This window comes from Oncorhynchus mykiss, chromosome 4 (genome assembly GCF_057628025.1).
Source record: "Oncorhynchus mykiss isolate SJ-2025 chromosome 4, ASM5762802v1, whole genome shotgun sequence".
In the NCBI taxonomy this organism is placed as follows: domain Eukaryota; kingdom Metazoa; phylum Chordata; class Actinopteri; order Salmoniformes; family Salmonidae; genus Oncorhynchus; species Oncorhynchus mykiss.
This window is the reverse complement of record NC_143025.1, coordinates 40,368,592-40,656,949: the sequence shown is the minus strand read 5'-3', so window position 1 is coordinate 40,656,949 and position 288,358 is coordinate 40,368,592. Positions and strand designations below refer to the sequence as shown.

Genomic DNA, 288,358 nt, shown 5'->3' with positions numbered 1-288,358 from the left:
ATTTCACTCGCTGTAGTAGCTGATGTATACAGTGAGTTATCCGCATACATAAAATATATTTAGCCTACCAGCCAACATTAGGTACAATACTAGAAATAAACATGTAAATAGGCCTAAACATAACAAAATATTGCTATAATCCTACTTTGAAAGAAAACATGTGTTCCCAGAAACACCTCTCTGACATAAGGTCCAGCATATCTCTTGACGATTTCTTCCACAAAGAAATCTGGAACCAAGATACCTGAAAAAGGAGGCAACCATGAATTATTGTGGAACACATAGCAGCCCGTGAGGTGTAAGTGTAACGGCATTCGTCCTCCTCTGATGAAGAGTAAGAGGTCGGACCAATTTGCAGCGTGGTATGTGTCCATTTTAATATGAAAAAACTGAACACTACAAAATACAAAATAACACCGTGAAACAAACGAAACAGTCCCGTGTGTGTGTGGCACAAACACAGAAAATAACCACCCACAAAACCCAATAGAAAACAGGCTACCTAAATATGGTTCTCAATCAGGGACAACGATTGACAGCTGCCTCTGATTGAGAACCATACCAGGCCAAACACAGAAATAGAAAATCATAGAAAAACTAACATAGACTACCCACCCAACTCACGCCCTGACCATACTAAAACAAAAGAGAAAACAAAGGAACTAAGGTCAGAACGTGACAGTACGCTAATATGGGCCTGGTCCCTGGTGAGAAATTGCCCCCCACACATAGAGTTTGAGGGATGCTTGATCTTCTTCCTTTTTTTTCTGTAGCAATTTTGAGCAAATTGCTCAAGGGCCACAGTTGATTCGTCTGTGAAGATGACGTCATTGAATGTCTCACCAGCTTTGATCCATGCCTTGGCCTGCAGGACGCAAAGTTCTTTGTTTGTCAGATGAATCATTGGGTCTAAACTACAGAACAGTACAAAACAAGAGAACACACATGGTTAATGTTCTGAAAAAAATCATATATACTGTATACACTACCATTCATAAGTTTGGGGTCACTTAGAAATGTCCTTGTTTTTTAGAGAAAAGCCAATTTTATGTCCATTCAAATAACATCAAATTGATCGGAAATACAGTGTTGACATTGTTAATGTTGTAAATGACGATTCTAGCTGGAAACGGCAGATTTTTTATGGAATATCTACATAGGCGTACAGAGGCCCATTATCAGCAACCATCACTCCTGTGTTCCAATGGCACGTTGTGTTAGCTAATCCAAGTTTATCATTTTAAAAGGCTAATTGATCATTAGAAAACCCTTTTGCAATTATGTTAGCACAGGTGAAAACTGTTGTTCTAATTAAAGAAGCAATAAAACTGTCCTTCTTTAGATTAGTTGAGTATCTGGAGCATCAGCATTTGTGGGTTCAATTACAGGCTTAAAATGGCCAGAACAATGCACTTTCTTCTGAAACTCGTCAGTCTATTATTGTTCTGAGAAATGATGGCTATTCCATGACAGAAATTGCCAAGAAACTGAAGATCTCGTACAACGCAGTGTACTACTCCCTTCACAGAAAAGTGCAAACTGTCTCTAACCAGAATAGAAAGAGGCGTGGGAGGCCCCGGTGCACAACTGAATAAGAGGACAAGTACATTAGGGTGTCTAGTTTGAGAAAGACGCCTCACAAGTCCTCAACTGGCAGCTTCATTAAATAGTACCCGCAAAACACCCGTCTCAACGTCAACAGTGAAGAGACGATTCCAGGATGCTGGCCTTCTAGACAGAGTTGCAATGAAAAAAACATGTCACTGGCCAATAAAAATAAAAGATTAAGACGGGCAAAAGAACACAGACACTGGACAGAGGAACTCTGCCTAGAAGGCCAGCATCCCGGAGTCGCCTCTTCACTGTTGACGTGGATATATCTTATAACTATAAATATGACATCAAAATGTAGAAAATCTGATTTCCCCCTAGCTGAGCATTGTCTACAGCTGGTTCTGATCATTGTGTAATGGAACAGGCAGGGAGCGTGAGCTCATCTGTGGTAGTCGGTAAACCCTCAACCCTCTGGCCCGTAGCCCTGTGTGGCAAGTCCATATCAATGTTTATAAACACAGGGTCTCTACAGTTATTGTTACTTGTGGTCATAAACACTCTGAGTTAATTCTATGAGGGGGAGAGTGTTCAATTTATTTTACAGTACAAGGGGAGGGTCATGTGAAAATATTTTTACATTGGGGAGAGGGGTGAATTTTTTTATGACACACTTTGAGTTGGAACAGCTAGGTCAGAGAACCACATATCACAGTAAGTACATTTTCCGCAATAAAAGTAGCTATCCGCAAAGTCGGTGCTAGTAAGAAAAGACAAGGAAGGTTAGGAGTGTTAGTGTAAGAAAGACAAGGGTGTTTTAACAAACAATTCCTCCTCACAGATATAGTGCAGCAGCACATTTTCAATGTACAGTGGATGCTAATACACAACATATTGCAAATGTGTATACAGTATACTATTACTCCTCAGTATCATTTCTACCCAGTGGTGGAAAAAGTACCCAATATTGTCATACTTGAGTAAAAGTCAAGATACCTTAATAGAAAATGACTCAAGTAAAAGTAAAAAGTCACCCAGTAAAGTCACCCAGTAAAGTCACCCAGTAAAGTCACCCAGTAAAGTCACCCAACTTATTGAACAGCGGGGATTGTGAAGAGCCACAGACACACACGCACTCTACACATACGTATGCATGGATTTTGTGTTGTAGATATGTGATAGGAGAATAGTGGCCTGAGGGAACATCTTCAAATGTGTTGTGAAAAGTGTTATGAAAGGTAATGTTTTAAATTGTATATCACACTTGATGGTACCACTGCTCTTTAATCTTTACGTATCCGTGAGGCCTTTATGTAAAGCTTATTAAAGAGCAGTGATACTTACATCCACATTGAACTCCAGATACAGACTGATCCAGTTTAATTTCCTCCATCAGCTCTATATCACCCCATCTAGACTGCACAAGTTCAACCCAGATATCTCCTCCCTATGTTTTAGATGTGGCTCAGATGAAGGAACATTCCTCCATTCCACTTGGCAGTGTTCAAAACGACACGGTTTCTGGCAGGGGGTATGCGATACCATATCCTCAATTCACGGGGTTGCATTCCCTTTAGACCCGGAGGTCTGTCTACTGGGTAACTTTACTAACACCAATCTTAGGCAAAGCCATACTATAAAGCTAACAGAAATATTGCTAGCGATTGCCAAGAAATGTATTGCCTTGAAATGGAAATTGGATTCCTCCCTGCCAGTTGCAATGTGGCTATCGGAAGTTAATAGTTGTATCCCTTTGGAGAAAATCACTTACTGCTTTAGGAATAAGTTAAAGACATTTTACAGAATTTGGCAACCTTTTAATGACTATATGGAGAATCTCCCCCACATCTCATTGATTGAATCTATATATAATCCTCACATTATGTTTCACACGTAATGTATAATATGTAGCCTACGGCAGTTGATCCAATGTCTCGTTATTTTTTAAAAAATGTTCTTATTGTATGTTTGTTTATATAATTATTATACATTTTTTTTTGTTACGCTCGTCTGTTACTGTCACTTTGTCCTATCGTTGTCTAATATCTTTTCACTTTTGTTTTGAATGTTCTTAATTGGAAAATGCAAAAATAAAATATTCCACAAAAAAAAAGAGCAGTGATACTATCAAGAGCAGTGATACTATCAAGAGCAGTGATACTATCAAGAGCAGTGATACTATCAAGAGCAGTGATACTATCAAGAGCAGTGATACTATCAAGAGCAGTGATACTATCAAGAGCAGTGATACTATCAAGAGCAGTGATACTATCAAGAGCAGTGATACTATCAAGAGCAGTGATACTATCAAGAGCAGTGATACTATCAAGAGCAGTGATACTATCAAGAGCAGTGATACTATCAAGAGCAGTGTGCAGGTTTTTTCTTTTTTCTCATTTTATTCAACTGTTACCTTGCACCTGCAAAAAAAGAGTCCCTTTTTTAATTTTAAATTGTAGATAACTGCCTTAATGTTGCTGGACCCCAGCAGCTACATAATCAATACAAAGTGTGTGCCCTGTTTAGCTGTCTTAATACAATAACTGACATAGGGCCAATGTGACAATATATAGGCTACTGTATCAGTCGATCAATCATTAATTTGTTCATGTCATCACAGCATACGAGTCACACTTTGAAATGCAATTAAGCATTTTAGTTTTAAAATGAAATAACAAAGGGAGCCTTGAATAATTTGCCAACATTTTGTGTAAACTGCAACATGTTGGCAATTGCATTCACAAACGCATGTGACTCAGGGCCAGCATTATGGGCGGGCCTTAGGGGGCCTGGCATGCCCTTGCATACCGCCCAGCCCGTCCAAATAATATACATGGTTGAATAAAACTTTGAAATAAATATTTGTTTTCTATAACACTGATTTATGTATAATATTTAGGCCATTTAAAGTATAAATTACTTTAAAATATTGTTAAATTTTTTAAAAATGGCTCAAGTAATGACTGACAGGGTTTTAGACCTATCATAAGGTCATGTCTCTTTTTACCGACATTTCAAATTAGTAGTGGCTGGAGCGTTAGTTAAACACGACCGTGTGCCTCAGTGATAAGTACCCTCAAAATAGATATTAGAAATTGGTTTAAAAAGTGCATCATCTGATGCAACAAGTGCCAATGATACTCAACTTGTCGAAACCACTGCTACAGTTGCTAGCGATCACGATCATGGCAATGTGGCTAGCCCACAGAGTTCCTTTTATTAGACTGAAAAAAAATATAAACGCAACAGTGTTGGTCCCATGTTTCATGAGCTGAAATAAATGTTCCATACGAACCAATAGCTTATTTCTCTCCAATGTTTAACACAAATGTATTTACATACCTGTTAGGGAGTATTTCTCGTTTGCCAAGATAATCCATCCACCTGACAGGTGTGACATATCAAGAAGCTGATTAAACAGCATGATCATTCCACAGGTGCACCTTGTGCTACGGACAATAAAAAGCCACTCTAAAATGTGCAGTTTTGTCACACAACACAATGCCACAGATGTCTCAAGTTTTGAGGAAGCGTGCAATCGGCATGCTGACTGGAGGAAAGTCCACCAGAGTTTTTGCCAGATACTTTTATGTCAATTTCTCTACCATCAGCTGCCTCCAACGTCATTTTAGAGAATTTGACAGAACGCCCAACCGGCCTCACAACCACAGACCACATGTAACCACGCCAGCCCAGGACCTCCACATTTGGCTTCTTCACCTGTGGGATGGTCTGAGACCAGCCACCTGGACAGCTAATGAATCTGTGGGTTTACGCAATCAAATAATTTCTATACAAACTGTCAGAAACTGTCTCAGGGAAGCTCACCTGCGTGCTCTTCGTCTTCACCAGGTTCTTGACCTGACTGCAGTTTGGCGTCGCGACCGACTTCAGGGGGCAAATGCTCACATTAGATAGCCACTGGTACACTGGCGAAGTGTGCTCTTCGCGGATGAATCCCGGCTTCAACTGTACGGGGCAGATGGCAGACAGCGCATATGGCATCGTGTAGGCAAGCGGTTTGCTGATGTCAACGTTGTGATCAGAGTGCCCCATGGTGGCAGTGGGGTTATGGTGCGGGCAAGGCCTAAGTTTACGGACAACGAACACAATTGCATTTTATCTTTGGCGATTTGGATGCACAGAGATACCGTCACCAATGAACGATTCCAGCTTGAAGATGAATGCACTAGCTGTAAGCCACTCTGGATAAGAGGCCTGCTAAATGACTCAAATGTAAATAATAAAAAATGGCTCCTGTGCTGACTGCTGTGCTCCTGTTGCACCACCAGGGTGCGCTGTCATATCTTTGAGGTGATAGACCTAGGGAACAGCCTGCTCAGTCTGGAGGAATACAACTTCTTTGGGGAGAAGTGTGACAGGGATGCCTGGGCTGCAGTGTTGTGGTCCGGTCTCGAGGTCTCAGTGTCAAATACATTTTTACTCGGATCTTGGACAATGAGGACTTGTAATTTCTTCCCGAGACCAGCGGAGTACAAAACAAATAATTATCAGCTCCAATTAAGTAAGGGCACAAAACCGCTTCGCCAGGCCAAATATCCACATTCCTTTCATGACACATGGATATCGTATCGCCTATTAAAACCTGGACTTCCTACTTTACTTGCTGTAGCGGTGCGTGGGTAAAATCCCTGGGGAACCCAGAAAAAACACATTTGTTTCATCACAAAACCGGAGAGCAACCTCTGTCTGGTAAAGTCCACAAAGTATATTGCATGTAACAAACCGTTACGCGACCTACAGCATCAATCAAGTTACTGTTTCCGAAATTTTCAGACTACTAAACAACTATTGATTTGGAGCCACGGAGAGTTACAGCAAGTCGCAAAGAAAACAGGAGCTGCCTCTATTATTACAGCACCATTTAAACTTCAACATTTCAACATCGAATCATCTATGCTTAGTCTAATACAGTGACAACTAAAACTCATAATTTAGTCCATTCAACTTAAGCTAAATCATGTGGCTGTCCATGGTTCGGATTTCTGTGTGTGTGTAAGTAGAAAAAACATGTTACATCACCCTACTTGTAGAGAAACGTCAATGACATCATTCTGTCTTTCATGTTGACGAATCAGTCTATAACTCTGTCATACAGTACACGCTTTTATTTTTTGTTGTCCTAGGCTACCTGGCTAAAATGCTTGCTCGCTAGCCTAACTTCCTTTCATGGGCAACGATGAGCCAGCAAGTTAACATTACCATACTACATCTAGCTACATATTGAACTTCCACCCTCTCAGGCCAGGGGGACAATGTATTAATTCATCGTTGGATCAGAATCACCGTTATAATCATTGGCCAGTACGGAGAATTAAGTAAAACCACAAGCCGAAATCCCTATCTCAATCCATGGCTAATTTAGGAAAGGTCCTATTTTAACTAGCTACCGGAGGACAACACAACGAGATGCAACAATTCCAATTGTTTCAGTCAATGATGTATGCTCTCGATGCGATTTGAGAGGAGTGACGCCAAATCCAAACTGGGTTACATTGACACTTATTTTTTGTCACAGTTGAGCTCACTCAGTTTAACTCAATGCTGATTAGCTATTATTTTATACTTTTTTAATCAAGGGAGGCCAAATGCTCGCTGGCTGCCCTTGCATTCAATGTTACGGGCGACAACAATGTCATACTCTTTTGGACCAGAAAGCATCAGATAGGTGGCATGAACATAAAAACAGAGGGGCGCTCTTTCGCTTGCTCGGATGCGTTCTCCAGTGAGATACATTCAGCCTCTTGCGAACTGAAGGAAAATTATGAAACACACAGTGATGAAAAGATAAATTATTGAATGTTTTTTTTCTTGGGTACATTTTTGGGGGAAGCCTGGCTTCCCTTGGCATCCATGAATACACGCCACTGTTTACTTGTAACATTACTACTGGGTTTTACTTTCGTTGAAAAATATCCTCAAAATTTGTCGCGCTCGTCTTTGATTCGCTGTTAGGGAAGAGTGGGGGAAATTGTTCCAACAGGCTCTGGTTCCAGCAGATACATTCTCACGCCACAAATGCTGTAAAACAATGAGACAGCATGTCAAATGGTACCAAATATGATGGTATGTTACTGCCACCAACAGCACATTTAGAATTTGAAGCTAGCTAGTGTGTACTCTACAGACTATCAGTAACATTTCAACTAACTATCTACTAGCCATAGCCCTAACCTTAACCATTACCCTAACCCAAACGCTAACTCTAACCTTAACCCTAATTCTAAACCTAACTGTAACCTTAGCAAGCAGTTGCTTATCAACAGACAGTTTGTTGATAGTATGACCATCTGTAGCACATCTATAGATGGACTATCCAAATAACGTGTGACCTTAGTTTGTACTAGTTCACTAGCCTAGCTATCGTGTACTAGTTAGAAGCACATCCAACAGTGGTTAACATAACCCCCTAGACCAGAGCTAGCAGTGTGCTGACTGGCATGAGAGTAGCTTACTTACGCCCTGGAACAAAGCTACTGACTCACACGATACACGAGACCAATAAACTTCTACAGGTTGCATGCAAAAAATACCATCTGAGAAGCACCCGCATGCACGTTGCGGTTCGCAGACCACATGGTGTCAGTGCACATATTCTGCAGCTGGATGCTTCTCAAATTGTTTGAAGTTTGAGCATTCACTATTAGTAAGGAGAAATCGGGGGAAGTTGTAACAACATTTTGTTGTTACAGTGATCCCAAAGACGGTACCGTATGAAGATAGGCAGAAACTGCTTCTCCAATAGAAACCTTCGATCACACTTGTAGGCGATGTCATGGCGACGTTGTCTAGATAAACTCATGAGAAGAAACATGTCATCGGGTTTAACGGTTTTCTCGAGCCAAATCCGCACGTGCAGGCTCAAATCAAAGACACTCCGATACAAAGTCATTTTTGACAAATGAAAACGTGTCAGTTTGTCACATTTTCACCAGGTTAGAGGTAATAACATGTTCAACTATGTAAGACATTGCCTCCAATCTAGGTTGTGCCTTTAGATTGAGAAAATTAACAACTAAGGAATTATTTTCTGCTTCTCTCAGTGACTTCTCAAAACCCGGCCTGGTCTGCTTGGTCTGTTTTGCAAGAGTTCCCAGAAGTCTCTCAATGTTGCTCCACTGGGTTTAGAAACTCTGTGGTGATACTTTGTAGAGCGGCTCTCTATTTGCCCTCAGAATGTGTTTTTTCACCATTCTAAATGTGTTATTATGGTGGCGATTGGACAATATTGCAATCCTGGTCTGAAATTGGATTTGCATTTTTTCTGGTCTCGTGTTGACTCAGATCCCTCGCCCCCCTCCCGGTCTCGGCCTTGACTCGGTCCCCCCTCTGGCCTTGGTCCTGACTCATATTTGATTTGCTCTGGTCTTGGTCTCAAACACTGCTGGGCAGTCTGCAAAGGTGAGATATACTGAATTAATTTAATGTGATTTATCAAAAAGTCTGAATTTACCTAATTCAGAACACCTGGTTTATGAGATATGGTTAGATTGATTCTTCAAGTGGTTCATGATTCCTCAGTGTGACTCCCTTCCAGAGAACTTTGACACCAGGAAGAACCAGCTGTTGTCAGATCTTCATGGAGCTCAACATGATGGAGGCCAGTGAGAGGGAGGGAGAACACACAGACCTCAGGGTAACACTGGAGGCCTTGGAATACAACTGCAACCACCCACAAACACACACACACAAACACACACACACACACACACTGCTCCTTTATGTGTAGGAGCCACTGCTAGTAGCACACACTACACTCTAGGCAAAAGTACACACAGAGTAGTATCCCACAGCAGTACCATAGCACATGTTATATCAGACTAATACAAACTGAAATTGAATCCTCACAAATTGCCTTACATGTACAGTATACATTCACAAATCCTTCTCCTCCCACCTCTAGACATGTCCATTTCTGTCCATTTCTGATAGTAGTGTACTTTGGAGCCGGTCAGTCTGGAGTCAAGCAACAGGATGCTGAACACGGCCCTGCAGAGGCCCATCACGGCCAGGTCATAGGTCAAAACTCTCAGGGATCAGGAGAACGTCCTGGTCTACACCTACAGAGGATAACACAGGATCTCAACTGTCAATTCCAACTAGGTGAAGGACTAGAATCAACACTATTTAGAGGTTTATTCAACCAACAAGATGATCTTCCACTAGAGCAGGGTTTCCCAAACTCGGTCCTGGGGCCCTACTTTGGTGCACATTTTGTTTTTTGCCCAAGTACTACACAGCTGATTCAAATAATAAAGGCTTGATGATGAGTTGGTTATTTGAATCAGCTGTGTAGTGCTAGGGCAAAAAACTAAACGTGCACCCAAGTGGGGCACCAGGAACGAGTATGGGAAACACGAGAGCCCTCAAACTTAACTCTGGACCTCGAAGCCAGTTTCATTGCTTTGTTTCATTGTTCCCCTCTAATCAATGACTGATTTAGACCTGGGACACCAGGTGGGTGCAATTAATTATCAGGTAGAACAGAAAACCAGCAGGCTCCGGACCTTGTAGGGCAAGAGTTGAATACCCCTGCACTCTAATGAGTGTAATACCTTCTAAGTATTTTTGATACACACTAGCTGCTGTTGAGAAACAAACATGGCTGTTTCTTCATGTATCTGATCCATGTTTAACCAACTCTGTTTTCATATATTTTGTGTGTGTGTGTATATGATAGACCTCCAAAGTAACACATTACTGCAAGTTTAGAACTAGTGAGTGTCTATCACATGATGCTGTCATTGATATGCAGCTATCGCCTCCATAAACATGGCAACAGGATCCCCCTGTGAGAATGCCCTGGTCACATGATAGTGGGCATAATAGTACATTGTGGTGTATCAAGTTTCTTTCCTATTTAGTACACAGATTTTCTCCATGCACCTGGTAACACTACTGTAGGCGTGTGAGTTATACTTTTTCAACTGATCAAAATAGTGAAGTAGCTAACAGTGAAGGTCCTGGGGCAGGGTTTAGTAAAGGAATACTGCAAGATTAGCAAGCTTGGCACCATGAAGCTCGTAAAGGAAATGTAGCAACCTAGCAGCGTGGTGAAATTAACTGTTTTGAGTTGTCCACCCATATCGGTTACCACCAGTACAATTTCCCTAATAACTGGGCCATAGTATTTCGTACTGTACACACAAGTTACTATAACATAGTATTGTAACTGTATGTAGCATTGAATGTATTGTTTCTCTTCTTCCTACTGTTTTAGACCAACCAAAAGGTGACAGTGTACATGAACTATGAACAGAGTAGGAACTGCAGCAAAGGTATGAGCGTGTTGGCTGTGGAGGTCCTTGATGGACCAAGATGGTGAGATACTATACTCATACAACACACTGTCACATTGGAATGATGTTGAGCTTTCTCCTATTCTTTCTTTGGTTCATCAAAATGTTAAAAAAACGTTTAAAACAAAGTTGTGTTAAATAGTCAGATTTGACCTCAATTGAGCTAGTTTTGACCTGACTCGTTTCATGCTCTACTTCTCCCATTGTGAAGATCTGTTGATGAGACAGAGTGAGAGTAAATCAACCAGACTTCCTCTCTCTCAAGAGGGAACAAAAGTAACGCATTGCTTCAAGAAGCATTCAAGTTTCTCCATGGGGCAAGTGTTGTTATTCACTTTGTATGATACAGTTGAAGTCAGAAGTTTACATACACCTCAGCCAAATACATTTAAACTCAGTTTTTCACAATTCCTGACATTTAATCCTAGTAAATATTCCCTGTTTTAGGTCAATTAGGATCACCACTTTATTTTAAGAATGTGAAATGTCGGAATAATAGTAGAGAGAATTATTTATTTCACTTTTTATTTCTTTCATCACATTCCCAGTGGGTCAGAAGTTTACATACACTCAATTAGTATTTGGTAGTATTGCCCTAAAATTGTTTAACTTGGGTCAAATGTTTCAGGTAGCCTTCCACGAGCTTCCCATAATAAGTTTGGTGAATTTTGGCCCATTCCTCCTGACAGAGCTGGTGTAACTGAGTCAGGTTTGTAGGCCTCCTTGCTCGCACACACTTTTTCAGTTCTGCCCACAAATGTTCTATAGGATTGAGGTCAGGGCTTTGTGATAGCCACTCCAATACCCTGACTTTGTTGTCCTTAAGCCATTTTGCCACAACTTTGGAAGTATGCTTGAGGTCATTGTCCATTTGGAAGACCCATTTGTGACCAAGCTTTCTCTTCCTGACTGATGTCTTGAGATGTTGCTTCAATATATCCACGTAATTTTCCTTCCTCATTGTGCCATGTATTTTGTGAAGTGCACCAATCCCTCCTGCAGCAAAGCACCCCCACAACATGATGCTGCCACCCCTGTGCTTCACGGTTGGGATGGTGTTCTTTGGCTTGCAAGTCTCCCCCTTTTTCCTCCAAACATCATGATGGTCATTATGGCCAAACAGTTCTATTTTTGTTTCATCAGACCAGAGGACATTTCTCCAAAAAGTATGATCTTTGTCCCCATGTGCAGTTGCAAACCATAGTCTGGCTTTTTTATGGTTGTTTTGGAGCAGTGGATCCTTCCTTGTTGAGCAGCCTCTCAGGTTATATCGATATAGGACTCGTTTTTACTGTGGATATAGATACTTTTGTACCTGTTTCCTCCAGCATCTTCACATGGTCCTTTGCTGTTGTTCTGGGATTGATTTGCACTTTTTGCATCAAAGTACGTTAATCTCTAGGAGACAGAACGCGTCTCCTTCCTGTGCGGTATGACGGCTGTGTGGTCCCATGGTGTTTATACTTTGCGTACTATTGTTTGTACAGATGAACGTGGTACCTTCAGGCATTTGGAAATTGCTCCCAAGGATGAACCAGACTTGTGGAGGTCTACAATTTTTTTTCTGAGGTCTTGGCTGAATTATTTTGATTTTCCCATGATTTCAAGCAATGAGGCACTGAGTTTGAAGGTAGGCCTTGAAATACATCCACAGGTACACCTCCAGTTGACTGAAATTATGTCAATTAGCCTATCAGAAGCTTGTAAAACCATGACCTCCTTTTCTGGAATTTCCCAAGCTGTTTAAAGGCACAGTCAACTTATTGTATGTAAACTTCTGACCCACTGGAATTGTGATACACTGAATTATAAGTGAAATAATATGTCTGTAAACAATTGTTGGAAGAATTACTTGTGTCATGCACAAAGTAGATGTCCTTTTTTTTTACTCATCTATTTTTTACGTAACACTTATTTTTATTTTCTAAAGCATTGATGGTTAAGGGCTTGTAAGTATGCATTTCACTGTTGTATTCGACGCATGTGACAAATACAATTTGATTTGATCAAGGAAAAGGGTGGTTGCTATGAAGAATCTCAAATATTTTTTGATTTGTTTAACACTTTTTGGTTACAACATGATTCCATATGTGTTATTTAATAGTTTTGATGTCTTCACTATTATTTGACAATGTAGAAAATAGTAAAAAAATAAAGAAAAACCCTGGAATGGGTAGATGTGTCCAAAAGTGTCACTGGTAATGTACATGTAGGGAAGCCTAGAGAAAAATGTTGATTTGTTTTTTAGTAAAGTAGTAATATGTTAGGTTAGTATGTTGGGGGCAAGATGTCAATGGTTGATCATTTGTTTTTAGCTGTAATTTAGGCACTAGCTAGCCCAGTTAGCTAACTAGCAGACTCACGAGCAGAAAGTCTGAGATTAAATCAATGCTAGCCAGCAAGTTAGCATATGCTAATGTCTACTAGTATGGCTAGCTAGACCCCAGTTATCTAACTAGCAACCTCACTAACAGAAAGACTGAGGTGAAATAAATGCTTGCCAGCTACTGCGGTTAGCATAAAATAATGTATGCTAGCATAGTTAGCTAACCCCCAGTTAGCAGGGTTAGGATTAAGGTTAGTGGTCAGAGTTAGAATAGGGGCCAGGGTTAGGATTAGAATAGGGGTTAGGGTCAGAATAGGGGTTAGGGTTAGATAGGGGGTCAGTTCTCCAACGTTCCTAAAATACTTCTCATTTGATAATTGTCTGATGAGATTTTACAATAAATTATTTGAACGTGGTGGCTATGGCGAAGATCTGCTTCGTTATGCCCTGAATGCTTTTGAAAATGGGCAGAGCATTAAGGCAGCTGCCCGTGCTTTTAATGTGCCACCCAAAACCCTGAGGCTCCACAGAGACAAGCAGGTGAAAACCCCAGGCCATAGCCTGGTTATCAGTCTTCACTGGCTCTTTCGAATGTGACCTGGTGAGACATATCCAAAAAATGGAAAGAGCCCATTTTGGATTTATATCATGGGATGTCCAAAAACTTGCCTTTGACTGAGAGGATGGGAATCCAAAACACATTCACTGAAGAAGGCAGTTGGCAAGCATAGACTGGTTTTACAGTTTTATGAAGCGGCACCCAGAATTATCCATCCGTATCCCCAAAGCAACCAGTCTGGCTCGAGCCGTTAGCTTCACCCCGACTATGACTTCTACCCCTTCCACAACTTCCGCCACCCCACACCCTACCCAGCACCTGCAGGTCTCTCCGACCTTGCTACGAAAGTTGGTAAGAAAAAACATCAGCACTCATTTTAGGAAGTTTACAGTGCATTTGGAAAGTATTCAGACGCTTTGACTTTTTCCACATTTTGTTACATTACAGCTGATGGATTCTGGGTATTAACTCCTAAACTTGGGATAGAGGTAATTATCAGGTATCCTATTGAAATATTGAGTGCTTAGGTTTAGAGGGTCTACACCAGACGTTAATGGTTATCTGTAGGAGGAAGGGAAAGTGATCACATGTGACAGGCATTGATAAGAGGAGTGAGCACTTTGGGCTAGAGGTCAGGTCAGATGAAGTGAGGAAGAACAGATATCACTAAGGTTCTATCTAGCAACAGAGATGCATTGGCTGTTCAGATGTGTAGGAGACTCAGCCAAGGAGGAAATATTAAATATCAGTGCTTGTGTGAAATGTCGTTGTCTAATGCTGCTGTATTGATCCTCTGGGAAGAATACACTTGGTTCAAACTTTCATAGTGGCTGTCGAGCTTCTTCTCTGAGAATTAGAACTTAACACAGCCTTATTCTAAAATGGATCAAATTAATTATTTTCCTCAATCTACAATACCCCATAATGGCAAAGTGAAAACAGTTTTAGACATTTTAGCTAATTTATATTTAAAAAAAAAGGTGAAATATCAGGTGAAATATCACATTTACATAAGTATTCAGACCCTTTACTCAGCACTTTGTTGAAGCACCTTTGGCAGCTATTACAGCATCGAGTCTTGTTGGGTATGACGCTACATGCTTGACACACCAGTATTTAGGGAGTTTCTCCCATTCTTCTCTGCAGATCCTCTCAAGCTCTGTCAAGTTGAATGGGGAACGTTGCTGCACAGCTATTTTCAGGTCTCTCCAGAGATGTTCGATCGGGTTCAAATCTGTGCTCTGGCTGGACCACTTAATTAAGCACATTCAGAGACTTGTCCCGAAGCCAGTTCTGTGTTGTCTCGACTGTGTGGTTAGGGTTGTTGTCCTGTTGGAAGGTGAACCTTCGCCCCAGTCTGAGGTCCTGAGCGCTCTGGAGCAGGTTTTCATCAAGGATCTCTCTGTACTTTGCTCCGTTCATCTTTGCCTCGATCCTGACTAGTCTCACAGTCCCTGCCGCTGAAAAACCTCCCCACAGCATGATGCTGCCACCTCCATGCTTCACCGTCATGGTTTGAGAGTCTTTAGGTGCCTTTTGGCAAACTCCAAGCAGGCTGTCACAGAAGGAGTGGCTTCCATCTGGCCACTACCATAAAGGCCTGATTGGTGGAGTGCTGCAGAGATAGTTGTCCTTCTGGAAGGTTCTCCCATTTCCACAGAGGAACTCTGGAGCCCTGTCAGAGTGACCCTCACGTTCTTGGTCACCTCCCTGACTAAGGCCCTTCTCCCCCGAATTCTCAGTTTGGCCAGGCGGTCAGCTCTAGGAAGAGACTTGGTGGTTCCAAACATCTTCCATTTAAGAATGATGGAGGCCACTGTGTTATTGGGGACCTTCAATGCTGAAGGAATTTTTTGGTACCCTTCCCCAGATCTGTGCCTCGACACAATCCTGTCTCGGCACTCTACCCACAATTCCTTCGCCCTCATGGCTTGGTTTTTGCTCCAACATGCACTGTCAACTGTGGGACCTTAAATAGACAGTTGTGTGCCTTTCCAAATCATGTCCAATCAATTGAATTTACCACAGTTGGACTCCAATCAAGTTGTAGAAACATCTCAAGGATGATCAATAGAAACAGGATACACCTCAGCTCAATTTCGGGTCTCATAGCAAAGGGGCTGAATACTTATGTAAATAAAAAATTTGCAAACATTTCTAAAAATCTGTTTTCGTTTTGTCATTATAGAGTAATGTGTGTAGATTGCTGAGGAAAACATTTTTTGTAAATACATTTTAGAATAAGGCTGTAACGTAACAAAATGTGGAAAAAGTCAAGGGGCTGAATACTTTTGAAGGCACTGTATATAACCCATTGGCGATATATACCCTTCTGTCTCTCCAGGATTTGTGACTTTCTTTGGGACCTTCGTTCACTGACAGGGTTTAGCAGCTTTCATATGTTTCTGTTTTTGAGATTAGGAAACATAGAAGTTAGACCAGGACTTGCTTCATTATTCTTACGTGATATAACATTTGATATTTTGTTGTTATTGAGTTTTTGTATTGTCATAGTTCTCTCTTTGGGACTGGAAATATGTTCCTTATCTAGTTAGTTTAAATAACTCGGTAACTAAATTGTCATTTTTAGCAAATCAAGCTAAGGTCTGTGCCATTAAAAACTATTATTGGATGGCTGTCTATCCTATTTTATGTAGCTAGCTAGTTACCTGGCATTACCTGGAATACGGTTAACTTGAAAAAACAATTTAGCCACGTGTGCTATATATCATCCTAGCAGCGCCACGTGCTGCTCCTGCTATCTTTACTATCCATGCAGTAAATGTAAACGTACATTTTCCCAGGACGAAAGGACCATCCCACCCATGAATACTATGATCCAAAATGTTAATTTTGAATACCTGTTCACAGCTGCCAAAGAACAGCTGTTGTTTACAAATGCACCAGAAGTTATTTGGGGTTCCAGGGTTCTAAAAAATATGTTAAAATGGACTATAGGGAATTATTAACCGAGTGGTTCAAGCCCTGAATGCTGATTGGGTATGACAAATTACTTTTTACTGTTCTTTTTTTTTAAATTTAAAGTTTTATTAAGTTTTCTTGTTTTTCAATCAACCAACGAAACACATTCCACATTCACAGATGTGACAGGCTTAAAAAAAGAAAAACAAGTTAAAATACATAATAATAATACATTTAAAAAAAATACAATTAAAATAAAAGATTAAGAAAAATATAGATATATTTTTTTGTTGGTATATATATATACATATATATATACAGTGCCTTGCGAAAGTATTCGGCCCCCTTGAACTTTGCGACCTTTTGCCACATTTCAGGCTTCAAACATAAAGATATAAAACTGTATTTTTTTGTGAAGAATCAACAACAAGTGGGACAATCATGAAGTGGAACGACATTTATTGGATATTTCAAACTTTTTTAACAAATCAAAAACTGAAAAATTGGGCGTGCAAAATTATTCAGCCCCTTTACTTTCAGTGCAGCAAACTCTCTCCAGAAGTTCAGTGAGGATCTCTGAATGATCCAATGTTGACCTAAATGACTAATGATGATAAATACAATCCACCTGTGTGTAATCAAGTCTCCGTATAAATGCACCTGCACTGTGATAGTCTCAGAGGTCCGTCAAAAGCGCAGAGAGCATCATGAAGAACAAGGAACACACCAGGCAGGTCCGAGATACTGTTGTGAAGAAGTTTAAAGCCGGATTTGGATACAAAAAGATTTCCCAAGCTTTAAACATCCCAAGGAGCACTGTGCAAGCGATAATATTGAAATGGAAGGAGTATCAGACCACTGCAAATCTACCAAGACCTGGCCGTCCCTCTAAACTTTCAGCTCATACAAGGAGAAGACTGATCAGAGATGCAGCCAAGAGGCCCATGATCACTCTGGATGAACTGCAGAGATCTACAGCTGAGGTGGGAGACTCTGTCCATAGGACAACAATCAGTCGTATATTGCACAAATCTGGCCTTTATGGAAGAGTGGCAAGAAGAAAGCCATTTCTTAAAGATATCCATAAAAAGTGTTGTTTAAAGTTTGCCACAAGCCACCTGGGAGACACACCAAACATGTGGAAGAAGGTGCTCTGGTCAGATGAAACCAAAATTGAACTTTTTGGCAACAATGCAAAACGTTATGTTTGGCGTAAAAGCAACACAGCTGAACACACCATCCCCACTGTCAAACATGGTGGTGGCAGCATCATGGTTTGGGCCTGCTTTTCTTCAGCAGGGACAGGGAAGATGGTTAAAATTGATGGGAAGATGTATGGAGCCAAATACAGGACCATTCTGGAAGAAAACCTGATGGAGTCTGCAAAAGACCTGAGACTGGGACGGAGATTTGTCTTCCAACAAGACAATGATCCAAAACATAAAGCAAAATCTACAATGGAATGGTTCAAAAATAAACATATCCAGGTGTTAGAATGGCCAAGTCAAAGTCCAGACCTGAATCCAATCGAGAATCTGTGGAAAGAACTGAAAACTGCTGTTCACAAATGCTCTCCATCCAACCTCACTGAGCTCGAGCTGTTTTGCAAGGAGGAATGGGAAAAAATGTCAGTCTCTCGATGTGCAAAACTGATAGACACATACCCCAAGCGACTTACAGCTGTAATCGCAGCAAAAGGTGGCGCTACAAAGTATTAACTTAAGGGGGCTGAATAATTTTGCACGGCCAATTTTTCAGTTTTTGATTTGTTAAAAAAGTTTGAAATATCCAATAAATGTCGTTCCACTTCATGATTGTGTCCCACTTGTTGTTGATTCTTCACAAAAAAATACAGTTTTATATCTTTATGTTTGAAGCCTGAAATGTGGCAAAAGGTCGCAAAGTTCAAGGGGGCCGAATACTTTCGCAAGGCACTGTATATATATTTAAAAAATACAGTTGCCAGAGAAGAAGGAAACCACTGAGGGATTTCACCATAGTTACAGAGTTAAATGGCTGTGTACTTTAAAAAAAAATGTGGCAAAGAAATGTATGTCCTGGATTTTAAAAAAAGCATATCAAAAAGACTTTACTAACTACCTATTAACTTATTCTCGTGAATTGAACACATTTTTAAATCAGATGACGGTAATTAGCATAACTAACTGTCATTCAATAGCAACACATCAAAGAGACAGAAACATTTAGGATTTTGTGATAAATGTTGATCCATATGGGGGCATCATCCCCCATATGCAACAGTTGTTGAGGAAAGACCAAAGATAAAGAACAGGCATGTCCAGCTACAGTGCCTTGCGAAAGTATTCTGCCCCCTTGAACTTTGCGACCTTTTGCCACATTTCAGGCTTCAAACATAAAGATATAAAACTGTATTTTTTTGTGAAGAATCAACAACAAGTGGGACAATCATGAAGTGGAACGACATTTATTGGATATTTCAAACTTTTTTAACAAATCAAAAACTGAAACATTGGGCGTGCAAAATTATTCAGCCCCTTTACTTTCAGTAAAGCAAACTCTCTCCAGAAGTTCAGTGAGGATCTCTGAATGATCCAATGTTGACCTAAATGACTAATGATGATAAATACAATCCACCTGTGTGTAATCAAGTCTCCGTATAAATGCACCTGCACTGTGATAGTCTCAAAGGTCCGTTAAAAGCGCAGAGAGCATCATGAAGAACAAGGAACACACCAGGCAGGTCCGAGATACTGTTGTGAAGAAGTTTAAAGCCAGATTTCGATACAAAAAGATTTCCCAAGCTTTAAACATCCCAAGGAGCACTGTGCAAGCGATAATATTGAAATGGAAGGAGTATCAGACCACTGCAAATCTACCAAGACCTGGCCGTCCCTCTAAACTTTCAGCTCATACAAGGAGAAGACTGATCAGAGATGCAGCCAAGAGGCCCATGATCACTCTGGATGAACTTCAGAGATCTACAGCTGAGGTGGGAGACTCTGTCCATAGGACAACAATCAGTTGTTTATTGCACAAATCTGGCCTTTATGGAAGAGTGGCAAGAAGAAAGCCATTTCTTAAAGATATCCATAAAAAGTGTCGTTTAAAGTTTGCCACAAGCCACCTGGGAGACACACCAAACATGTGGAAGAAGGTGCTCTGGTCAGATGAAACCAAAATGGAACTTTTTGGCAACAATACAAAACGTTATGTTTGGCGTAAAAGCAACACAGCTGAACACACCATCCCCACTGTCAAACATGGTGGTGGCAGCATCATGGTTTGGGCCTGCTTTTCTTCAGCAGGGACAGAGAAGATGGTTAAAATTGATGGGAAGGTGGATGGAGCCAAATACAGGACCATTCTGGAAGAAAACCTGATGGAGTCTGCAAAAGACCTGAGACTGAGACGGAGATTTGTCTTCCAACAAGACAATGATCCAAAACATAAAGCAAAATCTACAATGGAATGGTTCAAAAATAAACATATCCAGGTGTTAGAATGGCCAAGTCAAAGTCCAGACCTGAATCCAATCGAGAATCTGTGGAAAGAACTGAAAACTGCTGTTCACAAATGCTCTCCATCCAACCTCACTGAGCTCGAGCTGTTTTGCAAGGAGGAATGGGAAAAAATGTCAGTCTCTCGATGTGCAAAACTGATAGACACATACCCCAAGCGACTTACAGCTGTAATCGCAGCAAAAGGTGGCGCTACAAAGTATTAACTTAAGGGGGCTGAATAATTTTGCACGCCCAATTTTTCGGTTTTTGATTTGTTAAAAAAGTTTGAAATATCCAATAAATGTCGTTCCACTTCATGATTGTGTCCCACTTGTTGATTCTTCACAAAAAAATACAGTTTTATATCTTTATGTTTGAAGCCTGAAATGTGGCAAAAGGTCGCAAAGTTCAAGGGGGCCGAATACTTTCGCAAGGCACTGTATCAGCATCTCAACTGGACCAGATTGAGAACGAAAAGGTTACTAGTTGGTCCTTGGCAGTGTTCGCCGATTGGGCTGTGCACGCAGGGGTGACTTAAATTGGGAGACTGATGAAGAAGAAGATGAACAAACCCTGTACCGGTTCTACGCTGAGGTGAGGACGTCTACAGATGACAAGTACCCCATCAGCAGCTACATGGGGCTGGGAGCCGGCCTAAACAGGCATCTTAACTCACCTGCAGTGGGACGAACACACCATCAGTATCATAACAAACAAGAGATATAAATCGTCAAACAATGTTTTCACATCGGTGCTCTAAACTTACAGACGCAATCAGGACAGGTCACAACATCATCCTGCCATTTCCCCAGCTGACTTGCAGAAGCTGAAGGCATCACCTGTCCTCTCTCCGATGATAACAACAGGTCTGGTGTGCTAAGTGTGGCTAGACATCCAGCTCACTATGGCGAGGCAGGGTAGAGAGGGCCTGAGGAACCTGAAACCCAACTCCTTTGTGGTCAGGGAGGATGAGAACGATTCGGAGTATGTGTCCCTGTTCTTCAATGAGACAACAAAAAATCCTAGCTCCAAAACAGAGGCAGACAAGAAGCAGTCGAGGTGTTTTATGTATGCCACACCTGGAGATCCTAATTGTCCTGTGGCATCATTTAAGAGCTACAGTACATAGACAGACTACGCCCTGGAGCCCCTGTATTCTACAAGAACCCAAAGCGCAGGACTAGAACTGAGCCGGACATCAAAAATAGAATGATTAGTGCTGTTAGTTTGACTATTTGAACACAGTTGATGTGTTAATGCTTACATAATGCGCACTCCGGAGTTCCCTACAAGCCAATCAGAAATGAGTATGCAACAATACCATGGTATAAAATGTTTTAACTAGTGTGCTCAGGCCTCATATTTGCTATAGTGCTATATCTCTTAACAATATTGCATCATTACATATGTCTGTCAAAACTCAAAAAATAAATCTCTAATTTAAAACAATAGATTAACCAATAGACACTGTGATACACCAATTCACCACACTGCTCTAGACCCTTATTCTGTTATCTGTTTCACACTACTGAGGTGCAGTGGTTTCGTATCCACCATAGTTGCTGGAACCATGTTTGAAAGGACAATGTGAAAAGAAAATAGCACAGAATGGTTCAGGTCGGCTTGAGTGAAAAGGGTATGAGGGTGGCTGTGAAAGCCCTGTGAGAGCTGCCTGGCAGTCAGACACACTCCTGTGCGTTTCCTTCAGGCCTACATTTTTGACACTACTGAGCCGAGCTGTACTGCTCTGACCTGGTTATGCATCGACCATAGATGCTGTCATCATGCTGAAAAGGCATATACAGTATGGTTCAGGTTTGAACTATTGTGTCAAAAAATGGTATGAGTGAGAGCCCTGCAGCTGCAGCCTGGCAGTCAGCTACATTCCTGTGCTCTCCACTAAGGCCTGCACTTTATTCGCCCTTGGCCTTTAGCGCTGAGAACAGTCTTGACCCCCCTATTAATATCCTCCAGGCCATTATTTTGCCCTTTGACTTTTAATACTGTAACTGTAGAACCCGCTGGTAAATGTCACATGACATGTGAGCTGTATTTAGTCTGCGGAACCCCATTCCACTCTTCCTTTCGCACTACAACAAGTTTGGTAACGCTTTACTTGTTGGAGTGTTGGAGCAGTGATAGCACCAGTGTTGGAGCAGTGATAGCACCAGTGTTGGAGCAGTGATAGCACCAGTGTTGGAGCAGTGATAGCACCAGTGTTGGAGCAGTGATAGCACCAGTGTTGGAGCAGTGATAGCACCAGTGTTGGAGCAGTGATAGCACCAGTACTATGAACTACATATAGTTAGTAATTTAACTACATGTTGCAGTAGCTTGGTCGCAGTTGAACTAAATTAAAATATTGGTAGTGTTTTTTCAGTAGTTCATTTATTTTTTGCCATGTAGAGGTGTAGCTAACTAGTGGAACTACACACTACTCTTTTTGCTAAAAGAAAAGACTGTGTGAAGTAGGCAAGAATTCCCTTTCTGTTTTTCACAATCAGACCTACCTAATTCTTACTTGAAACAGTTTTTTTTGTTTAATATGCTAAATTACACATTCTGTTAACATCTGACTTGCAGATCATTTCAGATCTAGATATGATAATTTATCACAAAGTAGTTGAGGTTGTGGACTACTTTTTCAAAGTAACTAGTTGAGTAAACTACTCTTAGGGGAGTTAACACCAGTTTAATAGTGGACTGTGAAATAAAGAACCACCAAGTTTAGCAGCAACTCTTTGATCAGTTACATTTAGCTTTTCCTAATACCACGATGGAATGTCTAATTCCTTCTACATCCATGTCCGTTTAGCCATGTTTCAATGATTGATTCCATTTTGATGACCTCGGCGCTGCCCTCTTGCATGTTATCATTCTATTTATCAAATAAGAGCGCAGCCTCACGATGACGGGCAGACCCTGTTGATAAACTCTGCACTGCTTTGGGTTGGGGGCGGTATTCAAACAGAGAATGATGCAATAGACAAACTAGACTGTGACCCTGCCTGGTCTCTGTCACAATGGCAGCAAACCCATGTGGCTCAGCTTTTTGGGCTTGAAGTTGTTGTAAGCATTCCCTCAAGAATCTTAGTAGCTTTCTGGTTGTCTTTCTGAACCTGCTGTATGGTTGCTGTATGGTTCTTGTGCATGGTCTCTTGTTGGACTAACTGAAGCGCTTTGACTCATTCTTTACTCATTGCCTCATTTCCAGGTTAAAGGGATGGTTCACCACAAAATCAAAGTTTGTCAGATATTTTCAAAGTGAGTAGATGTTTTTTTGTGGGTACATGTTATATGCATTAGGTGAAATCTGTAGACTTGAATCTGAAATGGATGGGAATGTTTGAGTGTCTTATTCCATGTAACGAATTAGTGACACAGAATAAACAATACATTCTGAGAGAACACAGTCAGTTGTAAAGGTAAATAAATATAGTGCAAGGTGTAGCCAAGGTGTACATTGAACAATGAACACTTCAACCTATGTTCTGTAGATTCAGCTGAAGGGTCCTACAAGGGAGACTGAGAGTATCACACCTGGCTCTTTATTCATTTACAGAGCTAGCTGGGTCCTGATGTTGACATGATGCCAGGGTTGGGTCACAATTACAGTGCCTTCAGAAAGTATTCACACCCCTGGACATTTTCCAAATTTCTTGTGTCACAGCCTGAATTTTAAGTTGATTAAATGTTGATTTTTGTTGCCACTGGCCTTCACACAATACTCCTTAATGTCAAAGTCAAATGATGTTTACATTTTTTTTAAACAAATGAATTACAATTTAAGAGCTTAAATGTCTTTAGTCAATACGTATTCAACCCCTTTGTTATGAAGCCGATATAAGTTCATGAGGAAAATGTCCTTAACAAGTCACATAAGTTGCATGGTGTCCAACCCTGATCTGTTTCACCTGTCTTGTGCTTGTCTTCACCCCCCACCAAGTGTCTCCTATTTTTCCCCCCATAATTCCGTGTATTTACACCTGTATTTTTTGTTTGTCTGTTGCCAGTTTGTTTTGTTTTGTCAGGTCTTACCAGCATTTTTACCTTTTCTCCTGTTCTCAAGTTTTGTTTTCTAGTCTTCCCGGTTCTGACCTTTCTGCCTGTCCTGACCCTGAGCCCGCCTGCCGTTCTGTCCCTGATTGACTCTGCCTTGGATTACGAACCTCTGCCTGCTCTCGACCTGACCTTTGCCTGCCCCTTAGTATAATTCTCAGAATATTTATTATAACAATCTGCCTCCTGTGTCTGCATCTAGGTCATATACTGAGTCGTGATAGTACGAACTGGCCATGACTGACCGAGCAGACCAGCTCTTCAACACTGTCTCCTCACAAGGAGCCACCATTGGAAGACACAAGTAGTTACTACATAACCTTATGGAATGATTCCATACCCTGGATGAACACCATGCCAAGTCAGTGCATTGTTGGAACATTTCCGCGGACTATTAGGCAGCCAGCCTGTCCTCCGGATTTCATCCTCAATCTAACGGCCAGTCGGACCCCTGCTCCCCGCTATCGTCTCGTGCAGAGGGTATGGCTCTCCACTCGGGATCTGCCCCTCCGGGTGGAGTCCCGTAAACTTTCCGCCTGCTTTATCGGCCCTTTCCACATCTCCCACTGCTGTTTGTCTTCTGTCGCCCCACACCCTCTGTATACATCCCACTTTCCATGTGTCTAGGATTAAACCTGTCTCACAGCCCTTTGTCTCTTGTTTCCATCTGGGTCGTTTCCTGAGTCGTGATACATGGACTAACTATGTGTGCAATAATAGTGTGTTAACCTGATTTTTGAATGACTACCGCATCTCTGTAGCCCACACGTACAATTATTTGTAAGGTCCCTCAGTTGAACAGTGCATTTACAACACAGATTCAACCACAAAAACCAGGGAGGGTTTACAATGCTCGGCAAAGAAGGGACCCTATTGGGAGATGGGTAAACATTTTAATTTAAAAAAGCAGGGATTGAATATGCCTTTGAGCATGGTGAAGTTATTACACTTTGGATGGTGTATCAATACACCCAGTCGCTACAGATACAGGCCTCCTTCCTAACTCAGGTTGCCAGAGAGGACTGGTGACTGGTGAGGCCAATGGTGACTTTAAAACAGTGAGTTTAATAGCTGTAATAGAAGAACTAAGGATGGATTAGCAACACTAGTTGAAGAATTTTAAAAATAATAATGTGCAAATATTGTACAATCCATGTGTGCAAAGCTCTTAGAAACTTACCCAGAAAGACTCAGCTGTAATCACTGCCAAAGGTGATTCTTACATGTATTGACTAAGGGGTGTGAATATGTATCTAAATGAGATATTTCTCTATTTCTTTTTCAATACATCTGCAAAACAAAATCTAAAAACATGTTTTAATTTTGCATTATGGGGTATTGTATGTTTTATTGTAGGAGTGAACATTTTTTATTTAATCCATTTTGAATTAAGGCTGTAACACACATTCAAACTAATTCCATGGAGAGCCGAGTTTCTAAATTCATGAATTAAGGTCACTAATTAGTAACGAACTCCCTTCACCTGTTTGCCTAGGTCTTAATTGAAATGAGAGAAAAAAAACTGCAGACCCTCGTCCCTCTGTGGAATGAGTTTGTTGTAAAACAATCAAGTGTGGAATAAGTCACTGGTATGAATACTTTCTGAAGGCACTATACACTATGACATCCAACATCTTGCATCCTTACAAAGCGAAATATGGTTTCCTTCGTGTACTGACAGGCCTAAATTCAAATTGGAGTACTGTCGTTTTAAATGTTAAAGTGGGCGGGATCCGAACAAGGGGGACTTGTGGCAGGCTGTGGGGTGCATTCGCCTACATTGAATAAGCGGATCACACGGGCTGTAACTTTATTTGGGAAAATGACGAAAATCACAGTAGTCAAAACCAAGGCATATCCCGACCAGAAGCCTGGTACGAGTGGCCTGAGGAAAAGGGTGACAGTCTTTCAAACGAATGAGCACTATGCAGAGAACTTCATTCAAAGCATTATTTCTTGCATCGACCCAGCGGAGCGTCAGCCTGGACTGCTCGTAGTGGGAGGAGATGGAAGGTTTTTCATGAAAGATGCCATTCAGTTGATCATCCAGATCGCCGCTGCTAATGGGGTCAGTAATACTTCTGTCGTAGTCCAGCAGGTAGTCCCTAAAACACGACTCTTAAGCCTAGGCCTCACCCTCAAACGTGCATAGCATCAGCAGCTAGCCTAGCATCTTTGACAGCTCCCGGTGTTGACAGTGGCAGCTCCAATCGTTTATACATTGTAACGCTTCTGTGATTGTGTTGAAGTTGGCGGATACATTCATTTCAATTGCTGTCATGTAGACTAAAATAACTATCGGCCTGAGCCTACATTTGCTTAAGGTATATTAATTGGGACTATATAGGCCTAGATGACAATTATCTCTCATGTCAAATCACATGCATAGGATCATTTTAAATTAAGTATTGAATCCTTATGGACTTTGACGTTCAATGACGTGCAAGCCCCATGCATCGGAACGTGATAGGGGTCAGTGGAGTTCTTAGACGGTCTCTGGTGCTAAATGACCCCGCTGATCTTTCGATGAAGTGCACGGAGATGGCATGTTAAATGGTAGGATACCCTTGCCCTTTCCCCAGGTGACGCAAAAAAACACTACACCATCCGGTTCCCCTTATGTAGCATATCCAGTCAGTGAGCACTCTGCCTTGCCATGAATGTTTAGTATACCAACAAAGACAACGGTTCTCTGCACGTTTGTAATAATCGGGAAAAAGTGCAACACCGAGGGATTATTTTATTAGGAGAGACTGTTTTTGGATGCCCGTGGCACGCACAGCCGTTCGTTCTGTTCGTTCCCTCTGCGACTTTTTAGAGGAAGGCGTGGTGGTGTGCTGTCACGTAGCCCTGCGGTTTGCATTACAGCGAGCTGGGCATTTTGGGTACACAGGTACATCTTGTTTAACTAGACACACAATGACCTCCTGGCTACGCTAAACACGATTTACAGACAGACCAATGTCATGATCACACCATATAGCGCCAGTATGATCTGTCCCATTATTATGACAAAATGAACATCATGATCATCACGTCAACTCTACTCTGAATGCGTCTTATTCACGGTGAATAATGTATTGCTGCGTTTATATTTGCTACCCATGTCATCTTCACTTTTAATGTAGGCCTATTACGTAAGTTAAAGGGGATGTTACCCGGATGTCTTCACAAACCGACAATAGACTGATGATGAAAAATAATAATTTTGGGAGGGTTTATATTTGTCCTGTTACACACACACGTGTGTATGGGAAATGTGTTTCTTGCATATCCCAACTCCCCCTGAGACACTCCCCAGGCCCAATTGGGGATAAGTGCCTTTTTTCTTTTTCTTACCTTGTCAGCTCCAGGATTCCAACCTCAAGGCTATATGCTGCCCAGTAGTTTTTGCAATATTGTAAACACAATATAGTTTACTTTCCATACTATCCCGCGTTGCTTGTTTAGCTCCCACATAGCAGCCTGACCTCACCACTGGCATGTTGAATCAGTATACTCCTCTTGTATTTTCATCCTCACAATGTGTGTAGACTGAATAGGTGAATGTAATAAACAAAATAAATAGGATGTACAGGATGTAAAGGAGTCTACAGTGAATTCACTAAATGTTGCTAGTCATACAAAAGCTGAGAGAAAGATGAGAAAGGTGAGAAAGATGTCCAGTTATGATGTTTTTAAGATGTTTTAATGGAAATATATTCACAGGGGTTTCAAAATGTGTGTGTGGTTTTCTGAAAGTACAGAGTAAAGAAATGGTCATTAGTATGCAATATTGGAACAATATCAGGATATAAGCATCAAGACAATATCACAGTGGTAAAATAATAAGCAACTATTAGAATAGTAAGGCATCTTGACAATATGACAGTGATATTGCACCGTTGATTAACATAGGAAAAACTTAATTAAAAAGAGCCACAAGGGGGCAGGGCAGAGCTATACAATGAACAGGCCAAAGGGCCATGATGACCACTTCAAAGGAGTAAAAGAAGCTAGCGATTCTCAGACGCTATAGTAGCATACAGAACTAATGGAGAAATTGACTTAAACACATGAACAGAAAATGATACCATAAAGGCTATGAAATGAGTACCTCTTGTGTCTGCGGTTATAATGAAAAAAGACGAGCTACACATTCTCTATACATGTGCCAATTATTGGGCATGACGCCGCTACGTGCAAATCAATTAGCTAGCAATGGAAAATAACTTAACACTGTGTGCTTGGGTAGAAACGACAGCATAATTACAACAAGGAGATGTTGATACAAATTATAATGTACTTACTGTTGCAGGTATGCACATATGTACAAAATTATTATCAGTAATGAAACAACAAAAGTCCAGGGGGGAAATGCTCTGCTCCACTCAACAGGTTCTGACCAGAGAATATGCAAATGTGGCCGCAGAACGGCAGGGAATATTCTACACAGTATAACATATAGTAAAAAATGACATCGGAGAAAGCTGATTAGCCCATTGTTCTCCCCGTCCCTCGCTTTCTCTCCTGTCTCCATGTAGATCGGCCACCTGATCATCGGTCAGGATGGCATCATGTCCACCCCTGCTGTGTCCTGTGTGATCCGCAAGCTCAAAGCTGTGGGAGGAATCATCCTCACGGCCAGCCACAACCCCGGTGGCCCCAACGGAGACTTTGGCATCAAGTACAACATAGCCTCCGGAGGTGAGATGGGAGATGGGATAGGAAGGAGAGAGGTAGGAAGGGGATGGGAAGGGAAGGAGAGGGGTAGGAAGGGGATGGGAAGGGAGGAGAGAGACTGGAAAAAGACACACAGGAGGGAGAAAAGGAAAAACCCATAGAGGAGAGATACCGGTGAGAGATAAGAACAGGGGATGCGACTGTGCTGGAGGGTAACGTTTAAACTTCACTGACCTTTGATGAAGATTTACATTTACAATTTAGCCATTTAGCAGACGCTCTTATCCAGAGCGACTTACAGTTAATGCAATCATCTTAAGATGGCTGGGTGGGACTACCACATATCACACACAGTAAGTCGTTTTTTTCCCCTTCATAGTAGCTGTCGGCAAAGTCAGAGCTAGTAAGGTGTAGCACGTTTCAGGAAAGGGTGCGCAGAGCAACGCTGATATACTTCAATCGATACTTTTGACAAAGTTTAGTATACATAGTGGTGGGGTATGGCTGTTTTACTGTATTGCATAGCATTTCTCAAAACCTCTTCCTTATCCTCCTCACCTTACTGTGTGTCTCTGCCCCCCAGGTCCTGCTCCAGAGGGAATCACAGACAAAATCTTCCAGATCAGCAAGAGCCTAACAGAGTACCACATATGCCCTGACCTCAAAGTGGACATCTCCAAGATCGGCAAGCAGACATTCAATGTGGACACGTTCAAGCCCTTGACAGGTATTGTAGGATTGGACGGGATTAGTTGGGTGTCAGATCTCAACTGACTGGGATGGGTTAGCTTGGAGACCAAATCTGTGAGAAGCTCACTGGTACAAATCCTTGGGCAAGGCACTGAAGTTCAGGTGGTATTGCAATCAGTAAAGCACTGCGATCTAAAGTATGTGCATATGCAATATAGTTTTATTATTTGTCTGTTTTATCCTGAGTCTAAAATGCTACATTAAATCTTATCAATCTGAACTCTGCTGTTTATCCTCTACAGTGGAGATTGTGGACTCTGTGGAGGCCTACGCTGAGATGCTGAGGGGGATCTTCGACTTCCATGCCTTGAAGGAGCTGGTGTCTGGAGCCAATCACATTAAAGTCCGTCTGGACGCCATGCATGGCGGTATGGATCACATACTGTAGCCTACCTCTCTGGTGCTGGCTGATGTATGACACCTCCACCATCTCCCATGTTTTGTATAGAATTGGCTTTTGTTTATTTACATGCATACATGTATACAGTTGATGTCAGAAGTTTACATACACCTCAGCCAAATACATTTAAACTCAGTTATTCACAATTCCTGACATTTAATCCTAGTAAAAATTCCCTATTTTAGGTCAGTTAGGATCAGCACTTTATTTTAAGAATGTGAAATGTCAGAATAATAGTAGAGAACTATTTATTTCAGATTTTATTTCTTTCATCACATTCCCAGTGGGTCAGAAGTTTACATACTCTGAATTAGTATTTGGTAGCATTGCCTTTTAAATTGCTTAACTTGGGTCAAACGTTTTGTGTAGCCTTCCACAAGCTTCCCACAATAATTTGGGTCAATTTTGTCCCATTCCTCCTGACAGAGCTGGTGTAACTGAGTCAGGTTTGTAGGCCTCCTTGCTCGAACACGCTTTTTCAGTTCTGCCCACAACTTTTCTATAGGATTGAGGTCAGGGCTTTGTGATGGCCACTCCAATACCTTGACTTTGTTGTCCTTAAGCCATTTTGCTACAACTTTAACTTCCTGACTGATGTCTTGAGATGTTGCTTCAATATATCAACATCATTTTCCTGCCTCATGAAGCCATCTATTTTGTGAAGTGCACCAGTCCCTCCTGCAGCAAAGCACCCCCACAACATGATACTGCCACCCTTGTGCTTCACGGTTGGGATGGTGTTCTTCGGCTTGCAAGCGTCCCCATTTTTCCTCCAAACATAATGATCGTCATTATGGCCAAAAAGTTATTTTTGTTTCACCAGACCAGAGGACTTTTCTCCAATAAGTACCATCTTTGTCCCCATGTGCAGTTGCAAACCATAGTCTGGCTTTTTTTATGGTGGTTTTGGAGCAGTGGCTTCCTCTGTGCTGAGCGGCCTTTCAGGTTATGTCGATATAGGACTTGTTTCACTGTGGATATCAATAATTTTGTACCTGTTTCCTCCAGCATCTTGACAAGGTCCTTTGCTGTTGTTCTGGGATTTATTTGCACTTTTTTGCACCAAAGTACGTTCCTCTCTAGGAGACAGTCCTTGAGTCGGCCCACAATCCATCCAAACCTCTGCTTTACCTCGTCTCTGCTGCGTCTCCTTCCTGTGCGGTATGACGGCTGCGTGGTCCCATGGTGTTTATACTTGCGTACTATTGTTTGTACAGATGAACGTGGTACCTTCAGGCATTTGGAAATTGCTCCCAAGGATGAACCAGACTTGTGGAGGTCTACAATTTTTTTTCTGAGATCTTGGCTGATTTCTTTGGATTTTTCCTTGATGTCAAGCAAAGAGGCACTGAGTTTGAAGGTAGGCCTTGAAATACATCCACAGGTACACCTCCAATTGACTCAAATTATGTCAATAAGCCTATCAGAAGCTTGTCAAGCCATGACATAATTTTCTGGAATTTTCCAAGCTGTTTAAAGGCACAGTCAACTTATTGTATGTAAACTTCTGACCCACTGGAATTGTGGTACAGTGAATTATAAGTGAAATAATCTGTCTGTAAACAATTGTTGGAAAAATTACTTGTGTCATGCACTAAGAAGATGTCCTAAACGACTTGCCAAAACTATAGTTTGTTAACAAGAAATTTGTAGAGAGGTTGAAAAATTAGTTTTAATGACTTCAACCTAAGTCTGTTAACTTCCGACTTCAACTGTATGTAAGTATGTACAGTGCCTTGCGAAAGTATTCGGCCCCCTTGAACTTTGCGACCTTTTGCCACATTTCAGGCTTCAAACATAAAGATATAAAACTGTATTTTTTTGTGAAGAATCAACAAGTGGGACACAATTATGAAGTGGAACGACATTTATTGGATATTTCAAACTTTTTTAACAAATCAAAAACTGAAAAATTGGGCGTGCAAAATTATTCAGCCCCTTTACTTTCAGTGCAGCAAACTCTCTCCAGAAGTTCAGTGAGGATCTCTGAATGATCCAATGTTGACCTAAATGACTAATGATGATAAATACAATCCACCTGTGTGTAATCAAGTCTCCGTATAAATGCACCTGCACTGTGATAGTCTCAGAGGTCCGTTAAAAGCGCAGAGAGCATCATGAAGAACAAGGAACACACCAGGCATGTCCGAGATACTGTTGTGAAGAAGTTTAAAGCCGGATTTGGATACAAAAATATTTCCCAAGCTTTAAACATCCCAAGGAGCACTGTGCAAGCAATAATATTGAAATGGAAGGAGTATCAGACCACTGCAAATCTACCAAGACCTGGCCGTCCCTCTAAACTTTCAGCTCATACAAGGAGAAGACTGATCAGAAATGCAGCCAAGAGGCCCATGATCACTCTGGATGAACTGCAGAGATCTACAGCTGAGGTGGGAGACTCTGTCCATAGGACAACAATCAGTCGTATATTGCACAAATCTGGCCTTTATGGAAGAGTGGCAAGAAGAAAGCCATTTCTTAAAGATATCCATAAAAAGTGTCGTTTAAAGTTTGCCACAAGCCACCTGGGAGACACATCAAACATGTGGAAGAAGGTGCTCTGGTCAGATGAAACCAAAATTGAACTTTTTGGCAACAATGCAAAGCATTATGTTTGGCGTAAAAGCAACACAGCTGAACACACCATCCCCACTGTCAAACATGGTGGTGGCAGCATCATGGTTTGGGCCTGCTTTTCTTCAGCAGGGACAGGGAAGATGGTTAAAATTGATGGGAAGATGGATGGAGCCAAATACAGGACCATTCTGGAAGAAAACCTGATGGAGTCTGCAAAAGACCTGAGACTGGGACGGAGATTTGTCTTCCAACAAGACAAGGATCCAAAACATAAAGCAAAATCTACAATGGAATGGTTCAAAAATGAACATATCCAGGTGTTAGAATGGCCAAGTCAACTGAAAACTGCTGTTCACAAATGCTCTCCATCCAACCTCACTGAGCTCGAGCTGTTTTGCAAGGAGGAATGGGAAAAAATGTCAGTCTCTCGATGTGCAAAACTGATAGAGACATACCCCAAGCGACTTACAGCTGTAATTGCAGCAAAAGGTGGCGCTACAAAGTATTAACTTAAGGGAGCTGAATAATTTTGCACGCCCAATTTTTCAGTTTTTGATTTGTTAAAAAAGTTTGAAATATCCAATAAATGTCGTTCCACTTCATGATTGTGTCCCACTTGTTGTTGATTCTTCACAAAAAAATACAGTTTTATATCTTTATGTTTGAAGCCTGAAATGTGGCAAAAGGTCGCAAAGTTCAAGGGGGCCGAATACTTTCGCAAGGCACTGTACGTGTGCATATATATATATATACATACATATTTTTTTTTTAAATTATGTCTAAGCAAGGTAGATCTAGATTCCTGCTCTCAGTTCTGTTTTTATGCCCAGGACAAACACTGTTTTGTGTCTTTAGGACTGTGACATGTTGTCCAAATGAGTCTGATCTCTTAAATGCTGTTTTTTGTTCCGTTAGATTCCCAGCACACACACACACACACACTGCACATCCACACCCCTATACATAATAACCTTTACCCTCTTGCCCCCCTCCAGTGGTTGGACCCTATGTGAAGAAGATTGTTTGTGAGGAGTTGGGCGCTGCCGCTGATGGTGCTTTCAACTGTGTCCCCAAGGAGGACTTTGGTGGTCACCACCCTGACCCCAATCTGACCTACGCTTCTGACCTGGTCAACGCCATGAAGGGAGGAGAGTACGACCTCGGAGCCGCCTTCGACGGGGACGGTGTAAGTAGACAGTCGGGGGGGCTGTAGGAAGCCTGGAATTGAAGCTATTTCTTGCATAACTGGTGTCCCCTAGTGTCAGTAGAACCAGTCCTTGAGTCGGCCCACAATCCATCCAAACCTCTGCTTTACCTCGTCTCTGCTGCAGTCTGTTCAGATGCTGATCCTCTCCTTCCTATTCCTTTCCTACCCTCTCCTTTCCTTCCCTACCCTCTCCTTTCTGCTCCACAGGATCGTAACATGGTCCTGGGAAAGCATGGCTTCTTCGTCAACCCATCGGACTCTGTGGCCGTCATCGCAGCCAACATCACCTGCATCCCCTACTTCCAGAAGACTGGGGTCAAAGGTCTGGCCCGCAGCATGCCCACAAGCGGAGCTCTGGACAAGTGAGCCTAACGTCCACACACTGTCCGTTCATAGCTTCTTCTTGGTTGTGCATTAAATATTTATTTATTAATGTATCAAATGTTATTGGTCACATACACATGGTTAGCAGATGTTAATGCGGGTGTAGCGAAATGCTTGTACTTCTAGTTCCGACAGTGCGGTGATATCTAACAAGTTATCTAACAATTTCCCAACAACTACCTAATACACACAAATCTAAAGGGGTGAATGAGAATATGTACATATAAATATATGGATGAGCGATGGCCGAGCAGCAATAGGCAAGGTGCAATAGATGGTATAAAATAGAGTGTATATACATATATGAGTAATGTAAGATATGTAACCATTATTAAAGTGGCATTATTTAGAGTGGCATTGTATAAAGTGACTAGTGATGAATTTATTAAAGTGGCCAGTGATTGGGTCTCAATGTAGGCAGCAGCCTCTCTGAGTTAGTGATTGCTGTTTAGCAGTCTGATGGCTTTGAGATAGAAGCTTTTTCAGTCTCTTGGTCCCAGCTTTGATGCACCTGTGCTGACCTCACCTTCTGGATGGAAGTGGGGTAAACAGGCAATGGCTTGGGTGGTTGTTGTCCTTGATGATATTTTTGGCCTTCCTGTGACATCAGTAGCTGTAGGTGTCATGGATGTAGTTTGTCCCTGGGACAGTGCACATTAATCAGCATTTTAAAAATAAAAAATATATATTTAACTATGCTAGTCAGTTAAGAACAAATTCTTATTTACAATGACAACCCACTGTTCCCCGGTAGGTCAACTGCCTTATTCAGGGGCAGATCGACAGATTTTTACCTTGTCAGCTCAGGATTCGATCCAGCAACCTTTCGGTTACTGGCCCAATACTCTAACCACGAGGCTACCTGCCACTCCTAGTTTCCTCATCAGTGTTTAAGTGCAGGAGTTAGGATATGAAAATGAGCTCTTTTGCTCTCTCTCTGTCCCTCAGTGTGGCTAAAGCCCTGAAGATGAATCTGTATGAGACTCCTACTGGCTGGAAGTTCTTCGGCAACCTGATGGACGCTGGCAAGCTGTCTCTGTGCGGAGAGGAGAGCTTCGGCACTGGTGAGTGAGGGATCCACATTTTCAAGTAATATAACAGCCGGTTTACTATGGCCCGTCAGCGCAAACATTTAGATAAATCAGATTGGTGGTATTACTTCGTTCCAGTCAGTTGGGCAATGCATTCTGGTGAGAGGTGCTAGCACATGTCTTAACCACCACCCTTCTTCCCCTTCCTCTCTTCGTTGTTTACCCCCCCAGGCTCTGATCATATCCGTGAGAAGGACGGCTTGTGGGCGGTGCTGGCCTGGATGTCCATCCTAGCCCACAGGAAGCAGAGTGTGGAGGAGATCATGAAAGACCACTGGAACAAATTTGGCAGGAACTTCTTCACCAGGTAAATCTGGGACTCTGCTACTCTGTTACCCTCCAGTGGTGAACTAGAGAACTACAATATCTGGATCGGGGCCACATTCTGTGTGCTGTTGTTTCTCATAGAGTATTGAAGTACTTATAGAACTATTTGTTAGTCTTTCTTTTATATCAAGTTCTTCGATGATAGCCTCCATAAATGTACACATTCGTTAAGGTGGTCCATTTGACTATTTTAACGCCACTCATCTCGTGGAGTATGCACACATTGACAGTTGAGAGCTCTTATTTAGTCTTCCTATTAAGACCATTCCCCAACCCATCCAAACTACACCAGGTATGACTATGAAGAGGTGGACTCGGACAAAGCCAACACCATGATCAAGGAGCTGGAGGCTACGATGTTTGACAAGTCCTTTGTGGGCCAGAAGTTCTCGTCAGGAGATAAAAGTTATGAGGTGGCAGTCTCTGACAACTTTGCCTACACCGACCCCGTGGACGGCAGCGTCTCCAAGAACCAGGTAAGAGACAGGAGCCAGGGGGGGCATCTAGGCAGAGCCATTGCAATGTGGGTGATCTATTTAGTCAGTATAGTTTGATGATAACGAGTGATCGTATTTTATAACAATTCTGTTAATCGAAAGATGACCATCACATTTGATGATTGATCCTGCCTATGTAGGGACTTGAAGTATCACCAGAGGAACTTGCATATGGTACCTTGAAAAATGCCATTGTTGTTATTCGTTTTTGCTCCGTATTTCCAGCAAATTGACTTCCATAAGTCATATCACCATAGTCATCATATAGTCAGGTTTAACTCTCTCTCTTTCTCTCAGGGTCTGAGGATCGTCTTCTCCGACGGCTCCAGGATCATCTTCCGTCTCAGTGGGACAGGCAGCGCCGGGGCAACCGTCAGGCTCTACATAGACAGCTATGAGAAAGACCCCGCCAAGATCTACGGCGACGCACAGGTGAGACCTGAGGGCTGAGGAGCAGCTGGGATCTTCTGATTTGGATGATGGAATGTGACAGGGCACGGTGGGGGAGCCCTTACACTTGTCATGACGGCTCTATGGGAGATGAAGTATTTACACACACACATCTAAGGTTAGTTACGTTGTCAGAGGGACTAGCCCTCAAAAGGCTTCCCCTCAGCCCAGAGGGGGAGGCCTGGAATCTGGACCTAGCAGACAGCTTGTTTAGAATTGTATTTAACCAGATTAGTAGTGTTGCGATTTAAATAAATATTTTTCATGAGTAAACTGGATCAAGACAGCAGCATGAACACATCGGTTTCAGACAAACAGGCGGACCAAAGATGCATCAAACCAGATGAAGTTGCATCATGATAGGAAAAAGCAGCATGTCAGTAAAGAACATGTGCACAACACGAGTCCGATAATACTCCCCCCCATGCTATGTTCTAATGTTCGGCACTGTCAGTATAAAACAAGATTGGCATCTGAGCTTTTATCTCTTTTTATTTCGAGCTAGAAGAGAGGATGGATAAAAATGGCCTTTTTAAATAATAATGTACCGGTGCTTGAGTCTGCGTGTTGCTATGTCCAGCCGACAGCACTGTGGAGATCACAATGAGGAGTTGGGCATCTGGTTAGTGACTAAATGAAGGGCTGCCTGATATACAGAGTCGAGAACCTTTAGTGAAGAGCTTGAGGATTGCACATAAATAGTATCACCATAGTCCAACACGGAGAGCAAAGTACAACGAATCAACTTCGGTGGCAAAGGGAACGAAAACGAGCTTTGTGCCGCTAATAAAATTCTACACGCAGCTTGAGTTTCCCGACATGGTTTTCTACAAGGGTGGTGGAAGCTCAACTTCTCATCCACCCAAACTCCCAGATATTTGTAGGCTTTAACTTGCTCTTATGGACTGCCCTGCCAAGGTAGTCATGACCATGGTTTTCAAAGTGTTTAGCATTGGAAAATACCATGCATTTTGTTTTTAGAGGAATTCAGAACAAGCTTCAAATCGTACAGATTCTGTTGAATGATGTTTAAAAAGCTGTTTTTGAGCTTTCTCAAAAGCCAGTCAAACTACTGCCACTTGACAAGAGAACAGTGTCATCTGTGTAAAAATGTACATCAGCTGTCTCAATCTGTCTCCCAATGCTGTTGATTATAGACAATAAACTCAAATTGATCCTTGAGGCACACCTGAGTTTATCTCTGATGTCCGACTTAACCATTTCCCTTGACACGTTGGGTCGTCAGGTCCAACAACCGTGCCTTCCAGAATTCCTAGTTGACTTGAGAGGGAATGTTTGGCTAAGAGTTTAGTCATTGTTGATATCAGGGCCAGGAAGAAGTGGGGGGAAGGAACTATGGGGAAAAGAAAAGAAAAAAAGTAGAGATTTGACACTTCATCAAGTGTTCTCGGCAGGAGGGAGAATGATAGCGTAAGAAAGGCAGACTGGCAGAAGGGGAAGAAACTCCCTGATAATCGTTTTGGATAAAGAGGCCCTCTGAAACGGATTAATTTCGGCTCCTTCACCTTGCTCACAAGTGAACGCAATTTTGCAGATGCTTGGCCTACTCGAGGGCCAGGTGGAGTTCTTTGTTAAGACTGTAACGGGGAAGGGGTTATGGTAAGGTGCTGTAATCTAAGGTTGACTGTCTTCCTCAGGTCATGCTGAAACCTCTGGTGGAGATTGCACTGAAGATCTCTGGGCTCCACGAGAAGACCGGCCGCACGGGCCCCACTGTGATCACATAGACTGACATGCTCTGCCACACCCTTCAAGGTACCTCAGTCCTTTCAACCGTCCAACTTGTGCCTACCCTCTGACTTCCAGAAGAACAATCTCACCTCTACCCTAATGTCCAAACAAAGCCTTCAAAGCCAACACTTTCATTCACCGTGAATAAAAAGTAATTACAAAAAACTATTGTTGCACTCGTGTGTATTTATTTTGGAGACCTCAATATATTTTTCATTACAAACTGGGTGGTTAGAGCCCTGAATGCTGATTGGCTGACAGCCGTGGTATATCAGACCGTATACCTTGAGTATGACAAAACATGCATTTTTACTGCTCTAATTACGTTGATAACCAGTTTATAATAGCAATAAGGCACCGTGGTATATTGGCCATATACCACACCCCCCTCGTGCATTATGGCTTAAATATACAGTGCATTTAGAAAGCATTCACAACCCTTGACTTTTTACACATTTTGTTGTTACAGCCGAATTTCAAATGTTTCTTTGTCACTGGCCTACACACAATAGCTTAATGTCAAATGGGAATTGTTTTATTTTTCATAAATTCTTTACTAATGTTAATTTTTCTTACACTTTGACCTTAGAGAATTGTGTGGATCGTTGACAATTTTTTTTAAAAATAAGTTTAAATCCCACTCTAACACAAAAAATTGTGGAAAAAGTCAAGGGGCGTGAATACTTTCTGAATGTTGAAAAATATATTTAATGGTTATTTGCATTTCTTATTGAACATGCAAAGGCAGTATGAGCAGTATGTTTTGTTGTCCGTAGCGGCACGCACAAACACACACCCTACTACCACCACGCTCGGATTCGGTGAGAGATATCGATCACTCCCAGAAAGCCTGATTTTTAGCCAATCATCTGGGAGATCAGTGCTGGGATGTGGTTATGGTGGTGAGATCACAGCCAACCAGCCTTGGGACCTGCATAGTCAACAAGACTCCCCCTCTCTATTTTCTCTCTTTTCTCACTGTCATGGTCCAAATTATATTGATTCAATTGTTGTAAAGCGAGAGAGGTCTGTCCGTGATAAAGAGCTGCTCTGCTTTTTCTTTTTCACACCCCACTCCACAAACTATTTTGATCCTATCTTGATTATTGTCCAGCCATATGGTTAAGTGCTGCAAAGAATGCCCTAGTTAAGCTGCTGCTGGCCCAGGACAGAGCGGCTAATATCAATGCTATGCATGCCAGACTCTTGGCTAAAAGTTGAGGAAAGACTGACTGCATTGCTTCTTGTTTTTATAATAATGTGTTGGAAATTCTGGATTGTTTGCATAGTCAACTTACACACGGAACTGGCACACACACTTACCCCACCAGACATGCCACCAGGGGTCTTTTTACAGTCCCCAGGTCCAGAACAAATTCTATGAAATGTACATGTTATTCAGAGCCACAGCGCAAGTGAACAGCAAACCTGGTTTAAAAATACAAATAAAGCAGCACCTCACGGCACAACGTCTCTCCCATGTGACCTTTTTGTGTGTGTACTGACATGTATGTGTAATTGATAGATGAACAAACACACTACATGTTAATGTTTGTAAAATCTTTTGTCTGTATTTTTCGTTATGTGTTGGACCCCAGTAAGACTAGCTGTCGCTAATGAGGATCCTAATAAAATAAAAACCTCTCACTCTTTTATTTATTTATATATATATATATTCATGCCCACTTCCCACCACAAATACCAGGCCAGGGTTGTCTGTCTATTTGAACTGATGAGAATTAGCTCTGGTAGACCCAGACCATAATCCCCCTTAGCAGACAGTCTGTGAGAGAGAGCTCTGAGGTAGACAGAACTAGCCACTAGCCAGCCCTAAACGGGGCCTGGGGAGATGAGTGGGTGGGGTGATAATGTTAATGATGACGGCCTCTAAGAGGAGACAATGTTCTGAATATTAAAATTGTGAGTTATTCTCTATCAACAAACAAGCCAAGAAGTTTAGGATGGATCAGGACTGGTCCTGTCCAGAGTCAATATAGGAGAAATGGGATAGTTTCCAAAAGGTAATGTCTCCAAAGACATTCCTGGGTTGTGTCCCAAATGGCATCCCATTCCTTATGTAGTGTACTACTTTTGACCAGAGCCCTATGGGCCCATAGGGTGCCATTTGGGACACAGTCCTTGTCCTGAAGCCAGCCTGGAGGGTTATTAGAACCAATGAATCTACTCTTCCTGTTCTCTGCCGGGAAATGTACTCACCATTATCTTGAGTAATATGTGTGTGCGTGTGAGAGACCCTAAGATGATCTTCTAGCCAAATGGCAGAGAGCTGAGTATAACAGACTTCTAGAGTCCAGGGGATAAAAGGAAACAAAAATCCCAAGACTGAAACTTACGTTGATCTCAGGTCGATTGACTGGGGCCAAGTTAACCTCCTCTTTCATGTAAGAAAGTCATGACCATCATGCTTTTAGGGAATGATAATCATTTTATACAGAATTGTTATGTAGAAGGACTGAGGAGCTCAATTCTGGGGACTTTTTTAACAGACAACCTACTCTCCAGAAATGGGCCCAATAACATATTGGTAAAAATGGTTGACATTATTTTCACATATTGGACCATGCATGGTCTATATTATCAGATGTGTTATCAGCAATATACAGTGCCTTGCAAAAGTATTCATCCCCCTTGTTGATTTTTCCTATTTTTTTGCATTACAACCTGTAATTTAAATTGATGTTTTATTTGGATTTCATGTAATGGACATACACAAAATAGTACAAATTGGTGAAGTGAAATGAAAAAAATTACTTGTTTAAAAAATGTCTTACAAATTAAAAACGGAAAATTGGTGTGTGCATATGTATTCACCCCCTTTGCTAAGAAGCCCCTAAATAAAATCTGGCACAACAAATTACCTTCAGAAGTCACATAATTAGTTAGATTGCATACAGGTGGACTTTAAGTGTCACATGATCTGTCACATGATCTCAGTATATATACACCTGTTCTGAAAGGCCCCAGAGTCTGCAACACCACTAGCAAAGGCCACCACCAAGCAAGCGGCACCATGAAGACCAAGGAGCTCTCCAAACAGGTCAGGGACAAAGTTGTGGAGAAGTACAGATCAGGGTTGGGTTATAAAAAATATCAGAAACTTTGAAAACCCCCGGAGCACCATTAAATCCATTATTAAAACATGGAAAGAATGTGGCATCACAACAAACCTGCCAAGAGAGGGCTGCCCACCAAAACACATGGACCAGGCAAGGAGGGCATTAATCAGAGAGGCAACAAAGAGACCAAAGATAGCCCTGAAGGAGCTGCAAAGTTCCACAGCGGAGATTAGAGTATCTGTCCATAGGACCACTTTAAGCCGTACTCTCCGCAGAGCTGGGCTCTACGGAAGAGTGGCCAGAAAAAAGCCATTGCTTACAGTAAAAAAATAAGCAAACACGTTTGGTGTTCACCAAAAGGCATTTTGGAGACTCCCCAAATGTATGGAAGGAGGTACTCACTATGTCTGGCGCAAACCCTACACCTCTCATCACCCCGAGAACACCATCCCCATAGTGAAGCATGGTGGTGGCAGCATCATGTGGGGTTGTTTTTCATCGGCAGGGACTGGGAAACTGGTCAGATTTGCCGGAATGATGGATGGTGCTAAATACAGGGAAACTCTTGAGGGAAACCTGTTTCAATTGTTATTATTTTATTATAAATAATAATTTTTCACTCAAATTTAGATGTGTGTAGTTTCTATAACAAAGTACTGTATGTTTTCGCCCTTTTAAGAGCTCTGTTGCTTGAAACTCCGGTTGTAAAACAATGCTGCTGATGTGCAACCACATTTCGAAGTTGCACCTAGTGTTTTCTACTATTCTAACTCACAACTGTAAGTTGAGACCCTGACTGAGTTCCCAAGAAAGGGCAATACTACTAATTGACCATCGCTGACTTATCCAGCTACGGAAAAACTGTAAGTGGATATACTGTAAGCTGATTTAAAGTTATATCTACTATATCCATGACATTCACTATTTCCTTAAGTGCATGGGAAAGTGTAATGTGTCTTGATGATTGTATTGCTCTTGTGACCCAATAAAAACAATTATAAAAAAAAGAGGGAAAAAAAGAAGGAAAAAAATAATAGTTGCTTATTAGGCTATGCAGTGCCTTCAGAAAGTATTCATACCCCTTGACTTATTCCACATTTTGTTGTGTTACAGGCTGAATTAAACATGGATTATATTTATGTTCTTTCTGACCATTCTACACTCAATATCCCATAATGACAAAGTGATTTTTTTTTTGTTGAAATGTTAGCACATTTATTTAAATTAATTACTGAAAAAACATATTTACATACTATAAGTATTCACACCCCTGAGTCAATACTTTGTAGAAGCACCTTTGGCAGCGATTACAGCTGTGAGTCTTTCTGGATAAGGCTCTAAGAGCTTTCCACACCTGGATTGTGCAACATTTGCCCATTATTCTTTTCAAAATTCTTGAAGCTCTGTCAAATTGGTTGTTGATTATTGTTAGATAACCATTTTCAGGTCTTGCCATAGATTTTCAAGTAGATTTGAGTCTTCTTGGTAAGCAACTCCAATGTCGATTTGGCCTTGTGTTTTAGGTTATTGTCATGCTGAAAGGTGAATTCATCGCCCAGTGTCAAATGGAAAGCAGGCTGAACCAGATTTTCCTCTAGGATTTTGCCTGTGCTTATCTCCATTCTGTTTCTTTTTTATCCAGAATAACTCCCCAGTCCTTAATGATTACAAAAAAATCCAGAAAATCACATTGTAGGATTTTTAATGAATTTATTTGCAAATTATGGTGGAAAATAAGTATTTGGTCAATAACAAAGGTTTATCTCAATACTTTGTCATTGCCAACAAAGGGTATATAACAGAGGTCAAACGTTTTCTGTAAGTCTTCACAAGGTTTTCACACACTGTTGCTGGTATTTTGTCCCATTCCTCCATGCAGATCTCCTCTAGAGCAATGATGTTTTGGGGCTGTTGCTGGGCAACACGGACTTTCAACTGCCTCCAAAGATTTTCTAAGGGGTTGAGATCTGGAGACTAGCTAGGCCACTCCAGGACCTTGAAATGCTTCTTACGAAGCCACTCCTTCGTTGCCTGGGCAGTGTGTTTGGGATCATTGTCATGCTGAAAGACCCAGCCAAGTTTCATCTTCAATGCCCTTGCTGATGGAAGGAGGTTTTCACTCAAAATCTCACCATACATGGCCCCATTCATTCTTTCCTTTACACGGATCAGTCGTCCTGGTCCCTTTGCAGAAAAACAGCCCCAAAGCATGATGTTTCCACCCCCATGCTTCACAGTAGGTATGGTGTTCTTTGGATGCAACTCAGCATTCTTTGTCCTCCAAACACGACGAGTTTAGTTTTTACCAAAAAGTTATATTTTGGTTTCATCTGACCATATGACATTCTCCCAATCTTCTTCTGGATCATCCAAATGCTCTCTAGCAAACTTCAGACGGGCCTTGACATGTACTGGCTTAAGCAGGGGGACATGTCTAGCACTGCAGGATTTGAGTCCCTGGCGGCGTAGTGTGTTACTGGTGGTAGGCTTTGTTACTTTGGTCCCAGCTCTCTGCAGGTCATTCACTAGGTCCCCCTGTGTGGTTCTGGGATTTTTGCTCACCGTTCTTGTGATCATTTTGACCCCACGGGGTGAGATCTTGCGTGGAGCCCCAGATCGAGGGAGATTATCAGTGGTCTTGTATGTCTTCCAATTCCTAATAAATGCTCCCACAGTTGATTTCTTCAAACCAAGCTACTTACCTATTGCAGATTCAGTCTTCCCAGCCTGGTGCAGGTCTACAATTTTGTTTCTTGTGTCCTTTGACAGCTCTTTGGTCTTGGCCATAGTGGAGTTTGGAGTGTGACTGTTTGAGGTTGTGGACAGGTGTCTTTTATACTGATAACAAGTTCAAACAGGTGCCGTTAATACAGGTAACGAGTGGAGGACAGAGGAGCCTCATAAAGAAGAAGTTACAGGTCTGTGAGAGCCAGAAATCTTGCTTGTTTGTAGGTGACCAAATACTTATTTTCCACCATAATTTGCAAATAAATTCATTAAAAATCCTACAATGTGATTTTCTGGATTTTTGTTCTCCATTTTGTCTGTCATAGTTAAAGTGTACCTATGATGAAAATTACAGGCCTCTCTCATCTTTTTAAGTGGGAGAACTTGCACAATTGGTGGCTGACTAAATACTTTTTTGCCCCACTGTATATCAACAATGTTTTAAACACACTGGCTTTTTAGGGAAGTACCTGTTAATGTCATCAGACAGCCTTTTAAATGTTTCAACAGTTTCACAGTGGAAATGAGCTTGAAATGATGTGAACAGATTTGAGTCAGATGTTATAAGATGTTATAAAATGTGAGATTATTTTTTTAGTTTCATTTTCTAATTACATTATATATCATAAAAGGACTACGATTTTAAAAATGAAATACAATTTTAACAGTGGCTAAGAAGGCTACTGTGGCTATTTGAGCATAATGTAAGCCTGCCAGAGTGGCCTGCCATAAAAAAAACTATGGAGAAAACGCACCCATAAAATGTAACTTGGAAATAGCTGTTCTATCATTCAGTCTACAGTAGCAGCCAATGTGTGGTGTTCAATTTAGGCCTACATTCCATGAGACTTTTGAAGAAGAAAAAAACATGCAGAGCTTGACAATAACCTGTTCATCCACTTGTCCTTCAGACAAGGAGGTGACTGAAAATGTTGTGTTGTTCGATGCAAGAAACCACTTTAAAAAATAAAATGCATTATTATTATTCCCATACCAGAGAATCAGACAAATTATTCTACCTATTGGCTACTTAGGTCATTCAAGCCTGTCTCAAAATACAACACTGCGCCACAAAACACCAGTCTCAAAGTCAACAGTGAATCGGCGACTCTGGGATGCTGGCCTTCTATGCATAGTTACAAAGAAAAAGCCATATCTCAGACTGGCCAATAAAATAAAAGATTAAGATGGGAAAAATAACACAGACACTGGACAGTTTCTTGGCAATTTCTCACATGGAATAGCCATCATTTTTCAGAACAAGAATAGACTGACGAGTTTCAGGAGAAAGTGCTTTGTTTCTGGACATTTTGAGCCTGTAATCGAACCCACAAATGCTGATGCTCCAGATACTCAACTAGTCTAAAGAAGGCCAGTTTTATTGCTTCTTTAATCAGAACAACAGTTTTCACCTGTGCTAACATAATTGCACAAGGGTTTTCTAATGATCAATTAGCCTTTTAAAATTATAACTTGGATTAGCTAACACAATGTGCCATTGGAACACAGGAGTGATGGTTGCTGATAATGGGCTCTGTATGCCTATATAGATATTCCATTTAAAAAATCTGCCATTTCCAGCTACAATAGTCATTTACAACATTAACAATGTCTACGCTTTATTTCTGATCAATTTAATGTTATTTTAATGGTCAAAAAGTTAGCTTTTCTTTCAAAAACAAAGACATTTCTAAGTGACCCCAAACTTTTGAACGGCAGTGTATGTTTTCTCCGCTTCAGGCCTTATTTAAGGCCTTTTAGAATTATGCCTTTGTCAGCTGATGGTCTTGTTCTTTGTCGTAAGGGACAAGTTCCCCCTACAGAGTATTCTAGGGGCAACTGTAAAAACACAGATGCCCCACCAACCACAGAGAAAGTCATTTAGCCATCTAATAGCTCCAGACCGAAAGCGTCTTAATGCAAGCCTTATTGTGATTACCTGACGTAATGACAGCCAATCAAAATCCAACCTGGGAACCATTACCGGCCGAACAGGGAAACACATTATGCGTCTCACCATGTCGGAATCACAGCCCTGGCCCCAACAATGTAGGTTCAGGAACAAACGGTCCACCCTATTATTCATTCCCCCCATGGACCCTAAAGAGGAACCATTTAGGTTTGTTACACATCCCGCTGTCACAGTCTGTACCTTTGATGGGGTGGTGGCTCAGTTTAGGGTTAACCCCCTCGATGGTACAGAGATGCTCCACAAATAAGGGGCCGGGGGTTATTGTATTTGAGTTGTTGTCAACGTGAATGACATTGATGTAGACGTACATGACAGGACAGGCATTGGTGGAATCAAATCTGTGCTCCGCAAAGTCCTTTTATTTTCCCTTCCCACATGTCCAGAGAGAGAGACAGATTCCTCTGCTTACGGTCACCTGATTTTCCAGCTGGAGGTGTTTGGAGGTGACAGAAGCATGTCTGTTCTATGAAATATATTCCCAAATGTTTTTATTTTCTCTGCGTGCGCTGATCTGACGTTAATGAGTGTTGATGACACTCGGCTGTTCCGGTGAAGGGAATGAAATAGTCTGTAATGAGCACCACAGCAGCGGCGCTCAACTCAAACGGTGGTGTGTAGCCCAGCCCTTCTGTAGCTGATGTCATTCAAAGCCTATACTTCATCACTCAGGATGTAACTTTCCAGGGCTACTATTTTTGCCATGTCATGTTGTCACTAAAACGAAAACATGAATTCTGACAAGCACTCAATGCACAACAATTCTTAATGCAATTGCAGGAAAACAGTTTTGAAAGCAGTTTTGGGCTTTGTTAAAAAGAAAGAGTGGGATTCCAGATTTGCTTTGCTACCAGTCCCATAGTGCGGTGCACAATTGGCCCAGCGTCGTCTGGGGTAGGCCGTCATTGTAAATAAGAATTTGTTCTTAACTGATTTGCCTAGTTTAAATAAAGGTTCAATTTTAAAAAAAGCAATGGCTGTATGTAGCCACGTGTGTACATTTTGTTCATATCCTTTGCGAGGGTAGCATAATTTGTCTGATTCTCTGTAATAATTGTATGGGAATAATAATGCATTTTATAATAATAATGCAGTTTCTTGCATCAAACAACACAACAACATTTTCAGTCACCTCCTTGTCTGAAGGAAAGTGGATAAACAGGTTCATGTTAAGCTCTGCATGTTTTTTTTATAAATTCTCATGGAAATTAGGCCTACATTGAAATCATCACATTGGCTGCTACTGTTGGCTGAATGATAGAACAGCTATTTCCATGTTAAAATGTTATGGGGTGCATTTACTCCATTGTTTTGGATGGTAGGCCATTCTGGTAGGCCTCCATTGTGATCAAATAGCTTCAGTAGCCTACTTGGCCACTGTTAAAACTGTAACTTAAAGCGGGTACAGCCTCTGTGTTCATAGTAAACGCGGGCTGGAAGTTGGACAGAATTTTCACAACTGTGCAAGTTTGCGCTCAGCAGACCAAATCAAATCAAATCAAATGTATTTATATAGCCTGTTTTATCGTAGTCCTTTTATGATATAATAATGTGTAATTAGAAAATTAAACTAAAAACATAATCTCACATCTTATAACATCTGACTCAAATCTGTTCACATCATTTCAAGCCCATTTGTACTGTAAAGTTATTGTACTGTGGCCTCCCGAGTGGTGCAGCAGTCTCAGTCACGGCAGTGCTTGAGGTATCACTACAGATCAAGGTTTAATCCCGGGCTGTGTCGCAGTCGGCCGTGACTGGAAGACCCATGAGGCGACGTACAATTGGCCCAACGTCGTCCGGGTTAGGGGGAGGGTTTGTCCAGCCGGGTTGTCCTTGTCCCATCGTGCTCTAGCGACTCTTCAAATCAAATTTTATTAGTCACATGCGCCAAAATTCTTACTTCCAAGCACCTAATCAACAATGCAGTTTAAAAATGAATAAGAATAAGAAATAAAAGTAACAATTAGTTAAAGAGCAGCAGTAAAATAACAATAGCGAGACTATATACAGGGGGTACCGGTACAGAGTCAATGTGTGGGGGCACCGGTTAGTCAAGGTAATTGAGGTAATATGTACATGTAGGTATAGTTATTAAAGTGATCATGCATAGATAATAACAGAGAGTAGCAGCAGTGTAAAAGAGGGGGGTGGGGGGGGGGGGCAATGAAAATATTCTGGGTAGCCATTTGATTAGATGTTCAGGAGTCTTATGGCTTGGGGGTAGAAGTTGTTTAGAAGCCTCTTAGACCTAGATTTGGCACTCTGGTACCGCTTGCCGTGCGGTAGCAGAGAGAACAGTCTATGACGAGGGTGGCTGGAGTCTTTGACCATTTTTAGGGCCTTCCCCTGACACCGCCTGGTATAGAGGTCCTGGATGGCAGGAAGCTTGGCGCCATTGATGTACTGGGCTGTACGCACTACCCTCTCTAGTGTCTTGCGGTCGGAGGCCGAGCAGTTGCCATACCAGGCAGTGATAGGCAATGATGCAACCAATCAGGATGCTCTCAATGGTGCAACTGTAGAACCTTTTGAGGATCTGAGGACCCATGCCAAATAGGTTTTGTCTTAGCTTATTGATGAGATTTGATGGCACTATGGTGTTGAACGCTGAGCTGTAGTCAATGAACAGCATTCTCACATAGGTGTTTATTTTGTCCAGGTGGGAAAGGGCAGTCTGGAGTGCAATAGAGATTGCATCATCTGTGGATCTGTTAGGGCGGTATGTAAATTGGAGTCGGCCTAGGGTTTCTGGGATAATGATATTGATGTGAGCCATGCAGCCTTTCAAAGCACTTCATGGATACAGACATGAGTGCTACGGGTCGGTAGTCATTTAGGCAGGTTACCTTAGTGTTCTTGGGCACAGGGACTATGGTGGTATGCTAAAAACATGTTGGTATTACAGACTCGGACAATGAGAGTTTTTTTTTAAAATGTACCTTTATTTAACCAGGCAAGTCAGTTAAGAACAAATTCTTATTTACAATGAGGGCCTAGCAACAGTGGGTTAACTGCCTTGTTCAGGGGCAGAGCAACAGATTTTGACCTTGTCAGCTCGGGATTCGATCTAGCAACCTTTCGGATACTGGCCCAACGCTCTAACCAAAAGGCTACCTGCCGCCCAGGTTGAAAATGTCAGTGAAGACACCTGCCAGTTGGTCAGTGCATGTTCGCAGTACATGTCCTGGTAATCCATCTGGCCCTGCGGCCTTGTGAATGTTGACCTGTTTAAATGTCTTACTCACATCGGCTGCGGAGAGCGTGATAACACAATCGTCTGGAACAGTTGGTGCTCTCATCCATGTTTGAGTGTTATTTGCCTCGAAGCGAGCATAGAAGTAGGTCTGGTAGGCTTGTGTCACTGGACAGCTTTCGGCTGTGCTTCCCTTTGTAGTCTGTAATGGTTTGCAAGCCCTGCCACATCCGACGAGCGTCAGAGCTGGTGTAGTACGATTCGATCTTAGTCCTGTATTGACACTTTGCCTGTTTGATGGTTCATCGGGGGCATAGCAGGATTTCTTATAAAATTCCGGGTTAGAGTCTTGCTCCTTGAAAGCGGCAGTTCTAGCCTTTAGCTCAGTGCGGATGTTGCCTGTAATCCATAGCTTCTGGTTGGGGTATGTACAGTTGGCTTACTGGGGCTCTCTCATGCCGTCCCTGGAGGGGGTGCGTCACGTGAGTGGGTTGAGTCACTGATGTGGTCATCCTGTCTGGGTTGCCCCCCCCCCTTGGGTTGTGCCGTGGCGGAGGTCTTTGTGGGCTATACTCAGCCTTGTCTCAGGATGGTAAGTTGGTGGTTGAAGATATCCCTCTAGTGGTGTGTGGGCTGTGCTTTGGCAAAGTGGGTGGGGTTATATCCTTCCTGTTTGGCCCTGTCCGGGGGTGTCCTCGGAATGGGCCACAGTGTCTCCTGACCCCTCCTGTCTCAGCCTCCAGTATTTATGCTGCAGTAGTAGTTTATGTGTCGGGGGGCTAGGGTCAGTTTGTTATATCTGGAGTACTTCTCCTGTCCTATTCGGTGTCCTGTGTGAATCTAGGTGTGCGTTCTCTAATTCTCTCCTTCTCTCTTTCTCTCTCTCGGAGGACCTGAGCCCTAGGACCATGCCCCAGGACTACCTGACATGATGACTCCTTGCTGTCCCCAGTCCACCTGGCTGTGCTGCTGCTCCAGTTTCAACTGTTCTGCCTTAATATTATTCGACCATGCTGGTCATTTATGAACATTTGAACATCTTGGCCATGTTCTGTTATAATCTCCACCCGGCACAGCCAGAAGAGGACTGGCCATCCCACATATGCTCTCTCTAATTCTCTCTTTCTTTCTCTCTCTCGGAGGACCTGAGCCCTAGGACCATGCCCCAGGAATACCTGACATGATGACTCCTTGCTGTCCCCAGTCCACCTGGCTGTGCTGCTGCTCCAGTTTCAACTGTTCTGCCTTAATATTATTCGACCATGCTGTTCATTTATGAACATTTGAACATCTTGGCCATGTTCTGTTATAATCTCCACCCGGCACAGCCAGAAGAGGACTGGCCATCCCACATATGCTCTCTCTAATTCTCTCTTTCTTTCTCTCTCTCGGAGGACCTGAGCCCTAGGACCATGCCCCAGGAATACCTGACATGATGACTCCTTGCTGTCCCCAGTCCACCTGACTGTGCTGCTGCTCCAGTTTCAACTGTTCTGCCTTATTATTATTCGACCATGCTGGTCATTTATGAACATTTGAACATCTTGACCATGTTTTGTTATAATCTCCACCCGGCACAGCCAGAAGAGGACTGGCCACCCCACATAGCCTGGTTCCTCTCTAGGTTTCTTCCTAGGTTTTGGCCTTTCTAGGGAGTTTTTCCTAGCCACCGTGCTTCTACACCTGCATTGCTTGCTGTTTGGGGTTTTAGGCTGGGTTTCTGTACAGCACTTTGAGATATCAGCTGATGTACGAAGGGCTATATAAATACATTTGATTTGATTTGATTTGATTTGAAATCGGAAGTTTACATACACTTAGGTTGGAGTCATTAAAACTTGTTTTTCAACCACTCCACAAATTTCTTGTTAACAAATCGGTTAGGACATCTACTTTGTGCATGACACAAGTAATTTTTCCAACTATTGTTTACAGACAGATTATTTCACTTATAATTCACTGTATTGCAATTCCAGTGAGTCAGAAGTTTACATACACTACGTTTACTGTGCCTTTAAACAGCTTGGAAAATTCCAGAAAATTATGTCATGGCTTTAGAAGCTTCTGATAGGCTAATTGACATCCTTTGAGTCAATTGGAGGTGTACCAGTGGATGTATTTCAAGGCTTACCTTCAAACTCTTCTGTCTCCTAGAGGTGAACGTACTTTGGTGCGAAAAGTGCAAATCAATCCCAGAACAACAGCAAAGGACCTTGTGAAGATGCTGGAGGAAACAGGTACAAAAGTATCTATATCCATAGTAAAATTAGTCCTATATCGACATAACCTGAAAGGCCGCTCAGCAAGGAAGAAGTCCAAAACCGTCATAAAAAAAGCCAGACTACGGTTTCAACTGCACATGGGGACAAAGATCATACTTTTTGGGGAAATGACCTCTGGTCTGATGAAACAAAAATAGAACTGTTTGGCCATAATGACCATAGTTAAATTTGGAGGAAAATGGGGGAGGCTTGCAAGCCGAAGAACACCATCCCAACCGAGAAGCACGGGGGTGGCAGCATTATGTTGTGGCAGTGCTTTGCTGCACAAGGGACTGGTGCACTTTACAAAATAGATGGCATCATGAGGGAGGAAAATTACGTGGATATATTGAAGCAACATCTCAAGACATCAGTCAGGAAGTTAAAGCTTGGTCGCAAATGGGTCTTCCAAATGGACAATGACCCCAAGCATACTTCCAAAGTTGTGGCAAAATGGCTTAAAGACAACAAAGTCAAGGTATTGGAGTGGCCATCACAAAGCCCTGACCTCAATCCCATATAAGATTTGTGGGCAGAACTGAAAAAGCGTGTGCGAGCAAGGACTCAGTTACACCAGCTCTGTCAGGAGGAATGGGCCAAAATTCACCCAACTTATTGTAGGAAGCTTGTGGAAGGCTACCCGAAACGTTTGACCCAAGCTAAACATTTTAAAGGCGATGCTATCAAATACTAATTGAGTGTATGTAAACTTCTGACCCACTGGGAATGTGATGAAAGAAGTAAAAGCTGAAATAAATCATTCTCCCTACTATTATTCTGACATTTCACATTCTTAAAATAAAGTGGTGATCCTAACTGACCTAAGACAGGGGATTTTTAATAGGATTAAACGTCATGAATTGTGAAAACTGAGTTTAAATGTATTTGGTGTATGTAAACTCTCAACTTCAACTGTAGGTACGGTCACTGTGGGGACGACATCATCGATGCACTTATTGATGAAACCAGTGACTGATGTGGTATTCTCCTCAATGCCATAGGAAGAATCACGTAACATATTTCAGTCTGTGCTTGCAAAACAGTCCTGTAGCTTAGTATCTGCTTCATCTGACCACTTCTTTATTGACACTGGTGCTTCCTGCTTTAATTTTTGCTAGCAAGCAGGAATCAGGAGGATAGAATTATGGTCAAATGTGCCAAATGGAGAGCGAGGGAGAGCTTTGTACATGTCTCTGTGTGTGCAGTAAAGGTTGCACATTCCCTCTGGTTGCACATTTAACATGCTGATAGAAATTTGTTAAAACAGGCCGTGGCAGGCCTGGCGCATGCACGCTGACACCATCGCCAGTTGAACGGTGTTTCCTCCAGCACATTGGTGCGGCTTTGCAGGGTCATGTTTCGGAGGACACTTGGCTTTCGAACTTCACCTCTCCCGAGTTCGTACGGGACTTGCAGCGATGGGACAAGACTGTAACAATTGGTTATCACGAAATTGGGAAAAATGTATTTTTTTAAAGTTATTGTACTGTGAAACTGTTGAAACATTTCAATGGCTGTCTGATTACATTAACAGCTATTTCCCTAAAAAGCTAGTGTGTTTAAAACATTGTTGATATAGATTTAACTTTCAAGCAGCTTACAGTGCCTTGCGAAAGTATTCGGCCCCCTTGAACTTTGCGACCTTGTGCCACATTTCAGGCTTCAAACATAAAGATATAAAACTGTATTTTTTGTGAAGAATCAACAACAAGTGGGACACAATCATGAAGTGGAACGACATTTATTGGATATTTCAAACTTTTTTAACAAATCAAAAACTGAAAAATTGGGCGCGCAAAATTATTCAGCCCCTTTACTTTCAGTGCAGCAAACTCTCTCCAGAAGTTCAGTGAGGATCTCTGAATGATCCAATGTTGACCTAAATGACTAATGATGATAAATACAATCCACCTGTGTGTATTCAAGTCTCCGTATAAATGCACCTGCACTGTGATAGTCTCAGAGGTCCGTTAACAGTGCAGAGAGCATCATGAAGAACAAGGGACACACCAGGCAGGTCCGAGATACTGTTGTGAAGAAGTTTAAAGCCGGATTTGGATACAAAAATATTTTCCAAGCTTTAAACATCCCAAGGAGCACTGTGCAAGCGATAATATTGAAATGGAAGGAGTATCAGACCACTGCAAATCTACCAAGACCTGGCCGTCCCTCTAAACTTTCAGCTCATACAAGGAGAAGACTGACCAGAGATGCAACCAAGAGGCCCATGATCACTCTGGATGAACTGCAGAGATCTACAGCTGAGGTGGGAGACTCTGTCCATAGGACAACAATCAGTCGTATATTGCACAAATCTGGCCTTTATGGAAGAGTGGCAAGAAGAAAGCCATTTCTTAAAGATATCCATAAAAAGTGCCGTTTAAAGTTTGCCACGGCCACCTGGGAGACACACCAAACATGTGGAAGAAGATGCTCTGGTCAGATGAAACCAAAATTTAACTTTTTGGCAACAATGCAAAACGTTATGTTTGGCGTAAAAGCAACACAGCTCATCACACTGAACACACCATCCCCACTGTCAAACATGGTGGTGGCAGCATCATGGTTTGGGCCTGCTTTTCTTCAGCAGGGACAGGGAAGATGGTTAAAATTGATGGGAAGATGGATGGAGCCAAATACAGGACCATTCTGGAAGAAAACCTGATGGCCAAGTCAAAGTCCAGACCTGAATCCAATCGAGAATCTGTGGAAAAAACTGAAAACTGCTGTTCACAAATGCTCTCCATCCAACCTCACTGAGCTCGAGCTGTTTTACAAGGAGGAATGGGAAAAAATGTCAGTCTCTCGATGTGCAAAACTGATAGAGACATACCCCAAGCGACTTACAGCTGTCATAGCAGCAAAAGGTGGCGCTACAAAGTATTAACTTAAGGGGGCTGAATAATTTTGCACGCCCAATTTTTCAGTTTTTGATTTGTTAAAAAAGTTTGAAATATCCAATAAATGTCGTTCCACTTCATGATTGTGTCCCACTTGTTGTTGATTCTTCACAAAAAAATACAGTTATATATATATTTATGTTTGAAGCCTGAAATGTGGCAAAAGGTCGCAAAGTTCAAGGGGGCCGAATACTTTCGCAAGGCACTGTATATTCACTTAGACAGTTTGTTTTTTCGTAGCTGGATAACTAGACACGTGGGTAGGCAGACCAGCGAGCAACTGCGACTTTTCATGATGAGTTCAGATTTTTTTGTGGCCCGCACCCTCATCAAAGCTGCCCATCCATGAAGGACTGCTGTACCTTCATTCTCATCCCTTCCCTCCACTGGTGTCATGTTGAACTGTGACTTTTTATACTGGCTCTCCAGGAATAGTCACGTTGGACCGATCCAAATAGTTCTGTATCAGAGGCAGCAAGCTCTATGTTGGTTGAGGCAGGCCACAGGGGACCACTATGTTACTGACACTACTGAGACTGGATTTGAGTCTGGAGAGGAGTCAACACAATGCTCCGGCTCAGGATGAATGGATGCCTTCCTGACCGCACTGGAGACTCCTCAGCTAGGAAAAAAAAAAAGTTTTTTTTGGTAATTTACTGCGCAGGCATGACAAATTATCAAAGACTCACTTGTTTTCCAAAATATTAACTCTCAAACGTTGTTTATGTGCCGCAAACCTCAAAATAACATCAGTCTGGTCAAAGTGCCATCACCATTAATGAATGCAATTCTCTTGTTCTCTGTGTGTATCTGGTACAGTGGCATATTGCTGCCCCTCTGAAAAAAAGGGTTTACATCATTATTATGAGATAAGATCACTTTATAATGAGAAAGATCACTTTATAACGAGAAAGATGTAGTTATTACGAAATAATCCACGTTATTGTGAGAAATAGCCTATGCCTGTATTATGCAGAAATGTTATCATAGGCTACTTTGCAAGCTTGGCTTCCTCTCATGCAAAGGTTGACATTATGTCTGCTTTGCTTGAGTTGATCAACTTTTATTTTCTCCTCGGTTTGAGGCACTGGGGGATATTAGTGTCATTGAGCAATATAGACGGTGGTGTCATTCGTTCACGTACATCACGGAGAAGCTCTCTAAGGCTCTACAGACGGACCTCCTTGACAGCATTATCCCTTGATCAACTGAGCCCACCTGGGAACTTTCATGGATACAAATGAATGCATCTTAAATGCATCCAAGCGGGATGTGTGGTGACCCAAAACACAAGTCATGCGTTTACTTTGTAATATATTCTAGACCCCCATGGAGTGCACATTTGGGAGGAAGTCTCTAGGAATGAGATTAGCTAGCTAGCGAGCTACGTTACCTTCACAACCAAAATGACACAGAGGAACAGTTTATGTAAGTGTCCTTTTTGTCTTGTAATTTCACAATTGGAAGGTGCAATGAAACATTTAGCTAGAATTGTTATATAATTTATAGCACAGTGTCATGATGTTGGCCTGGGGTTAGGTTTATGACAGTCATAAATACCTCTTCCCCCCTTTTTCCTCTCTCTACCCTACTGATGTTACATTTGCAAAACCCCTTGGTTAACATAGAGATTCTGGGAACATCAGAAGGTGGGGGGAAATGAACTATATTCTGGTCATCCGACCAATTGAACATATGCAGGGTTACTTAATGAATATGATGTCAGTTCGGTTGTCATCTGAGACATTCTCATCAATGATAAGATGACATAAACTCTATAGTGTAAAGTCTACACATCAGAGTTATTGTATTCACACAGAATTGTTGTTCAATTTAAATGTTTGAATATGAAATTATTTGTGATGGGATGAAATGGGATTTTAGCTTCTAAAATGTGAGATTTGGGTTTTCATAAGGTCTATGGGCTATGCTCAATCAGTGGCCCACCCCTGTGAAAGGACATGGGCTATAAAACTTTTCAAACACGCCCTCCTCTCCCTTCCTATATAAAGCCTTGATGACATTATAACCTCCTGTTCCGAGGATGTGAGGACGACGGTCCGATGTCAGAATGGTTCAGATAATAACTACAGAACGAAGCCAACATCAGCGTGGGCTTTGGTTGCGAATGGTATGAACTTTAAACTCTTATTCACTACAGAAGTGATACCTCCTAGCCGTTGAGTTAGCAACAGCAGCTGCAAACACAGGTTAGGAAGGAACAGACAGAGTATCCCGTCTACCACACAACGAAGTTACTACAACTTATCCAATTTACCACCAGATACATTCTTCAAAGGACAAAGGACTCGGTTTGGCAACACGGCCTTCCATCTACCACCAACCTACCAAAGTGCAGCTCAGAGTAAATATTTATTGCATTTTCCTTTTCCAAATGGGCGGTAATTTAGAATGCATAAGATACTGTATTTACAATAGCACAGCTTCTCCCTGTGTCCCTCAGTCTTCCTGCTCTTTCACTCAAACCCAGCCCTTTTCTTTTGTGTAACAAGCAGTCATATCTGTTCCGCCGCTAGGGGCGTTTTCCTTTATGACGTCATTTGTAATCAAGTTATGATTAATTATGTGCATATGTAATTCTGTGTGATTAGTTAGGTATTTAGTAAATAAATAATTACACCCAATTTTGCATTGCTGATTCAACTTGTTAGCCAGGGTTTGTGCAGATGACCAAGAATTTACAACTTTCAGATGAGACTGAATTAAGGTGACGATTAATATGGGCTGCTATTGATGTAAAATATTACTAGGTCTTTAAGAGTTTATTCGGGAGGATAACAGCTCTATAAATATTATTTTGTGGTGCCCCGACTCTCTAGTTAATTACATTTACATGATTAGCTCAATCAGGTAATATTAATTACGGAGAAATTATTTTAGAGAATAGCATGTCATATCACTTAATCCGACATAACCAAAGACACGACAACAGCCAACAACCTAGCTAGCAAGCTATATGAATAATGCACTGAAGTTTCCTTCTGGGGATCACTATGGTAGCTATCTAATGCTATTCTCAAGAACAAGCAAGCTCTATCTGAGAAGCATATCCAACTGATCGAGCATTCTACTCAATGCATTGTCAATGAGCGATGATTTGCATTACAGTGGCTTGGAAATACAATGACATTGCAAAAAGAGGCAAATCATTTGTAGGAAAACCGTTTGTCATCATTTTGATGTCGCCAGATTTACTTTATATGCATTATAACGTTAGGCTAAGATTGAGGTGAGTACACCCGATTTTAGCTAGCTAACGTTAACATTGTTAGCTATTTTTTATACGGTCCTTGCTAGCTAATGACAACATTGCAATCCATTTGATAATGATGACAAATTTGTTTGCCTACTTAAGCAATGTCATCATATTTCCAGGCCACTATAGTGTTATTTAGATGAAACAGTCGTTAGCCTCCATCTATCACGACTTTTGTGCACCACTTTGGCTCAGCCGGCAGAGGGCGGCTCGAGAATGTTCATAACAATGGCATGACGCGACGCAGTGATGGATGTGCAACCTATGTATAGCAATATTTGTTTTGCTTTTTCATATTTCATGAATATACAGGGTCCACTTTGACCCAAGAGAACAATCCAGACTAAGAATTTGAAAAAGGAAATATCATAATGAATACTTGTATTATATGGACAGAGTGGGCCTGATCCTAGATCAGCACTCCTACTCTGATATTGAATGCACTCTCTCCCTCATCCTTTCAATAACTTCAGATTGACCCCCTGGTCTATGATTAGTAGATGTGGGTGAGTGGATATACAGATCTGGGACTAGCCTAGCAATAGCAGCTCATCTCAACTATTGGCAAGGTTTTATTTGACATACAATCACCATGAGATATGATTTATTCTGCAGTCAACACTGAGGCCAGGAAGAATTCCACCAACCGAAGTAGGAAAAACGATTGAAACCATTTCCCTGTTTGACCACTAGATTCTATGGGTATTATGACTCATACTGTGGTACTCTGTAATACCTCCCCAGACGGTAGTCTCTTTAGACAGATCCTTACACGCCTGTATGTAAAGAACATACGTTTGGCATAGAGGAAAGGGCGGAGTTGGGACAGCCCACATTCCTACGTCACTTCATTATCCACTTGTTGCCCTAGGACAGGGTTTCCCAAACTCCCTCCCAGGCCCACCCATGGCTGCGGGGGAGCCAGGCCCAGCCAATCAGAATGAGTTTTCCCCCACAAAATGGTGTTATTACAGACATAAATACTCTTCAGCACTTCCCCACCCGGATGTGGAGGTCCTTGGCTGGCATGGTTACACATGGTCTGTGATTGTGAGGCCGGTTGGATGTGCTGCCAAATTCTCTAAAATGACATTGAAGGCGGCTTATGGTAGAGAAATTAACATTCCTGCTGTCAGCATGCCAGTTGCCCACTCCCTCAAAACGTGAGACATCTGTGGCATTGTGTTGTGTGACAAAACTTCACATTTTAGTGGCCTTTTATTGTTCCCAGCACAAGGTGCACCCGTGTAATGATCATGCTGTTTAATCAACTTCTTGATATATCACACCTGTCAGGAAGATGGATTTTCTTGGCAAAGGAGAAATGCTCACTAACAGGGATGTAAACAAATTTGTGCACACCATTTGAGAAAAATACGTTTTTTGTGCATTTCTGGGATCATTTATTTCAGCTCATGAAACATGGGACCAGAGAGTTGTCTGTCTGGAGAGGATCCTCCCTGGAATATGTTTTCTTCCCTTTTCGAAGTTAACAATAGAGTCCATCACTAATCCCAGACGTAGTCACTGCTGTTGTCTAGGTCTGGTTTTCTGAGACTACCTGGATGGTGGCTTGCGCTCTACTCAATTAATACTTTAAATACCTTGGAGTACAAAGCAATAAGTTACTTTCCATCTCATAATCGTAACCAGTGGTGTAGGGGTGGGTATACTCACTTCTTAATCCCCACAATGAGTGTCAAGGTAGTGTAGTGGTGGTATACGCCGTATCAATTAATAAGGCTGATGGAACGGATCAGAATGTTTAGCTTAAAAATGTGACTATTATTTCTTCACATTTTAAGGGCAACAATGTACACACGGCAATATGCGTGAATGTACCAAAATGACATTTGCGGGTGTCTAAAATGTGCACTGCACATGCGAGCGGTTTCATGGAAAGATATGGAAATATCCGTTCGAAATGTTGAAAGATCTAAAGATGCAACAACTATCATAGGTGGCTAATATAACTAGGGTAATGCCTTTGGCTTCTAGACAATGAAATATAGTTTAAAGAAAACCATTACAACAGGATAACGCATATGAGTGAGTCTTTATAAAATTGCCTCCTCATTTCTAGGGTGGGATTTTGGCTTATGGGCTATTTTGAAGCAATGTAAGACATGCCTCATAATAACAGGAACAATGCAGCGATGCTAATGATGGGCATATCCTGATTATTTGCATCAATCCAGTGGCCATTTGTTTTGCGAACTCAATCTCATGTGTTACAGATGCACAGCTAGGGAGTGTACATTATTTATGATAAGAGTTACCAGGAGAAAATCGGAGCTCTCTGAAATGAAAATGGATGGCCCATATATTTTAACTACACCCTCTCTGAACGCTTGAAAAAAACGAGTTACCATCCCCATTCCCAAAATATTAATTAAAACATTAAGTGGATAGGTGTCACGATTTCTACCGAAGGTAGCTCCTCTCCCTGTTCGGGCTGCGCTCGGCGTCGTTGGTCCACTAGCCATCACCGATCCCTTTTTCTTTTTCTGTTTGTTTTGTCTTTGGTTCTTTTTCACACCTGGTTTCATTTGCGTTAATTTCTGTGTGTATAATTGTAACCTGTTGCCTGCCTAAATTTGTGCGGGATTAGTATTTTATTGTGATGTGCTCGGTTAGATTATACCGTTATTTGTTTTCACGGATTCTGAAGCGTATGAGTGTCGGAACTTTGTTTGTTCCTCCTTGCGTTTGTACGGGTTCTTTGTTGTGGAGGGCGGTGTACCTTTTCGATTGTGCCATACCTGTGTTGGTGGACTTTCTTATTAAAACACGCTTCTCAGACATCCCTGCTCTCCTGTGCCTGATTTAGCAGACAACATGCCAACTGTTTACCCTCACTTCTAGGACTGTCCAGAACTGTTCTTCGTCCTGTAAGCATTACGTGGTAACGCATGAATTTTGGTAGCGCACAGGGCTGTGGGCTAGAAGGTTGTGGATTCACAGACTAACCTGGACAATAGAAGGGGTGGAAAGATCTCCTTTATAGTAAAAGCATTGCTTAAATCGTATTTGCGGGTATGAGAAGAAATAGCATTTTATACATTTTTCAGGCAATTCTATGTCATTTTAAAACTGGAGACCTTAACAGAATCAAGCAAGGGGGGAAGCCAATGACATCACAGATTCCCATCAGACTAACTCTGAATGCCCTACTCCTTGAAGTTTGAATTTGTATTAAAAAACAATATTTTGCACAAAAATGTTTTACCCTTTAGTGTGTGTACTTTACTGTATTTATATATGGGATATCGCTTTTCAACAGTGAAAGTAAAATATAAAAATATCGCTGGAGAATGTCTTTCCTTTTTGCCATTTTCTTTCATAAAAGGCAGGTTTATCCCATCAATTCGAGTCCCCTTTTAACTTAACAGCTCTTCACCAACACAGGGATAGGCTATTTAAAGAGTGCATGGTGGGTGGAGGAATTGACTGAATAATCTATGGATACTGTAGGATCTTAATTTGCTGCTGAGAATTTTCCTGCACAGCAAGAAATGCCAACTTGTAATGTATTTTAGGTTTTAAAAGGCTTATTTCAGACTTGATTTGCCATAAGAAAAACGTCACAAAACTGCGTCACATAATAATTGCATGGATAGTGTTTAACATGATTTTTTGAAATACTACCTCATTGCTGTACCCCACACATTCAATTATCTGTAAGGTCCCTCAGTCGAGTAATGAATTTCAAACACAGACCAGGGAGGTTTTTCCAGTGCCTTACAAAGAAGGGCACCTATTGGTAAATGGGGAAAAAAACAGACATTGAATTTTGCTTTGAGCATGGTGAAGTTGTTCATTACACTTTGGATGGTGTATCAATACACCCAGTCACTACAAAGATACAGGAATCCTTCCTAACTCAGTTGCCAGAGAGGAAGGAAACTGCTCAGGGATTTCACCATGAGGCCAAACAGTTGCAGAGTTTAATGGCTTTGATAGGAGAAAATTGAGGATGGATCAACAACATTGTAGTTATTCCACAATACTAAGCTAGTTGACAGAGAAAAAAGAATGAAGCCTGTACAGAATACAAAATACACTGCTCAAAAAAATAAAGGGAACACTAAAATAACACATCCTAGATCTGAATGAATGATATATTTTTATTAAATACTTTTTTATTTACATAGTTGAATGTGCTGACAACAAAATCACACAAATTATCAATGGAAATCAAATTGATCAACCACATGGAGGTCTGGATTTGGAGTCATACTCAAAATTGAAGTGGAAAACCACACTACAGGCTGATCCAACTTTGATGTAATGTCCTTAAAACAAGTCAAAATGAGGCTCAGTAGTGTGTGTGGCCTCCACGTGCCTGTATGACCTCCCTACAACGCCTGGGCATGCTCCTGAATAGGTGGCGGATGGTCTCCTGAGGGATCTCCTCCCAGACCTGGACTAAAGCATCCGCCAACTCCTGGACAGTCTGTGGTGCAACGTGGCGTTGGTGGATGGAGCGAGACATGATGTCCCAGATGTGCTCAATTGGATTCAGGTCTGGGGAACAGGCGGGCCAGTCCATACTATCAATACCTTTCTCTTGCAGGAACTGCTGACACACTCCAGCCACATGAGGTCTAGCATTGTCTTGCATTAGGAGGAACCCAGGGCCAACCGCAGCAGCATATGGTCTCACAAGGGGTCTGAGGATCTCATCTCGGTACCTAATGGCAGTCAGGCTACCTCTGGCGAGCACATGGAGGGATGTGCGACCCCCCAAAGAAATGCCACCCCACACCATGACTGACTCACCGCCAAACCGGTCATGCTGGAGGATGTTGCAGGCAGCAGAACGTTCTCCACGGCGTCTCCAGACTGTCACGTCTGTCACATGTGCTCAGTGTGAACCTACTTTCATCTGTGAAGAGCACAGGGCGCCAGTGGCGAATTTGCCAATCTTGGTGTTCTCTGGCAAATGCCAAACGTCCTGCACGGTGTTGGGCTGTAAGCACAACCCCCACCTGTGGACGTCGGGCCCTCATAACACCCTCATGGAGTCTGTTTCTGACCGTTTGAGCAGACACATGCACATTTGTGGCCTGCTGGAGGTCATTTTGCAGGGCTCTGGCAGTGCTCCTCCTGCTCCTCCTTGCACAAAGGCAGAAGTAGCGGTCCTGCTGCTGGGTTGTTGCCCTCCTACGGCCTCCTCCACGTCTCCTGATGTACTGGCCTGTCTCCTGGTAGCGCCTCCATGCTCTGGACACTACGCTGACAGACACAGCAAACCTTCTTGCCACAGCTCGCATTGATGTTCCATCCTGGATGAGCTGCACTACCTGAGCCACTTGTGTGGGTTGTAGACTCTGTCTCATGCTACCACTAGAGTGAAAGCACCGCCAGCATTCAAAAGTGACCAAAACATCAGCCAGGAAGCATAGGAACTGAGAAGTGGTCTGTGGTCACCACCTGCAGAACCACTCCTTTATTGGGGGTGTCTTGCTAATTGCCTATAATTTCCACCTGTTGTCTATTCCGTTTTCACAATAGCATGTGAAATTTATTGTCAATCAGTGTTGCTTCCTAAGTGGACAGTATGATTTCACAGAAGGGTGATTGACTTGGAGTTACATTGTGTTGTTTAAGTGTTCCCTTTATTTTTTTTAGCAGTGAATATCGAAGAATGCATCCTGTTTGAAACAAGGCACTAAAGTAATACTGCAAAAAATGTGGCAAAGCAATGAACTTTTTGTCCTGAAAACAAAGTATTATGTTTAGGGAAAATCCAATACAACACATTACTGATGAACACTCTCCATATTTTTGAGCATAGTGGTGGCTGCGTCATGTTATGGGTATGCTTGTAATCATTAAGGACTGGGGAGTTTTTCTGGATAAAAAATAAACGAAATGGAGATAAGCACAGGCAAAATCCTAGAGGAAAATCTAGTTCAGCCCGCTTTCCATCAGACACTGGGCAATGAATTCACCTTTCAGCAGGACAATAACCTAAAACGCAAGGCCAAATTTAAAAAACACAAACCAATTTGACAGAGCTTCAAGAATTTTGAAAATAATAATGGGAAAGTGTTATACAATCCAGGTGTGGAAAGCTCTTAGAGACTTACCCAGAAAGACTCACAGCTGTAATCGCTGCCAAAGGTGTTTCTACAAAGTATTGACTCTGGGGTGTGAATACTTATTAGTATGTAAATATGTTTTTTCAGTAATTCATTTTAAATAAATGTGCTAACATTTCTAAAAACATGTTTTCACTTTGTCATTATGGGATATTGAGTGTAGAATGGTCAGAAAGAACATAAATATAATCCATGTTTAATTCAGCCTGTAACACAACAAAATGTGGAATAAGTCAAGGGGTATGAATACTTTCTGAAGGCACTGCATAGCCTAATAAGCAACTATTATTTTTTTCCTTCTTTTTTTTCCTTCTTTTTTTTGCAATTGTTTTTATTGGGTCACAAGAGCAATACAATCCTCAAGACACATTACACCTTCCCATGCACTTAAGGAAATAATGAATGTCATGGATATATTGGAATTAGTTGATATATGGAGGCTTAAAAACCCTGACCTAGTGAGATATACAGTTGAAGTCGGAAGTTTACATACACTTAGGTTATTAAAACTCATTTTTCAACCACTCCACAAATTTCTTGTCAACAAACTGTAGTTTTGGCAAGTCGGTTAGGACATCTGCATGACACAAGTAATTTTTCCAACAATTGTTTACAGACAGATTACTTCACGTATAATTCACTGTATCACAATTCCAGTGGGTCAGAAGTTTGCATACACTAAGTTGACTGTGCCTTTAAACAGCTTGGAAAATTCCAGAAAATGATGTCATGGCTTTAGAAGCTTCTGATAGGCTAATTGACATAATTTGGAGGTGTATCTGTTGATGTATTTCAAGGCCTACCTTCAAACTCAGTGCCTCTTTACTTGACATCATGGGAAAATCAAAAGAAATCAGCAAGACCTCAGAAAAAAAAATAGACCTGGTTCATCCTTGAGAGCAATTTACAAACGCCTCAAGGTACCATGTTCATCTGTACAAACAATAGTACGCAAGTATAAACACCATGGGACCACGCAGCCGTCATACCACTCAGGAAGGAGACGCGTTCTGTCTCTTAGAGATGAACGTACTTTGGTGCAAAAAGTGCAAATCAATCCCAGAACAACAGCAAAGGACCTTGTGAAGATGCTGGAGGAAACAGGTACAAAAGTATCTATATCCACAGTAAAACGAGTCCTATATCAACATAACCTTTTTTAGACATTTTAGTAAATGTATTCAAAATAAATTACTCATCTCATATGTATATACTGTACTCGATACCATCTACTGCATCTTGCTTATGCCGTTCTGTACCATCTCTCATTCATATATTTTTATGTACATATTCTTCATCCCTTTACACTTGTGTGTATAAGGTAGTTGTTGTGAATTGTTAGGTTAGATTACTCATTGGTTATTACTGCGTTGTCAGAACTAGAAGCACAAGCATTTCGCTACACTCGCATTATCTGTCAACCATGTGTATGTGACAAATAAAATTTGATTTTGATTTGAGCATAGAATCATAGCATCTGGTAGGCTCGTGTCACTGTCGGAGAGCATAGCAGGATTTCTAATAAGCTTCCGGGTTAGAGTCCCGCTCCTTGAAAGTGGCAGCTCTAGCCTTTAGCTCAGTGCGGATGTTGCCTGTAATCCATGACTTCTGGTTGGGGTATGTATGTACTGTCACAGTCGGGACAACGTCATCAAAACACTTATTGATGAAACCAGTGACTGGTGTGGTTTACTCCTCAATGCCATCAGAAGAATCCCGTAACATATTCCAGTCTGTTATAGCAAAACAGTCCTGTAGTTTAGCATCTGCTTCATCTGACCACTTTTTTATTGACCGAGTCACTGGTGCTTCCTGCTTTAGTTTTTGCTTGTAAGCAAGAATCAGGAGGATAGAAGTATGGTCAGATTTGCCAAATGGAGGATGAGGGAGAACTTTGTATCCGTCTCTGTGTGTGGAATAAAGGTGGTCTTGAGGTTTTTTTTTCCCTCTGGTTGCACATTTAACATGCTGGTAAAACAGATGTAAGTTTCTCTGCATTAAAGTCCCCGGCCACTAGGAGTGCTGCCTCTGCATGAGAGTTTTCCTGTTTGCTTATGGCCGTGTACTGCTCATTGGGCTTAGTGCCACGATCGGTTTGTGGTGGTTGCATCACTGCCTGGTACGGCAATTTCTCGGCCTCTGAACTCAAGGCACTGCAGTGGGTAGTGCGTACGGCCCAGTACATCACTGGGGCTAAGCTGCCTGCCATTCAGGACCTCTACACCAGGCGGTGTCAGAGGAAGGCCCTAAAAATTGTCAAAGACCCCAGTCATAGACTGTTCTCTCTAGTACCGCATGGCAAGCGATACCGGAGTCTAGGACAAAAAGGCTTCTCAACAGTTTTTACCCCCAAGCCATAAGACTCCTGAACAGGTAATCAAATGGCTACCCGGACTATTTGCATTGCGTGCCCCCCCAACCCCTATTTTTTAGGCTGCTGCTACTCTCTGTTTATATATGCATAGTCACTTTAACCATACATTCATGTACATATTACCTCAATTGGCCGACCAAAGAGTGCTCCCGCACATTGGCTAACCGGGCTATCTGCATTGTGTCCTGCCACCCACCACCAGTCAACCCCTCTTTTACGCTACTGCTACTCTCTGTTCATCATATATGCATAGTCACTTTAACCATATCTACGAGTACATACTACCTCAATCGGGCTGACTAAGCGGTGTCTGTATGTAGCCTCGCTACTTTTATAGCCTCGCTACTGTATATAGCCTGTCTTTTTACTGTTGTTTTATTTCTTTACTACCTATTGTTCACCTAATACCTTGTTTTGCACTATTGGTTAGAGCCTGTAAGTAAGCATTTCACTGTAAAGTCTACTACACCTGTTGTATTTGGCGCACGTGACAAACTTTGATTTGATTTAATCTGGTTCAGGTTATTAATCAACCTACCAGGAGGGTGTTTACAAACACTACAGGAACAAGATCATCCAAACGTATTGATCACGTTTTTACTAATAGAACTTTGTTCTAAAGCTGTATCTGTACCCATTGGATGCAGTGATCACAATATAGTGGCTATTGTGTTTCCAGAAAAGCCCAAATTAAAAAAAGCTGGCCCTAAAATACAAAAGATCTTATTGTGACTCTTATGTGGAAAATATTTATTGGTCTGATGTGATTAATAAGGAGCATCCAAATGTTGCACTTGATGAATTCACACAAATTCTTCCAATTATTGATAAATGTGCACCTGTTAAGAAACTGACTGACAGAACTGTTAAGGCTCAATGGATTGATGAGGAATTGAACAACTGTATGGTAGAAAGAGATGGGCTAAAAGGAATCTGGCTTGCATTTCTGCCTGGCTGACTTACTGCAAATTGAGAAATAATGTAACAGAACTCAAAAAGCAGAGCAAACGGTATCATGGAGCCAAGATCAATGATATAACTTGGGAGTAATTTAAATGATGTTATTGGCAGAAAGACAAATTTGACTCCCCTCTTTCATCGAATCAGATGGCTTATTCATCACAAAACCATTTGATGTTGCCAATTATTATTTTAACGATTACTTCATTGGCAAAGTGGGCAAACTTAGGCAGGAAACGCCAACAACGAACAGTGAGCCATAGCACTGATGTACAAAAAAGCTAATAATTAAAGAAAAGCATTGCACGTTTGAATTTTGTAAAGTTAAAGTGTGAGAGAGAGGTGGACAAAGTATTCTTATCGATAAATAATGACAAACCTGCTGACATTGACAACTTAGATAGAAAGCTACTGGGGATGGTAGCTGACTCTATAGCCACTCCTATCTGTCATAGGTCCTGGAGGGAAGCCAAAGTCATTCCGCTACCCAAGAGTGGTAAAGCAGCCTTTACTAGTTCTAACAGCAGACCTATCAGCTTGCTGCCAACTCTTAGCAAACAATTGGAAAAAATTGTTTTTGACCAAATACAATGCTACTTCTTTGTAAACAAATTAACAACAGACTTTCAGCATGCTTATAGAGAAGGGCACTCAACATGTACTCCATTGGCACAAATGACTGATGATTGGTTGAAATAAATTGATAATAAGAAGATTGTGGTAGCTGTACTGTTAAATTTCAATGAACGGTGTGGCTGTTGACCAAGTTGAGGAGACTAGATTTGACCATGACAGTTTACAATCTATCTGTTGTGACCACCATTTGCCTCATTCAGTGTGACACATATCCTTCATGTAAAGTTGATCAGGCTGTTGATTGTGGCCTATGGAATACTGTCCCACTCCTCTTCAAAGGCTGTGTCGAAGTTGCTGGATGTTGGCGGGAACTATAACACGCTGTCGTACTCGTCAATCCAGAGCATCCCAAACATGCTCAATTAGTGACATGTCTGGTGAGTATGCAGGCCATGGAATAACTGAGACATTTTCAGCTTCCAGGAATTGTGTACATATCCATGTGACATGAGGCCGTGCATTATCATGCTGAAACATGAGGTGATGGCGGCGGATGAATGGCACGACAATGGGCCTCATGATCTCGTCACAGTTTCTCTGTGCATTCAAATTGCCATCGCAAAAATGCAGTTGCGTTCATTTGCCGAAGCTTGTTCGTGCCCATACCATAACCCCACCGCCACCATGGGGTACTCTGTTCACAAAGTTGACATCAGCAAACTGATCCCCCAGACAATGCCACACACGTGGTCTGCGGTTATGAGGCCGGTTGAACGTACTGCCAAATTATCTTAAACAATGTTGATTTATGGTAGAGAAATTAACATTAAATTCTGTGCCAACAGCCCTGATGGACATTCCTGCAGTCAGCATGCCAATTACACGCTCCCTCAAAACTCAAAACTGCACATTTTGGAGTGGCCTTTTATTGTTCCCAGCACAAGGTGCACCTGTATAATGATCATGCTATTTAATCAGCTTCTTGATAAATCATCCACCTGACAGGTGTGGCATATCTTGGCAAATAATAAATGCTCACTAACATGGATGTAAACAAATGTGTGGACAAAATTTGAGAGAAATAAGCTTATTGTGCATATGGAACATTTCTGGGATATTTTATTTAATCTCATGAAACATGTGACCGACACTTTACATGTTGCATTTATATTTTTGTTTAGTGTTTGTTCAGTGTTTGTTGTTCTCTTTCAATTATTTGTTTTGATATGTCACATATGATATTGATATTCACCAGATACTTTACGTTGCTCGAAGGTGTGCAGTTGAGGTTACACTACTGAGTGCAGGTTTTTTAGCTTTGTGTTGTGTGACTTTACAGCGAGGATAGTTTTAGCTTAAGGTAAGAATTAGCTTTGCCTCTTTTTCTTCATTTTGTCTCCTGTGGTAGCTAGCATCAGACGGATAGCTGCTGCAAGGCTTAGCTAACTTGGCTAGCTCACCCAAGGCTAGCTATCCTACCAACTAGCTTTTTCTACCTGGAAGGGTAAAATTACTAGCTCGCTCTCTCGTTTAGCTCAATCCACTACAGTGTCACGTTGTCTAGACCGACCGTCCTAGCTTCACTGCTTATGGGTCAAGAGCCACGCTTTGGCTAACTTTGTTCTAACTAGCTAGGCTACTAGCCCACAAGGCGAATGATAGCTAACTTCACATTGTTAAAGGATTTGCTTCTCCGGCTAGCACTGTGCTAACTAGCTAGGCTACTAAGCCAAGTGGCGACCCCTGAATACGTTTCACTTTGTTCTCGGATTAGCTGTTTTTTTAGTCATGGAGCCTGCTAGCTCAGCCCAAGGGGCAACCATATCAGGCAAGGACATGCACCCCCTTGTGTGTCATCTGCCTCGGTCTTGAACATGTGGAAGCAGCGTTCGACGACACCCGGTCATGCATCCATTGTGGTAATTTTGCTGCTAACACTCTACACCAAAGACTGCACAGAGCAGTCCAACATGGTTTGTCTCCCACACTGCATTCAAGCAGGGAGACTAGCTCACAAACCCATCCCTCATGGACCGACATCATGTATGGCTATCCCGAGGACCTTCACCCACTTTTCCAGGGCTTGGAGGAGGGGAAAGGGGACCTCATCACCGACGAAGTTGATGGCAAGGGCAAGACCGACCTCCTCCAAGCAGTAGAGGAGAAAGAGGACTAGGAGGCGCAAGCTGTTACCTCTAGGCGCTCTTCCGTCCTTAGCGGGGCATCGATGGAGGATGACAGATATTCACTGATTTATGTATGCAAACGGGCAGCGACCACTCAATATTGAGTGGCCTGAACCTGTGGGAGGTGAAATCGCAGAGAGGGACTGTACGATGGGAGGAAACACCTCTCTTTCACCGTCTCAGGCAATTAATTCTCCTAGCTATCCCAGCTTGCGTGACGGAAGCCAAATGCATTTGGGACAAAACCTTGACTGGCAAGGTACAAACTATACTTTTTGCCAGCATTAATGTCAAGGACAACCACCCCAACCCCAGTGTCTTGTCAGTACAGGTACTTTTTGCCTTGATAAGACGGAGCGCTTCTCTGCGTCTATCTACCAAAGGGTCTACGTGTCTGCTAAACGTTCTGTACGGGTGTTGAACGTTATGTCCCTACTGCTGGCTTACCAGGCCGATTTGATGCTAGATGCATAATCTCCTAGCTATCGGGCAAGCCTAACCCAGAACCTTGGGAGGAGATCTGTGTCGTCACCTTCAAGCATCCAGGTGTGCCATTCAAGGCTGTGGCCATGCCATGAGCCTTGCAGTGGTAGGGGAGAGAGCATTGTGTCTCAACTTGTCCAGCCTGTTAGACATTGAGAAAGATTTCCTTGACTCTCTTGTTGAGCCGAAGGAACTATTTGGGGCGGCTGTCGCCGCCATTTGGCAGAAGTGTGAACTTTAAAAGAATTCTGCCTGCCCCGTAGACCTGGAAATCGTGGCTACCCGGCCTAACCCTCCACGAGCCAAGACTCCAGCAACATAGCGGGCATCGACCCCACAAACAGGGGCCGACAGTGCAGCCGCATCGAGGTCCCGCCCATTTGATTCCCCTACAGGGAAGAAGGGGCAACCGACTTGCTCCCAATCACGGGAGAAAGCGGTATGAGACAAAACTTCCCTTGTAACTCACCTCTAAAAAATAGCTGTTTGATGCCAACACAGAGAATAGAATACTTAGGCGTAATGTTGGATTATTTTTTACCAGGCAACACTCTTGGACGACCACATCACGACCACATCCCGACAGTGGCACTCCCTGTTCCACAGTGGGCCCTCGGTCACGTTCAACACGTGCCTCCGAGTGCTGAGGTTGATGAAGTCCACCATCGTAGTAGTACCTCTTGGCCTACTGAGGATGAAAGACGTCCAGTGCTAGGTGTTTGCCCAACGTCTGTGTACACGGCGTCACCTCGCATGTCCCTTAGCTCCCCGCCACTGGAAGAGGCATTCTGTCTTTGTTATTGGCACTCCCCTAGGAGTAGTGTGGACCCCACATCTTCACATTGCTCACATACTGTAAATTAACTTGAATTGTTCACAGTGTATTTTTTATATTTTTTTTACTGAAACTCTTCGGAATTGTCATGTTTTGATCAGAAAGGACAATAAGACATTACGGACAATCAACCACTGACTATTCATCAGGATTATTCTGTGGAGCAGACCTACTGTCCCTACGTGTGACTCATGTCCCGGGCCTACTGAACATGGGAGCAGACTTGTCCAGAGGGAGACTCCATCCCCAACTGGTGAAACAAATCTGAGATACAGTCAAGCATCTGTCCACGCACTGCCCGTTGTTCTTTGCGCTAGCAGGAAACCCGTGCTGGCACACACTTGGCCAAGCGGGTTCCATTATGCTTTCCCTCACCTCAGCCTCATACTCTCCACACTCTAGCCAGAGTGAGGGAAGAAGGCTTATCCCTCATCTTGGTAGCCCCATGATGGCAGGGCAAGCTCTGGATAGCGATCAGCCTTGACAACTCCCATTATACAGGGACCTGCTGACCCAAGCGAACTGAGATATTTTCCACCCTCTCCTGGACGCAATGGCCCTATGGCCCGTGAGAGGTTAAATCTCGATGCAATGGGCCTGCCTCTTGGAGTCATTGAGACTATCCAGAGTGCTAGGGGTCTTCCTACACTCACTGTATGGAAACTAGTGGTGCATTTTCTGAGAAGTGGTATTGGGCATCCCCTCATACTTTTATGAGATTTATGACGTCACTGCACCTTCATTGGTGCATACTGTACTCAGTGTCAGGGCCTCTGAGGGTTGATATGTGAGACTGCCTGGCTTCGGAGAGCATGTGCAATTCGGCAGTTGGGCATATTCCACTGTGAGATATTATCGAAACAAATAATTGAAAGATAACTTGAGTAAGACCGGTTCTCTGATATATCCCCACATTCCCCTACTGCAGTCCTCCTCAAATAGTGTGGCACGCCCTCCTGGGGGGGCTCGGAGCGATGCCAGGCGGGGCGCGTGTGACCCCTGGGGAACATGCTTTATTTTCTCCGCCAGAATAGTTTTTTTTTGCACCGAACAAGAGCACACAGCACAGAGCAGGAGATATGAAGTGCTGATAACAAACCCTTAAGAGACACCATGGAAAAATATTTAACAGGGATGAAAAGAAAGGCGGAGAGAGACGGAGATAATGAGACAAACGTAAGTCTCCCGAAAGCTAAGACGAGGAAATATGACGAAGCGTATGTAGCGCTTGTCTTCACTGTGACTACGGTGGGAGACGAGGAGATATGATGAAGCGTATGTAGCGCTTGGCTTCACTGTGACTACGGTGGGGGACGAGGAAAGACCGGTATGTTTACTGTGTCTAAAAATGTTGGCAGCGGACAGCATGAAGCCAAATAAATGAAGGCGTCACTTAAAGACATTACACCCCAGTCACGCTGATAAGCCGCTTGAGTTTCTTCAGCGAAAACGTGCCGAATATTGCCAACAATCTTCCCGCTTTGTGAATGCTACTTCAGTAAACCAGCACTGTTAGCATCATATAAGGTGGCGTACCAAATTTCTCAGTGCAAAAAACCCCACTCCATAGCAGAGGAGCTGATACTGCCTGCAGCATTAGACATGGTCTCTGTCATGCTGGATGACGCAAGTGCTGCAAAAATAAAAACTATCCCTCTGTCCAATGACACTGTCGCCAGACGTATAAATGACATTGCTAACGATCTTAAAGAACAGCTGGTAGATAAACTCAAAGACAAACGCTTTGCCTTACAGTTCGATGAAGCAACTGACAGCAACAAAGAATGTTTGTTTATCGATTATGTACGTTTAGACATGACAAACTCCCTGTGTGAGGATCTACTTTTTTGTAAATATGTCAGAGACAGAGCCACAGCTGAAGAGCTATTCAAAATGCTGGACTGCTTCCTGACTGAGAATGGGCTAAAGTGGGAACACTACATTTGTGTTTGCAGTGATGGTGCACAGACCATGGCAGGGATGAGAAAAGGACTTCGGGCACTCATCAAGAAGGCCTCACCTAATGCTGAGTGGACACACTGTGTTATACACGGAGAAGCACTGGCATCAAGGCACCTTTCCTCTGAATTAAGTGAGGTTATGACTGACATTGTAGGTGTAGTCAATTTTATAAAGACCAGACCACTAAAAACAAGTCTTCTCTGCTATCTGTGAGGAGATGGGAGCTGAACATCAAGCTGTGCTGATTCACACTGAAGCAAGGTGGCTGTCACGAGGAAAAGTCTTGTCCCGAGTTTTTGAGCTCAGAGAGCAAATAAGAATGTTTTCGGAGCAGGAGCACAAGTATGACCTCGCAGAAAAATTGAGTGATGAGAACTTCCTGGCAAAACTGGCCTACCTGAGTGACATATTTGGAAAGCTAAATTAACTAAATCTACAGCTTCAAGGGAAAGATACACATCTCCCTCAGGTCACAGACAAGATCAGCTCTTTCACTCGAAAGCTTGCAATGTAGGGCAGGCGACTTGATGAAGGAAATACTGATTCATTCGAGAACCTGCATGAATTTGTTGACACTACTGACTATGATGCCACCTCAGTGATTCCATATATTAAGGAGCATATTTCATCACTGATGGGATTCTTTAAAAAGTACTTCCCTGAAAACAGTTCCCATTATGACTGGGTGAGAGATCCTTTCAATGCACCAGCTCCAACTGGTTTCAGTTCTGCAGAGGAGGACCAGTTCATTGATATGATGTCTGACTCCACATTGAGACTGAGGTTCAGATCACAGACACTGATTTAATTCTGGCTGAGTGTAGAGAAGCAGTATCCACTCTTAGGGCAGAGGGCCATGGGCATTCTTCTTCCTTTTGCAACATCTTATCTTTGTGAGACTGGCTTCTCTGTTGTTGCTGCAATGTAGACCAAGTACAGGTCCCAGCTAAACATTGAGCAGGAGCTGAGAGTTGCAGTATCATGCTTCAAACCCCGCTTCGAAAAGCTGTGCTCTGCAAAACGTGCTCATTGTAGCCATTAATCCGGACTTCCTCATTCTAATTTTAAAAATTCAGCACAAATTGTTTTATTCATTTTTGTTTTATAGGTCAAAGTGTTTCATATATTGTGCTCCTGAGTTAATGTTGCTGATCAATTTGAATTTATTATTATTTATTGATTATATTTTATTTATTTTTCAGTATCAAATGGTCAAAAAATGTTTACAGTTTAAATAAGGCTTGAGGTTTGTTTTTAAATTTCAGGCAAATTGATGCACTTTAAGTCATTTCTGTTAGACTAAATAACAATGTTAATAAAGTTATTCTTTGTAAGTTGATCTATATTTATTTTTTATTTTTTTGTTTTCTTTAATGTTAATAATGATGCAATGTTATGCAGAGGTGTACTTATAACAATTTTATAGACACATTATACTATTTACAGACGCAGCGGAGTGTTGGGGGGCACAAAATGTTTACTTCTTACAGCACTGCCCTACTGTAAGAGAGTGAGGAAGTTCCGGCATGCTCGAGAATGATCCAGAGGGCGGGCGAATGGCTCTTTAGTATGAAGGGAGGGGCTCCCTCATTCGCTAATCGACCTGTCTGTCTTCAACAGATGTCTGATTTTATTCTTTGAGCTACTTAGAGACTATGATGAATCCCACAGTGAGATATTTCATTCATAATATCAGAGAACCGGGGTTACCCAAGTAACCTTAAGTTTCAGTTTCAGTTAATAGTGGTCATAATATGTGTGTGTGTGTGTGTGTGTGTGTGTGTGTGTGTGTGTGTGTGTGTGTGTGTGTGCATGTGTGTGTGTGTGTGTGTGTGCATGTGTGTGTGCATGTGTGTGTGCATGTGTGCGTGCATGTGTGCGTGCATGTGTGTGAGAGTGTCAATTCAATGGTGTGTCATTATGGTAACTATGGATTTCACCATATTATCCTAACATCTCGCCCTTTTCATCAAACAACCATCCTTTATTTTGTTAGAGGCATGCCAAGGGACTGGGGTTTATATAGGAATGCTGAAACCACGCCAGAAGATCCACTGACAATCCCTATCTGTCTTATGTTATATCAGAACCAAACTACCTTACCAAAGAACACTGTCTGGGGGAGTGGGAAGGTTTTGATCAGGTTCTATAGGCTGACATGGGTCCCAGCCAGCAACCCAGGGCTGACAAGTAGTGGGGAAATGGGACGTGAAACGGTGGGCTCGTGAGTCATCCCAGCCCTGTCACTTCAAACGTTGGAGTGCTCAACCCGCTCCCGCCTCGCTACTCTGCCGCCAGATGGCCTATCGAGCAGGAGCAGGCAGGATGTGGGACCCGGAGACGCTAAATTGCTACCATTCACTTTTCTCTCCCCCTCAGTATCTAGAAACACAACTTTGACACTGATAAAGTGTGTGTCTGAAGCGTGAAGTGTGTATGGTCAAATTCAACCGTGTGTATAGTTGGGAGATGGTGATGGGATTTGATAAAGGTTTGGAATAGATTATAACCACATTACTTTCAGTGAGTTGGAGGCCTGCATTGTACAGGGTAGGTGTGTGTTGTAAAATAACTTAAATTATTCTTGTTCCTCTCCCTTCATTCCTCTTTTCCCCTGTCTTTCCCTTAATCTACCTTCCCCTGTTTAGAAAAAAAATTAATAACCTCTAGTCTAGCCTGTAAGCTCTACAATATTTGGCCCTGGGTGGATTTCGTGTGTGATGTCTCATTCCATGCGTTACAAATTTCAACCTCTTAGTTGTGCTCCAACATTGTGTATACACAACAACAAAATATGCTGGGTTAAAAACAACCCAGCGCTGGCTAAATAGTGGACAGAACACACGTTGGGTCACTTAGGTGGGTTATTGAGCGATGATCCACTGGGTCAGATCAGAAGACTGGAGGTGTGGTTTACAGATAATTATTTTTGGCCACCCATGAGAGTAAATTTTCCCACTTTATTATGATATTTAAATATTAATGTTAAATAAATGTATATTAAAATATCTGAAAGCTATGCCCCCAATAGGCCACGCCACCTGAAAATAACCTATGGATTACATTAAAAAATACCAATCTGCTGTGTCACCCTAGCATGAAAAGTGAATAAAAACCTGACTTGTGGTTAAATTAACCTACGTTTGGGTAATCCAAAGGCATGGCCTATTGGGAGCGTGGCTTTCAGATAGTTCTTTTTGGCCACCCATGAGAGGAAATGTAATTCATGTTCATCGTGTTAAGTTTGTACATTGCCAATTTTATTTCTCCTGTACTTTATTTGCGTATTATATATTTTAATATAAAAATTAATAACTTTATTTAATATTATAAGAAAGTAGTAGTAACTATCCGAAAGTTGGGATATGCTTTCGCAAGTGTTTCCCAAACTCGGTCCTCAGGACCCCAAGGGATGCATGTTTTGGTTTTTGCCCTAATACCACACAGCTGATTCAAATTATCAACACTTGATGATTAGATGAATCAGCTGTGCAAGGGCAAAACCTAAAACATGCACCCCTTGGGGTCATGAGGACTGAGCTTGGGAAACCCTGGCTTGGGCGTTTAAATAACTCACATTCTTGTATAAGCCCTTATTAAACCTACAAAAGTGTCAGTGCTCCACCTTAACATGGTTAACAATACAACAGAACCGATTAAGTGAATTGACATGTACTCTCACATGTGACCAAAAACAACTATCAGTTGGGTCACCTCCAGTCTTCTGATCTGACCTGGTGAATCGTAGTGCAATAACCCAGCATCAACAATCCAACTTAAATAAAACAATGGGTTGTTTGTGTTTGTGACCCAACTGACTGGGTCAAAATAACTCAACATGTGTTCTGTCCAATATCTACCCAAATTGGGTTGTTTTTCACCCAGCATTTTTTTGTTGTTGTTGAGTGTACGGGAGTAATTTATTTCACCCAAATCAACATACTTGTGTCTGTCTTGTGTTAAAAATATGTTTGAGGTAAGGTATCACGTTGCAGCAGTGTAGTCTTTTGTAGGCGATTTGGAACTGTTGATACGATTTTGTGGTATGATTAATTGATTTACACACACTTTTGCAATACCTGAAGTACAGCCTCACATTTATTTTTACTGCTCTAATTACGTTGGTAACCCGTTTATAATAGAAATAAGCACCTCGGGGGTTTGTGATATTTGGCCAATATACCAAGGCTAAGGGTCCTGCGTAAGGACAGACCTTAGACGTGGTGTATTGGCCATATACCACACCTCATCGGGTCTTATTGTTTAATAAATATAGTCATATGTGAATTAATAAGTTGTAATAAACTGTATGCTCAATGAATAAGTCATAAACGGTATGTGAAAAATACAGTAGGCGCGATCTGAAGACTTGTCGGTCTTGCAGGTGTTGCACAAAGAAATATGTATTTTCAACACACGGTGGCGACACATCCAACCCTAATCAGAGCCAGATGGCTCGTGCAAGGCAAGCCGCACTAGGCATAGAAGTTTTGGAAGCGTGCGCTGAGAGCTCGAAGGAAAGTAGTGGGACTCCGGAGGAGAGAGGGAAAGAGAGAGTAAGAACTTCGTGCTTTACATTACACACAGACACGGGAGAAAGGACGACTGCGTGGACAGTTGTCATATACATTTTGTGCCTTTTTAATTTGTAAATCAACGTTTACACGTGCGTTTACGGTTGTAGTGGATGTAAAGGGATTAGAATAGAATCGGGGGAATGTATCCTGCTCGGGCAACAGTGACCGACCGTCTTCCGAGATGTCAACTCAACATTCTCCGGGCCATCATGCTACTCCAGGCCGTTCTAGAGATGACTGCGACCAGTAAGAATGTGACTTTTTATTACGGTGCTACAATGTAATGTCGCATCATCAGAAAAACACGAAACGTTTTATGGCATTAATGTTAATATTTTAAGCCATTAATACGGTGATATAAATCTAGTCTATTGGTCGCTAGCCTATATCAATCTATTCGATTGACGTGTCTGCAACAATTTGAATTTCCTCTTTTTAATTGTAATTTTTTTCGTGTATTTTTGGGGGGTGATTTTCAAATGGTTATATGGACTTTAAATTCCTTTTTTTTTGGCTTTTAAATAGGCCACTTGTTTAAACAAACGTGTTATAATTGATTAGTCTACATTAATAATAACATATCTTACTGTATACAACAAGAGCTAAATTATCTGTGGAAGGCGCTACATAATAAGCGTTCGAGTATTGTTCACCGCCAAGTCTTTTATATTTGAAACAAAGCCAGTTTAAACATTGATTTATAATCTCCAGTATTGAAAGACAAAGGGACTTCTCTTCTCAGGTGATGATGGAGGGGATAACCATCTCACTCCCAGCTGGAGGTCCATTGTGTGTGTCCCTCCATTTGTAATTAAATGTCATCTAAAGTGTAATCTATGTAATCCCAAAAGTAATTATTTATCACCAGAGTGCCTACTAGTAACTACTAGTACTATTAGTAATTATGCATAGTTCTAGAAAAGTCTGGAACTCACCTTTCTGGTAAAAAGTGTTATAAATTGCTGAGGTGTACTCATTTTTTAAGCACAAGCTCAAGTACAAGTACAAATATTATGAAAATATAAAAAAAATCAAAAAAGAGGCAATAGGGCTTTCTAAATATATTAACAATCAAAATATAAACAAATTACTATAAGATTTCACCTTTCTTTATTCTGTAAAATAAAGATGGTGACTACAAAATTGGCACCATTTCACATAACTGATGACAGAGAATGTTCTGTCCTGCATCCTCGGAGTGATGCAGAGATGTCGTTCAAATGTCTGCACCCTTTTTCCAACTACAGTTTTAAGCATAATGTGATGTTGTCTCTCTGTGACCCAGAGAAAGTGGTTTTGTTAAAGTTTTACTCAATTATTTTGTATTTTTTCATGTTGAGAGCTATACATCAATTTGAGAATATTGCAGCGAGATGGGACCACTTTTGCTGCACTGTAAAAAATGGCCTGTAATTTTTACAGTAACTTACTGGCAGCACAGTAGCCAGTATGTAACTGTACATTTACAGTAAATTACTGGCAGCACAGAAGACAGTAAATTATGGTAGATTTACAGGACCTTTTAATTTGAACACAAATTGAACTGCATATTAACTGGAACTCCTGACTACAGGAACATACTCTATTTCTAGAATTGACATCGCATTATTGGAAGCACTGTGGTTAGTAAACTGTTAGATTTACAGTGCAGGGAGCTATGTATTTTATATAGGTATTTCAATATTATCAATACCTATTTTGTCATTTGTATTTCACTGGCCCGAACTACAATTAAAGTAGCCTATTTTGTAACAGTTTAATTATAATACATGTATTTTGTATTTTCTAATACAAATATATACTAGCAAGTAGCCCGCTTAACTACAACATTCTGGTAGCATAATCTTTTTACTTGCTATGACTGGCCTATTCTTGTTTACCTTAATTTAATTTAATGTAAGTAGCTCTGGATGTGAGCGTCTGCTAAATGACCAAAATGTAAATGTGAAAATGATCACTTCCAAAGCACACTGCGGGATATTATTCGATTGACCTCCGCCCCCAAACAAGGCCACATTTGATCCAAATACAAATAGTTTGAGGGTGGAGCTCATTAGAATAATACCCGGCAGTGGTGCTTTGCAAATGCACATTTTCAACATCCATATTTTGGTCATTTAGCAGACGCTCTTGTCCAGAGCGACTTACAGTCGGTGCATTCATCTAAGGTTGTTAAAAAAGAAACACACGTATCACTGAGATAGCAAGTAAAACGTTGCCGTAACCATTACTGGGCATGTTGTTGTAGTTATTAAGGATGCATTGGTCTTCAAAAAATATCCTTCATTTGTTGCAAGAGACCTTTTTGATATTTATTTGCCCATGTCTGGCTAGTGCAAAATAGTGATGTTATGTTTGATACTGGATCTCCGAGGCATGTGTCAAAATCGCTAAGCAGTATGCTGATGCCTGTATGACTTTATCAGAAGTGTTGTTGAACAACCACCTGATTGCTTTGGTGTGGGACGTCATCTATAATGAGGATGTTGCTCTAAATGTTTGTGACTGGCAGGTGCGGGAGAGTACACTATGTGAATCAAAGCCTCAAGTAGTGAACCTATTTTTTTTTACACAATTGGCTGGAAAACCTCAATGCTTCAGGAAGCTTTATTTCCTCATCCATGCAAAGTACTTTACAGTAATATTGATGGTAACGTGCTTCCTGTAAGTTACTGTAAAAAGCAGAGCAATGACACAGTGCAATACTGTAAGAAAGTAAATGCTACTGTAATTATGATATCTTACAGTGTTTTACTGTAAATACATGAGATTAGTGCAAGCAGTTTGGCTGTTAAGTATTTGTATATTACCTCATATTTATGAATATTTGGTGTTTCGTATCACTTGCAGAGGAATTAACAAAGGCTCCCAAACAGCTGTGAATATAGGGCAAAACACATCAAAAGGACACAGTTCAATAGTCAATCATCAACAGTTTAAGACCTGGTATCACGTTCTGTCCCCTAAATAATAAAAACATTTAGTGCACTACAACCACATATCAGTTCAATGGGTACAGCATTCTCATGAACGGGTGCAACAAATTTTGCCAATTACAAGGCACATCTCAAAATGTGTTAATGAGCCATCAATTCTTCCCCTCCCACAAAATGCCTATACTTTTTTATTTACAGAATGCTGCAGTAAATATACAGCAAAACAGCACTTTATTGTTAAATTGTAGTAAAATTACAGCAATTGCTTGCAGTGAATATGTAATTATGTCATACCAATTAATATTTAGCATTTTTATATCACTTGCACCTGTAGAGGGTTTAACAAAGGCTTTCATGAAGCTTCATTCCCCCATCACTACATTATGGTACTGTATTCTATGGGGTGGTATTGACTTACAGTAAATTACTGGTAACACAGTAGCCAGTAAGTTACTGTAGATTTACAGGAAGAATATTTTTAAATTGTACCCCACAGAATACAGTACCATACAATTTAAAAATATTCTTCCTGTAAATCTACAGTAACTTACTGGCTACTGTGTTACCAGTAATTTACTGTAAGTCAATACCACCCCATAGAATACAGTACCATACATCATTTTCACTAATGGGTGCAACAAATATAGCCTCTTACAAGGCATGCATCCAAATGTGTTAATGAGACAGATAAAAACAATAAAAAAATACAGCAAAACAGGTTATACAATACTTTACTGTATAATTTTACAACAGTGTAGCAGAATGCCATTGAACCCCCATAATGCATTGCTATTTACAGTTCTCTAATATAGAATTACAGTAGCTAACTTGGAAAGGTTTGCTGTAAATTTACAGCAATTTGTTACAGTGCTGCATTCCCTAGGCCCTCCCTTTTGATATGCCATATCCCATGCAGGGCTCTGAGCTTCACAATCAGAATAAATCTAGCCTTTGTCTGGATAGGCTAGAAAAGTTGACATGTCACTCCCTATGCAAATGAGGTGTCAGATTTCACATTCTCCATCTCAGCTCCTCTTAGGCAGGTTCAGCTGAAAGGGGAGACTCTGCTATTTAGCTGAGTATACAGAAATGGATGTTGCGCCGTACAAAAAAAGACTGTTGGAACTGTTCTAGAACCGCCACTAGTCCCCTAAATAGGGGACATCAAATTGGTTTTAAAGCAAACTCAGTGATACAGTACTGACTGATGCTGAGAGTAATGACTTCAAATGAAATGCCGAGTTCAAGAACATTGGGAAATGGCGGCACTCCAATTGTTTACTTTAAGACAAAAAGTCCACCTCATTTCATCTTTTTATTTTCGGCAGGGCAGTATTAACGCATTTCAAGTTTTAATGTCACATGCACAAGTATGGTGAAATGCTTTCTTGCAAACTCAAAACCCAACAATGCAATAATTCATTAATAACAATGTAATACTAGAAAGGAAAAAAATCCACGAGAAATAAGAAGAAATATGAAGAACACAATAAGAAAGTAAGCATACTATATACAGGGTCAGTTCCAATACCGTATTTACAATGTGCAGGGATACTGGAGTGATGGAGGTGGATATGTAAGGCGACTAGGTAACAGGATATATAATAAACAGAGTAGCAGCAGCTTGTATGTGACTGGGTGTGTGTAGAGTCAGCATAAGTGTACGTGCATGTTATATGTGAGTGAGCAGATGATGGAGTGAGTGTGCATAGACAGTGCAAAACTTAAAGGTCAATAAAGATACAAGGTTAACTGAAATAGTCTGTGTAGCTATTTTGTTAGCTATTTATCAGTCTTATTGATTGGGGATAGAAGCTGTTCAAGAGCCTGTTGTTGCCAGACTTGATGCACTGGTACCGCTTGCCGTGCGGAAGCAGAGAGAATGACTTGGGTGGTTGGAGTCTTTAACGATTTTCCGCGCCTTCCTACCTCGCCGCCTGTTACAGATGTTCTGGATTGCAGGGAGCTCGGCCCCAGTGATGTACTGGGCTGTCCACACCACCCTCTGTAGCTCCATGCAATCGAGGGCGGTGCTATTGCCATACCAGGCAGTGAAGCAGCCAGTAAAAATGCTCTCAATGGTACAGCTGTAAAACCTTTTCAAACTTCCGAAGGGGAAGAGGTGCTGTCACACCTTCTTCACAACTGGGCGCATGTGTTTGGACCATTTTAAGTCTTTAGGGATTTGGACACAGAGGAACTTGAAGCTCTCGACCTGCTCCACTGCGGCCCTGTGGAAGGGGGTGTGCTCGCCCTCCCGTTTCCTGTAGTCCCCGATCAGCTCCTTGGTCTTACTGACGTTGAGGTTGTTGTCCTGGCACCACACTGCCAGGTCACTGACCACCTCCCTGTAGACCGACTCATCGTCGCCGGTGATCAGGTCTACCACCGTCGTGTCGTCAGCAAACTTAATGATGGTGTTGGAGTCGTGCATGGCCACGCAGTCATGGGTGAACAGGGAGTACAGTAGGGGACTAAGCACACACCCCTGTGGGGCCTCTGTGTTTAGGATCAGCGGGGCCAAGGTGATGTCGCCTACCCTCACCATCTGGGGTTGGCCCATCAGGAAGTCCAGAATCCAGTTGCAGATGGAGGTGTTCTGGGTATGAGCTTGGAGGGGACAATGGTGTTGAACGCTGAGCTGTAGTCAATGAACAGCATTCTCACATAGGTATTCCTCTTATCTAGGTGGATGAGGGCAGTGTGGAGTACAATTTCAGATTGCGTCATCTATGGATCTGTTGGGACGTTATGCAAATTGAGGTGGGTCTAAGGAAGCCTAGAAGAGCTTCCAGGCTTCCTTCATAACGGTCAATTGTGAATGAGGGGAAAAAAATAATTACAGGGGCAGTTTGACCAAACTAATCCCGTTCGAATTGTCCACCGGAAAGACGGACATGCTGGGGTAACAATTACATAACCAATGTTCTGTAGTACTACTAGTCCCGGGCGAATAGGACTTAAGCCAAACAATCATTCTCCTCCCCACACTTAACCTGTGAAAGGGCATAAACATCCCATGACTCTATATAAACTTGTTAACTGCTCTATATAACCTTCATAACTGCTGTCTATAGGATGAAGATGCCCAGATTGGTGTCTGTGGCCTTATGTGAAGTATTGGATAGTTTGGAACGGAGGACATTGGACATTCATTTCCAATTTTGGTTTGCCCTCTTGTGAATCAAATAGGATTTTCATTTGTTACCCAGTTTGTCTATGTGTGATTAATCTCCAGCTAGAAGATGTGTCTGGGTTTGTTTGGATTACACCAGTCCTCCCTATTGGTTTTGGATATTATTTACAATGGTTGGAGGAGGCAGAGCTTTCTAAAGCCATATTCTGGAATGCCACTCTCTCTCTCAGACTAGAGTCAGGAGCCCAGAATGTTAATCCAAGATACTTCACTGTCTGAGTTATAACCCCTTCACATGGGGTTTTATAATGGAACAGGAACAGAGGAGGAGGAAAACTCACCCCCTCGTAACCATTTCACATCTTAACCAGCAGACTGGAAAAGAGGAGTGGAAAGAAACAGCTATTCGGAATCGGCCGTGATACAGTCTCATTCTCTTACTCTTTCATAACAGTCAGAGGGCTATAAATCATTTGGGTGGAACTACCTCCACGGCAGATTTTGAACGAGACAGAATGTTGACATTAAAGGCACTTTACCTTTGAAAAAACTCACCCCGTGGACTCTCTCTCTTTCAGGGAGACTCTGAAAAGTCCTCGCCCTCCTCAGCTCTGGTAGCTGAGCTCTTATACCCCTTTCTCATCTCTTCTCCTAATGCATGGTACAGTAACTCAGCCATCCACTAGTGCATCTTTAAAAGCCTTCTCAGACTTCCAGGAATGTGGAAGATTAACTGTATGTGTGAAACAGATGTAGTGTGTGTGCGTGCATTGTGTGTGTGTGTTTTTGGGACAATTTGGGTCCAGTTTGAAGCATCTGGAAAGAAAAGAAAGTCACACACCTATTAATCAGCACTAAGTCATAAATCATACACTCCACGCCCCTTGTTACTTTCAAACAACAGTGTGTAAAGTATGTCATGCAATAGCAATTACCTATTTCCCCTTTGTTAATAACCTCAGATGTTTGCCAAGTTTATATGGCAGTATTGCTCAACATACACAATGTTTGGAAGATGTCTTGTCTTGGCTTATTGTTTAATTGATGGTTATAGAATTCTTGTGTAATGTTACATAAAACTGATGGATGTGGATTAGATGAACAAATGTAATACGACCACTATAAGACATCCATTTTTTTATTTAATTTGTTTATCCTCAGTCTCTTTCCTCAAGTTATGATTGTTGTATGTTTGGGCTTGTAGTGATTGTAGTGAAGCAACTGGCAGTAGTAGCAGAGCTACACTGTTACAGAACTTTAAATTATATAATATTTTGTATTACAATAAAATACTCTGAAACGTTTCATACTGTAAATTATAGTGCATTGTGGGAAAATGTTGTGGGCGGGGAAAGAATTGCTTTATTTCGAATGGTACTGTAATTCCACCCTACAGAATACATTACAGTTTTTTTGGTAGGGAGGTTACGTTTGATACCGGCGCGCCGAGGCATGTGTCAAAATCGGTTCACTTTGAAGCAATATGCTGATGCCTGTATCCCTTTATTAGAACCACGTGATCAATGGTGTCCAAAGCTTTGTTTTGTCGAACAACCACCTGATTTGGTTTGGTATTGGTTTTGGTAGAAGACAAAAAAGCTATTATGTGCACGCACTACAGCGTGTGGGACGTCGTCTATAATAATCTCACTGCTCTCAATTGTTTTGACCAGCAGGTGCCACTAGTGTACGCTGTGTTGAGCAAAGCCTCGTTTAATGAACCTATTTTCAACAGAATTGCCTGGAAAACCTCAAATCTTAAGGAAGGTTAGTTTCCCATCACTACTTTTTGGAGCACCAAAGACCTTTTTGACCACTATAGTTGCTATTTTTTATTACTTGCAATTCTAGAGGCTTTAAAACTGGCAGCGTCTACAGGGTAACTAGACCAAAAGGACATAGCAGAACTATCATCCAGTTAAAGTTTAAGATTTGTTGGCACTTCAATCTGTCTCCTAGACATAATATATTGATAAGGCATTATGACCACATAAGAGTTAAATTGGTACAGCATTCTTACTCACGGGTGTAACAAATATAACCTCTTACCAGGCATGCCTCAAAATATGTTAATGAGCCAGATAGAACAATACCATGCACCCACTAGAGGTCCTTGTTTTTTGCCGCTCTAAAGATATAGTACGGTACTGAATTGTGTGGGGTGGAATTACAGCAATTTCCCACAATGCACCATCTTTTACAGTATGCTGCAGTAAAAGGTTTCCAAGTGTTTCACTGATGATAATGCCTAAACTGACTGTATAAATGACAGTTTTCCGTTGCAGCGTATGTCACTCTCCCCTTGCAACCTCATGCTATTTAAGCATACGTATTCACGTTCCTTTGTCATCTAAAATCCTTCTGAGAAACACCATCTCTCCAGAAAGCTTTGTTAAAAAAAAAATATGTTTTTAGTCTTGGGAATATGATTCGAGGCTAAACATTGTCCACTCTCATGTCATATCCTCGTTTTGTCTCTGCCCTCTCTGTGCTAGAGAGAGGGTTTCATAAAGTTTCTTCATTACAAACTGAAGCCAAGCATGGAAAACCCCTTCCTGTAATTACTGACTCTACATTGCACAGTGGAGGTGAGGGCATGGCGGAGAGAGAAACCTCCTCTGCATATCCATGGGCTCAAGAGTTTAACAGATATGAAAAAGGGAGGTTGGCTCTTTGCTGTAGATCTGACTTGTTCTTTAAAACTCCTATGGTAGCTAAGGGCCTCGTTCCCTTGACTCAGTGTCAAAAATGTGCCTAAATGATCAGTTATTTGATAGAAGAACGACATTTATTATTTAAGAAGATACTTAAAAGGTGCCATTATTAGACATGCATCAATGCACCCCGTGGGTTGTTTAGGCTATGCAATAATGTAGGCATTATGCCAATGTAGTAAAAATATATGTACATTTCACTGAAAGGTATAAAATGACATTTTTTTTAAAATTCCACTGTAAATATGTCAGTGTACATTTCTTAAGCCTGTTTGCATTGCATTAAGGACTTAAGGCTCTCAAACACTGCACCGAATGTGGGTCTATCATTCGGGAAATCTAGCGTTCGTCTGCCGATCATTCAGTGTGCTGTGTTTTAGGGATCACCCGCTGTCAACATCTGACTGCCAACATTTTTCAAGCAGTTCGACATGTAAAATCGGTGCACACCCGGTTCACAAATTACGTTCAGAGCTGCTAAGTAATCTTGCCCAGCAAACGCTATTGGTGTGTCTGAGCCCTTAACTTATTTGTGGTAGGGGGCAGTATTGGGTAGCTTGGATGAAAAACGTGCCCAAATTAAGCTGCCTGCTACTCAGCCGTAAAAGCTAGAATATGCTAGAAAAGCTAGAATATGCTAGAATATCCGAGTTCCCAGACAGGTTAACCTGGTTAACCTGTCTAGGACTGGGGAACCCCCCCGCAACTGCCAATGAAAGTGTAGGGCGCCAAATTCAAAACAACAAAAATCTCATAATTAAAATTCCTCAAGCATACAAGTATTTTACCATTTTAAAGATAAAATCCTCGTTAATCCAGCCAAGGTGTCTGATTTCAAAAAGGATTTACAGCGAAAGAACCACAAACGATTATGTTAGGTCACCACCAAGCCACAGAAGAAAAAAAATCTGCCAAAGAGAGGAGTCACAAAAAGCACAAATAGAGATAAAATGAATCACTAACCTTTGATGATCTTCATCAGATGACACTCATAGGATTTCATGTTACACAATACATGTATGTTTTGCTTGATAAAGTTCATATTTATATAAAAAAATCTGAGTTTACATTGGCGCGTTACGTTCAGTAGTTCTAAAACATGCAGTGATTGTGCAGAGAGCAACATCAAATTTCAGAAATACTCATAATAAACATTGATAAAGATACAACTATTGTACATGTAACTTTAGATAATCTTCTCCTTAATGCAACCACTGTGTCAGATTTCAAAAAAGCAAACCGTGCAATAATCTGAGTACAGCCTTTAGGCAACAAAGCAGCCAAAAAGATACCCGCCATATTGGGTAGTCAACATTACTCAGAAAAAAAAATAAAAAAATTAACTTACCTTTGATCTTCTTTGATTCCTTCCCAGGAATCCCAGTTCCACCATAAATGTTTGGTTTGTTCGATAATGTCCATCAGTTATGTCCAAATATCTTCTTTTGTTAGCGCGTTTGGTAAACAAATCCAAAAGCGCGTCACAGCCTGTAGAAACATGCCAAACTAAGTATGGAATAAATCTTTACGATGTTTTTAACATAACACTTCATTAATCTTCCACCGAACAATTCCTTTAGAGTAGAATCCTCAAAACAGTTTCTAAATACTGTTGACATCTAGTGGAAGCCTTGGGAAGTGAAACATAACTAATATCCCACTGTATCTTCAATGGTGGCTGAGTTGAAAAACTACAAACCTCAGATTTCCCACTTCCTGGTTGGATTTTTTTCTCAGGTTTTTGCCTGACATATGAGTTATGTTATACTCACAGACATCATTCAAACAGTTTGAGAAACTTCAGAGTGTTTTCTATGCAATACTAATAATATATTAGCATCTGGGACTGAGTAGGAGGCAGTTCACTCTGGGAACGCTATTCATCCAAAAGTGAAAATGCTGCCCCCTATCCCAAAGAAGTTATGGAACGCGTTGCATGCAACTGGCAAAATCTCTTGTCGTCTAAAATTAGGCCGTTGTACGTTGCCACACTCTCTCAGAGCTGATTTAAAAAAAATACTGAACAGGATTCTTAGCCAAAGATTAATATTTATTTTAAAATGAAAATATACATGCAATTTATCAGTCAACAGAGGCATTCCTTCATTTTTCCTTGCTCTGTCCTTAAGTTAAAAAAAAAACATTCTCCCAAAGATGTGACAGGCAGCATCAGGTTTCTCTCCATGAAGAAGGGCTTTTATGCATTCATAATTTCCCACAGCATCATGTCCATCTAGGAACAGATCACTCATATATGCTTCCCCAGAGCAGAGCAGAGCAGAGCAGAGCTAGAGTAGCAGTGGTTGTGGTGACTGGTGATGGCGCTAATGTTGGCTGGCTGGCTCGTATATCTGAGAAACAGTCTGTCTGAGGAAGGGTAACCTCCTTGCCTTCTCCCTGCCACCCATGACATCAGGGCTTTGGATGGGGATGCCTTGGCACTTGGCAGGCACCCGCTGCTGCCACTCCTAGCTCTTAAACTAAAATCACCCCAAGGATCACTCTCCTTCTCTCTCTTGCTTTCTCTTTTTTTTTCCTTCTCTCCCTCTTTCTTTCTCCCTATTCCAATTTTTTTTCTCCCAAACTCATCCCAGGATCACTCTCTTGCTGTCTCTCTCTTTTCTTTCTCTTTCTCCCACTTACTAGCTCGTTCTCCTTTTTTCTTCCCAATTCTGTCCCACTCCCTCACCCTCATGGTGTCGCAGCTCTACTGTACCTGGCTGGTGTACTGTTCGGTTTGGCTGTGGATCCACACTTGGCTGCTGTTATCTGAGTTGACTGGCACGCTGTTCTTGGCATGGCTGTGTGTGTTTACTCACTGTGTTCTGTGTGAGAGGAAAAAGGCAGAAAGGAATGGATGTGCGACGGTTTGAGCTTTCGAAATCCAGCTTCTGTTCTGTTCTCTCTCCCACCTCAAACATTCTGCCCTGCGCTGTGAAAACCACTGGACCATCAGTTTAGTACCAGGAATCAGAAATGTGTTAGTTCACATCACTTGATTAATAGAATACAGTGCCTTCAGAAAGTATTCACACAACTTGATTAATATAATACAGTGCCTTCAGAAAGTATTCACACCACTTGATTAATAGAATACAGTGCCTTCAGAAAGTATTCACACCACTTGACGTGTTCCACATTTAGTTGTGTTACAGCCTGAATTTAAAATGGATAATGTCAATTATGTTTTTAGAAATGTTTACAAATGAATTAAAAATGAAAAGCTGAAATGTCTTGAGTCAATAAGTATTCAACCCCTTTGTTATGGCAAGCCTAAATAAGTTCAGGAGTAAAGATTTGCATAACAAGTAACATAATAAGGTTCATGGACTCACTCTCTATGCAATCATAGTGTTTAACATGACTTTTGAATGACTACCTCATCTCTGTACGCCACACATACAATTAGCTGTAAGATCCCTCAGTCGAGCAGTGAATTTCAAACACAGATTCAACCACAGACCAGGGAGGGTTTCCAATGCCTCGCAAAGGGCACCTATTAGTAGATGGGTAAAATAAACTGATATTGAATGTCCCTTTGAGCATGGTGAAGTTATTAATTACACTTTGGATGGTGTATCAATAAACCCAGTCACTACAAAGATACAGGCGTCCTTCCTAACTCAGTTGCCGGAGAGGAGGGAAACCACTCTGGGAATTCGCACAGCAAAATCAATGGTGTAAATTTAACTCTGAAAGTAAATGTCACTCATTTTCAGTGAACATATCAGTCCCACTGTACTGGTGTTAAAATAATCTCCTCACAATTATCCCAGTGGGAAAGCAACATAACGCTGGTCTCGCTCTTGGCAGAGATTCCATTTAGAGCTCAGTGGCAGAGACGAACTCTGTGAGATAACTTCTAAATTGATAGTGCTATTTGTTTAGGTGATTTTACAGCAAGCTAGCTGCTTCACATGCTGATATTGATATTTGGTATTATTGTGTGTAGCTATGTTTTCTAGCTAGCTACATAGCTAGCCAGCTAGTCAGCCCAGGGAGAGGGAGATCATTGCATTGTGGGTTTTGTAATAGACTTGAGCTGAAACAGATCCCCCCCCCAAAAAAAAATCACAGTTCTACCAATCTTCTTATTACAACATAATGAAACATTTGTTCACAGAAAACATTGCTTTCAGATATTAGTGTTATTTCACAGTGTTAAAAATAGGAATTTGGGATGGATTATCCCTTTAAACATTGAGCATTTCCATCCAATTGTGTCAAAAATAGGTTCATTACTCGAGGCTTTGATCAGCACGTTTTAATGTTACACTAGTGGCACCTGCTGGTCAAAATCATTTAAAACACTCAAATGACACGCTGTAGCATGTGCACAGGGTAGCCTTTTTGTCTTCTACCGAAACCAATACCAAAGATTCTGGTTATACTGACAAGATGCATGTCTCTCCGCCTTAACAATGGGAGTCGTTGTCCACAAAGTGGCACGGCGGGCTGTCTTGCTACCTCCTATCCTTTCTTTGGATTGGTGAATACATCTCATATTGTAATACTCTTTGAATATTCAATGAGGATTTTTGACGTCAACCGCCTGTTTTCAATGGAAAGAAAGGCTATGCTACTAAGCCTCTCGAGGCCTCCCTCTTCCTCTCAGCCAATACCAAACCGGTGGTTGTTCGACAAAGTGAAGCTTCGGACATTCTTCTGATAAAGAAGAATCAGCACACTGCTTGGAAGTAAACTGCTTAGTGATTTTGACGCATGCGTCATCGCTCCGGTATCAAATGTAACACCACTACTTGCAAGGTGATGTGTAATTCCTCTTGGAATCCAGCCAGAGTTAGGATAGCCAACAGTGGGCAATTGGCTGTCAGGGTTAGGAAACTCACCTAAAACACTACTTAAACCATTTTTAAACAGAACAACCATTTCAGTAACAGGTGCAATAAATCGAACTAACTCACTGGATTAGTTTAGAAAAATGTATGTTATTTATCTTGTTGATGCAATAGAGCATGCTGGGAAATATGATAATGATGGGTGTGGTTTTACTGTTTTTACTCTCCACAGTGTAGATCAATAACTCTAATTATTAACACCAACACTGGGGGTCCTTTTACACCACTGTTCATTTCACTCGTAAAAAATGAATTTAACTCCTGAATCAACACTAGAAATGTTACACTGAAAAAGCAACACTGGACAATTTGCTGTGCACAGTGAGGAGTTCAATGGCTGTGATAGGAGAAAACTGAGGATGAATCAACAACATTGTAGTTACTCCACAATACTAAACTAAATGACAGAGTGAAAAAAAGGAAAACCTGTGCAGAATAAAAATATTCCAAAACATGCATCCTGTTTGCAAAAAGGCACTAAAGTAAAACTGAAACATTTTTTGCAAATAAATTAACTTTATGTCCTGAATACAAAGTGTGGTGGTGGCTGCATCATGTTATGGGTATGATTGTCATCGTCAAGGAGTAGGGGATTTTTTAGGATAAAAAGAAAGAATAGAGTTAAGCACCAGGAAAACCTAGTTGTCTGCTTTCCAACAGACACTGGGAGACAAATTCACCTTTCAGCAGGACAATAACCTAAAACACTGGAGTTGCTTACCAAGAAGACGTATGTTCCTGAGTGGCCTAATTACAGTTTGACTTAAATTGGCTTGAAAGCATTGATCAACAACCAACTTGACAGAGCTTGAATATTGTTTTTAAAGAATAACGTGCAAATATTGTACAATCCAGGTGTGCAAAGCTCTTAGAGACTCACCCAGAAAGACTCACAGCTGTAATCGCTGCCAAAGGTGATTCTAAAATGTATTGACTCAGGGGTGTGAATACTTATGTAAATTTGATATTTTTTGCAAAAATGTCTAAATACATGTTTTCACTTTGTCATTATGGAGTATTGTATGTAGATGGGTGCGAGGAAAAACAAATATTTAATCCATTTTGAATTCAGGGTGTAACACAACAAAATGTGGAATAAGTCAAGGGGTATGAATACTTTTTGAAGGCACCAAAATACCATGTTAATTTTCCTCGTGACAGTCACTGTTTCTCTTTCACGGTTTCTCTCTCGCTCTCTCTCTCTCTCTTGCTCTCTCTCTCTCTCGCTCTCTCCTGGTGAGTTGTTGAGTTGAGGTAGCACTCTCCTCTCTACAGGTGTTTCTGGTGAGAATAACGTCTGGCTAACTAGCACCCTGAGCGCTAAAACAGGCCAGTTTGGATGGCAGGAAATGTCATTTTATGGGCCTCTAATGATTTGTGTTCATTACGGAGCTATGTTAAGGCAACAAAACAAAAAAACGCTTCCTTATTACCATGGTTCCTTATTACCACAGTCTCTGTGAGTAGAGAGAGGGACATAGGCTTAAGAGGGCAAAGTTGATTTGGAGGTACTACATATTTGTGTGTGCTTTTTTGTACTGAACCTGCTTGGCCTCCACGTTAAGCTGTTTAGCAGTACTCCGCCTCTTTTACCCTGTTTGTTTAACATACAAACGTGTGTTTAACTCTTCTCTTCTTTTACTGGTTGGTAATTAGTTTCAGTAGCCGTACAAACTTTAATCCTGCTGTAGTCTGAAGGTTAGGAAATCTACTCTCTTTGAAGATTAGTTCCTTTAAAGAGGGTTAGGTCTAAGCCAGTGGTTGGACACGCCGACTCTGGCCACCGAATGCACCGTGTATGTTGTAGCAGCTCAATGAGAGGCATTTATAACAGGATTGGGGGAAGTCTAGGCCATTTTCATCCCATTGTTTTAGGGAGGATAATTGAGGCTTGGTCGATTGGTGTTGCTTCTGTGCGTCAAAAGAAAGGACGGCCAAAGTTGGGTCATGAGTAATCTGCCTGTTGAGGCGCCTGGAAATGTTTGTGTAATTGGAGAAAGAGGAAAGATGATGATTATTCTCTGCTGTAGACTTATATGCCGTCAAAATGACATTGTTTGGAAGACAGTTGATTTTTCTGTAGTTTTTTTGGAACCTTACGTTTTTACGATGGATTCAAAGTCACTGACAGCAACTTTTTATGAGGAATTCACTCCCTCCATGGTCTCCTGTGTTGCCTCCTGACGCTTTTTTCCCCCGTTCCCTTTCTACTCTCTAAAGGGATTCAGTTAGTAAAGTAATACTTTGTATTTAAGACTGCTGAGGGATTAGGCCTATGGTTTCCAGGGTCTCCACTGCCCTGACTGTTCACAGAGCCCCAGCCTCCACAGCCTCCACAGCCTCCACAGCCTCCACAGCCTCCACAGCCTCCAGAGCTTCAGTCAAACAGAAACGAGCAGGACACAGCCTGTTTGTATAGGCTCAGCCTTTGTCACATTGTTCCCATCAGTGGCTGACAATTAAACAGCAGTCCTTGTTTGCTCAGCCACTCCATTCAGGAACAAAGGGCTTGAGGACTAAGGAGCCCTTACTACTACTGCATGACTGGGGTGGTTATGGCATTTTGACCCTGCCTGTGTGTGTTGCAGGAGTCTCCAAGAGGCTAGTGCAGGCAAGGGCCACCTACCACCCTGGCATCAATAGAAGCAATTTAACTCACTCCCTCTTCACTGGCTCGAATTCTTCTGTGAAGACAGAGCTATTAGCTTCTTTCAGTCTTTTGCTATTCCTCTTTCTCTGTCACTCTCTCTGTCACTGTTTTTCTCTCACTCCCGCGCTCTCTCTCTCTGTCTCTCTCGCTCTCTCTCTCTCCCTTTTTCTCCCCCTCCCTTTTTCTCTCCCTGTCCTCTACTCTTGTGACCACACCGACCAAGGAATCCAGAAATAAAAGGCTTCATTTGGTTCATTCTGAGTGATCATTAGCCAAGGACCCAGCCACGGCCCACGAGGACTCTGCCCAAGTATGTGCCGACAGAGAGGAACCAATGGTGATGTACAGTGTGGTGCCAGGACAGGACTTGGGCCGTCTGGGACCAGGCTGAGACCTTAGGGAGTTAGAGCTCCCTCTGCAGCCCCTCAACCCCCTTGAAACCTTCTCAAACCTGGGAAAGAGATCTCACCCACCTCCCCTAGCATATTCACAGAGGCATTACAAAGGATGGAAGCCACTTAGAGCTCTGCAGGCTTGATGCGCTAACCAGTGGGTGAACCTTTTGAAGAGGAGCCCTGATTTCTCAATTTGTCTGCCCATTGTCAAGGTATTTACTTGAGACGAGAGCCACTTAAGAGCCCTACTGGCTGGATGTGTTAACCAGAAGCCAGTAGGCCCTTTGAAGGAGGCCTTAGACTTCTGTTTGATGTCTCAGTGTTTGTGGGCAAGGTGGAATATGTCGGAATGGTAATGGAAGGAGTAGTTAAATTCCTTATTGGAGCTCCTGGCCTGGACCTTCTGCATTGTGAGCAGACAGAGACTCTCCCCTATCTCAGAGATGTGTGTGATTGTGTAGATGTGTGCCAGACCAGAGCATGTTGAGTACAGCAGAGACCAGGAATTAATGCGTTTATCCTGCGGGATGCGGAAGGTCACTTGGCCTCCATGGAATCTCTCAGAGGTGGAGCGTTGAAGGGAACGTTTTGTTTACTTGTTGGAGAGGCCTTTTTCTTCATATCCCCACTTTTAACAGTTTTTTCATTTACCGTTTGATGTTTACCAAGTCTGGCACCAGGGTTTTGGAGCCGGCCCAAGTTCAGGTTCACCCTTTGGTGCCTCTCTCTGTACCCCCATTGCTGAGGCTTCTCTTTCTGAGAGCATCAATTTCAACAGCGCCGGAAATTAAACTGCATCGCCTCCTGAGTTTGAGAGAGCGAGAGAGCGAGAGAGCAAGAGAAAAAATGCCAGGCGCTGTTTAACCTTGTTTTTACAATAAATAATCGATAATATTTCAACCGGACGGTAAACTTTTCAATACAAGAGAGAAAGACAAGGTCTCGCTCCAGTGGCGCGCACATGAACTAACGTGATGTGATCATTCTCGCTCATTTTTCAGAATAAAAGCCTGAAACTATGTCTAAAGACTGTTCACACCCTGTGGAAGCCATAGGGAAAGGAATCTGGTTGATATCCCTTTAAATGGTGGATTGCAATGGAACAGAGTAGTTTCAGAAAAACCGCACTTCCTGGTTGGATTTTCCTGAGGTTTTTGCCTGGAATGTAAGTTATGTTATACTCAGACAATATTTTGACAGTTTTGGAAACTTTAGAATGTTTTCTATCCTAATCTGCCAACTATCTGCATATTCTATCTTTTGGGCCTGAGAAATAGGCAGTTTACTTTGGTAACGTTTTTTATCCAAACATCAAAATACTACCCCCTAACTTCAAGAGGTTTTAAAAGGGATTGGAAGCTCTAAATCACGCAGTCGTGATTTTGTGACCTGTCTGACCTGCGTTGCTGCAGCACTAAGCTTACAGACGAGAAGGGTTTTACCTCCCCACACGCAAGGTCATTAAGCTCCACCACAATAGTTATTTACCTCCACATCAGTCTTTCTGTAGTTGAATTGGCCCCAAATGCCCCCAACCTAGGCGTCAACAATTGTTCATTGGAAACCAATGTTTTCTATAACACTGTTTAGTAATAGTGCTGTCTGGAAGATACACACCCTCAGGGCCATGGGCCAGGCTTGTTCCACGGGAGGGAGAGAGAGAGAGAGAGAGACCCGTACCTGCTTCCCTATTTTGGTCATTGTGGATTCTTATTTATGACATGCACCGTCGGCCCGCTGATTTGGTATGGCCGCCCGGTGCGGCCCACCAAGTGGAGTAGAGCACCGTAACACTGACTGGTTGTGATTCATGACTGTTTGAGAGGGCAGTCCAAACACTGGACCGATCAAGACAAGCTTGCTGTTATTGTTTGCCTTCAGTGTGTATGTGTGTTCCAGAGAGCTGTGGCTGTGTGAGAGCTTGGCAGGCCGTGTCGCTTGTCTGTTTGTGCTCCCCGTCCACACACAAATGCACGCAAGCACCAATCCTCAGAAGGTTGGGTGAATTGATGGTTGCCCTTTGATCGGAGAGAGTTATAGTGACTTAAATGTATGAGCCTCAGAGTAAATGGTCCATGGCTCCAACAGCCTGGACACACACTCTCTCTCTTTGGTTAGCCTCCTGACTCTCTCTGCAGGCCCACAGTCACATGAACCACAGACTACAGGCTTGTGATGAGTTTTTATGAGATTTTTATTCTCTGTGAAACTGATTTTCAGTATATCTTCTAGCTACATGTATACTAGTACAGATTCGTCGATAAACCATAAAGGCCTACTAACAGTATGAGAGTTCTTTGGCGAAACCTTCTGATGATGTACAGTTTTAGATTTATTTCGAGGTATGATTCAATTTGCAGGTCCAGATGAAAATAAACCACTAGTCAGTTGTACAACTGAATTCCTTCAACTGAAATGTGTCTTCCGCATTTAACCCAACCCCTCTGAATCGGCCTTAATCGACATCCACGTCTTCGGCGCCCGGGAAACAGTGGGTTAACTGCCTTGCTCAGAACGACAGATGTTTACCTTGTCAGCTCTGGGATTCGTTCCAGCAACCTTTCCGTTTACTGGCCCAACGCTCTAACCATAGGTTACCTACGGTGTGTGTGTGTACGTGCGTCTGCCATGTGTGCTGTGGGAGAGCTTGACGGGCCGTGTCGCTTGTCTGCCCATAAGGATGTCAGTCTCTTTGCGCTCCCTATCCATCCCTGGAACATTCTGTCATTATTTTTGTTGTAGATTCAGAATTGATTATTGGATTCCCCCCTACAGCACGGTGTATCACAGCCGATGTCATGGTTGTGGTTTGGTCCCTGGACAGTCACAGTGACAGGCAGATGTGACCCGCTGTCTGTCCTTTCCAAATGCACTCTAGTTTTATTAGTTAATCAATTAACTCTCAAACCGGATTTCGAGAAGGGAGTGTGTACAGGAAGTCTGTATTAGCACGTGCTAATAATTCTCTGTGTGTGTCCAATTCCTCCGCTGCGTCCCCCCCCTTCAAACAACAAATTATTCATCTCCCCCTCGTTACTAAAACTGTCGTGCCACACACGTACACACACAAACACACACACACATACACACACACACACACACACACACACACACACACACACACACACACACCACCAGCCTGCCCCCCCACCCACACACAAATACACGCAAACACCAATCCTCGGAAGGTTGGGTAAATTGATGGTTGCCCTTTGACCGGAGAGAGTTATAGTGACTTAAATGAATTAGCCTCAGAGTTAATGGTCCCTGCGATGGCTCCAACAGCCTGGACACACACTCTCTCTCTCTTTGGTTAGCCTCCTGACGCTCTCTGCAGGCCCACAGTCACATGAACCACAGACTACAGGCTTGTGATGAGTTTTTATGAGATTCTTATCTACCAGCTACATGTCTACTTGTACGGATTCTTCAATAGACATATAGACCTACTAACGGCATTATCATTATCATACAATTTTATATATTATTACTGAACAAAAATGTAAATGCAACATGCAAGAATTTCTAAGATTTTACTGAGTTACTGTAAATAATTGAATTAGGCCCTAATCTATGGATTTCACATGACTGGGCAGGGGCGCAGGCCTGGGAGGGCATAGGCCCACCCACTGGGGAGCCAAGGCCAGCCTTCCCCTCCTCAGACGATCCCGCAGGTGAAGAAGCCGGATGTGGAGGTCCTGGGCTGGCGTGGTTACACGTGGTCTGCGGTTGGAGGCGGCTTATGGTAGAGGAATTAACATTCAATTTCGTGCGTTATGGGACCGACACTTTACATGATGCGTTTATATTTTTGTTCAGTATATTTATATGCTTTGAGGTATGATTTAATTAGCAGGTCCAGATGAAAATAAACCACTAGTGTGTGTGTGTGTGTGTGTGTGTGTGTGTGTGTTTCAGAGAGCTGTGGCTCTGTGAGAGCAAATCTAATTTATTCTTTCTTTTTCAAAACTCTAGAAAAGTTCAAAGCAACACGCTATGGTAGGTTTACAGCGTTCGTTGTCACAGAGGTGGTCTTGGAATGCCACCAAGATGGCCTGGTTGCTTAGTAATGCAAAAGCAATTAGCTGTGGTGCAGAGATATGTGGAATAACACAGAGAATGCAGGTTGGCTGCTGCCTGTGTATGTGTGTGTGTATATTTACTCTCTAGTAGAAGGTGTATGCCCCCTGTCCCATCTGGATGACTGTGGGTTTTTCATTGCCTGGTAACTGAGGGGGAAAATACTTCCAGGTGCTCTCCGGTTCTCACTTCCTCACCTGGGACAGGGCAATACTTTCTTTTCTTTTCTTTCTTTCTTTCTTTCTTTCTTTCTTTCTTTCTTTCTTTCTTTCTTTCTTTCTTTCTTTCTTTCTTTCTTTCTTTCTTTCTTTCTTTCTTTCTTTCTTTCTTTCTTTCTTTCTTTCTTTCTTTCTTTCTTTCTTTCTTTCTTTCTTTCTTTCTTTCTTTCTTTCTTTCTTTCTTTCTTTCTTTCTTGTTCTCTCCTTTACAATTTCTTTCACTTTCCCAAACTCTGTCTTCCAGCTCGCTCTCGCTCGCTCGCTCTCTCTCTCTCTCTCTCTCTCTCTCTCTCCCGCTTTCTCTCTCTCTGCTACAATACTATACCAGAGAGTCCATCCCTGCTGTGCACACTGTACCGTGGCCTCTTTCTTAACCTCAACATTATCCAGGGTCCAGAGCCAGGGCCGTTTTAGGGCCAGCCAAGCTCCGCTCCATGCTGTCTCTGTGGGGAGATTCCTCCACGGACCTGGCCCGGTCTGAAAAATAATCGCCAGAATAACATAGAGCCAGAAAGAGATAAAGATAACAATGTAGAACAGTTTGTCAGCTAGGGGCAGTCCGGGCCAGCAGGCAGCATAGCAGCATAGCTCTATCCCCCAGAAGGTAACCTCTTCCCTCGGAAGCCGAGCCAAGAGCAATCCCCCAGCAGCATATTTCACCTCTCTACTGAGACCAGAGGAGATATCAGAACAGCCTCCAGAACAGAGAAGCAGCTTTTGTCTCTCCGACCGCACTGTCAGGTAGAGGCAAGTATCAGCATATCATAAACTAATGCACAACTGCTTTTCAAAAGCGAAAGTGGGGGAAATCCCTGAACCAGGCGTAATGAAAGAAGGAGAGAGAGGGAAAGTCAGCAGTCAGCAGCCATGCAGGACCAAGACTATTCCATCCCATCCATCCTCCTATAGGATCACCTATCACCACCCCTAACTCTCCTTTCTCTGACACATAAAAATAGTACTACCCACTCTCAAGTGTTTTCTATCTGCCACTGCTTCCCTGGTCAGTTCTCTAGCTACTCATTTCCCTCTGTCACTCTCTCCCTTTCCCTCTCATTTCCTTCAATTCCCCTGTCTTTCTTTCACTGCCACTCTCCATTTCCCTCTTTCCCGCCCTTCCTCTCTCTCCCGGTCTCCCTCCTCTGGACAGGAAGAGGGCACCTTAGTGGGTGTTATTTTTGGAGCCCTGTCTATCAAAGCAGGGATCAGGGGGAGATTTGGGAGCCTTTTGCGCCTTTTCCTCTCGCCCTCGGTCACAGGATTTCAGTGTTTCACACCAATTGGCCGGTGAATAAACAACGTAGTCGTGGTTACGGCCAATCTCGCTCATCTTACACCGCTAAAGTACCACCTGGCTGTCAGTCAGACAATGCTCCCGGTAACCACTCTTACATCATCAGAGTTGTGGGGAAAAAGGAGAGCATACCGAAATGAGTGCTTCAGTTCTTGTGAATCGCTCGATTAAGTTGCTAAAAGACAGGATGTGTTTAAATATTTCCCAAAATGTTTAGCTGGATATTATTTGGTAGAGGTACTTAACCCTTTACAACTGTGGGAAGGGCTAAATTGAAATGTTTCTTACAGAAGAAATATGAAAAACATATTAGAAATTGAAAGGGAACACTTTGGAGATCGTGGGAAAATGATTAGACCAAAGTTGAGGACACAACAGTTCACCTGACACAAGACTGAACCAATCAATTACACCGTTGATTTTATGTGCATTTTACATTTACTGTACTTTTCACGGCATTTGTTAATAACCAAATCTGAAAAAACTGAAAACATTCAGCAACATGATAAGAATATTCCTGGGAAATGTGGGGTAGGTGCAACAGAAGACAACAACATTACAAGGGTTTGAGTGAGAGGATTAACTGGTGTCTCCAAGTGGCCACACACCTCTCCAAACTGTGCACAGTTCCTAAGTAATTAAGTCTTCAACTAAAAGTATATATATTTTTTTTCATCTCTCCTAGCTGTGCCATTGAAGGACTAAAGCAAGCACGCTAGTTGTTTTGTTTGGAACACAACCCTGCATCCCCGCCCTCGCACAATTACTGGTGTTTACGCAATCCAAAAACTGAGTCAGACGGGCATCATTTGAAAGCTTGTTCTATTGTCAACATGAATAGTGAAGTTATAAAATACGATCTTAACATTTTTAGGCTTTCACAGGGCAAGTCAGAGAAACAGATCGTAATGCTGGTGTGCATAGAAAGGTGTCATTCAGGTGCGTGTTTCGTGGCAAATCTTCTTCACAATAGACAAACAGGTTAATTCTGTTCAGAACAACCCAGGGATGTGACGCCGTGTAGCCTTGTAACTGCGCATCAAACACAGTGATCATAAACGTTGACACTGTATATGACATACAGTTGAAGTCGGAAGTTTACGTACACTTAGGTTGGAATCATTAAAACTATTTTTTCAACCACTCCACAAATTCCTTGTTAACAAACTATAGTTTTGGCAAGTTGGTTAGGACATCTACTTCGTGCATGACACAAGTCATTTTTCCAACAATTGTTTACAGACAGATTATTTCATTTATAATTCACTGTATCACAATTCCAGTGGGCCAGAAGTTTACATACACTAAGTTGACTGTGCCTTTAAACAGCTTGGAAAATTCCAGAAAAGTATGTCATGGCTTTAGAAGCTTCTGATAGGCTAGACATCATTTGAGTCAATTGAGGTCAATTGGAGGTGTACCTGTGGATGTATTACAAGGCCTACCTTCAAACTCAGTGCCTCATTGCTTGACATATTGGGAAAATCAAAAGAAATCAGCCAAGACCTCAGAAAAAAATTGTAGACCTCCGCAAGCCTGGTTCATCCTTGGGAGCAATTTCCAAACGTTCATCTGTACAAACAATAGTACCCAAGTATAAACACCATGGGCCCACACAGCCGTCATACCGCTCAGGAAGGACACGTGTTCTGTCTCCTAGAGATGAAAGAACTTTGGTGCGAAAAGTGCAAATCAATCCCAGAACAACAGCAAAGGACCTTTTGAAGATGCTGGAGGAAACAGGTACGAAAGTATCTATATCCACAAAACGAGTCCTATATCACCATAACCTGAAAGGCTGCTCTGCAGCTTCTATCTCAAGGCCATCAGACTGTTAAACAGCCACCACTAACATTGAGTGGCTGCTGCCAACATACTGACTCAACTCCAGCAACTTTAATAATGGAAAAATGTATGTAAAAAATGTATCACTAGCCACTTTAAACAATGCCACTTTATACATACCCTACATTACTCATCTCATATGTATATACTGTACTCGATACCATCTACTACTATATCTCATTCATATATTTTTATATACATATTCTTCATCCCTTTACACTTGTGTGTATAAGTATATAATAAAAACATCCTATGGCGTTCTGCATTAGCATCGAACAGCCCCCGTGATATGCAGCTGTTCAGGGAAGCTAGAAACCATTATACACAGGCAGTTAGAAAAGCCAAGGCTAGCTTTTTCAAGCAGAAATTTGCTTCTTGTAACACTAACTCAAAAAAGTTCTGGGACACTGTAAAGTCCATGGAGAATAAGAACACCTCCTCCCAGCTGCCCACTGCACTGAAGATAGGAAACACTGTCACCACTGATAAATCCACCATAATTGAAAATTTCAATAAGCATTTTTCTACTGCTGGCCATGCTTTCCACCTGGCTACTCCTACCCCTGTCAACAGCACTGCACCCCCAACAGCAACTCGCCCAAGCCTTCCCCATTTCTCCTTCTCCCAAATCTATTCAGCTGATGTTCTGAATGAGCTGCAAAATCTGGACCCCTACAAATCAGCCGGGCTAGACAATCTGGACCCTTTCTTTCTAAAATTATCTGCCGAAATTGTTGCCACCCCTATTACTAGCCTGTTCAACCTCTCTTTCGTGTCGTCTGAGATTCCCAAAGATTGGAAAGCAGCTGCGGTCATCCCCCTCTTCAAAGGGGGGGACACTCTTGACCCAAACTGCTACAGACCTATATCTATCCTACCATGCCTTTCTAAGGTCTTCGAAAGCCAAGTCAACAAACAGATTACCGACCATTTTGAATCTCACCATACCTTCTCTGCTATGCAATCTGGTTTCAGAGCTGGTCATGGGTGCACCTCAGCCACGCTCAAGGTTCTAAACGATATCTTAACCGCCATCGATAAGAAACATTACTGTGCAGCCGTGTTCATTGATCTGGCCAAGGCTTTCGACTCTGTCAATCACCACATCCTCATCGGCAGACTCAACAGCCTTGGTTTCTCAAATGATTGCCTCGCCTGGTTCACCAACTACTTCTCTGATAGAGTTCAGTGTGTCAAATCGGAGGGTCTGTTGTCCAGACCTCTGGCAGTCTCTATGGGGGTGCCACAGGGTTCAATTCTTGGACCGACTCTCTTCTCTGTATACATCAATGAGGTCGCTCTTGCTGCTGGTGAGTCTCTGATCCACCTCTACGCAGACGACACCATTCTGTATACTTCCGGCCCTTCTTTGGACACTGTGTTAACAACCCTCCAGGCAAGCTTCAATGCCATACAACTCTCCTTCCGTGGCCTCCAATTGCTCTTAAATACAAGTAAAACTAAATGCATGCTCTTCAACCGATCGCTACCTGCACCTACCCGCCTGTCCAACATCACTACTCTGGACGGCTCTGACTTAGAATACGTGGACAACTACAAATACTTAGGTGTCTGGTTAGACTGTAAACTCTCCTTCCAGACCCATATCAAACATCTCCAATCCAAAGTTAAATCTAGAATTGGCTTCCTATTTCGCAACAAAGCATCCTTCACTCATGCTGCCAAACATACCCTTGTAAAACTGACCATCCTACCAATCCTCGACTTTGGCGATGTAATTTACAAAATAGCCTCCAATACCCTACTCAACAAATTGGATGCAGTCTATCACAGTGCAATCCGTTTTGTCACCAAAGCCCCATATACTACCCACCATTGCGACCTGTACGCTCTCGTTGGCTGGCCCTCGCTTCATACTCGTCGCCAAACCCACTGGCTCCATGTCATCTACAAGACCCTGCTAGGTAAAGTTCCCCCTTATCTCAGCTCGCTGGTCACCATAGCATCTCCCACCTGTAGCACACGCTCCAGCAGGTATATCTCTCTAGTCACCCCCAAAACCAATTCTTTCTTTGGCCGCCTCTCTTTCCAGTTCTCTGCTGCCAATGACTGGAACGAACTACAAAAATCTCTGAAACTGGAAACACTTATCTCCCTCACTAGCTTTAAGCACCAACTGTCAGAGCAGCTCACAGATTACTGCACCTGTACATAGCCCACCTATAATTTAGCCCTATCAACTACCTCTTTCCCAACTGTATTTAATTTATTTATTTATTTTGCTCCTTTGCACCCCATTATTTTTATTTCTACTTTGCACATTCTTCCATTGCAAAACTACCATTCCAGTGTTTTACTTGCTATATTGTATTTACCTTGCCACCAAGGCCCTTTTTGCCTTTACCTCCCTTCTCACCTCATTTGCTCACATTGTATATAGACTTGTTTATACTTTATTATTGACTGTATGTTTGTTTTACTCCATGTGTAACTCTGTGTTGTTGTATCTGTCGAACTGCTTTGCTTTATCTTGGCCAGGTCGCAATTGTAAATGAGAACTTGTTCTCAACTTGCCTACCTGGTTAAATAAAGGTAAATAAAAATAAGGTAGTTGTTGTGAAATTGTTAGGTTAGATTACTTGTTGCTTATTACTGCATTGTCAGAACTAGAAGCACAAGCATTTCGCTACACTCGCATGAACATCTGCTAACCATGTGTAGGTGACAAATCAGATTTGATTTGATTTGCTCAGCAAGGAAGAAGCCCCTGCTCCAAAACCGCCATAAAAAGCCAGACTACGGTTTGCAACTGCACATGGAGACAAAGATAGTATGTTTTGGAGAAATGTCCTCTGGTCTGATGAAACAAAAATAGAACTGTTTGGCCATAATGACCATCATTATGTTTGGAGGAAAAAGGAGGAGGGTTGCAAGCCGAAGAACACATCCCAACTGTGAAGCACGAGGGCGGCAGCATCATGTTGTGAGGGTGCTTTGCTGCAGGAGGGACTGGTGCACTTCACAAAAAGGATGGCATCATGAGGATGGGAAATTATGTGGATATATTGAAGCAACATCTCAAGACATCCGTCAGGAAGTTAAAGCTTGGTTGCAAATGGGTCTTCCAAATGGACAATAACCCCAAGCATACTTCCAAAGTTTTAGAAAAATGGCTTAAAGACAACGAAGTCAAGGTATTGGAGTGGCCATCACAAAGCCCTGACCACAAAGCCAAAATTCACCCAACTTATTGTGGGAAGCTTGTGGAAGACATTTGACCCAAGCTAAAGAATTTAAAGGCAATGCTACCAAATACTAATTGAGTGTATGTAAACTTCTGACCCACTGGCAATGTGATGAAAGAAATAAAAGCTGAAATCATTCTCTCTACTATTATTCTGACATTTGACATTCTTAAAATAAAGTGTTTTTTTTAATTATTATTTTTCTTTCACCTTTAGTTAACCAGGTAGGCTAGTTGAGAACAAGTTCTCATTTACAACTCTGACCTGGCCAAGATAAAGCATAGCAGTGTGAACAGTTACACATGGAGTAAACAATAAACAAGTCAATAACACAGTAGAAAAAAATGAGTCTATATACATTGTGTGCAAAAGGCATGAGGAGGTAGGCGAATAATTACAATTTTAGCAGATTAACACAGGAGTGATAAATGATCAGATGGTCATGTGCAGGTAGTGATACTGGTGTGCAAAAGAGCAGAAAAGTAAATAAATAAAGTAAATAAGTAAATAAATAAAAACAGTATGGGGATGAGGTAGGTAAATTGGGTGGGCTATTTACCGATAGACTATGTACAGCCGCAGCGATTGGTAGGCTGCTCAGATAGCAGATGTTTTAAAGTTGGTGAGGTAGATAAAAGTCTCCAACTTCAACAATTTTTGCAATTCGTTCCAGTCACAGGCATCAAAGAACTGGAAGGAAAGGCGGCCAAATGAGGTGTTGGCTTTAGGGATGATCAGTGAGATACACCTGCTGGAGAGTGGTGATCCTAACTGACCTAAGACAGGGAATTTTTACTAGGATTAAATGTCAGGAATTGTGAAAACTGAGTTTAAATGTATTTGGCTAAGGTATATTTAAACTTCCGACTTCAACTGTAGGTTTATGCTATGGAAATGTGAAGTGCACGTTAAGGACTCACGGGTGTTTGGCTTGCTTGTATGCCGTTAAAGCGGTATTTATTACAATCTACAACATTTCATCTTTCAAAATACATAGAGCCCTTGTCACATTCTGACCTTAGTTCTTTTGTTATGTCTTTGTTTTAGTATGGTCAGGGCGTGAGTTGGGTGGGTTGTCTATGTCCTTTTTTCTATAATTTGGGATTTCTGTGTTTGGCCTGGTATGGTTCTCAATCAGAGGCAGCTGTCAATCGTTGTCCCTGATTGAGAACCATACTGAGGTTGCCTGGTTTCACCTTTGAGTTGTGGGTGATTGTTTCCTGTGCCTGTACCACACGGGACTGGTTCGATTTTTGTTTGTTCGTTCACGGTGTTATTTTGTATTTTTATAGTGTTCAGTTTTATATATTAAAATGGACACTTACCACGCTGCGCATTGGTCCTCCGATCCTTCCTACTACTCCTCTTCGTCAAAAGAGGAGGAGGACACTCATTACAGTCCTCTTAACTTACAGCATTTCCCTCACTCAGACAACTTGTTGGTGTGCAAACGTTGTCCAATTAGCAGGAGGGATGTGAGCGACTTTTTGACGCGTGCTGTGCGAAAGTTCTGAATGGCTGTCAGTCAAAACCCACACAGCGCTGTGAAGCACAGAACCAGAACTCTGCCATAATTTATAGCATGTTATTGTACAGCCAATGTGTTCTCAATTTAGTTTTCCGTGACATATACAAAATGTAACATTGGTACGCAAAACTGAATACATTTCAAATCTATCTGACATGGTACAGATGTCTTATTTTGTTTAAGCCCAGGACCATGTGTCTGAGGTGTATACTTTTGTTTCAAAGTAGATTTGTTTAGGACTACCAAGAAACACTCTGTGTGGCCCTGACTTAACCCACTGCAGTAAAAGGTTAAGGAGTTCTGAGAAAGTTGTGAATTCTTTGGCATTGAACGGTTGAAAGTTGAAGAATGTTCATAGTACTGAGTGACTACTGTAGTGTATTTGTGTAACTCGCTCCAACAAAAAGCTCCCGAATCAGCCAGATCACTGTGCGTTGCTATTTCTCAAACTGCCGGTAAGAGAATAAAGCTGTTCCGTTTCGTTTTACTTAGCACCTACTCTTTGATAATACTGGTTATGTTTAAACTAAAACTGCATTCTTTGTGTTTTTCAAGTATTTTTTCAAGGAAAGCGAATAGAGATTCTCAGACCATTGAAAGCAGCTGGAGCACTCGGGTGAGTCAATGATGCAAGGAGAGAGAGAGAGAGAGAGCCCAATGGGGACTGTCTGTCAGCGGTAATACAGCCTCTTCTCAGGCTCAGACACCATATTAAACAAACCTAGTGATGAGAACTACCACACACAGTTTAGGGATAGCCACCCCAGAGAAGCCATTACCAGGGACAGGGGGCGGTGCCTAATGTAGACATGGGTAATCAGAGTAATTGGACCAGGGAACACTGCAGCTATGGTTCATGGTCAAAGGGAAAGAGGAGAGGGGCCAGGGGAGAAGAGAAACAGAGGGGGAAAGGAAAGCGAGTTTAGGGGAGCAGGGATTTGGGGGGGAAGAGGGAGAGTCAGGGTGAGTGGAAGGGGGTGAGGAGAGGGGCCAGTCTTTTACGAGGCGTGGGGAAAGGGGGGCCTTGCCTGTGGTGGGTCCTGAATAGAGGAACCCCATGTCCTCTAATGTGATGTGAATAACTCTTGACCTAACAGACACCCTTGATTGGCATAACGATCAGTTGGGCTGGGGTTGGGGATGATGTATGTGTGGGTATTGGTGGTGTGTATTGGTGTTTGTGGGTATTCGTGTGTGTGTGTGTGTTTGTATTTCTACCCCAGTCTTTGCCAATGTATGTTGGGGGATTGGACTAGTGTGACATGAATGCAGATGGTGGCTGACTGGCTGTGGGAGTGTTGGGGTGGCTGCCTCAGTCTCAGCCCCATCCCCAGGGCCAACCCCAGTCCTAAAGGCCCCCAGCTGGCCTGGTGTTTGGGAAGGAGAGGGACAGAGGCCCCTGTGCCTGCGGGACACCCCATGCATGAATGGGGGCAGAACGGGGACCGGAGAGAGAGGGCTGAAAGAGGCAGCTCAAGCAGAACGCCTGAGAAGGGTTAAGTGGAGGCAGGTGTTCCATAACAAACCTTGCACACCCCCTGCCCCCTCCTCCCTCACCACCACAGCGAGAGGGTCAAAAGACACCAGTGCTTCGTCACAAGCTCTTTCGATCTCTCTCTCCCTCCCTCTCTTTGTCATACTTTCTAATATACTATTGTTCTTTCTCAAACTTTCTCACTACTCTCTCTTACACACCCTCTCGCTCCCTCTCTCCTTCTCTCCCTCCCTCTCCCTCTCTCTTCGACTGTCTCAATTTGGCTTGGGCAGTATGCCGTATACCTTATGCTGGGGTATTTGGAAAAAGCCATGGGATTGTTTTTCAATACCACCAATACTGTTTAAACCAACAGATTTTTTTTTTTTTAACACATTTGAATAATTGAAGCTACTTTTTAAGTACATACCTGCAGTCAACTTGAGCAATACGTTAGGAGAGAAAGAACATTTGTGTTCTTAATTTCATCTGTCACATTATTATGTTGCTTATGGCAGCCCTCCGTGTCGTGTCATGTGGTGTTTGTTTACATGCACACAACGACCAGAGACCGGAGCCTTGTCAGTCACTCACTGTCATGCAGCATGTGATCTTATTACATAATGAAATTCACAGCTAATTGTCTTGTAACTGTTACGTTAGCTGTCTAAAATGTGCTAAATACTCTGCGGTTGTGCATTTGGTTTGCTAATTTAGTAGCTAGTTAGCTACTAGCTAAGTGGTTAGCTGCTTTAAAAAGTTAAGCATTCACTTGCAAACACCAGAGAAACCCCTCCTGGATCAAGAGCCTTGCTGGCTAATATTTGTTTTGTGAGTGCAGCAAACTGTGAGTAGCATTTTTTTATTTAATTGTATTCTTGTATAGTTTAGGTCAGAAACTGTACGACGTTACATTTTTTTTTTTAAACATTTGGAGCAAAAACAAAGAAAATATGCCCCTTTCGGGGCGGCAGGTAGTGTAGTGGTTAGAGCGTTGGGCCAGTAACTGAAAGGTTGCTAGAGCAAATCCCAGAGCTGACAAGGTAAAAATCTGTAATTTCGCCCCTGAACAAGGCAGTTAACCCATTGTTCCTAGGCTGTCATTGTAAATAAGAATGTGTTCTTAACTTGCCTAGTTAAATACAAATAAATACAATTATAGGCAATAGTATAAATCCCGGGATACAACAGGCAAAGTATCAAGGTATGGCAATCTGGATGCCACCCAAACCCAGTCTCTGTTATACTCTTGCTCTTTCCCTAATCAGACTTTCTAACAGGCTGACTACTCCGCTCGTGTGTGCGAGCGATGCAAAATAAATGTAGAAATCTGTATTATTTAATTATTGCACCCACACTGCTCGCGCGCTCTAACAAACGTCTGCGTTGCCAAGGGCTAAAATAGAAGTCAGTTCTATTTCTGACACAGATCGCGCTGCAAGTCCTTCCTCTCCCATCTCCTCATTGGTCATACCCACATGGGTGACTGAAAGACAAATTACTTTTATGAAAGTTGCCAATCGCAATATAATGTCAAGATAAAAAGCCTAGAAGGTCTAGATGACTAGAAACGATTCGGTTGATCGTTTATGTGTGGATTAATTGTCAGAGTAGAGGACCTTGTGCATTTCAGGTAAAATAACAACTCATCCCAGGACAAATTAGTTAGCAACAGCAAGCTAGCTAAATAGGACAAATTAGCTAGCAAGTTCAAGCTAGCTAGTTAAATTGCCATGAAGGTTTAATGTTTTTCGACCTGTCCCCAAATTAATGTAATTGGTTCAGAGTTTGTTTTGATATTATAACCTGTGTGTGAGGATCGCGTTTGGTGTGGGGGGACAAAATACATTTATGCACGATGGCGCTCGCGCGCAGCCGGTTTGGGTTCCGTGTAACTCTCCTCTGTGTTTTCTTCATCGTAGAAGGAAACGTCACCTGGACAGCTGATTTATAGTGAGAAGCTCTCTTCTAAGTGTTGTATTAAGCAGATGGGAAATTTTACCCCTTCACCGCTTTACACCAGCTGATAAATGAATTTGGATTGCATAGAGGTGTAGAGAAATGGCCACCAGACTGTACTGTATGCTCCCAAAAGCATATTTTACGCTCCTAGCTAAACTGTACCAAGACCAAGAGAACCCCTACCTTGAGTTATAAGATGATGAAAGGGATGGAACTACCCTAAAAATAATAAGTATTCTCTTAATTGTATCTAACGACAGTACTTTCCTCCATACAAATGTGGTGGAATCAGCATTGTCAAAACGGACAGAGAACGATGTCTGTCACTGTCTCGGGAATAGCCGTCAGTCGGTCAACCACTACCCTGTAGCGTTACAAAAACATTATTGCCATTTACAACTATCTCTGGACAAGCGTTTCAGAGAGAACGTCTTTGTAGCGTAACCAATTTGTTTAAATGTTTTCCCTTCTCTCTTTCTCCCATGAGTGGTTCACAAAGCTCCTTTTGTGATACCGCCTCTCTCTGTCTCTCTGTCTCTCTGTCTCTCTCGGTCAGTGAGATTAACAACAAAATGCACCACACATGTAGGCCTTGACACACGTCACGTCAATTTAAAAATATATATTTTATTGTCCTTTGTGGCTCAGTTGGGAGAGCATGGTGCTTGCAATGCCAGGATTCTGGGTTTGATTCCCGGGACCACCCATATGAAAAATTTATTAATTCAAGGGTTTTTCTTTGTGTTTACTATTTTCTACATTTTAGAATAATAGTGACGACATCAAAACTATGAAATAACACATATGGAATCATGTAGTAAACAAAAAAGTGTTAAACAAATCTTCAAAGTAGCCAAACAGATTCTTCAAAGTAGCCACCCTTTGCATTGATGTCAGCTTTGGACACTCTTGGCATTCTCTCAAGCAGCTTCACCTGAAATGTTTTTCCAACAGTCTTGAAGGAGTTCCCACATATGCTGAGCATTTGTCGGCTGATTTTCCTTCACTCTGCGGTCCAACTCATCCCAAAGATCTTAACTGGGTTGAAGTTGGGTGATTCTGGAGGCCAGGTCTTCTGATGCAGCACTCCATCGCTCTCATCCTTGGTCAAATAGCCCTTACACAGCCTGAAGGTCTGTTGGGTCATTGTCCTGTTAAAAACAAATGATAGTCCCACTAAGCGCAAACCAGATGAGATGGCTGCAGAATGCTGTGGTAGCCATGCTGGTTAAGTGTGCCTTGAATTCTAAATAAATCACAGGCCGTGTCACCAGCAAATCACCCCCACACCATCACACCACGTCCTCCATGCTTCATGGTGGGAACCACACATGCAGAGATGATCCGTTCACCTACTCTGCATCTCACAAAGACACAGTGGTTGGAAAGAAAAATCTCAAATTTGGTCTTCCTTTCCTGTGGCAGACCTCATGAGAGCCAGTTTCATCATATAACTTAATGGTTTTTGCGACTGCACTTGAAGAAACTTTCAAAGTTCTTGAAATGTTCCAGATTGACTGACCTTCATGTCTTAAAGTAATGATGGACTGTCATTTCACTTTTGTTAAATGAGCTGTTCTTGCCAAAATATGGACTTGGCCTTTTAGCAAGTAGGGCTGTCTTCTGTATACCACCCCTACCTTGTCACAACACAACTGATTGGCTCAAACGCATTAAGAAGGAAAGAAATTCCACAAATTAGGCACACTTGTTAATTGAAATGCATTCCCGGTGACTAGCTCATGAAGCTGGTTGAGAGAATGCCAAGAGTGTGCAAAGCTGTCATCAAGGCAAAGACTGGCTACTTTGAAGAATCTCAAATATAAAATATATTTTGATTTGTTTAACACTTTTTTGGTTACTACATGATTCCATATATGTTATTTCATAGTATTGATGTCTTCACTATTATTCTACAATGTAGAAATAGTCAAAATAAAGAAAAACCCTGAAATTAGTAGGTGTGTCCAAACTGGTACTGTATATATAATAGCTGTATATATAAATTAGTCGTAACCATAGAAATAGTAGGGTGGCAGGTACCCTAGCGGTTAAGCGCGCTAGGCCAGTGACCAAAAGGTGGCTGGTTTGAATCCCTGAGCTGACTAGGTGAAACATCTGTCAATGTGCCCTTGAGCAAGTCACTTAACCCTCATTGCTCCTGTACGTCGCTCAGGATAAGAGCGTCTGCTAAATGACTCAAATGTGGTGATTCTTATTCTATGGTTCCAACATCCTTCCACAGCAACAGGTAGTGCCTACGAAGTGTTAACTGGGGCTGAGGGGAGGGGGGGGGGGGGGGGGGGGGGGGTCCTGTAATAAATGATAGATGTGTCGGTGTTATTTCTGAGATGTAAAAGAGTTCTGCTTTTCATTAGCAAGGGCTCTGGCTGGAGAGAGAGGCTAATGGTATGCTTTCTGGAGCGCTCAGACAGGCAGGCTGGCCGGCCGGCTCTCCTCCTCTCTCACTTTCTCCCTCCCCCCCCCCCCCCCACCTCTCTGCCTCTCCTCTCCTCCACTATGAAACACCAGAAATCAGACACGATGATAACAAGACCGCCCTGGCGGCTGTGCTTCCTGGCAGAGACCTGGGAAACACAGCTCAAAACTGTGTGTGTGTGCGTGCCATAGGTAAGAGGCCTTATCGTTCGTTACCTTATCAGTCAGATGAAGACAGACAACGTTTCGGACAGTAGTAGCAAGGCAGGAGACTGAGGGAATGGGACGGAGGAGACTGAGACGAGAGAGAGTTTAGAGACGATCGCGTCTCTAATCAGACATAAAGACAGAGAGCGAATCTCAGTAAAGCTCATTAACCAGTGTCCCTGGCATGTTTTCTCCATTGGGAGTATAGGTAACGCAGGACTAGCAAAACAGCCCTGAGAGTCTAACCAGGACGGTAGTGCACAGAGTGCACATACACACGTACACCCCACACACACATGCACTAGACAACAGGCAGGGTCCTGAGTTATGTCTTTCCCACTCCTAGGCAGTGCTGGATCTGGGGTGTAGGGGTCTGGGTAAGCCCCCTGTGTTTGGGAAGGGTCTGGGTCTGTCTGCTCATTCATCCGTTAGTCTGACTCTGAGTCTCTGACACACGGACACGTGAGAAATGGGATGTTTGTTGCTCTCCCTTCCACTCTGGCATCCACAGGATTCAATCGTAGAACATAGAATCTGATTGGTTTTGGTGGTAGTGTGGGTTGGTGTGTGTGTGTGTGTGTGTGCATGCATGCATACGTGTATGCTCTCGTGTATGTTTGAGTATGAGAACTCCTATAGTTTCTGAAGGTAGGTCAGTGACGCGTTCCCACACTGCTGGAATTGTCACGGTCGTCCTCCTCTTCGTCTGAAGAGGAGAGGCGAGATGGATCTGAGGACCAATACGCGGCGTGGTAAGTGTCCATGGTGAATCTTTAATAAAGAAAGACTGAACACTATGCAAAAGAGTAACGAAAACAATAAACCAAATACGACCGTGAAGCTACAAAATGAGACCTGCGCTGACACAAGCCACTAACATAGACAATCACCCACAAACAAACAGTGCAACCCAGGCTACCTAAGTATGATTCTCAATCAGAGACAACTAATGACACCTGCCTCTGATTGAGAACCATACTAGGCCGAAAACATAGAAATGCCCCAAAACATAGAAAAACAAACATAGACTGCCCACCCAACTCACGCCCTGACCATACTAAATAAATACAAAACAACGGAAATAAAGGTCAGAACGTGACAGGAATAATGTTCTTAAGCACGAACTAGGATCATGAGTAGGGGAGAGCTGGGACGGAAGTAACATGCCCATTTCCTCAGATAGAATGACGCAGTGAAGTCAGCATGTTCCTAATGAGGACAAGCTCCCTGCAAAAAAATATATAAAAATGTTATCAACAAAAAGTGGTTTCGAGCGATGTAAGTACAACAAAAAAAGATGGACCCGGAAGTGTTTTTCAGTTGTAGATTTGTGTTTAATTGTTTAAGGTTCCACATTTTCTTAACCCTGTCTAGTGACTAAATGACAGCAGTCTTTGGCGTTAGCCTGGGAGAAGTTACAGGAGAGACTGGAGGGACGAAAGTAACGCCGTGTTAACTGATAACCTGGAATCAAATACATGTCAAGTTTAAGCAGAGGCCATTGTCTCCTCTAGTTCATATTGCTTTTGTAATGTTAGCCAAATGGCTGAATGTTAGCCAAATGGCTGAATGTTAGCCAAATGGCTGAATGTTTGAAAATGATATAGGACATTAGAATGCCTCAATCAATTGACTTTATGGATCGACTTCTCACACACGGTAAGCTTTTATCGACAGGTTAGTGATCAAAAAAATAGATATCTTTTACGATTCTGGGGGTCAATTACCTTGTGTCAAGCCATGGAAATGTGAATGCATGATGAGTTTTCCGTTTGAGAAGAGAATTCAAATGTTTATTCTATCAAGACACAGACAGATTTTTACCTTGTCAGCTCGGGGATTCGATCCAGCAACCTTTCGGGTTACTGGCCCAACGCTCTAACCAGATTGGTAAGGCTAAGCATTAATAGTCAGTGACAATGGTGAAAAACATACCCTACTACGTTCCCATCAAAGTGAGATGAGACAATTATGGTTAATGTAGCTATTATGTGATCTATTCTAATCCAATTTTAATATTAAAGGCAAAATATTGTGGTTTGCGCAACACTGTGATGTTGATGTGTGGTTCCTTTTCATAAATTCTGAACCTATGGCATTAATTATACAAATCAACACAAACATGACATCGTGGCTGATAGTACATTTCTTGAAAGTAACGAACATTACAAACCTGAAACATGGATAAAAGACAGATATTGTGCACTTCTCACCAGCTGTTACTTCTGTCCCAAGGCTGTGTTACTCACACCCAACTAGCAGGTACAAAAGTAACGTTGCAGTAGTTCGGTCTATTTAATATCAACTCATTTACCCGAGAAATGAAATTACAGGTGATAATGGTAGAGGACATGTATAAGTTGTTAGTCATAAAATATGTTTCTAGCTCTATAAATCTCTTGGGTAATTAGAAAATAAGTGTTACTTTCGTCCTGCTTGTCCCCTACTCCAGTAGAGAGAGTGTGAGACAAGCAGGGGGTAGAGGCTAGGAGGCTAGAGAGGCCAGGAAGGGATTTGGGTCTCAAGGTCAGGTTCACTAAATTACTTTTCCATGACTACTGGTATCTGAGCCACTCTGAGCCCAATGATATCCTCTGTTTATGCTCAAGCAAAGACCTGCAGATTAGGTTGCCTGGCATTCGCCTGATTAAAATGACCTTCTTGTGTAAACTAAGCCTGAGAGGCTGAGAGCGGGGTGAAGCAAAGAGGGACCTTTCGGCTCGCCTCTTTCTGTCTAAGCCCCATCTGGCTAATTCACCAGGTACATCCTGCAGTCGCACAGCACATACACACAACCTTTCTATTGGCGTTCCATACTGCGCTAAGGCCATAGAAGAGTGGGAGAGCAGCAGCAAAGCCCCATGGGAGAATCAGAGGTGCTACTAAAGAACTTATCTCCTCCAAGAATCAAGGACAGCAGGGACCACTACACTGAACCGCCTTTGTCTGGCAATGTGTGTGTGTGTCTGTCTGTGTGTGTGTGTGTTGGACAGGCCAGGTGGGGGATTAGTGTCAGAGAAAGATCCCAAGGGCACCGCTCTGTACTCATTTGTTTGGGATATGAACTTTTCTATCCGTCATCTCCCTCTCCTCCCACACTTCTGTCCTCCTTTTGTTTCTCCTCCATCCTCTCTTTCCCCACACTAGATTAGAGCTGAAATGTAGCATGCCTTTGGCTCTCTCTCTCTCTCGCTCTCACTCTTGCTCTTCAAATGAAACATGTGCTTCTCATGCAGTTGAGCTTGACTCCGAATGTAAGTCATTCCTGACATCTCCTGAGGTTATATTACCCCACTCTGGGAGAGCTCCTACCTGGGCTTCCTTGGGCTCTGCCACACTAAATCCTACCCGACCACGCCTGCCTTCCTAACCAATAATATTACATTGCGGGGCTGATGGAGGCCACAGTAGCTTGATACAACCAACTGTGCTTTTATGGGCTGTATACAGTTGAAGTCGGAAGTTTACATACACTTAGGTCGGAGTCATTAAAACTCGTTTTTCAACCACTCCACAGATTTCTTGTTAACAAACTATAGTTTTGGCAAGTCGGTTAGGACATCTACTTCGTGCATGACACAATTAATTATTCCAACAATTGTTTACAAACCAGATTATTTCACTTATAATTCACTGTATCACAATTCCAGTGGGTCAGAAGTTTACATACACTAAGTTGACTGTGCCTTTTAAACAGCTTGGGGAAATTCCTGAAGATAATCTCATGGCTTTACAAGCTTCTGATAGGCTAATTGACATCATCTGAGTCAATTGGAGTTGTACCTGTGGATGTATTTCAAGGCCTACCTTCAAACTCAGTGCCTCTTTGCTTGACATCATGGGAAAATCAAAAGAAATCAGCCAAGACCTTAGAAAATAAATTGTAGACCTCCACAAGTCTGGTTCATCCTTGGGAGAAATTTCCAAAGGTACCAAGTTCATCTGAAGGTACCAAGGTACCAAGTTTATCTGTACAAACAATAGTACCGAAGTATAAACACCATGAGGCAACGCAGCCGTCATACTGCTCAGGAAGGAGACGCGTTCTGTCTCTTAGAGATGAACGTACTTTGGTGCAAAAATTGCAAATCAATCCCAGAACAACAGCAAAGGACCTTGTGAAGATGCTGGAGGAAACAGTTACAAAAGTATCTATATCCAGAGTAAAACAAGTCCTATATCGACATAACCTGAAGGGCCGCTCAGCAAGGAAGAAGCCACTGCTCGGAAACCGCCATAAAAAAGCAAGACTACGGTTTGCAACTGCACATGGGGACAAAGATGGTACTTTTTTGAGAAATGTCCTCTAGTCTGATGAAACAAAAATAGAACTGTTTGGCCATAATGACCATCGTTATGTTTGGAGGATAAAGGGGGAGTCTTGCAAGCCGAAGAACACCATCCCAACCATGAACCACGGGGGTGGCAGCATCATGTTGTGGGGGTGCTTTGCTGCAAAAGGGACTGGTGCACTTCACAAAATGGATTGCATCATGAGGGAGGAAAATTATGTGGATATATTGAAGTAACATCTCAAGACATCAGTCAGGAAGTTAAAGCCTGGTCGCAAATGGGTCTTCCAAATGGACAATGACCCCAAGCATACTTCCAAAGTTGTGGCAAAATGGCTTAAGGACAACAAAGTCAAGGTATTGGAAAGGACATCACAAAGCCCTGACCTCAATCCTGTAGAAAATTTGTGGGCAGAACTGGAAAATATTTGCGAACAAGGAGGCCTACAAACCTGAATCAGTTACACCAGCTCTGTCAGGAGTAATGGGCCAAAATTCACCCAACTTATTGTGGAAGGCTACCCGAAACATTTGACCCAAGTTAAACAATTTAAAGGCAATGCTACCAAGTACTAATTGAGTGTATGTGAACTTCTGACCCACTGGGAATGTGATGAAAGAAATAAAAGCTGAAATAAAAATTATCTACTATTATTCTGACATTTCACATTCTTAAAATAAAGTGGTGATCCTAACTGACCTAAAACAGGGCATTTTTACTAGGATTAATTGTCAGGAATTGTGAAAAACTGAGTTTAAATGTATTTGACTAAGGTCTATGTAAACTTCTGACTTCAACTGTATGTACAGTACAGTATATCCTTGGCCTTAGTATGAAGTGAAGCTTACTGAATGTTCCCTGGTTACCTCAGCAGGATTCTGCTCATAGAGGTTTGTGAAGGGTAGGGCTGCACGATTTGGGAGAAACATCGAATTGCGATTGCGATTTGACAATAACGATAAACACTTGTGTGAAATGTTGTAATCATCGAAACGGAATGACTTCTATTAAGAAGCAACGTGGAACGCAGCCTCATTCGTTTTTGGAGCAATCGGTTGACTGCATTGACCTAACAGAAAAGCATGAACACTTCTAGTGAATCTAATAGCCAGGAGGTGGAACTGTGCCGCTTGAGTGACCCGGTGGCGCTTGCGTGTGTGTGTGTGTGTGTGTGTGTGTGTGGGAAGCAGCCACAAGAGGAGGAAAAAAGACAGAGTAAACTATAAAAACAGACGTTGCACGCGTCTGAGATGCGTTTCAGAATATTGCGTGCGATGTGGATCTCTTGGAATATGGCTGTTGCACATATAAATATTGCGATTTCGATGTGAATTCGATGAATCGGGCAGCCCTAGTGAAGGGGGCTAGTGACTCTCTCTCCCTAGGTGATTAGAGATCGTGGAGTAGCCTGGCTTCATTGGGTGACCGGTATGATAAGAGCCCTAGCCCCAGCTGCATGTACCTCTGGTTGGACAGCACTTTTTAATTTCGGGAATGAAACTGTTCTCGATCTTTACCTTTCTTTCCATACACACTGGCACACGTGTGGTACCGCTTCACTCTTACAAACACATACTCTGCTTTACCCACACACATGTTTCCCTCCGCGTCTGTGGGCCACCTCTGACCCCAGTGCTGTAGTCTTTGAACAGGGTGGAGGTTGAAGGTTTAGTGGATGTGACACCAGTGCCGTAGCGTCCCTCTCGGAATGTTTAACCCGATTGTGAGGCTGGCCGCTGCGGCAGAGAGGCTGCTGGGAGCAGTGTGAGTGTCACACAAAAGAGAGAGAGTGACGGAACGCTGGCTTCCTGCTAGGCTAATCCCACAGGGAAGAAAGGAAGGCGAGAGGGAAGCTGGGAGAAAAGAGAGGGAAGAGTGGAAAAGAGAGAGGAGAAACGGAAGATGGAGAGGGGAGACGGGAGAGGACCGTTAACCCCCACTGTATTCTGTGCATGTGACGAATAAACTTTGATTTGTAATGTGTGTGTTTGTGTGTTAGAGTTCTCCACGGGTTAAAAATGGACGCGAGACCAATTAGACCCAAACCCGAATGGACCCGAAGACAATTTGACCTAGACCAGACCTGATTGGACCAGAGTGGCAAAAAAATGATGTTTATCAGCCTAGTTGCACTTCTGGTTAACATATATGCCTTTATATGTTGGCTATGCCTTCCATAAGTTCACCTTATTAGTGTAAAATAAATGTGCCGTAGACTATACAGAGCCATGGTCCGGTCCATTTGGGTCTACCCGATGACAAACAGGACCCGACAGGGACCTGTGAGACAAGTTAAGAATTTCCGATCCGGACCCGTGAAGACCTCAAGTGTGTGTGTTTGTGCCCTCTATGGTTTCAGACGTAGCTTAAAAGCATTATTCGCCTCCAGAGGGGGATCTACCAGACCAAGCTCAGGCAATAGTCTAATCAGAAGTGCTTCCTGTCACATATCTTTGAACATACCTTAGACCCAAATAGGATCTGTTTCCTTACAAATACTTAATCTGTGCTTAATTGAGTTGGCCGGGCGCATTGGAACCAATTGAGGAGTCCCAAAAAGTTCAAACCCCACCCATCGGGCACTCCAGGTAGCCTCGGTCAAACACACAAAGTATTTGAAAGAAAACAACTACTATTTGAACTCCAGGTCTGAGTCGGGACCAAGCTTGACGTAATTAACCCCATGCAGCCCCCCAGGAGGAATCACCTTCCTGCTCTACTCAGGCTCATTCCTCACAACATCCACTGCCTCTTCAAGGTGTTGACAAAGACATTAAACACAAAGACATTAAACACAAAGCCATCCGTCATCAACAGCATGCTTTACTGACAGGGAGTTAATGAGAGTTGGAGACAAGTAGGGAAAAATAAAGAGTCAATACTCAACATGAATGTTGGAAAGTAGAAACTCTCTCGCGCTCTCTCTCTCTCTCTCTCTCGCTTAAATGGGCGAGTCTGAGAGAAGCACAAACAGTCAGATCTCTACTTAGGTGAGGAAGAGTAGGAGGAGAAGAGGAGGAGGAGGCGAAATGGTTTGAGTTAAAAAATGATTTCTCTCCAGTTGTTTGCCGTGGTCTCGATGGTCAGGACAGACATGCATAATGGACGAACAACAGAGGAGAAGCGTCATTGGCATTTCATAACCTTCTCCTCACTCCTCGAGCCCCCTTCTCACAAAAAACATTCTGCTTTCCCGTAAACACTCTGCTTTGGATGCTTGTTATGAAAAGCCTGAGCTAAAGCCCGAATCAAAACGTGGTTCTCTCTCTTGTTCTCCTTAACCCAACTCCTCCAACTCTGCAGAGAGAGAGAGAGAGAGAGAGAGAGAGAAAACAAGAGAGGAGGGTGAGAACAAGAGAGTGAGAGAGAGAGAGAGAACAAGAGAGTGAGAGAGAGAGAGGATGAGAGAGAGAGAACAAGAGGGCGAGAGAGAGAGAATAAGAGCGAGAGAGAGAATAAGAGCGAGAGAGAGAGGGAGAATAAGAGCAAGAGAGGGAGAGAGGCTCAATAGGAATCTTCCTTTGTCCTCCTCCCTGATATCCAGTGATTTGAAATAAATGGATCCTTGAAGGACAAACGATAGTGATGGAGGAAAGGAGAGGGAGGTGTGTGTGTGTGTGTGTGTGTGTGTGTATGTATGTGTGTGTGAGAGAGAGAGCGAGGGTGAGTGGTGAAAGGCCTGGGGAGGGAGACAGGGATTTCATTAGAAGTGTCTTTGAACGGTCCTCCATGGCTGGCTGCAGGAGGGGGACATTGTTCTCATCCTGCCCCAGCTCGGGGCTGCCGGCATGGGCTCGGCTTGTTAGGTAGACACCCTCCCGTGGAGGCTGGGGCAGGCTATCAAAGTGACAAAGGAGCCTTTGATGTGCTGACAGGCAGGCAGGTCAGAGGCGCGTGTGTGTGTGTGTGTGTGTGTCTCAAAAGTCAGCTTGATGACCAGCAATAGGGGCTTGATGTGGAATAAGGGCGTGATAAGGGGTAAGGTATGACATGGGTGAGAGAAGGGTCTGTGATATATGACAGTATGCTACGTTAGGCCATTATCTCTCATCTTCCCTGTTCTAGCTGAGTAGTACAGTAGGCTGAAGGGCTATGCACACAGTATGTAGCTCCAAAATCTGTCTTAAGTGATATTAAAAGAGAGAAACTTCCTGCTTTACATTCCTGCTCTCTATGTTGTCTGCCCCCCCCCCCTGTCCACCTCTCCTCTCTCTCCATCTTTCTACACCCCTTTTCTCCTCTCTCCTCCAAACACTCCAGACTTTGTCAGGTTTTAATCAGCCAGGAATAACAGTCCACTTGTGTGTTTTCTTGCTGCTCCCCGTCCCACTGCTCTGGTATTGATGGTATAGGACTGGGATTCCGGAATACCACTTGGACCCGGATCATCCCAGCACTGCACACTTAACTAACTGCTCCTACACACACACAGAGACACACACACACACACACACACACACACACACACACACACACACACACACACACACACACACACACAATGTCAGACCCTGCGGGGCAGGACAACCGCATCCCAGGGAAGACATGTCTGGCTTTTAAGAGGTCTCCTTTGTTTTAATGAAAGGAAAGGAAAACAATATTATTCTGATTAATTTGTGGGTTATATAAACCGTAGCGTAATTTAGCCTGGAGTGTGCTGTGTGTGGGTGTCACAGGAGGTTGGTGGCACCTTAATTGGGGAGGACGGGCTCGTGGTAATGGTGGTAGCGGAATTCTGGAATGGTATCAAATACATCAAACAGATAGTTTCCATATGTTTGATGCCATTCCATCTACTCCGTTCCAGCCATTATTATGAGCTGTCCTCCCCTCAGCAGCCTCCTGTGGTGTGTGTGTGTGTGTGTGTGTGTACATGTTTTACTATACTTGTGATTACCAGAAGTCCTCACAAGAATGGTAAACCAACAAGGAGGTTAGGTTTAGCATTAGAACTAGGGTTAGGGTTAGAACAAGGGTAAGGGTTAAAAGTTAGGTTTAGGGTTAAGAGTTAGGGTTAGGGTTAAGAGTTACGGTTAGGTGTAGGGTTAAGAGTTAGGGTTAGGTTTAGGGGTTAAGAGTTAGGGTTAGGTTTAGGGGTTAAGAGTTAGGGTTAGGTTTAGGGGTTAAGAGTTAGGGTTAGGTTTAGGGGTTAAGAGTTAGGGTTAGGTTTAGGGGTTAAGGGTTAGGTTTAGGGTTAAGTTAGGGTTAGGTGTAGGGTTAAGAGTTAGGGTTAAGGGTTAGGTGTAGGGTTAAGAGTTAGGGTTAGGTTTAGGGTTAAGAGTTAGGTTTAGGGTTAAGAGTTAGGGTTAGGTTTAGGGTTAAGAGTTAGGGTTAGGTTTAGGGTTAAGAGTTAGGGTTAGGTTTAGGGTTAAGAGTTAGGGTTAGGTTTAAGGGTTAAGAGTTAGGTTTAGGGGTTAACAGTTAGGGTTAGGTTTAGGGTTAAGAGTTAGGGTTAGGTTTAGGGTAAAGGGTTAGGTTTAGGGTAAAGAGTTAGGGTTAGGTTTAGGGTAAAGAGTTAGGGTTAGGTGTAGGGTTAAGAGTTAGGGTTAGGTTTCGGGGTTAAGAGTTAGGGTTAGGTTTAGGGTTAAGAGTTAGGTTTAGGGTTAAGAGTTAGGTTTAGGGTTAAGAGTCAGGGTTAGGTTTAGGGTTAAGAGTTAGGTTTAGGGTTAAGAGTTACGGTTAGGTGTAGGGTTAAGAGTTAGGGTTAGGTTTAGGGGTTAAGAGTTAGGGTTAGGTTTAGGGGTTAAGAGTTAGGGTTAGGTTTAGGGGTTAAGAGTTAGGGTTAGGTTTAGGGGTTAAGGGTTAGGTTTAGGGTTAAGAGTTAGGGTTAGGTGTAGGGTTAAGAGTTAGGGTTAAGGGTTAGGTGTAGGGTTAAGAGTTAGGGTTAGGTTTAGGGTTAAGAGTTAGGTTTAGGGTTAAGAGTTAGGGTTAGGTTTAGGGTTAAGAGTTAGGGTTAGGTTTAGGGTTAAGGGTTAGGTTTAAGGGTTAAGAGTTAGGTTTAGGGGTTAACAGTTAGGGTTAGGTTTAGGGTTAAGAGTTAGGGTTAGGTTTAGGGTAAAGGGTTAGGTTTAGGGTAAAGAGTTAGGGTTAGGTTTAGGGTAAAGAGTTAGGGTTAGGTGTAGGGTTAAGAGTTAGGGTTAGGTTTCGGGGTTAAGAGTTAGGTTTAGGGGTTAACAGTTAGGGTTAGGTTTAGGGTTAAGAGTTAGGGTTAGGTTTAGGGTAAAGGGTTAGGTTTAGGGTAAATAGTTAGGGTTAGGTTTAGGGTAAAGAGTTAGGGTTAGGTGTAGGGTTAAGAGTTAGGGTTAGGTTTAGGGGTTAAGAGTTAGGGTTAGGTTTAGGGTTAAGAGTTAGGTTTAGGGTTAAGAGTTAGGTTTAGGGTTAAGAGTTAGGTTTAGGGTTAAGAGTTAGGGTTAGGTTTAGGGCTAAGAGTTAGGGTTAGGTTTAGGGGTTAAGGAAAATATGATTTTGAAAGGGAATAAATTGTTGGTTCCCAAAAAGTCCTCACAAGTATAGTAAGACGTGTGTGTGTGTGTGTGTGTGTGTGCGCGCGCGCGCATGTGCGTTAGTGTTTATGCTGTAAGTTCTTTGGGACTCTAGCCGCTAAAGTTTGCATTGTATGAAAATTGGGTAATGGCTGAGATGAATTATCTCATCGATGGTTAAATTATTGTTAGGACTGCTGCATTAGCCCTCTGCAATCTAACCTGTGGTAATCTTGTGGCTAGCTATCATTAGCGCTGTGCTGCGTAGCCTCAGAGAGAAAGCCCTGTTATTCATTATCGACCTGTGAATGCTAACAGTGGTGTCCGGGCCATGTCTCGCTCCCTCAGTGGTGCAAGCTGTTGCACTCTAAAGGATATGTTATTGGGGTAGACATGGGGGTGTTTCACCCCACTCGTGTCCTGTATGTGGGTGTGCCCATTGTGGTTTGTAAGTTAAAGGGCAAAGGCTTACGTCCTGGTCCCCCTGATATACCATTGAAGTCGGAAGTTTACATACACCTCAGCCAAATACATTTCAACTCGGTTTTTCCACAATTCCTGACATTTAATCCGAATACAAATTCCCTGTCTTAGGTCAGTTAGGATCACCACTTTATTTTTAGAATGTGAAATGTCAGAATAATAGTAGAGAAAATGATTTCCTTCAGCTTTTATTTCTTTCATCACATTTCCAGTAGGTCAGAAGTTTACATGCACTCAATTAGTATTTGGTAGCATTGCCTTTAAATTGTTTAACTTGGGTCAAACGTTTCGAGTAGCCTTCCACAAGCTTCCCACAATAAGTTGGTTGAATTTTGGCCCATTCCTCCTGACAGAGCTGGTGTAACTGAGTCAGGTTTGTAGGCATCCTTGCTCGCCCACAAATTTTGAGGTCAGGGCTTTGTAATGGCCACTCCAATACCTTGACTTTGTTGTCCTTAAGCCATTTTGCCACAACTTTGGAAGTATGCTTGGCGTCATTGTCCATTTGGAAGACACAATTGTGACCAAGCTTTAACTTCCTGACTGATGTCTTGAGATGTTGCTTCAATAAATCCACATCATATTCCTCCCTCATGATGCCATCTATTTTGTGAAGTGCACCAGTCCCTTGTGCAGCAAAGATCCCCCAAAACATGATGCTGCCACCCCCGTGCTACACGTTTGGGATGGTGTTCTTCGGCCCCTTTTTCCTCCAAACATAACGATGGTCATGACGGCCAAACAGTTCTATTTTTGTTTCATCAGACCAGAGGACATTTTCCCAAAAAGTACGATCTTTGTCACCGTGTGCAGTTGCAAACCGCAGTATGGCTTTTTTAAGGCAGTTTTGGAACAGTGGCTTGCTTCTTCCTTGCTGAGCGGCCTTTCAGGTTATGTCGATATAGGGCTCGTTTTACTGCGGATATAGATACTTTTGTACCTGTTTCCTCCAGCATCTTCACAAGGTCCTTTGCTGTTGTTCTGGGGCTGATTTCTACTTTTTGCACCAAAGCACGTTCATCTCTTGGAGACAGAACACGCCTCCTTCCTGAGCGGTATGACGGCTGCGTGGTCCCATGCTGTTTATACTTGCGTACTATTGGTTGTACAGATGAACGTGGTACCTTCAGGTGTTTGGAAATTGCTCCCAAGGATGAACCAGACTTGTGGAGGTCTACAATTGTTTTCTGAGGTCTTGGCTGATTTTCTTTTATTTTTCCATGATGTCAAGCAAAGAGGCACTGAGTTTGAAGGTAGGCCTTGAAATACATCCACAGGTACACCTTTAATTGACTCAAATGATGTCAATTAGCCTATCAGAAGCTTGTAAAGCCATGACATAATTTTCAGGAATTTTACAAGCTGTTTAAAGGCACAGTCAACTTAGTGTATGTAAACTTCTGACCCACTGGAATTGTGATACAGTGAAATAATCTGTCTGTAAACAATTGTTGTAAAAATTACTTGTGCCATGCACAAAGTAGATGTCCTAATCGACTTGCCAAAACTATAGTTTGTTAACAAGAAATTTGTGGAGTGGTTGAAAAACAAGGTTTAATGACTCCGACCTAAGTGTATGTAAACTTCCGACTTCAACTATAGCTAGAAACAGAAATGGCGTCCTGATTTGTCTCCATCTCTGTCTAGAACCCTTTTCTACTCTCCTTCTTTAACACACAAACCCGTACGCCGACCTAGACAGATATGTGCACCCAAGAGCCATGAAGCTTTTCCTTGTCAAAAAATAAAGACACTGACTATAGCCTGAACGTTAGGCCTATGAACCAGGGCCAGGTTGGTTGAGGAAAGGTTACCGTAAACTAAGCTGTCGCGAGCTCATTAAAGAGCTGCTAGTTTTTTCTTTTATACAGGACCGTTTGTTCATCTTTTCAGGGAAACCACAGTGAGTGGTAAAGCCAAGCGGACTGCTAGAGGACTGGAGTCTTTTCTCCTGCTTTCAGATAAAGGTCTTTTCAGGCTATATGATGCTAACGGACATGAAGCAGCCCCCGGGGCAGGCTCTGTGGTTCCCCTTTAAAAATGTTAGCATTGGGAACAAAAAGGCTAAGACAGCCACAAGTGTGTTTTGGCGTTTGAGAGAAGACAGACAGCGAGAGAGACGGAGTTGGTTAAGAGCTTGGTCTGTTTGCAGATGTTTTGTTAGAGGGAGAATGTTTGTGGAAGGTTACTGAACCCTAGTCAGGGGTTTAAATGTTGTTTGGTGCAGCTTTTGTGTGTTTCCCTCCTCAGAGACGGATTACTTATAGCGGGAGATGAAGGTCTGAACATGAGCATGGCATAAACACACAGACACACTGTATATCTTAGTCAAACCTACAACATGACACCATGCAAAAGATTTTCACAATGGATTTTCAAAACACACATACCTGAACACACTTTGATATGTGTAAAAGGAACACAGAGACCAAAGACTATTAACACATGTTATACGTGTCACGTCACACATACAGTGCCACATTGACTTCCCAGGCTGTGTATGGAACTGTACCAGGGGATGGCGGTGGGTGTCCTGTCTGTTTATAACCCCATAGAGACAGTCAGTCCAGCTGCAGACATCTGGACATCAGATCTGGGTTCAAATAATATTTGAAATATTTCAAATACATTGCTGTAGCCTGTCTGGAGTACCAGATGAGAGTGGATTTGCAGATTTGGGACCATTTGGATTGGTCCGTTAAGGCCAGGCAAGCTCAATCAAACCGAGAGAAAGTACAGTGCCTTGCGAAAGTATTCGGCCCCCTTGAACTTTGCAACCTTTTGCCACATTTCAGGCTTCAAACATAAAGATATAAAACTGTATTTTTTTGTGAAGAATCAACAACAAGTGGGACACAATCATGAAGTGGAATGACATTTATTGGTTATTTCAAACTTTTTTTAACAAATCAAAAACTGAAAAATTGGGCGTGCAAAATTATTCAGCCCCCTTAAGTTAATACTTTGTAGCGCAACCTTTTGCTGCGATTACAGCTGTAAGTCGCTTGGGGTATGTCTCTATTAGTTTTGCTCATCGAGAGACTGACATTTTTTCCCATTCCTCCTTGCAAAACAGCTCGAGCTCAGTGAGGTTGGATGGAGAGCATTTGTGAACAGCAGTTTTCAGTTCTTTCCACAGATTCTCGATTGGATTCAGGTCTGGACTTTAACTTGACCATTCTAACACCTGGATATGTTTCTTTTTGAACCATTCCATTGTAGATTTTGCTTTATGTTTTGGATCATTGTCTTGTTGGAAGCCAAATCTCCGTCCCAGTCTCAGGTCTTTTGCAGACTCCATCAGGTTTTCTTCCAGAATGGTCCTGTATTTGGCTCCATCCATCTTCCCATCAATTTTAACCATCTTCCCTGTCCCTGCTGAAGAAAAGCAGGCCCAAACCATGATGCTGCCACCACCATGTTTGACAGTGGGGATGGTGTGTTCAGCTGTGTTGCTTTTACGCCAAACATAACGTTTTGCATTGTTGCCAAAAAGTTCAATTTTGGTTTCATCTGACCAGAGCACCTTCTTCCACATGTTTGGTGTGTCTCCCAGGTGGCTTGTGGCAAACTTTAAACGACACTTTTTATGGATATCTTTAAGAAATGGCTTTCTTCTTGCCACTCTTCCCTAAAGGCCAGATTTGTGCAATATATGACTGATTGTTGTCCTATGGACAGAGTCTCCCACCTCAGCTGTAGATCTCTGCAGTTCATCCAGAGTGATCATGGGCCTCTTGGCTGCATCTCTGATCAGTCTTCTCCTTGTATGAGCTGAAAGTTTAGAGGGACGGCCAGGTCTTGGTAGATTTGCAGTGGTCTGATACTCCTTCCATTTCAATATTATCGCTTGCACAGTGCTCCTTGGGATGTTTAAAGCTTGGGAAATCTTTTTGTATCCAAATCCGGCTTTAAACTTCTTCACAACAGTATCTCGGACCTGCCTGGTGTGTTCCATGTTCTTCATGATGCTCTCTGCGCTTTTAATGGACCTCTGAGACTATCACAGTGCAGGTGCATTTATACGGAGACTTGATTACACACAGGTGGATTGTATTTATCATCATTAGTCATTTAGGTCAACATTGGATCATTCAGAGATCCTCACTGAACTTCTGGAGAGAGTTTGCTGCACTGAAAGTAAAGGGGCTGAATAATTTTGCACGCCCAATTTTTCAGTTTTTGATTTGTTAAAAAAGTTTGAAATATCCAATAAATGTCATTCCACTTCATGATTGTGTCCCACTTGTTGTTGATTCTTCACGTTTTGAAGCCTGAAATGTGGCAAAAGGTCGCAAAGTTCAAGGGGGCCGAATACTTTCGCAAGGCACTGTATTTGAAATGATTTTGAATTGTATTTGAACCTGTGTCTGCTGGCCATTCAGGATCCCCGAGATGACCTTCTAACTCCTCCCCCCTTACTCTGGTCTTGATCACAGTGGGATACCCATGATGCAATAGTCCTGTTCATGGGGTGACAGTAAAGGCCTATCAGCACCACAGCACTGCTGAGAGAGAGAGAGAGAAAGAGAGAGACTTACAATCTCTCGGTGTAAGAATTGTGTCTTCCTCTCTCTCCTCGTCTCCTCTTTCCCCTTAGAAGACATACTAGGATGCGTCAGTTTTGAAAAACTATCACAGTGTGTTCAGGGGTATACACAACACATGTGGGCCGCACATGAACGCTCACGTACACAATCACACTGCGGCCTGGGCTCGGAGACCAGAGTCATAATAACTTATCCTTTTCCCTTAACGGCTTTTTCTCCACAAGGGCTCTTTGAGAGTGTTTTTCAAAACAGGCCTTGGTTATTGCCATCAAGGTCTAATCGGACACAGACGGTCCACGTTAACGGAAACCAGGAGAGAGACAGAGAGAGAGAGCCTTCGTTGGGCATGTGTGAGTAGGCACCTATACCAGCCTCTGCCCTCTTTCTAGAACCCTAGTACCGCCTTGGTGTAACTAAGTCCACTTGCTGTAACTAAGTCCACAGTATGAAACAGACTTCAGTTAGGTCATGGCCCTAGACGTTGCTCTGAGGGTGGTAAATGCCTTAGATGCAATCATAGCTTTCTTTGTTTGGTTTCACATAGTCGCCCAGTTTATTGACATTATAGTGTGTAGGCTTTACACAGAGCGGTGTGTTTCTGTGCAGCAGTTCTACGCACCCAGGTTCCGTGGCTTTAATCTAGTGTTGTTATTAGGCCTCGGTGTCTGTAACCTGCTCAGTGTCACCATGACTGTTCCACTGTGGAAAGAGACCAGGTGCATCTTGTCCTGCCGTGTGTGTGTGTGTGTGTGTGTGTGTTGCAATACTTTCCCAACTTGGAAAATATGTATTTCGGGGGAAAGAACAAACCTTGTCTTAAGACGCCTGCAGATTAGGTTCTGTTTGCTCCTAGCAGAACTCGGCTAGGCGAAAAGCGAACGCCTGTGCTTTGTATACTCCCTTATTAATAGACCTTTGCTTGAAAAAAAAAAAAGTGGTTATACTGTTGCTTGTCCCTCTTGAGAAACCATAGCAACAACACTTCCTCAAAATAGTCAGAATTAATCGAAGATAAATCAAGAAATCTGTCATCTGCAGGGCGGCAGGGTAGCCTAATGGTTAGAGCGTTGGACCAGTAAAACCGAAAGGTTGCTAGATCGAATCCCTGAGCTGACAAGGTAAAAATCTGTCGTTCTGCCCCTGAACAAGGCAGTTAACCCACTGTTCCTAGGCCGTCGTTGTAAATAAGAATTTGTTCTTTAACTGACTTGCCTAGTTAAATAAAAAAATTAAAAATCTGGAAGGTTGCTGGTTCGAATTTCCCAGCCAGCAAGGCGGAAAAATATTCCGTTCTGCCCTTGAGCAAGGCAGTTATCCCCCATATAACAACTGCTCCCCGGGTGCTGAAGACGTGGATGTCGATTAAGGATTCAGAGAGGTTGGATTAAATGCAGAAGACCCATTTCGGGTGAATGCATTCATACGCACAAAACACACACATGCATATTGACGCCACACAAAAACACACACATGCACATTGACGCCACACAAAACACACACACACACACACACATGCATATTGATGCCACACACACTGATGCTACTCTGTTTATGATCTATCCCGATAGCCTGGTCACTTTTACCCCTATCTCCATATCACCTCAACCCCCTCGTACCCCTGCACATTGACCGGTACTCCATGTATACAGTCTCGTTATTGTTATGTTATTGTGTTACTATTTCCTCTTATATTTGTATCAAATTTGTCTTACCGCGTTGTTGGGAAAGGGTGAGGGTGAGCATAAGGGTGCTCATAAGTGAGCATTTCACAGTAAAGTCTACACCTGTTGTATTCGGTGCATGTGACAAATACAATTGGATTTGATTTGATCAAGGTAATCAAGGTGCAGTATTTCTCAAGTTACCTTTTTTTCTTTTTTTTACAGCATGTTGTCTTATGTTAATAAAGTCAGATCCTCTGCGCTGATAGGCAGGTCTGTCTCACTGTCTCTGTGTTCTGCGGTATGATTGGCTAGAGCGCAATCCCTGCAGCTGTGTATCCTGTGTTAGTGGGCAAGTGAGCAATGTCGAAATCAAAAACCCAACCCACAAGTAAGTCATGACGAACTCACTAACAAAACTCAGATTTGGACAGTTTTATCAACAAAATTAGCCTGTTTACACGTTGTCGTACATTTTGATACTAGAATAAGTGTTTCTGACTCATATCGATGCCACATAGGACTGCTTTCTACCAGAGAAGTTGTTTATTGCCTTCAGTGGCGCTTTAATCCCAAATGACCACATTCACAGCCAAGAACAGAAAAAAAGTTATTTCTCTTCACAAACCACTTCTTTTAAACTTAATTTATGAACAAGCTGTTATTTCCTTCTAAATCCACTACTTTCCCTCTACGTTGTTGTTGGTGGCGTGAGTGGCTGAAAATGTAAGCGTGCGAGTGTGTGCAAGGGTTTGTAACAGCAGGGTAAGGGTTAATGGCAGGGTGTCAGTCTGGGCTGTCGGTGGACAGGGAGATTGATGTGTTTCTAACGAGAGGAGAAGGAGAACAGTGCAGCGCTGGGGAATCTACTGACTCTAATATACGATACAGCACGTCACATCAGTGCGGTGCGCCCAGCCTATAGCATCCCAGCCTATAGCATCCCAGCCTATAGCATCCCAGCCTATAGCATCCCAGCCTATAGCATCCCAGCCCATAGCATCCCAGCCTATAGCATCCCAGCCTATAGCATCCCAGCCTATAGCATCCCAGCCTATAGCATCCCAGCCCATAGCATCCCAGCCTATAGCATCCCAGCCTATAGCATCCCAGCCCATAGCATCCCAGCCCATAGCATCCCAGCCCATAGCATCCCAGCCTATAGCATCCCAGCCCAGAGCATCCCAGCCCATAGCATCCCAGCCCATAGCATCCCAGCCCATAGCATCCCAGCCTATAGCATCCCAGCCTATAGCATCCCAGCCTATAGCATCCCAGCCCATAGCATCCCAGCCCATAGCATCCCAGCCCATAGCATCCCAGCCCATAGCATCCCAGCCCATAGCATCCCAGCCCATAGCATCCCAGCCCATAGCATCCCAGCCCATAGCATCCCAGCCTATAGCATCCCAGCCCATAGCATCCCAGCCCATAGCATCCCAGCCCATAGCATCCCAGCCTATAGCATCCCAGCCTATAGCATCCCAGCCCAGCCCCGGCCGTGGGAATCAGGAAGCCAAACCAATGGTACATTCCTCAATGTAATTTGTTTACTTCTTTTTTTTTTCTTTCTTCTTTCTATTCTGTAAATGATGGCTACTGCAACAAAATAGGAAAGACGAGCAATAAATTACATATGAATAGTGTTTCTATTTTTGCGTTGCATTTCGTTGATTACAGAGAAGGACTAGTAATAGAAAAGCCAATAAGACCCAGAGCCTGGGCTGTGGTTCAGCCAGTCGAGCTACGCTACAGGATATTATGGAATCCGCCATTTGTCCTTTTTTATTCTGCCTGCCCTCTCGATAGGTCTCTTTATATTCAACTACCGTATATGGTGGGAACCAATATGTAGGGCTCCACCAAGTTAGTCAGCAATCTTATTGAGCTAAAAAAAAAAAAGATTACACAGCTATACCATACAGTCAGTGTCCTCTTTCACAAAAAGGCACTTTGACTATATAAAAAATCTTAATGGAGAGAAGAGAGAAGGATGACTATGGTTAGAATTGACCTTCTACTTTTAGACGGGGAGAGAATGAACATCACACACAAACATTGCCTGCCGGGCTTAAATTCAAAACGACACAATTATCAGTTGATCTGCGGTCTTTTTTTCTAGGTTGTGTTGCTTTTTTCCGAGGCCGGAACGAGGGCCTAGGCCAGCTATGTGGAGCGAGCGGCAGGGCCAGGCAGAGCAGAGCAATAGCAGGAAGTCAAGGGGGGAAATCACAGGATGCGTCTGAAATGGCACCCTATACCCTATACCCTAGCGCTCTGTGAGACTTGGTCAAAAGTAATAGGGTGCATTTGGGACGCAGTGACAGACTAGTGCTACGGAGAAGAAACAGACTCATGGTCAGGCGGAGACCAGCTCCGGAACATAAAACAGTCATTATTGTCTTGTGGGAAGTGGTTCCTTGGTTATTTAGTTCCTTGATTTCCTCAGTTTGCGTTGTGTGTGTGTGATTGCCTTCTGCCGTCTTGCTCACCCACACTCTCACACACACAAACACACGCACACACAGATGCAAATGCACACTGGCATCATTCAAATCAACAGATTAATCTTATTATCTTAAAATAGGATATTTATGTGACTCAATAAAGTCACTAACCTCAATAACAAGGTCACATGAAAGACTCTTGTGTTTCTGTATCAAAGATGTTTGCCTTTACCAAAGATGTTTGTGTGGTTCTGATCCAAGTGGTCATACACTACACGCTTGAGGAGATGCCCTTATCCTCATCTGCCTCCATCCATTCTCCATGTTCTGTTCTCCACAGGGCTATTACTGATAAGGCATGTGGCATTGACTTCTGGAACAAATTCCCTCTCATTGAGTTATTGGAAATCATAAACCAGGGCCATCGCAATTATATGTTTCTACTCTGAAGTGGAAAATAAAACCATGGCACTGGTTCCAGATTGGTCCCCTGTGGGAATCGACGGCAGGGTCGTGGGTTCGATTCCCACGTGGGGGGACCAGTATGAAGATGTATACAGTCGCCACTGTAAGTCCCTCTGGATAAGAGCTTCTGCCAAATGACTCAAAAGTAAATGGCTCTGGGTCGGTTGGGATTTGCCGCTGTGCCGTAGCCCTGCGAACACGGTGTTGCAATACACAGCGCTGTTGTCTGCATGTGGTTGTTGCCACGGTGATTTGTGGTACAGGTGTTGACATGGTGGTGTCACCCATTACCCACTGCTGCCCAACAGCCACACTGGGAGGAAAATACCATCACTGCCAGTCAACAAACCAAAGCACATCTTAAAAAGCAACGCTAATGTTACATCGTACATAACAAAATACTGTCTTCAATTCGTTAATTTCAACGAGGTCACTGTCAAATTGAGGCTATTGTACAGTATATTAAATGTGAGACTCGGCTTTAATAAAAAGCCAGTCAGAGAAAGAGTAACTGACATTTCGGATGACCGCTGACACTGTTAATGATGTGTTTGTAGATGAGTAGAAATGGCCTACAGCAGTTTCCCCCTGCTGACTGACAGCCCAGGCAGAGGAACACAAATCCGGAATGTTTGCGTTCTCATTTGTGGCTTCAGACCTTCTATTTGCATGTCATTACTGACCCAGAGCCCACAGAGACTTCATTCATACCTTATGTCCCTCTCTATCCCTCTCTCCTTCTATCTGTCTCTCCTGTGAACCCTTGCAACGAAGAACCATACTTTTAAAAAAAATGTGCGTAGTCATTATTGAAAGGGCATGTCATCACACTTCTCTATTTCAATTATACTTGGTACTTTTTTTTATTTCATCCCACTGGGCACAGACTTTAATTCAGTGTCTATTCCACGTTGGTTCAACGTAATTTCATTTTAAATGACGTGGAAACAGAGTTGATTCAACTAGTGTGTGCCCTGTGGGATATTTCCTTTCCATACTTTTTTATAATGATTCATGAAGTTTGTCCTCCCAAAAATTAAAAACGCACATACCGTATATGATTCTTCGTCTGTAGGATTCATTTGATCCTTCCTGCATGCACAACGAAGAGCTTCCTTTTTAGTTTGTCCGGACAGAGGGAAGACCGTTATTTTTGGCTTTTAATACCACCGTCGTCAGCCACAAACACAGCCGCAGCCAGACCTTGACAAATCTGAAATGGAAAGTACAACTGGTCTGCCGCGAAAGAGTGATCCGTCCAGAACGTTTTGACACACTGAAAGACATCAGTGAAATACTGGTAGTATTTAAGAGGCTCCCTACACTGCAAGTTGGAACCAATAAGGTTCTTGAGAGCGATGCCATAGGGGAACCATTTTAGGGGCTCTGAAGAACCACAAACTAGACCGTTTTGAATAGCCCTTAGGTTTGTTCAGTTCACTTGAGCGTTCGCTACGTTGCGGAATGGTTTGTACTGAACTATACGGTTCCCCAAAACGTCATTGTACGTTCTTGAATAGAATTTGAGGTGCGTTTTCTCCCGTTTGGAGGTGTGGCCAGGTGTGGCTTGAAGCAATGAGTGATGTATTTAAAGGGCAATGGCCATGCTGACAGCGTTCCCCAACCCACAACCCAACCCTCCCCGTTTTTCAACTGGTTGTTCAGTACAGTACCTTTTCCGTTCAATTGAACATTCCAGAGCGTAAAAACGTACTGAGCGAAGCTGTATGGTTTTAAGATTTATTTGCATATTTCACAGGTGCCTTTCAGGTGAATTTTTTTTATATCAGAATCACACATGACTGTGTTTGCTAGTGACAGAGACATGGTTGGTGCATTCATTCATGTTCAGCCCTGTGGCCTTCACAGATCTTAATGAAATATGTCGTTCTGAGAGACAATGCATGTTTCATAAGACCTTCTTTTGAGGACCTATTTTTATCCTTATACAGTGGCCTGAAACTCATAGTTTACAGGCCTCATCAGGCCTGCAAGTCACATTATGCTGGTTTGCACAGTGATGTGTAATTCCTATTGGAATCCAACCAGTGGGGATCTCCAACATTTTGAATTGACCTGCAACCTGTATTCAGAATAACTTCCAGGTTGACATGAGACTCTCCTACACATCTAAATTGGAATAACCGTTTCAGTAATGAGTGCAATAAGTCCAAGTAACAGATAGGAAAATGGATGTTATTTATATTTGAGTAGCATAAGATGAATTAATCAATGTACATGCAAAAGCATAGATATTTAAACAGACATTTCTAAAAAATCAACCTGCAATAGAGCATGCTGGGAAATATGATAATGATGGACATGGTTTTTGTTCAACTCTAGTTATTAACACCAACACGGGGGTTATTTTACACCACTGAGTGTTAATTGAACTCTTTACACTGTTAATTAAACTCATGAATCAAAACTGTAAATGTTACACTGGAAAGTGAACACTAGACAACACTGACCAATTTGCTGTGTGCTATCAAAGGGACACATCTGCAGGCTTCCATACATTTCAAGAAACTTTTAGAATTCTGAAGATCTGTAGATGCCACGTCAAGAACCCCACACTTAACTCAAAGGTTTTTTTTTATCGGGCAAGAGTTCTTAAGAGCTGAGGAAGGCCCATTTAACACCCTTCATTTTTTTCAGTGTAGGGTACAGGGTAAGAAAGGAACTGAGCCTTTCTCAGGCTCCGATGGGCCCCTGGCACAAGGTCCCCCAGCCCTCATATTCCACAGACTCTCTACCCTTGAAACGCTCTCATGGGCCCAGGGGGCAGCTGGCTTGTACTGGGTTACCCTCACCCACCTCTTTCCCACCCCATAGCCAGAATTAGAATTATTAATGACAGTTGTAGTGATGGAGGGAGAGATAGAAAGCGGGAAAGGCGGGGTTTGAGGGGTAGCCTCGTTAGCGTGTAAGGTGCTGCATGCTGAAAAGGGGGGCAGAGTTTGAGGAGTGCCCCAAATGAAACCCGAACCACCACAAAATCAAGTGGCTACAAAATCAAGTGGCTGTGCAGAGAGAGAGAGAGAGTGTGCGTGCGTGCGTGTGTGTGTTGCACTCTCACAGCTAGCAGCCCACATTCCTTGGAGGTTAAATCATAACCAGGAATTTATATTTGGACTGCTAATAGGTTGTAGCAGAGTTACCAGCTTTTGACGATGCCTGGTTCGATTCAGCAAGGGTTAAGTTGTTGTTCATTAACGGAACTCACTCACACATGTGACATCAATAGGGCGGCAGGTAGCCTAGCGGTTAAGAACGTTGGGCCAGTAAACCGTAAGGTCGCTAGTTCAAATCCCTGAGCTGACTAGGTGAAAAATCTGTCAATGTTCCCTTGAGCAAGACACTTAACCCTAGTTTCTCTGGATAACATATCTACTCAAATATAATACATACCAGTGTCATAATGAGCAGGGTTGTCTTCTCTTGGCATGTTGACTGCAGGAATGTCCACCAGAGCTGTTGCCAGAAAATCAAATGATAATTTTTCTACTATAAGCCGCCTCCAACAAAATTTTTGAGATATTGGGAGTACGTCCGAATGGCCTCACAACCACAGCCCGCGTGTAACCACGCCAACCCAGGACTCTGGCTTCTTCACCTGTGGAATCCCGTGTTCCAGTTCCCGCCAATATCCAGCAACTTCACACAGCCATTGAAGAAGAGTGGAACAATGACTGATTTCCTTATATGAACTATAACTTAGTAAAATCGTTGAAATTGTTGAGTTCATATTTTTTGTTCAGTGTATAATTTAATGCTTTTTCCACCACTCTACTTAAGTACATTTAAATCCAGGTACTTTCAGAAGTAGTATTTTGCTAGGTGACTTTCATTTGAGTCATTTTCTATTAAGCTATGTATCTTTACTTTTACTCAAGTATAATAATTGAGCGTTTGTTTGTGTTTATTGCATTTATTTAACTAGGCAAGTCAGTTAAGCACAAATTCTTATTTACAATGACGGCCTACCCCGGCCAAACGACACGAGGCCAGTTGTGTGCCACGCTATGGGACTTCCAATCACAGCTGGTTGTATTACAGCCTGGAATTGAACCAGGGTCTGTAGTGACACCTCTAGCACTGAGATGCAGTGCCTTAGACCGCTGAGCCACTCGGGAGCGTGTGTGTGCGTCTCCACAGTCCCTCCTGTTTCCCATCCATCGTTGTTGAGCGAGTGAATGGCACTGGTGAACGAGCGATGGGGAAGGTTTATCTTGGTGACCCACATGAAAAAATACTATAGTATACTGTGGTTAAATCATGTAGTGTAGTAGTCCGTAGTGCTTTTGTGGATTTTACTGTAGTATTCACTGTAGTGTTGCGGGCATGACTGTAATATACTGTTGTATTTACAGTTTACCATAGTATAAATACTGTTGTAAAAAAGTCCTTTGTATACTATAGTAGTTACTATAGTGTTTTATTATATTTGACAGTGGGGACTTTCTCCTTAATGAAACCTACTGGACAAAACACTCAAAGAGCCAATTGTCCATAATCTGTAGATTGGTAGGACTGTGGGCTGAACAGCTGTTTTTTTTATAACCTATAGGAAACACAATATATAGTCTATACTTGGCATGTAGGTTTTTCTCACTTATGGTTGGCACAAATTTGGATACTATAGTAATTACTGAAGTGTTTTTGCGGACATTAATGTAGTATATACTGTAGTGTTTTCTGCTGACATTGCCGTAGTATTTACTGTAGTGTTTTTGCGGACATTAATGTAGTATATACTGTAGTGTTTTTGCGGACATTAATGTAGTATTTACTGAAGTGTTTTTGCGGACATTAATGTAGTATATACTGTAGTGTTTTTGCGGACATTAATGTAGTATATACTGTAGTGTTTTTGCGGACATTAATGTAGTATTTACTGTAGTGTTTTCTGCTGACATTGCCGTAGTATTTACTGTAGTGTTTTCTGCTGACATTGCCATAGTATTTACTGTAGTGTTTTCTGCTGACATCAATGTAGTATTTACTGTAGTGTTTTCTGCTGACATTGCCGTAGTATTTACTGTAGTGTTTTCTGCTGACATCAATGTAGTATTTACTGTAGTGTTTTTGCGGACATTAATGTAGTATTTACTGTAGTGTTTTTGTGGACATTAATGTAGTATATACTGTAGTGTTTTTGCAGACATTAATGGAGTATATACTGTAGTGTTTTTGCGGACATTAATGTAGTATATACTGTAGTGTTTTTGCGGACATTAATGTAGTATATACTGTAGTGTTTTTGCGGACATTAATGTAGTATATACTGTAGTGTTTTTGCGGACATTTATGTAGTATATACTGTAGTGTTTTTGCAGACATTAATGTAGTATTTACTGTAGTGTTTTTGCGGACATTAATGTAGTATTTACTGTAGTGTTTTTGCGGACATTAATGTAGTATTTACTGAAGTGTTTTTGCGGACATTAATGTAGTATATACTGTAGTGTTTTTGCAGACATTAATGTAGTATTTACTGTAGTGTTTTTGCGGACATTAATGTAGTATTTACTGTAGTGTTTTTGCGGACATTAATGTAGTATTTACTGTAGTGTTTTTGCAGACATTAATGTAGTATTTACTGTAGTGTTTTCTGCTGACATTGCTGTAGTATTTACTGTAGTTTTTTTGCGGACATTAATGTAGTATTTACTGAAGTGTTTTTGCGGACATTAATGTTGCATATACTGTAGTGTTTTTGCGGACATTAATGTAGTATTTACTGAAGTGTTTTTGCAGACATGAATGTAGTATTTACTGTAGTGTTTTTGCGGTCTGTAGCATATCATCAGCATTTACTATTCTACAGTACACTGTACAGTTCTATAGTAAGCACTACAGAATTCTATAGTAAAAAAATTAACTTCCCAATAGCCAGGTGTATGTGCCCCCACCTCCCAACATGTGGGACCTGGGTAATGAGCATTAGCAGCGGAAATCTACCCTCAATTGATTGTTGCTATAGCGGGCCAGTGGCGCAATGGATAACGTGTCTGACTACGGCTCAGAAGATTCTAGGTTTGACTCCTGGCTGGCTCGTTAAGAGTTAGCATTTTTCCAGATGAAGAGAGTAAGGACTGGAAGTGAAAGTGAGTGGGGAGTTTTTCCCGAAGAGCATGACCCAGTTTAGGGTGTCACAGCCTGAGGGACACGTCCGGTGTGAGTAGGGGGGAGAAATTTAGGGGTGTGTGCAAAGGGCCTGAACTCCCCTGTCCCCTTTATGACCTTCAGCCTCCCTCCACCCCTCTCTCCTCCCCTGCTTCCACCTCCTCCTCCCCTGCTTCCACCTCCTCCTCCCTCACTCCTCAGCCTGCCTCTCCCTTCTCCTCCTCCTCCCTCCTCACCCTGTCTCTCCCTCATCCTCCATCCCTCCTCTCCCTGCCTCTCCCTCATCCTCCCTCCCTCCTCACCCTGCCTCTCCCTCATCCTCCCTCCCTCCTCACTCTGCCTCTCCCTCATCCTCCCTCCCTCCTCACCCTGCCTTTCCCTCATCCTTCCTCCCTCCCTCCCTCCTTACCCTGCCTCTTCCTCCTCCTCCATCCCTCCTCACCCTGCCTCTTCCTCATCCTCCCTCCCTCCTCACCCTGCCTCCCCCTCCTCCCTCCTCACCCTGCATCTCCCTCATCCTTCCTCCCTCCCTCCTTCCTCACGCTGGCTCACAGGCTTGTTATGACCCTCAGCTCTCTCCCCCTCCTCACGCTGCCTCCCCCTACTCAACCTACCTCACCGAGCTCCCCCCTCGTCAACCCTCATCACCCCTCAGTCCTGCTGGTCACGGGCCACCGCAGCTCAGAGCTAATGAGCTCAGTCAACCACCCCAGGGTCAGAACTAACCAATTAGAGAGCAGAACAGCCAACCTGGGCTGGGGTTGGGCCAATTAGAGCCCTGAGCCACAGCTGCACAGATGGAACATTCCACAGGCAGGTGGCAGGGGTGTGTGGAGCACACCATGTCATGTTCATGACCGACTGAGGGGTGGGAGGGGTAGAGTGACTAGTGGGGAATAAGCGAGGGTTGCGGTTGTTTGTGCGCTCTCTCTCTCCCCACTCTCTCACACGCTCTCTCTTTCCCTCTCGCTCTCTCTGACACACCACATATCCCACCCTTTTCAGGGTAGTGTCCACGTCAGCTCTTTCTGATACTGTGGATATGTTTGAAGTGGTGGTTAGGTTCAGTGGGTGAAATATCTTGACCAAAAATAACCAGGCTTTTAGTATAGGTCTGTCTTAACTGAGCTTGTCTGGAAGCCTGTATTGGTTGGGTGGTGAAAAACATTTCCGTAAAAGCAGGATCAAATGTTTCTGGTGCAACGTAATTGCAACTTTAGGTTGAATGCCAAAAGTTAATACTTTGAAATGCAATAAGATTTGGTGGTCTGATATTTTATTAAAGAATTGGGTTCGTGTACGGTGCAATAGAGCAATGTGATGAAGTGTAATATAAAACTAAAATGCAAAGACGTTGGTTTGAAGTTCAGCCAACTAAATGGAAGTCAGAATGAAAAAGTCCTGTTTGGTTATTAAGCCTTAATCGAGCCGGGTCGGATTGAGCACTATGCTAAATGTCCTGTTTGGTTATTAAGCCTTAATCAAGCCGGGTCGGATTGAGCACTATGCTAAATGTCCTGTTTGGTTATTAAGCCTTAATCAAGCCGGGTCGGATTGAGCACTATGCTAAATGTCCTGTTTGGTTATTAAGCCTTAATCAAGCCGGGTCGGATTGAGCACTATGCTAAATGTCCTGTTTGGTTATTAAGCCTTAATCAAGCCGGGTCGGATTGAGCACTATGCTAAATGTCCTGTTTGGTTATTAAGCCTTAATCAAGCCGGGTCGGATTGAGCACTATGCTAAATGTCCTGTTTGGTTATTAAGCCTTAATCAAGCCGGGTCGGATTGAGCACTATGCTAAATGTCCTGTTTGGTTATTAAGCCTTAATCAAGCCGGGTCGGATTGAGCACTATGCTAAATGTCCTGTTTGGTTATTAAGCCTTATTTTGGCATCTTTTCATCTACTTCTTGTAACTCGTGGTAAAGGCAGAACATTGCTGTTTGTACGTACTGTATCTCGACATAGCATGATGAGTTGTATCAATATGAATGCTGCACCCACGCATCCCACACATCTCTCCCAGGGAGAGGTGACTTATGGGTAACCACCAGGGAGGGCCTCAGACAGAGCCTGAGGATGAGCAGGAGAGGAATGTAACAGAGGGGGGAGAGGAGGGATATAATTAGAGAGTGAGAGAAAGGGGGAGAGAGAGAGAGAGAGAGTAAATAAAAATGGGATGGCAACATTTATCAGTCATTGGATCTTTGTTCGGGAGTGGAGGGAGGAGGGAGAGAGAGAGGGAACAAGGGAGGGCACCTCATCTGACAAATGATTAAACAGGGCAATGCATAGTTCACAAAGTCACATCACTAGAGAACCAACCGGATGAGTAAAGTATTAGAGAGAGAGAGAGAGAGATGGCAGGAGGGAGGACTGTTTGTGGACTATGTAGTTTTCCCAGACATCCCTGGTCCCCTCTAGCTGACCCTGTTTTATGGCTCTTTTATAGCCCATAGTGAGGGCTGCTCTCTGGGCTGTAGCCTGGAGCTCTTTCTACTGCAGTCTCTCTGGGCTGCATCTCCCTGCTCTGGTATTCTCCTCTCACAAGCCTGAGCCTCAGGCAGCCCTGTATGGAAGGAGAAGTTGACCAAAGTCAGACTTAGAGTGTTCATTACATCAGACTTAGTGTTCATTATACTCTGGTTAACCACTGACTTAACACCATGACTCAGGAATTTCAATGTGCCACCTGACTCTACACAGGCTACTGTTGTCTGTGCTGTTGGTTGCGGTCAGGAGAGCTGACAACACTGTTGGATAGCAGAATGGGTCCCATCAATCCTGAAGTAGATGATATGGTAACAGACTACAAGCAGAAATCGTTTATGGGCTTCTCCCCTCAGAGAAAAATCACAATGCGAATGGTGTCTGAAGGAAGTGAACAGGACCAGTCACTGAGCAATCTGACATCTCATATTTGAAGCACAGGGCCAACAGCTGAATGTAGTCTATTTTGTTTATTTAACTAGGCAAGTCAGTTAAGAACAAATTCTTATTTGCATTGACAGCCTACACCAGCCAAACCCGGACGACGCTGGGCCAATTGTGCACCACCCTATAGGACTCCCAATCACGGCCGGTTGTGATACAGCCTGGATTCAAACCAGGGTGTCTGTAGTGACGCCTCTAGCACTGAGATGCAGTGCCCAAGACCGCTTCGCCACTCGGGAGTCCAATGTTTGACATTGTGCGTGAGTGTGTGCGTGTGTGCGTACATGTGTGTGTATGTACAGTATGTATGTACCGACACTACCAGTCAAAAGTTTGGACACACCTACTCATTCAAGGGTTTTTCTTTATTTTTACTATTTTCTACATTGTAGAAATATATTTGAGATTCTTCAAAGTAGCCACCCTTTGCTTTGATGACTGCTTTGCACATTCTATTCTACAATGTAGAAAATAAAGAAAACCCCATGAATGAGTAGGTGTGTCCAAACTTTTGACTGGTACAGTGTGTGTGTGTGTGTGTGTGTGTGTGTGTGTGTGTGTTAGAAAAATGTACATTTATCCTAGTAATTTATCAGGCTGTATAGCGAGAAAGGGAGAGTTCCCCCAGAGCACAGCAGCATCACTGTTAGTTATTTATTTAGCACTATCATCGTGCTATATAGCCACTGATCTGGGAGCAGTCCCAAGGGAGGATTAGCCGGACTGTGACCAGTCCTGGTGATACAGGCTGCAGAACAGCCATGGTTGAGGTCCCTGAAAGATTTGTAGCTAACATGGTACTTTTATTTCTTTCGATGACCAAGACCCACACCACTTGTAGAACATTAAAGTGATCACTGACCCTCTTCATGGATTGTTCAACTGTAAATATACCACCTATATATATATATATAGGTTTCTCTCTCTCTTTCCCTCCTTAGCAATACATTCTCTCTCTCTCTCTCTCTCTCTCTCTCTCTCGCTGTCTCTCTCGCTGTCTCTCTCGCTGTCTCTCTCTCTCTCTCTCTCTCTCTCTCTCTCTCTCTCGCTGTCTCTCTCTCTCGCTGTCTCTTTCTCTCTCTCTCTCTCTCTGTCGCTGTCTCTCTCTCTCGCTGTCTCTCTCTCTCTCTCTCTCTCGCTGTCTCTCTCTCTCTCGCTGTCTCTCTCTCGCTGTCTCTCTCTCTCTCGCTGTCTCTCTCTCTCTCGCTGTCTCTCTCTCTCTCTTTCTGTCTCTCTCTCTTTTTCTCTCTCATTCTCTCGTTCGCTGTATCTCTCTCTTTCTCTGTCTCTCTCCTTCTCTCTCGTTCTCTCTTGTGCTCTCTCTCTCTCTCTCTCTCGTTCTCTCTCGTGCTCTCTCGTGCTCTCTCTCGTTCTCTCGCGTGCTCTCTTGTGCTCTCTCTCTCTCTCGTGCTCTCTCTCTCTCTCTCGCTGTCTCTCTCGCTGTCTCTCTCGCTGTCTCTCTCTCTCTCTCTCTCTCTCTCTCTCTCTCTCTCATACCTTTATCGGTGACTGCAGTGTACCTTTCTAAACAGGCCCTCTGGAAAATAATAAACATATAACCTGGGCTGAGGGTTAACTCACCAGAGGCCATACTAGTGGGAGTGTAGGACACAGAGGTCTTCTCAGCTCCACCATACAGCAGTAACCAACCGCAGAATTATGGGCCAATCAAATAAATAGGACTTTACACACCTCTCAGTAAGTAGTTGTCATTCAGCAGCGCTCCACTATGTGAAACACCTTTTGAGTCTTCTGCTCTCACACACCTCACCGGGTGGCAGGGCGGTAAGGTGAGCATGTTTACACATTTTCATTCAAACGAAAATCTGCGATTGCTACATCAACTTTTTGACTTGTGAATGAGTGCTTTGTACCCATTGATTTTTGACGAAAACAACTTACGGGGCCTCCCTAGCGGTGCAGTGGTCTAAGGCACAGCGGTGCAGTGGTCTAAGTTCATTCCCAGACTGTGCCACAACTGGCTGTGGTTGCGTGTCCCATAAGACAGCGCACAATTGGCCAAGCGTCGTTAGGGGAGGGTTTGGCCGGGGGGCTTTACTTGGCTCATCGCGCCCTAGCGAGTCCTTGTAGCGTGCCGGGTGCCTGCAGGATGACCCTGGTCGCCAGTTGAACGGTGTTTCCTCCGACACATTGCTGCTTAAAGCGGGTAAAGCGAGCAGCGTGTCCAGACGCTTGGCAGGATTGTGTTTCAGAGGATGCATGGCTCTCGACCTTCCCCTCTCCTGAATCCGTATGGGAGTTGCAGCGATGGGACAAGACTGTAACTACCAGTTGGATATCAACAAAAAAGTGGTAGAAAGTACAACAACAACAAAAAGATGGTTGGGCAGAGAGGGGAAAATGAGAGAGACCCTACATTAAACAATTGTTTACAGACAGATTATTTCACTCATCACTTTCACTGTATCACAATTCCAGTGGGTCAGAAGTTTATCTACACTAAGTTGACTGTGCCTTTAAACAGCTTGGGAAAATTCCTGAAGATAATCGCATGGCTTTACAAGCTTCTGATAGGCTAATTGACATCATTTGAGTCAATTGGAGTTGTACCTGTGGATGTATTTCAAGGCCTACCTTCAAACTCAGTGCCTCTTTGCTTGACATCATGGGAAAATCAAAAGAAATCAGCCAACACCTCAGAAAGACAATTGTAGACCTCCATAAGTCTGGTTCATCCTTGGGAGCCATTTCCAAACGCCTGAAGGTACCACGTTCATCTGTACAAACAATAGTACGCAAGTATAAACACCATGGGACCACGCAGCCGTCATACCGCTCAGGAAGGAGACGTGTTCTGTCTCCAAGAGATGAACGTACTTTGGTGCAAAACATGCAAATCAATCCCAGAACAACAGCAAAGGACCATGTGAAGATACTGGAGGAAACAGGTACAAAAGTATCTATATCCACAGTAAAAACGAGTCCTATATCGACATAACCTGAAAGGCCTCTTAGCAAGGAAGAAATCACTGCTCCAAACTGCCATAAAAAAGCCAGACTACGGTTTGCAACTGCACATGGGGACAAAGATCGTACTTTTTGGAGAAATGTCCTCTGGTCTGATGAAACAAAAATATAGCTTTTTGGACATAATGACCATCGTTATGTTTGGAGGAAAAACGGGGGGGGGGGGGGCGGGGGCTTGCAAGCCGAAGATCACCATCCCAACCGTGCACCACGGGGGTGGCAGCATCATGTTGTGGGGGTGCATTGTTGCAGGAGTGGTGCACTTCACAAAATAGATGGCATCATGAGGTAGGACAAGTATGTGGAAGTATTGAAGCAACTTCTTAAGACGTCAGTTAAAGCTTGGTCGCAAATGGGTCTTCCTAATGGACAATGACCCCAGGCATACTTCAAAAGTTGTGGCAAAATGGCTTAACAAAGTCAAGGTATTGGAGTGGTCATCACAAAGTCATGACCTCAATCCTATAGAAAATTTGTGGGCAGAACTGAAAAAGCATGTGCGAGCAAGGAGGCCTACAAACCTGACTCAATTACACCAGCTCTGTCAGGAGGAATGTGCCAAAATTCACCGTATTGTGGGAAGCTTGTGGAAGGCTACCCGAAATGTTTGACCCAAGTTAAACAATTTAAAGGCAATGCTACCAATACTAATTGAGTGTATGTAAACTTCTGACCCACTGGGAATATGATCAAATAAATAAAAGCTAAAACTAATCATTCTCTCTACTATTATTCTGACATGTCACATTCTTAAATAAAGTGGTGTTCCTAACTGACCTAAGACAGGGAAGTTTTACTAGGATTAAATGTCAGGAATTGTGAAAAACTGAGTTTTAATGTATTTGGCTAAGGTGTATGTAAACTTCTGAACTCAACTTTAGATAAAGGGACTGAAGTGGACTGACAATAAGCATTGGCTGTAGACATTCTGGGTCCAAGTCTCTTTAAGGACCAGACTGCCCTGCACCCTCCTCTCAGTCCGGTGGAAGTCTCCCTGGGAGCTGGAGCCAGGCTCGGTCTGTCGGCAGAACAGGACACGCCCCATGTTAAGCTTCTTCTAATGGGACTCCCTCCTTCCTCTCATCTCCCCACTAAACCCCTTCTGTCTCGTGCTCACTCATTGTATTCTCTCTCTCTCTCTCTCTCTCTCCCTCTCTCTCTCTGGCATCACACTGAACCGTGAACTGCTGCTGACCCTGTGCGCGCCTGTGATTAATGTCCCCTGGTCAACTTTTCATCTCGTTAAGAAACAAAGTTCCTAGTCGTCTTAGAGGGTGAAGGAAGGGGGAGAGGAGTCTGGGAAATGTGTAGTCAGGCCTCATGCCTGTTCAGGGTTTTCTGTGAGAACGAGAGAGGTACAGGATGGAGGGAGAGTAAAAGGCAAAGAGAATTAAAGTAGAGGTAGCTACTAGCATTAAGTAAAAGAGAAACAGGTCTGGTCTCTGTGTGGAACTGTAGATGAAGGGGAGGAGACAAGTTCAATAAGGAGTTTTAAGCCTTGAGACATTTAAGACATGGATTGTGTATGTGGGTCATTCCGAGGGTGAACGGGCAAGACAAAATATTGAAATGCAACACTGCTGGGTTTTTCACGCTCAACAGTGTGACAGTGTAAAACCAAGAATAATCCACCACCCAAAGGACATCTAGCCAATTTGACACAACCACGAGAAACATTGGAGTCAGCATGGGCCGGCAGGTGTCTGGGTCTCTCTCTCTCTCTCTCTCTCTCTCTCTCGATCTGTCTTAATGATGCCATCCCAGCTAGCACATTTAGTCTTTGGAAGTTGTGGAAATTTAGGTTTTTGGTTTCCCGTTGGTTCTGGGAACAAAGCCATACAGTTCCTGACCGGTAAAACTGAACATTGTTTCTTAAAGTTCTCTGTTTTGTTTGAGAACATTCCTAATGTCAAACCAGTTGGAGAACGTTCCTAAAACATTACCAAAATTGAAAGGAAATGTAACCAAGTTTGAACTCCCCCCCCCTCCCCCTCCCCCCTGTAGATGAAGGGGAGGTCTGTTTAAAGTAATGAAATACCAAGAAAATTACTTTTTTTTTGGTCACGTTCCCTAAATGTGCTGAGAATGTTCCAAAGCCAAGCAGCTGTTCTGCAACGTTCCCAGAAAGTTGTGGGACGGTTGTATACAAAATAACCATAGGACAACCACGCTCTCACCAAGCTCAAAGAAACATATGGTTCTCAGAACGTTAAACTCTAGAAGGGATTACGCAGGAGACCAATTGCTGTGATCCTGTCTTTGGATTGGCCTGTAAAAAAAAGTCTATAAATCTACTGGTCTTGATCCCATAGCCCCAAACCTTCCCCAAGGCTACTGTTGAACTGAGCACCACTGCTCTGGACTGGTTCTCTTGATGCTGATCTGGTAATAGGCTCTTGCGTCATGACCAGCTCTCAGACCCCGAGGCTTACTTTCACTGGTAGCACACACCTGTACTGTACACTGATTGTACAACACATTAGGAACACCTTCCGTGACATACTGACCAGGTGAATCCAGGTAACGTCCCCTGTTAAATCCACTTCAATCGGTGTAGATGAAGGGGAGGAGACAAGTTAAATAAGGATTTTTTTTAAGCCTGGAGACAATTGAGTTATTGATTGTGTATGTGTGTCATTCAGAGGGTGAATGGGCAAGGCAAAATATTGAAGTGCCTTTGAGTGTGTCAGGAACTGCAACACTGCTGTGTTTTTCACACTCAACAGTTTCCCGTGTGAATCGAGAATTATTGTTCACCACCCAAAGGACATCCAGCCAACTTGACACAACTGTGGGAAGCATTGGGGCGGCGGGTAGCCTAGTGGTTAGCGCGTTGGACTAGTAACCGAGAGGCTGGAAGATCAAATCCCGAGCTGACAAGGTAAAAATCTGTCGTTCTACCCCTGAACAAGGCAGTTAACCCACTGTTCCTAGGCTGTCATTGAAAATAAGATTTTGTTCTTAACTGACTTGCCTAGTTAATAAATAAAAAGGTAAAACAATTGTAGCCAGTATCCCTGTGGAACGCTTTCGACACCTTGTAGAGTCAATGCCCCATCAAATTAAGACTGTTCTGAGGGACAAACGGGGTGCAACTTAATATTAGGAACGGTTTCAAACACACACACACACACAGACCCAGTTTTCAGATACGAGCTCGTCCAGTTGGTATGGCTTGTGGTAAGCTGCCCTTTAGTGTTAATGCGTTTAGGGTTAAAGCATTGCAGGACACCTGTTGGCAAGACATCAGTGGGACGTTGGCATGCAGCATTGCACGCTTTGTGGGGATGGAATATCATTACACTTAGCACTGCTCCGGTTACTGCAAACTGAGAAGCACTCTGTTATTTTCTACCCCGCCTGCAGACTGAACTATCCATCAACTGGCCAATGAAAGGTACGTTCATACAGAGTGTTGAGAAGTAGATTCACTGCCTGTCTGCTGGCAGATTGGAGGATTTTGTAAATACAGTGATATATTGTTGCTGTCATGCCATATGCACCTCAGGGTCTTGCCCTCGCTCGCACGCACACACGCACACACACACACACACACACACACACACACACACACACACACAGTCTTAACCTGCCTTTTGAAGTCCTGCTCCAGCAGTAGTAATCACTGCTTCAGACGGTAGCCTTCTTGTGTATGCGCCGTGCGCGATTGGATGTGCTCTGATTTATTTGACTGCACGTGTGGTCACTAATTCGCCACGAGTCTCTCATCCATTCACATAGCTATCTGCCGTTCTGTTTGGGTCGGAGTTAGAATTCCAAAGGCATCTCTGAAACGGACGGCGCGCGGCGCCATGCAGCCCCTCTGACATTGACAGCAAAATAAATGTAATCTCTCGCTTGAGTCCCCCAAGTTTACTGGAGCAGGTTTCTCAAAAGCTTTGTAGTGCTAAGATAATCTTAAATGCATTGTGGGCAATGGATGCAAGGTGATCTTCATGCAACGGAATGTTCCGGAAACGTTCTCCTGATCAGTTCATGTGTGTTCTCTACACTCAACTAAAAGCAGTCATTCATCTTACTGAATGACTGTCTATTATGCTGACTTCTTGTCAGGCCGTCCAGACTCTCTCTGCTCACCACAGGGAAACAGGCCCGCCCAGACCCCTGGAGGCTAAATGCCCTTTGACCTCCTGACCTCTTGACCCTGGCTAACCACAAGTGGCCAACATCAGAGAGACAGGGGCGGTGACCCCACCTGGCCTGGCAGTATCGCCCTCTACCCTCCTCAGCCTCAACTGGCCCCTGGCTAGCCCTCCCATCCTTGTGATTTGCGAGCACTGGGTCTGGCTGTGCAGGGATTCCAGAGTAGGCTGGGGGAGATGGAGGGAGAGATGTACAGATCTGAGCTGGAGGAGATGAGGGTGAGCAGAAGGGGCCACATCAAAGGCTACAGAGCAGACACTTCTCTTTGTTGTTGTGAAGGAGCAGGACTGGGCGGACTGGGGTCCATATCCGCCCGTTGTCTCGTGGAATTTAGATCTCACGTTTTGCCGGTTATTGCGTGCCTCAGCGAAGGTTCTGCATCTAGTGTAGCAGGCCTGTTCATCTCAGGTGTCGCTTCTGGCTGATTCTATCACCAAGGGGGGCGTATGGGGTACTTGTGAAATCCGGAACTGCTTCCAAAGACCTTTCGCCCCCACCCCCCATGTCTCTCAGCACTGAAGGATTATGGTCCAAGGCTGGGTTTCTCAAAAGCACCGTATCACTAAACTCCTCTTAATTCCATTGGAACTAAATGGACGAAAGATAATCTTAGTGATACGATAATTTTGGGAAACTCAGCCCAGATCAGGATACATTAAACCACTGTTACTTAAAATGCAGCCTGGAAAATATCTCCCTGAGCAAACTCATTCATCGCTCTCTTTCGCCCCTCTCTCTTTCCCTTTCCCTCCCTTTTCCCTCTTCTCCCCTTCACCTCTCTCTCCTCCGGCTCCCTCTTTATTTTCCTTGTCGTGACCTGTTGTTAGCTTATCCAGACTATCCCTCTTGGTTCAGCTGTGTGTTATAGAATCCAGACTCACCTCAGTTTAAACCTAAGCCAGCCTAGCGTAAATTGTTATCTATCTGACCACGGTTCACCTGTGTTTAACCTAGAACAAATCTCCCTGTACATGCACTGAGGTAGGGAAAGGCCATAAACGCATCCCCTGCCTCATATGGAACATTTGGGGCTTCTGAAATGTGTGTCACTGTATTTCCGGCCCTGAGGTGCTGCCTACAGCAAGACGCTGTCTATGTCAGAAAGACATGTCCCTGCCTATTCCCTCTCATGCACACTCTGTGTTGCGTCTCTCCTTTCCCTCTGGATGGATTTACAGCAGACTACAGAACGACGTGGAGAAGAGAGCTTGTAGTACGGTATCTGTGTCAGCTGCGTAGTTAGTTCCAAAGGGGAAGCAATGGAGTACCAATTAGCTGTTGCCGGGACAAAGAGTGAAAAACAAAGAGAGCGCCAAAGCCAGTGATTTAATATGGTTTCGACTCACCTTTCACTCTGACCACAACCTAGGTACATTCATCACAAAATCAGTCTGTTGTTAGTCTCTCATGACTGAGACACCGTTCAAGTCTGGTTCTGCCTGAGGGTTCTTACCTGACTGTTAGTGTAGCCTAGCCGTGTGTGTGTATCTGTGTACGCTCATAGGGGCGTGAGAGGCTCCTCAGATATCTGGGAATGTGTTTTATAGTGTTGTTTGTTCTACAACCCTATTGGTTTACACAGCCCAAAATCCTCTACAGCCATACTTGGCAGCTGATAACCCAGGCCAGGGTGTGTGTGGGAATCCCAGGCATGTTGTGTGTGTACGGAGAAGAGAGAAGGCATCCTTTTATGTGTGTGTGTGTGTGTGTGTGTGTGCGCGCGTGTGCGCAAGCGTGCGTGCATGAAGCAGCTCTGTTCCTCTAGGTCCTGATGGGCAGATAACACTGGTCTGCATAATAGCCGACTGTTTCTCTCACTACGGGGAGGAAGGGAGGGGAGGGGTAAGATACTGGTACGAAGCACGCAGCAAACTGTCAGGTACACACTGGACAAAGCACACACCACTGTGCGGAACAAAGCAGGTTTGTTCCCCCTCAAAAGCACAAGAAAGAGGATTTTGAAAACCACCATCTCTAATTGTTCTGAAATCATTTCTGTTGTTCGAAACAGATAAGATGAGCATTCCTGCAACGTTATTTTGTTGAAATATAATATGATCTCTGAGAAATTAAGCTAATTGATTGCATTCAAATTGCCCAGAATACATTGCATACGATGAAGAAACAATACTCAAAGCCGCAGCTCCATACAACTTGCCAGACACAGAGAACTGATACTACTGTATATACTTGTTGTTGGGGTGGGATTGGCGTGGGGTGGTGGGGTATCCGTGGATGATTTTATAGTATGTGAATCGTGTTAATTAAAAGGGCCAAGAGGAACCATGATTCAGAGGTTAATCTCCTTGGGGGCACACACATAGCGACACATAGCTTGGTTCTGTCTCACACATGCTAATTGGTGGAGGGCACAGGAATCCCCTCTGGTCTCTGTCAGAGCTGGGCGCCACTCATCTGTCATTCTCACTAAGGAGAGGTCTGGATGTACTGTAGATAGAGGTATTGGCAAGTGATCTTCTTGCTATGGCTGTGATCGTATTATGTTTAGTCTGCTCTGTATTTGCATAGTAAGTTAGGCAGTTGATTGTTGGTTGTGTGACTTTTTGGAAAAGACCGGCAGCGTTGTTCCACACGTCATAACATACAGTAGTCCCCAGGTCTCGCGACGGAAAGAGTGATGACGCTACGCTATATTGCTACGAAATTCCCCCCCTGATAGAATAAGTGGTTGACCTCTTCCCTCAGGCACATTGAACCACATCGAAGTAACAGTAGGCTGGGGCATGGAAAGAGTCTGAGAGAGCCCCATCAGGCTCAATATCCAGCAGGCCATATAAGGAGGAAGATGACTCCAACATACCGGTCGGTTCCTCAATCCTCTGTTCCTTTATCCATATAGTATTAGGCTTGAGAACTCACGGTAGTGCTTATTTTGTCCCAGCCAATTGCATTTTTGATGAGCTTGCGCCCGCTATCAGCTGTTCGGTCACAATTCCTCAAGCGCCACATCGCAGAGGTCTGCGCTGGCGCTCCGCCGTGCGTCTTGAGTAGACCGGCGTGTGGTCGTCATCAATATGTCGTCTTTTCACCCTTGAGTGGTGACAAGCCATGCAGTTCTGCAGCGGTCGACTTAGACTCCAGCCATTGACTTACTTCATCCCTCCTGCTTTCTCTCAGTACCAGTTGAATGGTTTCAGCCTGTACCGGATCTAACAGAGTAGCAGCCCTACTGTAGCCAGGTCCTTCCTCCTCCTTTTAGCTTCAAATGATGGGGAGAAACAGATCCTCTCTAGCAATTAGGATGTAATTGATTGTACCTCAGGACTGCTTTCAAGTGCTCTGTGCCCTCTGCCCTGCTTCGCTGCTTGCAAACAGATGTTGAGGTAGTTACACACACACACACACACACACACACAGTACATAGATAGCCTACAGTGGTATGTATGGTAGCACTTTGTCTGGAGTAGCGAAGCAGTTAAGTGTTCTGGTTTGAAACAAAACAACGACGCACGCTTTAGTAAATAAAAGACAGTCGTTTGCCGTTAGCAGCAACAGCCTGTTGACTCCAATTGTGTCTGTCAGCCTGAGTGTCAGTTGGGTCAGGCCTGGTGGCAGCTCTTACAGGAGGGGGACAGTCGGGTCCTCTTCATCAGGGTCAGTGCACAGGTCAACATACTTGCCCACTGCAATTGCACAACAGTCTATGTTGTTAACGCCATGCGGTGACGTATCATTTCCATCACTTTTCATACATGTTGTGTTGCAGGTAATATCTATACTATCCTGTACCCTTCTGGCTCTTTCGGTGCTGTTTTATACTGCACATGTGTATCAATGTGTATCTTGGTGCTGTTGTGGCCTATATATGGAGGCAGTGCTGAGACCGGATAGGATACTGACACTGAGCCATTCCTCAGGCCCATGTCTCGACCTGTCTCAGAGTGTATGGTGATGGTAACTCTGATAACACGCACACACACACACACACTCTCCAAGTGAAGTGTAGTCTCGGGGCTTGCCCTGCCGTGCCCTAGTCAGACTCATCCTTTATCCCTGTCTATCCACTGTCCTCTGTCGGAAATCCTTCAGACATCCAGGAAAACCTTCCACTCATTTAGTCTTGCTGGTTTACAGTAAAACATTAGGATAAACTAAGTAGGATTTAGGTATACACACTGTATATTTTTGTGCATGACCCTCTGTAGACTTTAACGATTGCCCCTTGATAAGATATTGCACGTTTCCCCCAAGTTTGTATTTTTCTCTCTTCCCCAGACTGTCAAAGGATGTACCTGAACCGAGACCAGGGACCAGCTCTCGGCGGTTTGAACTAGGACATCATTCACGCTCCACTAAACTGAAAGGGGAACATAAAAACCTAGATGAGTTAGTACACTTGAGGGGAGCTCAGAACTGTAGCAAAGAGGGAGATGTTTGATGGTGGTGTAGAAGGAATATATCAACTTAGAAGGAAGAAGTGGGCCTGTGTGGCTCAGTTGGTATGAGCATAGTGCTTATCAATGTTAAGGTTGTGGCTTCAATTCCTGCAGGGATCATATACTAAAAATGTACTCGCTGCAATTATTTTATTTAATGTTCTGCCACAACACCTCACCTAATGAATTTATTTCAAGCCAAACTCAACCTCAACTTGTGGCAGATTTCAAGGACAAACCTCTTAACAAACTAACAGGGAACATTCCTGGTAAACCTCAAAATGTCCCCTGAATTCTGAAAACGTTCAACATGTAAATATATAAAATAATATGCTTTTCAAATTAAAACTTACAATCATAAAGATGGAAAACATTGTCCGAAATATAACCCATCCGATAAGTAAATATCATAGATAAGTTAACACTGTTGAATATGAACAGCATGAAAAATGCAGAAAATTCTAAATCCTCTATTCCACTCGGTAGTGGCTACTGTGTTATTCAGTATTGCATTATACATTTTTATTCCACAATCGTTTTGGCACATTGTGAGGAATCGCCAAACCTTTTTTATGAGATTGGGAAAACACCTAAAACACATTTTAAATGTATTTTTAATATTCAAACAAAACCCTCTACGTAACGTACCCTTAATGTAACATTAACACATAGTTCGAAAAAAGATTCATGATAGAAATAAGAGGCTCTTACAGCGCTGTGGTCATGTGGGCAGGCTGCAACCTGGTCTCAGAGCATTTCGTATTATTCTGTACGTAAATCAGCGATTCATTTGGTATGTATTAATTTGTGGATATCCATCACCTATTTCTTATGATATGTTACAAATTACAATTCATATTTAATGTTACAAATTTGCTAAATGTACAATATGTTACAAATTAGAAAAACGTACAATATGTTACAAATTCTAGCTAGGTGCCTAGGTGGCTAATGTTAGCTAGCTGCTAACGTTAGCTAGGCTAGCAATTATGGTTAACGTTAGGGCCAGTCGAAGGGTTATCTAAAAAGGTTATGGTTAGGGTTAACTAACAAGGTTAAGGTAAGGATTAGCTAACATGCTAAGTAGGTGCAAAGTAGCCAAAAATAAGTAAGTAGATTAAAAGTTGCTAATTAGCTAAAGTTGTCTGTGATGAGATTCGAACTAGCAACCTTTGGGTTTCTTTGACATTCCCACATCTTTCTTAAGGATCCTGACACTTTTTTTAAATGTTCACCTGAAATGTCACACCCAAATCTTACTGCCTGTAGCTCAGGCCCTGAACCAAGGATATGCATATTCTTGGTACCATTTGAAAGGAAACACTTTGAAGTTTGTGGAAATGTTAAAGGAATGTAGGAAAATACAACACAATAGATCTGGTAAAAGATAATACAAAGATAGAATGTATTATTCCAGCACAGATGCAATTTATATTTTGGCCCCTAGATGGCAGCAGTGTATGTGCAACATTTTAGACTGATCCAATGAACCATTGCATTTGTTTAAAAAAAAATATCAAGACTGCCCAAATGTGCCTAATTTGTTTATTAATAACTTTTATTTTTCAAAATTGTGCACTCTCCTCAAACAGTAGCATGGTATTATTTCACTGTAATAGCTACTGTAAATTGGACAGTGCAGTTAGATTAACAGGAATTTAAGCTTTCTGACAATATCAGATATCTCTATGTCCTAGGAAATGTTATTGTTACTTACAACCTCATGCTAATCGCATTAGCCTACATTAGCTCAACCATCACGTGGACGGGACACTGATCCCAAAGACGTTTTAAGTAGACATACCAAAACGTAACTTATCATACTAATTTCAGTGTCCCAGATTTACATTTACTATGTTAAGTCTAGTCTGAGACCAGGCTCGTGGGCAACACTCCCAACAACAAGCAAATGTGTCGGAGACCAGGGTTAAATTCCCATCTCCAACTTTCATGCTATGTGTCTGTCTAAATAAAGCAAAAATACTAAACGTAGAGTGGAATTCCACTCTCCATAACATTTATGAGAGGTTTATTAAGTCAGGAGTTAAATTTACACTCCGTGTTATAAAATAACCTGTTGGTGTTGACCAAAGTTGAGTGTGATTGTGTCATTTCTACTCTGTGTAGAGTGAGATGAGAAAAAAAGAAACCAGCACACTGCTCTTGCTAGTATCAGTCCTCTTTATTAAGCTTTACATGTCGGCCTCAAGGCCTTCGTCAGAGCTTTTGTGAGTGTTTATAACTCTGTGTAGAGTAAAACACTGACACTCAAAACCACACCCATCATTATCATATTTCCCAGCCTGCTTTATTGCAGGTTGTTGCACCCATTACTGAGTTGGTTGTTTCAGTTTTAAATTGTTTAGATAGTCTTCTTTGTTAAATTCTCCCTGCTTTGGCAGTCATGCTAAATGCAGGTTGTGGGTGATTTAAAAGTTCCAATTGTTTGATATGTGGACTCTATTGAATTGTTTGTGAAGTGAAGCTACCCTGAAGCATTGAGGCTTTCCAGCCAATTGTGTCCAAAATAGGCTCAGTACTCGGAGCTTCATTATCCATTCACAATGCACATTAGTGACATCTTCTGGTCAGCAATAAATAGCAACGGGCAATTATCAGATATACGTATTTATTTCTCTGCTGATTTTATCAAAACTACGTGGCGCGGTGGTAAGTCGTTGGCTTTAATAACCTACAATCAGTTGAATTGCCATCATGCTTCCGTTTTTTGCCTTCAAGTTGACTATTTATCAAAATCTGAATCTTTGGCATTATTTAGGATACTTATGACAGAAGCTTATACTATACTAAATAAAACAAATTATTTGAACAACGGTGCAGAAAGTGTGGTTTCACATTAAACTATTTTCAACCTCATACTTTCAATGTACCATAGTTCCCTACTCTGCCTGCTAAACTACCGGTCAGGTGTAATTACATGTACAAAATCCCAACTAGATGTATAAGTATGGAATCCAGAAGAGGTAGGTGTTTGAAAGCAGCTTAAATCAAAGAAAGCACCGGAACCCCGTAGCCACTTAGCTATTTTGAGGCATGCCTCGGGTGCTCGAGTATCAAATGTAATATCACTAGATTCCAACATGAATTACATATCACTTCGCAAGTCAGCATAATGTGATTTGCCTGATGTGGCCTGCAAACCAGGAGTTTCAGACCACTGTGTTAGGATAAAACTAGGCTCTTGCTATATAACCTCGTGATATGTAACGTCAAGGGTTACATTTTAAGGATGATCTATTCATCTAGGCACTCGTTTGGTGAAGGCAAAAAGGATTGTAAGAAGTGAATGTAACACCATATCTCTGTCACTAGCAAACACAGTAATGGGTGGAAATTCCAACGTTCACTAACAGGCACTCTGGGATATATGCAGATATTAGCCTACATTTGCTTTTAGAGTGAATGTTGGAATTACCACCATGACTATGTTTGTTAATGACAGACACTTAATCATTGCATTCACTTGCATGGCTACATAAAATAAGTCATTGTAATTGTGTTCAAATTCTAGAATGTACACATTGCTTGCCTGTTTACGTCCTAGCTCTGCAAAACTATGTATTTGACTTGCACACCACACAGGCCATTTTATTCAGCAATGGTGCTGTTTAACTCCCTTTGAAATCCAGCCAAATAGTGGATTTGCAACATTAGGAGTAGTTTATCACCCACCTTTCACATGAATACTGATTGTAAACTAGAGACCATAAAGTGGAGGAGACAACCTGCCCTAAACCATATGAACTGACTCCACCATCTCAATAACAGGTGCAATAAATCCAACCACTAACAGTTTAGAGTAGATGTAAAAATAAAAATAAAGTATGTTTTTTTTTTTTTTATCTTTGTGCTACATAATATAAATAACAATCAATATACATCCAAAAACACAGACATAGAAACAAAGAAGTAGAAAAATGGACCTGCAAAACGGCATGCTGGGAAACATGTTAATCAGCCCCCTGACACCACTTAAAACGTATTTTGGGGAGGCTAAAAGTAAGCAATACAACATGTTGTGGTCCTTGTGGCTCAGTTGGTAGGAGGGCATGACTCTTGCCATGTCAGTATAGTGGGTTTGATACTTGGGACTGCCTTTATGTAAATGAAAATTGTGTGCATGACTGTAAATCACTTTGGACAAAATGATCTGCTAAATGGCAAATGTGTAAGTATAAAGCAATACAGAGTAAATGAGTAAAGAATTTTGCCTCCATATTAAAGGAATCCTTAAAGGAAAGTTCACCCAAATTACAAAGTGGCAATGCCATAGTTCATGGACTGCTTAAGGTTAAGGAAACCAATATGTAATTTGGGTGAACTATCACTTTAATTAGAACAAAATAATCTATCTGGACATTTTTCTTTCAACGCTCAATGCATTAACTCCAGTAACTGGAATTTGCATAAATATAATACAATTCAAGTTAAAACAAAAATCTAAATCCCAGTTCCATGTTTTTATTTTCAAATTCCAGTTCTATTCCAAGGATGGTTTTCTTCAATTCCAATTAAAATCATATTCAGACAGTCTAAATTACAATTCAATTCCAGGGAAGATTTTCTTTTACAATTCCAATTCAATTCACAATTTTTTTGGGGGGGAAGACTGCGACAAAGCCAATTTGGAATTAGAAATTGCATTGGAATTGACCCCAACCCTGCTGTCAACTCAGTTGAATGTGTGAGTTTTATCAATAGCCCAGAGGAGACATGGCTTGGTGATGTTCTAAACCTTTGGCCACCAGAGACTGATCAAATGGACGGTGGATGATGACTGCTCTTGGCCATGACCATCTTCTTATTAGATTATGGGCCATGTTGCTTAGTTGTTGTATTTCTTTCGTCAGACTTGGCGCAGAGAACAAAGTGGAGAAGCAGAACAAAGCCAATGTAGCGGCAACCCTCTAAGCAGCAGAGAAAGGCCCGGTCCAGCATCACGCAATTGATTCCTGTTTTAGAGAGAGAATAATCTGAGAGCAATTAAACTGGAGCTCTGGAGAGGGGTCTGACCTCTCCCAGAGGGGGGGTTTTCTGGTAAACATAGTGTGGCACACGATAACCCTCCACCCCCTGTTGCTGTTTGAAGTGGTACGCCCTAACCTAACGCAAGCAAGCATCAGACGTGCTGCTGAACTGAAGAATTTAATTTCCTTTTAATATATTTTCCTTTCAGCTACATAACTGCATATTTTTCCATAACAATCTGAGGTGACTGTGGTTAGAGGGAGACTGCCTGATTTTCAGTGTGTGTGAGTGCCTGTGTGATTGCGCGCGCGTGTGTGCCTGCACACGTATGACTCTTGATCCCCCCTCGCGACAGTGCGCTGTAGTTCCAATGTTAAATGAGGTGTGTGTGTGTAGAGGTTGATTTCGCACAGCACAGGCCAGAGTTTGTCGTCACATGGTCTTCACATGGTGCAGCGGTTTCGGGGGTAAGGCGTAGTCGAGGGAAAGGGTCTCCTTGTATCACCAGCCTTCCTCCTCCTCTACACCCATCTGTGCTTGCCCAGGGTGACTCATTAGAAATGTCAAAAATGTCCCGCCTGCCCGCTGGATGCAGTGAGCTATTTTATTAGCAGATATCGGATGTCATGTTTTTTATGAAGCCTTTCAGCTAGCTCCAGCGTCTCTTTATTGCAGACCATTGACATACCTGGGCTCAATGGTCTCTTTTGTGTTCCCCTGTGTGCCATCTCAAACTGTAACGTAACGTGTTGTTCACTAACCTGACCTGCTGGGACATGCTATTGTTGCCTGGGATACTCCAGGGTGTACAAACTGAATTCATGCTGGGTTTCACTATACGTGAAGTGCAACAAATTTGCAATTTAGTAGGTTGAATTCAGTTTGGACACCAGGCAAACTCCGGGGCCTGCATATATAGACAAAGCATCTCAAAGTAGGAGTGCTACAGTAGGATCAATTTTGCTTTTAAGGTCACAACAAATACGATGTACCGTATTTGTACCTGATCCTAGGTCAGCACTCCCACTCTGAAACACTTTATGAATTATTCTTCCTATCATTCAAATGAAACCCTTTAACTACACTGCGCTTGTCTTGTAACTTCATCTCACGCATTGCACCTCTGTGTGGGTAGATGCATGCGAAGCAACCATTTCTCAGGTCAGTCTGAAGGGAAGATGTTCTGTTTTTATTGGCTTGATGTCTTCTGGAACAATAGGAGGAGACGGTTAGCCTGCCAAGGTCAGTGTGTGTGTGTGTGTGTGTGTGTGTGTGTGTGTACAGCAGACAGATAGTCCTTCACAAACAGAGGGCTTAGCTCATCACAATGGACTCTATGTATCTCTGTCAATGTCCTCATCATCTGCATGATGGGCTGGGGTCCAATGAGAGATCATCATAGATGGATCTCTGGATATGAAAAACTAGATTTGTCAACGCTAGATGCTCTCAGGTCAGCCCTGGCTTGAAGCAGCCTGGATTGAAGCAGCCTTAACCCTGTTTTCACCCTTCTGTTGTACGAAACCTCTTTCTTCATATTCAGTGCAGTGTACAGTATTTGCATTGGCTTTCTTTTGAGTGGGAGGACCTCTCCTGTTCTTGTGTCGTTGTGTGCGTGCATGTGTGTGTGTCTGTGTGTTTCTATCCCATAGAGACTGCCCTGAGAGTGGTTAGGGCTGGAGTACATGTGATTGCGTATCAGTTGACGCACTGTGGGCGAGCAGGCGTCTCTGTTGTGGATCAGGTGGCAGTATGATGGTAATGTGGTTTGGTTATCCCACTCTGTCCTGTTCTGTTTGACTGATTACAGGGGTGTGTGTGTGTGTGTGTGTGTGTGTGTGTGTGTGTGTGTGTGTGTGTGTGTGTGTGTGTTGTTAATAGGCCTGATAGCAGACTAGACTCCCAGGTCTCCCGGGTCTTACCTCATATGACACTGATACATGATCATATTATGAACTAGGGGGGCATGCTCAGACTTCTATCAGGGTCCTTGAATTAGCCTGTAAGAGGAAGACTGAGGTAAATGTTGGTGGAGTAAATGTTCTGTGTACTAGAGGTCGACCAATTATGCCGATACCGATTCATCTGCAGATTTTTTTTATATATATATAAAAATGACAATTACAACAATACTGAATGAACAATGAACACTTTTATTTTAACTTAATATAATACAGAAATAAACATCTATTTAGTCTCAAATAAATCATGAAACGTGCTCAATTTGGTTTAAATTATGCAAAAACACAGTGTTGGAGAAGAAAGTAGAAGTGGAATATGTGCCATGTTTAAAAGCTAACGTTTAAGTTCCTTGCTCAGAACATGAGAACATATGAAAGCTGGTGGTTCATTATTCCCAGTATTCCCAGTTAAGAAGTTTTAGGTTGTAGTTATTATAAGAATTATGACGCGTTGACTATTTCTTTCTATACCATTTGTATTTCATATACCTTTGACTATTGGATGTTCTAATAGGCACTTTAGTATTGCCAGCCTAATCTCAGGAGTCTCAGCGTAATCTCAGCGCTGTACAGCAAGCATTGCAAAGAATGCTTGAATGAATGCTTACGAGCCTGCTGCTGCTGCCTACCACCGCTCAGTAAGACTGCTCTATCAAATCATAGACTTAATTATAATATAAAAACACAGAAATACGAGCCATTGGTCATTAATATGGTAAAATCCGGAAACTATCATTTTGAAAACCAAACGTTTATTCTTTCAGTGAAATACAGAACCATTCGGTATTTTATCAAACGGGCGGCAACCCTAAGTCTGAATATTGCTGTGACATTGCACAACCTTCAATTTTATGTCATAATTATGTACAATTCTGGTAAATTAGTTCGCAACGAGCCAGGCGGCTCAAACTGTTGCATATACCCTGACTCTGCGTGCAATGAACGCAAGAGAAGTGACACAATTTCCCTAGTTAATATTGCCTGCTAACATTAATTTCTTGTAACTAAATATGCAGGTTTAAAATTATATACTTCTGTGTATTGATTTTAAGAAAGGCATTGATGTTTATGGTTAGGTACATTGGTGCAACAACAGTGCTTTTTTCGCGAATGTGCTTTTGTTAAATCATCACCCGTTTTGGCAAAGTAGGCTGTGATTCGATGATAAATGAACAGGCACCACACTGATTATATGCTACGCAGGACAAGCTAGTTAAACTAGTAATATCATCAACCATGTGTAGTTAGCTAGTGATTATGTTAAGATTGATTGTTTTTTATAAGATAAGTTTAATGCTAGCTAGCAATTTACCTTGTCTCCTTGCTGCGCTCGCGTAACAGGTGGTCAGCCTGCCACACAGTCTCCTCGTGGAGTGCAATGTAATCGGCCAATATCAGCTTCCCAAAATGCTGATTACCGATTTGTTATGAAAACTTGAAAATGGCCCTAATTAATTGGCCATGCCGATTTAATGGGTCGACCTCTGGTTTGTACTCAGTTGAAAGAGACAATTTCAAGCTAAACCACATCCACACCTACAGAAACTCCTATATGTGCAGTACATAGAAATTCCCTGTTTTTAGTATTGACTGTGATTTTTGTCCTATGTGTTTGGGTCTTGGTTGCGTCACTGTCGCGGTGCACAGGCAGTATGAGACATTCCAACTTGACGATTCATTAGATGCAGTTGAGGTTAAGGTAATTCATTAGAGAAGAATTTGATGTAATACATCTACATCTGCTGTCGTGTTTTTGTTGGGCTGTGGCCCATCTCAAATGGCACCCTATTTCACTATTTAGTGCATTACTTTTGGCCTGGGCCCATAGGACAAATGTAGTGCACTATATAGGGGATAGGGTGCTAATTGGGAAGCAGCCCTAGTTCTCTCCAGCTCTGGTGATTGGGGAGCTAGCAAGTCCATTCTGTCTCTATAGAGAGTAACAGTGCTTAAATGATGTTTTCCTCCAGATGTAGAATACCACTCTGAATAGTTTGTAAGTAGTTTTTGTACTATGATTAAACAACGGCTGTGACATTTTTTTGCTAGAAAGAACTTAAGCTAGCGATGAATAATAAGTTGCTTTTCCAAGAGTGTGCGTCAGTGTGTCAGAGTGTTTAAGCTCTCCAATGTTGGGCTTGTGCACAGACAAACAGTGGGGTGGGGGTGTAGAGGAGTGGAGTGGTGAGGAGAGGAATGGAGTGGAGTGGGGAGGAGAGGTGGGGAGGAGAGGAGTGGAGTGGCGAGGAGTGGGGCGGCGAGGAGTGGGGCGGCGAGGAGTGGGGAGGAGTGGAGTGGGGAGGAGTGGTGAGGAGTGGGGAGGAGAGGAGTGGGGAGGAGAGGAGTGGGGAGGAGAGGAGTGGAGTGGGGAGGGGTGGGGAGGAGAGGAGAGGAGTGGAGTGGGGAGGAGTGGGGAGGAGTGGAGTGGGGAGGAGTGGTGAGGTGAGGAGTGGGGAGGAGTGGAGTGGAGAGGAGTGGAGTGGGGAGGAGTGGAGTGGTGAGGAGAGGAATGGAGTGGAGTGGGGAGGAGAGGTGGGGAGGAGAGGAGTGGGGCGGCGAGGAGTGGGGCGGCGAGGAGTGGGGCGGCGAGGAGTGGAGTGGGGAGGAGTGGTGAGGAGAGGAGTGGTGAGGAGAGGAGTGGTGAGGAGAGGAGTGGGGAGGAGAGGAGTGGAGTGGGGAGGAGTGGAGTGGGGAGGAGTGGTGAGGTGAGGTGAGGAGAGGAGTGGTGAGGAGAGGAGTGGAGTGGGGAGGAGTGGTGAGGGGTGGGGAGGAGAGGAGAGGAGTGGAGTGGTGAGGAGAGGAGAAAGGTTCAAAATGACAGAGGCTTTATTTAAGCCAGCTGGGTAATCACCTACTAGGCGAGAGGGTTGTAAAGCAAGCAGGAATTTGCCGTCAGGTCTTGTGAGGTTTTCATCAGGGAGGGAGGTAATGAGTGGGACCCAGAGACTGGGAAGGAGGAAGAGAGAGACAGGCAGGGGGATAATGTTGTTTCACTCATGGAGTAAACAACAATGTGTGTGTGTCAGTTGAGTTTGGAAGTCCTCCCCTCCTCTCCACTAGCCAGAGGGCAATGTGCTTTCAGTCACAATGGGAGCAACAGCAAAAGTCCATTGTTCATCTCCACAGTGGGCCGGTGGCGCAATGAATAACGTGTCTGGCTACAGGTAAGAATATTCTAGGCTCCTGGCTGGCTTGTGGCTGGCTGGCTTGACTCCTGGCTGGCTCAACTCCTGGCTGGCTTGTGAAATATTTTGCATTGCTGTCTCTTTACTGGGGTTAACAACGTTTCCCTCTCATGTGAGAGAGAGACAGGCAAGGGAGCGATGGACTTCCAGACTAAAAATTGTGTAGACAGAACACAGCCGTAGCCCTCGAGTTAATGAAGACTTCGATAAGGTAGATAAGAACTGTGGAATCCACCAAAGCCCTTGTGATGTCCTCCTGCCACACTAATCAATATCAGTAGCAGGGACTGGCCAGATGTAGCCGACCACGCAGTTAGCACCTCCCTGATTCGCCTTCCTTTGTCAGCACTGGGTTGCCATGGCCGCCAGGGGGATATTATGGGCTAGTCACATGTTTGGTGTCAGTCTGATAATGAGTAACGTGGCAACGTTTCACTCTGGGAGTTTTCTTTTGTGATCATATATTCTGTGTGGATTCAGCAATTGGTTTTTAACTCTGAAATAATGGTTCCCTTCTTCCACTTTTCATAATCAGGTGCTAGCAAGCTCGAAGTTCACGCACAAGTTTCGCCTATGAAGAGTATTCGGCACTATGCCCTGTAAAGTGTATTCACCATCCTATCATAAAGAGTAGTCACCATCCCACTGAGGAGCTGTCATAGAGGACATGTGGTGAGATGGGGTGGGGAGAGCAAGATGCAAGACACACACAGACACACACACACACACACACACACACACACACAGAGACAGACAGACAGACACAGACACACAGAGAGAGAGAGAGAGAGAGAGATTGAGAGATAGGGAGCTCACCCAAATTAGCCAGGTGCCAATCAGAAAGCAGCTGCCCTGAGGCTGCAGGGTGGGACGTGCAGAAACGAGGGGTGAGGAGGGGGGTGAGTTTACAGCTGTTAACATATCATGTTTGACTCTGCACCCACTTCTCCATCTAGAGATTTATAGGCCTCTGGTTCACCCCAGGGCATCTTCCACTTTAAATTCCCTTTATTCCACATAACTCCCTCTCCATTCCCTCATCTACCCTTTCTTTTCTCTCCTTTTCTTGCTTCGTCTTCCATCCCTCCAGAGTGTGGAGCCTGTGATTATGGGCCAAGCTGGAGTGAGTAATACTAAGTCAGCACAATGAGGGCAAGCAGACAGGCAGAGCCCTCAGCCATTAGCCAACTCACTCACTCCCCATAACCCATAGTCCACCCCCATTAACCCATAGTCCAACCCCACCTAGCTAGTGCACCCTCACCCCCCACAACCCTTGACGTATCATCAGCACCACCTTACCCCGTGCATCCTCACCCCAGTCCTCACCCCAACCCTCTGCCAATTCACACCCTCAAAACCCCGACGTTTCGCAGCATTATAAACCCTCTCCCCCAGCCCTGAGCCAACACAGGAACACCCTCTCATACCATCCCCATGGGCCCACACCACCCCTCTCATGTGCTTGCACTTTCACCTTGGTCATCCACCAGCTTAATACGCTAGAACCACTTATCCCCCTCACCCCACCCTGACACGCTTCACCAACTCCTACCCCACAATGCACTGTAGCCTCATTACCACACATACAAACACCTCGGGAGGTTGGTGACACCTTAATTGGGGAGAACGGGCTCGTTGGTAATGACTGGTGCAGAAATCAGCAGAATGGTATCAAAACAACATGGTTTCCAGGTGTCTGATGCCATTCCATCGGCTCTGTTCCTGGGCCATTATCATGAGCCGTCCTCCCCTCATCAGCCTCCACTGACACACACACACACACATACACACACACACACACACACACACACACACACACATAGCAGCGCCCCTCCAAAGCAGCATTCGTAGAGCTTGTGGATGCCTGTTAATTACCAAAGCGTGTCCCTGTAAAAAGGGGGAGGGGTTCATGTTAGACACCAACTGTAGTTCTATGATCCTTTCATTCAGCGATTTGATTGTAGAGATCTGTGTAGGTTACGTTATGGGCAGAGTATTGTGATTGGGCAGTTGTGTTTTAGGTACGGAGTGAGGCAGGACAGAGAATATGGAGGGATTGGAAGGAGGAAGTGGGTAGTGGGAGAGGATAGAAGCGGGGAGGGAAAGGGTAGAGGTGAGGACACTACCCCCCCCCCCCCCTTCCCCCTCCCTCCCCGTCTCTTGCCTGTAGTGGGTAGTGGGAGAGGATAGAAGCGGGGAGGGAAAGGGTAGAGGTGAGGACACTACCCCCCCCTTCCCCCTCTCTCCCCGTCTCTTGCCTGTAGTGGGTAGTGGGAGAGGATAGAAGCGGGGAGGGAAAGGGTAGAGGTGAGGACACTACCCTCCCTCCCCGTCTCTTGGTCCAGGTCCACAGCTTCATGTGTGGTCCATGCCGGTCCTGCTTTCAGACCACCATGCCACCAGCCAAACCAACCTTACCCAACCTGTATCTCTCTCCTGCCAATGGCTCTCTTCCTGTTTCCTTAAGCAAAGTTATTGGCATGCCTTTGGCATTTTTTTGAAAATAGGATCCAAACTCAGCTGTTTGCTCGTCGTGACTATTTAGTAAGCGCCATCTGGACATGTCAAGGGCATCTGCTAAATGACAAGTGTAATGAAGTGTAAATGTGTCAAACTATCCCAGCCTTTTAGGTATGGAATGTGAATACCAAAGAGTTTGTGAGAGCAGCAGGCAATACTATACTGTACTGTACAGTAATGAGTGTGTGTGTGAGAGAGAGTGGGCATGTACAGCCCTGTTACTGTTCCTGCCCTGCCCCGGCCACACACCCACAGCTTGTAAAAGTCACGACTGGTGTGAAAATAAAGAGCTGCTTACTGCGTTTACGAGCTCCAGTCCTCTACAAGCCTCTCCAGCTACCTGTGTGAAGTGAAAGTGTGCCGTAAACTGCCAGAAGGTTGACTTGATACCTCCAGTCTCTCACTCCTCTCTCTTGCAGGGTCGAATTTATTTTTCTCTTTCCTTCGCTCTTTCTCTTTGTTTTTCCTTGCTCTTTCTTTTCCCCTCTCGCTCCCTCGCTCTCTCCCTGTATCCATCTCTCCCGCTTCCGCTTCCTCCTTCTATCCTCGGCGCAGGTTTCTGTTTCCCAGAGGCCCGTGTCTGTGTCTCAATTCTGTTCCACATTTTCACTGGGGCCCATTACCCGGGACGATTCATAATGTTGTGTTTCTTCCCTCACTAATAGTCGTATTTTGACAGCACGGCCCCCATCATAATGTGATTAGCTGTCCATGAATGGGCACCAGCGGGCAGCGTGTCACTCCTGTTTATCGTGAGACGTTTTGAGCTGGTGGGAGAAACACTGTAACACAATCACCCTCCAATGGACTGTAGGACCGTAACGCAACACTGTTGTCATAAATCAGCTTGGAAATGGTTGGAAACGGTTATTCCGATGCCTGGCATCGGAATAACCGTTGAAGCCGCTTCGAAGGATAATGACAGTGTTAGGGCATGCATAAACCCTGCAGCCTAATCCGGCCCAGCACCGGTGCAGCAGTGGTCCAGCACCGGCACAGCAGTGGTCCAGCACCGGCAGACATGGGTTATTATGGAGGTGGATAGATTGAGTGTGTCAAATCCGTTTGGAGAAATAACCCGAGTGGACGGATAGCTTGGCGTTTTGTTATTTACTGCTTCTCTATCCTTCACTCGCCCTGCTTCTCCTCTCTTTGTTTCCCCAGCAGAGATTTTCTGGGGAAGTGATTTGGCCATTTTAACTTTAGACTAGAGGTCGACCGATTATGATTTTTCAACACCGATACCGATTATTGGAGGACCAAAAAAAGCCAATACCGATTAATCGGCCGATTTAAAATAAAAAAAAATCTATATTTGTAATAATGACAATTACAACAATACTGAATGAACATCAGTATTGTTCATTCAGCTAAATCAGCTAAATCAATTTAGCCTCAAATAAATAATGAAACAAGTTCAATTTGGTTTAAATAATGCAAAAATAAAGTGTTGGAGAAGAAAGTAAAAGTGCAATATGTGCCATGTAAGAAAGCTAACGTTTAAGTTCCTTGCTCAGAACATGAGAACATATGAAAGCTGGTGGTTCCTTTTAACATGAGTCTTCAATATTCACAGGTAAGAAGTTTTAGGTTGTAGTTATTATAGGAATTATAGGACTATTTCTCTCTATACCATTTGTATTTCATTAACCTTTGACTATTGGATGTTCTTATAGGCACTTTAGTATTGCCAGTGTAACAGTATAGCTTCCATCCCTCTCCTCGCTCCTACCTGGACTCAAACCAGGAACACAACGACAACAGCCACCCTCGAAGCAGTGTTACCCATGCAGAGCAAATGGAATAACTACTCCAAGTCTCAGAGCGAGTGATGTTTGAAACGCTATTAGCGCGCACCGCGGAAACTAGCTAGCCATTTCACATCGATTACACCAGCCTAATCTCGGGAGTTGATAGGCTTGAAGTCATAAACAGCGCTGTGCTTGCGAAGAGCTGCTGGCAAAATGCACGAAAGTGCGGTTTGAATGAATGCTTATAATTATATTTTGGGACGTTTTTTTCAGTTTTGGTGTTCACCACGTTCTGCAAGGTTTTCTCTGTTGTTCGAGCACACAAATGTTTTTCTTGAGGCTTGTTGACGTTCAATTGCCGAAGTCTACGCCCCTTTGTTGGTGATTGGTCAACACTAGGGATTCTTCAATTAAGTGTTTTCACTTGAGACATACAGCACCAAACATCTTAGTTACATGTCAAATTGTGTGACTAAGAACTTGTCAAAAACGTCAAGATTTATTACAGATTTCTTGAGTTATCTTAAATTAATTCGGACTACTTTGAGGGAGTGTACTTGTTGCTATGGCGTCTCAAGAAGGACAAACAGTAATATTGCCGCTTTTTTCTTGTTTTGCAAGCAAAGGTATTTTAAGGAAGTACCCAAGCAGAGACGTTCACGTCGCCTAGCTGAGTTCTGCTAGGATCAAACCGATCCTATGTGTATGTATGCATATGCCTTTAGTTACTTTGGATAAAAGTGCCTGCTAAATGGCATATACTATATATTGTTATATTATACAGCTCTGCTGTAACACGGGCAGGAAAGGGTTGATAATATCAGCCAGCAAAACTTTAGGAGCCACACTCAGCCAAACTTTATGTGACTGCACTGAGGGGACTTCCCTGGGACTACTGCCCAAGCCTACCGTCTACCCTCCACCGTCCAGACTACCTGCCAATATCTCCCAATTTGTCCCCCAAACGAGGCACTCTTCGGGGACAGAGTAGGCTGCCTCTAGTCTGGTACCTGGCCCTCTCTAGGTTATCCAGTCCAGGACAGGGCTTGGGGACTTTACCCACCCTGCTTCTACCTCTCTTCCTAGTCCCCCTCTAGTCCACCTCTCCAGTGTGTCTGCCAGCTACACAAGCAGAGAGCCACGTCACAGAGAGGGGAGCAATGCCCTTGGAGTTAGATTACATTAGCAGTCCATACAGTAACAGTACATAACACTCTGCTCTGGTATGTTCTGGAAGAGTCTCTTCTATTTCTAGTTATTTGACTGACAGACTACCTGTAATAGCTAGACAAAAATCTACATTACCTTTCAAGAGTGGACATTTTTGAGAAACATTTTTGAGAAATAAAAGTTTCAAGTTTCAAAAATACGTCTTGTAACACCTAGAGTAGGCCTACATAAACAGTGAGACCAGATCAGATCAGAGCAGATCAGATCAGATCAGACCAGATCAGGGCTTACTGTACTGTAGATCGGTTCAGGTCTCCTTATTTGATGTGGGCAGAGAAGATTTACAGTCTGTTGGATAACAGGTTATTTTCTTTTTCACTTAAATTCAATAACAACTTAATTTATCCCACAACAATAATGATTTAAAGGTAACGAGCCAGCCAGTTGTCAAACCTAGATTTTCTGATGCGTAGTCAGATGCGTTATCCATTGGGCCGAGGATATCGCTCATCAGTTGAGGTTGCACAACCAAGAGTTCAGGGGACATTTTCTCTCAATGGTTCATTTTGTCATTTATCTAGGCAAGTCAGTTTAAGAACAAATGCTAGTACAAGGCACCCATCTAGCAACTCATTGAAGCTGGGCAGCTCCATGTCTGTTATGGAAATGAGGGGGAAAGTTTGTAATGATTAGTTTAAGATCTACAATTTTGTCACAGTGAGCAGATTGGATGTATAGATGGAACATTCAATTAATATTGTCTAGCCTTTACCGAACTTCTAAAGTTGCTCAGCACATAAGAACACACACACACCCACCCACACACACGTAAGCAAGTTCAAGTTTATTCAATATCAAAGGCTAGCTATTAGCTAGCTACAGTAACGTTTGTTAGTAGTTTCAAAGTAACTAACTTTGGATAGCTGGGTGTGACAAAACATAGAGCTACTTTAAAATCACAATTTATGATTTCAGCCTAGTATGGAAATATTGGGGCTGACATTAGACTTTTTTTGGGTGATGATGGGACAAACTATTTTGACAACCTGTCAAAACACACAGCTAGCTACTGTTACTGTAAATACTGTAGCTACCTAGCTAGCTAGCTTAAATGGTTAGCCAACTGTATGTAGCCTAATACACTGATCTTACCTGCTAGTGTTAGATATTCCAGTCAAAAAACAGCAGACAGCAAAACTTCTGATTTCAGAAAAAGATAACACAAGTTGCGAAGTTTTAAAACTTTACTGTTGAATGAAATCTTCACGGTAGAGACGAAGAGGAGAGACGCTCCTCTTCTAGTTTCGGGCCAATTCCATAGCTCTGTTCTCATTGTTCAATTATTGGTTGTGCTGCCAACTCGGATTGGTTGGCGAGTGCAATTGCTGGTAACTTCTTCTTGTCACAACCAGAAAGATCCTGGACCCACCCTCTGTGGATTGTAGAAAAATACTATACTGTGGTATAACTACAATAGTATTCACTGTAGTGTTTTTGCGGACTTTACTGTTTTATTCACTGCAGTAAATTACTGTAGTATTTACTATAGTGTTTTTGTTTTATTCTCCTTGAGGAAACATTTTTCATGACCTGTATTTAGGTAGGACTACGGTCTGAACGGATAGTTCAGTGTTTCTGCTCTTATCTATAACATGTAGGGAACACAATATACTGTGCCTTCAGAAAGTATTCACACCCCTTGACTTTTTCCACATTTTGTTGTGTTACAGCCTGGATTTAAAATGGATTGTGACCCACCACCTGGATTCAGTGGTGTTTCGAAATGGTGTTTTGTACATTGGATAAAAGTAGAGACTCGAAAATGGTATATCATACACTGCTGTTGAGGAACAATGGGAAAATATTCCCAAGTGGTGCAGTGGTTTAAGGCACTGCATCTCAGTGCAAGAGGTATTACTACAGTCCCTGGTTCAAATCCAGGCTGTATCACATCTGTCAGTGATTGGGAGTCTCATAGGGTGGTGTACAATTGGCTGGGGTAGGCCATCATTATCAATAAGAATTTGTTCTTAACTGACTTGCCTAGTTAAAAAAAAAGAAAAGTAATCCTGCTTTGATAACCTTGTAACCCAACTTTTGAGAAAATGGTCGGTAAATGATTTGTTACACCTACTGGAGAGCTCTTCTTTGTCAACACCCATTCAGCATTGTTCACACCCTCTAAAGCCTTAGCCCCACCCATCTCTGTAAGGATTCACAGTGTAGTATACAACCAAAGATTTTCAAGACTAAAAGTGGTGAAAGTAGTAGCAAAAATAAACTTCTAGTCCTTGGCCTATATCCTAATCTGATTTTGGTGCAGGTCATGTTGTTCTTCACATTACCGTCTCTGGTAAACACACACTATATCAAATAGAATCAAAGTTTATTTGTCACATGCCCAGGATACAGAAGGTGTAAACGGTACAGTGAAATGGTTACACTCATAGTGGAGTCTTTTGTTTAGACATGTAGCTAGCTAGATAAACAATGAACCATAATCTCAACTCTAATGCTGCGTTGAAAACAACTGGGGACTCGGAAATCTCAGACTGGGAAAAATCAATTTGAATGGTCATCCAATTCAGAATTCCAACTCGGAAACTCTGGGTTTCGTTCTAGAGCTCTGACCTTTCAACCTGAAGATCACCGACGTCATGATTTGACTTCGTATTTTTCTGAGTTCCCAGTTGTTTTGAACATGGTAATACTTCCACGCTTGAATCTGCAGGTAGCTAAAGCTAACCAACAAGGTTACATAATATATTTTTTTATTGAACCTTTATTTAACTAGGGAAGTCAGTTGAGAACAAATTGTTATTTACAATGATTTCCTCAGAGTCAGAAAGAGTCCACATGGCATGATTTATCCTCCAGAAAGTAGTCCATCACAACTTTTTCCCACTGATCTTTGTCGATAGCGCTATTAACTTCAGGGCAGCACTGTTGAGAGCTGTAGCAAAACTTTTTCATTTCTTCATGATATCTTAATTGTTTAAAAAGCAACGGTAGAAAGGATTATCTACACATACTGAGAAGCTCATGTTATAGACAGAAGCATGCCACACGGCAGACCAATCCGATCTCATCTCTCGGCATGCCATTTAAAATTTTCATTCATATTTACAGATGTCATACATGTTTGTTTGGTTTACTAGGCAAGTCAGTTAAAAACAAATTCTTATTTTCAATGGCAGCCTAGGAACAGTGGTTTAACTGCCTTGTTCAGGGGAAGAACGACATATTTGTACCTTGTCAGCTCGGGGATTTGATCTTGCAACCTTTCGGTTACTACTCCAACAGCTCACTAGGCTACACTACCGCCCCACTTAAAGCACATGAAAGTAAAAATGTTCCAGAAAAAAACGCATTTTGATTAAAATATATATATATATTTGACGTTGAAATGCCTCTCCTTTTCATTGCTTTTCTTCCGCTTTCGCATCACAGAGAAGTTTGTGTAGATCATTGACAAAACATGACAAATCAATTTTAATACCACTTCATAACACAATAAAATGTGGAAAAAGTCAAGGAGTGTGACTAATTTCATCTTCTTTAAAGTTTTATGGCCGACTACACCTATTGGTGTATTACCACCTACTCTATGAGGTATTGAAACAAGACATATTCCATTGCAGGAAGAGGGGCGGGGGACCCGACATAAAAACTGTGAGGATTCCGTGAGGACAGAGGATAATGCCTCTGCAGAATTATCCCATAGTCCCAGAAAACGCTCAGAAAACTGACGATGATGCCTATTTTCTCTGATTTCCACTCCGTTTGCGCTGTGCCAAAGTAATAAACGCTACAAAATCCACCTTCTTAACATGCAACATGTCATGATCCCTCTGTTGACATGGAACATCATCTTGTGTCTGTGCTCCTACTACAGTATCATTACTTCTTCAACTTCACACCTTTCTTCCACTCTTCTCAACACCTTCAGATAGGAGACATTCTGGACAGGCCTCATTCTTTCCACTCCCGTCTCCTTCACCCTAACAGAGCACTTCAGAAATTCGGGAGCATGTTCACCACCACAATTGAAACATTTATGTTCACCTTCCATATAACACTCCTCCAGTGTACGTACACTTGACACATGACCAAATCATTTACATTCATCACACTGCATGGGTTTGGGCACGAAGGCTCTCACAGGTAATCTCATATAGCCCAGATACACGTGAGAAGGGAGAGACTCTTCATCAAAAAACAATCCGCACTCCCATCTACCATACGGGTCAGTCGTTGTGCACCAACCACTTGATCCGATTCTTCACGCATATCCTTTTGCATTTACTTCTAGCGCCACCTCAGAGATAAGACCCTTGATAGGCGCCCTGCTTGAAAGATCCACACACACCACATTCCAATCTGACATCGTCTTGAGGCACAAAGCACAACACCTTCTGTTCCATAGAAAAACACCCCCAAAAAACTAAAGAAGGCCACTTGTCATTATTCTCATCCAACGCATCCACAATTTTAATAGAGACTTCCAACGGTTCTCCCAGTTAACAACATGGATCCAAAATCCATATTCCCAACCGAGAAGAATCAGATCGAGGCTTGGATTTACTAGTTTCCACAACCACTTCACTTCTCTTATTTCCTTTTGCAAACGCCACTGTAACCTAATTCTTCTCACTCCTCTCCACTCAACGCGCCATCTGGTTCGAACATCCGCTTCCGCCATTTTCCCAAACTCCACCTGCATGCAACATTGCCATAATTCACTTCTGTGAATACTTTCTGAAGGGACTGTATGATCTATACTTGTCATGTAGGCTTCTCACAAATTGGTATATGGGGGAGGGGAATGTGAAGGGTATATGCAAATGAAATACTGTAGTATTTACTATCGTTAAAAAAAAAAGTTGTCGTTTTGCGGACTGCAGTGTTTTTGCGGACAATACTGTAGTATTTACTGTAGTATTCTACAGTACACTTCTGAAGTTTTATTTATTTAACTAGGCGAGTCAGTTAAGAACAAATTCTTATTTACAATGACGGCCTACACCGGCCAAACCCGGACGACGCTGGGCCAATTGTGTGCCACTCAATGGGACTCCCAATCACGGCCGGTTGTGATACAGCCTGGATTTGAACCAGGTGTGTCTGTAGTGACTCCTCTAGCACAGTGCCTTAAACCACTGCGCCCAAAGTAAGTACTACACATTATTGATGGATACTACAGTAAAGTATTCTACAATATACAACAGTTTACTACGGAATTCTATCGTAAGTACTGTACTATTCTATAGTAAACATTGTATTTCTTTCATGTGAGTACCGATGTCTCACGTTTCTCCTCTTGGTCCCACTGTTGGAAGGGGGGTGCAGCTGAAAGCACACATTCTCTGGCTAGTCCGGAGGAGGATGGTCAAAGACGATTGAACCACCTCATTTCTCTTACTCTATGAGTGAAGCCACATTCTCTCTTGCTCTCTCTCTTAATCCCTCTCTCTTGTCTCTCTCGCTTTCCCTCCATTCCTCGTGGTTTGGCAGACAACGCACCGTAAATGTGGCAATAGTTGGTAGACCTACCACAACTCAACATAACCCAAATGTTGGAATCAAATACAACAATTGGACTAAATTGTCTTTGTATTAGCTGTGTGTCCATGTGTCGTTTTTGGAACCGTATCCTTCTAATCTCCTCTCCCTAACCATTTCAATGTAAATATTCCATTCATTAATTGTTCTGGAACATTCTTCACAGAACCTTGAGTTGGGCAGAATGTTGGGAGAGAGCATCGCCAAAAAACCTTCAGCTCCTTGGCCGCTCTTCGCTGCGTCGTAGCACACACACCAACACGCGCGCAGTTTCAGTGCTCGAGCCTCGTCACAGAGAGAAAGGAAAATAATCGCTGTCGCTGAGGCGTGGTAAATTGAATTAAAGCAGCAGTGGGTAATGTGGGCTATCTTTCTGAATGACCAGAGCTGTGTGATGTGGTTGCCAGGTCTTCAGAAAGAGAATGCTTCAACATGGCTGTAATTGTAATTGTGTTCGAGGCTCCGAGCTCTTTAGAGGCAATCACTTGATGAGGGCTAATGGTGCAAGTGTAGTGTGCTGTAATACGGCTAGCTAGGGCTGGTCAACACAGCGGTCTGGTCTTGGCTTTAGGATGGAAGAGGATGTTATGTTACTGTACCAGACCACTACAGAGCTATTATACTGAACTACCATTGTGCAGACTGACCACAACAACACGGAGTATCAAATCAAATATTTGTCACATGCGCCGAAATACAACAGGTGTAGACAGTGAAATGCTTACTTACAAGCGCCTCATGGCGATCACGTGAAGACAGATTGAGCGGTTAATGAAATGGAGGGAGGAAGGGAGGGAGAGAAAGCAGATGGAGTGGTGAGGTAAAACTGAATCACACACATATTTGGGTATGTGTGTGTGTGTGTGTGTGTGTGTGTGTGTGTGTGTGTGTGTGTGTGTGTGTGTGTGTGTGTGTGTGTGTGTGTGCATGTGTGTGCGTACATGTGCGTTGGAGAGACAATTTAAAGCAGATGTTTAACTTTTAACTAGGAAGTATGTAGTGTCCAGAGTCTTTTCTCTAGCCCACCATTGGAAGGAACAAAGTGAGGGACACAAACAAACAAGTTAATTGCCCCAGAAAGAGGAAGATTAAAACTGGTCCCCCATGAACAACAGGAAAAAAAACGTCTCCCATCTTAAAAACACAGGAAACTTTGAGGCAGTCAGTCTGTAATACAATATGGCCGACTCGGGTAGTAAACAACGTAAAAGTGGTGCAGAAATGACACTAAAAGTGTCCTCTTCCACAACAAGGGCGTAAAGCTTTACGACACAGGAGTGCATGTTACTGCTTTTCTATTTTTCAACTCCAGACAGATTAATATATATCAACCCCTCTCTTCAAACACACACACACACACACACACCTACACACACACACACACACACACACACACACAATATTGGACTTCCTCATTGAATCAAATCCATCAAACTTTTCTGGTGTGAAAGCTGCAGTAATAATAACTAAAGAAACCCCCTGTTCTATGCACCTCTTCTGTAGGACTACTGGTTCCCAGTCTGCCTGGAGCGTTTGTAGTCTGGTCTGTGGCTGGGCCAAGCAGACACTTCCAGTGTTATGAAGAGAGAAATACAGTAACTGGAGGCTATATGTTGGAGTTGGTGGTGGGGTGATGATATCCTGCAGAGTTGGATTCATCACTGGCCCTGGTTAAAGGACAGTTTTATCTCCATCTCTTCATTCAAAGACTCATTCATGGACACTCTTGCTGACGGTTGTGGCTGCTTTGCGTGATGTATTGCTGTCTCATCCTTCTTAACCTTTTGTGCTGTCTGACTGTGCCCAATAATGTTTGTACCATGTTTTGTGCTGCTACCATGTTGTGTTCCTACCATGCTGTGTTGTCATGTGTTGCTGTATTGCTATGTTGTTGTCTTAGGTCTCTCTTTATGTTGTGTTGTTTTGTCTCTCATGTTGTTATGTGTGTTTTGTCCTATATTTATATTTGTTTGTATGTATTTATTTATTTATTTTTAATCCCAGGCCCCCGTCCCCACAGGAGGCCTTTTGGCGTCAAGCGTTTCACTGTTTTCAGTGCTGAGTGGAGAACAAGTCTCTCTCTCTCTCTCTCCCTACCTACCTACCTACCTACCTACCTACCTACCTACCTAAACCAACCAACCAACCAACCAACCAACCAACCATTCATTGAGCCATTTGAGCATTTTGTTGTTTTTTGTGTACCTTTTTCCACATGAAAAGCAGAAACGTTTAAACCTCATGTGCCTGTTCTCAGCTGTTAGCGTTCGGGTTCAGCAATCCTGTTTGGACACCATAACACTGGTTACATCCAAAGGTTGGAAGCCAGGAGTGGCCCTCTCTTCTCTTCTCCCCTCTTCTCTTCTATTCCCTTCTCTTCTCTTTCTGTCTCTTCTCCCCTCTTCTCTTCTATTCCCTTATCTTTCTTTCTCTTCTATTCCCTTCTCTTTCTGTCTCTTCTCCCCTCTTCTTCTATTCCCTACTCTTCTCTTTCTGTCTCTTCTCCCCTCTTCTCTTCTATTCCCTTCTCTTCTCTTTCTGTCTCTTCTCTTCTCCCTTCTTCTCTTCTATTCCCTTCTCTTCTCTTTTCCACTCCTCTTCTCATCCTCTTCCTCTCCTCTCTCTTCCTCCCTTGTTCTCCTCTCCTTCTCTGTTCCTTCTCTGCGATTCCCTCTCTCCTCATGTGTGACTGATTAAAAGAGGGGACAGGAGGGAAAACAGCAGCTTTGTTTTAGCGGCTGCAGCGTTCCCGGCATTCCGAGGGATTTATAGCTCTGAGCGCCCTCAGATCCCTGTGATCAATGGCACCTCCGAAATGGACAGATGGATTGCCCCTCCTTCCCTGCTCCACACCCCAAGACTATAGTTCATCTCGCTGAAACCCCTGCAGCCACCACTTTAATTGCAATCACACACATGTACAGAACGAGACACACACACACACACACACACACACACACACACACACACACACACACACACACACACACACGCGCGCGCACACGCACATGTACTCCTGTGTCCATGCACACACACACTTCTGCCATTCTGCAGAGCATCAGCATCAGTTCTCACCCCCCCTCCCCTTACCCAGATTCCAGATGAGTCTGACAGATGCCATGTCAGTCTCAGTGGGTAGAGAGAGATACAGTTAGTCCATTGAGCTGCCGAGTGACTGGTCATTTTCTCATCACAGTTGCCTCTCTGCCTGTCAGTCATTGACTAATGAAAAGTCATAGCGAGGGCATGTGAAGTTGTGGTTTCCTCCAATGGGATCCTTTGTCAGACAGATAGCACTGCGGGGACATTTGAGGTGGGTCCTCCAAGCTACCCCATGCAGGGGCCTGTCTGCACACACACACACACACACACACACACACACACACACACACACACACACACACACACACACACACACACACAGCTGCGAGAGTGTAAAAAATCTGATTAAGTGAGGAGCGGGTGGATCAGAGGTTCCTCTGGTATGGCTGAGGGCTGTAGCCTAATTAAATAACATAGAGCCTTAGCCCAAATCACAGTAAAGCCAAACAAACTTCCTAAAATAAGACTTGGAGAATAATACAGCCATGCCTGCTAGGGATTTTACTCTGCTGGCCTGATGCTGTGCTTAATGGCAGAAGTGTGTGTGTGTGTGTGTGTGTGTGCAGGAGTACATGTGCGTGTGTGTGTGTCTCGTCATGTATATGTGCATGATTGCAATTAAAGTAGTGGCTGCAGAGGTTTCAGTGAGTTGAACTATAGGCTTTGTTGTTTAAGTTCCCATGGGGGGGGGAACCTGACAAGTAAACTGTTTTCTGATCTCTATTTAATTGTGTTAGGGCTTGATCCAGCTACATGTGGAAGCAATGTTACATTCTACAGGTATATCCAAAATGTCTGCTGCTCTGTGGACTTTGAGTTGTGTCTGTTCTGCCTGGAAAATAGAACCAAGGTGATTAGCCGTGTGTGTGTGTGTAGTGGACACTGGGACCTGTCTTACTTTTAAGGCACGTCTTACACTGTTTTTCCTTTCTTTGATGGATTGACTACAATGAATTGAGACAATGTTCCATTGTCTCAGATGGAACATTCCAGATCTTACAGCCATCCAATCCCAACCCGTCACGGTCAGGATATTCAGTGGCTGATGTTTAAACAGGAGAGTGACTGACTGAATGAATGACTGAGTGTCTGGATGACTCAGCCTCGCTGTCCTGTCCTGTCCTGGCCCCAGTAGCCCCAGGCTGGCTCCCCCCCCCCCCCCCCCCAGTTGTTGTCAGTGGGCTGGCAGACAAGGAGACTGAGTAGGCTGTAAAAGTCATTAGTGTCTGCATGGGGGGGTGCAAGAGAGTTGAAGGGGGTGTTAATGTCATGGGAGGAGGGAGAGAGTTATTTAGGGCCGAGGTCTTGGTAAAAATGAATCATTGCCCCAGTTCTTTAGAATGCCAGCTTCACGACAAATGGGATATGTAGAACCCTTTCTACACACCTGTTAATACCTTCCTCCAAACTCCCTGTTTGGCTTTCCTGTTCTTAGAGAGTGCTTCTTCATTTGACATCATATTCATTATGTAGTGCACGACTTTTGACCATGGGCTCCCAAAAAAGTAAAAAATGGTGTGCCATTTTGAGGGGGCCATTTTGGATGCAGCCAGAGTGTACAAAAGAGATGTTTGCGAAAACACTACCAAAACAGTTATTCTAGTGTAGATTTAAGCATCAGGTCGTAAACGGTGACGACAGACGCGCATTAAAAAAACATTATTAACCCAGATGTTAGTGGCCGGTGTTTTAACGGGTGAGACCGAGACGGATTCAGAGAGAAACATGGTCAGATATTTTTACTCAGCGTCTAGCTACCCTTTAGCTACCCCTATTCCATTCGACAACTCGCCACAAATCTGCTGAAACTTGACACACACACACACACTTCAGAGCGACTTCCACTCCTAAATAAGCCGTGGTTGAAAGGGGCGAGTGGGTGAGACACAAAAAGCGAAGGAATGTTTCTGCAAGTGTGGAGGAATCAAATCAAACGTATTTATATAGCCCTTCGTACATCAGGTGATGTCTCAAAGTGCTGTACAGAAACCCAGCCTAAAACCCCAAAGAGCAAGCAATGCAGGTGTAGAAGCACGGTGGCTAGGAAAAACTCCCTAGAAAGGCCAAAACCTAGGAAGAAACCTAGAGAGGAACCAGGCTATGTGGGGTGGCCAGTCCTCTTCTGGCTGTGCCGGGTGGAGATTATAACAGAACATGGCCAAGATGTTCAAATGTTCATAAATGACCAGCATGGTTAAATAATAATAATCACAGGCAGAACAGTTGAAACTGGAGCAGCAGCACGGGCAGGTGGACTGGGGACAGCAAGGAGTCATCATGTCAGGTAATCCTGAGGCATGGTCCTGGTGCTCAGGTCCTCTGAGAGAGAGAAAGAAAGAGAGAAAGAGAGAATTAGAGACAGCATACTTAAATTCACACAGGACACCGGATAGGACAGGAGAAATACTCCAGATATAACAAACTGACCCTAGCCCCCCGACACATAAACTACTGCAGCATAAATATTGGATGGAGGCTGAGACAGGAGGGGTCAGGAGACATTGTGGCCCCATCCGATGACACCCCCGGACAGGGCCAAACAGGAAGGATATAACCCCACCCACTTTGCCAAAGCACAGCCCCCACACCACTAGAGGGATATCTTCAACCACCAACTTACCATCCTGAGACGGAGATCTCTGCCACGGCACAACCCAAGGGGGGGGGCGCCAACCCAGACAGGAAGATCACATCAGTGACTCAACCCACTCAAGTGACGCACCCCTCCTAGGGACGGTATGAAAGAGCCCTAGTAAGCCAGTGACTCAGCCCCTGCAATAGGGTTAGAGGTAGAGAATCCCAGTGGAAAGAGTGGAACTGGCCAGGCAGAGACAGCAAGGGCGGTTCGTTGCTCCAGAGCCTTTCCGTTCACCTTCACACTCCTGGGCCAGACTACACTCAATCATATGACCCACTGAAGAGATGAGTCTTCAGTAAAGACTTAAAGGTTGAGACCGAGTTTGCGTCTCTCACATGGGTAGGCAGACCATTCCATAAAAATGAATCTCTATAGGAGAAAGCCCTGCCTCCAGCTGTTTGCTTAGAAATTCTAGGGACAATTAGGAGGCCTGCGTCTTGTGGCCGTAGCGTACGGCAGGACCAAATCAGAGAGATAGGTAGGAGCAAGCCCATGTAATGCTTTGTAGGTTAGCAGTAAAACCTTGAAATCAGCCCTTGCCTTGACAGCAAGCCATTGTAGGGAGGCTAGAACCTATTTTTTGGGGTTCTAGTCAGGATTCTAGCAGCCGTATTTAGCACTCACTGAAGTTTATTTAGTGCTTTATCCGGGTAGCCGGAAAGTAGAGCATTGCAGTAGTCTAACCTAGAAGTGACAAAAGCATGGATACATTTTTCTGCATTATTTTTGGACAGAAAGTTTCTGATTTTTGCAATGTTACGTAGATGGAAAAAAGCTGTCCTTGAAACAGTCTTGATATGTTAGGGCCTCCTGGGTGGCGCAGTGGTTAAGGGCACTGTACTGCAGTGCCAGCTGTGCCATCAGAGTCCCTGGGTTCGCGCCCAGGCTCTGTCGTAACCGGCCGCGACCGGGAGGTCCGTGGGAAAAAGGGGTAAAATAAAAATTAAAAAAAGAGAGATTAGGGTCCAGAGTAACGCCGAGGTCCTTCACAGTTTTATTTGAGGCGACTGTACAACCATCAAGATTAATTGTCAGATTCAACAGAAGATCTCTTTGTTCCTAAAACAAGCATCTCTGTTTTGTCCGAGTTTAAAAGTAGAAAGTTTGCAGCCATCCACTTCCTTATGTCTGAAACACATGCTTCTAGCGAGGGCAATTTTGGGGCTTCACCATGTTTCATTGAAATGTAAAGCTGTGTGTCATCCGCATAGCAGTGAAAGTTAACATTATGTTTTTGATTGACATCCCCAAGAGGTAAAATATATAGTGAAAACAATTGTGGTCCTAAAACGGAACCTTGAGGAACACCGACATTTACAGTTGATTTGTCAGAGGACAAACCATTCACAGAGACAAACTGATATCTTTCCGACAGAAAAGATCTAAACCAGGCCAGAACTTGTCCGTGTAGACCAATTTGGGTTTCCAATCTCTCCAAAAGAATGTGGTGATCGATGGTATCTAAAGCAGCACTAAGGTCTAGGAGCACGAGGACAGATGCAGAGCCTCGGTCTGATGCCATTAAAAGGTCATTTACCACCTTCACAAGTGCAGTCTCAGTGCTATGATGGGGTCTAAAACCAGACTGAAGCATTTCGTAGACACTGTTTGTCTTCAGGAAGGCAGTGAGTTGCTGCGCAACAGCCTTTTCTAAAATGTTTGAGAGGAATGGAAGATTCGATATAGGCCGATTCGTTTTTTTAAAATATTTTCGACACAGGATGTCTCCTCTCCTGTCCCTCCTTTCTCTCTCTCTCTATCGCTCCCCCTTCTCTCTCTCTCTCTCTCTCCCCCTTCTCTCTCTCTCTCTCCCCCTTCTCTCTCTCTCTCTCTATCGCTCCCCCTTCTCTCTCTCTCTCTATTGCTCCCCCTTCTCTCTCTCTCTATCGCTCCCCCTTCTCTCTCTCTCTCTCTCCCCCTTCTCTCTCTCTCTCTATCGCTCCCCATTCTCTCTCTCTATTGCTCCCCCTTCTCTCTCTCTCTATCGTTCCCCCTTCTCTCTCTATCGCTCCCCCTTCTCTCTCTCTCTCTCTCTATCATTCCCCCTTCTCTCTCTCTCTCTCTTTCTCCCTTCCATCTCTCTCTCTCTCCCATACTCCCCCCCCCCTCTCTCTCTCTCTCTCTCTCTCTCTCTCTCTCTCTCTCTCTCTCACACTCATTCCCCTGCTTCCTTGACATGAAACCGCAGGCAGGTCTGCTTTATTGGGTGAATAGTGACAGTGTTTCCTTGGGCCAGGGGCAGCGGGCAGGCAGGCAGACCAGGGTTAGACAGACAGTGGGACATTCCTGCAGTCAAATTTATTAGTGACTGGCTCTGAAGAGAAGAGGTCTGGAGATGACTAATCCACACATTTAGTGAAGAGGAGAAGTAGGAGAGGAGAAACAGATTGCATAAGACCTGTTGTAGCGTAGTCCGTCTCTTTCTGATTTCTCTCTCCTCATACACTTTTCTCTCCCCCGTCTCTCTTGCCTGCTCCTGACTTTGTCATTTTTTACAGCTTCCTCTGTCCTCCGGGTTTCTCTTATTTGTTTCTCTTTTTCTTGTCACTCGTTCACACATCCAGGAATGAACGCACACACACACACACACACAGACACACACACACACACACACACAGACACAGACACAGACACAGACACAGACACACACACACACACACACACACACAGACAGATCGCCCTTTGCTTTGTTTACTGCTCACTGAAGACTTAATAAAACGGAGGGGGATGATAGGGTGAATTAGGGTGGCCTCCGCTGGGACGGGGTTGCAGGTTGGTGGTGGGGGTGGGGGGGTGATATCGGCTGGTGTGGGGTGCAGGATGGCGGGGGAATGTTGGGGCGGAAGGCCTCTGTGGATTTTCAACAGTGGCCGTTCATTTCAAAGCCCGCTTGCAGACAGACGGGCCGAACTTCAAAACTACACAGCATATATTCCAGATGTGGAGAATTGGCCCTTCATCTGTCTGCCTGCATCCCAAACGGCACCTCATTCCCTGTGTAGTGGGTCTGTAGTAGTGCACTGCATATGGACATTGCTGCCATTTGGGACTCGCTCTCTCCATAGACAGACCCTATTAACGGCAGTTAGGAGATGACAGTAGCTCTCTACTCAGGCATAGCCAGGGGACCTGCTGTCTTGCATTAAAGGATAGTTAATCATGGCATTTAAAGGGGCTGTGTCGTTCACTCCTCTCTCTTCCAAGGACCAGAGACCCAGGGAGGGTGGCAAGAGTGACCCAGCTAACATCCATCAAATCCCCCCATGGACGTCTAACCAGCATGGCCTGGGATTGGTTGATCCAGTTGAAACTATCCAAAAGAAATGACTGCAATCTGAAGCAAAGCAGGGTGACATGCACTTTGCAAACCGGTGCTGGGCAAAAAAAACTATACTTTAGCCTAAATAAACTAAATGAAAGGTCCACGCATGGTATGATCAGAAGGAAGGAATGGTGTTTGTGGGCTGGGAAGGACAAGGTGATTATCATTTGTAACTGAACTCGTGTGTGTATTTGTGCTTTCATAGATCTGGCAAACATTTAGATTGACACTGTTTTAGAAGGCACCTTTAGTTACTGTAGCTACAGCCAGTGTAGAGTTCCAGTAGCACAACAGTCCACGCCACACTGCTCCTCTTCTCCTTTAAAGACTGGGGGATTGTGTGTGTGTGTGTGTGTGTGTGTGTGTGTGTGTGTGTGTGTGTGTGTGTGTGTGTGTGTGTGTGTGTGTGTGTGTGAAGGCAGAAGGATTGTGTATAACTGTGTGTGTGTGCGTGCGTGTGAAGGCAGAAGGATTGTGTATTACTGTGTGTGTGTGTGTGTGTGTGTGTGTGTGTGTGTGTGTGTGTGTGTGTGTGTGAAGGCAGAAGGATTGTGTATAACTGTGTGTGTGTGCGTGCGTGTGAAGGCAGAAGGATTGTGTATTACTGTGTGCGTGTGTGTGTGTGTGTGTGTGCGTGCGAAGGCAGAAGGATTGTGTATTACTGTGTGTGTGTGTGTGTGTGTGCGTGCGTGCGTGGTGCGAAGGCAGAAGGATTGTGTATATTAGACCCACCAGATGATAGGTTTATTACTTTGAGAGGAACCCAGTCAGGTTGTGTAATGTGTGTATATTAAAGACCTCATATACAGTATATCCCTTCCCTATCCCTATGAGAGAAAGCTGGTAGATAGATGGCGAGAGCTTTCTTTGGAAAGAAACACAGTACTGCATTGTTAATGTTGTTGATAATCACCCGGGCGCAGAGCGGAGAAGAGCGAAGGGGAGGGAAGATAGATGAGAAGAGAAACACCTTCCAGATGTCCTCCTCCACTTCTTCTTCCCCCTCTTCCTCTCCTCCGCCCTTGTTGTTTCATTGAAGCGCAGAACCTCCTGACTCCTGGACGTTTCGATTGAGGTGAGGGTTTGATCTTATTGGGGCCTTGACAGCCCTCACCCCTGGGGGGGTTAGTGGGGGAGGTAAGGGAGTTCGGGAGAGGACGGGTGAAGCCGTGTCCCGCATGTGTCCCCAATTACCCAGCTGGAAATGAAAGGGTGAAGCAGATTTAATGTGAGGGTGCTTCTCTCAACGGGAATAAAACAATCCTCTTCACACCTCCTCCTCAATCTCTCCTAGTCTCCCCCTTTTGCCATGTGCTGAGCAGACACATCTTCAGCCCAGGCTTTAGGAAGCCATTTTCCCTCTTCTTCCAACACCCAATCCCACTCTTCTCCTGAGCCTTTTCTGGACACCATTCTGCTACTGTTTAACGGCACGTTGTTATTAACGACTGGAGTCATCGCCACATACTCAAGACCTAGCATATTGATGACCGGGGGGAAGCAATGGGAACAATATGGTGAGGTGCGGAGCGAAGACTCCAGGTGCCAGTAACTCTGTGCACACCCGGCGTTGGCCAACTCCTGCTCGACTAGATCCCAAAACACTCTCACCCTCTCGTGTCTCCCTGAAACAGTCTCGGCTCACCTCATACTAACTAGATCCCAAAACACTCTCACCCTCTCGTGTCTCCCTGAAACAGTCTCGGCTCACCTCATGCTCAACTAGATCCCAAAACACTCTTACCCTCTCGTGTCTCCCTGAAACAGTCTCGGCTCACCTCATGCTCAACTAGATCCCAAAACACTCTCACCCTCTCGTGTCTCCCTGAAACAGTCTCGGCTCACCTCATACTAACTAGATCCCAAAACACTTTCACCCTCTCGTGTCTCCCTGAAACAGTCTCGGCTCACCTCATACTAACTAGATCCCAAAACACTCTCACCCTCTCGTGTCTCCCTGAAACAGTCTCGGCTCACCTCATACTAACTAGATCCCAAAACACTTTCACCCTCTCGTGTCTCCCTGAAACAGTCTCGGCTCACCTCATACTAACTAGATCCCAAAACACTCTCACCCTCTCGTGTCTCCCTGAAACAGTCTTGGCTTACCTCATACTAACGTCAGCTCTGCCGCTCCATATCCTAGGGGAAAACCCTTACTGAACGAAAGAGGCTCAAAACACTCCATAACTCTTCCATGTCCAATCCAGACGGGCCCGCAATTTAGTAACTGAATACGGCCATTGTTACGTCCTGCCAGGAGTCATGTTGAGCAGACACTCTCTCTGCTGTACAGTAGTGACGTGTGCTGTATGAGTCAGTCCGGCGCAGTAGTCAACGCACGCTGTGTTGAGCCTGTGTGTGTGTGTGTGTGTGTGTGTGTGTGTAGTCAGCTCATGCTGTGCGGATCCTGTGGCTTACTGTGGCAGACGGGTAACACTCAGCAGAACCATGCATATCCTAGCAGACTAATGTTATTCTTTCATACGGCCGATCGATCAGTCAGCTTAATGTTCCTTCCCCACCAGCAGCAGCCACAGTCGTAGTAGCAGTGGTGGATTTAGGTACGGGCGACCCGGGCAGCCAGCCAGGGCAGCATCTTGGGGGGGTAGGGTTGTCGGCACAGGGCGCCCGCACAAGAAAATTCGGGAATTGTGACATTTGCGCGACCGATTTTCTATCGCTCATTTGCACATCACGTCAATGATATCATGCCACCGTGTGGAACTGTGGGTCAATTAACTTTGTCGGAGTGGGCGCCCTGATTCTAGTTTGTGAGCTAGGCAGGCTACTGCCTGGGAAGGTCTCCCATTCAGAAGTGTGTGATGGGGCGGGGGTAGGTTGACCTCAGGTCTCCCCACTGGAAGCCCGAGGTAGGGGGGAGCGGGGGAATCTATCAAATAGCGCACCTCTAACTTTGTACAGTACTAATGCAATGAGTAAAATCAGTCACACTATGAAATGATACCAAATAAACCACAATTCATTCATAATACTGTGAATATTGCTGCATTTTTTTCTGGTTTGTGCGAAATGGTTAAAAATAATATAAAACCAGTCTACACACCACCAAGGTGAATTGGTTTAGTCTTGACTCTTGGTTGACAGTGTTGGGGGATGGGTAATGCATTGATGCACGAGTGCCAAATCAACACAAATGGATAAGAAAACGTCTAAGCCATCAGGTGCCCAGTTTAGGAAAAAGAGGAAAGAAGATGAGAAACACACAAAAGATAAAGGTACGCAGCTATGTCATCCCTTTATGAGTATAATATTATGCCTGTAATGAAGTAGGCTAGTATAACACTCATGTTTGTCAGCCCGTTTTCTGTCCAACTAGCTTACATAGGGCGGCAGGGTAGCCTAGTGGTTAGAGAGTTGGACTAATAACCGGAAGGTTGCAAGTTCAAACTCCTGAGCTGACAAGGTACAAATCTGTCGTTCTGCCCCTGAACAGGCAGTTAACCCACTGTTCCTAGGCCGTCATTGAAAATAAGAATTTGTTCTTAACTGACTTGCCTAGTTCAGAAATGATCTTGGATCCTCAGGATGAGGAGCCATCCACCTCCTCAGCCACACAGGCCACTTCAGAAATGATCTCGGAGACTCAGGAAGAGGAGCCTTCCACCTACTCAGCCACACAGGCCTCTTCAGAAATGATCTCGGAGCCTCAGGATGAAGACCCATTTGCTTCCACTTCTCCTCAGCAGGATTCTTAAGGTGTGTTTGTGCGCACGTCTGTGTGTGTGTGTGTCTGTGTGTGGGTACACGCACATGTGTTTGTGTGTGCATTCCTGCATAACATAAACAAAATAAATACTTTCCCTTTTGCAAAGTTTTAAGTTTCCATATTGCAGGTAACAATGATGGTTTTATTGTTACTGGGTTTGTATGTGGGATGTTCCACCACTATAAATGCTGTGAATAACGTGTGTAAACTAATGCCCATGTGCTCTCCATTAGAAACGCCTGTAGCAGCATCCCCACCAAATCCTGCTGCTGAGGATGAACCACTGTCTACAGACCCTGCTGACTGGCTTTTAGTTCTGACGGACAGAATAATGACACAACCAGTTTGCAGAGGACCAAGTGAGGTACCACCTCACTTTGTTTTCCCCAAGGAATGAGCGTGATGGAAGAAGTTGCCACCACCAGTATTTCAGGAAGACCTTGGTGAGTGGTGAAAGAAATCCCTAGAAGTTGGTTGGTGTTTTCTGAAAGAAACAACAGCCTCTTCTGCTCCTGCTGCAAACTCTTTTCTAAGAAGAAAATTAAGTTAGCAAACTCAGGACTGACAGACTGGAAACATGCACGCTCTTTGCTGACTTCACACGGCACCAGTCCAGAACTCCAAAACTGCACGAAAATATGGAAAGAACTTGCAGTGAGGATCAAAAAAAGGGGAAACAATTGATAAGCACGAGAGGATAAGCTGGAGAGAGATGTTGACACGTCTGACTGCTATTGTACAGTCTCTGGCAATTAGAAATCTGTCACTAAGGGGACACACAGAAACACCGTACTCTCCGTCAAATGGACATTTCCTCAGAGGTTGAGCTGATGACCCAATTTGATCCAGTCATGAAAGAGAACCTTAACCGTGTTCAAAAAGGGACCTGGAGTCACACCACCTTGGCCAGCAAATACAGAATGAACTCATTGATTTGTTGAGCAGCAAGGTCATTTCAGTAATGGTGAGTGACAAACTGGCAAAATTATTCTCTATCATTCTAGATTGCACCTCAGATGTCAGCCACACTGAACAGTTGTCAGTAATTAGAATTGTGTCACTGAAGGAGGAGCCCCACATAAAGGAACATTTTATGGGGGTTTTGGAGGCAGAGGAGTCCACGGGCCAACATTTGGCATCCCTTCTCAAAAGATTAGAGGAGCTAAAAATTCCTTTTGAGGACTGCAGAGGACAGTCTTAGGATAATGGGGCCAACATGAGGGGCAAAAACAAAGGTGTCCAAGCCAAACTCCTGGATATGAATCCAAGAGCTCTATTGGTGCCATGTGTGGCTCACACATTGAACCTGGTTGTGGCTGATTCTGCTAAAAAGTTATGTCGATGCCACAGGTTACTTTGGCATCTTACACAAACTGTACACCTTGTTCTCAGCCTCTACACAGCATTGGGCCATCCTGAAAAAAACAGGTGGACATCACTTTGAAGATGTGGACTGAGACAAGGTGGGAGAATAAAGTTAAAGAGTGTCGAGCCACTGAGGTATCAGGCAGCAGTGGTGAGAGAGGCACTGAGGTATCAGGCAGCAGCGGTGAGAGAGGCACTGATTGAGGTGAGGGATCAAACCAAAGACCCTGTGATAAAGATTGAGGCCCAGTTCTTGTCAGAGGAGATGGGATCATACCACTTCAGCATCTGTACAGTGGTGTGGTATGACATCTTGAGCCAGATACAACATGTGAGCAAGCTGATGCATTCTCCCAGTATGCATGTGGATGTTGCAGTCAGTCTTCTCAAAGACAGAGAGAGGTCTCAGCAGCTACAGGGCAACAGGCTTTATGACCGCACAAACGTCAGCCAAGGATATTTGCGAGGGTATGAATGTCGAGGCCGTTCCACAACAACAAAATAGGCTGAGGTCCTCAAAGCGGCACTTTTCATACGAATCATTTGAGCGATGCCCCGATGAAAGTGGAGGTGACATTTTTCAATGTCGTTGTTGATGCTGCAACCTCAGCCCTTCAGGAAAGATTTTCCACATTAGAAAATTTGGGAGAGAAGTTTGGAGTGCTGTCAACCTTCCAAAGTCTCTCAAACGAGGAGCTGACAGAACATTGCGAGTCCCTTAGTATGACACTGCACTATAAAGAACACTCAGACTTGGATGGCAGAGAGCTTGCACAGGAACTGAAGAACTTGCCTGACTTGCCATTGAAGACCATGCCCCTGCTTGAGCTGCTGATATTTCTACACGAAAGGGAGCTCTCAGAAATGCATCCACATTTATGGACTGCTCTGAGGATTTGTCTTACCCTTCCAGTGACCGTAGCTGAAGCAGAGAGGAGCTTTTCAAAGCTGAAACTCATCAAATCCACCATGCCACAGGAACGCCTTAGTGGCCTTGCTGTCATCAGTATTAACCATGCAGTTGCTGGACAGATTTCCTCTGATGTAATTGATGACTTTGCATCAAGGAAGGCAAGAAAGGTCAGGGTTCAGATGGCAGTTGTGCAAATTTAGTTTGTGTGTTTCTTGTTTGAAGTGCAATAGAGTAATAATCAGGTTCTCCTCTTCTTTATAAGTGTGTTATTCTATTTGTGTCTTTGTGTGATATAGGATTTGTGCAATTTAGTTTTATTGGTGTGTTGTTTGTTAGCAATAGGGTAATAGTGTAATAATTAGATTCTCGTTTTTATTTGCATTTGTATACTACAATTAGTTTGTTTGTCTTTGTTACTTCTTTTTGACATTTATGAGTTATTTTTTGTATATGTTCTTATATTTATATCGTTGTAAATGTTAGGATTATTTATTTGTGTCGTTCCAAATGTCTGAATAAAAATTATAGTTAGTGCAGAATGGTGCTTTTGGTGGGGGGGGGGGGGTCGCCCGGGAGCCATACAAGCTAGAACCGCCACTGATGTAGTACTAATGGTGGTGGTGGTGGTTGGATGGTGTGACTGTGTCAGAGATGTTCGACTGTTTTAGTGGCTCTCCATCGGGCCCTACTGAGTTGTTCAATTTAATTCAATTCAAAGGTCTTTATTGGCGGGGTAAACCTATGTTTACATTGCCAAATCAAGTGAAGTAGATACTAACAAAAGTGAAATAAACAAACTAAAATGAACAGTAAACATTACACAAAACAAAAGTTAAACAAAAGTTTAAAAGAAATAGAGACATTTTAAAATGTTGTATTATGGCGATATAAAGTGTTATAATGATGTGCAAATAGGTAACGTACAAAAGGGAAAATAAATAAACATAAATATGGGTTGTATTTACAATGGTGTTTGCTCTTCACTGGGTGCCCTTTTCTTGTGGCAACAGGTCACAAATCTTGCTGCTGTGATGGCACACTGTGGTATTTCACCCAATAGATATGGGAGTTGATCAAAATTGGATTTGTTTTTTCAAATTCTTTGTGGGTCTGTGTAATCTGAGGGAAATATGTGTCTCTAATCGCCAAATCGCATTCCAGTTTGCTCTGTTTTTTGGTGTTTGTCCTATTTTGTGAATTCTTCGTTAGTGAGCGAACACCAGTTTCACACATCCATAAAGGGCAAGGTGCTTCTACACCTGCATTGCTTGCTGTTTGGGGGTTTTAGGCTGGATTTATGTACAGCACTTTGAGATATCAGCTGATGTAAGAAGGGCTTTATAAATACATTTGATTTGACTGGATTTATAGCTGATTAAAGTATTTTTATCCAGATATGAATTGGGATGTCTTGCCTTGTCTCTCAGATCGTTCTCTGTGGTGTTACCTGTGGTGCTGATGTTTAGGCCGCTTCTCTCTCTCTCTCTTTCTCTCTTCGCTCTCTCGTCTCTCTCCTCCTTCGCAGTCTTTCGCGTTACGTCTCCCAAACAGAGTTTTGGAATGCTGGACATTATTTTCCTAACTTTCAGTGGAAGAGGGATCTGGACTGCAGAGAGGAGAGACGCTCGCAGCCGGGCTGTGATTGACAGGGAAGAGTTTATGGAAATACACAGTGAAGGCTTCAAGTGTCTTCCTCTCTGTCACTCGCTCTTTCTCCCTCGCTCCCTTTCCTTCAGTGTTGGCACGCTGGAATAAGAGTGGAAGAAGACAGGCAGTGTCGTTTTTCCTGTAAATAATCCCAGTGTCTGTTTGCATCTGGTCCTGGATCAGTTTCATGTGGATTATGTGTGGAGCTGCATGCCTAAAGGGCAGGCCTGGGTTCAGATGACAGAGTGTAACAGAGGCTCAGTGACATCGTAAACAGACAGGTGTTTCCTGGTCCCGTGCTGAGAGGGAAGGACTCAGAGGCCATTCATTCTGATCTGGAGACAGTTTTCAGATATTGAGAGATCCTTGAAGTATGTTTCGACATTTGATATATACCATTCTAATATAGGCCTTATAGATAATTTGTACCAAATACTGTTTTGATATACAGTGCATTCAGAAAGTATTCACACCCCTTGATTTTTTCCAAATTTTGTTGTTAAAAGTGAGATTAAAATGTACTTAATTGTCATTTATTGTCAACAATCTACACAAAATGCTCTGTAAAGTCAATGTGTAATAAAAATGATAACTTCTGTAAAAAAAAGTTATGAAAAATATAACACTAACATATCTTAAGTATTCGACCCCCTGAGTCAACATGTGTTAGAATCACCTTTGGCAGCGATTACAGCTGTGAGTCTTTCTGGGCAAGTCTCGAAGAGCTTTCCAACACCTGGATTCTGCTACATTTGCCCATTATTCTTTTCAAAATTCTTCAAGATCTGTCAAATGAGTTGTTGATTAATGCTAGACAACCATTTTCAGGTCTTGCCATTAGATTTTCAAGCAGATATCAGTCAAAACTGTAACTCAGCCACTCACGAACATTCACTGTCTTCTTGGTAAGCAACTCCAGTGTAGATTTGGCCTTTTTTATCCTGAAAAACTCCTTAGTCCTTAACGATTACAAGCATACCCATAACATAATGCAGCCACCACTATGCTTGAAAATATGGAGAGTGGTACTCAGCAATGTGTTGAATTTGTAAGAACCGACGCTGGAGTCGAGAAGCAGGTATGGAGAGTGAACATTTAATTTTGCACAGACATGGAACAGGATAGGAGCAGCGTCAGAACCAGGTAACACAACGACATACGACAATTAATGCAGACGCGGAGAACAGACAGATATAGGGGAGCTAATAACACAGGTGATTGAGTCCAATGAATCGCTGATGCGCGTGACGAGGGAAGCAGGTGTGCGTAATGATGGGGGCAGGAGTTCACGATACTGGGCAGCGGGAGGGAGAGCTGGAGCAGGCGTGACAATATTGGATTTACCACAAACATAACACTTTGTATTCAGGACAAAAAGTGAATTGCTTTCCCATATTTGTTGCAGTATTACTTTTGTGCCTTGTTGCAAACAGTATAATAACTTCACCAGGCTCAAAGAGATATTGAATGTCTGCTTTTTTATTTTTACCCATCTTCCAGAAGGTTCCCTTCTTTGCGAGGCATTTGAAAACCTCCCTGGTCTTTGTGGTTTAATCTGTGTTTGCAATTCACTGCTCGACTGGGGGACCTTACAGATAATTGTGTGTGGGTACAGAGATGAGGTAGACATAAAAAAAATCACGTTAAACACTATTATTGCACACAGAGTGAGCCCATGCAGCTTATGTGACTTCTTAAGCACGGTTTTACTTCTGCACTTATTTAGGCTTGCCAAAATAAAGGGGTTGAATATGTATTGACTCAAGACATTTCAGCTTCTCATTTTTTATTTAAAAAAAACAGCATAATTCCACTTTAACATAATGGGGTATTGTGTGTAGGCCAGTCACACAAAATCTCATTTTAATCCATTTTAAATGCAGACTGTAGCACAACAAAATGTGGAAAAAGGTCTAGGGCTGTGAATATTTCCTGAATGCATTGTATACTGTACCTATTATCAATCCAGTACTTTCCATATTTGAAAAAACAAATGAAGCACAGTAAAACACCTTTGTCCATCAGTAGAGGGGTCTGTCAGTCTGTCTCTCTTCAACTGGCTGTCATTTTAAGACCCCTATTGGGGGCTCTGACAGCCCAGTTCAAAATAACTATACTGGGTGTGAGGTAATGAGCGTGCTGACAAGTGTGTGTGTGTGTGTGTGTGTGTGTGTGTGTGTGTGTGTGCGCGCCAGGAAGACACGCTGATGAAAGACAGGTCAGAGGGATTGTAGTTAATAATGGAAGATTTCTCCTCCAATTTACAAATCATCTTGCTCAACTCTCGGGAATACATTCATCAAATTCTAATCAAAGCTTCGGATTATATAGTCATCTCTAAATTACTAGAGTGGGTTCTGTCTCTGATTGTTGCACCGAAGACCAACATGCTTAATCATTAACTCGTTTACAGACAAAAAAAAGGCAGAGATTCAAATCCCAGTGGAAATTAAAAAAATTCCGATCGGCATACGGAATGGTTTTGGAATTGATCCCAGTCCCAGGTCGTCATGATGTCTGAATCTTAAATGACGTTTAAATCCAGTCATTTTATCCTGGGTTTCCAAGATTCCCATCTGCTCAGCCCTCTCCGTGGGATAGATCAGCAGGGCAGGAATCCGGGAGTTCTCACTATGATCTCATGGGATATTATCTGTCAGGGGTGCGTGTGTTGTACGCATGCAACGTCGGACAGACAGGCAGACACAGACAGACAGATGGACAGACACACCCTGCTGCTTCAGCTGACGTCAGGATGTCAGTACTGTTCAGATTTTCCTGCATCACACACACAGAGGCGTACACGCACACATGCGCGCGCAAAAAACACACTCAAAATAAAACACAAACGCACACACTCCTTCCTGTGTGTCATCCTGTTAAGGTTAAAACAAATAAACTGTAGAGTAGGTGGTAACGTGCCTGTGCCATTTCTGACTAGGCGCCCATTAAATCTTTCGTAATCCGAGCCCAGGGTGTACAGCTACACCGTGAGCCCTGCAGTCATTAAACCGTAAGGCAACCCCTCGTCTATGACACGGTACATGTTTCTCTGTGACATGCTACTTGTCTGGACACAAAACAGGGTTGTCTGAACATGGCACCAGACTGTAACGTAAACAGTGATCCTCTCATGTGGCCTGGAGGAAATGCTAACACGCTAAGCTAATAATGGGGGGGGTAGTAGTGTATGTATCCATGTGTGTGACTGACCATCAGAACCAGCTGGTACTGCGATCCAACCCCCATTATGGGTTTGACAGAACCACTGACTGACGGGAGGGACTTTTAAGTGTTGTGGACATTCTGGAAACAGCCGTCAAATGAGCCACAAATGTCAGTTTGGGTTTTTAACAGAGGAATGGCTAGCTTTCTGTGGTCAGCAGACTGCTGTTTCATGCAACACTTCACTGATGGCTGTCATGATCAGTTCAGTATGTTAGGGCTGGATTTGTCTCACATGTATTCTTCCTTTCCCCGCCTTTCCTGTTGTGTATTGTGTTCTTCTGAAAGGGCCTTGTCGTACACCTTCTGTGACTCTCCTCCTTACCTCGTTCACTGACCTATACATCTCTCTCCCTCTCCAGTGTTATTGAGTCACCCCTGTGCTTCCTGTGATGGCATGGGTGCGGGGGGGGGGGGTTAGTTCCTGTGTTCCGCTGGCTGTGGTGTGTTCAGGTGAACACTTGTGTCCCTGGGCTGTTCCCCTTTCATTCTGCAAAGCTTGAGTTGACCAGACAAGTACTACACTGCAGCTAGTACCACTCAACACACACCTTCTCACATACACACACACACACACACACACACACACACACACACACACTACTCAGTCCTTACCCAGCCCCTCCATCCTCATCTCATCCTCCACCTTGTCACGTTCCATCACAAGGGCGAGAGCCCCACATCTTTCCTCCTCTCCTCTTTCTTCCTCCTCTCTTTCTTCCGCTCCTTCTGTGGCCGTGTGTCTCCCAGGCAGATGGTTCCTGTGATGCTCGGGCCTGGTCTGTCCAGTGTAACCGTTATTCACATCAGTGACAGTGACAGTGGAGCAGAGCGGCGGCCAACACAAACCTGCTCAGAGCAGAGTGAGACCAGAGCCCACCTCACAACGCAGAGATGTGTTTTCCCCCTCTACTCTCGTCATCCCTTCTTCATGAGCAGTCTTAATTCTCTAATAATGAATTAAGGCGGTTTGAGGAGCTGTAGGCTACATGGCTGCAGTGTCTGGACATGCACAGTGGCCCATCCCGCACCCGCTCTTCTTTAACGACGACTGGGTTTCCCAGAGAAGTGTTTCAACTTTCACCTCCATGCCAGCATTCCACTAGGACACGGGGAGAGAGAATCTGGAGAGAGGAACTATGAAATATCCCGGATCGACGTTGCATAACCTCCCCCACTTCTAATGCGAAAAACTGATGGCCAGTTAAGATGTTGGTTTGTTATTCTTCCTGGGTATTATACGATACCCCGCAATTGAATAGTTACATTCTTCAGCAAATACAGGGGAGGAGAAGCTAGGGATCCCTTAATGGTAATGTAGGAGAGCTGATCCATCAACCACACATACACACCGCGTGAAGCACATGAGACCCAAAATCATACGATCATATTAGCCGCCAATCCATATCCACATTATTTTATATGATTTTACTCCTCTATTCCCATCTTGGCTGACTCTCTGTCTGGCCAGAGTTTGGGTCTCCTCTGCCCTACTTTTTAAAACACCACATGTGGCGCTTTGACAGTTGAGCTGCGTAAAATCGGAAGAAAGTATTTTTATAGAATAAGCTCACGTCACTCTGCGATTTTATGATCATTATCCAAACACAGCTGGAGGGATCAGACACGTTGCTCACGGAATATAGTGCCAGAGATCTGCCTGATCAGACGCTCCGATGCGAGTTGGTAGCCTGTTTGAGGAGAGAGAGACCCACTGTTGCAGAATCCAAGAGGAGAGCTAAGCTAACATACTGTATCTCTCACGTCATCCAAAGCTAATTGTGCTACGAATGCAGTTTGTTTGATCGTGTTCAGTGACTAAGGTATTTACAAATGGTTTATTTTTCCACACTTAGAACACAAGGAAAACACCTCTATTAACTTTTCCAACAATCAAGTATTCCACTGGAGATTTCAGCGTACCTAAATGAATCAATCTGATTCCAGCAGCGCGTGGGTGTGTGTGTTTGTATACATGCTTGAGTGTGTGCGTCACATGTTCATGCGTGCGTCGTATGTGTACGTAGCTCCCCAATGCCACACCTGTAGTAACAGCAGAACCACTGAACCAGAGTCAGCTGTTTCCTTCGTTTTCCGACCTGAATTTTTGTTCCGTTTCATCTTTGCTGGTCCAGGATCAGCCACTGTGACCGGCTCTATCCAGGCCCTAATTGTAGGACTTCATTAGCAAATCTCCACTTTACCAGATATTCCTTGATTGTGTAATGACAGGGGTTGGGTTGGGGTAGCTTGCAGATGTGCTCTAAACGGAGGAGGGATAACAGGGCCTGGCATCTGGTTTGATATTCCCCTGGACCGACCGGACAGGATAGTTTGGCTTTTCATTAAACAGGCCCCCTTTACAGGCCCTTCTATAGTACACTTACCTAACCCCCGCTCTCGGTTCTCCCTCTCTCCACATCCACTTCCTCTGTAGGGTCCTCACCTGGCTTCGCTTCGCTGGCTCCACTGTGTTAGGAGAGCCAACGGGCCGTGAAGCCTCTCTTTCCCTTCTGCCCTGTTCATTTTTCCTCTCCTCTCCTCCCTCCACTCTCACCTTTCCTCCTTCTGGATTTGTCTTACTATGATTAAATCACAAAAACCTGTCTGTTATAACTCAGGGGACTATGTTTGTAGTTTTATTAGTTAGGGTAAAACTACAACTCCCTTCCAGATCGAGCACACACAGCAGTATCATCAACCGCCACTCACACTTGTGACTGCCAAATATATACCTGATTTAAAATGCTGTGGTGTTTACAGTCATGTTAATGTAACAGGGTTTATAGTAGAGGAAGGCTGGTGGGAGGAGCTATACGAGGACGGTCTCATTGATACCGTTTGATACCATTCCATTTATTCTATTTCATCCATTACAATGACCCCTTCCTCCAATAGCCCCAGCCATCAACCTCCTCTGGTTTATAGCCATGGTATATAGCAGTATAGCCTCATCTCATCTGCCTGCCACACTAACAGGTGCAGCAGGCCTACACCATGCAGCCTCTTTAGCCCAGGCTAATTTCCTAATACGCTGAGCTGCACTGGGCTCGTTAATTCCTCCCAACATGCCACGCGTTCAACTGCAGATTATCACCCAATTAACACCTCCCAGTCAGTCCCGCCACGGCTCTCATAGGTCCTCTACTGACTCTGCCACTCCACTCTCACTGCCATGTCCCTCTGCTCTGAACCCAGCTGGTACAGCTGCTGTTGCTAAAATGTTATAAATGCAAGGGCGCCACTTTGGTTTTAGAAGTGGGGGGGGGTGGGATATAACCTGGAGGGGGGTCTGGGTGTCCTCCCCCAGAATTTTTTGGAGCTATCTAAAGCTCATTTTCTGCATTTTTACACAATCCAATGTGCAGTTTCTATTTAGAACAAAAAAGTAAGCAAAAATGCCCACAGTCATCAAGTCATTATTTGTTTCGGGTGTGCTAGGCCAAGGTCAGAGTGACAACCCACAGGACGTCAGACCCCCAGGGCCAGGACTGAGCAGCCCAGCAGCTAGGGATTTCCTAAATGGGTATTGTGGGCATGGGCATGTTTCAATACAGACTCCTTTAGTCGTACTGTATTCCATATAAGGGATCCAGGCCTTATTAAAGTTACCCAGTATACCCTTAATCTGGTAATAAATCAAATCTAGTGATACATAACTTGACATTGTGGGAGGATAACCAACCTTCCAATTAATGGCAATACGTTACTTAGCCATTTTAAACGCTTGGTTACACAGTTTCTTCAGATTTCTTCAGAGTGCCTTAGACCTCTTCGCCACTCAAGAGCCCCAGATATCAACATTTCCAAACAAACAAAAGCAGGGAGAGGATAATCTGTAGACATGCTGAGATAAAAGAGCATACTCTTTGCCAGAATTCAGCCAGCCCTCACAAAACCATAACATATTCAAATATGGGCAGGGTTAGGCTACTAGGGTGAGCGAGCGTTGTGCCTTTTCATTTTCAATAAGTATCGATTACCCATTTATTTGTCTCTGCCTGCAAATCGTCCTCCTAAAAACTAGGCTATATCCTATAGGACTATGCAAAACGTAGCAAGTGTCACTGTCATAATTCTTGCTGTTTCCAGTTCAGTAGCCATACCTGTGAGATCAGGTGTGCATGTGGTCTCAGTTAAATAGAGTAGGCTATAGCCTATGTAGAAAAGCACGAGACACTTATATTTGAAAGTAAATGTACTTCCTAAATAGGCCTATGATTAGACTATAGTTTACGACGTTGCCTAAATATTGGTCACCCATATTTCTCCATCTGAAAATCTTCCCACGCCTAAAAGGTAGGCTATAAAAATAGCTCAAGAGAACGTGCAAGTTTCTCCAACTCTGCGCTCTTCAAACTACATCAAGCATACTGGCTGATTTATCCCCGTAATACAATGTAAGGGCCATGTGAGAATCTCTGGTAATTGAACCTATTTATGAAGTTATTTTTTGCTGGGACCATGGCTGGCAAGTGAGCATACACCTAAAATAACATTGCTGGACTGGGTTTGGGACCAGTTCTTGCGGTAGCAGGTGGGAGTCAGACAGAAAGCCAGTGGGTGCGGGGCGGGAGCAGGATGAAGAAATTGGTCCTGTGCAGACCTCTACTGTGCACCATGACAGTGAAACCTGCAACGTTAGAGCTGTTTATTACTGTGTCACTGTGAAAAGTAGGAAAATAGCTAGGGAAACTGATAGATTCATAATGTTACATTGCCATACTGACTAATAAAACTCAAATTGCACTGAAAAATTGTCAGAATATCAATCTTCAATCGTTTGGCCGATGGTTTCATTGCTTGAATCAGGTCTAGTTTGATTGAGGCAAAAATAATAGCTAACAGCTCTCTCTCTAACGGCACATCAACTGGCAACAACTTCTGAAATGGGACAAAACAAAGACTACAAAACATTTCCATACAAACAACAGCTGTTGGACAGTAATACTAGCCACCTCATATCGCTATCTGACAGATATCTAGAGGCTAGAGCTGAGCTGGTAGCTACTACTAGCTAGCGTAGCTTATACATTTACCTCAGTCGTGAAGAGATGAAACATTAGCTAACATTACTGTACATGTCAGTTACAATACTAGCTCAGCACTGAGAATAAACACTAGTTTCATTTTTTTTCTGTTAAGTTAAACAGCAGTTACCTTGCCAGCTACATCAGTCAACTAAAGAAAAACTGGGGGCGGGACAAAAATGCAATTAACCCCTCCATCCCCAGCTTGAAAGTTACACCCCTGCATAAATGTGTTATTTGACTCATGAAATGTATACAAATGAGACGTTGCTAATGTTGTATTTGATTTTGATTATCATATTTTGCTACTGGAGGATAGTGTATAGTATATTGATATATTATGGATAGGATAGTGAAGTGCGTGAGTACACTTTGAGTCTGTTTTGAAAGGTTCTGGTGAGCAGGTGTGGCTCCAGTTAGGTTACTTACAGTACAGTCTGAGGCTGTGACAGAGAAGGCCCGTGTGTGTGTGTGTGTGTGTGTGTGTGTGTGTGTGTGTGTGTGTATGTATGTATGTATGTCCTTCCGTCAAATTAAACAAGCACAGTAACCTGCAGAGAGGCTGTGAGAGTCTGTCCCATTAAACACCCTCACTCCAACATGGCTGTGGGAACTCACTACATAACAGAGAGACACACAGAGCGAGAGAGAAAAAAATCTCTGAAGCTGGAGACTCATATCTCCCTCACTATCTTTAAGCACCAGCTGTCAGAGCAGCTCACAGATCAGATCATTGCATCTGTACATAGCCCATCTGTAAACAGACCATCTACCTACCTCATCCCCATACTGTATTTATTTATTTCTTGCTGCTTTGCACCCCAGCATCTCTACTTGCACATTCATCTTCTGTACATCTACCATTCCCAGTGTTTAATTGCTATATTGTAATTACTTCACCACCATGGCCTATTTATTGCCTTAACTCCCTTATCTTACCTCATTTGCACTCACTGTATATAGACTTTTTGTTTTCTTTTGTTCTACTGTATTATTGACTGTTTTGTTTATTCCATGTGTAACTCTGTGTTGTTGTATGTGTCGAATTGCTACGCTTTATCTTGGCCAGAACTTGTTCTCAACTAGACTGGTTAAATAAAGGTGAAATAAAAAGAAAGAGAAACATGAGAGGGTGTAGAGAAAGAGTGTCTGAAAGATAGGGGTGCAGTGAGAGGAAAGAAGTGGAAGTCTGGAGAAAGGATGGTAATGTGTGTGTGTCTGTGTGTAAGAGAGAGAGAGAGAATATCTCCCACCCCACAGCTCCTGCCTCCTGCTGTAAACTCACTGTTTATTGTACAGTGCAGAGATATTACATTGGACAGATATCACCTCTTGGCCTGTGAACAGTGGATGTGAATAGTTCACTCTGCCTGCAGCCTAATATCTGGTTATGACACACCGGCTGCGTCCCAAATGGCACCCTGTTCCCTAAATAGTGCACTACTTTTGAAAAAGGGTCCCATAGGGGTAAAGGGTACCCATTTGGGATGCGGACACAGAGAGGAGAGCTGTCTGTCGTCAGGTATTAATAATACCGTAGCCTACTGGGGCATGACTCTGATGTCCCCTGTCTGATACTACCGGCATCTGGTCTTCAGGAATAACATTATTATTATCACCCAGGGATGAACTGTTTCAACCGGGTTCATCTCTTGTATAACTCGCCCAAGAAGCATCAGGGTGGGGGTGTCTGAAGTGTTGAATGATACCATCATACCCCCGATGCCACTTCATTTTGGGTCACAGCAGAGCCTCAGAACCAGCCATCGCCATGTCTTGAGACGCAGGTGACGGCTGGGTATGCTGATCGCAGTAGTACTGCAGAAGCAACCCACTAACCATATGATCTCCTCCTCTCTCTCTACAGGGTTTGAAGACCCTAGTGTGATGGACGCTTCCACTTGGAACAGCTCAGGTGAGAGATCGCTCACACACACACACACACACACACAGTGGTGTACACAAGCAAACAAACGAAGATAAAAACAAGCCAGTTAGAATGACACAGTTGTAACTTACATGTAGAGACACGGATGGGACAAAGAGGAACCAATGTGTGGGCTTGTTAACTGTGATGCCGATTTTTGTCCAGGTGCGTCAGTGTGGTTTACTCGATGCACTTCGGACCACAATTCACGTCACTGGTCCTGTGTTGTTCGTGTGTATCAGCTGTTCCACCTGGCTATGCCTTCCACACAGTGGCTAAGATCTTATTCAAAGCCAAGGCAGAAGGTATCCTGTGCTGTTTGTATAGCAGCAGCGCTACACTTTACGTAGGGTACATTACAAGGCTGTGGCTAGCTTGCTAACATGGGGCTTTGTTATCTGATGGAAGCATGCTGATTGGCCAGTGTTGTGTCTGAATTCGTTGATCAGACACCATTCAGGTCCTATGACAGCAGCCGAGTCAATCTGCATACTCCATTTGCAAAAAAGTTTCATGTTTTATTGTCAGTGAAATGTCTTTCTTGCAGGTTCTAAACCCACCAATGTAGTAAACAATATAATTTAGTACTAAAAATAACATACGGTAAAACAAAAACACACAAGAAATAAAAATAAGAAGAACACGAGAAAGTATGTAAGCTATATACAGGGTCAGTTCCAATACCATATTTACAATGTGGAGGGATACTGGAGTGATAGAGGTAGTCTGTATAAATGTGTGTGTGTGTGTGAAATATATAAACGCAACATTTAAAGTGTTTCATGAGCTGAAATAAAAGATCCCAGAAATGTTCTTATTTCTCTCAAATGTTGTGCACAAATTTGTTTCCATCCCTGTTAGAGAGGATTTCTCCTTTGCCAAGATAATCCATCCACCGTGCAGGTGTGGCATGAGCTGATTAAACAGCATGATCATTACACAGGTGCACCTTGTGCTGGAGACAATAAAAGGCCACTCTACAATGTGCAGTTTTGACACACAACACAACGCCACAGATGCCTCAAGTTATGAGGGAGAGTGCAGTTGGCATGCTGACTGCAGGAATGTCCACCAGAGCTGTTGTCAGAGAATATTCATTTCTCTACCATAACTCGCTTCCCAAAGTTGTTTTAGATAATTTGGCAGGCAGTACGTTCAACCGGCCTCACAACCGCAGACCATGTGTATGGTGTTGTGTGGGCGAACAATTTGCTGATGTCAACGTTGTGAATAGAGTGCCGAATGGCGGAAGTGGGGTCATGGTAAGGGCAGGCATAAGCTACGGACAACAAACACAATTGCATTTTATCAATGGTAATTTGAATGCACAGAGATACCGTGACGAGATCCTGAGGCCCATTGTGCCATTCATCTGCCTCCATCACCTCATGTTTCCGCATGATAATGCACGGCCCAATGCCGCAAGGATCTGTACACAATTCCTGGAAGCTGAAAATGTCCCAGTTCTTCCATGGCCTGCATACTCACCAGACATGTCACGCATCAAGCATGTTTAGGATGCTCTGGATCAAAGTATACAACAGCGGGTTCCAGTTCCCACCAATATCCAGCAACTTCGCGCAGCCATTGAAGCAGAGTGGGACAACATTTCACAGGCCACAATCAACAGCCTGATCAACTCTATGCGAAGAAGATGTGTCACGCAGCATGAGGCAAATGGTGGTCACACCAGATACTGACTGGTTTTGTGATCCACGCCCCTACCTTTTTATTTTTAAGGTATCTGTGACCAACAGATGCATATCTGTATTCCTAGTCATGTGAAATCTATAGATTAGGGCCTAATGAAGCTATTTCAATAGACTGATTTCCTTCTTTGAACTGTAACTCAGTAAAATCTTTAAAATTGTTGCATGTCGCGTTTATATTTTTGTTCAGTATTCAGTATTTAGCAGTCTTATAGCTTGGGGATCCAAGCTGTTCAGGAGCCTGTTGGTGTCAGACTTGATGCCTCGGTACTGGTTCCTATGAGGAAGCAGAGAGACCAGTCTATGGATTGGGTGGCTGGAGTCTTTAACGATTTTCCGGGCCTTCCTTCTGATGGGGCAGAGGCGCTGTCGCGCCCTCGTCACAACTGTGCGCATGTGGACCATTTTAAATCCTTAGGGATTTGGACACCAAGGAACTTGAAGCTCTTGACCCACACTACTGCTGCCTCGATGTGGATGGGATACTGCCACCCTGTTTCCTGTAGTCCACGATCAGCTCCTTGTTCTTATTCCGAGGAGCTGTCATTTAGCTTAGCTATGTCATTTACCTTAGCGCCAACTTCAGTGTTAATCCAGGGCTTTTGATTAGGGAAGCAGCGAACCTTCATTGTGGGGACAACGTTGCCGATGCATTTCCTCATGAAGCCGGTGACAGAGTTGGTTAGCTCATCAGTGTTATCTGCAGATTCTCTGAACATATTCCAATCACCGCTCGCAAAGCAGTCTCTGATTCTGATGACTGTGTCTCAACGGAGCGAGTCACAGGTACTTCCTGAAGGAGACTCATTATTGTAGCCGTCTGACTTTGATGACAGAGCTGGTGATATTTCACAGCTCTTGAAACTGGATTCTCTTTTTCCTGGGGTTTTCCCATAGACATATATACTGTATGTTTATGTACTGTACATCATTGGGTTTTCCACACCTTGTAATGAGGCAGTTGGCTGGCAGTAGACTGTACAGTGCGCCACCATTGTGGTTAAGAAGATACATAGATGATGTTGTAACAGCTTTGCATCACCTACACTGTTAAATTATGGAACATCCGAGTGAGAATACAAAGTGATTATACACTTACTGTGCTTGTAATGTGTTTGGCACGTCTTGATAGTATAAGTTTCCATCTAGCTTTCACACACACACAAGCAGGCACACACACACATACACTCCTGGTAGTTATTTTGCTTTGAAAAGGTCTAATATGGATTTAGAGTTTCACCTCTGCCAGAGCGGGCTGCAGTGTAGAGCCAGATAACATGGGAAGGATGATGACCTATGTTAGCTGTGCTCAAGCTCAGGTTTCTAGCCTGTCTCCTGCTGTGCGGTCCAGGCCAGCAGACGGTCTACTCTATGGCAGTATTATGTCTGTATTGAGAGTAGCATTACGCAGAAATCGATCCGCCATTTCCTGATTGCTAAATCTCGAATAGTTCGCCTAATTTCAGTTTATGTGACATAACAATCTAGTGTAGTGTAGAGAATCATTGTACCATCTAAGCTGCTGTGAAATATATTTCCCATAACGTTTGAAGCTGGTGTACAAAACCCACAGTAAAAGATGCAAAAACAAAACTTAAGAACGGGAAGCATAGAAATAGCGCGCATAGAACAGATCTACCGCTTCTTAGACTTGCTTTCGATTAGAATGACAGATCTATAACTCATATTTCTGTGAATTTTTGCCAGGTCGCCCCAAAAGTTTCATATTGCCACTTTAACCAGTGACTCACTTACAGTAGAGGTAGAATGCTGCTGAAGTAGGGTGATTTGGGTGGGTTTGACATGTGACACACTGTGTGTGTGTGTGTGTGTGTGTGTGTGTGTGTGTGTGTGTGTGTGTGTGTGTGTGTGTTTTTCCCCTCTCAGACACAGGTCCAAACAAAGTCACTGTAATAAAGAGAGGGGCGATGATGGGAACAATTTAGTAATCTGGTGATGTTAAAGAAATGTCATGAGCCCGGCTGAGTTTTGGTTTCGGAGGGATTGGGTTGCCAATCACTACAACACTCCACACAAGACAATTAGGGGAAGAATGGGTTTGTTGTATTAACATTGGCAGGACATATCTCTCCTCCTTTCTCTCCCATTTCTATTATCTATCATTATGGCAGTCAGTGGAGTGTGCAAGCAGGCTGTTCCAAAAGTCATCTCAGAAGGAAAGTCCATCGTATAAATATTTAACCATTTATTCAGCAATGAATAATACAAGTCTTGGCGATATCGGCTCTGCTCCTTCAGGGTAACTCACTGTCTGAGCAAAAGATCCATGTAAAATATAGTCTAGGGGCAGTGAGTGCGGTAAACTATACCAATCCCCCAGGCAGGAACACAGAACCATAACAAGTGGAGGCAGGTGGGTGGTGGGAGCAAGAAGCCAGTGCACAGTACCAGTAGCAGCAAACGATAGCAGGATGAGAAAGCAGACCTAATATAGCTTAAAAACCCAACCAATAAATTAGGCATGAATGATACAAGCCTCCAATTTCTGAACTGGTTCCACATCATTTCAAAATAAACGAAAACACCACGTAGAAATATCTTTAACAATTTATTCAGCAATGGATAATGCAAGTCTTGGCGATATCGGCTCTGCTCCCTCAGGGTAACTCGCTGTCTGAGCAAAGCGAGCTATACCAATCCCCCAAAACAGCAGAACCTCACGCCAGACGACTACGTGCAGCTACGACAGAAGCACTGTTGAAATATTATCGAATGACCACCTAAAGTCATCCTATCATGTCCTAAACAGAACGTTAACCGTGCGTGCATACTGAGCGACGTATAACTCCTATCCCTAGAGATGTTCCGCCGGGTACCCTCGCGGGAGGCAAGGTGAGCTTCATCTTGGCACACATGACCATCTTCCTATCTGCCACAAAGCAGTGTGAACCCAGCCGCCCTAAAGAAGCACCTCCGGCTGCCATCACTGAACTATATCAACAGCCTAATCATCTATGGCTTTACATGAAATATCTACTATAAGCAACCTAAGCACCCAGCCAACCACCTGTACTGATATGCACTGAACTTTATTACGAAGACAACTGAAGCAAAGCTATTGACTGTGGGCTGAACGCCGACATAGTGAACTATACAAGTCATTTTGGCATCCAAAATCTCCTTGGCGTTTAATCTAATATAGCGTGCATAGGAAGTAGAAGACCACGCCCTATGATCTTCAGTGTGGATGCAGGGACAGAGAGAGAAGCCGAAAACCCAGTATCTCGTCATTGATAACGAGAGACATAGACATAGACCCCGTAGATTACAAGATAAGCCCGCATATAAAGAGAGTCTGAATCAGCTCTAACAAACCTTCCCATAAGAGGCAATGAACGCTTGATCGCCGGCACTGATCGTCATGTGGGTGTTTAGCAAGCCCGGCACATGCTAGATGATGGTAGCATCAACAACCCATTCAACACGGCTGAAACTATAGCAAGACTCGATTAGTCACCGTGCAGCTATACGCGTCAGCTTCCCCACTAAGGTCCAGGGTGATAACTTAAAATCTGAGGAAGAAAGGGGAGGGTTTTGCAGAAGTATCAATTTAAAATGAGGCTGTACTGTGAATATACTGAAAAGACCCAGTAATGTTTAGGCGATGACAGACTGAACCCCATTCAAGTAGCACAAGAGATCCTGCTATTTGACTGCTGTACAGTTCTTGTAGAACCCACACATTAGGACCAGTAGAAGTTGCTTCAGGGTATAAGATGCCTGCACACGCACTATGTACAAGCATGCATGATAACACACAAACTTGCTTACTACTGTCCTAAAAATGGTGTGCCATCATACTGCAATGCTCCAGCAGATGCTGTGGAAAGAATAGCTAGTGTTGCCCTCTAAGTCTCCCAAGTGGTACAGCGGTCGAAGGCATAGCATCTCAGTGCAAGAGATCACTGTAGTTCGCGGTTCGAATCCAGGCTGCATCACATCCGGATGTGATTGGGAGTCCCATAGGGTGGCGCACAATTGGCCCAGTGTCGTCCATTGTTTGGCTAGTTAATAAGGTTCAATAAAATAAATGTAAAAAATTATCCTTTGTCAAGATAATCCATCCACCTGACAGGTGTAGCATATCAAGAGGCTGATTAAACAGCATGATCATTACACAGGTGCACCTTGTGCTGGGGGCAATAAAAGGCCACTCTAAAATGTGCAGTTTTGTCACACAACACAATGCCACCTGTCTCAAATTTTGAGGGAGCGTGCAGTTGGCATGCGGACTGCAGGAATGTCGACCAAAACTGTTGCCAGAGAATTTCATGTTATTTCTCTACCATAAGCCGCCTCCAACGTCATTCTACAGAATTTGGCAGAATGTCCAACGGCCTCACAGCCGCAGACCACGTGTAACCATCACAGGCCACGACCTCTACATCCGGCTTCTTTACCTGTGGGATCGTCTGAGACCAGCCACCTGGACAGTTTGAAACTGGGGAGTATTTCTGTCTGTAAATAAAGCCCTTTAGTGGAAAAAACTAATTCTGATTGGCTGGGTCTAGCTGCCGAGTGGGCCACCCATGCTGCACCCCTTCCCAGTCATGTGAAATCCATAGATTAGGGCCTAATGAATTTATTTCAATTGACTGATTTCCTTATATGAACTCTAGCTCAGTAACATTGTTGAAATCATGTCATGTTGCATTTTTATTTTTGTTCAGTGTAGTATGAAAGACATGAAAAAAACAAAATGCACAGAAAATGAATTAATACCAGTACTAATACATGGCTAGATTGAAGTGCTCGCTACAATAGTATAGAGTAAGACCAACCACTACAATTATACTACTTGAACACAAGATGAATGTGTAAAATGCATGACACATGACTACAAATGCTAATAAATAGCCTAAATCTACTGCTGCAAATAAGAATTAAGTAAATATACAGTTGAAGGCAGAATTTTACATACACCTCAGCCAAATACATTTAAACTCAGTTTTTCACAATTCCTGACATTTAATGCTAGTACAAATTCCCTGACTTAGGTCAGTTAGGATCACCACTTTATTTAAGAATGTGACATGTCAGAATAATAGTAGAGAGAATGATTTCAGCTTTTATTTCTTTCATCACATTCCAGGTGGGTCAGAAGTTTACATACACTCAATTAGTATTTGGTAGCATTTAAATTGTTTAACTTGTTAAATTGTTTAACGCACTGGAGGTCTCGAGCGTAGAGTCTGCACAACCCGTACGGTTATCTTCACGCTGCAAATGCGGGGCGCTGGAACAGGACGCACTGGGCTGTGCAGACGTACCGGAGACACAGTGCGCAGAGCCGGCGCAGGATATCCTGGGCCGAGGGGACGCACTGAAAACCAGGCGCGCTGAGCCAGCACCATCCTTCCTGGCTGGATGCTCACCCTAGCCCAGCAGATGCGGGGAGCTGGGATGTAGCGCACCGGGCTGTGAACGCGCACTGGAGACGTGCCTGGTGCCTGACCAGTACCACACTTCTCCCCACGGTAAGCACGGGGAGTTGGCTCAGGTCTAGAACCCGGCTCCGCCAATCTCCCCGTGTGCCTCCCTAAAAAACGTTTTGGGGGCTGCCTCTCGGGCTTCTTTGCTAGCCGTGTTCCCTCATAACGATGGGCCCCTTTACCAGCTGCCGCTGCCTTCCTGGCTGCTTTCACCTGTTCCCATGGAAGGCGATCCGTTCCTGCCAGGATCTCCTCCCCATGTCCAGGATCCTTTGCCGTCCAGGATGTCATCCCATGTCCAGTCCTCCTTTTTACCACGCTGCTTAGTCCTTTTGTGGTGGGTAGTTCTGTCACGGGCGTCGTAAGAAGCGGACCAAGGTGCAGCGTGGTGAGCGTACATATTCCTCTTTATTAGAAATGTCGCCAACAAAAACAATAAACAATACAAAACGACCGTCAAGCTTAACAGGGCTATGAATGCCTCTAACAAAGTCAACTACCCACACTGAAAGGAGGGAAAATGGCTACCTAAGTATGATTCCCAATCAGAGACAACAATAGACAGCTGTCCCTGATCGAGAACCATACCCGGCCAAAACATCGAAATAAATTAATATAGAAAACAAAACATAGAATGCCCACCCCACATCACACCCTGACCTAACCAAATAGAGAAATAAAACGTCTCTCTAAGGTCAGGGAGTGACAGATAGAAGACTAATTTTTCTGTGGATATAGATACCTTTGTACCTGTTTCCTCCAGCATCTTCACAGGATCCTTTGCTGTTGTTCTGGGATTGATTTGCACTTTTCGCACCAGAGTACGTTCATCTCTAAGAGACAGAACGCGTCTCCTTTATGAGCGGTATGACGGCTGCGTGGGCCCATGGTGTTTATACTTCGGTATTATTGTTTGTACAGATGAACGTGGTGCCTTCAGGCATTTGGAAATTGCTCCCAAGGATGAACCAGAGGTTTTGGCTGATTTATTTTGATTTTCTCATGATGTCAAGCAAAGAGGCACTGAGTTTGAAGGCAGGCCTTGAAATACGTCCACAGGTACACCTCCGATTGACTCAAATGATGTCAATTAGCCTATCAGAAGCTTCTAAAGCCATGACATCATTTTCTGGAATTTTCCAAGCTGTTTAAAGGCACAGTCAACTTACTGTATGTAAACTGGAATTGTGAATTATAAGTGAAATAATCTATCTGTAAACAATTGTTGGAAAAATGACTGGTGTCATGCACAAAGTCGATGTCCTAACCCACTTGCCAAAACATTAGTTTGTTAACAAGACATTTGTGGATTCTTTGAAAAACGAGTTTTAATGACCCTAACCTAAGTGAATGTAAACTTCCGACTTCAACTGTAACTACGTTGACTGAAATTATACCATCAATGTATGCTAATGGTGTGATTTATGCAACAAATGTGCACTTATGAATGCAGATACTCTGATTGCTCGGCGCAGAAACCAGCAGGGGTGTAGCTGTACAACGCAATAATCCAGACCCGTATGCAAATTAAGTTGAATGTAAAGGAATAGAGTTCCAAGAATAATAACCATAGTCATAATGATTATGTACAATATTTAAGGTCTGACTGCCAGCGCAAGACACTACTAATGTGATTGGTATGACCTTTAAAATATAGCCCATCACTGATAGCGCGACGCTCAGGGAAAATGACCTATCGATATCGATGCGGCACTCAACGATAAACGTGTGCAGATAGACTGAAACACTATCGACGCATCGTGATAACACCTGCTCATGGTTAGAGAACATTGCCACTCACTCCTGTATACCAACGCATGACCTGTATGCTAGCCTAGCAAAGGCTACCTCCTTCTTGTATGTCCGGGGATGATTCCTCATGATGGGCTGGCTATATGTTCACGGAGCACGCCGAATCTGCCCGAAAGCTGGTTTTGGGAACAAACGAGTAGCTAGCTTAATGATAGGCTACTCCCAAGGCTAATTCTACTTGGCTAGCTAGATTGTATCCCCTATTGACAGACAACAGTAGAGCAGGTACGCGGTTGATCCCCGGAGCAGCCAAACAAGGTAGCGTCGATGCAGAGCAAGAGGCCAGCGCATAGTAGCAGTTACAGCAAACAGCAGCAGGATGAGAGAGCAGATGCGTATAGCGTAAATACCCACCCAATAAGGTAGGCGTGATTGATACTAGTGTCTATTGGGATGCGTCAGCTGATGCGGGGCACCCAGGTTTCCTTTCTGAACTGGCTCCACTTAATTTCCCCCGCAACCTCCTCAGCCAATCGCAGTGTGATATACTGAACTCTTTCGTGGTCCCGAACATCTTGCCTCATAGGGAGGAGTTCACAGACAGACAGACAGACAACCGCACACACACACCTTGCTATCTCTGCATTGCGTGTGTGTCCTTAGACACAACTTGTCCTATCAGATGTGTCCAGATATGAGTCACACATCACTGGCAAACACAGTGCTCTGTGGATGAGGTACCACTTCACATAACATAGCTCTGACACATAGACCTTGCACCAGACTAGCCAATGTTAGCCTAGCACCACAACCATGTCGTTTTAGCTGGTCACATTAATGAAACTTAAATTCATGGAATTGACCATTGAAAAACTAGAGCTATAGTCTCACTTTTTTTTTGTCTTTAGTCCACTATGAAAAGGATGAAGTGTTCAAATGGGTTGGGATCAAATGACTGCAGACTCTTCCTCTGGTGTCCAGATCAAGTCAGACACACTGCCTGTTTGTGATTTTCAACAGTGGGCTCTCCTCTCAGAATGCGACAGGGAATGAATGACCTGAGCTAGCCATTACAGAGCATTGCAATCTTCTTAGGCAGTAAAACCATACATGGAGAAATGATCGAAATACCTTCAGATATATGCTGCTATCATAAAAAGGGGATTGTTTTAGTATTTGTTCACTATTTTGTACATAGATTATTTTGAGCTATAAAGCATACACTACACCACCAAAAGTATGTGGACACCCCTTCAAATTAGTGGATTCGGCTAAGTCAGCCACACCCGTTGCTGACAGGTGTATAAAATCGAGCACACCGCCATGCAATCTCCATAGACAAACATTGGTAGTAGAATGGCCTTACTGAAGAGCTCAGCGACTTTCAACGTGGCAACGTTGAAAGGATGCCACCTTTCCAACAAGTCAGTTTGTCAAATTTCTGCCCTGATAGAGCTGCCGCAGTCAACTGTAAGTGCTGTTATTGTGAAGTGGAAACATCTAGGAGCAACAACGGTTCAGCCGCGAAGTGGTATGACACACAAGCTCACAGAATAAGCCCGTTGAGTGCTGAAGTGTGTAGCATGTAAAAATAGTTTGTCCTCGGTTGCAACACTCACTACCGAGTTCCAAACTGCCTCTGGAACAGCCGCAGACAAGCCTAAGATCACCATGCACAATGCCAAGCATCAGCTGGAGTGGTGTAAAGCTCGCCACCATTGGACTTTGGAGCGGTGGAAACGCGTTCTCTGTGATGATGTATCACGCTTCCCATCTGACAGTCCGAAGGACAAATGTGGGTTTGGTGGATGCCAGGAGAACGCTACCTGCCCCAATGCATAGTGCCCCACTGTAAAGTTTGGTGGGGGAGGAACAATGGTCTGAGGCTGTTTTTCATGGTTCGGGCTAGGTCCCTTAGTTCTGGTGAAGGGAAATCTTAACGCTACAACATACATTCTTGATGATTCTGTGATTCCAACTTTGTGGCAACAGTTTGGGGAAGGCCTTTCCTGTTTCAGCATGACAATGCCCCTGTGCACAAAGCGAAGTCCATACAGAAATTGCTTGCCGAGATCGTTGGGGAAGGACTTGACTGGCCTGCACAGAACCCTGAGTCTGCGTTTACACAGGTGCCTAATTCTGATATTTTTCCCACTCATGGGCAAAAGAACTGATCTGATTGGTGTCTGATTGGTATATCTGATTGCCTTTGTAAACGCAGCCATATAGGCACATTCTTCTCTTCTCCTCTACCCTGCAACTCTTCCCCGGGTCATTGGTGTACAAGAAATTAGGGAAAGGGGGTACCTAGTTAGTTGCATAACTGAATGCATTCAACCGAAATGTGTCTTCCACATTTAACCCAACCGCTCTGAATCAAAGCTGTGGTTTCTGTCAATATACCTGGGGAAATAATGGTTAAAGGTCATTATCATATGATTTCTGAGTAACAATTAAGTACCTTACTCTGTTTTCAATTAAAATGGCCCCAAAAATTATAATTGCTTCTCAGCAAAGATACATTTCTCAAGCAATACGTTTGGGAGTAGTCTGAGTGGGGAGGGGACAACTGAAAACTAGCTGTTATTGGCAGAGGTTTGGAACTTTTTATTGTCACCGTGGAAGGCCAAAACTCCATCCCACCAACACAGGCAGACATTTCAAGAGGCCTTTTCAAACAGCTCTTATACTAAAAGGGCTTCACCATCGGTTTCATAATTTCACAGTATTATTCCAACCTCTTAGTGTGGAAATATATGTAAAACACAGGACATCACGTTTTTGACTGCACTGGGCCTTTAATAAACAACTATAAGGGCCCCATAAAATTGTTGGGTACTTTCCAGAATTTTGTTTTCTCTGTTGTATTTTTCCTGTTCTTTTTTTTTTTTTACTCTCAATATTGCAATTATCCATAGAGAAACAATGAAAACAACGAAAATTGGAGTTTGCCAAAAGGCACCTAAAGGACTCTCAGACCATGAGAAACTGGATTCTCTGGTCTGATGAAACCAAGATTGAACTCTATGACCATCACCTCTGGAGGAAGTATGGTGGCGGCAGCATCATGCTGTGGGGATGTTTTTCAGAGGCAGAGACTAGTCCGGATCGAGGGAAAGATTAACAGATTAAAGTACAGGGAGATCCTTGATGAAAACCTGCTCCAGAGCACTCAGGACCTCAGACTGGGGTGAAGGTTTAGCTTCCAACAGGACAACGAGCCTAAGCACACAGCCAAGATAATGCAGGAGTGGCTTTGGGACAAGTCTCCCAGCCAGAGCCCGGACTTGAACCAGATCGGACATCTCTGGAGAGACCTGAAAATAGCTGTGCAGCGATGCTCCCCATCCAACCTGACAGAGCTTGAGAGGATCTGCAGAGAAGAATGGGAGAAACTCAACAAATACAGATCTGCCAAGCTTCTAGTGTCATACCCAAGAAGACTCGAGGCTGTAATAACTGCCAAAGGTGAAGGGTTTGAATGTGAAATGTGATGTGAATTTCATTATTTAAAAAAAAAAGTATTAGGGAAAAATGTATTCTATCAAATTTAGAAGAAGGCTATAATGTAGCAAAATGTGGAAAAAATTAAGGGGTCTGAATACTTTCCAAATGAACTGTTTGTGACGGACTTACCATTAGGCAGAAAAGGCCTCAGGCTTTACATCATCAAGAGGCTTCATGAGCTGGGCATAAAAAAATATGTCTAATTTGTCTGCTCGAGGCATAAAAAAATACCAAATTCGCAGAAAAATGTGTCTGTTTATGCTAGACATTTTTTTTTTTTTTGCATGGGTGCGTCTCAAGCCACCTCCCACCACCGATGAAGGCCTACCGCATCAGCGGTGGGAGGTGGCAGGGCTACAGCGGTCTTTATCAGACCAGGAGACATCTAGAAAATCGGTTTCCTCATGGAAACGTCTGTAGCATCCAAACTGTTTAGCCTACAAATGAATATGACCCCTCCTATGGAAAGATACGACTCCCACGAACACGATGGTGCACTGTAGGGAAGTGTCATTTCCATGTCAAAGGTATACAGGTAATTAATTATATGGTAAAATATACACACTCTGGTCCATTCCACACGTGTGTGTTTCAGCTCGGCAGTTGAGGACCATGTGGCCAGTGGCCCCTGCTGGCCCCCTCAGGCCTCTTGTTAAGTCAGAGGTGATTCATGCCTCCCAACCCCTCTACCCAACGCAGGTTTGAAACTTAATAAGCAAGGTTTTATGTCCTTCTGACAGTCAGTGTCAGTACGGCCCTCCTGTTCATAAACACTGTCTTCCTTTATAGACCAGCTCTGTCTGTGAACATCAGGCCACTGGGTCGTACACACTCTGACATCTGCACACACACACACACACACACACACACACCAGTGGAGGCTGCTGAGGGTAGGACGGCTCATAATAATGGCTGGAACGGAGTAAATGGAATGGCATCAAACGCATGGAATCTGTTTGATGTATTTGATACCATTCCAGCTATCCCGCCCCAGCCGTTACCACGAGCCTGTCCTCCCCAATTAAGGTGCCACCAACCTCCTGTGACACAGACACAAACACTCAAGCATCCTCTCCAGCTGTCAGTACAGTGAGTACAGAGCCGTCTCTATACCCTGGTATCATAACGAACTTCAAAATCTTTACTGCAATTATTTCATTTCAATATCAAATTTGCTCTTCCTTCACTTAATTAGCTAGCGGGTTAGGTTAAACTGAGAGAGAAAAGAATGTGTTTGTGTGTGTGCCTACTTGAGTGTGTGTGCTGGGTATGGGAATAGCGTTTTAGTCAAGGTGACTCGTGCATGTCCTAAATTCATTACTGGAAGCATGACTCCGTGATCTTAGTGGTGGAACAGCCTGTACCTGGGGCTAATCCAATGATATCCTCTACCCCCTCCTCTCTCTCTGTTTCTCAGACCAGGTTTGTATATTGTCGTAAGAGAGTCTGTGTTTGTCTAGAGGAGGCTAAAGACCGGAGGAGAGGCGATGGAAACCAAGCTCTTCCTCTGCTCTCCTTGGTCAGACAGACAGGGTCTGAGAGACTAATCTGGGAATGGAGGGAAGAAGAGATGAGGGCAGAGAATGCAAGGAGGTGACGAGTAGGTGGGATACTGTGGGATGTCGAGGCATAAGTGAGGCTTGAGGGGGAGTTGGAGAAGGTTAAGGCTGTTTATATGACCATAAAGTATCTGGAAGTATTTTAATTGCACTTTAATACAGTTGTATTTCATTTGAGAGTTGGGAGGGGGGAAGGAAGGTTGTGGGAGAAGGGGGAGGGAGGAGGGGTAGAGAGAGAGGGGGATGCTAGACTCCCCAGGCTGTCAGGTTGTCACCCACACGCCAGTCCCACATTGCTGTGTTGAGTCGGAGGGAGGAGGAGCAGGAGGACGGGTGTGTGTGTGTCTGGTGGGTGCGAAGGGTATATGCCAAGGCAAATGTCCCCACACACACACACACACACACATCTCGCACACCGACACACACACACTCACACCCTGTGACAGCGTGTTAGGTCTGTCACCCAGTCAAGAGCCAAATAGAACAACAACAAGGACCACCGTGTGGTTGCTATGGCAATACTGAGGACTGAGACGGTGTGTGGGATAACAGCTATTTACCAGCTTGTGTTTAATGCCACATGAGCTTGGTTAGTCATCCTAATAATCATTTAAGTGGCCTTAAATCCTTTTACTGTGATGTTACCTTTCGCTCTTATTCAATCCTTCAGCCTTCATGCAAAGTTCACTTTTTAAAACTTTTTTTTTTACTAAATCTACAAAATGTATGTAAATGAAATGTTATAGAGGTGTCCAGGCACTTTTTTTTTTTGCAATTTCACTTGGTTTTTGTCTGGACACCTCTATAACATATCATTTGCATTTCCCCCCCAAAAAAGAGAGAGATTTGGTTAAAAGTGAAGTCCTTTAAATCAGCTCATTGAAGAGATTGATCTACATACTGAGAAAGGAGAGAGGGATTTCCTAAACCCTTCTATTCACTCCAGCACGTGGAGAACATGGTTTATTTAAGTGGCTATTTCCTTACAGGACAATATAGTGGTTCACATCACTTCAACTATCAAGTCATTCTTTCACTCAATTCCATGAAATGGACCTTTTCAAATGTTTGCCGTTACAATGCCTTAACAAAACTGATGAAAGGGAAAGGACAGAGAAGGGAAAGGGGAAATGGGGAGATACCTAGTCAGTTGTACAACAAGATTACATTTATTGTTCTACTGAAAATCCACAGGTTTGACCAATGTTGGTTATAGTAGAAGAATCGGACGCAGACACACACACACAGACTAACACATACACACCCCCCGGAGAGAGAGGAATGTGTGTGTTTTCTGCAGTTTTCTGTATGTATGTGTGTTTGGTTTTTACTATCCTTGTGGGGACCAGACGTCCTCTTGAAGGATAGTAAAACATGGAAAATTCGGACAAGTGGGGACATTTGGCCGGTCCCCACAAGGAAGAAGGCGGATTTAGGCTTAGGGGCTAGGTTTAGTGTTAGCGTTACAATTAGAGTTAGGGGTTAGGTGTAGGGTTAGGAGTTAGGGTTCATGTTAGGGTTGGGTTAAGAGTTAAGGTTAGGTTTAGTGTTAGCGTTACAATTAGAGTTAAGGGTTAGGAGTTAGGGTTCATGTTAGGGTTGGGTTAAGAGTTAAGGTTAGGTTTAGTGTTAGCGTTACAATTAGAGTTAGGGGTTAGGTGTAGGGTTAGGAGTTAGGTGTAGGGTTAGGAGTTAGGGTTCATGTTAGGGTTGGGTTAAGAGTTAAGGTTAGGTTTAGTGTTAGCGTTACAATTAGAGTTAGGGGTTAGGTGTAGGGTTAGGAGTTAGGGTTCATGTTAGGGTTGGGTTAAGAGTTAAGGTTAGGTTTAGTGTTAGCGTTACAATTAGAGTTAGGGGTTAGGTGTAGGGTTAGGAGTTAGGTGTAGGGTTAGGAGTTAGGGTTCATGTTAGGGTTGGGTTAAGAGTTAAGGTTAGGTTTAGTGTTAGCGTTACAATTAGAGTTAGGGGTTAGGTGTAGGGTTAGGAGTTAGGGTTCATGTTAGGGTTGGGTTAAGAGTTAAGGTTAGGTTTAGCGTTAGGGAAAATAGGATTTTGAATAGGAATCAATTGTTGGTCCCCAGAGGGATAGTAAAACAAGCATGTGTGCATTGCTGTGTGTTCTGCAGTCTTCGGTATGTGTGTGGTTATCCAGCACACACACAGCGCACACACAGCTGTAGGGTCCGCGGCCCCCTCCTGCCCCTCTAGGGGCCAGACTCAGGGCTCAACACAATATACTTTCATCAATGTGGCACTCAAAGTCCCATTCCGTGCATTGCTATATACATTAAAGCCTGTCCGTGGCATCCCTCATACAGAGAGCTGTGGGAACAGAGAGCTGTCAGAGAGAGAGAGAGATATCAGAGAGAGGGAGAGATCAGGAGGAGGAGAAGGAGAGGTCTACTACAGAGGTTCCTATTCACATCTTTATCCACACAACCTCTTTGTTTTCTCTCGTACCTTGATGCTGTTTCATCCGTATTGTCACCCACTACAAACTTTACAAATTCATTGTAAGGTTAAAACACGATGATGAGTCATTTTAAATATTCCCTGGTGTTTAGTTATGTTTTCTTCTAAGGAGGGAGGGAGATGAAAGTTAGAGAGAGAGAGAACCACCTAAAAAAGAAGCGATTCCCAAACCTTCCATAACAAAGCCATCACCTACAGAGAGATTATCCTATATACGTAAGAGTCCTTCCTCTAAGCAAGCTGGAGCTGGGGCTCTGTTCACAAACAGAGCCCACAGAGCCCCAGGACAGCATCAGCAATACAATTAGACCAACCAAATCATGAGAAATATACTTTACCTTTTGATACTTAAGTATTTTTAAAACCACATACTTTTAGACTTTTACTCAAGTAGTATTTTACTGGGTGTCTTTCACTTTTACTTGAGTCATTTTCTATTAAGATATCTTTACTTTTACTCAATTATGACAATTGAGTACTTTTTCCACCACTGAGATAATGTCTAGATGCTTTTTATTGTGGAGATCAAGTTTATAAATTGCCTTGCTGGGCTGATGAGACAGCAGTCAGATGGAACAGAGTAAATAGGCATTTTAACGTCATAGATTTAGCCGGTGGTAACTTGTGGAATAGACACCGGCTGGAATGCAGTTTTAACCAATCAACATTCAGGATTAGACCCCCCCCCCCCCCCCCCCCCCCAGGTCCTGTGTACTATCCTATGTATCACACTGCAGAATGTGGGGTTGTCCTGTTGATGTTGGCCTACCAGTAAGACCAGGCTGTGTCTGGCAGGGCAGCTTCTGGAGAGGAGAGGTACGTTTCCAAAGTTTTATATGACTTTTGTGCTCCTGAAACTCCTCTGGCAACACACAGACTTGGTGAAAGGCAAATAATTTGTTACCACAGCGGCAACCACAAAATATCTTGTAAAGGATTCCTACCCGGCAGATTCCTACCCAGTACACACAAACACTTTCCCTCACACGCGCACACACACGCGCGCACACACACGTACACACACATGTCAGAGTCCTTTCTGAGTAGTGTTATTTAGAGAGGGAAAATGTAGCTTCTGGGTTAGTTGAACCATAGTGTTGTGGGGGAGTTGAAACATTGTTTGAGGAGGGTCCAGATAACTAAACCCAAGGTTTGTAGTAAAATCCTTACATTTAAAAATAACAATTCATCTTTTCAATAGGCCATTCCATTAGTGGATGCGTTTATTGCTTAACCCTTTGATAGAAATCAAAGGATTACACATTATAGCAGTTCTCTGCTGATTTGGCTCTGCGGTGTACTGAGTAAAGGTTACAGAATAAAACACCACTCCTCGTACTATTCTCTATGCCTGTATGCATCTGCTACACTGTCATTCTTTATGGTACTTTCATATACTTGTTTTTATTTTTATAGACTGCATTATGTTGTTTATATAGTCTGGATCTAAAGCTGGCTGTCCACTCACATAAATAATGCCAATGTCGTCATTGTGATGAATGTACTATAAAGTTCTCTCACTGTTGGCCTGTCTCCCTCCCTCTCGCTGTCTCTTTCTCTCTTTCTCTTTCCACCTCGTTTCCAAGAGAAGACTGATCCTGTCATCCGTTTAATGTTTTTTGTGATAAAAGTTTTTTTTTTAAATGGTTTTATGTATAAAGCAAGAGCTAATACATACTGACGTCTCTTTCTCCCCACTCTGTCCTCCCTCTCTCTTTCTCGTTTATCCTCCCATTAAATGTCCATATCTAATTCCCTCTCTCCCCCTGCTGTCCTGCCCCCCCACTCCCACTCCATCCCAGACCTGTTTCTTCGTCTGGAGGCTCCGATGAACAACATCACCACGTCTCTGGGCCAGACGGCGGAGCTGCTGTGCCGTGTGTCCGGTAACCCCCTTCCCACGGTGCGCTGGCTGAAGAATGACGCTCCCGTGGTCCAAGAGCCTCGCCGGATCTCCTACCGGCCCACGACCTACGGATCGCGCCTCCGCATCCGTAACTTGGACACCACAGACACAGGCTACTTCCAGTGTGTGGCCACCAACAGCTACGGCACCGTCTCCACCACCGGTGTACTCTTCGTCAAGTTTGGTAAGATGACGCTATGAGGTAGTGGTTACAAAGTGGCTATGAGTATGAATAGTTCTGACTTTCTTACGAAGTGGCTTTATTTCTCCTGTCAAGTGCATGAACCTCGCGATGAAATCAGGACGCAAACTTTGCATGACTCGTCGACAACAGCTCAATCAATTCAAGACTTCTTGCCGACATTTCTGCCTGGTTGATTTAATCAACGCTGGTGTAGTTACGTGTTGTCGTGAGGTCAGAGTTCGCTCTCTGCTTTGATCGAGTGAGCTTAGTGTAGATCTCTTCTTTTAAAACTGCCAGTACTTGGCCCGAGTTCTGGCAGCCTGTATGGACAAGAGGTCTGGCTCTGGCAGCCTCCGACGGTCTGGGAGCAATTGTTCCCCCTGTTGTTAAAATTGTAAATCCTCCTGTTTTCTCTTCCAGATCCACTCCTAACCCCTCTGCCAGGAAGACCCTCTGCGTAAGTAGTCAATTTTCAACTCCGTACTTCATAAGTAGCTCCACTAACCCAACACAACACTGGCTCCTGTTGCAGAAGAGCGAGAGGGTGAAGAAAGATAAGTACTACTGAAGAAATCGAAGGGGGTGGTCATCCTTAAAGTGAAAGAATGAAGGGGAAAGGTTGTGTAAGAAAGTAATTAGTTGACAGTGCAAACAGTCGCGAAAGGGAAACCCACTGGGCACAGGCATCAGTTTAACAGCTAGTTTTGATTTGCATTTGGTTGAGTTGTCAACTAAGCAGAATTCAAGGTGAAATCAGCAGAACATTTCACCATGTCATTGGATTTAGGTTCAAATTTGGGTAAAAATTTTTTAAAAAAGCCTAAATTCCCTTACGTTGACTCAACCATTTTTTGCCAGGTGGGAAGTGTTTCCATTGTGTCTGGCCAAAGCTTTCACGTCAGATAGTGTATCATACATTATGGACTTGATTTCTGACTGTATTGTCCTGTTAATTGTAATGACTCATTAAGTATGATTATTTTCCCAGTTAATATCTACCTGCATCATCACTGATTGGATATGTTTGCTTTGGCAATGTACAGTAGGTGGTAACACTTTCCATGCCAATAAAGCCTTTTGAATTGTACTGATGGTATTTATCTGTTTGACTTATGCTCCCAATCAAGATCGTTTGACAGAGCAGAGATTTTCATCACCTGGCCTTTTTGTACTGCAAGGTTAATCGAGCACCTGTGTGCTGTATGCTGCTTGCCTCAGCTAGAGTGTGTTAGCGTGTTATCATCTCTGCTAGTGTCTGTTCAGTTTATATCACCCATCCCCAGCTGGTGTTTCGTAGCACCAATCAGGACATGGACAAATGTACAGTTGGTGATCCTAAATCTAGCGTCTTACCTGGGGCTGGGTGTGCTTCTCCCCCCTATTGGTCAATCATCATCTCCCTCTTCCTCCTCTCCTTCCTACTCCTCATCGTCCCCTCCCTTGTTGTAGTTTCGTTCTGGTTCACGAGGATGTGTTAGGACCCTCTGAACTCTTTGTCTCCTTGGCTTATTTCAACATTTTCTCCTGTGGACCGTCCTGTGATGTGGATATGGGGTGAGAGGCGGTTTATATAATATTTACTCAATGGTTTATTATCTGGCAAACGTATTCAGAGGTTCAATCTCGTTTATTTTGTCAAGTAATCGAATTGTCAATGTTTGGTTTAGAGCGCTCGCAAGTCGTATTGGAGAAATGTGCATGTTGTTTTCCAAAGAGCTTAAATCTCTCCGGATCAAAGGAAGGACATAAAGACGGACATTTTTACTGAATGACGTTCAGCGTCAAGGCACCGAGCCATAGTCCATGGAAAAGGCTGGGAATATTGTAACATCAAACAGGCTGGCATGATGGAGGAATCAGACACTTAGTTAATTCACACACCCACACCCACAGAGAGAGAGACACACACACACACACATGCACGCACGCACGCACGCACGCACGCAAACACACACACACACACACACACACACACACATGCACGCACGCACGCAAACACACACACACACGCAAGAACACACGCACGCACGCACGCACACACACACACACACACACATATACACGTGATCTCACACATCTGTTTCTCCCTTACAATTTGTTTTATTTACATGTTTTCGAAATATCCTGCAGAGCTTTCTTCCCATATCCTAGTACTGTCGTGTTTAAATATTATAACCTTGGCTAGGCTAGTTTTTTACTCTCAGTGGATATTTGACCTACAGTACTTCAGTGGTGGGTCAAAATCAGGACGCGACATAACTGCTGTCTCTCCCTAGGCGACCTTTCGGGAGTCTTGTAATGCAAAGTGTATTTTCTCCCTCAAAAAAAAAACAACCTCTCAGTCAGAGACCCTGTCAGGTCGGCTCTGTTCATATTCATTCAAGTCCACAGGACCTGCATCTGTGCTTATGGACGGGTTAGCTGACAATGTCACGTGTGTTGTCATGATTCTGGACGGTCAGATACCTAGCAACAGTGACAAGACGCTGCCACGTGGGGAAGCGTTGGTGGCTCGTTTTAGCTCGTTGTATCTTGATATTGATACCATGTCTTGTTTTGAGTTGTTTTGACTCTTGTCACGCCTATGCTAATGTGGCTAAAATTAGCTGGCTAGCTAACCAACAACTGTAACAATGTATCTGAGAGAAAGCACGTGCTCATTATGCACATTTTCAATAAAGATTTGGAGAGGAAATGCAGTTAACATATTGTCGACAATCCTTTGATTCGAAGCCAGCGGTTGCGCACAAATCGGTTTTGCTGCTAAACATCCCCCTCGACTATAGGCCACAATCAGACAGCAGGCTGGCCAGTGGCACAGCTCAGAGCAGAGCAGAGGAGAGCAACGTATAGCGGGACTCATTTGGTTTAAACACAGTCATTAGGCTCTTTCACTGGGGCCCGAGGGGCCGGAGATGGGCCCTGTTGGTCGTCATTACTGTCATCGTCAGCTGATTAGCTGTCAGGGGGAAGCAGGGCAGATGGGGTCAGCTAATTGTGACATGTGACAGGCCTCCGCGGTTGTTTTGATATTTTCCATTGATGTGTCAAAACGTCAGCCCGCAGTCCATGTTGTGTGGAGGTGGATACGGGTAGAGAAGCACCTGGTTTAGCTGGTGTCACAGTGACTAAGGCTTCTGGTTGGTGTATTTCGTGGTCAGGGAAAGGATGTACGGTTTTCCCGTAGGGTTTGCGGGTTTGGTTTTCTCCCTCTGGTTTCTCCGTATGTGTACTCTGGTCTGACGGGGTTTAGATGATGGACACTAATGTATGTAATGTATGTGTTCCTTGGCCTGGACTTGTCAACAGGCCAGACACAGACAGACCCAGAGGCCACAGCCCTTCAGCCCACAGTCCAGAGGCTAGCCGTCCCTGTGTACACTGTGCCTTTGACCAGACCAGACCTGATCGGACATCAGCTCAGCTGGACATAGAATGGTGGGAAGGGGGGGGGGGGGCAGCTAGAAGTGGTAGGGGTGAGAGCGATCTAAAGAATGAGATGGAGATGCAGACAGACGGAGAGAAAGTCAGGAAAGAGAAACAGTGGGGAAAGGAGTGAAGGTGAGATGGACAGGGTATGTTTGAAATCTGTTAATTCGTTGGGCAAACATCCTAACATGGAACACTGGGGGTCAACACACACACACACACACACACACACACACACACACACACACACACACACACACACACACAGAGGGTCAACAATGTGCTGTCACATGGCTTAGGGTAGCAGGATTGGCCAATTAGCCATACATAAACCATGTAGCAGGAACTGCTTCCTCCTTCCTGTCGGGCGTCTATGTGTGTGTGTGTGTTCACCCCTCATCTGCTTTCAGTGAGGCCTGCCTGCATGTACCATGTAACGTGACATTAGAGCTGTTCATTTGCAGCTTTTAATAACCGCTCAATGTTTTCTCTTCTTCATCTTTTACATGAGTTCCTTTACAGGGACCACCTGGAATCTGGGGTAACACGAACCTGGAGATGAGGTATAGCCCCTTGCCTGAGGTGGGGGGGTTTAGAGGGGATGAAGGGTGACAATGACGCCTGTTGTTGCGGTGGCTGGTTGTCAGTCATGTTGGCGGCCGCAGGCGCCTGGCCTTACACTTCTCTCCTCGTCTGCCCCCCTCCCTTGTTTCTTCCCTCGCTCCAGAGCTGTTTTCACAGGCCAGAACAAACACACGAGGGGGGAAAATGGCTCCATGTCCAAAACTAGCCCCTTCTGAGCAGCCTCCTTATACCAACCATCCCCCTTCATGAAAAGAGAGAGAGAGAAAAGGGGAGAGTGAGAGGGGGGAAGCGAGAGAGTGAAAGAGAGTGAATGAGAGAGAGGAGGAGAGAGAGAAGGAGAGAGAGAGAAGGAGAGAGAGAGAGACAGAGAGAGAGAGACAGAGAGAGAGAAGGAGAGGGAGGGAGGGAGGGAGGGAGGGAGGGAGGGAGGGAGGGAGGGAGGGAGGGAGGGAGGGAGGGAGGGAGGGAGGGAGGGGTAAAAAGAAAAACAGTGTTACTGGTGGATGGAAGATGTGGCCTTGGGTCGCAGTACTCACATCAGATTAGAACAGAGAGATCCTAGATTTAACTCCAAGCAGACCGAGATTGTAGACGTAATACTTTACAGAAGGTTGTCTGGTCTCCACAAGTAAGGCTGGAAGAGTGGAGACTAGAGCCCAAAGACCAGCAGCAGAGAGAAAGGGGGGAGACATGAGGAGAGAACAAGAGAAAGAGGATGTGCATTCTTTTTTTTAGGACATGCTGTACACACTGTACAACCACAATGGCCTCAGAGAACGAGCCCCATTCATGTGAAATTGTCCCAAATGAATCATGTGAGAAACTGTAGCCATAGTTTTTCCCTTATCAACAAAGCATCAGTTGAATGTAAACCGACAAGATTTCTGGTCTGAGATTGTCTTCTCAAGAGACAGGGTGATATAGCCTTGAGTTGGCTGATGCTCGAAACATGTCTCCTGTACAGACCAAAGCCCTGCATCTCAGCCTGTGTTTAGAATAGAGCATTTTCTGCTGTTTGAAAATATTAATTTCACTGCGGTCTCGCTGTCAGACCTGTTTAACTTTCCCAAGGCTTTCTCCCTCCTGACTAGAGCAGGACTTTTCTCTCAACGCTGCAAAAAAACAATTACAAAAATACCTGTGCCTCCCCCCCTCTCCCCTCCTATCCCTTCCCCCACCCGGCAGGATAGGAGATAGGGGTTGTAACGTAGTCCAGATCCCCCTCTCTCCTCTCTCTGTCTCTCTCTCACTCCCCATGTCTCTCTTGTCATCTCCTTGTTGATATCGGTCTCTTATTCTACCTCCCCATCACTCCCCCATCTCTACTTTGTCAATCTTCCTCCTCTCTCTCTCTCTCTCTCTCTCTCTCTCGCTCTCTCTCTCGCTCTCTTTTTCTCTCTCTCTCTCGCTCTCTCTCTCGCTCTCTTTTTCACTCTCTCTCTCTCTCTCTCTCTCTCGCTCTCTTTTTCTCTCTCTCTCTCTCTTGTTCTTCCTCCTCTCTCTCTTTCTCTCTCTCTCTATCCCATCTCTCTTTCCATCACTTCCTCTTTCCATCTCTCTCTCTCTCACGCTCTCAATTTAATTCAAAGAGCTTTATTGGAATGGGAAACATATGTTTAAATCAAATCAAATCCAATTTTATTAGTCACATGCGCCGAATACACCAGGTGTAGACCTTAGAGTGAAATGCTTACTTACGAGCAGCTAACCAACAGTGCAGTTAAAAAAAATACAGATAAGAATCAGAGAAAAGTAACAAGTAATTAAAGAGCAGCAGTAAAAAAAATAACAACAATATATACAGGGGGGTGCCAGTACAGTGTGCAGGGGCACCGGTTAGTTGAGGTAGTATGTACATGTAGGTAGAGGTAATTAAATTGACTATGCATAGATGACAACAGAGAGTGGCAGTGGTGTGGAGAGCGGGGGGGATGCAAATAGTCTGGGTAGCCATTTGACTAGATGTTCAGGAGTCTTATGGCTTGGGGGTAGAAGCTGTTTAGAAGCCTCTTGGACCTAGACTTGGTGCTCCGGTACCGCTTGCCGTGTGGTAGCAGAGAGAACAGTCTATGACTAGGGTAGCTGGAGTCTTTGACAATTTTTAGGGCCTTCCTCAGACACCGGCTGGTATAGAGGTCCTGGATGGCAGGAAGCTTGGCCCCAGTGATGTACTGGGCCATTCGCACTACCCTCTGTAGTGTCTTTCAGTCAGAGGCCGAGCAGTTGCCATACCAGGCAGTGATGCAACCAGTCAGGATTCTCTCGATGGTGCAGCTGTAGAACCTTTTGAGGATCTGAGGACCCATGCCAAATCTTTTCAGTCACCTGAGGGGGAAAAGGATTTGTCGTGCCCGCTTCACGACTGTCATGGTGTGCTTGGACCATGTTAGTTTGTTGGTGATGTGGACACCAAGGAACTTGAAGCTCTCAACCTTCTCCACTACAGCCCCGTCGATGAGAATTGGGGTGTGCCCCTTTGTCTTGATCACGTTGAGGGAGAGGTTGTTGTCCTGGCACCACACGGCCAGGTCTCTGACCTCCTCCCTATAGGCTGCTTCGTTGTTGTCGTTGATCAGGCCTACCACTGTTTTGTCATCTGCAAATTTAACGATGGTGTTGGAGTCGTGCCTGGCCGTGCAGTCATGGGTGAACAGGGAGTAAAGGAGGGGGCTGAGCACGCACCCCTTAGGGGCCCCTGTGTTGAGGATCAGTGTGGCGGATGTGTTGTTACTCATACCACCTGGGGGCAACCCGTCAGAAAGTCCAGGATCCAGTTGTAAAGAGAGGTGTTTAGTCCCAGGGTCCTTATTTTAGTGATGAACCTTGAGGGCACTAAGGTGTTGAATGCTGATCTGTAGTCAATGAATAGCATTCTCACATAGGTGTTCCTTTTGTCCAGATGGGAAAGAGCAGTGTGGAGTGCAATAGAGACTGCATCATCTGTGGATCTGTTGGGCCAGTATGCAAATTGGAGTGGGTCTAGTGTTTCTGGGATAATGGCGTTGATGTGAGCCATGACCAGCCTTTCAAAGCATTTCATGGCTACAGACGTGAGTGCTAGATGCCGGTAGTCATTTAGGCAGGTTACCTTAGTGTTCTTGGGCACAGGGACTATGGTGGTCTGCTTGAAACAGGTTGGTATTACAGACTCGGACAGGGAGAGGTTGAAAATGTCAGTGAAGACACTTGCCAGTTGGTCAGCGCATGCTCGCAGTACACGTCCTGGTAATCCGTCTGGCCCTGCGGCCTTGTGAATATTGACCTGTCTAAAGATCTTACTCACATCGGCTGCGGAGAGCGTGATCACACAGTCTTCCGGTACAGCTGGTGCTGTCATGCATGTTTCAGTGTTATTTGCCTCGAAGCGAGCTTAGAAGTAGTTTAACTCGTCCGATAGGCTCGTGTCACTGGGCAGCTCTCGGGTGTGCTTCCCTTTGTAGTCTGTAATGGTTTGCAGGCCCTGCCACATCCGACGAGCGTCAGGGCCGGTGTAGTACGACTCGATCTAAGTCCTGTATTGACGCTTTACCTGTTTGATGGTTCGTCGGAGGGCATAGCAGGATTTCTAATAAGCTTCCGGGTTAGAGTCCCGCTCCTTGAAAGCGGCAGCTCTACCCTTTAGCTCAGTGCGAATGCTGCCTGGAATCCATGGCTTCTGGTTTACATTGCCAAAGCAAGTGAAATAAATAATAAACAAACAATATAAAATGAACAGTAAATAATGCACTCACAAAAGTTCCAAAGGAATAGAGATGTTTCAAATGACATATTATGGCTATAGCAGTGGTGTAACAATGTGCAAGTAGTTAAAGTACAAAAGGGAAAATAAATACACGTAAATATGGATTTTTTTTACAATGGTATTTGTTTTTCACTGGTTGCCCTTTTCTTGTGACAACAGGTCACTCATCTTGCGTCTGTGATGGCACACTGTGATATTTCACCCAATAGATTTGGGAGTTGATCAAAATTGGATGTGATTCAAATTCTTTATGGGTCTGTGTAATCTGAGGGAAATATGTCTCTCTAATATGGTCATACATTTGGCAGGAGGTTAGGAAGTACAGCTCAGTTTCCACCTCATTTTGTGGGCAGTGTGCACATAGGGTACAGACTTTCAGGCTATGCTCACTGAGTCTGTACATAGTCAAAGCTTTCCTTCATTTTGGGTCAGTCACGGTGGGCAGGTATTCTGTCACTGTGTACTCTCAGTGTTTTGTTACTTCTCTCCAATGGGTCAAGTAATTATCTTTTTGTTTCCTCATGATCTCCCTCTCTCTCTCTCTCTCTCTCTCTCTCTCTCTCTCTCTCTCTCTCTCTCTCTCTCTCTTTCCATCACTCTCTCTGTCTCTTTCCATATATCTCTCTCTCTCTCTCTCTCTGTCTCTCTGTCTCTCTGTCTCTGTCTCTGTCTCTGTCTGTCTCTCTGTCTCTGTCTCTCTCTCTCTGTCTCTCTCTCTCTGTCTCTCTCTCTCTGTCTCTGTCTCTCGCTCAATTCAATTCAATTAAATTCAATTTGCTTTATTGGCATGACTTAACACTGTACTTATTGCCAAATCTTACTTTGGAGATTTACAATATTAACACAATTATAATAATCAATATTATTAACGGGACAACAGTAACAACAATAATCAAGGGTCAAAATAACCATACAATGAACAATAACAATAACAATTGCATAGAGGACATGTGCAGGTTGGTTGGTCTCTCTCTCAATTCAATTCAATTAAAGGGGCTTTATTGGCATGGGAAACATGTGTTAACATTGCCAAAGCAAGTGAGGTAGATAATATGCAAAAGTGAAATAAACAATAAAAATTAACAGTAAACATTACACATACAGAAGTTTCAAAACAGTAAAGACATTACAAATGTCATATTATATATATATATATATACAGTGTTTTAACAATGTACAAATGGTTAAAGGACACAAGATAAAATAAATAAGCATAAATATGGGTTGTATTTACAATACAATACATTGTATTTTCTCTCTCTCTCTCTCCCCCCCCCCCCCCCCCCCCCCCCCCTTTGGAAGTGGGAGGTAATGCTATTTCAGCAGGATTTAGTGAAAAGTTTTCTCTCCACTCAAACTCAGTAGGTTTATAGGCCGTCAACCCTGTTCTCACGCCACACCGACAGAGAGAATGTGTTTAACCTGGCTCTGTTGATGTAAAACAAATGATATTTATATGCTACGTACGTTTTCAAGTTAGTTAGTCAGTCAAGTGTTAAAGTGATACCGGTTACAGTTTGGGTGTTCATTACAGCTATTCACACCTCAGTGCCAGTGTCAACAACGCTGTGTGTTACAGGTGGTGCCCACCATAGTTGATTTATATTGTTTTATATTACCTCCATCGGCTGAGCGCTTTGAGAAAAGGCCCCTGTGTGCCCAAAAAGCCTGGTTACTGTAACTGTACGTTTTTGGAGTTCTAACAGCGTTTTATTCATGCCCTAAGATGTGTGTGTGTGTGTGTGTGTGTGTGTGTGTGTGTGTGTGTGTGTGTGTGTGTGTGTGTGTGTGTGTGTGTGTGTGTGTGTGTGCGCGTGCTGAATGTAGTCTCTCAGAGTGTAGAAAAAAATACTTTTTCTCTTCTTTAACTTTTCACAGACTGAGGTTTTTCTGAAGGGTGACCCCCCCCCCCCACACACACACAAACACACACACCCACTCACCCACACACTTGCTCCCACATGTTCCGCTAACCCCTCGGAGGGGCTCAATTACCTCGCTGTTATGGATTGTTTCTAACTAAGTGTTGATTGATTGTGGATCAGGGCCCTAATATGGCCCGCCAGGGGACGGTCTCTATGGCCATAGCATTTTTTACATCTGCCCTATAATACCTACCACCGCACAGGGTGAATACTAACGCTGAACACTTCAGAGGCTTACCACAATGCAAATGCGTAAATACTTCAGCTGAAAAGGCCACTTCTTTAGTCGGGTCAGGGGATATAATGGTAGGCAACCTCCCTGAATCGCCTCTATCATTCTCTATGGCCTCTATGGCCTCTATCATTCTCTATGGCCTCTACCATTCTCTATGTCCTCTATCATTCTCTAAGGCCTCTATGGCCTCTATCATTCTCTATGGCCTCTATGGCCTCTCATTCTCTATGAGGCCTCTATCATTCTCTATGGCCTCTATCATTCTCTATGGCCTCTATCATTCTCTATGGCCTCTATCATTCTCTATGGCCTCTATCATTCTCTATGGCCTCTATCATTCTCTATATGGCCTCTATCATTCCCTATGGCCTCTATCATTCTCTATGAGGCCTCGTCATTCTCTATGAGGCAGATTAGCTGGGAAGGGAGGGAGGGGCCATGGCTAAGGCACTTCCTGTTCCCAGCATCCCTTGCAGGAGTCTGTCTGAGGTCTCCACTGGCAGATCTGGCTCAGGTCAGGCTGATAAAGTTTGTGTAAATCATGGCTGTTCCCAATGGAGTTTCAGTGGTTTGGACTTTGCCCCCACTCCTACACTCACAGACACACTCACAGACACACTCACCGGTCTTGCTTTTCTAGCAGTAAGGTTTCCCTGGCTGAGAGTTCACCAATAAAACCTCTGGGCATCCACCGTTCATGAATGACCCTTTTTCACAGACGCCACAAACTAATGTAGACGATACCTCTGTAAACCATGAACAAATAGCATTTATCGGGCCTCGACCCTCTCGTTCTGGTCTACGTTCCACCTTAGTGCTCTCTCTCTCTCTCTCTCTGAGCCTCTGAGCTTGTAACTTTACTCAAATTCTATCTCACATTTCACAATTTCAGCCACAATTTGGTCAACCTTTCCCTTTGTGCTGTTGTATGAAGCAGCTCCACTGGTTCTAGTAAACAGCCAGCCTGGACGTGTTCTAGAGTAGTGTAACAGAACTCTGTCGCAGTGAAAGGTCCCTACGCTCCTTCTAGAAGGTTCTATTATGGAGCCCTGTCGCCTAGCTGACGTCTAGTCTGTCCACACTAAAAGTTGTGGCATGGTGTATATTCCCTCAAAAGCCTTTGACCATGGATGTCCATGTCTTTGTAGCTCTAGTCACAGCAGCCGTTAGTGCATGAAGGATGTTATGGTATATTGTTGAAATAGGTCTTTCTGAACACAATAGGATTCTTTGCCATATAGCAGGGCAAAGGTAAGGCACTCTGACTGTAGTGTACAGAGCAAAAGGAGAGCAAAGGTGGTGCCCGGAGTCTACAGTGTAAATGGTGAATGCAGTGAACCCACAGGTGAGTGTGTGTATAGTGTGCACAGGGGCCCAGGCCAGAGCCATAGTTCTGATTCTAGTCCAGGCATCAGGCTTATCTGTGGGTGGGCTCCTGCTTCCTCCTGGGTCTAGGTCCATTAGACCACAAAACACAAAGAGCCTCCACCTGTAGCCCTGAGGGGAGGGATCGCATGACAGTCCTGAAAGAGAGAGAGAGAGACGGAGAAGGAGAGAGAGACAGAGGGTGGGGGGAGAGAGAGAGAGCCCGAGAGAGAGAGAGAGCCCGAGAGAGAGCCCAAGAGAGAGAGAGCGAGAGAGAGAGAGCGAGAGAGAGAGAGAGCGAGAGAGAGAGAGAGAGAGAGAGACGGAGAAGGAGAGAGAGAGAGGGAGAGAGAGAGAGACGGAGAAGGAGAGAGAGAGAGGGAGAGAGAGAGAGCGAGAGAGAGAGAGAGAAAGAGAGAGAGGCTGTAGCCAAGGCACAAGAGACCACTGAGTTAATGCTAACAAATCAACTCAGATTATGTGCCATTTTACGTGTGTTGATGTCTGGTGCCTGCGTTATTATGCTTTACTATTCTCTGATATCATACTATTGGACCGTCATTCAGTCGTATCTATGGAAACAATAAGATATTCCAGTGGTTTGTTTCATCTTCCCACGATGTTCTGGTGAACAGAGATGTATTCAGTTGTTGATCAGTGTTGATTCAGATAGGATGTGTTCTGTAGACTAAGGCTAGCCAGAGAGCAGCCAAGATTCTTTAACTTATAAACCACAGGCCCCAAAGTGTCCTTCAGGCCTGCCCCAGCCTCCATCTATCTCTCTTCTCTCTCTCCATTTACCCCCCTTGAGTTTTTCCGTGTTCAAAGCCAGTCTACCATGGCCTCCGACATACTTTTTTTTTCTCCATATGAACAGCACAGTAGGGTACACACACATTTCCAGACCTAACTGTAAAGAGGAATGAATGCTCTGAGAGCTACTTTCTCTGCCCTGTGTCAGGGTGAATGGTGTCTTACTCTCATTTGTTTTAAGAGGACGGGGGGGGGGGGGGGCGTAAATTCCCTTTTAATAGGAGATCACGAACTGTATCCTCTCGACTCTCTTACAACCCTTTAGTAGACACACTATACTGTTGTGCTATTTTTAGGTTTCTGCGTTTTCTCTCATTTTAATGGTGACGGTTAATCATCTACCCTTCTGTCAAAACGTTGTCCCCGTAGACAAAGGAAAGCTTCAGGTCAAAGACCCTAGGACCCGAGACACATCTCACTGGGCACAGACGTCATTTCGACGTCTAGTTTTGATTCCCATTTGGTTGATGCGTCAACTAACGTTAATAACACTAAAAAAATGTCACCATGTCATTGAATTTAGGTGCAAAAAGTAGGGTGAAAAGAAATATGAAAGTCCCGTTTACGTTGATGACTTTTCTGCAAATCCAATCAGTTTTCCACGTTGCTTCAGCGTCATCACATCGATTTCCCGTTGTTGTTGTTGAAATGACGCGGGAACAACATTGATTCAACCATTTTTTTGCCCGGCGGGATAACTTTTCCCGGTCTACGGAAAGTCCTATACCTCAGAAATAGGCATTTATCTTTCTCTGACGGATAGTTTGGCAGGAAAGGTGGATGATTTATGGGCCTACGGACGGCCCCCACTCCAATGCCAATGCAGTGCGACAGTGCTAATGGCTCTTGTTACGGAGGAAGTCCTCTACCCAAGGAAGTCACGCTTCATGTTTAACATGCACCTTCGGTCGTTCCCTAAGTACTCTGCCTCGCCGCCATGTTGAGCCAAACCTGTACTCGTGTTCCGCTAAGTGCACATGTTTCGCATGATGTCATTGTCATCTGTGATCTACTACACGTTGGGGTGTAAATCATCAGTTTAAAGAAGAGGGGCATATATAGCCGTCACGCTTACAGTACCTGCCTTGCTTTCGGCTATTTCTTTCTTTCTTCCCCTTCTCTTCTTTTTTCCCCTGTTCCTGTTATTACTCCCAAACATCCATTTTGAATCAGTTTCTATGTGATGTTTTGGTTCCTAGCTAAAGGCCAGGAAGAGGGGAGGAATGAGAAGCAGGCGGTAGTTTGGCATGACAGACCCGAGCCCACGGTGAGCCCTAACTATAGTGTTAGTTTTTTATTTTTTTTATTTTAAGAGGCTAGCGCTGTAGTCTACCACACCTCCTGGAGGGCTTCTACAGACTGTTTTCCAGTCCTCCCTCCTTTTCCTCCACTCTCCTTTTCTTTCTGTCTTTCTTTCCCTCTTACACCTTCACTGGTTCTCTCTGCAAGGCTCTGTTTGTTTTTGAGGGGTCTGTACACATGACGGGTCAGTGGATACAAAAAAACCCAAGCCCCACTCTGTTTTCACAAAGTACCCCCCCTCCCCCTCTCTCTCTCTTGTCTCTCACAAACACACACCCTCTCCTTCTCTCTCTGCCTACCTCCCTCCCCAAGTTGTAATGGACTCCTAACCGCTTGACCTCTCAGCTCCCTGTCTTTAGTGAATCACAGAACTGAAAGTCTGTAAACACAACCAGCGTTTGTGTATGGAGCCCTATTGCCCCTTTGACTCTCTCTCAAAATACTCTCCTTTTTCACAAATCCCAGCTGACGAATTTCAGGTTGGAGGATTCCGTTGCAGATCTGCATCTTATCCCTTGCTGATTCCTCCAACTGGGAATCCAGGGAATTTTGAAGGACTTTCAGGACTTTCAGCAACTCTACCTCTGTCTGACTCTCTCCCCTGGCCCTCACTACCCTATTTCCCAGGGGATGTGATGTCACTGGGTCAGAGGTCACAGCGAGGAGGGGTAGGTTTGGGATGGGTCTCTGTCTCTCTCTCCACATCTCAATATGGCTCCTGTTCCCAGGAGACTGAGTAGGGGAGAGATGAAGAAGCGCTAGTCTTACCTAATCTGATTGACATATTACTTACCACACACATCCCTGCTGTAAGGGCCACTGTGGTGTTGATAGACAGACGTAATGTGTATCTTTCTCCTCTCTTGTTTGTTGCTCAACTAGCTTGCTCAATTACTTGGCATGGCAGACCCGAACCCACGGTGAGCCCTAACGACAGTGTTAGTTTCAATTACTTCTCTCCTTCATTACTTCCTATCATTACTTCCTATCCCATCCATTTTGTCTCCCTCTCTCAGTAAGTCTTCTCTCTTTCTCTCACGCACGCATGCGCGCACACACACACACACACACACACACACACACACACACACACACACACACAGAGGCCTGTATTGTTCCAGTCAGGGTAACATGAGGACTCATGAGGGGCCCTTTCTCCATTGTGTTCTAAATGGAGTCCATCAGTGGCCCTTCTCTTCATCCGTTCTCTATGTGGTCACGGGCCACTGGGACCTACAAAACTGGTCAACCCAAGCCGCTGGCGGCCATATTGTTTCCTTTGTCACTGCGGTATCGTTACCCAGGCACCCACACATACAGTTCAGATGTCTTCATGGAGCTTGGCCTCACACTCTCTCTGGCTTATTTTGTTTAAAGTGACCAAATCACAACAACTCCACTGGCGTACACATGTGCAATGTTTTTTTTTTATTGTTATGGCATCGAAAAATAAAACATCAGATATAAAAAAAGCATATTGCATGAAGACAAGAGAAACGCACCCAATTGTAATGTGGAAGATAATGATAAGCAGGCTTGTTTTTCTCGTTCTCGATCTTCTCAAACCGCAAAAGCTTTGTTTTGAGTTCGGAAACCCAATCTCTCAAGGAGACTCGTCAGGATTGTCCATTCTCTCTCTCCGTTTCCTCTCTCTCTAGCCGTTGTTCTTTCCAGACCCTGCATGTCTTTCATTTGGGGCTTGGAGAGGAGAGGAGAGGAGAGGAGAAGATGGACAGTAGAGGAATGGATAAGAGAGGAGAGGTAAAAGAGGAGATGGAGAGGATCTTCCTCTAAAAGACTTCCTGTGGGGCGGGAATCCAGATCCTCTACTAACAGAGAGTAAATATATGTAACCTCACAGTGGTGACAGCTTATATCCTTGTCTGTCAACACCATCAGAAGCCTCTAGATCGAACCAGGCCTCAGCCCTCCGTGTCGTCAGGACCTTCCCATCTCCTTACTTCACTCCAAAACACTTCCTCTCCTCTGTCTCTCTCTGTGTGTGTGTGCATGTGCGTGCATATCACATCCACTCTGTTTGTCCTCCTCTCATATAAAGAGTGGTAACAACTGGGGCTGTTGTGGTGACCGTATTACCACCACACCGACGGTCGCAGGTCATGAAGGCAGTCAAATTCCATGTGACCGTTTAGTCATGGTAATTAGGCTTCTCCAAGTTCTGATGCGGCTGATGGTCATTAGTAGCCTATCAAACTTGCTAACTGCCTGGAACTCAGCACTATATTGTCCCTCTAATCACTCTGAAATCAATGCAAATATATTCAAAATATCTAATCAAACACTTCATGAGAGCCTACGAGCTGATGTTGCGCAACATTTCAATAGGCTATGCAATTGCGCGAGAAAACAGAGTGATGGCCTCTACTGAAAATAGGAGGATCAGCTTTCTACTAGGCCTACTATATTTCTTTCTCAACTTTGCTAATACTAAGCATATTGCTTATATTTACAACAGGAATATAGCCTACCTGGCTGGCATGCAAATAAACCACGGGGAAAAGCGTCCTCCATTCGCTATTTAAGTGCATAAATTACATTTTCCCGCTGCCCCTGTTTCCATATAGGTGCATGATAATGGTCCTTTCAAAATAAAAGCCAAATGCTGCTGGGCGGCAGGTAGCCTAGTGGTTGGAGCATTGGACTAGTAACCGAAAGGTTGCTAGATCAAATCCCCGACCTGACAAGGTAAGAAAGGGATACTCAGGGAGAAGCGCTATACGGCCACTGGCTGCAAAAGTCATGGATTTTTTAAAGGGTACATTACGGCCACACAAAGGGGATGCGGCCGTGAAATTCTAGGCATTATCAAGTGCTTGTCAAATTGTGAATGAGAGACTGATGAAGTGTGTACAGCCTGCGCTTCAAATCCTCATTAGTCGCATCATGCAGCCTTACGATGTATTCAAAATCAAAATATATAGTCCAACATTTGTAGGACAACTAAAGCTACATTAATAACTCTAAATGAAACATGTAGGAGGAGAACCTATTTCTTTGTTAACCGCTCAACACAGAATAGCCGCATGTCCGCACTCCCTCAAATCGCTTGGAGAAAAGGTCATTTCTTTTTTATTCAGCTTTGTACATCTGGCATAGCCAGATCAGGACCTGACATAAGGACAACTCAGAGTATGCTATTCTGTTCCTCTGAAATACTTCTTTCGACCTGTTTAAAATAACTCATGGATTCATTGTGACGGTGTAGGCTGTATTACATGGATTTATTCGACTTTTTCAAAATGTAGATGTTCCAAAGGTCTGCATCAGTGCCTTGTAGGTTATGTGTGGAAGCCAGGAAATTCTAAATGTGTTTACGTTAATTAACGGTCAATTAACCTGAGACCTACAGTTATTTGCTTGTTAATCACCGGCTGACAAAGTTTCGTGACCGCCACAGCCCTAGTAACATCTCAACTTCAATGTAAATCGAACCAATTAGCGAAGGCTTTATGAACTGTCGATTTAAAGAGATCTAAGTGAAGGCTTTATGAACTGTCGATTTAAAGAGATCTAAGTGAAGGCTTTGAGAAGGACCATATGAAACGAGCTTTTAAGTCAGGATTTTGGGGAATTTAAGTTTTGATGCTTTGCCTTTGTGGTTTCTGTCTGTCCCATCCTATTCCCGCGTGAATCTAACTCAACACAACGCCCAGTACAGTAATCAAAACCAGGGTTAGATACGTGGAATGTAGATAAGTACAGTGTAGAGTTGATATCCTTCATTCTCTCCAGTCTGCTCCTAGATCTCCAACCTGCTGGGAAAAGGATTCCACAGACACACGCCAGGAAACGCGAACTACAGGAGAGGGGAAGAGAGCGAACGGTTGAGAAAGTAGAGGGATGACAGGTTGGATAACATTCCTGCTTTTGGGAATTTGAGGGATGTTTTATTGGCCTCCAGAGGCGCTGACTAGCCTCCGCTAGCGTTGGACCACCAAATCCATTAGCCTTGCTCCTCTGTGTTGAGCTTGCAACATAACATTGACATCTCCATAGATAGAGACTCCCTGTGTTTTAAGTGGAGGACATTTACAAGGCTCTATGTCCATTTATTTACAGATTCCAATAGAACGATACAATACAGACATACTGGGGGAAACGCCTTTGTTGCCCCGAAACGTCAACTCCAAGGTCTTCCCACAGATATGTCGACTTTCGCTTTCCTCCTTTAGACGTCGCTTTCCCAGAAAACACCAGGATTGGAGTTGACTTAGATGACCGTACTTCTGTCAACGGTCGGGAGCCCATCGTCTTTATTCCCTCGGCCCTCTCCAGTCTCCGAGGTCAAGGCCTTAGCAGCGTGGCTGATGTCTTACCTTCATAGTAAAAACACATTGGGCCATCTTCCTAATGTTATCTGGTGTCTCTCCCCCATGGATGACTGGGCACGTAGAGCAGGCAGGCTCACACACATCAGTGGTCCTGGGGGACCCATGGTAAAACAGCCTCCTCCTTCCCGTCACTGCTTTATGGCTTTACCAGGCTAGACCGAAGGATTCCATTACAAACAGGAGAGTGTGTGTGTGTGTGTGTGTGTGTGTGTGTGTGTGTGTGTGTGGTGTGTGGTGTGTGGTGAGTGGTGTGTGGTGTGTGTGTGTGTGTGTGTGTGTGTGTGTGTGAGACAATGTTATTATATATATATTTTTTTTTTTTCGTCTTTCAATTTTTATTAGAAATTCAGTTTAGTTTCAATTAGTTTTCGGACCTGATTTGCTAGTTTTTTTAAATTTTAGATTTAACAAAATATTTATATAAAGGATATTTTTATATTATTTTGTTTTAGTTTTCCTGTTAGGGACAAAAAGCATGCGTGGGAGTATAGGAGCCAGTTGTGTTGTAAAGTTTTTGTCACCTCCTGCAATGGGGGGCAGTAATGTGAAAGGTGATGGGTCAGGTTAGGTTATGTTTAACTATTCCCCAGGTCGTTGCTGTAAATGAAAATATGTTCTCAGTTAACTTACCCGGTAAAATAATGGTAGAAATATTTTTTTTTCCAAATGTATATAAAGTCAATCTCAATGTGACTTTAAAATGAATACCACCGAAACTGGAGCAATGAAACTCTCACCTGTGTTTACACCAACCCAATGCTTTTCAACTTGGTTGACGGATCCGTAGGTAACCGCCCGGTCCCAGCTCCATAGATCATTTTTCCTCAGAGCTGAAGATCCTAATCATGTTCTGCGCATGTGTTTCTTTACCTATACTTTAAACACACATTTTCGTGGTCTGTCTGTCAATCATGAATGATAATTCTTCAAGTTTTACTGGTGAAACGTACATGCGGCATCTGCATACCAACCGTTTGACCTGAATCATCATGAATCATTGGGATATGCATTTAGATTAGGTCTTCTTGTGTAATACAGTGTTGCTTTTCAAGTAGCCTACAGTGTCGTTTTTCAAGTAGCCTACAGTGTTGTTTTTCAAGTAGCCTACAGTGTTGTTTTTCAAGTAGCCTACAGGGTTGTTTTTCAAGTAGCCTACAGTGTTTACAGTAACGTTATATACAGTGCATTCAGGAAAGTATTCAGTCCCATTCACTTTTTCCACATTTTGTTACGTTACAGCCTTATTCTAAAATGGATTAAATTGAACATTATCCTCATCGATCCACATATCATAAACCATAATGACAATGCGAAAACAGGCTTTTTGAAATTGTATTTCATAGTTTTGATGTCTTCTCTATCAGGCTGGTCAAGGCTCACATCAACACCATCATCCCAGACACCCTGGACCAACTGAAATTTGCATACCGCCACAACAGATCCACAGATGACGCAATCTCTATAGCACTCTACACTGTCCTCCCCCACTTGGACAAGAGGAACACCTACATGAGAATGCTGTTCATTGACTATAGCTCAGTGTTCAACACCATAGTGCACGCCCCCATCCACATCAATGGGGCTGTAGTGGAGCGGTTCAAGACCTTCAAGTTCCTCGGTGTCCACATCACTAACTAAGGAATTAACATGGTTTTACGAGGGTATGTTTGGCAGCATGAGTGAAGGATGCTTCGTTGCGAAATAGGAAGCCGATTCTAAATTTAATTTTGGATTGGAGATGCTTAATGTCTGGAAGGAGAGTTTACAGTCTAGCCATACACCTAGTTATTTGTAATTGTCCACATATTCTAAGTCAGAACCGTCCAGAGTAGTGATGCTGGACAGGCGGGCAGGTGCGGGCAGGGATCGGTTGAGGAGCATGTATTTAGTTTTACTTGCATTTAAGAGCAGTTGGAGGCCACGGAAGGAGAGTTGTATGGCATTGAAGCTCGTCTGGAGGTTAGTTAACACAGTGTCCAAAGAAGGGCCAGAAGTATACAGAATGGTGTCGTCTGCGTAGAGGTGGATCAGAGACTCACCAGCAGCAAGAGCGACCTCATTGGGCACCCCCATAGACACTACCAGAGGTCCGGACAACAGGCCCTCCGATTTGACACACTGAACTCTGTCTGAGAAGTAGTTGGTGACCCAGGCGAGGCAGTCATTTGAGAAACCAAGGCTGTTGAGTCTGCCGATAAGAATGTGGTGAATAACAGAGTCGAACGCCTTGGCCAGGTCGATGAAAATGGCTGCACAGTATTGTCTTTTATCGATGGCGATTATGATATCGTTTAGAACCTTGAGCGTGGCTGAGGTGCACCCATGACCAGCTCTGAAACCAGATTGCAAAGCGGAGAAGGTACCGTGGGATTTGAAATGGTCGGTGATCTGTTTGTTAACTTGGCTTTCGATGACCTTGGAAAGGCAGGGAAGGATAGATATAGGTCTGTAACAGTTTGAGTCTAGAGTGTCTCCCCCTTAGAAGAGAGGGATTACCGCGGCAGCTTTCCAATCATTGGGGATCTCAGATGATACGAAAGAGAGGTTGAACAGGCTAGTAATAGGGGTTGCAACAATTGCGGCGGATCATTTTAGAAAGAGATGGTCCAGATTGTCTAGCCCAGCTGATTTGTAGGGGTCCAGATTTTGTAACTCTTTCAGAACATCAGCTATCTGGATTTGGGTTAAGGAGAAATGGGGGAGGTTTAGGCAAGTTGCTGTTGGGGTTGCAGGGTTGTTGACCGGGATAGGGGTAGCCAGGTGGAAAGCATGGCCAGCTGTAGAAAAATGCTTGTTGAAATTCTCAATTATCGTGGATTTATCGGTGGTGACAGTGTTTCCTAGCCTCAGTGCAGTGGGCAGCTGGGAGGAAGTGCTCTTATTCTCCATGGACTTTACAGTGTCCCAGAACTTTTTTGAGTTTGTGCTACAGGATGCAAATGTCTTGAAAAAGCTAGCCTTTGCTTTCCTAACTGCCTGTGTATATAGATTCCTAACTTCCCTGAAAAGTTGCATATCGCGGGGGCTATTCGATGCTAATGCAGTACACCACAAGATGTTTGTGTGCTGGTCAATGGCAGCCAGGTCTGGAGTGAACCAAGGGCTATATCTGTTCCTGGATCTACATTTTTTTTGAATGGGACCTTTAGCTGTCGGGACCTTTAGCTGTCGGAACCTTTAGCTGTCTGGACCTTTAGCTGTCTGGACCTTTAGCTGTCGGGACCTTTAGCTGTCGGGACCTTTAGCTGTCGGGACCTTTAGCTGTCGGGACCTTTAGCTGTCGGGACGAGGGGTCCAGAAAAGTTGAATCCGCAGCCAATCCGTTTTAACTTTAGTAGTACATGTAAGAAGATTCACGTTAGCTAGCTTACCATTTTCCCCCCTGTTAGCTAGTGATAGGGATGCACAAGCTAGGCTTATTTGAAACATCGGCATCTCCTGGACACATTTACCCTCCAGATTCAGTATCTTGAAAACACCATTGAAACCCATATTACATTTTTTGACCAAAGTTTAGAAGAAACTGAACATAATTCATGATGGTTTTTATTTTTATTTGGAGTCAAAGATAATAGTTTCAGTCTAGTTTTAATTTTTTTAAAGGATTGTTCATTATTTCATTTCAGTTTACTAGATCGTGTTTTTGTTTTCGTTTACTATAATAACCTTGGTGTGTGGCGTACGAGCGTGTGTGTGTACGCAAGAAAGTAAAACAAAGAACATGTGAGTGAACCAATGTTTGCTTTTGTTTCTGTGTGTTTTCTATGTGTGTGTGTGTGTGTGTGTCCATGTCAAGTCGTGTGTGTTCGTGTGTGTGTGGTAGACTCTGCGGGGTTCTAGCCTATAGTTATAACTGCTCTCTCTCTCTCGCTCTCAGACAGAACCCATGATGTAAGCGTAGCCTAGGCAAACACAGTCAGTTTAACGGAAAAGCCCTTCCTGTAATTAGCCATTATAAACTACTACTACAGATGTGCCCCTTTCACAGTGTGGTGTTAGTTTGGATGTTCAGAAAGGCCTGAACATCCACACTGTTTATCCAAATAGCAACCACACTCACTGGGACTAACTGCCTTCCCATTCTGTGATGGACTCAGCCTCCCACCATGCACACACGGGATACGTTCAAAATAGCACCCTATCCTTTACATAGTGCACTACTTTTGACTAGAGCCTATACGGGAATAGGGTGCCATTTGGAACGCCACACAGACAGCAACCGCCTTCAGAGAAAAGCAGATGATGGGGGTTAGTGGACTTTGGAAGAGACGTCTTCTACCAAGCATTTTTGTTTGAATGTTTTGGACCGGGCTTTTTAACCTAAAGCCTTTTGGAGCAGAGTTTCTGGGCGAGGGATGTTGGTTGAGGTCTTTTGGACGGGCCAGGGTTGTAATTTGTCGCCGGGTCAGGATATAGAGCAGGACTCGGAGGAAGCAGGGTTGTCTACTCTTCCTTGTCATTTAGCCATCTCAGTGCGGCCACGTTGTCCCCGGCGACACACACACACACCATGGCTCTGGATACACTCCCGACGACACACTCGAACCTCATCCAAAGGAATCCTCTACTTCTCTCTCTCTTGCACTCTTTCTGAGTGTGTGTGTGTATCCACATTCTCAAGGGGGAAGTTGTACATTAGACTAAAGCAGTATGGAAAAGCCTTTATTAATCTCATAAATGTAATGTTATTGTATTTCCCATTGAAACCCATCTTGGAGCAGAGCCCAGTTTTTGTGTGTCCGTGTGTGTGTGTGTGAGAGAGAGAGAGAGCGTGTGTGTGTGTGTCAATTTCTGGATAGCCCATTCTGAGTTAATAAATGGGGGGGGGGGGTTAAAGGTCAGGCTAGAGAGGTGACCTTGGCCTCTGAGACACTTAACACTCTCCTCAGAAAGTGACCCATTGACCCCTGACTCACACCCCGCCACGCTCGGCCACTCACCCCAGCCCAGACACCGATAGGGTTACCCTCAGTTTTTGTGTGTGTATGTATGTGTGTGCGTGATTCTGGAATTGAATGAGTTAGCATTAGGGCATTTGCCACACTCAGCCATAATGATCTAGGGTGGTTAATGTGGTTTGAAGCAGGAGGATGTAGAGAGGGAGCTTATTGTGAGAATATGATAATAGTTATGTCATACGCCCTTCTATGGTCTCCAACTGGCTTGGCTTCAGTCACATGACTAAATGAGCTCATAGTGTGAAAATGGCCTTGTTTCTGTGTGTGTGAAAATGGCTGTGTGTGTGTGTGTGTGTGTGTGTGTGTGTGTGTGTGTGTGTGTGTGTGAGTGTCCTATCTTTGTGAGTGTGGCCCATGTGTGTGGACACTGATGGAAACAATGAAGTTGCTAATGCCTACTTGGACATTAACCTTCACAGATGCACTCTGACACACACACACACACACACACACACACACAAACACACATGCTTGTTATAGTTTCCCCACTCTTCATGTGTTTCGTATTAAAGCCCATGATGATATCCTTTTCCCATAAACAGGAATAAAGCCCAACGGCCGACTCTTTAAATCTTTATACAGTTCACATCTCTTCTCTGGGAAGGACTGAGACATCAAGCTGTATCAGCTGACACTGGACACTTAGATAAATGTTGTTAGAGCAGGACTGAATCTCTTCTCTGTGTTCCACTTAGAGCTGCTGGCACAATTACCGTAGTACTGTGTAACCAACATTTATGGATAAAAACGTCCTGAAATTATTTTTGGGTGTTTGTGTGTGTGGAACGAACAGCTGACTAAAGACAGGACACCCGAGCATTCTTGAGGTTGAGTCCGTTTCTGCGGTAACATGGAATCTTAACAACAAACTTTGTTGCTCCTCCCTGAAACGAGCAAGGTGTTGTAGCAAACAAGTCGCCGGTCGCCTAGGCAACGCCGTCCTCCCTGTAGCAGCAGCACACATAGGGTGCGTTTGTAAATTTGCTCTGGCTATCTACTCCGATTTCAGAGCACTCTCGCCTGAGTGTGCCAGAGGGCAGAGTAACTGATGAATTTATGAACGCTCAACACCGGTTGAATATGGTGTGTCAATAAACATTGGCTAAAAGGCATCATTAAATTGCTTCCATCAGCACAGTTACATTCACCAAAATGTCCTTGAGTGGCCTAGCCAGTGCTCGGAGTTGAACCCGATCGAACATCTCTGGAGAGACCTGAAAATAGCTGTGCAGCGATGCTCCCCGTCCAACCTGACAGAGCTTGAGAGGATCTGCAGAGAAGAATGGGAGAAACTCCCCAAATACAGATGTGCCAAGCTTGTAGCGTCATACCCAAGAAGACTTGAGGCTGTAAACGCTGCCAAAGGTGCTTCAACAAAGTACTGCGTAAAGGGTCTGAATACTTATGTAAATGTGATATTTCAGATTTGAATTGTTGATAAATTTGCCGAAAATTCAACAAAAAAAAACAGTTTTTGCTTTGTCATTATGGGGAGATGTGTTTTTCGTACATTTTACAATACGGCTGCAACGTAACAAAATGTGGGCCTGAATACATTCCGGGTGCACTGTGTCTCGCTGTATTCCTCTCAATACGAGACTCATCAATGAGAGTTGAGTGATACAGAATAAACGTGCAATTCAGCTGACAAATGCATTTCGTAATTGGCTCCAGGCTGTCAGTCCATCTGTGCGACAGCTGACGATGGGCCTACGCAGATTTGAAGACACTAGTGGATCTGTCGTTACAAAGTTGTTTTGATGCGGCTAGCTTGAATTTCTGAATGAAATGGGACTGAGAATATTTTCCTAGTGCAACACTTGCTAGTTGGACCATATTTCTGACTTCTTAGCACGATCAGCATGCTGGACACTATGCTGGACGCGCTGTCTACTGGTGAAGCAAGCTAGCTAGCTAATTTAGCTGGTTAGCAAACAGAAAGATCCACACATGATTGCTTGCAAATGTGCATAGCCTACCAAATCAAATCAAATCAAATTTTATTTGTCACATACACATGGTTAGCAGATGTTAATGCGAGTGTAGCGAAATGCTTGTGCTTCTAGTTCCGACAATGCAGTAATAACCAACAAGTAATCTAACTAACAATTCCAAAACTACTGTCTTGTACACAGTGTAAGGGGATAAAGAATATGTACATAAGGATATATGAATGAGTGATGGTACAGAGCAGCATAGGCAAGATACAGTAGATGGTATCGAGTACAGTATGTACAAATGAGATGAGTATGTAAACAAAGTGGCATAGTTTAAAGTGGCTAGTGATACATGTATTACATAAGGATACAGTCGATGATATAGAGTACAGTATATACGTATGCATATGAGATGAATAATGTAGGGTAAGTAACATTATATAAGGTAGCATTGTTTAAAGTGGCTAGTGATATATTTACATCATTTCCCATCAATTCCCATTATTAAAGTGGCTGGAGTTGAGTCAGTGTCAGTGTGTTGGCAGCAGCCACTCAATGTTAGTGGTGGCTGTTTAACAGTCTGATGGCCTTGAGATAGAAGCTGTTTTTCAGTCTCTCGGTCCCAGCTTTGATGCACCTGTACTGACCTCGCCTTCTGGATGATAGCGGGGTGAACAGGCAGTGGCTCGGGTGGTTGATGTCCTTGATGATCTTTATGGCCTTCCTGTGACATCGGGTGGTGTAGGTGTCCTGGAGGGCAGGTAGTTTGACCCCGGTGATGCGTTGTGCAGACCTCACCACCCTCTGGAGAGCCTTACGGTTGAGGGCGGAGCAGTTGCCGTACCAGGCGGTGATACAGCCCGCCAGGATGCTCTCGATTGTGCATCTGTAGAAGTTTGTGAGTGCTTTTGGTGACAAGCCAAATTTCTTCAGCCTCCTGAGGTTGAAGAGGCGCTGCTGCGCCTAGTGGGTGATTAGCCTACAGCCAAATAACGCTCATGCACTTGCAAACTTTGCTGGAGTTGCTAGGCCGCTAATTGTTTTCCTCTTGGATGTGCAAATTTTTGATGGCAAATGTATTCAACACTATATTTGCTGAGGGTCACTTTTGCAGGCAACTGCTTGCCCTGCAAACACTTGCACTGCAGTAGACAGCCTATATTGTTGACCTTGCCTATGTAGAATTAGAATTAACTGCTATTACGGTGACCACGGTCATTTGGCTGGTCAATTACCACCATCCAGCATTCCATGACCCAAGTTCCGCTGTGAAGAGATGTGCAGAGGGAGAGAGAGAGAAGTGTTTGTGCCACATGCGTATGAAGTGTAATGCATGCTGTGCTGACCTCTAGTGGCCATTCTGTGAACTGTAATGTACATTCATTCTCTCTTATCTATTTCTCTCTCCCACTTTCTACCTTTCTCTCTCTCCCTCTCTCTCTAACAGGGATGATTTTGATGAAGAGGGGTTTTGCCAGCCGTACAGGGGCGTAGCTTGTTCTCGCTTCATAGGGAACCGCAGCATCTTCGTCGACTCCCTGCAGATGCAGGGCGAGATCGAGACCCAGATCACAGGTACACTATCTGCCTGTGTGTGATGTGTGTGTGTGCATTTCCCGTATCCGTCTGTCCCATGTGGGTGTATTGTGAGTGAAATCAGTGTACAGGGATAAGGGTCATGGTCCAGATTTGGTCCTTTGTGTAAACCAACCAGACACTCATCCTTTCCAGCTCCAATCTGACCCAGGTTGAGTCAGTGTCAGCTAGGATGATGAGAGGATATCTGATAGAAGGATAAGAGTTCAGGATGCTAACGTCACAGTATGGTACACACGCAGTCTATGCTTTGTTTCTGGGTATCCCAAGTATAGTTCATCAGACATGTCTGAACATCACTCTGTGTGTGTGTGTGTGTGTGTGTGTGTGTGTGTGTGTGTGTGTGTGTGTGTGTGTGTGTGTGTGTGTGTGTGTGTGAGATTGAGAGAGCATTCATACGTGCGTGTGTGTGTGTGTGTGTGTGTGTGTGTGTGTGAGATTGAGAGAGCATTCATACGTTTGTGTGTGTGAGATTGAGAGAGCATTCATACGTGTGTGTGTGTGTGTGTGTGTGAGAGAGATTGAGAGAGTATTCATACGTTTGTGTGTGTGTGTGTGTGAGAGAGATTGAGAGAGCATTCATATGTGTGTGTGTGTGTGTGAGAGAGAGATTGATAGAGCATTCATACGTGTGTGTGTGTGTGTGAGAGATTGAGAGAGCATTCATACGTGTGTGTGAGAGATTGAGAGAGCATTCATACGTGTGTGTGTGTGTGTGTGTGTGTGTGCGTGCGTGCTGGCTCTGTTTATTTTCCTGGTGACATTATGTGTCCGTTCATAGTCGAGTGTGTCGGAGCTGCCTGCCACTGTCTGTGGTGGTCAGTCCCAACCCAGAGACGATGTGGAGTATGTAGCTGCTATACTTTCCCTGTAAACCACAGTCTGTACAGGCCCCTGTAAATACAGACAGACAGGCTGCTGTCCTAAACTGCGATTGCACTCTAGAGCAAATATACACACTACAGGACCAGACATGAACTGTGAGTTATTTGTGTCTGACTGGACGGGGAAAATGTCCCCCAAAAGTTTGGATGTAGGCAATCCCCACAAAGGTTACGACTGTCCCATATGACACTTGATTTGGATCGTACTTGATCTCGGTGGAGAAATACAAGTTCGATAAATTGCTATAGGGCTATAGCTATAGTTGTATGTATACCTAAACTTCAGACTTCTTATGCCCTTACGCATGGCCGCTTTCCCCACCCAGCCGCCTTCACTATGATCGGAACGTCCAGCCACCTGTCGGACCGCTGCTCCCAGTTCGCCATCCCGTCTCTGTGCCACTTTGCCTTCCCGACATGTGACCGCAGCTCTGGGACTGACAAGCCCAGGGACCTGTGTAAGGTAATTGTCTATGTAGCTTTGTCACACTGACTGAAGACAGTCAGTGTGACACAATATAAAGCTGGATATATTTCGACTTGCTAGCATTGACAAGTGGACACACTATACCATTTAGTAAGTGAGAAATATCTGTATTTAGGTTAATAGTAGCGGTCACCCTCTGGAGTGGCCTAGCACGTGTTACAACATTGTGTTGCTTCTACTGCAATCTTTGTGTCAGTCTCAAACCCTCTCCCCCTTCTCTCCCTGTCCGCAAGGATGAATGCGAGATCCTGGAGAATGACCTGTGTAAGACCGAGTACATCATCGCCCGTTCCAACCCTATCATCCTGAAGAGACTGAAGCTGCCGAACTGTGAGGACCTGGCAGCACACGACAGCCCAGAGGCTGCGATCTGTATGAGGATAGGAATCCCCATGGCCGAGCCCATCAACAAGAGTAAGACATTCTATATTGTAAACTGTGCTTCCAGTATCAATAGTCTTTACGTGGCCCATAAAGAAGAGTCTCTGTTGTTATCTTAAATCCGCTTTTATAGCTAACCCATTGGCATCCACATACTGTCGTCCACTACCAACAGTATTGCTAGGCAACAGCAAATCCTAATCGAACATACTGTACAGTATCAGCAACAATAAACAACAACAACAAAAAATAATATCCTTCATTCCGACACGTCTTTGCGCTCTACAATTTGGTCTAACACACACACTTGTTTTCTGTCCCCCGTACTTCAACCAGACCACAAGTGTTTCAACAGCAGTGGTTCAGCCTACCGTGGGACGGTCAGTAAGACCAAGTCGGGTCGTCAGTGTCAGCCCTGGAACTCTCAGTACCCTCACAGCCACACCTACCTGGCGTTGCGCTACCCAGAGCTCAGCGGAGGCCACTCTTACTGCCGTAACCCCGGCAACACGCAGGAGGGACCATGGTGTTTCACCCTGGACGAGGGAGTCCGTATGGAGCTGTGCGACATCCCCGTCTGCGGTGAGACATAAGGCGACATAGGGGGTTATAAACTCATTGATGTCTTTTGCTGTTTGGTTATTATTGGGAGCCAATGCTGCAACCTATCAAAAAGACACATTAGTTGTTATTTTTTTGATCTTTGTATGTTATGGGTGTTTTAACACTAAATCACAGCGCCACATTGTTTTTGCAGTGTACAGTGTGCTGTTTGGGTTAGAAAGAGAAGCGTCGGGGCAGTAAACATAGAGTTCGAACATTAACCCTGTGTTATCTATGTCCCATAAAGATTATAAGGAGAACCGTGGGGGCAGTAACATGGAGATTCTTTACATCCTGGTCCCGAGCGTAGCCATCCCTCTGGCCATCGCCCTCTTCTTCTTCATCTGTGTGTGTCGTAACAACCAGAAGGCTGCCCGACCCCCGGCGCCCAGACAGCCCAAACCTGTCAGAGGACAGAATGTAGAGATGTCCATGCTCACCAACTACAAACCCAAGGTACAACATTTAGCTGGCACCATCTCTAGTCCCATACTCCTCACCCTCTTATAGTCCACTCAGTCCACACACACACAGCTCACACTATGTGCATTCTCCAAAACAGAACACACACGGCATGTGCACACTCACTCTCACACTCTTCCTCTCTTCCTCTCTCTCTTACACACTCACTCACTCACTCACTCACTCACTCACTCACTCACTCACAAACAGAATGTTCTCGGTCCCCCACACACACTGGTCCCAGTGGGCCTGAACTCTGTTGGCCCAGCCAGAGACCCAGAGACCCAGACTCAAGTCTCTCTCTCCTGGTGGTGATAGGGCTAGGGTTAGAGTCAGGGCCATGACACCTACATATCTCGGCTAAATAGGTTTTATGGGTAAAGGCCTGCTGAGTGGCACCCTGTTTACAACACTACATGTGAGTGGGAGAATGTCACTAAGACTCAATGTTGGAGGTGTAGAACGAGTGAAAAGCACAGAATCCAGTCTGAGGCAGAGTTATGTGTTGTGGATGTTAAAGTGAGGCAGAGTGGGTAGGATCTCTCATCCTCTAGTGGTCAATGACATCCTTTCCTCCCTCCCGCTCCTCTTCCCGTTTTTGTGATAGCAAATTGGCAGTTATCAAATCAAATCAAATCAAATGTATTTATATAGCCCTTCGTACATCAGCTGATATCTCAAAGTGCTGTACAGAAACCCAGGCTAAAACCCCAAACAGCAAACAATGCAGGTGTAGAAGCACGGTGGCTAGGAAAAACTCCCTAGAAAGGCCAAAACCTAGGAAGAAACCTAGAGAGGAACCAGGCTATGTGGGGTGGCCAGTCCTCTTCTGGCTGTGCTGGGTGGAGATTATAACAGAACATGGCCAAGATGTTCAAATGTTCATAAATGACCAGCATGGTCGAATAATAATAATAATAAGGCAGAACAGTTGAAACTGGAGCAGCAGCACAGTCAGGTGGACTGGGGACAGCAAGGAGTCATCATGTCAGGTATTCCTGGGGAATGGTCCTAGGGCTAAGGTCCTCCGAGAGAGAGAAAGAAAGAGAGAATTAGAGAGAGCATATGTGGGATGGCCAACCCAGACAGGATGACCACATCAGTGAATCAACCCACTCAGGTGACGCACCCCCTCCAGGGACGGCATGAGAGAGCCCCAGTAAGCCAGTGACTCAGCCCCTGTAATAGGGTTAGAGGCAGAGAATCCAAGTGGAAAGAGGGGAACCAGCCAGGCAGAGACAGCAAGGGCGGTTCGTTGCTCCAGAGCCTTTCCGTTCACCTTCACACTCCTGGGCCAGACTACACTCAATCATATGACCCACTGAAGAGATGAGTCTTCAGTAGAGACTTAAAGGTTGAGACCGAGTTTGCGTCTCTGACATGGGTAGGCAGACCGTTCCATAAAAATGGAGCTCTATAGGAGAAAGCCCTGCCTCCAGCTGTTTGCTTAGAAATTCTAGGGACAATTAGGAGGCCTGCGTCTTGTGACCGTAGCGTACGTGTAGGTATGTACGGCAGGACCAAATCAGAGAGATAGGTAGGAGCAAGCCCATGTAATGGGCTGTAGGTTAGCAGTAAAACCTTGAAATCAGCCCTTGCTTTGACAGGAAGCCAGTGTAGAGACGCTAGCACTGGAGTAATATGATCACATTTTTGGGTTCTAGTCAGGATTCTAGCAGCCGTATTTAGCACTAACTGAAGTTTATTTAGTGCTTTATCCGGGTAGCCGGAAAGTAGAGCATTGAGGTAGTCTAACCTAGAAGTGACAAAAGCATGGATACATTTTTCTGCATCATTTTTGGACAAAGTTTCTGATTTTTGCAATGTTACGTAGATGGAAAAAAAGCTGTGAAATGGTCTTGATATGTTCTTGTCCCATCGCTGCAACTTCCCTACGGACGAGAGAGAGAGAGATGCATCCTCGGAAACATGACCCTGCCAAGCCGCACGGCTCACTTAACCCGGAAGCCAGCTGCACCAATTTGTCAGAGGAAACACCTTCCAGCTGGCAACAGAAGTCAGCTTGCAGGCGTCCGGCCCGCCACAGCGAGTTGCTAGAGCGTGACGGGACAAGGAAATCCCGACCGGCCAAACCCTCCCCTAATCCAGACAACGCTGGGTCAATTGTGCGCCGCCTCATGGGTCTCCCGGTCCACGGCCGAGTGTGACACAGCCTGGGATCGAACCCGGGTCTGTAGTGACGCCTCAAGCACTGCGATTCAGTTCCTTAGACCGCTGCACCACTCGGGAGGCCCTCTTCTTTGTTTTAGGGAGTTTGTATTTGTTTTTTGTAAGCAGCGCTGGTGGAGTCAGTTTACCGTCCGTATCTCAGATCAGGTTAGTAGGGCCTCTTCCAGTGGAGACAACATATGTGGAGACAATCTCCCCAAGCCCAGATCCAGGAACCAGTCACCCCACCCCAGCATCACCCCAGCATCACTGCACCAGCATTATTGTTTCTGCTGCCTCCCTGCATTCCTCCAACTACACGGCAGCAGCAACAGCCCCCATACTGCTCACACACACACACACACACACACACACACACACACACACACACACACACAAACAGCCCTCTCACCCCAGCCTGCTCCGGCCCAGCCCAGTTCAAAGACACAGGGTTCGGGCCAGTGTTTTGACTCCCTCTGAAGTATGCTATTATGACTCCCGAAGACAAACACTGCAGAAGTATGGAAAAGCTCTATGGTGTGTGTGTGCGTGTGTGTGTGTCTCACCAACAACACGCATGCGTAAACATCCTCGTGTGAAGGGGAAGCTGGTTGGATGTTGACGACGATGAGTTTTCCTGTGCACCATATACGGCAGATATTGTTGTTGTTGGGGGGAGGTGCTCATTGTGGCAGTGGGCTGCTCATTGGACGGCTACACGGAGCAGGCCTTTGCCAAGAAGCTGCTTAAGTACCATCCGCTCGTGGCACGCTCGGACAGCCTGGGGTGGAGGGGCAAGCTGGTGGCGCTGTTAGACGGCAGTCTTGGCCACGTACACAGCCTTGCGGTGCGTGGCCTCCAGATTGCGGGCCTGACAAAAAAACTAGGGCAAAAGCAATTGGCTAGGTACTGCTCTGTTTTCAGCTGTCGTGGGCAGCCTGGCCGTTTGGAGAAGGAAGTGCTTTCTGTACCCTTTACAGTGCAATACAAACAGGGACTTTTGAAATGTTGGGATCCTTTATTTTGTTGTCAATTTGATTGGTGGATTCAAATTAAGTATTTCATGCGTGTGTGCGTGCATATTTTTATTGCGTGCGTGCGGACGTGAGTGCACTTTTGTGTGCATGTGTGTGTGTGTTTACCTACGTGTGTGTGACCCCGTTCATGCCAGAGCCTAAGATCTCTATCAGAGCTCAGCAGGATGAGGAATGTTCAGCTGCAGCTCCTTCTCTCTCTCTTTCTCTCGACTTCTCACTGGGGTTCTTTGTGATGTTTGACAGCAGTATCAGTGTTTTGACAGCTATGTATTGCATACTTCATATTCTTCTGCGGATCATACTACAGTCAGCCCAACATTCTTTCTATGTTCATATCTGTCTCCAACCTGTTCAGCAGATTATCCTGGCTGTGTTATGGTGTAAACTGATGCTGTTCGACATACGTCCACAGTGTTATTGCCCCGTCCACGCTACAGCTGTGGGCTGGCTCGGTGTATTAGACAGTGCTGTGTTGTGGTCCCCGTCCACGCTACAGCTGTGGGCTGGCTCTGTGTATTAGACAGTGCTGCGTTGTGGTCCCCGTCCACGCTACAGCTGTGGGCTGGCTCGGTGTATTAGACAGTGCTGTGTTGTGGTCCCCGTCCACGCTACAGCTGTGGGCTGGCTCGGTGTATTAGACAGTGCTGTGTTGTGGTCCCCGTCCATGCTACAGCTGTGGGCTGGCTCGGTGTATTAGACAGTGCTGTGTTGTGGTCCCCGTCCATGCTACAGCTGTGGGCTGGCTCGGTGTATTAGACAGTGCTGTGTTGTGGTCCCCGTCCATGCTACAGCTGTGGGCTGGCTCGGTGTATTAGACAGTGCTGTGTTGTGGTCCCCGTCCATGCTACAGCTGTGGGCTGGCTCGGTGTATTAGACAGTGCTGTGTTGTGGTCCCCGTCCATGCTACAGCTGTGGGCTGGCTCGGTGTATTAGACAGTGCTGTGTTGTGGTCCCCGTCCATGCTACAGCTGTGGGCTGGCTCGGTGTATTAGACAGTGCTGTGTTGTGGTCCCCGTCACACACGCAAGTAAACACGCGCACGCATACACGCATTCCTGTCCCGAGGCAGACTGTGTTCTTTTGTCACAGTACGAAAAACATCTGCCCCACTGCTCATGTCCTCCTCCTCAGTGTCACCGTAAGCCATCGGGCCTTGTTCCAGGGTCACCCGGGGAGTCGTTGTTCGGGGCGGTGGCGCAGCGCGGCCCCTGCGTTTTTTTCGCTCCAGGGATGAGCCTGGTTTGTCCGCGGGAGGGAGTAACCCAAACCAAAAACATCTGTCCCCCTTTTCATCATAACAGTAACATCCCCTATTCACCATTCCACTGCTAACCAGCCCCCTCCCCCAAACACTCCTCCCCTTCCCCTTCCCCAGCAGAACCCCCCCTTCCCCCCAGCTGACTGTGGCCTCTGTCAGGAATTTAATTTCTTATTTGGGAGTTCCTGGAATCTCTCATCGCCTCCTCTCTTCACCTTTTATCTCTTTCTGTCCTGACTGAGCTGTGAGCCCCCCTGTAACCCCCCCCCCCCCCCTCCTCCTCCCTGTAAGATCACCTGGACAGCTCAGAGATATGAGACTGTAGGACAGGAGAGGCTATCTGAAGGCTGTTGGGATGACAAGACAATATGAAAGGTTATGGAACATAAAACGTCAAAGACTATGTTGAATTAGAAAGATAAAATGGTGAAGTCCCCTTTACTGTAGTGCATCTGACTCATGATTGAAGATGAACAAGGCTTGGGGTCAATTCCATTTCAATTCCATTCAATCCAGGAAGTACACTGCAATGCCAATTCTCTTCAATGTTTTTCAATCAGGAAAATGTGGAATTGGAATTTGGTTTACTTTCTGAATTGACTGGAATAGATATGGAATTTGACCTTGATTTCCAACATGTGATGTGAAGATTGTGGAGTTTGGTCCTTACATATTTGTTTGAGAGAGGGGGATTGTCAGTTTTCTGCATTCAAATTCATAACCATGCAACTGGCTGGCCCTCTTGGCTTCCCCTCTGTTTCTCATGGTTCAGTCCCCAGCTGGATAGATAATTACACAAGTCTGTCATCCCTTAAACCAAACGTTTACCTTCTTCTGTTATTACTGGGCCACTTCATTCCACTTTAATAATTCTGGAGAAAATTAATTACCTGCAAATTCTCAAATCGGCACTAACCTGTCAGTTTATTGTTGTTTATGTTGGTAGTGTGTTGCCAGATTCTTGGCTGGAGTGTTGGTGCGCTTATGTATTTTGTGTCTGGGGTTTAAGGGATTTATTGACGATTTGAGCTGAAGAAAGGAGATAATGGATACAGTACGAGAATAATCAGTAATTATGACGTCCCTAGGCGATAACACACGTGTGTACGTGCACACACACACACACACACACACACACAGTTATATCAGGCACTTTGCCTACCTACAATTATAACTAGCAGCAATTGTAAGCTGTTAAATTTTGATGCCGGTCCGTACAAACCCATACTGAGATAATTATGGGTGTTGAGTATGTACTCATGAGTGTTGAGTATGTTGAGCTGAATTGAAATTTCAGCACTTAATTAATATGCTGACCAGACCAGCGGCGTTCGCCATCGCCGTCTGGTGTGGATGGACAAAATGCGCGCGCATGTTGATTTTGTCCATCCACGCCAGACGTGATCAGGACACGCAGGTTGAAATATCAAAACGAACTCTGAGCCAACTGTATTCGTTTGTGGACAGGTCGAAAAACACGTGAAACATGAATGGACATTTAGCTAAATAGCCTGCTGTTACTAACTAATTTGTCCGGAAATATAAACATTGGGTTGTTATTCATTTCCTGGATCTTTGTAGAATTTTGACCCATATTGAATCGCACAATCGTGTGTTCTCTACTCCAACAATAACTCCACAGATAAAAGAGGAAATTTAGTTTCTAGTAATCTCTCCTCATTCAGTCTTCTTCTTCTTCTGTGGACTTTATATGGCGGTTAGCAACCAACTTTAAGGTGCATTACCACCACCAACTGTACTGGAGTGTAGACCTCAGCTTTCAATCACCAACGTGGGTATATGCTCCTAAAAACCAATGAGGAGAAGGGAGAGTCGGGACTTGCAGCGCTTCACGAGTAAAAAATACCTGGCTATACAGACACTCATGTCTACTTCCGGCTCCGACAGAGATGGCCGCCTCGCTTCGCGTTCCTAGGAAACTATGCAGTTTTTTTACGTGTTATTTCTTACATTAGTACCCCAGGTCATCTTAGGTTTCATTACATACAGTCGAGAAGAACTACTGAATATAAGATCAGCGTCAACTCACCATCAGTACGACCAAGAATATGTTTTTCGCGACGCGGATCCTGTGTTCTGCCTTACAAACAGGACAACGGAGTGGATCCCATGCAGCGACCCAAAAAAACGACTCCGAAAGAGAGGGAAACGAGGCGGTCTTCTGGTCAGACTCCGGAGACGGGCACACCGTGCACCACTCCCTAGCATTCTTCTTGCCAATGTCCAGTCTCTTGACAACAAGGTTGATGAAATCCGAGCAAGGGTAGCATTCCAGAGGGACATCAGAGACTGTAACGTCCTTTGCTTCACTGAAACATGGCTCACTGGAGAGACTCTATCCGAAGCGGTGCAGCCAACGGGTTTCTCCACGCATCGCGCTGACAGAAACAAACATCTTTCTGGTAAGAAGAGGGGCGGGGGCGTATGCCTCATGGCCAACGTGACATGGTGTGATGAAAGAAACATACAGGAACTCAAATCCTTCTGTTCACCTGATTTTAGAATTCCTCACAATCAAATGTAGACCGCATTATCTACCAAGAGAATTCTCTTCGATTATAATCACAGCCGTATATACCCCCCCCCCCCCCCAAGCAGACACATCGATGGCTCTGAACGAACTTTATTTAACTCTCTGCAAACTGGAAACGATTTATCCGGAGGCTGCATTCATTGTAGCTGGGGATTTTAACAAGGCTAATCTGAAAACAAGACTCCCTAAATTTTATCAGCATATCAATTGCGCAACCAGGGGTGGAAAGACCTTGGATCATTGTTACTCTAACTTCCGCAACGCATATAAGGCCCTGCCCCGCCCCCCTTTCGGAAAAGCTGACCACGACTCCATTTTGTTGATCCCTGCCTACAGACAGAAACTAAAACAAGAAGCTCCCACGCTGAGGTCTGTCCAACGCTGGTCCGACCAAGCTGACTCCACACTCCAAGACTGCTTCCATCACGTGGACTGGGAGATGTTTCGTATTGCGTCAGATAACAACATTGACGAATACGCTGATTCGGTGTGCGAGTTCATTAGAACGTGCGTTGAAGATGTCGTTCCCATAGCAACGATTAAAACATTCCCTAACCAGAAACCGTGGATTGATGGCAGCATTCGTGTGAAACTGAAAGCGCGAACCACTGCTTTTAATCAGGGCAAGGTGTCTGGTAACATGACCGAATACAAACAGTGCAGCTATTCCCTCCGCAAGGCTATCAAACAAGCTAAGCGCCAGTACAGAGACAAAGTAGAATCTCAATTCAACGGCTCAGACACAAGAGGCATGTGGCAGGGTCTACAGTCAATCACGGACTACAGGAAGAAATCCAGCCCAGTCACGGACCAGGATGTCTTGCTCCCAGGCAGACTAAATAACTTTTTTGCCCGATTTGAGGACAATACAGTGCCACTGACACGGCCTGCAACGAAAACATGCGGTCTCTCCTTCACTGCAGCCGAGGTAAGACATTTAAACGTGTTAACCCTCGCAAGGCTGCAGGCCCAGACGGCATCCCCAGCCGCGCCCTCAGAGCATGCGCAGACCAGCTGGCCGGTGTGTTTACGGACATATTCAATCAATCCCTATACCAGTCTGCTGTTCCCACATGCTTCAAGAGGGCCACCATTGTTCCTGTTCCCAAGAAAGCTAAGGTAACTGAGCTAAACGACTACCGCCCCGTAGCACTCACATCCGTCATCATGAAGTGCTTTGAGAGACTAGTCAAGGACCATATCACCTCCACCCTACCTGACACCCTAGACCCACTCCAATTTGCTTACCGCCCAAATAGGTCCACAGACGATGCAATCTCAACCACACTGCACACTGCCCTAACCCATCTGGACAAGAGGAATACCTATATGAGAATGCTGTTCATCGACTACAGCTCGGCATTCAACACCATAGTACCCTCCAAGCTCGTCATCAAGCTCGAGACCCTGGGTCTCGACCCCGCCCTGTGCAACTGGGTACTTGACTTCCTGACGGTCCGCCCCCAGGTGGTGAGGGTAGGCAACAACATCTCCTCCCCGCTGATCCTCAACACTGGGGCCCCACAAGGGTGCGTTCTGAGCCCTCTCCTGTACTCCCTGTTCACCCACGACTGCGTGGCCACGCACGCCTCCAACTCAATCATCAAGTTTGCGGACGACACAACAGTGGTAGGCTTGATTACCAACAACGACGAGACGGCCTACAGGGAGGAGGTGAGGGCCCTCGGAGTGTGGTGTCAGGAAAATAACCTCACACTCAACGTCAACAAAACTAAGGAGATGATTGTGGACTTCAGGAAACAGCAGAGGGAACACCCCCCTATCCACATCGATGGAACAGTAGTGGAGAGGGTAGCAAGTTTTAAGTTCCTCGGCATACACATCACAGACAAACTGAATTGGTCCACTCACACAGACAGCATCGTGAAGAAGGCGCAGCAGCGCCTCTCCAACCTCAGGAGGCTGAAGAAATTCGGCTTGTCACCAAAAGCACTCACAAACTTCTACAGATGCACAATCGAGAGCATCCTGGCGGTCTATATCACCGCCTGGAATGGCAACTGCACCGCCCTCAACCGTAAGGCTCTCCAGAGGGTAGTGAGGTCTGCACAACGCATCACCGGGGGCAAACTACCTGCCCTCCAGGACACCTACACCACCCGATGTCACAGGAAGGCCATAAAGATCATCAAGGACATCAACCACCCGAGCCACTGCCTGTTCACCCCGCTATCATCCAGAAGGCGAGGTCAGTACAGGTACATCAAAGCTGGGACCGAGAGACTGAAAAACAGCTTCTATCTCAAGGCCATCAGACTGTTAAACAGCCACCACTAACACTGAGTGGCTGCTGCCAACACACTGACACTGACTCAACTCCAGCCACCTTAATAATGGGAATTGATGGGAAATGATGTAAATATATCACTAGCCACTTTAAACAATGCTACCTTATATAATGTTACTTACCCTACATTATTCATCTCATATGCATACGTATATACTGTACTCTATATCATCGACTGTATCCTTATGTAATACATGTATCACTAGCCACTTTAAACTATGCCACTTTGTTTACATACTCATCTCATTTGTACATACTGTACTCGATACCATCTACTGTATCTTGCCTATGCTGCTCTGTACCATCACTCATTCATATATCCTTATGTACATATTCTTTATCCCCTTACACTGTGTACAAGACAGTAGTTTTGGAATTGTTAGTTAGATTACTTGTTATTACTGCATTGTCGGAACTAGAAGCACAAGCATTTCGCTACACTCGCATTATCATCTGCTAACCATGTGTATGTGACAAATAACATTTGATTTGATTTGATTTTCATTGACACGCATGATCAGTTTGGATACAATTATTGAATAGCATGTATGTGTACATTTATTTTGCAATGCTCCCGCACGTAACACGAGCGGTGTGGTCAGCATGTAACCTCTCTTCCCCTTCTCTGTCCCCTCTCTCGCCCCTTCCATTTTTCTCTCTCTCTTTCTTCTCCCTTTCACTCCTTCTCTCTCTTTCTCTCCCTCCATCCTCCCTCACCTCTCTCTCTTTCTCCAGAGTAAGGCCAAGGAGCTCCCCCTCTCTGCAGTGCGGTTCATGGAGGAGCTAGGTGAATGTGCATTTGGTAAGATCTACAAGGGTCACCTGTACCTGCCTGGTATGGAGCAAGCCCAGCTGGTTGCCATCAAGACCCTGAAGGACTACTCCAGCCCTGGCCAGTGGGGTGAATTCCAACAGGCATGTTAACATTGATGACATTGTATTGTAATGTTCATTGAGGCTATCTTTGATTGATTCTTCTTTTTCCTTGGCTACGATAGCGCCTCGCTCCGAGCCCCCTATTAAACAATGCAGGTTTCAACATTCTTTTTATTTATTTTTATTTTTACATTTGTTTTCGTGCATTACTTCGTACACCCTGGCAGAACTATTGGAACATGAATAGCTGGGTACTCACTGTCCACCCGACCTTCCCGATGTTCCACCGTCTCCGGGAAAATGGGCTCGATTTTTTTAACAAAGGTAGTTTGAGGTCCGTGCTCCCAAATTATTACCATCACATTGACTGTCCTACTCGCAGAAATTCCAAGCTTGACCACCACTACACGTCTTTTAGACACAGGTATAAGGCCGTCTCTCGTCCTCCTTTCGGTAAACCTGACCCTGATGCCATTTTGCTTATCCCTGCCTACAAACAAAGATTCAAGAGGGAAGTTCCGGGGGTCCGGTCTGTACAGCGTTGCTCCGACCAATCAGAATACACGGTCCAAGACCGTGTTTTGATCACGTGGACTGGGATATGTTTCCCGGGTCGCCCCTGTGGATAACACCAATGATTATGTCGATTCAGTCACACGTTTAATTTTAAAAAATGCATAGATGACGTGATACTGATGGTGACTTTCAAAACTTACCCGAATCAAAAACCGTAGCTTGATGGCAGAGGCTTGTAGGGAAACTGAAGGAGAGGTACGCTGCTTATAAACACGGCAAGGTGACCGGGGACAATGGTATCGTTGAACAGAACCATTACGACCTACTCACACCGATCAACATGGCGGAACACATGTACAGGGATAAAGTGAAGAAGCAATTCAGTGGGTCGGATACGATGTGGCAGGGGCTCCTGACCATCACGGATTACAGAACGAAAGGGCCCTCACGGTGTTCTACAGGAGCACCATGGAGAGCGTACTGTCTGGCTGCATCACAGCCTGGTGTGGCAACTCCGCCCGCCGTGGACCGCAAGGCGCTACAGAGGGTGGTGCGCTCAGCCAAACGCACCTATGGGTGCACACTGCCTGCCCTCCAGGACACCTGCAACACCACATGTCGCAGGTAGGCCAAGAAGATCATCAGGGACCCCAGCCACCCGAGCCCCGTTTCCTTCACTCAGATGCAGGCAGTATAGGAGCATCATGGCAAAAACTGTAAGACTGGCCAATACTGCTGTTTCACATGAAATGAAATGTCACTGTGTGTTAATAAAGTACCTATCTATCGGTCTGTTTAGGAAGCGTCGGTCATGGCTGAGCTTCACCATCCCAACGTGGTGTGTCTGCTGGGTGTAGTGACCCAGGAACAGCCTGTCTGCATGCTGTTTGAGTTCCTGAACCAAGGGGACCTCCATGAGTTCCTCATCATGCGCTCTCCTCACTCTGACGTGGGCTGTAGTAGCGACGAGGACGGGACCGTCAAGTCCAGCCTGGACCACGGGGACTTCCTGCACCTGGCCTTACAGGTAACTACCATAACTTGCACAAATTGCTCTCCATCCAGGGGCGCTGTTCCGTAGCAGATCCTTTGCCTCGGAACTTGCGTGGAGGTGGTGTGGTGTTGAGATACATTTCTGTTACTCAGAAAATTCTATTCTATTCTAGGTGGCTGCTGGGATGGAGTACCTGGCCAGTCACTTCTTCGTCCATAAGGACCTAGCAGCCCGTAACATCCTGGTGGGAGAACAGCTCCACGTCAAGATATCTGACCTGGGCCTGTCCAGAGAGATCTACACCTCAGACTACTACAGGTATGTACACATCCTAACCCTAGCACTAGCCCTATCTCTGACCTGGGCCTGTCCAGAAAGATCTACACCTCCAACCAGGGTTGGGCAGGTTGCTTTCTAAATGTAATCTGTTACAGTTGGATTACCCAAACCTTTGGATTACCCAAACTCAGTTACGTATTCTGATTGCTTTCAGTTACTTTTAGATTACTTTCCCATTAAGAGGCATTAGAAGAAGACAAAAATGATGGATTAAAAGCATTCGGTGTGTCATCATAGTAGTCTCTGACTTGTGATCAGTAGTGCTGAACAATTAGTACTGTTTTAGGTTGGTTCGGTTTCGGTTTGATTATACAAATATAATCATGTTGACATTTACATTTGAAAACGTTTTGTAATTTAGCAGACACTCTGATTCAGAGCATCTTACAGTCAGTGCATTCAATGCATGGGGCTCACTTCCTCGTTTAGTGTACTCACCTGGTTAGTTTGTCATTGGGGTTATCAAATCAAATGTATTTATATAGCCCTTCTTACGTCAGCTGATATCTCAAAGTGCTGTACAGAAACCCAGCCTAAAACCCACAAACAGCAAGCAATGCAGGTGTAGAAGCACCTGCATTGTTTTGTTATGTTTAGTGTACTCACCTGGTTAGTTTGTCATTGCTGTTATGTTTAGTGTACTCATCTGGTTAGTTTGTCATTGCTGTTATGTTTAGTGTACTCACCTGGTTAGTTTGTCATTGCTGTTATGTTTAGTGTACTCACCTGGTTAGTTTGTCATTGCTGTTATGTTTAGTGTACTCACCTGGTTAGTTTGTCATTGCTGTTATGTTTAGTGTACTCACCTGGTTAGTTTGTCATTGCTGTTATGTTTAGTGTACTCACCTGGTTAGTTTGTCATTGCTGTTATGTTTAGTCTGCCTTTACGTTCCCACTGATTTAGATTAATCTTGTATATAAAGTATATAAAGTAACTTTTGGTATTTACATTTATTTTGTATTTATTTTTTATAAATAACTGTATTATTATTATTCCAGGGTCCAGCCCAAGGCTTTACTCCCTATCCGCTGGATGCCTCCAGAGTCCATTGCCTATGGGAAGTTCACGTCGGAGTCAGACATCTGGGCGTTTGGTGTGGTGCTTTGGGAGATCTTCAGCTACGGCCTGCAGCCCTACTACGGCTTCAGTAACCAGGAGGTCATGGAGATGGTGAGGAAACGTCAGCTGCTGCCCTGCCCAGAGGACTGCCCCCCCAGGGTTTTCGGCCTGATGACAGAGTGCTGGCAGGAGGGCCCGACGAGAAGACCACGTTTCAAAGATATCCATGGCCGCCTGAGGGCCTGGGAGGGGCTGTCATCCCACGCTAGTTCTAGTACCCCATCAGGAGGCGGGGGCAACGCCACAACTCAGACCACCTCGTTGAGCGCCAGTCCGGTCAGTAATCTCAGCAACCCGCGCTATGCCGCCGCTGCAGGTTACCTCTACCCGGCCCAGGGGATGCCTGCGCAAGGTCATCCAGGCCACCAGATGGCAGGCTGGACCCCTATGACCCATGGAGCGCCCATGGCCCAGAACCAGCACCAACGCTTCATCCCTGTCAACGGGTACCCCATCCCCCCAGGCTACGCTGCCTTCCCTGCGGCCCACTTTCAGGCCCAGGGCCCCCCCAGGGTGGTGCAGCACCTCCCCCCGCCCAAGAGCAGATCTCCCAGCAGCGCTAGCGGCTCCACCAGCACCGGTCACGTGACAAGCGTGCCCTCCACGGGGTCCAATCAGGATGCGAACACGCCTCTGCTGTCACACTGTGTGGCAATATCCGCCCTGCCAGGGGGCGGGACCATGCAGGTGTATGGACACATGTCCCAGAAGGCTTTGCAACAGATGGACCCCTCACAGACGTCCGCACTGCTGGCCGACGCCAACAGACTCATGTATAGTGAATCGGTCATCACTGCAGACCTGTAAATACACTGCAGACCTGTACTGTATATCACCTGGTTGATTTGATGGTTTTTGTTTCGTTTTTTTTGTAAGAAAGTTATTATAATAATTGTTTCAACTTTCTACTTTTACTTGTAAATACATGCACGTAAATCCTGAATGAACGAGATGCAAAGATTTATATTCAAAAGAACTAAAAAAAAACTAAAAAGAGACATCAAGTGTGTCCTGCCCCCTACTCTGAAACTCAAACTGCCTTCATAGACTTTTTTTTAGTGATGCTACTCCGTGTGCCTGCCTGGACACCGGGATTTCTAAGCTCAGAGTAGGTCAACAATAACACACCTGTCAATATAATGACTCTATCACTCGGACGTCATTGTGAATAAAACCTCCCATTGACGTCAATAAATCTTCCAAGACTCCCGTTGACGTCAGAATGATTTCGGCGGAAGTCCGAGCTGCACAGAGCCCTTCTGGTAGCTTACAATATGTACTGCAGCAGGGTGTGTTGTTGCTTGGACTGGAGGGGCCCTGTACTGCAGCAGGGTGTGTTGTTGCTTGGACTGGAGGGGCCCCATACTGAAGCAGCGGGAGTCCCCGGTTGTGGCGTCAGTAGGGCTTTATATTCAGTTGAGCCTGTGTCAGCACATCTGCCTGGCTGGCATCCCTACAGTGCACCTCTCTCCTCCAGGAGGCTAAGCCCCCCTCTAGGGATATGTGAACTTCAAAGACTTCTGATTTGACTTCAAAGCGGCCTGTGGAGAAGGGACGAGGCCCTACCTACGCAACGCTATGCAATGACATAGCACTCATACCCTCTGCTTCAGTCTCCACAGCTATGTGCCTCCACAGATGTGTGCCTCTACAGCTATGTGCCTCTACAGCTATGTGCCTCCACAGATGTGTGCCTCTACAGCTATGTGCCTCCACAGATGTGCGCCTCTACAGCTATGTGCCTCCACAGATGTGGGCCTCTACAGCTATGTGCGTCCACTAGACTCTCTCTCGTTCTCAATACAGGGTTCTGTCAACTCGTATGCAATGATATACTGTAGCTACTAGGAACAAATCAGAACAGTGTTTAAACCAGCCGAACTTCTCTCTCCAGTCTGTGTCCATGTCTGTCCTCCTCTTTCTTATCATCTCATATCTGGTACATTCAGCTATGCAATATGGCTCTTACATTGGCTATGCAGACTTTGATGGATAATCGTATTGTCTTTTGATGATATATAGAAGTGGGACTAACAAACGTATGCCGATCATTACAACTTCTTTGTCAAAACGATCCACGATATAAAAAAGTATGTTCTACTATAGACTGAATGAATGATATAAGGCTTTTGATAAAATACAGGGGGGGTGAATGAGAAATCCTTCCACATTTTAGCACACAGCTCACAGAAGCAGCTACAATACAGTATATTTCACCTCAGTTGAATGTGTTTGTTGCTATGCAACTGTTTAGTTAAAAAGACGCACACCCTTTGCCCGTACAGAAAGAGGACAATCGTCGGTTTACCCTTGGTAGCACTTGCCTTCCATGTTAACTTTGGTATAATACACAACTCTGTAATGTTAAGAGCATCCTTATCTTTTATCAAGGTACAAAGTCTACTATCCTGACATTTTCTGTGATGTGTCAATTAGTCCGATACTGTCGAGAGGTACAAACCTGCTCTTTAGATGAAGGTTTTGGTTTGTTTAAATTCCACATATCTTTTTTTTTTTTTCTAAAAACAGGTTTTTACCTTCCTAGGTATCTGGAGTTTTATACAGGTATCTTTTGATAAATGTATATGAATTTAAGTGCATATATACCAGTTCAAAACCACTTAAACACAAGACTGTGAATCTTGGGACTGGCTATTTTGTGTAGTTAAAAAAAAAATGTTAGATCAGTTTCTTTTCATAAAACAGTCTAAGATAGTCTTTTCATAAAACTTGTTTAGATTGCAGTATTACAGTGTATTCATAAGAAAGGTTTACATGCAGAATATTCTATTGACCAAGAGGCCTTGTCTTTGTATTTGTCAGAAGATATTTGCACAGAAGTTTTGTATGGCAAAATATTATTAAATAATTCAATGTTTTTGTCATATTGGGTGGTATCATTATTCCTGGAAAAGCCTATGTTATTATCTATGCATTGTTACATTTGCAGGGTCTGGATAATAGTTTGTTGGGTTGATATATATTCCAGAACTGTCTGGTTGAACAGTGTTGTGTTGACTATATAGGTCCACAAGGGAGCAGCAATTGCTTCATCTGTATCCCCAGCATTGGTAACCATAATGTCCAAAATATATTTGCTTCAAAACCATCTTTGACCACACGGTGGTGCAATTCAGCTTTTTGTCATAATAGCGTTTGTCCAGTATTAGTTGGTGAGTCTCAGCTCACGTCACTTGAAATACATTTGAATAGTAAGATAGTTCAAATGAATACTTGTTTATGTTTGTTTTTTTGGGAAAATACCCTTGCTCGCATTATCCGGGTGTGTGTGTGTTTCTGTAAATGTGTGTGGTATCTAGGTGTGTGTGAGTTTAACTTCAATCCTGGCTGGAATCACTTTCTGTAAAAAAGAACAAGGAGTGTGTGTGTTTTGCCAAGGAAAAGGGAGAGTAATGGTGCACATATGGAGAGATGATTAGATGAACACACTCCTGGCAGGGAGAGCTGGTCCTCATGGAGTATGTGTGTGTGTGTGCGTGAGTGAGTGTGATGTGGGGAATGTTTTTAATCAGTACTATGTCCAGCTCCAACTGTTCCCATTTGGAGCAATCACGGAATTCTCAGCTATGATTCTGGAATGTTGCACGCTCTCAACCAGTTTCTTCACCATTGCTCTCTGAAAGTAAACTCAGCAAAAAAAAGAAACGTCCCTTTTTCAGGACCCTGTCTATCAAAGGGCATTCGTAAAAATCCAAATAACTTCACAGATCTTAATTGGAAAGGGTTTTAAACACTGTTTCCGGTAGGCAATTAAGACGGTAGGCAATTAAGGTCACAGTTATGAAAACTTAGGACACTAAAGAGGCCTTTCTACTGACTCTGAAAAACACCAAAATAAAGATGCCCAGGGTCCCTGCTCATCTGCGTGAACGTGCCTTAGGCATGCAGCAAGGAGGCATGAGGACTGCAGATGTGGCCAGGGCAATAAATTGTAGTGTCCATACTGTGAGATGCTTAAGACAGCGCTACTGGGAGCTAGGATGGACAGCTGATCGTCCTCACAGTGCCAGACCACGTGTAACAACACCTGCATATGATCGGTACATCTGAACATCTGCGGGACAGATGTACAGGATGGCAACAACAACTGCCCGAGTTACACCAGGAACGCACAATCCCTCCATCAGTGCTCAGACTGTCCACAATAGGCTGAGAGAGGCTGGACTGACGACTTGTAGGCCTGTTTTAAGGCAGCCTATGGGCACAAACCCACCGTCGCTGGACCAGACAGGACTGGCAAAAAGTGCTCTTCACTGACGAGTTGTGGTTTTGTTTCACCAGGGGTGATGGTTGGTTTCGCGTTTGTCATCGAAGGAATAAACGTTACACCGAGGCCTGTACTCTGGAGCGGGATCGATTTGGAGGTGGTTGGTCCGTCATGGTCTGGGGCAGTGTGTCACAGCATCATCGGACTGAGCTTGTTGTCATTGCAGGCAATCTCAACGCTGTGCGTTACAGGGAAGACATCCTCCTCCCTCATGTGGTACCCTTCCTGCAGGCTCATCCTGACATGACCCTCCAGCATGACAATGCCACCAGCCATACTACTCGTTCTGTGAGTGATTTCCTGCAAGACAGGAATGTCAGTGTTCCGCCATGGCCAGTGAAGAGCCCGGATCTCAATCCCATTGAGCACGTCTGGGACCTGTTGGATCGGAGGGTGAGGGCTAGGGCCATTCCCCCCGCCAGAAATGTCCGGGAACCTGCAGGTGCCTAGGTGGAAGAGTGGGGTACCATCTCACAGCAAGAACTGGCAAATCTGGTGCAGTCCATGAGGAGGAGATGCACTGCAGTACTTAATGCAGCTGGTGGCCACACCAGATACTGTCTGTTACTTTTGATTTTGCCCCCCCCCCTTTGTTCAGGGACAGATTATTCAATTTCTGTTAGTCACATTTCTCTGGAACTTGTTCAGTTTATGTCTCAGTTGTGGAATCTTGTGATGCTCATACAAATATTTACACATGTTAAGTTTGCTGAACATAAACACAGTTGACAGTGAAAGGACATTTCTTTTCTTGCTGAGTTTAGCTATTTCACAAACACAACATAATATGAGCAGTACACTTTGGCCTAGATTCAATCGGGGCCATGGAAGATCTGCGGCATAGTAGGATTGACATTTAAAGGCAATGTTCCCGAGTTCAGCCGAGACTGCATTCACAGTAAACGCTGCACGTCACCTCAATCGGAAAATTACCTTTTAAATGTCAATCACGCTGTAACGCGGATCTTCCACGGTCCGGATGGAATCAATCCCTTTGTCCAGTTTGATTGATTTTGGGCTGTTTGTACTGTGTGGTTTTGAAGTAAACAATGTACCTCAGTGATTTTATGAGGCTCAGTATTGTACTTTTCACTATAATTATCATGAAGTCAACCATGCAGATTGTCCTCACTAGTTTACAAATATGTTCAGTAATCAAGGTGACTGGAACTGCATTGCTTGAGCCCAAGCTGCACTGAGCTCCCGTGCGGAGAGAGGGGAAGGTCGAGAGCCATGCTTCCTCCGAAACACGACACTGCCAAGCCGCACTGATGCGTCGGAGGAAACACTGGACAGCTGGTGACCAAAGTTAGCTTGCAGGTGGCCAGCCCACAACAAGGAGTCGCTAGAGCACGATGGGATAAGGAAATCCCGGCCGGCCAAACACTCCACTAACCCGGACGACCCTGGGCCAATTGTGCACCGCCTCATGGGTCTCCCGGTCACGGCCGGCTGTGACATAGCCTGGGATCAAACCTGCGATGTAGTGCTTGAGGCCGCCGCACCACTCGGGAGGTCTAGCCCATTATGACTAGCCTGCTCTCTCCAGCCGCAGTCTCAGGGCAGAAGACTTGATCACACGCTGTGTCTATCTGTGAGTACAACCTGGTCTCAAAGCATTTCTTATTTTTCTCTACATAAATCTGAGATTTGAATTTTGTGTGGCATATTACATTTCGTATGGTACTGTATGTTTTCATTTGTGGATGTCAATCACACATTTCCTATTATATATTACGAATGAAAATGTGTTTTATATGTTACGAATTTGCAAATCGTACAATATGTTGCTAGGGGTTGGGGTTAAGATTAGGGTTACATTTAGGAGTTAGGTTAAAGGTTTAAGGTTAGGGGAAGGGTTAGCTAAAAGGGGTAAGGTTAGGGTTAGCTAACATGCTAAGTAGTTGTAAAATCGCTGAAAAGTAGTAATTAGTTCAAATGCTAAAATTGTCCGTGATGAGATTTGAACTCGCAACCTTTGGGTTGCTAGACATTAGTTTCATACGCCGACAACCACCCTCTTTATGTTTTTGCCCTCAGTAACCATCTCTCTTATGTAACAATACGAAACCTAACATATCATACATACTAAATGGAGTGTCTCAGATTTACATACAGAATAATACAAAATGCTCTGAGACCAGGTTGGTGAGTGGCAGGCTGCAGCAGGCCAGCTAGAAGAGTCTGGATTGAGACAGACAGACAGATAGAAAACCAATACCACCTTCTCCAAACCCACACATTTACCTAACCACAGACACACACACACACATCATGAATTAAATATAGATAAGGCCTTAAATTTTGATGTGCCCCCCCCAGTGCATGACATGTCAGTTCGTCTGCATTCCTCAACCCCTCTGAGTCTCCTCCCATAAGCCTCCGCTCCGGAGGAGGAGGGAGGCGGGGAAGAGACAGAAAGAGATAGAAAATGGATAGAGGGGGAATGCAGGCACAGGCAGCTATGATTTATACAGTCATGGAGAGAGAGAGTCAGACACCAGAAAAACTGACAGCGGGGAAAGAGCAGGGGGAAGACAGGCAGCTATGATTGATACAGTCCTGGAGAGAGAGACACGGAGAAGGAGAAAGTAGAAAGCAGAGAGAAACGAGGGGGAATGCAGGGACAGGCAGCTATGATTGATACAGTTCTGGAGAGAGGAGTGTTGGTCTGGAAGGAGAGGCACAGCTATAGGGTTCCAGGGTTGGCTCTCCTCTGTCAGAGACGTGTCATTAGCTTCGTAAACACATGTTTCGTAAACAGCAGGTGTAGACTAACAGTGAAATGCTTACTTATGTGTCCTTTTCCAACAGCGCAGAGTTAAAGATAACAATTTTGTTGCAGTTTTATTTGAAATAGTGACCCAATGAATAAATACACAGTGAATAACGAATATCAATAACGATTAAAAAATAACATGGCTATATACAGGAAGTACCAGTACCGAGTCGATGTGCAGGGGTACGAGGTAATTGAGGTAGCTATGTACTGTTCATACTGTATGCGTACGGGTAAAGTGACTAGGCAATAGGATAGATAGACAGTAGCAGCAGTGCATGAGGTGAGTGTGTTTGTGTGTGTGTGTGTTTGTGTGTGCATAGAGTCAGTGCAAGAGGGTCTTTGACAATGCAGGTAGTCCGGGTAGCCATTTGATTAGTTATTTAGTAGTCTTGTTTAGCAGTCTTATGGCTTGGGCGTAGAAGCTGTTCAGGGTCCTGTTGGTTCCAGACTTGGTACACTGGTACGGCTTGCCGTGCGGCAGCAGAGATATCAGTCTATGGCTTGGGTGGTTGAAGTCTGAAAGTTTTTTGGGCCTTCCTCTGACTGCCTCGTCCTGGATGGTAGGGAGGCCCCAGTGATTTACTGGGGCCTCCCTGCCTTGAGTGTCCCAGGTGTACATTTACTATGTTACATCTAGTCCAGGGTCCAACAGCCTGAACACAACAATCCCAATGGCAGTATGGAAGGTGTAGGGTAGGGTGAAGTTGACCCTACTAATGGTTAAGGTTAGGATTGGGGCAGGGGAGGCTGTACCTAGATCTGTACCCAGGGGAAACCTTACACCCGGAGCTGAGAGGAAGGTGGAGTAGGGAACAAAAATATAAACTCAACATGTAAAGTGTTGGTCCCATGTTTCATGAGCTGAAATAAAAAAATATTCCATATGTCTTCCATATGCACAAAAAGTGTATTTCTCTTTAATTCTGTGCACAAGATAATCAGTTGTATGTTACAAATACAACTAATATAAGGACAGGACATGAGACGGGTGTAGAAACTAACGTGGGCATTGTTTGATGCGTTTCACAGGACAAAAAACATTCCAAGCATTCCAATGTATGTAAGCAGGGGGGCGTTACAGGTGCCCTAAAGGGACAAACTAGAATATCAATACACAACACTATCCACCTGACAGGTGTGGCATATCAAGAAGCTGATTAAATAACATGATCATTACACAGGTGCACCTTGTGCTGGGGGACAATAAAAAGCCACTCTAAAAAGTGCAGATTTGTCACACAAAACAATGTCACAGATGTCTCAAGTTTTGAGGGAGCGTGCAATTGGCATGCTGGCTGCAGGAATGTTCACCAGAGCTATTGCCAGAGAATGTAAGGTTTATCTATCATAAGCCACCGTTTTGTCATTTTAGAGAATTAGGCAGTACGTCCAACCAGCCTCACAACCGCAGACCACATTTAAACATGCCAGCCCAGGACCTCCACATCCGGATTCTTCACCTACGGTATCATCTGAGACCAGCCGGACCGCTGATGAAACTTTGGGTTTTGCACAACCAAAGAATTTCTGCACAAACCGTCAGAAACCGTCTCAGGGAAGCTCGTCTGCGTGCTCGACGGCCTCACCAGGGTCTTGACCTGACTGCAGTTCGGCGTCGTAACCGACTTCAGTGAGCAAATGCTCACCTTCAATGGCCACTGGCACACTGGAGAAGCGGTATGCTGATGTCAATGTTGTGAACAGAGTGCCCCATGGTGGCAGTGGGGTTATGGTATGGGCAGGTATAAGCTATGGACAATGAACACAATTACATTTTATTGATGGCAATTTGAATGCACAGAGATACCGTGTCGAGATCCTTAGGCCCATTGCCATACATCTGCATCCATCCATGTTTCAGATTGATAGTGCACTGCCACATGTCGCAAGGATCTATTCACAATTCCTGGAAGCTGAAAATGTCCCAGTTCTTCCAGGGCCTGCATACTCACCAGACATGTCACGCATTGAGCATGTCAGGGATGCTCTGGGTCGACGTGTACGACAGCGTGTTCCAGTTCCCGCCAATATCCAGCAGCGTCGCACAGCCATTGAAGCGGAGTGGGACAACATTCCACAGGCCACAATCAACAGCCTGATCAACTCTATGTGAAGGAGACGTGTCACGCTGCATGAGGCAAATGGTGGTCACACCAGATACTGACTGGTTTTCTGATCCACGGCCCCTACATTTCTTTTTAAGGTATCCGTAACTAACAGATCCATATCTGTAGTCCCAGTCATGTGAAATCCATAGACTTATTTCCTTATATGAACTGTAGCTCAGAGTACCGCAATGCAAAGGGATTCAGGATCCAATGGCTTCCAGCTGAGGGATCTGGCATGGTCCATGTCACCACCAGTGAGGATCAAGAGAGGGGGGAGAGAGGGAAAAGAGAGAAAGGGAAAGAGAGAGAGGGAGATGAAAAGGGCTAACAGAGGGTGATAGAGGGCTGGAGCAGTATTGTGGAATTAGCTAGTGCAGTGTAGATGACTGCAGGGAAATTGAGTATTGGGGGAGGAATAATTAGACAGAAAGGGGAATATGGAGGGTAGAAAAACAAGTGAGTCAGAAGGAGAAGAGAGATGGATATTGTGGAGGGGCCCCTCGCAGAATGTGATGTACACGAGGTTTAATAATAATAACGGCTTCTCTACTTCCAGTCGTGCTCTGGAATCACAGAGTTGAATTTGAATGTTATGCACGGAACAGTTACATAATAGGGAAGGGGGATACCTAATCAGTTGCACAATTGAATGCGTTCAACCAAAACGTTGGGGGGGGGGGGGGGGGGCTGCCTTGATCCACATCGTGAGTGTCCAGGGAGTTGTTGTTGTTGTGGGGGTTAACTGCCTTGCTCAAAGGCAGAACGGCAGATTTTTCCACCTTGCCAGCTCTGGGATTTGAACAAGCAACCTTTTGGTTAACATCCCAACGCTCTAGCCGCTAGGCAACCTGCTGCCCGAGGGCGTCATCATGCTTGGAGAAGAAGCCATCCATTGCTCCAGAGTCAGACAAGACAGACAAAAAAGGTCAGACAAGACAGACAGGTGGGATAAAGGTGCTCAGATTAAACTCCCACTCCTCTTTATACCCTCCCCCCTTCCCAAACCCCCCAGTTTGTGACAGCAGACTTAGCTTTGTCAGAAGATCAAAGACAGGATGGGCTAGGGGAAGGGAGGGAACGAGAGAATGAAGAGAGGGGAAAAAGGGAGAGGTATAAAGTTTCACCCCTCTCTCTGGGGCCCGGTTCACCTCCTCCTCATCTGTCTGTGATGGCTGCGATGCCTCACACAAGCCCCTGTTTGTCAGAGAACATGGAGTGTTATTGTTGAGGGCTGATAGGCAGTTGACCCCTAGTTAAAGGAGACTACTGTCCAGGCTGTAACACTGTGACCTTGGACTTAGGAAGTGAACACGAGCCCCTTGAACACTCTCAAGTGGCCAATAATTTTCCTCCTAGGCTACTGTTGGCTGTCCATTTGTCTCCGTGGTTACTGGTTACTCATGGAAATAGTTCACAGATGTCTAATATTTTGATGTGAGCCTGAAATGTACTACTGTGTAGACAAAATAGTTTTGTACGTCTGATTAGCGAAAACAAAACGCTTCTGCTGGTTAGTTACTACTGTATTGTTTTGGAAGACAGTAGTAATATTCAAGTAGTAAACTGGTCCTGTGTGTGACATTGTTGTATTGTAATCTGGACCTAATTTCTGCATGCCAAGTCAATTCCGTTCAGTGATTTAAACTTTCACAGAGACTGAACGAGACTGAGCGAGACAGACAGAGAGAGACTGAGACAGAGAGAGACTTAGCGAGACAGAGAGAGACTGAGCGAGACAGAGACAGAGAGAGACAGAGAGAGACAGAGAGAGACAGAGAGAGACAGTGAGAGACAGTGAGAGACAGACTGAGCAAGACAGATGGAGAGAGAGAGACAGAGAGAGAGCAAGAGAGAGACTGAGCGAAACAAAGAGAGACAGTGAGAGACAGAGAGAGAGAGAGACTGAGCAAGACAGAGAGACAGTGAGAGACAGAGAGAGAGACTGAGGGAGACAGAGACAGAGAGAGACAGAGAGAGACAGAGAGAGACTGAGCAGGACTGAGCGAGACAGACAGCGAGATGATGGGTATCATGCCTGCCCTAATTACTGACAGATATTATCGTCATCAGGCGTTGAGGGTGAGAAGCTATTTTGCCGTTAACTGAAGTCTTTTTAAGAACTTAATTGGAAACTCATCACTTGGCCAAGTACTGTTTTGAATGACCTCTAGTAACCCCTGGTGAAGCCATTCTAGTGGATTGTTAAACGGTGTGTGGTTAGTTGGTGATACACAGTATACTCTCAGACCTGTCCGGAGGCATCTGTTTTGAGAAAAGGGTGGGTTTATTGTTGAGGGAATAGAAACCCTGGGCTATAATTGCTTGCGATTTATTGGATGTGTTAGGGCCAAGGTTAGGGTTAGGGCTATGGTTAAACTGGGGTGTGGACGTGAAGCTCGGGTTAGGGTCTTTCTTTTCTCTACTCTCCTCTCGCTGTTGGATAATCTCAGTCCATTACCTCGTGTGTCTCAGGGCATTGAACCAGGCTTCAACAGAGACTTGCCTCTGACTATTAACTCTCAGAGCTCCAGTAGTAATCCATGATGATGCTAATGAACCAATACAAGGGCACAATTCACCAATAGGAAACATGCTATTTTAGGTAAGGGGATACCTAGTCAGTTGCACAACTGAACGCATTCAACCGAAATGTGTCTTTTTTTTCTTCTGTTTTTTCCTTTTAAAAAATATTTTACCCCCTTTTCTCTCCAATTTCGTGGTATCCAATTGTTTTAGTAGCTACTATCTTGTCTCATCGCTACAACTCCCGTACGGGCTCGGGAGAGACGAAGGTCAAAAGCCATGCGTCCTCCGAAACACAACCCAACCAAGCCGCACTGCTTCTCAACACAGCGCGCATCCAATCCGGAAACCAGCTGCACCAATGTGTCGGAGGAAACACCGTGCACCTGGCGACCTGGTTAGCGTGCACTGCGCCCGGCCCGCCACAGGAGTCGCTGGTGCATGATGAGACAAGGATATCCCTACCGGCCAAACCCTCCCTAACCCGGATGACGCGTGGCCAATTTTGCGTCGCCCCATGGACCTACCTGTCGCGGCCGGCTGCGACAGAGCCTGGGCGCGAACCCAGAGTCTCTGGTGGTACAGCTAGCACTAAATGTGTCTTAAGGGGGGGGGGGGGGGGCTGCCTTAGTCATCAGCACAGTTGTTGTTGGGGGTTAACTGCCTTGCTTAAGAGCAGAATGGTCGATTTTGTTCCACCTTGCTGGCTCTGGGATTCAAACCACATGACGTTTCGCTTACTGGCCCAACGCTCTTAACTGCTAGGCTACCTGCGCTTCAATGTTTGTATGACATATGAATGTGTAAAAGTTTTTTTTAACCCAATCCTGACAAAATAAACTCCTTCCTTAGGACTTTATAACCAAAAACAGAGAGCTCAGAACACCTGTAACACAATACTAGTAATTTAATAGGACCTTGGTTGCAGTTAAGTCCATGTGAACGGACAGAAACAATTGTGATTGAACAATGCAATGAACGCTCAGAGAACAATCAAGCCTACTAGGACACAGAGTTCCAGGTGGAATGTGACTGTGGAATGTTCTGGCTTTTTGGGTTAGGGACACAAAACTGTGTAAGGAGAGTAAAGGCTGACATTGACACACACACACACACGATGGATTCTCTTTAAGGATGAGCAGGAAGGAGGACATTTAAGAAGGCCGTACCATGACACTGCAGTTAGTGAGCACAAAGGACCCCTCCTGAGTCACTCTGGGGTATAAAGGACAAGAAGAAGGGAATGTACTACAGCTCATGACTAAGACAATTTTCCCTGGGCTGTGTAATACTATCATCATCATAGAGATGCTGGTAGCACTTAGTTTTACTAGGTACTTTCTAAAAAAGGTTACAATTATCATAAAACTGTAATAACCTACTAATTGCTTTTTTCTTTCTTTAGGATCCAATAAAACTCTGGCGCCCTCTCGTGGCATTTTCTAAATGGCGCATAATATTGTATACTACCCCTATAAAGTACACCCCCACCCCCCCAAATAAGAGATTTGAAAGTCTAGGTTTGAAATAAAATGTTCCTGTCACGAATCCCGTTTCCTGAGTCTGTTTTTTGCCTATGTTCTGTCCTGGAGTGTTTTTTCCGGCGTCCTGGAGCGCACCCTGTCTGGTTTCCGGGCAATGTAGCCAGTTGGGGTTTCTGAATACCCGCACCTGTATCCCATCAGCTATCTGCACACCTGGTCCTGATCATCATCTCTCCTCTTCATAAGCCCGGACCTGACATCCATTCCCTGCCGGATCGTTAGCCATGAACAGTATGTTGTGCCAGAGTATCAGCCTCAAGTTTGATAGAATTTGTTTTGTTGTTTGTTACGTATTGCTTGCCTTGAACTTACCTCCGTTTGTTCTGTCTTCAGTTACTCACCCGGATCATTTACCCCATTCCCGCCTGGTCGTCGGAGGATTCCGCTTCCCCATTGGATCCGCCTATTTACTCCCATCAACTCACCACCGCTACCCGCTACGCCACCTGGATATATCTACCCATTCACATTCACTTGTAAATAAATACTCACCTTCTTCCTACTCTCCTTGTCCTGGTCTGCTTCTGGGTTCGATTTTGAAGAAACTTGACAGAACGATCCGGCCAAGGATGAACCCAGCGGACCTGGACTCTGTTTGCCATGCCATTACCCAGCAGGGGAGGACATTGGGACAACACAATACGGCGCTACAGGAGATAGCGGGTTCAATCCAGAACTTATCTACTAGCTTGACACAGATCCAGGATCAGCTCAGTTTGCCGGCGATTCATTCACCACCTGTGTTACCCATCTCACCTGCCGTGTCTGGTGCGGTTTCCTTCCGTGAACCCAAGGTACCGACGCCTGATAAATATGAAGGGGATTTGGGAAGATGCCGTTCTTTTCTTATGCAGTGTGGGTTAGTGTTTGATCTGCAGCCCCATTCTTACGCCACTGACAAGGCTAGGATAGCCTTTGTTATTGAACTGCTGCGTGGAAGAGCTCTGGAATGGGCTTCAGCCGTTTGGGAATGACAGGAGACCTGCATGGCTTCATACCAGGAGTTCACAGGAGAGATGAGAAAGCTTTTTGACCATCCAGTCCGAGGTAAGGACGCAGCTAAACGTTTGTTCACTCTTCGCCAAGGAGCTCGCAGTGTGGCAGACTTTATGATCGAGTTCAGGACATTGTCTGTGGAGAGTGGTTGGAATGAGGAGTCCCTACAAGCAGCTTTTTACCAGGGGTTGTCGGAGCAACTCAAGGACGAGCTGATATCCTATCCAGAGCCTAGTGATCTAGACAGCTTGGTCACCTTAGCTATTCGGGTAGATAATAGAGTCCGAGAGAGAAGGGAGAAGCAGTGGGGTCCATCTAATCAATCTGAGACTCAGTTACCATTCGGGTCAGGAAGTGGACCAGAACGGGTTGATCATTTTCCTTCACACGGGATTAGTGGAGGAGTCCTGCCGCCAGATCCTGAACCTATGCAAGTGGGGCGGCACGGGTTAACAAAGGACGAGCGCCAACGTAGACGTGAGACCAACAGCTGCCTCTACTGTGGTAGCTCGGGACATTACATCTCCGTTTGTCCTCAGCGCCCGTTAAACTGCTCGGCTCGTTAAGTTTGGGAGGTTTGTTAGCGAGCCAGTTTCAACCTCAAGAGCCCTGTCAGACCTTGTTTTCCTGCTACCCTCATAAATAAGAATCAGAGTTTAGCGATTAACCTCTTGAACCTATAGGGGCGCTGTGTCATTATTGGATAAAAAGACGTGCCCGTTTTAAGCACAATATTTTGTCACGAAAAGATGCTCGACTATGCATGGAATTGACAGCCTTGGAAAGACACAACTCTGACGTCTCCAAAACTGCAAAGATATTATCTGTGCGTGCCCCAGAACTAATGCAACAGGCGAAACCAAGATGATGTTTCATACAGGAAATGCCCCGGATTCTGAAGGCGCTGTGTTCCAATGTCTCCTTATATGGCTGTGAATGCGCCAGGAATGAGCCTGCACTTTCTGTATATTCCCTGAGGTGTCTGCAGCATTGTGACGTGTTTGTAGGCATATCATTGGAAGATTGACCATAAGAGACTACATTTACCTGGTGTCCCGCCCGGTGTCCTGTGTGCGTAATCAGTAAGTCCATGCGCGTTCCATTTCTTCAGAATTGAAAGTAAACTGCCACGATGGATTTTATCGTCGATAGATATGTGAAAAACACCTTGAGGATTGATTCTAAACATTGTTTGCCATGTTTCTGTCGATATTATGGAGTTAATTTGGAAAAAAGTTCACGTTTTAATGACTTTTTTTTTTTTTTTTTTTTTCCTTACCCAAACGTGATGAACAAAACGGAGTGATTAGGCGACACAAATAATATTTTTTGTAAAAACGGAACATTTGCTATCTAACAGAGTCTCCTCATTGAAAACATCTGAAGTTCTTCAAAGGTAAATTATTTTTTTGAATGCTTTTATGTTTTTTTGTGGAAAATGTTGCATGCTGAATGCTAGGCTTAATGCAATGCTAGGCTATCAATACTCTTACACAAATGCTTGTTTAGCTATGGTTCAAAAGCATATTTTGAAAATCTGAGATGACAGTGTTGTTAACAAAAGGCTAAGCTTGAGAGCAAATAGATTCATTTCATTTCATTAGCCATTTTCATGAATAGTTAACTTTGTGTTATGCTAATGAGCTTGCTGATAGATTTACACAATCCTGGATACAGGGGTTTTTTCATAGCTAAACGTGACGCAGAAAACGGAGCGATTTGTCCTAAACAAATAATCTTTCAGGAAAAACTGAACATTTGCTATCTGAGAGTCTCCTCATTGAAAACATCTGAAGTTCTTCAAAGGTAAATGATTTTATTTGAATGCTTTTCTGTTTTTTTGTGTAAATGTTGCCAGCTGAATGCTAATGCTAAATGCTACGCTAAATGCTACGTTAGCCATCAATACTGTTGCACAAATGCTTGTTTTGCAATGGTTGAGAAGCATATTTTGAAAATCTGAGATGACAGTGTTGTTAACAAAAGGCTAAGCTTGAGAGCTAGCATATTTATTTCATTTCATTTGCGATTTTCATGAATAGTTAACGTTGCGTTATGGTAATGAGCTTGAGTCTATATTCACGATCCCGGATCCGGGATGGGGAGATCAGAAAGGTTAACGCTTTCATCGATTCAGGTGCCGATGACAGCTTTATTGATGCCGACTTAGTGGAACAGCTGGGGCTTTCCAAGGAGCAATTACCGGAAGCCATTGAAGCAACCACTCTGAACGGCATTATTCTGGCACGGATCACTATGAGGACTGAACCGGTTAAGATGTTGTTGTCGGGGAATCATTCAGAGGTTATTTCTTTTTTCATTTTGCCTTCCCCCCATGTTCCTCTGGTTCTTGGATACCCCTGGCTAAGAGAACACAATCCTTCGTTCGATTGAGTGACTGGTAAGGTAACTAGTTGGAGCATTGAGTGCCATGCTAACTGCCTCAGGACTGCCTGTTCTCATGCTGTCCCCAGTCGGGTCAGTGAGTCTGCTCCTCCTGATTTGTCCTTGGTTCCTGAAACATATCACGAGTTGGGTGAGGTGTTCAGTAAGCAGGAAGCTCAGTCACTTCCTCCCCACCGACCTTATGATTGTACAATTAAGCTGTTCCCTGGAGCTTCCTTTCCCAAGGGACGGTTATACAGTATTTCTCGACCTGAGAGGGAAGCCCTGGAGACCTACATTAAGGAGTCTCTTGCTGCAGGTCTCATTCGTCCCTCGTCATCACCCCTGGGAGCTGGATTTTTTTTTGTGAGTAAGAAGGATGGCTCTCTTCGACCGTGTATTGATTATCGGGGGTTGAATGATATTACGGTCAAGAACAAGTACCCCTTGCCCTTGATGAGCTCTGCTTTCGATTCTTTACAGGGTGCTACTGTGTTTACGAAGCTTGATCTACGCAATGCTTATCATCTGGTTCGGATCAAAGAGGGGGACGAGTGGTTGACTGGATTCAATACACCCATGGGACATTTCGAGTACCAGGTGATGCCGTTTGGACTTTCCAACGCTCCAGCAGTGTTCCAAGGTTTGGTGAATGACGCGCTGAGGGATATGATCGGTCTGTTTGTGTTCGTTTACCTGGATGACATCCTGATTTTCTCCAAGGAGCTTTCCAGCCACATCCAGCATGTTAAGCAGGTCCTGCAGCGGTTATTGGAGAACCGTCTGTTTGTGAAGGCAGAGAAGTGTGATTTTCACGCCCACACTACATCCTTCCTCGGGTACATCATCCCCAGGGGTGAGATCAAGATGGACCAAGAGAAGGTTAGGGCGGTTCGGGATTGGGCCCGGCCCGGTACGAGATTGCAGCTCCAGAGATTCCTGGGATTTTCGAACTCCTATCGGAGGTTTATCCGTGATTACAGCCGGGTGGCCGCCCCTTTAACTGCGCTGACGTCTTGCACCAGAATTTTCTGTTGGACTCCTGAGGCAGACCGAGCATTTCTGAACTTGAAGAGCCGATTCACCAACGCGCCAATTCTCTCTCAACCTGACACTTCCCGTCAGTTTGTTGTTGAGGTGGACGCGTCTGATGTGGGGGTGGGCGCCATCCTGTCCCAGCGTAGCTCCACTGACGGTAAACTCCATCCCTGCGCCTTCTACTCTTGTCGTCTTTCACCAGCTGAGAGAAACTACGATGTGGGTAACCGGGAGCTTCTCACTGTGAAGCTTGCCTTGGAGGAGTGGCGTCACTGGTTGGAGGGAGCGGAGCAACCGTTTGTGGTCTGGACTGACCACAAGAATCTGGCTTACGTGCAATCGGCTAAACGTCTCAACTCCCGTCAGGCCAGGTGGGCTTTGTTTTTCGGACGCTTCAATTTTTCCCTGACGTTCCGACCTGGGTCGAGGAACGGCAAAGCGGACGACTTGTCCCGGATGTTCTCCAAGACGGATGAGAGTGGAGCCAAGACTGAGACGATTCTTCCCCAGAACCTTGTCGTGGGAGCCGTTACATGGAGGATTGAGGAGGATGTGATGGCGGCCCTTCGGACGCAGCCCGGCCCCGGTAACGGTCCACCCGGTCGGTTGTTCGTGCCTGAGTCGGTCCGTTCTGCTGTTCTTCAGTGGTCCCACACCAGCAAGATAGCTTGTCACCCTGGCGTTGCTCGGACTATGGCGCTACTGCGCAGACGATTTTGGTGGCCTGCCATGGGAGAGGATACCTGGAGGTTTGTTGCCGCATGTCCTGTTTGTGCTCAGAACAAAAGTACCAATCGGCCCAGCTCTGGGCTTCTTCACCCCCTACCTATTCCTCGGCGACCTTGGTCGCATCTGGCCCTGGATTTTGTCACGGGATTGCCCCCTTCTGTTGGGAACACGGTCATTCTGACCATTGTGGACAGATTCAGCAAGTTTGCTCATTTTGTCCCTCTCTCCAAGCTTCCATCTGCCACGGAGACGTCCGAGATCCTGGTTAGGGAGATTTTCAGGGTCCACGGATTGCCCAGTGACATTGTTTCTGACCGTGGTCCTCAGTTTACCTCTGCTGTCTGGAGATCCTTCTGGCCATTGGAGCTACAGTCAGTCTCACTTCTGGATTTCACCCACAATCTAATGGTCAGGCGGAGAGAGCCAACCAGAAGATGGAGTCCACGCTGCGTTGTCTTGTCTCCTCTGATCCCACCTCTTGGTCATCTCAATTACCCTGGGTTGAGTATGCCCATAATACCCTTCCTTCATCTGCCACTGGGATGTCCCCCTTCCAATGCCTGTACGGATACCAACCTCCCTTGTTTCCTTCTCAGGAGAGGGATCTTTCGGTCCCTTCTGTCCAGGCCCACATTTGTCGTTGCCACCGGACCTGGCATCGGGCCAGGAAGGTCCTCCTTAGAGTTTCTGACCGGTATCAGATCCAGGCGAATCGTCGCCGTATTCCTGCTCCCGCTTATACCATCGGAGATAAGGTTTGGTTGGCTACACGGGATCTTCCTCTACGGACTGAGTCGAGGAAACTGTCACCAAAGTTCATTGGTCCGTTCGTGGTGGAGACAATCATTAACCCTGTTGTGGTCCGACTCAAATTGCCGGCAACGCTTCGAGTACATCCCACCTTTCATGTCTCCTGCCTCAAGCCGGTTCACCTCAGTCCTCTGTTGCCCCCTCCTCCTCGTCCTCCTACTCGGATGAGCGGAGGTGGTCCTGTCTACACGGTGCGCCGCATCATGGACTCTAGACGGCGGGGTCGAGGTTTCCAGTATTTAGTGGATTGGGAAGGATATGATCCTGAGGAGAGGAGTTCGTATTCCTCGGCGTCAGATCCTTGACGATGACCTGCTTCGTGACTTTTACCGCCTCCACCCTGGCGCTCCGGGTAGTCCGCCCGGTGGCGTTCGTCGGAGGGGGGGTACTGTCACGAATCCCGTTTCCTGAGTCTGTTTTTTGCCTATGTTCTGTCCTGAAGTGTTTTTTCCGGCGTCCTGGAACGCACCCTGTCTGGTTTCCGGGCAATGTAGCCAGTTGGGGTTTCTGATTACCCGCACCTGTATCCCATCAGCTATCTGCACACCTGGTCCTGATCATCATCTCTCCTCTTCATAAGCCCGGACCTGACATCCATTCCCTGCCGGATCGTTAGCCATGAACAGTATGTTGTGCCAGAGTATCAGCCTCAAGTTTGATAGAATTTGTTTTGTTGTTTGTTACGTATTGCTTGCCTTGAACTTACCTCCGTTTGTTCTGTCTTCAGTTACTCACCCGGATCATTTACCCCATTCCCGCCGGATTCCGCTTCCCCATTGGATCCACCTATTTACTCCCATCAACTCACCACCGCTACCCGCTACGCCACCTGGATATATCTACCCATTCACATTCACTTGTAAATAAATACTCACCTTCTTCCTACTCTCCTTGTCCTGGTCTGCTTCTGGGTTCGATTTTGAAGAAACTTGACAGTTCCAAATAAAATGTTCCAAATAACTGTTCCAAAGGGATTTTTTAAGAAAAGGGGGAAAAGTCAGCTCTTTTACTTGATGGTGGCACTCTAAACATGTGCAAATTCCCATAGGAAACATTTTTTATTTTGTCTTACAGGAATGACATACATAGGAAAAAGCTGAAGTCTCTACCTATCCATTGACGTAAATATATCCCCTGTCTGAATCCCAGATCTTCCACTTGATAGCAGTAGGAGATCACATGACGTCTCTTGAACACTTGAAACCGGTTGCATCTGGTTTGGGTAGTGAGTCACTGTGCCAAAACGACTGCACAGATTTTCAAGCCTGTCAACTTAAAATGGCCACAGCAATCAGGGCTTTCAAGTGATGGAGTTTGATTTTTTTTTTTTTAATAAGACAGACAGGTGAGGAAACATCAAACTCAAACTCCTTTCCCCATTTTACTTTTCCTATTGTAAACAATGAGCTAGATTAGCAGTGCATGTGGAGGATCCGTACAAGATCATGTGGCAGTGGAGGCTGCTGAGGGGAGAACGGCTCATAATAAGGTCCGGAACAGACCAAATGGAAGGACATCAAACACCTGGGAACCATGTGTTTGATCTATTTGACACCATTCCACTGATTTCCGCTCCAGTCATTACCACCACAACCTCCTGTGTCATGTGGATGGAGAAGGAAATGCATGGCTTTACAATGACCATCAGGTGTACCCTTTCCATGTATACTTAAATGTCTGCACTTTTAGTGACTTTACCTACATTGCATTCTCTATAAATATCACCATCAGCATGATCTGTGTGTGTGTGAGTTTAACAGGTCAAAACAACCAAATATATGCACCATTCTGTTAAATAATTATTTGAACGTAAAAAGATTCACCAAACTATTTCCTGTCACTGTAGCCTGTTGTGTCCTTGCGACCAGCTTAATGTCCCTCTCATGTCCCCTTTCTGTGGGTTGTATCAGCCTTTAAGTGTCCAGCCTGTGTGTGTCCTGTAGGGATGATGTTCCCTTCTTTCCCCTGTCTCTAGTCTCTAGATTGCAGGGTCCACTAACTCTAATCCATCCATCTCCTTGTTGGAATGGAGGCAGAGGCTTGGCTAATATGTTCCATCTGGCTGTGCTGTGGGCTCCAGGGGTGAGACGGAGCACAGCGTTCTCCCCCTCTCCCTAGCCCACACCCCCAAGTCTGGTTCCACTAAGCCCCTACATTCCTCCCCACTTCGGGGCCCCTGGCCTGGGGCAAAAGGGAGGGTCGGGCCCCTGCAACCTGGAACTACAGTACATTGGGTTGGGGACTGGGATGGTATGGATGTTCAACACTGTGTTTCTATGTACATACAGTTGAAGTCGGAAGTTTACATACACTTTAGCCAAATACATTTAAACTCAATTTTTCACAATTCCTGACATTTAATCCAAGTAAAAATTCCCTATCTTAGGTCAGTTAGGATCACTACTTTATTTTAAGAATGTGAAATGTCAGACTAATAGTAGAGAGAATGATTTATTTCAGCTTTTATTTATTTCATCACATTCTCAGTGGGTCAGAAGTTTACATACACTCAATTAGTATTTGGTAGCATTGCCTTTAAATTGTTTAACTTGGGTCAAGCATTTCGGGTAGCCTTCCACAAGTTTCCCACAATAAATTGGGTGAATTTTGGCCAATTCATCCTGACAGAGCTGGTGTAACTGAATCAAGTTTGTAGGCCTCCTTGCTCGCACACGCTTTTTCAGTTCTGCCCACAAATTTTCTATAGGATTGACAATCAGGGGTTTGGTATGGCCACTCCAATACCTTGCCTTTGTTGTCCTTAAGCCATTTTGCCACAACTTTGGAAGTATGCTTGGGGTCATTGTCCATTTGGAAGATCCATTTGTGACCAACCTTTAACCTTTCTAGGGCAGGTGGAACCCCTCGACAACATTCCTCTGAAAAGGCAGTGGGCGAAATTCAAAAATATTTTTTTGAAATATGTAACTTTCACACATTAACAAGTCCAATACAGCAAATGAAAGATAAACATCTTGTTAATCTACCCATCGTGTCCGATTTCAAAAATGCTTTACAGCGAAAGCACTACATATGATTATGTTAGGTCATAGCCAAGTCGAAAAAACACACAGCAATTTTTCCAGCCAAAGATAGGAGTCACAAAAATCAGAAATATAGATACAATTAATCACTAACGTTTGATGATCTTCATCAGATGACACTCATAGGTCATCACGTTACACAATACATGTATGTTTTATTCGATAATGTGCATATTTATATCCAACAATCTCAGTTTACATTGGTGACTTACGTGCAGTAATGTTTTCATTCCAAAACATCCAGTGATTTTGCAGAAATACTAAAAATAAACATTGATAAAAGATACAAGTGTTATTCACATAATTAAAGATAGACTTCTCCTTAATGCAACCGCTGTGTCAGATTTCAAAAAAACTTTACGGAACAAGCATAATCTGAGAACGGCGCTCAGAACCCAAAAGAGCCAGAGGAATATCCGCCATTTTGGAATCAACAAAGTTAGAAACAACACCACAAATATTCACTTACCTTTGATGATCTTTATCAGACGGCACTCCCAGGAATCCCAGGTCGTCAATAAATGACTGATTTGTTCCATACAGTTCCATAAAGTCCGTCATTTATGTCCAAATAGCCACTTGTTGTTAGCGTGTTTAGCCCAGTAATCCATCTTCATGAGGCGCAGGCACTTCATTCAGACAAAAACTCAAAAAGTTCCGTTACAGTCCTTTAGAAACATGTCAAGGAATCAATCGTTAGGATGTTTTTAACATAAAACATCAATAATGTTCCTTTGTCTTCAGAAAAGCACTGAAACGAGAAGTAACTCTGTCGGGAGTGCGCGAGGCTCTCTGCCAGACCACTGACTCAAAGAGGTCTCATGAGCCCCTCCTTCATAGTAGAATCCTCAAACCAGTTTCTAAAGACGGTTGACATCTAGTGGAAGCCCTAGGAAGTGCAACCTCATACATATCTCAATGTGTATTCGGTAGGCCAAGCTCTGAAAAACTATAAACCTCAGATGTCCCACTTCCTGGTTGGATTTTTCTCAGGTTTTCGCCTCCCATATGAGTTCTGTTATACTCACAGACATCATTCAAACAGTTTTAGAAACTTCAGAGTGTTTTCTATCCAATACTAATAATAATATGCATATATTAGCATCTGGGACAGAGTAGGAGGCAGTTCACTCTGGGCACGCTATTCATCCAAAAGTGAAAATGCTGCCCCCTATCCCAAAAAGGTTTGGTTGAGACTGATGTCTTGAGATGTTGCTCCAATATATACACATACTTTTCCTCCCTCATGATGTCATCTATTTTGTGAAGTGCACCAGTCCCTCCTGTAGCAAAGCACCACCACAACATGATGCTTCCACCCCCGTGCTTCACGGTTGGGATGGTGTTCTTCGGCTTGCAAGCCTCCCCCTTTTTACTCCAAACATAACGGTGGTCATTATGGCCAAAAAGTTATATTTTTGTATGATCTTTGTCCCCATGTGCAGTTGCAAACCATGGTCTGGCTTTTGTATGGCGGTTTTGGAGCAGTGGCTTCTTCCTTGCTGAGCGGCCTTTCAGGTTATGTCGATATAGGACTCATTTTATTGTGGCTATAGATACTTTTGTACCTGTTTCCTCCAGCATCTTCACAAGGTCCTTTGCTGTTGTTCTGGGATTGATTTGCACTTTTCACACCAAAGTATGTTCATCTCTTGGAGACAGAATGCGTCTCCATCCTGAGCGGTATGACGGCTGCGTGGTCCCATGATGTTTATACTTGCGTGCTATTGTACGTACCATTTTTGTCTGAGGTCTTGGCTGACTCCTTTTGATTTTCCCATGATGTCAAACAATGAGGCACTGAGTTTGAAGGTAGACCTTGAAATACATCCACAGGTACACCTCCAATTGACTCAGATGATGTCAATTAGCCTATCAGAAGCTTCTAAAGCCATGACATCCTTTTCTGGAATTCTCCAAGTTGCTTAAAGGCACAGTCAACTTAGTGTATGTAAACTCCTGACCCACTGGAATTGTGATACAGTGAATGATAAGTGAAATAATATGTCTGTAAACAATTGTTGGAAAAATGACTTGTGTCATGCACAAAGTAGGTGTCTTAACTGACTTGCCAAAACTGTAGTTTGTTAACAAGAAATTTGTGGAGTGTTTGAAAAACGAGTTTTAATGACTCCAACCTAAGTGTATGTAAACATCCGACTTCAACTGTATGTATCTCAAGAAGAGTGACATTATCATAGAAAAGGATTCCTAGTAAAGTAGCCTTATGATGGGTAGTTATTCAGCGCACCTGCCGTTAGCAGGAAATCATGTAGCCAGTTCACTTCACAAGCTGTAAGTGCTCACATATGATACTGAGGAGGACAAGCATTTAATAACTGCTTTGGATGTAGCTGTAACTTTCTGTGTGCACCACCATCTATCTGACTGATCTACTGTAAAGCAGGAACACCTATGGAGTATAGTTTATGTGCTAAAAGTTTTATGGTATTTAGAGAGGAGCTAATTGTACCCAGGGAGTTTTTATTTTACAGTAATGAAGTGGTGTCATGATGGCGGAGTGAACATGAAGACCACACCAGTCAGCCTTTTTGCATGATGAAGTGGTAATATTGCGATGACAGAAATGGGTTGAGCGAGTACAGAATATCTCCTGCCGGTCTTCACTGTTATGCTCTTTGGTTGAGAGTAACCCTTTCCAGTTCTTGTATCCATTTGTTCCTGAAAGAGGAAAGCTTGGAGGCGATAACACCAACGAAACATGTCTCCACCTCGGAGAGCTTAATACCTCTATTGGCACAAACTATTCATCACACCTCCAATACATGTCATAAAAACTGTGGCAGGTAGCCTAGCAGTTAAGGAACAGAAAGGTCACTGGTTCGAATCCCCGAGCCAACTAGGTGAAAAAAATGTTGATGTGCCATTGAGCAAGGCAATTAATGGTAGTTGCTCTGGATAAGAGTGTCTGCTAAATGACTACATTCTGTTGAAAACAACATTTTTACAACTGGCTTCCGTTCCATGACGATTTATAAGTCTTCACTCTACTGGAAGAAGAATGTGTTAACTCTCAGTAATGGACATGGTTTTCATCAGCCAGATCTGAATCTCTCTCTTCCCTCTCCATCATAGACGATTACTCATTTCCTGCTAGTTAAGTGGGAAGTGAACAAAGCTCCTTCTGCATTATTCACAGAGGAGGGAAATATTGAATATGGAGAGAGAGAGAGAGAGAGAGAGAGAGAGAGAGAGAGAGAGAGAGAGAGAGAGAGAGAGAGAGAGAGAGAGAGCTCATATCCTCTATGGGCTTTTTGAAGTGGCTGTAGGTGCATGGATTAATATTAGATCTGTACCTGTAATCAGAGGCCCAGTGATGAATGCATAATACCACAGCATTACATGCTGACCAAACCGCATGCACGCCATCGCGCACAAGTTGTTTTGTTCACCCACACCTGGCGCGATCAGGACACGCAGGTTGAAATATCAAAACAAACTCTGAACCAAATATATTCATTTGGGGACAGGTCAAAAAGCATTAAACATTTATGGCAATTTAGCTAGCTAGCTAGCTTGCTGTTGCTAGCTCATTTGTCCTGGGATATAAACATTGGGT

At 43.9% G+C, this 288,358-nt stretch overlaps 2 protein-coding genes and 1 long non-coding RNA gene across 3 annotated transcripts; all 3 read left to right on the top strand.

The window, feature by feature from the left end:
* Positions 1–23,223: 23,223 nt before the first annotated feature.
* LOC149984011 (uncharacterized) lies at positions 23,224–24,864 on the top strand. Its single transcript, XR_016495259.1, has 2 exons — positions 23,224–23,424; positions 24,422–24,864. It is a non-coding gene; the product is annotated as an uncharacterized LOC149984011 (long non-coding RNA).
* A 1,122-nt stretch (positions 24,865–25,986) lies between these two features.
* Positions 25,987–39,789, top strand: LOC110521805 (phosphoglucomutase-1). The gene is made up of 11 exons (XM_021599679.3): positions 25,987–26,287; positions 28,743–28,905; positions 29,465–29,608; positions 29,874–29,999; positions 33,607–33,797; positions 34,026–34,180; positions 35,151–35,266; positions 35,465–35,600; positions 35,913–36,096; positions 36,415–36,549; positions 38,226–39,789. Exons 1-11 carry the CDS (start codon positions 26,042–26,044, stop codon positions 38,313–38,315), a joined length of 1,686 nt encoding a protein of 561 aa, XP_021455354.1. The 5' UTR covers positions 25,987–26,041; the 3' UTR covers positions 38,316–39,789.
* Positions 39,790–77,662: 37,873 nt separating this feature from the next.
* On the top strand, positions 77,663–265,416 carry LOC110521804 (inactive tyrosine-protein kinase transmembrane receptor ROR1). Its single transcript, XM_021599678.3, has 13 exons — positions 77,663–78,032; positions 201,703–201,750; positions 220,017–220,304; positions 220,725–220,761; positions 246,395–246,522; positions 247,754–247,890; positions 248,148–248,328; positions 248,632–248,877; positions 249,146–249,354; positions 259,422–259,601; positions 260,878–261,105; positions 261,245–261,390; positions 262,411–265,416. Exons 1-13 carry the CDS (start codon positions 77,927–77,929, stop codon positions 263,336–263,338), a joined length of 2,862 nt encoding a protein of 953 aa, XP_021455353.2. The 5' UTR covers positions 77,663–77,926; the 3' UTR covers positions 263,339–265,416.
* The last annotated feature ends 22,942 nt before the right edge of the window (positions 265,417–288,358 follow it).

Bases quoted from the DNA above. Each gene is read 5' to 3' on its own strand.
- LOC110521805 (XM_021599679.3), top strand. From the start codon at position 26,042: ATGACGAAAATCACAGTAGTCAAAACCAAGGCATATCCCGACCAGAAG. The intron at 34,181-35,150 runs GTGAGCCTAACG...TCTGTCCCTCAG, and splicing joins ACAAGCGGAGCTCTGGACAA to TGTGGCTAAAGCCCTGAAGA. The intron at 36,097-36,414 runs GTAAGAGACAGG...TCTTTCTCTCAG, and splicing joins GCAGCGTCTCCAAGAACCAG to GGTCTGAGGATCGTCTTCTC.
- LOC110521804 (XM_021599678.3), top strand. From the start codon at position 77,927: ATGTATCCTGCTCGGGCAACAGTGACCGACCGTCTTCCGAGATGTCAA. The intron at 78,033-201,702 runs GTAAGAATGTGA...CTCTCTCTACAG, and splicing joins TCTAGAGATGACTGCGACCA to GGTTTGAAGACCCTAGTGTG. The intron at 249,355-259,421 runs GTACAACATTTA...CTCTTTCTCCAG, and splicing joins TCACCAACTACAAACCCAAG to AGTAAGGCCAAGGAGCTCCC.